The sequence below is a fragment of the Felis catus genome, chromosome A2, assembly GCF_018350175.1.
Source record: "Felis catus isolate Fca126 chromosome A2, F.catus_Fca126_mat1.0, whole genome shotgun sequence".
Classification (NCBI taxonomy): Eukaryota; Metazoa; Chordata; class Mammalia; order Carnivora; family Felidae; genus Felis; species Felis catus.
In genome coordinates, this window is record NC_058369.1 from 49,897,663 (window position 1) to 50,183,551 (window position 285,889).

A 285,889-nucleotide genomic window follows, 5' to 3' on the forward strand; every position below is an offset into this window, starting at 1 on the left:
AAGGGGAAAAAAACAATTTTAAGTATTTTTCCTTTCAAATTTGGAAGAAATATTTTAAGATAACATCAAGTGTAAGTGGCTTTGATGAAAAAAGTATACTCATTATAGCTGACTGAGGTAAAGATGTTCCTTGTATCTGTAAGGCAGTTTGGAAAAAGCAGCAAGAAGTCTTAAAATATTCTTACCTTTTGACTCACTAGAATATTCACTCTAGCATTATTTATAAAGGTGAAAAGCTATAAGATTAAATGTCTAACAATAAGACTTTGGTTGAATAAATTATAGTATATTCCTATGATAGAAAACTCCACAACCATATCGTTGGAGAATATTTAGTGATAAAATGTTCAAGATATAATATTAATGACAAAAAAAATCAAGTTATAAAACATATACCATGAGACCCAATCCTTTGAACATATTCTGCATGTATATCTGGGAATACATCTGAATTCAATCAGGAAGGAAGTACGCGAAAATATTAGCAATAACAAACTACTTCTGAGTCATGGGATTTGGGGTGATTCTTATTCCCTTTTAGCTGAGACAACAGGAAAAAGCGAAAAGGAAATATGTGCCAGGCATGGGTATGCCTCAAATCAGCAAGAAAATCAATGTTTTAAATTTCAGATGAAAACATGGTGTTATTCCCTAAGGTCCCTAAGTCATATCAGAGAACTCAAACAGGGAAGGGAAGGGGGATACTCCAGTCGCCTTTCTTAGTCAGGAAAGACAAGATTTTAAAAATGAATAAAACTTACAAGTCAAGTATCTATTATTTCTTAATGTAGCAATTTAAAGTCAAGCTTTAGTTACTTTAAACAATAAACCCTAAAATGAATGGCTCTATCAAAATGCATGCCTCCCATTCTCATTAAGTGACACCATTTACTGTTTGCTGGTCCCCAAGGCTATGACAACAGTTTCTTAGAGACAAAAAAAATCCAGTTTACCAAACTCTCCCATATATACCACTTCTGGTGTATTAGCCTCCATGTTTGCACAGAAGGAGCCATATGCAAAGCCGCCAGCACAACTGATGGCTGATACACCACTACTGAGCTCTGCTACAACCTGGAAAGTCAATGTTGTTGTTCGAATTGTGCAGATGGGGAGAGTGAAACCAGAGTGGTGAATCTTCTCACCTAAGGTTACACAGCAGGTGATGGCTTCAGCCCAAGAATTCCAAGGCATTTTCTTTACACCATCTTCTCTCCAGATGGCTGAATGTGCTTGAGGCAAATGCAAGGCCAAGAAGCCCCTGAGGAACAGACGCCCTCATACATGGCTTCCCAGGAGGGCCCTACACATGAAAGCCTTAAACCGGACATGCTCTTGGTTCTGCATTTCATTTCTCAAAACTCATCCCAATGGAATCTTCAAAGAGGTACACAATTGTTTATGGACAGAGACTCTTATGACAGTTGTTTATAAGAGCAAAATAGCAGGAAACAACATAAACGTCCAACAACAAGGGAATAGTTAATGAAAGGATGGTCTAACAGTATAACAGAATACCACGTAGGCATTTTAAATGGTTTCAGAAAAGAAAAACCCAATGGCATGAGAAAATGCTCACATTATAACTCTGAACGAAAAAGAAAACAATGTGGCAAAGATGACAAATTGCAATCCACAAGGACAAATATAAAATGATGATTTCAAAGAAGAATGACTGCCTTTTGCAGTCTCTAAATAAATACTGGGAGGACTTCGTTTTCAAAATAAAACAGCTTAGACCCTTGAAGAGTCTTTTCTGCTGACCTCTATCTTCAAAGCAGTTCAACAAAACTACATTCATTTTGGTTATAGCTTTGCTTCTGATTATAATTGTAACACATGCACAAAGCAGAAAACGTAAGAAAATAGAAAAACAAAAAGTACACAAAAGCACCAATAACTGTCATATTTACCCTACACAACCTGTGCCCCTCACCTAGCCAGTTAACAGTTTTGTCCAAAATTCTCCCCTTTTTCTCCCGCTACAATTGCTCTTAACCAAGTCTTGAAATTCGGTAATTAGCATATACGTGACTATATGAACAGAAATCAAAAATATTCCTTAACTCTACAAGCATATTTTGTGTCTTCCTCTTTCTTGTGTTGTTCAAAATGAACTAAAATTGTAAAATAAATAAATCCTATCAACCCACCAAGACTAGCGGCCAGCCTTTCCTTCCCCAGGCATCATGGGCAAGTTCTTTTTGCCCAAGAATGAGTAGAGGAATTAAGTCTGAATGAATGAATGCATGCCAAGTAAATATTCCTGGACTGGAAAAGAGAGTATGTAGCTGTCTGCTAAGCTGTTTTCGGGCCTATAAACAATTAACAGCAACACAACATAAGGCAAAGCTGCCATCAGGTTTTGTGTGTCTTGCTACGGGAATTTCTGAACTGCTTTTTGCAATCCTCACATCAGTAAGCACAATTCACTCCTTATAGCACTTTTTTTTTCACCTAATGGGCTTTAAACTATTTGGCTTCCAAGTGTTCATGTTGAATGAGGCAGCAGGGAAGAGAAAAAAAGTGTTTGGCAATAAGGGCTAATTGTCTTCACCTCGCTGGAGGCACTCTGCCTTTGGTACTGCCCACAGTGTCCCTGGGTCCTCTGAGCCTACCAGGGCCTTCTCTATTATATCTCGCTGCTTCGTGGAGACAAGGAGCGGGATATCTACAGACCCAGTTATCACTCTTATAGACATTTCTATTCCACCAACACCACTCATTCTTCTCTTGCTCATAAAGATCAACGTATTAGAACACAGAGTTCTGGTGTCATTTTGTTCATGGTCTTATCCAATGATAAATGGCAGAGAGACAGAACAAAGACATGATCTCTCTTTTGCAAGCTCAATGTTACACTAAGAGACAGATATTCTTTGATAACTCTCCTGGTTATCATTAAGCATTCATTATTCATTCGTTCACTCAATAAATCCATATTAAGGGCTTACCGTACTAACCCCAATGCAATGAGCTGGTGAAATAACAGGGAATGAGGCAAACATGAGCTCTGTCTTCATGAAGCCCCCACCCCAGTGGAAGGAACAATGAGGAAATAAGGAAATAATCAGACTCTCAGATAGAAAACAACAGGACAGACACAGGGTGGGCAGGGAAGGTTGTATGGTGCATCACAATGCTCGGATCCTCTTTCAAAGCAGGACTTCATGCCTGGGAGTACTGTCCACTCTTGACCTTCAGATGTCAGAGCCTTTACAGGTATGGTCTCAGCTGCAGAGAGTTGACTCCTCAAGGTTGCATCCTTTCCAGTGGGAAGGGAAACCCCCATTTAAGGCTGATCCATGAGAGAGTATAAAGGCCGGGTCATGGCTGCCAGCTGGAGGAAACACTGCAAGACCATTCTAGATACAAAGATACAAACCACAAATGCCTGTGTGGTCGACCAGGGCTGTGCCTGGCCCACATTGCTCCATGACTCCCTCTGCCCACTCCAGCCCCATTCCTCTTCCTCCCGCAGTGGGTGAGCCCAAGAGCCCCCACACACATCACACCCATCATGCTAAATTCCACCTCAGAGTCTGCTTCCTGGGAAAGGCAAAAGTTGACCCTTGAAGGGTGAGCAGGAGCTAGCCATACCAAGAGGCCAAGGAAGCAATACAGATAGAGGGAATGTCATGTGCCAAGTCACTGAGGCATCACCTAGTTGGCACAGCAAAGGACCAGAGAGGTGGCGCATGTGTTGGGAATATAGTCAGCAATCTAGCTGGTTAGGAGACAGAATCAGGCCCAGACCATGAAGGGATCTGTAGACCATGACAAGGGGCTTGGATTTCATCCTAAGAGTAGGGGGAGACAAATGAAGTGTTGTATTCCAAGAAGCAATGAGATTGAATGTTTATTTAAGAGATGACTCCAGTGGCTTACTCTTCACAAGACTGTTGTAAGCACTGGCAATACCCAGAGGCATAAAGCTCTATTCAAGCTGTCCCAGTATATGACTTTGGGCAGATAGCAACTACTTAAGATTGGTCCAAAAGATAACCTTGCAGGGTAAGAAAATGGAAAATGCCTAGCAGCTAGTGAACACCTACGATGTGCTAACCTAACAAAGCTTTCAACAGAGGCATAATTGCCTTCAGGTAGCAGGGACAGCAATGGGGGCAAAGAGAAAGAAAGTGGTCTAAATTCACACAAATAGTTAAAGAAAGACCAGCGATGTGAGTCCAGGTCTTCTGGCTCCATAGCAAATTACCTCCTCTTTACAAGGATTATAGTATTATAACTATGTATCATATATATTCTTATTTTATATAACTATGGTACTACATGAGTATAGTATAAATATTATAAAATATTATGTCGATTACAAAGCCAATGACAATCACAGGCATTTAAATGACCAATATTTGCTGTTCTATATAATCCCCAACCTATTGAACAGTTGCACCTGCCCCTAAATAATCTTCCTAGAGGGACTTAGAGAGAAAAGGAGGAGACCAAATGCAATTGATGGCATCCAAACTCTGTTTTGTGTCCCGAAGAATTTTGGGCACCTTCCCCCCAACAGATCCCCCAGGAATGTTTCACAAGAAGGCCTTCCCCTTTGCAGGTTGCCTACTACAGGCACAAATGTATATCCAATTATCAGCCAACTTTGGCTGATTCATGTATCCCACAAGCCCACCCATTGTAATTCAGTGTAAGTGGCTGAACTTTCAAGAGTGTCTGCCTCTGCTATCCCTTGATCTGGAACAAGATAGCAAGGCAAATGCCTGCAATTGAAGGGCTTTTATAGTGTGGTGATGTGAAGGTCAGGGGAATGTAACTTGCTCCCTCTCCCCTCCTTCCAAGGCTTGCACAATGAAGATTTCCAACACAAATAATGTAAAAGGGCAAAGGCAAGATGAATACCCCCTCTTCTTAAACACTTCTGAGAAAAACCAAGGTCATCGATGCATTACATTATTTCAGGGAGTAAGATTCCTGCAACAACCTGAAAGGGCACAATACAATTCCAGCCCCACTTCCTCCCCCAGGAAACCCAGTCAGGGCATGCTCTTTTCTTTACTAAACTATTGCTTTTCCTGTGTTCTGCCTTTGTTTTCTTTTTACTAGTACTGCACCTACAAGCAATGAACAGGCCCTGCTAGGGAGCAAAAGGAAAATCTTGTGGCCATTGAAAGGTTTCAAACAGCTTCAAAGTCATCAGTAATTAGGCAAAACAAAACAAAAACCCCGAGGCAGGTTCCAGTAGACTATAGACAAGAGAGGACAAATCCAAAAAAAAAAAAAAAAAAATCCTTAAATCGAAGTAAAAAGTCAAGAACCAAGAAGTAACCATATTTAACTTGATGAGATTTTCTAAATGTATGTTTAGAAGTTAGTAGAATCACTTCTCAGCCTTTTGGCTAAGATCAAGTGTAGAAGTTAGTAGATAATGTCCTAATTTTCCAGAACAGCCAATTCTCTGGTCAAGAAGGTCATCTCTTCCTGCACTGAGCTTCTCTTGTAGAAGGATGAGTGTTTTATTTAATAAATGGTTTTTAATTAAGTTTATTTATTCATTTCAGGAGAGACAGAGAGACCGAGCTGAGGAGGGAGGGGGGAGGGAGGGAGGGAGGAAGGGAGAGAGAGAGAGAGAAGAGATTGAGAGCGAGAGAGAATATCCCAAGCAGGCTCCACACTGTCAGTGGAGATCCCAACGCAAGGCTTGAACTCACGAGCCATGAGATTATGACATGAGCTGAAACCAACAGTTGAACACTAAACAGACTGAGCCACAATGCCCTAATAATAGTTTTTAAAGGTAATTCACTTAACTTCAATATATTATATACACTGAAGTGTGTAATTAGTAGAGTATAGCTTGACACAGTTTCACAAAGTTAACATTCTCCTGTTACCAGCAACCAGATGAACTTGAACACTGCCCAGCATGCCGAACCTCCTTCACAGCCTTCCCAGACTCTTTAGCAAAGAGCTTGACTTCTTGCTTAACACAGTGTTGTTTTATCCACGTTACAACGTGGAACAGCAGTTCATTTGCATTACCTCCTTGCATGACCATAAAATATCCAATGTAGATGGACACTTTGTTCTTTCCTGTTCCCATCCACCATGAAGAGTGCTGCTATGGACTTGCTTGCACAGCTTCGGCACACAACTGTACACACCTCTGTTGGAACTTCTAGATCACCTAGTATGTGTGGAGTCAGTTTCAGTAGATACTGACAAACAGTTTTCAAGTTGAGTGCACTAATTTACATTCCCAATGACAAGGTATGAGAGTTCCTGGTGATCTAAGCCCTTTTTCCAAGGTTTGGCTGGTTTTGAATTCTTATCAAGTAATGCATGTTTGTGGTATTAAGAAAACAATTCCATAAGACTTGTAATGCAAAAGAACAGTCCCCTACCCTACCCTGAGGTCCTGCTCCCCAGAGCCAAGCATGTTCAATTCTTTTAGCTTTTTCCAGCATTTATCTTTGTGTTTCTATACACATAGTTTTTTATTCTTTAATTATTTTAAGGATTATCTACTGATTTTCTCCTATAGAAAGATAAAGTTTGAGTACTCTTACACCCTATTCCCCACCCTCCTCGTGTACATTTCACCTCTACCTTCTTGGTAATACTGCTTTATTATAATGTTGGTTGTATCAATAGTTACTGTTCAAATTATTATTATATAATTATTCACAAATGAAACCAATAGTATAGCACAACCTCATTCCCCCCTTTTTTAAAGTTTATTTATTTTGAGACAGAGGGAGAGAGCATGAGTAAGAGAGGTGGGGCAGAGAGAGAGGGAGAGAGAGAATCCCAAGCACGATCCACACGGGCAGCACGATCCCGACTTGACGCTCCATCTCACAAACCATGAGATCATAACCTGAACCGAAATCGAGAGGCAGACACTTAACCCACTGAGCCACCCAGATGCCCCTACATTCTTCTTACACAAAATTGTGTTTTCCTTAAAGTTAGTAATTGCCTTTATGTCTCATCTACTCAGATTTCTATTTATCACCAGTTTTTCTCAGACTCTCTGAAGAATTACAAACGCCCTTCAAAAAGGTGCAACTCCTCAGGAATTCTATCAGTACTGCATATTCCCTTTGAAGTTTGGTGAGATTTTTTTGGGTTCAGGGGTTTCATGGGAGCTTTTTGGGTTTGTGTGTGTGTGTGTGTGTGTGTGTGTGTGTGTGTGTGTGTGGTTTTTGTGTTTTTGTTTCATTTGTTTTGTTTGGCAAAAGGCCTCTGTCTTCCTGCTCACTGAGTCTCCTGAACAGCGGTCATACTGGGAAATCCCCTCTTCATCATTCTAGGAATTCCTGTACTCCTTTTTATAGCTGGATCCCCTGTCTCCAGAATCTTACATTTTCTTTCTTTTGCTTATTGGAGCAAATGTTTTCTTTTGCTCATTGGAACAAACCACCAGTAGCTCCCCAGGTATAAATGTTTTGAGACCTCTCACATCTGCATTCTATCTGCACATGTGATTGACAGTCTAGAGGTATATGGATGTCTAAGCGAGAAGCCTTTGCTCAGCCTTGAAGACATTGTTCCCTTGACTTCTTGGCTTCCAGGTTTGCTGTTGAGAAGTGCGATCTCACTGTGATTCCTGATCCTTAGATATGTGAGTCATTTGCTCTTCCCTGGCAAGGGATCCTCTCCTTGTACCCTTCATGCTCTGAAATCCTATGGTAATATGCCTGGATGTAGACTAATGTGCTGAGTACAGTGAGTCCTTTCAATCTGGAGTTTCAAGTTCTTGGTTTATGTATATGTGTGTGTGTGTGTGTACATATATATGATTTTAAGTTGTTTTTTAAAGTTTTATTTTGAGAGAGATGGAGAGAGCAAGTGGGGGAGGGGCAGAGAGTGAGAGGGAGAGAGAATCCCAAGCAGGCTCCATGCTGCCCATGGTGGAGCCCGAAGTGGGACTCGAACTCACAAACCTCAAGATTCATGACCTGAGCCAAAACCAAGATCCCAGTGCTTAATCAACTGAGCTACCCAGGTGCTCCAATACTTTAAAAAAGCCTTCCCTTTTGTATCTCTCTTGGTTGGTTGTTGCATCTACTAGATTAATTCTCTAATTTTCTCATCATTTCTCTCCTGCTATCCATGCCTTTGCTCTTTTACTCTACCTTTTAGGAGATTCCCTCAACATTAACTTTCAAACTTTTGATGTTTTTTTCCATTACTATTACAATATTTTTCATTTCCAAGAGCTCTTTGTTCTCCAGTCCTTTTTAAAAATAGCATTGTATTTTGTTTTATCAGTGAAATATCTTCTCTTTTCTTCTGAAAATATTAATTATAGCTTTTTAAATGAAGTTGCCTCCTGCTCACTTCACTATCACTGTATTCATCAGGTTCATTTCCTCCCAGTATTTGCTTTGGTCTTTTTCATTTGAGAATAGAAGCTTTCCTCAAAATCTGGTGATTCCTACACATCCACTGATATTTAAGAGCAAGGCAATAAAATGCTGATTGGCAGTTCACGGTGAATAGGCTGGGGTTTACTTGAGGGTGACTGGGTAGAAATTTATCTAATTCATTAGAGGTCTTTTCCTTTGGAGTGCCCAGCTATGCATAAGAAAAATCTTCCCATCTCTGCTGCCTACATTCTGGGAATTGAGGAGAGGAAGGGGATTGGATTAAGAAGTCTCTCTCCTTATTTGGTTTTAATGTTTGAAGCCACCTCACCATTGCTTCTGATGTCCTCAGTATGAACCCCCTCTGAGTTTCTCCAGATGCTGTGGGGGAAGATCCATTACCTGGATCTTCAAAGTGGGAAATAGCATCCCAGATAAAACAATTTATTACACGTGCAATATTAATAGGGTGTGTGGACTTTTTTTTTTTTGGCTTATTTTCTGCTTTTTAAAAAATTGCAGGGGTGCCTTGGGTGGTTCAGTTGGTTAAGTGTCCAACTCCAGTTCAGGTCATGTTCCTACAGTTCATGGGTTCGAGCCTTGTATTGGGCTCTGTGCTGACAGCTCAGAGCCTGGAGCCTGCTTCAGATTCTCCTTCTCTCTCTCTCTCCCTCTCTCTCTCTCTCTCTCTCTCTCTCTCTGTCCCTCCCCACTCATAAAATGAATAAAGTTGGGGTGCCTGGGTGGCTCAGTTGGTTAAGCGTCCAACTTTGGCTCAGGTCATGATCTCACAGTTCGTGAGTTCCAGCCCCGCTTCGGGCTCTGTGCTGACAGCTCAGAGCCTGGAGCCTGATTCTGATTCTGTGTCTCCGCCTGTCTCTGACCCTCTCCCGTTCATGCTCTGTCTCTCTCTCTCTGTCAAAAATAAATAAACATTAAAAAAAAATTTAAAAATGAATAAAGATTTTTTAAAAATTAAAAATAATTGCAGGGGTGCCTGGGTGACTCAGTGGGTTAAGTGTCTGACTCCAGCTCAGGTCAGGATCTCACAGTTCATGAGTTCAAGCCCCACATCAGGCTCTGTGCTGACAGCTCAGAGCCTGGAGCCTGCTTTGGATTCTGTGTCTCCTTCTCTCTCTGCCCCTCCCCTACTCAAGCTCTGTCTCTCTCTGTCTCTCAAAAAAAAATTAACAATAAAAAAAAAGAATTGCAAACCACAGAAATGGACTCGGGCAATTTAAATTTAAATTTAAATGGACTCAGGTAGGTAGTTCACTGAATTCCTGGGAAGGCTGCAAAGCCAGGCTCCAGGATAATCTTCTAGAACTAAGCCCAAAACCACCCAACAGAACATTCTGATGAGGAAATGTTCACAGACACTGCTACCCACTGAGCACAAAAGTAAATTATCATTCCTCCCACAACTACCCCACCAAAGCCAGTGTTGGTTCCTTCCTCTGACCTTTGTCTCTGTAGGTTTATAGCTTTTTAATCCTTTTCCCATCATCTCAGTGGGGTTCTTGGAGAAGTGGAAATCAATGTGTGCTATATCTAATCAGACTTTAAGGTATCCTTTGTGTGGCTATTAAGAAGAATATATGTACCAAGTGATTTATTGATTATTTAATGTACCACAGAGTAACCTCTTGAAAATTTTAAAAGTTTTAGTGGGCTCAGACACGTCAAGACTGCTCCACCTCTCACCTGCTGAGTTTCTTCTACCTAGGTAGGAAGTCAGGCCTATGTGGACTTTCTTGCTGAGAATTTTATATATTTCAAGAGTGAAAAAGGAGAAATTGGCAAGGTGAGTCCTACTTTGTTTTTACCACATGATGAAAGGGAGCTCCAGTCTCTTACCTCTGTAGCATTTCTCTCTCCAGATTCTATTGGAAAATCTCAGGGAAGAATTCTGATTGGCTGGCTTGGGTCACACACCCACCACAGGGGTCAGTGTCCATGAGGATTTATGTCTGGCCCAGTCTGGCTTACTCCATCCTCCATGACTAGAGCATGGATCTTTTCACAAGTGGTTGGAGGAGTGGAACAAGACATTCTGAGGCAAGTAGCCACCTAGTGTGTATATACAACACTGTTGTGCAATGGATATTCCTAGACATCACACAACCAAGGCAAGATGCAGACATGGAAAATAAATTTGTAGTAGGTTGAATAATGCCTTCAAGACATATTCTCATTCCCTCCAACTTGTGAATGCTACCTTATACAGTAAAAACAAACAAACAAACAAACAAACACTAATGTGCATGTGTGGTTAAGTTAGGGGTCCTGGGATGGATGCTCATCTTGGGTCATCGGTCTGCTCTCTAAATGCAAACAATCATATACAATCAGTAAATGCAATCAAATATATCCTTTAAAAATAGGGGCTGGGAAGAGAGGAATTTGAGAGGAATTTGACCTAGCCAAAAAAAAGAGAACTCAATATAGTGATGTAGACAGATTATATCAGCCGTTACAAGCCATGATGTGCTGGGAGCCACCAGAAGCTGGAAGAGGCCAGAAATGAATTCTCCCTTTAAGCCTCCAGAGAGAGTGCAGCCCTTGTTTTTGGCCTAGTGAAGCTTTTTTTTTTTTTTATTGTTTATTATTTTTGAGAGAGAGAGAGAGAGAGAGAGAGGGAGAGAGACTGAGAGCAAGCAGGGAAGGGGCAAAGACAGAGGGAGACAGAATCAGAAGCGGGCTCCAGGCTCTGAGCACTCAGGACAGAGCCTCACGTGGGGCTTACACCCACAGACCTGATCATGACCTGAGCTATAGTCAGCCACCCAACCGACTGAGCCACCCAGGCACCCCTGGGTGAAACTTAAGGAAGATTACTATCTTCTAGAACTGTGGGAGAATAAAGTTCTCCTGTTTTAAGCCTCCAAGAGTATGGTAATTTGTTACAATAGCAATTGGAAACAATTACAGATTTTTGGTATCTGTTGTAACAAATTCCTACAAATGTATAAGTGGCTTTGGAATTAGGTAAGAGGTAGAGGCTGGATTTTGAGACCCATGATAAACAGCACGTTAACAGAAATGTGAACATTAAATGCACTGTTGGTGAGACCTCAGAAAAAAGTAAGCAACATGTTAGTGGAAACTGGAGGAAAGGTAGCCCTTGTTTATACAGTGGCAAAATGCTAAGGTGAATTGTGTCCTACAACTTCTGGAGAGGAGAACTTATAAGTTATGAACTTGGACATTTAGCTGCAGAGATCTCCAAGTAAAGCAATGAAGGTACAGCAGTTTCTGCATGCTATTTAAAGTAAAATGTGAGGGCACCAGGATGGCTCAGTCAGTTAAGCGTCTGACTTCAGCTCAGGTCATGATCTCACAGTTCATGGGTTCGAGCCCTGCATTGGGCTCTGTGAAGACAGCTCAGAGGCCGGAGCCTGCTTCCAAGTCTGTGTCTCCCTTTCTTTCTGTCCCTCCCCTGCTTGTGCTCACTGTCTTTCTCTCCCCTTCTCTCTATCTCAAAAATAAATAATTTTTAAATTTTTTAAACTATATTTTAAAGTAAAATGTGAAAGGAAAGACATAATATGAAGTAAGAAACATTAAGCAGAAGAGAATCGAACTTGGTGACTTGGGGAATTAACATCCTATCTGGATTGCAAAAGAGGCCAAAATTAGGAGATAAGGTCATCACTATCAGGAAATCATGCTCTGAAGCCTAGGTGAAGAGTGTGGTTGGACAACCTTTGGCAAATGCCTACAAAATTGGGGATGTGACTTACGGATCCCCTCAATTATCTCAGCAGAAGCTGGGAATAGACAGGATTATCCAGGAAATATCTGTGAAGAATCCTGTTGTCTAAAGGCAGGAGCCCCTAGGACATACACTGGAGAGCCACAAGATTTTTGTGAGAGTTCTATTTGCAGAAACACCAACAGTTTTGATAGAAAGAGAGAGAGGATAAAACGAAGAGAAGCTTTTGAACTCTCAAAATTCTACAGGCAAGAAAGAGACTCATAAAACTACTTCAAAGAAAAAAAAGGCCGGGGGTGGGGGGTGGACAATAATTCCCAGAGTGGAGCCTTGGGCTGAGAGGTCAGAGCTACAAGCCACAGAGGATTACTTCCAGGCCTTGAGACTTAATGGAACTTTCCTGCTGGATTTTAAAATTGCTTAGGATCAATGACTCCTTCCTTCTTTTCATTTTCCTCTTTTTTGGAATGGCAGTGTGCATGCTTGTTATCCTATGCTAGTCCCACCACTGTATTTTGGAAGTAGAGAACACGTTCCTGTGGTCTACAGGTCTACAGATGGAGGAAAAAATGTCCCTCATGAGGAATCATGCCAAGAGTTTCACCTATACCTGACTGATAGAACTTAGATGATGAGATTTGAGATTTGAGCTGACGGTATTTACACGAGATTTTGGACTTGAGTTGATGTTGTAATGGGTTGAGACTTAGGGCAATGCTGAGATGGGGTGAATGAATTTTGTATGTTTGGGAAGGACGTGAATCTTTGAAGGACAAAGGGTAGACTGTGATAGGCTGAATAATAACATGCTGCCTCCAAAATATTATCTTTTCATTCTAATCCCTAGCACCTCTGACTGTTACTTTATAATGAATGAACAAATGAAAGAATGAATGAATGAATGAATGAATGAATAGAAAGATAGATGGATAGACAGATAGATAGACAAATGGACAGACTTTTCAGGTGTGATAAACTAAGGACCTTGAAATGGCGAACTTGTCCTGGAGATAGAAAGATGCAAGATGGATGGATGGATGGATGGATGGATGGATAGACAGACAGACAGACAAATGGACAGACTTTGCAGGTGTGATAAACTAAGGACCTTGAAATGGTGAGCTTGTCCTGGAGATAGAACGATGAAAGATGGATGGATGGATGGATGGATGGATGGATAGACAGACAAATGGACAGACTTTGCAGGTGTGATAAACTAAGGACCTTGAAATGGTGAGCTTGTCCTGGATTGACAAGGTGAGCTCTAGATGCATGTATCCTTATAAAACAGAATCAGAAGAAGGTTTAACTACAGAGGAGAATACAATATGAAGACAGAACAGAGAAAGAGAGATTTAAAGATGCTACCCTGCTATCCTTGAAGATAGAGGAAGGGGCCATGAGCCAATGAATCCACCTCTAGAAACTAGAAAAGGCAAGAAAATGGGTTTTTTTCTCTATAGCTTGGACAGAGAGTATGAGCCTGCAGACACCTTGAGTTAGCTCCCTAAAACTTACTTCAAATGTCTGGCCTCCAAAACTGTACAAGAATAAATCCGTATTGTTTTAAGCCACCAAGTTTGTTGTAATCTATTACAGCCACCATAGAAAATGAACACACATGTAAAAGGCTCAATGATCCCTGAGATGAGAAAAATCAAGAGGTAGTGAGTAACTGGATGCCCTAAGCACCCCAAAGTCCAGACACTGCCACTTTTATCTATGTGACCCCAGGCAAATGCAATCTCTAGGGACTCCCTTTCTTTACCTCTAACGTGGGGTGACAATACCTGAATCACTTTTTTCCCTTGGTGGTTTTGAACTTACATAAGAAAAAAAAAAAGTAGATGACAGTGCTTTATAAAAAAAACATGCAGTGAAACATGTATACTGATTACTTTTAATGGATGAATCCATCCAAGACGTTATCATAAGTTCAAATGTAGTAAGTACTGCAAACATAGGTTACCAAGACTTTTTTCTTTATGTTTACTTTTGAAAGACAAAGAGAGACAGAGCCTAAGTGAGGGAGGAGCAGATAGAGAGGGAGACACAGGTTCTGAAGCAGGCTCCAGGCTCTGAGCTGCCAGCACAGAGCCCAGTGCAGGGTTTGAACCCATGAACTGCGAGATCATGACCTGAGCCAAAATCGGACATTCAATCGACTGAGCCACTCAGGTGCCCCGGTTACCAAGACTTCTGATTTTTAAAATGTAAGACTATGACACACACTTGAATTCACTTGGTAAAACATGAAGGCTTGGGAATATGACTAAGGGAAACTCGAGTTCTGGGGAAAGGATTGATTTCTCTTCTTCATCTAAGGCCAGGAATGTCAACAAACTAGGCAAGTTCTTCCACTCCTTCAAAGCTAAATGTGCCAGCTACTCTGAAAGATAGGTAAAATATGTCCCATTTACCAGGCATGATAAAATGAGACTTGAAAAAAATAATTTGGGAAACTAAACCCATTCAAATGACACTGTCGCTGTTCAAAACATCTGCAGAATGACTCTTCGAGAATTTTTTTCAAAGCCAATTTCACCACCCAAACAAGCAAACAAACAATTCACTAATTCAAACTAAGTCTTTGATTTGGCTCTAAAACAGTGTTCCCCAGAATAATTTACCACCTTATTCACAAGACTCGTCTCTGAAAGTGTTGAGGGTATTTCCAAAAATGAAATCTATCCTGAAAGGACCAAGATTTGCTAACATGAAAAATCGTCTTAAAAAAAAAATTACTCTGAAGATCATTCCAAAAGAGCAATCCCAACAGTGTTGCAAACAACAGTAAGTCATTCCAGTGAGTTTCAAATACCTCCAGAGGGACTACTGAAAGGCAGACGTGCTCACATCTCTACGCTGACAGGCAGAAGACTCCAGCAGAAAAGACCAGGATGGTGGAGACAGACTGACCTGAGTTAGACTCCAGCTCCATCCTGCACCTGCTACATGACCTTGAGTGGCTCATTTACCTCCTCTGTGCCTGTTTCCTCTTCCATAAAATAAACACAATATCTTGGGTGACCATATAATTTATTGTCAAACCTGGGGCACTTTGGAAAGTAAAAAGGGCTCATTTAATACTTGCATGAGGACAAGAGGCAAACCAAGATATTTAGTCATCCTAACACCCCACTCCTCCTGGATTTTTGTGGGGACTAAGTAATATGATGGGTTCGTTGAGCATGCTTAAATGGTAGCCCTATAAAGCTTATACCAGGTTTAAAACAAAACAAAACAAAACAAAACAAAAAAAGCCATTCATTTTGGTGATGCCTGTTTGCTTCAATGGGTTTTGCTTTCAAATGCCTTTTATTTACAGATCTGTGCAGGCCTGGCACCTCGGGTGTGATAAATGGGTGTGCATTTTACACTGACTGGTTGGCAGCGCTACTGACATGCCCATCCCCCCTCTATCTGTGGGGTACCACCACAGAGCGGCAGATTTCCATCTGAGCCTAGCCGGGGAGAAGGCAGCACAAGGTCCATTTATCATTTGCTGTGTATGCAGAGAGCTGACCACACAGTAGAGATTTTGGAATTGTAACAGGCTGAACACTGGGCTCAAGTTGGCTGAACTTTCTCAAGAGAAGCTGATTAAACCCAAGCTTGTCTGCACATCCAAAGGTGTACAGACATTTGTGCCTATTGCATTTCACCCTGGGATAGGAGAAATTTCTTTGGAGAAAAAAGTTACTAATAATCCAAGCCCTATATAAGCTATGATATCCTTTAAGGCTAGTACCTACTTTGGGAACAAATGCATCTGACTATCTTAACATGAAATCAGTTTTCTCGGATGAGCTCCCATGCTGGATTAACCTTTTGGCTACTTAGGCCTCCCTGAACAAACTGCAGTAATAATAACATCAATCACAAAAACATATCGTAAAGATGAGGAGCACAGACTCAGGTAGCAATCTGCCTAGATGTGACCCCTGCCATTTATCAGCTATGGGAGCTTGGGCAACTACCTGAATTTCTCTGTGCCTCAGCTTCCTTATCTGTTAAACGGGAATAACAGTACCTAACTTTTGGACTTGTTACAAGGAGCAAATAAGTTAAATGAGCCACCTGCACTTAGTTAGCACTACATAAGTTTTTGTTAATTTTCTTTTTATTTTAGTAAATAGCATTACAATAACGTGAGCTCTCAGTTCCTAGGTCCTTACTGTGAACTAAGTACTTCACTAGGCTCTGTTTGTTTTTTCTTGACACCACATACCTCATCCCAACACCAATTGTCCAATTCTCGGACAAAAACTAAGTGTCCTACAATTCGGTTCAGTTCTGACACCACCCACCCACATTTAGCACAAACCCCACAGGCTCAGAACTACTCCCACAAGAAGGCTCCCTGTCTCAGACAAATAAAGTCCCCAGACAACTCTCACTTCTATCCAGCCAACTACAACTTCATGGATTCTCAGGACCCTTCCTTAGGTTCAATACTGTGTTAGAACAACTCACAGAATGCAGGAAGGTGCTCTATTTACTACTATGGTTTATCATAAAGGATACACATGAACAGCCAGGTGAGGAGGTACACAGGGCAAGGTCTGGAAGGGTCCTGAGGACAAGAACCTCTGTGTCTGTGCAGCTGGCATGTGCCACATTGTCCCAGCACGGATATATTCTCCAACCTGGAAGCCCCTGCAATCCTTATCGTTCCAAGTTTGCTTGTTTGTGTTATCAAGGTTTCATTACACAGGCACGCTCATAGAACCACTGGCCTTTAGTAGCTGAACTCAGTTTTTAACCCCTCTACCTGCCCTGGAGGTCACGGATGGGGCAAAAGTTCCCACTCCCATCCCGTGCTTGGTTTTGTGGCAACCAGCACTCATCCTAAAGTGAGGGACCTTACCAGGAGTCACCTCATCAGCATACAAGAGACACTCCTCTCACTAAGGAAATTCCAAGGGTTCCAGGAGATCTGTCAGGAAAAGGGCCTTGTACCACAGGCTCTTTAAGTGTGTTGTCTCCTAATTATCCCCTTTTCAGGAGGGATAAGCTGAGCCTGAAAGGTTGAGTTACTTGCCCCAGGTCACAGCTGCTAGGTGACCACCTCCCCTGTCTGTCTCACATGAAAGCCTTTCGTTTTTTCCTCTACACCAGACACATGGGTTTGACCCAGGCTCAAAGGCTGGCAGAGAAGAAGGATGTGTCCACATGAAGCAGACTGCCTCTCACTCTGATGTGTCCTGAATTCAGCCCCATGGACTCACAGCTTGCCACTATCAAGAGGGAGAGCTGTAACTAAAGTGGAGACGGCTGATTCAATCTGGTAACCCGTTGGGGCACAGGCAACATGGCAGGAGCCCCCTCTTAGGGACCGCATTTGACGCAAAAAGAAGAAAGCAGCTTCCCCTTGCCTTCACAGAAGCATGGCACCCAGTCCGGGAAGGAAGGAAGCCCCCAGGCCTGGCCACAGAGGAGGAAACAGACGGCCACAGAAACAGCACAGCTGGTCATTGTGGAAGGCCACAGCCCCTCACGGACAAATCAGCAACCACAGTAGGAGACAGAAGAAACAAAATTCCTGGAAACCCCTGGCCACACAGTGGTAGGATTTGCTCTCGGGTCCGTGAAAATTCCTTGTGGAGACCCCGCCAAATGTGTGGAGATTTATTTCAAGGAACAGGCACTTGTGTGAGCACAAAGAGACAAGAGCCAGTGCAAGTGATAGTTATGACTCATGTAGTCCCACAGGCAAATAGATATTGGGCTAAGACAAAACCCAACCCCAGATTCAATTTCACAAGTGCAACCTTTAATGCATTCTCTCTTTATTTATGTAAAATGTGAGAGCCAAGAGATATGCCATTAATTCAGTTGCTTTTTGCATTCAAGTCAAGCCCTCCACAAACATGTCTTATTAAACCCAGACAATTGGTCTGTCCAGAGAGACAGCATCTGCATGTAGGATTTGAGCAGCCAGGCCCTATTTTAATTACGACATGACCACAAGTGGACTACCCCAGTCAATTGTTAGGGCTGCCATAAAAATCTTCATCTAGGTAAACCCATCCATTTTAACATGGTAAATCATAACAATGAATAATTAAATCCTGCTTCAGATGAAACAATAGAACAAAGACAGGTTTATTAGTGTCCCCCCTGACATCCAAAAGCAAACAGGAAACTGGAAACTTTGCCCATTCTGACATATCGCTTAGGGACAGAATGCGCTGCTGATGTAACGGGATCATTTTGGAGTCTCAGCACATGAAAAGGGTGCTAAAAGAAATAAGTGGTTACCTGGGGGAAATATGTGAGAACTATGAATGTAAACCCTGTTGACGTTTTCTCAGATTCAATTTCATCTTGACTTAACTGCCGCCATCATTTCACAAACATTTTTGGGTTCAATTCCATCTTGAGTGGAGCCAGCTACAATCATTAGGCAAACATAAGATTTGGGACGTGTGTCAATACAAAAATGATTTGCTCTGTTGATTGCCACACAGCTGTAGAACAGACTCAGATCCAGATGGACCCATCAGTCAGCTTGTTTTATCCTCCCCTCCCCTCCCCCCAAATCTCCTGTCCACCAGAGAAAATTCTCAGTTCCCACTGGTCTCTCTCCTTCTCCCTAAGGGCTGGTATGGCAGAAATACCAGGCTGGTAAGGCCTGGTATGCAGGGTCTCCCGCCTCCCTACTTTGCTTCCTTTCTCTTAAAACTCAGTCAGAGGAGGACTCCCAACTCCAACTGGCTCCATTACCTCTCCCAAGGGGACAAATCTAATTAATCACTCTTCTGACCAGATCATGTTGACCAGTGGATAGAGTTGTTTCATAGGCTATTTCAATGCCAAACACTCTCACTATCTGAACTGTAACTATTTGTTGCCCTTCGCTCCTATTTTTCTAAGATTATCCCAGAACTATTCTGCATAGGAAAATACACACACAGAAGCTGGCATCCGCTCTCTTTTCCATCCCAAACGTTAAGCCACAAATTCATAATCAGGACTTAAGAAACCTATACACTTACATCCATGCTGATGACAACGCTTAGGGTGGGCAATGGACAGAGTGGATTTTGTTCAGGGCACACTTGCCTAGTTATGGGTCTGGATCCCAGAAAACAAAAAAAGAAAAAAGAAAATTCTCCAAAGCTCTTGCCTGATGTCCCTGCTATAGACAGACCAGATCTATGGTGTTGGGCTTTGGAAGTCTGGCCCTCAGCCATTCACAGGGACTTTCTGCAACTTTTTAAGGATCTGTTGCAATTGAAGATGGTCACAAATCCTTTAACACTCCTTCCATCAAGAGGTGGGGTCCATTACCTTGAGGGCACTATGCTAAGTGAAGTAAGTCAGACAGAGAAAGACAAATAGAATAGTGTATGATCTCACTAATATGTGGAATCTAAAACAATAAATTTAAAACAATGTACTTGAAACAGAGAGCATAATGGTGATAGCCAGAGGTGGGAGGTGGGGGTGGACAAAATAGGTAAAGATGGTCAAAGGTAGAAATTTCCAGTTATAAAACAAGTAAGTCCCGGGGAGGTAATGTATAACATGGTGACTACAGTTAAAAATACAGTATTGTATATGTGAAAGTTGCTAAGAGATCTTAAAAGTTCTCATCTCATTCCAAGAAAAAAAAATTGTAACTATGTATGGTAATGGATGTTAATTAAACTTATCGTGGTGTTTCATGATATACACATATATCAAATCATGTCTGTTGTGCACCTGACACTAATATGATATTACATGTCAATAATATCTCAATTAGAAAGTGAGAAAGAAAAACAGAAAGAAGGAAAAGAGGGGGAGGGAGGAAGGAAGAGGTAGGGGCTATTTATTGAAAGGAACAATCCAAATGACAGCCCTGCCTTAGTTTAAAGCTAGGTTCTCTTTTCTGCTTATTATGGATCTTTGATAAGAAATACAATTGCTGAGAAGTCTGTTTTGCTTGCTGTTTGCTACGAGCATTGTGAGGCCTTTCCTGAATGTAACCCGCTGTGTAGTAGAATGGGTTGTAAACCTTCCTAAATGTAGTCTGATATGTAATGGAATGAGTGATTGTACATAAACTAACCGGCATTTCTCGCTTCTGTAAACCTGCTTGCTTAGCACATTCCTCACCTAGCCTACCCCCTTCCCCCTTCCCCCTTTTTTCCTCCCGCCACAAGTAACGGACAAAGCCTTCCCGCCAAAGGACAGACAAAGGACGCCCAATCAGAGAACAACAAATGTCCTTACTTTAAAATCAACTAATCAGGCCCCTCATAATTTGAAACCTCCCCTGTGCTATTTGTCTCTGTCTATAAAAATGCTGTACCAACCCTGATCGTGGCCTCTTGCGTCACCGGCCACGAGTGCGCAGAGGACCAGGTTCGAACCTGCAATAAACGACCCTTGCCGCTTGGCTTTGACTTACGACTCTGGTGGACTTTTGTGGGAGGTTTCGGAACTTCGGGCATTACATTTGGAGGTCCCACCGAGATCTCCTCCGAGCCCACCAGACTTCTGGTCAACGGGTCGTATCTGATTCCGATCGGTAAGTAAGCCGGCTCTAACGTTCTTCCTTTTCTCTCTGATCTGTGTTTCTTCTCTGGAGAACCGGTTCTGTCTGGAAGCTGGTGTGACCCTGGCGGACGCGCTATAGGGCACCCAGCCGGTGTCAGTTGGAGACGTCCACTGACTGGATCTGGGGGCCTTCTTGGCCCATCTGGGGACCTTCTTGGTCCGTCTGGGGGCCTTCTTGGCCCATCTGGGGGCCTTCTCGGCCCGTCTGGGGACCTTCTTGGTCCGTCTGGGGGCCTTCTTGGCCCGTCTGGGGGCCTTCTTGGCCCGTCTGGGGACCTTCTTGGTCCGTCTGGGGGCCTTCTTGGCCCGTCTGGGGGCCTTCTCGGCCCATCTGGGGACCTTCTTGGTCCGTCTGGGGGCCTTCTTGGCCCGTCTGGGGGCCTTCTTGGCCCATCTGGGGACCTTCTTGGTCCGTCTGGGGACCTTCTTGGTCCGTCTGGGGGCCTTCTTGGCCCATCTGGGGACCTTCTTGGTCCATCTGGGGACCTTCTTGGTCCATCGGGGGCCTTTTTTGGCCCATCGGGATTCTTTTCTGTGGGCTGCTTACGCCCAACGCGCCTGCGAACTAAATACTTTCATTTTCTCTATGAACTTCCAGAGTGCTAAGAAATATCTCTAGGCGTCTAAAAGAAAAAACCATCTAGGCATGCCAATTGTTATCCGTATTTTGATGTGATGTGTGTCTGTGTGTCTGTCTGTTAAATCGACTGGAATGATTGTTGGGAGTCAGGGGCACGCGCCTGACTTCCCCTATGTGTAGTCCCACAGCATAAGCTACGGGATTCGAGTGGGCTCTAACCCAACTTCCGCGGTGATCCTCATACGGCTTAAGGCGGTCAAAATTTATTTTGATCCAAGCAGGGGGTTTATACCTGCCCGCCCATGCTAAGAGGCACCTAAGTTCCCGCGAGGGACGCGGACGGGCGAGTACACGAGTGCTTCTATGTCAGTCTAAATGTACTGTCACCCCTGGGCCCTTGTAATTACTGCCGTCCTAGCCATAACCCTTTCTGTTCGGCTGGCCGAGACCAGAAAGTTGGAACCGCTGCGAAAGATTCTTGTTAGTTCTTGTTTTTCTTTCATGGGTCGGATGTTTTATTGGAATTAAGTGTTTTATCGGCTGATCAGAATTAATTATTCCATCCTTTGTTCCTCTCTCCTCCTTCCTCAGCTCCCTGCGGCTTTCCCTCCCACCCCCTGGCCAGCGGCGCCCCCTCCCCCACGTCCGTGCTGCCCGCGCCCCCTTCTCTTCTCCTCTTCCTCAGAATCATAACATGGGCCAAACGCAGAGCACCTCTCTCTCCCTCCTTCTCACCAACTTCAGGGACATAAAAGCTAGAGGACACAACTTAAGCCTAGACATTCGCAAAAGGAAGTTGATCACCTATTGCCGCTCTGAATGGCCCACCTTTGGGGTCAATTGGCCTACAGAGGGAACCTTCTGCCTCCCTGTGATCCTTAAAGTAAAATCAAAAATTTTCCTACCAGGGAAAGAAGGTCACTCGGATCAGATTCCCTATATTCTGGTGTGGCAAGATTTAGTAGAAAACCCACCTCCCTGGATGGCCTCTTTCTTAACAACAGGGCCATGCAGAATTCTAGCGGCTAAACCTATCAACCCTCCCAAGCCGCCAACTCCAACTGCACCCCCTGTTCTCTCCGACAGCCAAGATTTACTTTCCCTTGGCCCACCCCCTTACCAGGTTCCCCCTCTTATTCCGCAAGCTGCTCCTATCCCTGCCGCGCGGCAGAGCCTCCCGTAGCTCAGCCCATAGAAAGATTAGAAGATAGGGAGGCTCAACCCGCGCCCATGCCTAGAGGGGACGAAGTCCAAAGTCCGGCTGGACATAGCCGAAGGCGGGCCCCTCATGAGCCAGGACTCCGCCTTCCTGACTCCACCGTAGCTTTACCCTTACGGGAAACAGGGCCTCCCGATGATACGGGGAACCCCCGACTTCAATACTGGCCCTTCTCTACCAGTGACCTATATAACTGGAAAACCCAGAATGCCCGATTTTCTGACAACCCTAAAGATTTAATAAGTCTCTTAGGCAGCGTTATGTTTACCCACCAACCCACCTGGGATGATTGTCAGCAGCTCCTCCGAATCCTGTTCACCACTGAGGAGCGAGAAAGAATTCAGTTGGAAGCAAGAAAGCTGGTTCCTGGAGACGATTGCCAACCCACTGCTAACCTTGATCTCATTAATGCAGCTTTTCCCTTGACCCGACCCCCACAGGATGGCTGGGACTACAACACGGCAGAAGGTAGGGGACGGCTGCGCATTTATCGCCAGACTCTAATGGCGGGTCTCCGGGCTGCTGCACGCAAGCCCACTAATTTGGCAAAAGTGTATTCAGTAATACAAGGTAAGACAGAGAGCCCTGCCGCTTATTTAGAAAGATTAATGAAAACCTTCAGACAGTATACCCCCATGGACCCCGAGGCCCCCTAAAACCAAGCTGCTGTTGTAATGGCCTTTGTAAATCAGGTAGCCACTGATATTAAAAAGAAATTCCAGAAACTAGAGGAAAAGGGGGGAAAACAGATTCAGGACTTACTCCGCATTGCCCAGCGTGTCTATAATAATAGAGAGACTCCAGAGGACAGGCAACTTAAAGCCACCGAGGAAATGACCAAAGTCCTGGCTGCTGTTGTCCAAAAGCCCCTAGATAAGGACCAATGTGCCTATTGCAAAGAAAAAGGCCATTGGGCCCGAGAATGCCCTAAAAAGAAAAATGCAAGAAGCCTCTTTACCTGGTCACCCGAGAACAGGTGCCCTTTGAATGGACAGAGGAAACTGAGCGGGCTTTCCAGCAAATTAAGCTCGCCCTGTTGTCGGCACCAGCCTTAGGGCTCCCCGATGTCTCCAAACCCTTTCATCTCTTCGTAGATGAAAATAAAGGGGTAGCCAAAGCAGTGCTGACACAACTCCTTGGCCCATGGCCCAGGCCCGTTGCCTATCTTTCAAAAAGACTAGACCCAGTAGCGGCTGGCTGGCCCCCTTGACTCCATATGATCGCTGCTACAGCTCTAATGGTAAAGGATGCTGATAAATTAACTATGGGACAAGAGTTACATGTTACAACCCCTCATGCCATCGAGGGAGTCCTCAAACAACCTCCTGACCGATGGATAAGTAACGTCCGACTGGTTCACTACCGGGGACTATTATTAAATCCCCTCAGAATCATTTATGCTCCCCCCCGAACACTAAACCCTGCCTCCCTGTTACCAGACCCAGACTTGGATACCCCCCTCCATGACTGCGCTGAGATATTGGCACAGGTTCATGGAGTTCGGGAAGATTTACAGGATCACCCGCTACCAGACGCCGAGGTTACCTGGTTCACTGACAGCAGCAGCTTTGTACATCAGGGTCAAAGGTACGTGGGGGCAGCAGTCACAACTAAAACTGAGACTGTTTGGGCAGAGCTTTTGCCAGCTGGCACCTCTGCCCAACGGGCTGAACTTGAGGCCTTAACCAAGGCACTGACTTTGGGAAAAGACAAGAGACTAAACGTGTATACCGATAGCAGATATGCTTTTGCTACGACCCACATACATGGAGCTATATACAGAGAGAGGGGACTGTTAACTGCAGAGGGGAAAACTATCAAAAACAAAGAAGAAATATTGGCTCTTTTAAAGGCACTCTGGCTGCCTAAACGACTAGCCATCATACATTGCCCAGGCCATCAAAAACCGGTCACACCGGTGGCCAGAGGAAATAATTTGGCTGACCAGGTGGCCCGAGAGGTGGCCTTACAGGTGGACTGTGCTTTAATGACCGCCTTACCAGACCCCGGCTCAGCCAGTTTGCCAGAAAGCCCCACCTACACTGAAGAAGACCTAAATTGGATCCAAAGGTTGCCCATGACCCGCTATCATAATGAATGGTGGAGAGCAGGAGACCGGAGCGTAATCCTCCCAGAGGAAATGGGGAATAAAGTCTTAATTAAAATACACCGGGCCACCCACCTGGGCACCAAGAAGATGCGAGACTTGGTAAGACATGCTGAAATCACCATCAGGAACTCAGGGCCAAAGATTGAACAGATAGTTGCCAACTGTAAGGCTTGTCAACTGACAAACGTGACCAACCATGGAAAAAACCCTGGCTCCAGAACCCGCGGAACCAGGCCGGGAGCCTATTGGGAAATAGACTTCACCGAGGTAAAGCCTGGAAAATATGGATACAAATATTTGTTAGTGTTTATAGATACTTTTTCAGGATGGACGGAAGCTTTCCCCACCAAACGAGAGACTGCACAGGTAGTGGCAAAGAAAATATTAGAAGACATCATGCCCAGGTATGGATTCCCTATCCTAATAGGATCAGATAACGGGCTAGCATTTGTTTCTAAGGTAATACAGGGAGTAGCACAGTTCATTGGGGCTGATTGGAAATTACATTGCACATATAGACCCCAAAGTTCAGGATAAGTAGAAAGAATGAATAAAAAAGAGACCCTGACCAAATTGACCATGGAGACTGGCGCTAACTGGGTAGTCTTACTCCCCTACGCTCTATTTAGAGTGTGAAACTCCCCTTACACGATGGGATTGACCCCCTTTGAAATCATGTATGGAATCCCCCCACCCATAATTCCCAACCTACAGTCTAATGTGTTAACTGAATTTAATGATCATAAACTTCTTATTTCCCTGAGGGAACTCCAGCACATCCACCAGGAAGTTTGGTCCAGATTGAGAGCCATTTATGAGAACGGGCCCCCTCCTGAGCCACATCACTACCGACCTGGAGACTGGGTATACGTGTGGAGACATAAGCAAAAAAAAAAAAAAGAAAGAAAGAACAGGAGGCAGGATGGTTTGAATCCTGGTTCAGTGCGTCCCCATGGTTAACTACCCTGCTCTCCGCTTTACTCGGGCCTCTAGCCATCCTACTTCTCGCTCTCACATTAGGCCCCTGCATCATAAACAAAATTATTAATTTTGTCCAAGACAGGTTCAATGCTGTACAGTTAATGGTCTAACGAACTCAGTACCAACCACTAGAGACATTACAAATAGAAACTGAAGATCCAAGATTGGCTCTTTAGGCACAAGGAAAAGGGGGGAATGAAAGGAACAATCCAAATGACAGCCCTGCCTTAGTTTAAAGCTAGGTTCTCTTTTCTGCTTATTATGGATCTTTGATAAGAAATACAATTGCTGAGAAGTCTGTTTTGCTTGCTGTTTGCTACGAGCATTGTGAGGCCTTTCCTGAATGTAACCCGCTGTGTAGTAGAATGGGTTGTAAACCTTCCTAAATGTAGTCTGATATGTAATGGAATGAGTGATTGTACATAAACTAACCGGCATTTCTCGCTTCTGTAAACCTGCTTGCTTAGCACATTCCTCACCTAGCCTACCCCCTTCCCCCTTCCCCCTTTTTTCCTCCCGCCACAAGTAACGGACAAAGCCTTCCCGCCAAAGGACAGACAAAGGACGCCCAATCAGAGAACAACAAATGTCCTTACTTTAAAATCAACTAATCAGGCCCCTCATAATTTGAAACCTCCCCTGTGCTATTTGTCTCTGTCTATAAAAATGCTGTACCAACCCTGATCGTGGCCTCTTGCGTCACCGGCCACGAGTGCGCAGAGGACCAGGTTCGAACCTGCAATAAACGACCCTTGCCGCTTGGCTTTGACTTACGACTCTGGTGGACTTTTGTGGGAGGTTTCGGAACTTCGGGCATTACATTTATTCCCCTCTTGAAGAAAGAGGACTGGCCTCTCTGACCAGAACAAGTGGGCAGAAGTGATGGCATGTCATAAGTAATCTCTGGGTCTCTGCTTTAAGAAGACAGGCAGCTTCAACCCTGGTCTCCTGGAAGCCAGTAGCCAAGTAAGAAGTGCACGTACTCTGAGACTATCATACTGTGAGAAGCCCAAGCACTACGGAGAGGCTGTAAGAAAGAGACACCACATAGAGAATATAGACTCCAGGCAGGAGCAGGGTGCCAATATGTGTGTGAGGAACCATCCTGAAGCGTGTCCTTCTGTATTAGCTGACCTTGCTGGTAACACCAGGTGGATCCAGACGAACCACCCAGCTGAGCCTCTCTCAATTCCTAACACGTAGAAAACTCTCAGCAAAATAAGTAGTCATTTAAAACTACTGAGTTTGGGAATGGTTAGTTATGAAGCAATAGATCACTGGGAATAGTATTAATTTACCAAAAACATTTACTTTGCATTTGGCACGCTTGTGCCCACGTCAGAGCCTTTGACCAGTTTTTCCTCCGGCCTGATATGTTGTTCTTCAAGGCATTTGCCTGACCAGGTCCTTCCAATTATTCAGGTTGTAGAACACACACCTCCAGCTTGTAAAGTCCTTCCTGGACCACCGTATCTGAAGTGTGTGCCCCAAACTTGCTCACCTAAGTCACCCTTTGTCTTATCACCCTACTAAAATTCCCTTTTTGTTCATTTTTTTTACTAGTTGGTAATAGATTTCCTCACCTCCTTCAGGATATGGAGCTTTGGCTTGTGTGTTGGTGGCTTTATTTCAGTCACCCAGAACAGTGAATGGCACGCATTAGGTACTCAAGAAATACTTGTCTACCAAACTAGACATTTCTTTTTAAACAAGGAAGAAAAAATAATAAGCATAAGTTGCCAGAATACTTGAGAAAGCAAAATAGATCTCAAGATAAAATTATGTTATAATAAAGCAATTACAAGCTTTTCTCCCTTACTTGCCTGGTTCTTGTGGTTCACATGTTTCCAAATTAAGAATCTAAAGGAGTGTTTTTAAATTTTTCCTTCTTGATTCTCCAGAGTAAGACCTTACCCATTAAAATATAATTTACAACAGACATTACTCCATTATTGAGCAATGCTCCCCTCTTAAATGTAACCCATTTTTCTTACCTCAAGACTTCAATTTGAAAGGTACACTAAGGTGCTATTTTGTTTAGCTAAAACCCTGAAATCAAAGATACTGCCACAGTGCCACCTGGTGGCTGAGGCTGATTCTGCACATATTTTTCCTTTGGTGCACAAGGGGAAGAAAGGAATCTTCGCACGTCAAATTACAAAGTGATGTACATAGTCTTATTTGAGATACAATGATTCTGAAGTCGGTAATATTATTCTCATGTTAGGGAGGATGAGAGGGGGAAAAGGACAGTGGCAAACCTTTATTGATACCTAATATGTGCTGTCTTTAAGAAGGCTTTTTCAATAGTTTTTCTCATTTAATACTTGAACTAATCTTGGGGTATTGATATTACCCTCATTCTTGTACAGAAGCATACTTGCACATAGTTATGTTAAATGCCTTTTCAAACATCTAGAAGATGGGATTTGGGCCCAGGAATGCTGGACTCTGAGCCTGTTTTCACCGTACTGGATAGTGGAGTTAAACATCCTCCCCACATGTGCTGAGTCTATAAATTTCAAAGAGAAAAATCAAGCCCCAGACTTCTGGATCTAAAGTTAACTCATTCATTTATTGAGTTCCTACTGTATGTCAAGAATTATTCTGGATGCTGAGGACATTCTAGTGAACCATGCCTATCACCGTGTTCTTTCTACAGCCCCAAAACCCAGCAGGCTGTAGTCAACTCTGGATATGTTCATTCATTTGTTCGTTCATTCATTCATTCACTCATTCATCCAACAGTCATTAAGCACCTACTAAAAATGTCACTGTGGGCAAAAGCAGAAGTGGCCCCACCATCATGGAGTTTACAGCCTAGTTGGGAAGACACATTAATCAAACCATCACATTAAAATATACAATACCCATGTTGCTATATACTAAATGGGAGAGATGTGGTATGTATGAATATATAAAGGAGAGAGCTGACTAGTTCAGGAGGTCAGGAAGTGATGAGGGGCCGACAGGGCAAGTAGGAGTTGTGGAGGCATGAGAGAGGGAAGAACTCCAGGCAGAGGGAACTGCATGTGCAAAGGCCCTGAGATACTTGAGGGAGATGCCATGTGTATCACCATAAATTTAAAAACCCTTTCCACTGGGCTTCTGCCTTACATTAGAAAAGAGAAGTATGTTCTCAGCACTTCAGATACATTCAGAATCTTGTGGACACCTAAGAAGATTAAAACAACTATGAACTAACAAGAGAAATCTGTAGAGCAATTTCAATTTTCAAAACACTTTTACATTCATATTATGTTTGCTCCTCCCCAAAATGAAGTATATGATTGTTCTTGAGTGTCAGAAGAGAGGGAGGCCCCGAAAGGCCAAGTGACTTGTGCACATTACATTAGTCCTGCTACATTAGAAGGTAACCCACACAAAACTTTTACTCAATCTCAATCCAATTATCTTTTCACTATGCTTATTCATTTTATGTTTTTAATGTTTATTTATTGTTAGGAGAGAGAGAAGGAGAAGGGTAGAGAGAGGGAGACAGAAGATCTGAAGTGGGCTCTGAGATGACAACAGAGAGCTCAACCCGGGGCTCAAACCCACGAACCACAAAATCATGACCTGAAGTCAACGCTTAACCAACTGAGCCACCCAGGTGCCTCTGCTTCTTCATTTAATTTCTTTTTAATTTTTTTTAACGTTTATTTATTTTTTGAGAGAGAGAGAGAGAGAGAGAGAGAGAGAGAGAGCATGAGCAGGGGAGGAAGGGCAGAGAGAGAGACAGACAGACAGAATCAGAAGCAGGCTCCAGGTGCTGAGCTGTCAGCACAGAGCCCGACGCGGGGCTCAAATTCACGAACCCCAAGATCATAACCTGAGCTGAAGTCAGACACTTAACCGACTGAGCCACCCAGGCGCCCCCAGCTGCTTCTTCATTTCAAATGACAGTGTCACTTAACCCCTGGTTACTGCTAACTTACCACATTGCAACCAGCAAGTAATCATTTGTCACCTAAGTGAAAATTAATTCTAATTTTCATATTATTAACATTCTTAGTCTTCTGTGCAACAATTTTTTAAATGTTTATTCATTTTTGAGAGAGAGAGAGGGCACAAGCAGGGGAGGAGCAGAGACACAGACACACAGAATCTGAAGCAAGCTCCAGGCTCTGAGCTGTCAGTACAGAGCCCAATGCGGGGCTTGAACTCACGAACTGTGAGATCATGACCTGAGCCAAAGTCGGACGCTCAACTGACAGAGCCACCCAGGTGACCCTCTGTGCAACAATTTTGTTGAACTTAGTTCACTGGCCAGCAAGTCTTTGGTTAATATTCTGGTCTTAAAAACAGATACCAGTCTTGTGTTTTCTTGGCTCAAATGGGAAATTTAATCAATGAATCAATTGAAACTAGTTTAATTAATTTTTTTCCACTGAATTACTCATTTAATTGATTTTTATCAAATTGATCCGTTATGTAAGTTGAGAAGATATAACAGGATAATTCAATTAATTTTAAATTTAGTAGGAAAGTGGGATTAGAAGGAGTAAACACCACCATTTGCTATTCCATAGGAAAAGAATTATATTCTCCAAAACAGATACAAAAAAAAAAAGCCAACCCTGTCATCCATTCATTCATCAGTCATTCTTTCAGTCATTAATTTTATATCTACTAAATGCTAGACACATGCCAAGTAGATGGTATAGAGATGGTCAAAAGGAAGGTACAATACAAGAATATGCCAGCTATGGATTTATTGCCTTTTTCAGATCCAAATCGTCTTTCACTGCCAGTTCAATGAAAATATTGCTTTTGAAGAAGGTGTGATGCTCAATTCTATCAGTAGAGGACGCTTCAGAGACACTGCCGGAAGAAGGGGCTTCTCTTTTTGTTCTAAGCTGTTACACCCTGCTTCTCCGGTTCCTACCAAGGGCTGTTTGTGGCCAGCAGTGTGTTAGGGGAGTGGTCAGTGGCACTCATTCATTTCAGCTTCAGTGACGCCCCCAGGATGGGTTTCCAGTGAGGCACAGGAACCCTGCAGTCCCTCCACTTGTGTCCAGATGGGTGTTTCCTGCTGGATGGACTCTGCCTCCCCTCCAGTTGCTTCCTGCTTGTCTAGCAACTGTACAAGAGCCCGGGCCAGAGCTCCTGAGAGAACGCCCCTACGGAGTGGACCGCAGCCGCACCTTCTTCAACACGTCTGAATCCCAGCTTGGGGAGGGGGGTCCCCCTTCCCAACATGTCCCTCCCCTCATATTCTCCCTCAGCCCTAGGCTTTTCTGTAGAGTTCCGTTTTCTCCTTTCTGGACAATCTGATATAGGTAAGTAATGATTTCAGCAGTGATTCTCAAGCAGGGGCCATTCCGCAGACCAAAGGGACATTGGCAACATCTGGCCACATTGTCACTTGTCACAGTGTGGGGAGGAGAGAGAACCCTGTGGGTATCTAACGCGTAGAGGCCAGCAATGCTGCTAAGCACCCTACAGTGCACAGGGAAGTCCCCCCAAATTCAGAATTATCCAGCCCAAAATGTCAAGTGTGAAGCAGAACCCTGAGCTTTCCCTGTTGAAATTACTGTGTGGTTTCTTTCTTCTCGTCGCACCCTGACTGACGAAGAAGGTGGGAAAGAAATGAAGGCAGATAAATTAAATCAGACCTTGGTAGCTTTCATCACCGTGCTTTTGTCTTCGCAGCTCTGTCTTGTCTAAAGAATCCTGCTTTTTATTATTATCTGACCTGATGTAAACACAAATGCTGGAGGCTGCAAAGAGGAATCCAGGGAAACTTGAAAGATTCAGCTTGGCATGGAATCCCTTACTGATGAATGGGGAACACACATTTCATGGACTCCAGCGGCTGTGTCCTACCCAAAACCAGGAAAGGTGGGTAAGGGCATCAAGAGATGGCAGCTCGTGTACTCATAAACAAAGGGAATTTAACATGAAATACCAGAAAATGATAAATTCAAGAAATCTAAAATATAATTAAAAATCACCTTCTATTAGAGTGGGAAGTGCCTTAAAAGGCCACCAACCCAATGGGACCCAAACTAGGAGGAAAATCTGAGTTATCTGGGGATTTTCTGAACAACAGCATCTGGGGCCCCCTCACACAATGATAAAAATCAGAGTTTCCGGGAGGCACTAGAGTCCAACTCCTTCATTTCAGACAGGCCCATTGCTGGCCTTTAATTAAAGGCACCCTCTGCACCAGGCACATGACTTGGCAGGTGGAAAATCCAGATTTTAGTCTCCTCCTACCCCCTTAGCCAAATTCACTGGTGCAGTGCACAACCTAGATAACTCTATAGGGAAAACCTAATTTGCAAAATGAAGAAATTGAGGCCCACAGGATTCAGTTTCATTCTTTTGCTAATTTATTTTCTGGCCCATTCATCCACTCAACCATCATTTATTGAGCACTTGACATGCCAAGCTCTGTGGAAATAAGATGAATGAGACATAGCCCCTGCCCTTAGGGAATGTGTAGTACATCTGAAAGATAACTTTAACAAAACACTCTTGTTTATGTTATTGCATCTGAACCTCCAACAACGTGGAGAGGCAGGTACTAGTGGTATTATCCCTATCACCCAGGTTGAAAAACAGGTGAGGGATATGTTCAAAATCACACACAAAACCCAGTCCTGAGATGCAAACTGAGCCCAAGCCCTCAAATCCCAGTGCAGTTTGTTCCTTGATACAATGTTGCCTGCTGGAGGAAACCACAGTGGTGCCTTGTACCCCAGGCTCACACTCAGCCTTTGCAGCCTATCCTCCAAATTTGGGCTATCAAGAGTCATTTTCTTCCCAAGGCTCACATCCTAGGGCTTTCCTCCTGACTGGGGACACCTGTGAGACGGGCCTCGCTGAATGTATACACCCTCCCAGTTTCAACGACAGCATTTAAGAATGAATGAGAAATTCCAGGGGAAGGTGGGAAGATATGAAGGTAGTAAATGTGTATCCTGTTTGTGGAAAACATATCCAGTGTTAATCTGTCCTCTAACAAAAACTTTTTTTTCTTTGTTACGCTAATCGCTAGATGAGTCTAACGCTTACCTGTAGATTTGCTGTTATCACTCAAATGTCAGCTCTTTGAGGGTTGTTAATTGCCTGTCTCCTTCAGTTCCATTCTCTTAGGAGGCCAGGGCGGGGCTCATAGCAAACACTGGCTGAGTAAGTGAAGGAATAAAGGAATGAACACATTTTATAGAAGCTATGCCAACCAAACTATATTCTGATTTAGGAGAAGAGCCAAAAGCGATGAGGTTTTGTAAGTTTCAACAAAACGCCTGTAAAACCCCCCAGCTTTAATAATGCAAACTTATTTTCAAGAAACGTGAACGTTTCCTTTCCAAACATGTACTTTTATAGTTCAGATATTTTTTGCTTCGTTGTCAGTAAAGGAATGTTCTTACAGTGGCACAAGCCAGTTTATGGTCTGTTTCTTTTTATGTGGATGGTTAAAAAAAAAAAAAAAAACTCATCATTTTGTGCCATGCCAGTGGTCTGGGAAAAAACATCCAAATCAAATGTGGACAGTATATAAACATCATGCTAGATATCAGAGTCACAAATATCAGAGCCGGCAGAAATCGTCAAGTATGTGTGTCAGTCCAGATTGGTTAAGGAAATCATGGAGAACCACACGGCAGGTTGGTGTCAGGGCTGGGGCCAGACCACATCTCTCGATGAAGGTTCATTTCTTCTGTTGGAGTGTTCAGAAACAGAATCACAGCGCTGGGCACCTGTGGCACAAACCCACCGGAAGGTGTTGCCGTGGAACGCTGAAGAAGGAGAAAGGTGGCTCCAATTCATCTGCCCTATCTGGTGCCGCTACTGACACCACCCAAGTCTGGGATGAACGGATGCGACTTGAAGCTGAGTATATTGGGTAGATTTTATTGCAAAACCAACTGCCTCAAAAGTCAGTGGCTTAGGGGACGCCTGGGTGGCTCAGTCCTTGAATGTCTCTCTATTGTGACTCAGCTCATGATCTCACGGTTCATGAGACCAAGCCCCGCCCGCATCAGGTGCAGAGCTGATGGCGCAGAGCCTGCTTGGGATTCTCTCTTTCCCTCTCCCTCTGCCCCTCCCCTGCTCATGTGCACACATACACACACTCTCTCTCTCTAAAAAAAAAAATATTAAAAAAAAAATAGTGGCTTGAAAAAAACAAACCTGAATTTGGCACATGGTTCTAGGAGTTGGCAACGTGGACTGGCTCTTCTGGTCTCAGTTTCCTAGAGCATCAGCAGTCAGCTGCTGGCTAACAGGAAGCTCCATTTCTGGGGGTAGCTGGTATTCCAGCTGGGGTGATAGGAAGGATTGGGCCACACATGTGTTACCCTCTGGCAGTGGCAGCATTATGACAAACAGAAGAAACACGTGGCCATGGCCAAAACTGGCACACCACCCCTTCCACAACATTCTATCGTTGTGGCTGACCGCAAGGCCAGCCAACATTCAAGGAAGCAAAGAACAGACTCTACCTCAATGGCAGGAGCTTAAAGTCACACTGCAAAGGCATGGGACCTGGGCAGGAAGGAAAATGCCTGTTTTTGCCATCTCCCCCACAACCCTCCCCCACAGCCCTAGAGTCCAGCATGTGCTCTCCTACAGGACTCTCTGCCAACCTGCGAGGACACTCATTTGCATCTTTATTAGGTGTAAGCTCACGTCCACATTAAGAGACATTAAGAGGACAAGATATTTAGAATGAAGACGGCCAGCAGTCCAGTAGGGGAAGTGGGGCACGCAGAGTCACCTTAAAGAGTTACTTGCAGACAGAAAGTCCTTATAGTAGTTACATGTGTGGGTCCTGGAGTCAGCCTGGCTGGGTTTGAATCTCAGAGCTAGATTCACCAGCTATGTGATCCCACACAAACTTCTTAACCTCTCTGGACCTCAGTTTTCCTGTTTGCAAAATGCAATGACCCCAATGGTATTATTAAATAACGCGCAGGCCTCACGTTCAGGAGGGGGTAAATAAATATCAGTGGCAAATGGCTTACATGTAACAAAACAATGAAAGAAGTGCTTTCCCTTCATGCCCCCTGCATTTTTGTCCTCCGGGTCCAGGCAGAATTTGTTGCCTGATGGCTGTACTGTCCACAAAGGGGAGGAGGAGAGGTCGGTGGCCCAGCCCGGAGAGATACCCCAACATGAGGAGCAGGGGAGAGAAGGTAGTACCTGACCCCTTTCCCTTCCAGCAGCCCTGGAGTGGCGGGACCACCCAAGAAGATATAAATGGAAACAGGGGGCTCAACCCTAAGCTCTGCGGCACCCAAACTCTCACAAAAAGGCCCAGGAGGAACCAACCCCCCCAGAGGCACAATGGGACCACAAAAGCCAGAAGCAGTCCCCCAGGCAGGCCTCCCCATTCTGGACCTTGAGAATCCCATGGGCTTCTCACACAACCCAGGGTGGAGGGAGGGTTGCCCCCAAACATAAACCAGGCTGAATGTCTTGCCCTTGCTGACAAGAGAGGAAAGGGTCATGCAAGATTTATTTGATTTAGAAACAGAGAATGGATTGCTTCTGGCCCCACTTCTTGTTAGGATATTGGCCCGAGAGTGAACTTCACCCTCCCACAGAGCGTGTGCTCACCTAACAACCCCCAGGCCAGAGCACTGGCTGAGGGCTGTGGGGAGGCCCTAAGGCATCTAGGTGTCCTCTACCAGGACCACGGCTGTGCCACGTCTTGTCAGCACAGTAAGAGAAAGCCACGGCCCATACGTCCAACAGTCCTGCTTCAGTGGCCAGGCTTCTCAGGCCAGCATGGGGACAGGGATGCTTGGGAGGCAACTGAGGTGTCCCATAGAAGACATGGGATGAGTAAGTTGAAACCTTAGCTCTGCCACTTGTCTGCATCTGCCTCCTCTCTGTGCCTCAGTTTCCTCTTCTGTTCAGTCAAGATTGTATCCACCTTGCAGGACCATAGTAAGAACTAAGTTAGATCATGTATATAAAGAACTTGGCAGAGTGCCTGGATGGTTCGGTTAAGTGTTAAACTCTTTTATGTTTTAAGTTTATTTATTTATTTTTGGGGGGGGGGGGAAGGGGAAGAGAGAGAAGGAGAGAGAGTCCCAAGCAGATTCTGGGCCATCAGCACAGAGCCCGATGTGGGTTTCCATCCCACAAGCCATGAGATCATGACCTGAGCCAAAATCAAGAGTCTAACTGACTGAGTCACCCAGGCACCGCATGTCCAATTCTTGATTATGGCTCAGGTCATGATCTCACATTCCTGGGATTAGATTGATCCCTATGTCGGGCTCTGCGCTGACAGCTCAGAGCCTGCTTGGGATTCTCTCTCCCTCCCTCTCTCTCTCTTCCCCTCCCCTGCTAGCACAGGTGCACACACACTCTCTCTCTCTCTCTCTCTAATAATAAATAAATAAGCTTAAAAAAAAGAACGTGGCACATATGGATTTGTGATAAATATTACCACATTGTCAATAGTTTACAGGATCTAAGTAGAAGTGGCATCTCAGTGCTGATATCAGCAGACAGAGATCTCTATCCTCTGCACTCTCCCCACAGAAAACAAGAGTTCTCCCCGGTCGTGACCTTTACTCTTTGGCTTCTGGACCCATCTTCCTAAAGAACTGAGCTCCTCAGCACATGTGTTCTGAGGCCTGGTTGTACTAGGTGCTCAGTAACTGGTACAATGCTAATTTGCCAGTCCAGGATTTAAAGTTCACCCCCCACAACCAGATAGAAAAGTCTGATTTGGGGATCATCGCCACCAACCCTCCAAAGGGTTGTAGTGACGGTCAAAAGAGATGATGTCCAGACCAAGTTTGGCATTGTTGTCCTTGTTAGCTCAGAATTTCTCAATAAATGGTAGCTACTGTTGTCAATTATTAATAATTAATATGTAATGTAATTATTAATATTATGTCATTATTAATATCCATTGCTCCCTCAATCCCCTCCCTTTGGCATCTCATCCCCACCCCTTCTGAGAACATTACCAACCTCACGTCCTGATGTCCAGTCCATATAGATGCATCTTAGGTACACAGAGGTCAAGATTGGCCTATGGCCCCTTGTACTTCAGTTTCCTTATCTAGAAAACAGAGATGATAAATTGTTGGAAGGATTCATCATGGGAGGGCCTAGAATAGCACTTAGAACATGTTCATCATCAGCACCTTGATGATCTTCTTTAATAATTTCAACTCCCACCAAGTAATACATTCCATGACCCTCTTTTTCACTCATGGGCAAGCCCTTCTCTGTGAGCCATGCTTCTGTGACTCCCTCTTGCCCTTTTTTTTCCCCTTTCCATTATAAAAACAAGTCTTGCTTGGTTGCCAAATAAAACCCAAGCATCACATTCAATCTATTGCAAGCCTGGCAAAATCCAGGCCAGCCGTGGAACAGGATGGCAGGTGCTGAGATCCGCGGGGCCAGCTCTGGAAAGAGCAGCCAGAGACCCATTCCAGGCGTCACTGGGAGGCACCCTGAGCCAGGCCAGAAGTCACCTGGGAAGGTGTATAGCCAAGAAAAGGGAAAAAAGATGCAGTAAGTTGGAAATAAGCATTTCTGGAAAAGTCTGAAGCTGATGCAACTTTTCTATCTTGCCTGAAGCATCTTTCTGGCCTGGGGCAGTTTTCAAAGCCCTTGAAGGCATGTCTAAGCTCTCCTTTGCTTATAGTCTTCTAACAGCATTTCATTCGATTCTCTCAGGGTCACCAGTGTGATTTTCCTTTAGCTCCAGCTCTGATTTTTGTTTTCTAGGATTGAGTATGAGCTGTGCTCCCTTCCAGGCCTGGACCAATCAGCTCCTTGAGCCCCTCCCCCAAGTAGCGGGCCCTCATGCTGAAGGACCCACAGTGACAAGCACGTCAAGGGCCCTCTGCCAAGGCGGGAGAAGCTTTTCACAAGAACTAAATTAAGGCACGACATTATTTTTCAAAATGAGAAAATACTCATTAACAAAGTGTACACCCTACGTTTTAATTTTCACTCTTAATTGTGAATTTGTTCATGTTAATTGCTCAATAAAATGAAGTACAATGGGTCACAGGATATAGAATCCCTCTCTTCCCAGGCCTACAACACCTAATTATTCCATCTGGTATTAAAATCACAGCCTCTGCACTCAAGATTATATAGCCACAAAATCCCACCTGACTAAGCTAACACAACACGCTGGCATCCCCTAGATTAAGTTCCTGAAATTGCATGTGTATTTATGAAGGATAATTAAATACTTTAACATTTATATTGTGCCTTTACATGCTTTAAGTGATTTATAAGCACTAATTCTTGTCATCCTTGTAATAACACCACGAGATAAGTACTAGTATAATTAGTCACATTTTGCAAATGAGGAAAGCAAAGCCCAGAGAGATGGAGTTACTTGTCCAAGGTCACAGAGCTACACAGTGGTAGAACAAGATGTAAATGCAGACAGGCTGGCTGGCTACAGTGCCTGTGTGCATAGCCACTACACTACCTTGAGACTAGAACTTTCCACTACACTTGGGAAAATGTGAATGTTACCCGGACACATGGTGAAATCAACCATCTCAAAACATCCAGTTTCAGTGACCCCTGCTGGCCACTCTGAGACCGCACAACCAGAGTCAGGTTTAGCCTTGAACCTTGGGGTAGGTCCCATCCGTTTTTAATCTTGGCTCAGTTACTTTACTTCTCTAAAGCTCAGCTTCTCCTGTAATGAGGATTACAAGGGTAATACTTGCAAAACATTCGAAGCAGTGCTTGGCACACCCTAAGAGTTCAATAAATACTAGCCCCCATTATTATTATTTTGCAGATGAGAACCCTGAGAGAAGCAAAGGACTCCCCCAAAATCAAAGCCACACTGCTCATTCATAAGAGTCCCAAATGGAGGGGTGACTGGGTGGCTCAGTCGGTTAAGCATCTGACGTCAGCTCAGGTCATGATCTCACAATTTGTGAGTACGAGCCCCTCATCCAGCTCTGTGCTGACAGCTCAGAGCCTGCTTGGGATTCTTTCTCCCTCTCTCTCTCTGCCCCTCCCTGGCTCTCTCTTGCTCTCTCTCTCTCTCTCTCTCTCTCTCAAAATAAATAAATAAACTTAAAAAAAAGTATTCTTTAAAAAAAAAAAAGAGTCCCAAATTAAGACTCAGACCCACGCGCCCGGGGTGCCTCAAGCATATTCTACTAGAGCAGGTGTGGATTCATCTTGCCACTTGCCCTTCCCTGCCCTGCCAGTTGGGATATATGCTCATTCTAATGGCACATCAGGGCTCCTGGCCCCCAAGGAACCCCCAAAACCCATCAGGAACAAATAGGGGTTTCGAATTCCAGCTTTGCCCCGCAAGCCTGTTGCCAGGAAGCTCCAGATGAAGGCACAGAGGCTCATGGTCACCCCTCACGCCAGCGTACTGAATCAGTGTTTGTTTCTTTCAAGGCAGCCCCAGGGCTGTTATGGCTGGAGAAAGTAAATGTGAAACCAACAAGGGAGAGATGGCCACGAAGGCAAATGAACAGCCAGCAATCGATATAATTAATCTGTCGGAAAGGCAGGCACCAAACTCAAGTGGGTTTGCTGCCAGTTTGAAGCATTTATCTTAAAGGCTGAGACGCACTGAGTCTGCTGAGAGAACAAGTTTGCATTTCAAAGATGCCTCCAGGAGAAGCGTACCCGTCTGCAAACAAGGTCTTTGAAGGTTTGTAATTCCTCAGCATCTAGCAAAACAATCACTCCATAAAGGCAGCTTAGCTCCGTCAGAGGTTTCACTGTGTGAGAGGGGCATCTTTTCACGGTTCCCCCCAGAGACCCTGGGAGGTTCTCCACCCCCATGTTTGAGGCAGGCATGAGACTGTCCCACCAGGAAATCAGACTGTTAGGACAAGACAGAGTGGTCACCTTTCCTCCAGCATATATTTCTCCAGAGATAACTTCTCTTAAGACACAAGAGGCAGTGCCTAGGACCCAGGGCAATACTTTTAGAGGACCTGGAACATGTTTTAATTCCTTTTAAAAGAAAAAAAAATGATCTTTTAGGTGGTTGGAAATGTTTTAGTACTATATATGTGTATATATAGTATATATATACATATATACACATTTGTCTTTATACCCACATAGCTGGTGTGTGTGTGTGTGTGTGTGTGTGTGTGTGTGTGTGTGTTTAAAGTTTATTTATTCAGCGAGAGAAAGAGAGAGAGAGAGAGAGAGAGAGAGAGAGAGAGAGAGAGAACACAAGCAGGGGAGGGGCAGAGAGAGAGAATCCCAAGCAGGCTCCCCACCGTCAGCACAGAGCCGGATGCGGGGCTCAAACTCACAAAATACAAGATCATGACCTAAGCCGAAACCAAGAGTTGGATGCTCAACCAACTGAGCCACCTGGGCACCACTGTGTGCTTTTGGGTTTTTTTTTTTAATGTTTATTTATTTTTGAGAGAGAGAGAGAGACAGAAAGAAAACATGAGTGGGGGAGGGGAAGAGAGAGAGAAAATCCAAAGCTGCTCCAGGCTCTGAGGTGTCAGCACAGAACTGGACATGGGGCTTGAACTCACGAACTATGAGATCATGACCTTAGCTGAAGTTGGACGCTTAACAACTGAGCCACCCAGGCACCTGCTTCTGTGTGTTTTCTTAGTGGAGGAAGGGGGCATTGAAGGCAAAAGTGGCAAAAGTCTCCAACAGGCACATGACAAGATGCTCAATATCACTAATCATCAGGGAGATGCAAATCAAAACCACCATGAGATATCACCTCACACTTGTTAGAATGGCTATTATCAAAACAAAACAAAACAAAACAAAACAAAAACAAAAACCAAGAAATAATAGTGCTGGCAAGGATGGGGAGAAAAGAGAACAGCCCATACACTGATGGTGGGAAAGTAAATTAGTGCAGCCACTGTGGAAAACAGTATGGAGGTTCCTCAAAATATGAAAAATAACAACCACCATATGATCCTGCAATCTCACTTCTAGGTATTTATTCAAAGAAAATGAAGATACAAACTCAAAAAGATAAGTTCATTGCACATTATTTACAATAGCCGAAATGTGGAAGCAACCTAAGTGTCCACTGATGGGTGAATGGTAAAGAAAATGTGGTACACACACACACACACACACACACACACACAAATATTATTCAGTCATGAAAAAGTATATATGAAATCTTGGCACATGTGACAACATGAATGGATCTTGAAGGCAGTGGGATAAGTGAAATAAGTCAGAGAAAGACAAATACCCTATGATCTCACTTATATGTGGATTCTAAAACAAAACAAAACAACAACAACTAAGTTCGTAGAAATGAGAATAGAGTGGTAGTTGCCAGAGGTGAGGAGTGGGGGGTGGGAGAAATGGGTAAAGGGAGTCAAAAAGTACACACTTCCAGTTAGAAAATAAAAATTCATGGGGATGTAACGTAAGGCATGGTGACCATAGTCTGTAATGCTGTGTTGCTTATTTGAAAGGTGTTATGAGAGCAGATCTTACATTCTCCTATGAGAAAAATAATTTTGCAACTATGTATCATGACAGACTTGAACCAAACCTCTTCTGGAGATCATTTTGCAATATACACAAGTATTAAATTGTTATGTGGTACACCTGCCAATTAATATAATGTTATGTGTCCATTATATATCACTAGAAAGAAAATGGCACAATCGGCCGGTTGCCTTCCCTTCCCTGCATCACCTCCCCACCGCCTCTCCACTTCCTTCCTATGTCCCAGATAAAAACTTGAACTCGAATCCTCAGTTCAGAGTCTGCTTCTGCTTCTCCCTTAGCAATCAACCCATTTATGTTCAAGGCAATGTGACCCACAGGGGAGCACGTGTAAGGGAAACAGGGCTCACCCAGTCATAGTTGTGCCATTCACAGCCAGACCTAAGTGTCTTCTGAGACAGCCTGTGGGGGTTGGCCACCCCACCCACCCTCTACACCCTGGAGAACAGTGGAGTCTGGGGCCTTATGGAGCAGAACAGCATCGTCAGAGGCCTGAGATCTTAGAACTGTCAGCATGTTAGTGGGTCTGCCGTCCGCATCTCATGTCAAAGGGGACTTAGCAGGGCACCTGGTCGGCTCAGTCGTAAGAGCATGGGACTCCTGATCTTGGTGTTCTAAGTTCAAGCCCCATGTTGGGTGCAGAGATGACTAAACAAAATTTAAAAATTAAAAATTAAATAAAAGATGACTTAGCACTTAGCACTACTAACTAAGATAAACAGCTTATTCTTTGCAAACACAAAAGCTTTCCAAGTATTCAACATCCAAACAAGAGGGTACTCAAATACCTTCCTGAGAAAAAGTCACTACCTCATTTATGAGAAAGCCCACTTTCCTTCCTCCCTCATGACGGTGGTAGTCAGCGGACCCCTTGTGTGGTAGACTTCTAAAACTTGATTTTCTTATTTTCTGTATTCTTTTTTTTTTTAATTTTTATTTTTTTTATTTTTGAGACAGTGTGCGCAGGGGAGAGGCGGAAAGGGAGGGAGACAGAATCCCAGCAGGCTCCTTGCTGTCAGCGCAGAGCCCAGTGCAGGGTTCAAACCCACAAACCGTGAGATCATGACCTGAACTGAAATCAAGAGTTGGAGCTTAACCCACTGAGTTACCCATGAGCCCCTGTTATGTTCTGCATTCCTGATGCTCTGGCACTTGAAACCTTTATCCCGGTGAGGATAACGTCTCCCAGGGCTAGCTGATTCCTGGGCATAGCAAACACCTCTGCACAAGTGTAAGTGCCTCAAATACGCACTGCCAACTAATCCCAAGCCCATATTCCAACCATCTCCTTTATCAAATTCTCACACCTCAAATCAGCATTCCCCCTGCTCCAAATCAGCCAGGGCCAAGTACTCCATAACTGAGACCACCCTTAAACCCAGAGCCCACAGAAACGATTTAAACTATTATCCAGCCCACAATTTACTCAGAGCTCCTATCCTGCCTATTTCTTCCAGTGAAAACCTCAGTAAAATCTCTGGACCTTCTCCCCTCTCCTGCTTCCTGACAGACCTGAGTGTCCTCCCACGTGACCCTGCATAGCTCACTGAGCCTCCTGTTTCTAGACATCTGTGAGTGTAAACTTCCTTCTTGACAATCATGCCCTGGTGAAAACAAATCCCAGGTACAATTAATTGTTAGAACAACCCCACCCAGTGTCAACCTTTATAACTGAGAATTGGCCTAAGCAGCTGACAATGCTGAGCCAAGCTAGGAAAACTCCCACCCTCAAGTGGATTTTTCCCTTTTTAAGCTTATTTTCCAAAAGTTTTCCCTGACTTAATGTGACAGGACAATTTACTGAGATGGTATGGTTTCTTCCTTCCATCACTTTTTCTCCCATCCACGCAATTCCCACATGTATTTCCTTGACTTGGAGAATTTTTGGAAGAAAGCAGAAGCTGCTTGAAGTCAGTAGCTTTTCCCTTACTTGGTAAAAACATTACTAATGGTCATGATTATGCTATAGATGACCCCAAGGAGAAAGGGAGGAGCAGGCTTTGTCTGGAGAGTAGTGAGAAAGATGAAAGAGAAGTTCTCAGATGCTCCCAAGAGTTACAACACCCCAGAGGGGACCGGTAGGACCCAACCTCTGGACCCAGCCCCAAGCTTGACAACAGAGTCCCCAGACTCCAGTGGGCCAGGTAAGTTGGGACATGGGGCCACTGCAGAGTAACCAGCATGGACCAATGCTTTGGAGCTACCCAAGAGCCTCCCTCCACTCAGGACTTTAGAAAGACCCCAGGGTAGGAGCTACAATAATCGTGAGATGTAACATACCTGTAACCTGTGCAACAGAAGTTCGGAGGGTAATTTAGATTAACTAAATAAAAAAGAAGCTTGATGGGGCAAGCCAAAAGGACAGAGGTGCTGTGGTAGGCAAAAAAGGACCCCCACAAAGACATCCATGCTGTAATCCCCAGAACCTGTGAGTATGTTACATTACATGGCAAAAGGGACTTTGCAGGTGTGATTAAGTTAAAGATCTTGAGATAGAGGGGATAATGGGCTTGGTTGTGCCCCCTCAGAATTCATATGCTGAAGCCTTAACCCTCAATGCGACTATACTTAGAAAAAGAGCCTATAAGGAGGAATTAAGTTTAAATTAGGCAATGAAGGTCAAATTAGGTAGGGCATCAATGTGATAGGATCAGGGCCCATAAGAAAAGACACCCGGAGGGAGTTCACATTCTCTCTCTTTTCCTGCCTTGTGAGGACACAGCGAGCAGATGGCCATCTGCAAGCCAAGAAGAACACTCTTACCAGGGACCAAATCAGCTAGCACCTTGATCTGATTTCCAGCTTCCACAACTGTGAGAAAATAAATGTCCCTTTGGGATTGCTGGCTTTGAAGATGGGCGGAGGCCATGAGCCACTGGATGTGGACAGTCTGTAGATGCTGCAAAAGGCAAGACTAGGAATTCTTTCCCACAGCTTCCAGACAGGACTACATGCAGGCAACTTCTTGATTTTTGCCCAGTGAGGCCCATTTTGGACTCCGACCTCCAGAACTATAAGATAATAACCTTGTGTCATTTTAAGCCATCAAGGCTACAGTAATTTGTTACAACAGCCATAAGAAATTAATACAGGAGCCAACCTATAAAAAGAGTTCTCAGTGGCCAAATCTGAAGCCATTTAAACAAAAAATGAAATAGCATGGTATTGGATTGCAACTCGAAGTATAAAATAAATATATGGGTTTCAGGAATCCATATTGATTTAGACAATTGAATAAATAAGTAAATGGGAGGAAGGGGTGAGTCTTCCTTTACAGAATGATTCCAAATAATAGAAGTAGATAATTCTCCCTCCAGGAGGTGGACCTTAACCAACTCCCTCTGGTAAGTGGGGTTTCCACTCACTAAACAGGCACCCAAAGAACAGAGTATGGAAAGGAAAAAAAATAGCGACCCGGCAACATTACCCTCATCAAATGCTCAGGGTTAACGTCACTAGCGGCCCCTCTTGTGACTTAATCATGAGAAGTGTCAAACAAACCCAAATTGAGGGAAAGCCTACAAAATATCTGACCAGGGCTCTTCAAAACTGTCAAAGTCAAGAAAAACAAGGAAAGGCTGAGAAACTCAGACCAGAAGAGATTAAGGAGATACCATGGATAAATGCATTATGGTAATCTGGATTGAATCCTAGAATACAAGAAGGCTTTGGTGTAAAAATTGGCAACATCTGAATAAGGTCCGCAGCTTAATGAATAGAGGGAAGGGAAGAGAAGGGAAGGGGGGAAATGTGTTATTTTGTCAAACCTGAGTTTGTGGTTACAAAGCCCTACCAGCTACATAAACAAGAATGAGGACCAGGAGGCTATTATAAAGTACTAGTTATAAAGTAACACAGAGGTAAGTGTGTAGACATATAGACACATAAGTATGCAAGCTGTATTTTGTCTACCTCAGGGGCAGTTCTTTAACTTTTAAAATTACCTAATCAGGAATCCACACCCCAGGGTGGGGTGGTTAGCATCTGATGGACTCTAAGCAGAGGTCCAAACTCTAGAAGCTGTCAGCTCAAGCACTTTAAACACTTCTATATAAATCTGCTCTAAAGGATCATTAATTGGCAGATAAGACATTAGAAAAACTTCTTCAGTGATTAAGTGGGTGGAGCACAGGGTACGTGGGAGGCTGGAATCCCATTGGTCCTGTCTCCTGCCTTTGTCATCTGGTCTTTCTTGTCTGTTGCCGGATCTGCTTAGAAAGTTTAGCTGCTGTCCCAAAGATCCTTTCATACAAGGGGCTTGTCGAAGCACCTAAAAGCACAGCAGCCAGCACGGAGCTGGCAGGACATGGAGGGATGCTTTGGTGGCCTCTTGCTTAGTAACAAGTGTGGCAGAGTTTAGAGAGGGCATAATAAAACACCCGGAAGTGAGGCAGTGAGAGGGAGACCTAGAGCCTCCACTTGAATCTAACAATTGGATGCTCCAGATGGTTCCCAAAAAGAGCAGGACAACTGAATGGCCAAATGGGCTGTTTGCCTCAGTAGGGGATGGGAGGGAGAAAGCAAGGGAAGGGGGAGAGAGAAGAAGGGAATAAATATGAAGAAAGAAGAGAGAGAGAAGGGGTCGAGGGGAGGGGAAGAGAAAAGAAAGAAGGAGGGTAGAAGGAGAGATGTGGACGATGAGCCTTGGCTTGGAGTGGGAGAGGACCAGGGACAGGAGCAGGATGAGAAGGGTGTTGATGTGGCTACGGACTGGACTGAATTCCTGTCCAGCAAGGGAGTACGCATCACGTGCGCTGACCAGCTTTTGCACCCATGGTCACGGCTGCTGCCTCCAGCTTTCTGTTTCCCAGGCAGTGCTGGCTGCAGGAGGCAAAAATCAGGCCATGACTAAATAACTACAGGTAGGAGTGCTAAGAGAGGAGCTTAATGAGGTGAAAATAGCACACTCCTGCCCCTACCAAGGCCTGGAGTAGGGAGGGACGATGGGGCTCCCAGCAGTAGCACAAGGGAGCCCTGAATCTTAGGGCCTGAGATATCTGGGCACCAGCCTCCTTGGGAGCACAATAAAGTGTTAGACCAACCAGGGCCCCTTCCTGTCTAGGCCACTGAGCACCCAGAATCTTAGCAGAGCAGAGACTAGCTACCTCCTTCCAATGTTTCAATAAACAGCAGCTGGCTTCTCTCCTCCCCCAGGAAGCCTTCCTGGAATGCCCTTCTCTAGTAAGCTTCCTCCACGGGTCTCAAACAATATCCCTTCTAGGCCGCTTACATAAAACACTTTGAGGCATTGAGAAACGCACAAGGATTTGGAGACGATAGTAAAATATTACTATTAAAAATGACCACAATAATAGGGGATGTGCTATATATTAAGCACTTATTCTGAGCCACATTTCGGGACAGCCATGCCCACATACTGTCTCAATCAATTTTTCCAACCTATGAACCTAAGTACTATGAAAATCCCCATGTTAGTGCTGAGGAAAACTTAAGGGAACTGAGGCACCAACAAGTCAAATATCTTTCCCAAGGTAATGACTAAGGGGTAATGAAATCCTGATTCACACTCTGAATCAGACCCTAGCTCAGCCACTGGCTCTCAGGGGCACTGGGACAAGGGACTTCAGCTCTCTATACCTGGGTTCCCCCAATGGTGTGGATATTCCACCCACCCAACAGGACTGTAAGGAATGACAAAAAATAACATGCGTGATGGGCCCGGTTGATAGCCTGGGAAGGGAGAGCCACTTAAGAAACAGTTGCTGAGGGGCGCCTGGGTGGCGCAGTCGGTTAAGCGTCCGACTTCAGCCAGGTCACGATCTCGCGGTCCGGGAGTTCGAGCCCCGCGTCAGGCTCTGGGCTGATGGCTCAGAGCCTGGAGCCTGTTTCCGATTCTGTGTCTCCCTCTCTCTCTGCCCCTCCCCCATTCATGCTCTGTCTCTCTCTGTCCCAAAAATAAATAAAAACGTTGAAAAAAAATTTTTAAAAAAGAAACAGTTGCTGAATAAGGAAAGAAACATGTAATGGCCACCACTGTTGCCTTGTGACACCTCCTGAAGTTCTCACATCCATCGGTAGTTTGCCCAGTCGTCGGTGCTGTGGTCAGGATGCTGCTCAGTAGTACCCACCTCCCCGGGGCCATCATCAGTGGAAATGACCTTGACCTCCAAGTTCATGGGGTTTGGGGGAGGGGGGGGCGGGGAGGGCCTTGCATCTAGTCCCTCCAGACCAACCAGAGTCCTCTCTTGAGATTTTTCCAGCAAAACCTAGAGAGGACAAGCCTTCAGCTCTGACTAGGGAGTCCTCAGGATGAGAGCAGGGGTCTGCTGGCAGCTATTTCCCCACTGTGCAGCAGGGGCCTCCACTTGGAAAGAGAAGATGAAGCTCTCACTCAGAGAGAGGCACAGATGAACCCCGCCAGCAAGTGTGTGAGTGCTCGGTCCCAGTTGTCGCTGAAGCCAGCCCCATCCCCACCCCTGCTGTCGTGTGGTTTCTTGAGCCAACGCAGTCCCCTCTTTGAGCTAGTTTAAGTTACGTTCCTGTTACTTCCAAACGAAAGAAACTCAACAAATACAATCACTGAGCTCACCATTCATTCACTTGTTCATTCATCCAACAGGTAGGTGTTCACTGGGTGCTAAAAATAAGCCACGCACAGTGGACTCCGTGCAGACGCTGGAAGAGACACAGCGAAAGAAGAATGCAGAGGGCACAGGCGATGTTTCTGCTGAATCCAAGAACACACACTGGGCACATGCAAGGAGGACAAGAATTCTGCCAAGTAGGTACTCTTGTCCCAATCTTACAGATAATAAAACTGAAATACAAAGTACATGTTCACTACTGTAATTACCATAACCATTATCATTAGCTGAGTGTTTACTATGTGGCAGGTATTGTGCTAAATGCTCATATTTAGTGATTCACTGTATTTCACTGACTCTAAGGAGCCATCATTTATAAGACACATTAACTGAAAAGACAACATTTTAGACGTTTGTTGCAGATGAATTGTGTGTTCCCAAAATTCATGTATTGAAACTCTAACCTCAGAATGTGACCTGATATGGAAATAGGGTGACTGCAGATGTAATCAGTGGAATTAATATGAGGCCACACTGCGGTGTGATGGGCTTCTGATCCAACATAACTGGTACCCAAAAAGAAGACTGCCATGGGAAGAGACAGACAGATAGACACACACACGGAGAACACATTATGAAGGTTGGAGGGTGGCTGCTATAAGCCAAGGAACTGCTAGGAGAGACTCTAGGAACAGATCCTTCCCTACAGCCTCCAGGGGGAGTACGGCCTCACCAATACCTTGATCTCAGATCTCTAGCCTCCAGAACCATGACAGGATACATTTCTGTTGTTCAAGCCATTCAATTGTTTGCACTGTTACAGCAGCCCTAACAAACTAATACCACATTGTTACTTGGAAGATGCCCTTGAATTACAAGATGTTAAAATGTCAGTCATCCAGCCATGAAATAAAGTAGTTTGGTCTTCACAACAAACCGACAAGCTGTCCCCATTTTACAGATGGAGAAACGAGGTACCAAATATCTTACTCAAGACTCACGTTATACACTGGTGGGGCCAGGACTGAATGCAATGCTGGGTTTTTAGACAGTGTCCTGTGTTGCCTATCAGAGGCCCCCATAACCACACACAGCTTCACACACACATGTGCACACCCCCACACACATACACACACACACACACACACACACACACACACACACACACACACACCTCTAGATTAATACTTAGGCCCTCAACTCACAGACCATTGAGAACTACTGACAAAGTTCCATCTCCAAAGAGGAAAGACCATTTGTCCAAGGGGAATTCCTCTTCTAACTTTTGTGGCCAAAACCAATTCAGACTTTGCTCTTTGCTCAGACCAGATTTGTGTCAGCCAGTTTACACTCTTCCTCAAGTGGTGGAGATTGTCCAGACCATTCCTTGGTAAAATTCTAGCCATGATGTATCACATCAGCACAGAGGGCTCCTCAAGGGACGCAGTAGGAATGCTGACAGAGGCCACAGCTTGCCCCCTCTGCACCATGAGTGCAATACAAAGTCCCCAAAAGGTTTCTCAAGTCTCCCAGATGGCTTAGGGGACACTTGTGTCATGGTCTGGCAACCCTGTTAAATTCTGGAAATGCCTTCCAACCCCTTCATCACTTTTCCTGTGTTCTTTTAGTTCTCAAAGGCATCTTGAGAAAAGGGCATTTGTGACACTCCTCAGAGACATTCTGTTTGGTGAGGAATGGGGAAAATGTAAGGACAAATGATTCCAGAGCTTTCATTTAAGAGTTCATTACAAAGCGCCATGGCTCCATGCGAATAAGGCAGGTCAGAAACTGTCATCTGCCACCAAGAAGGTGGGGTTGGCTTTGTTTGTTTTTCCCTGCGGTATCCCTGGTGCCTGGACCAGAGCCTTGTGCACAGCAAGCATTCAAAATACCTCACAGAATTAACAAAGCAAAAAGGATCAAGGATATAAGAAAACAGAAGTCTAAACAGAGAAGGAGGACACAGAAAACAAACGTTCATGAAGAACCTACTACATGATAGGGACTTTCCAGGCATCTTCCCTACTTTCAGGGGGACCAACCATTCCAGTTTGCCCTGGACTGATTGCGTTCCTAGGATGTAGGACCTTCAGGGATAAAATCAAGAAAGCCCCAGGCGAACAGGGGCAAGTTGTTCATTCCACTTACATCATCTCATTAAACCTCGCAACAGTCCCATGACATAGATACTAAGAGCCCCAATTTATAGATGAAGAAACTAAGGCTCAGAAAGGTAAAGTCTTGCCCAAAGCCATATGGAAGTTGGCTATTGTGGCAAGATTGAAATCAAAAGAAGTCTGATTTCAGAGACCAAGCTCACCCAACCAGACCATGACATGGAATCCAACTGACTTCATGGCTTACTCAAATATCATCCCAATCTCCAACTACTACAAGGGCAGTAAATCCTGGCTTGCCAACCTTTGAGAACTTGCTAGAATAGAATAGAGCCAGGATCCGTGCCTCACATCGTGCAAGTCTTCAATAAGTACCTGTTGAATGAATGAACAATCAGTTGGGAAATCTCGGCCCATCTCCTTCCTCCCTGTTCTCTATCACGTGCACTGGAACCTACTTTCTTGGGCCTCAGTTTCCCCAAGGTTTTCCAAAATGGAAAGATCTGGTACCAGACCTTCAAAGGGGGTAGACTTTGGGCAAAGGGGAGAGGTGGAAAGAGAGTTCCAAGAGGGCAGAATGTCATGAACCAAGGCAGGGAGAAGGGACAGCTAGAGCGTGTTCAAGAGGTCTGAATTAGAAATAGAGTCTGTATCATAGCAATGGGCCCAAATGGCAGAAGATTCCACGTGTCAGGAGGACACAGATGATTCCCTGGGGCATAGGAGGAGAGTGTTAGACCCCTATTTATGTTTACTTTTTCTCAGATTTAAATTTTTTTTATTTTTGTCTACTTTTTAATGAAAATAGCTTATTACTGAAATAGGACACATACAGTTTGTAAATAAAATAAAAACACTGGAAGTTCTCTGAGTTTTCATAGCTGAGGCATAGTTTAAAAAACAAAGAGACAAAAAACAAACAAACATCTGGGAGTCACTGCATTTGCCTAAGGGGAGCTTAATATTTTTTAAAGCAGGGAAAATGAAATGGTCAAATTTGTACTATAACTTCCTGTTGCCTTGAGCTTTTACACTCCCCAAAAATTCACTGCACTTTTCCTCCAACTATCTGGTTACTTACTTTACTTTACTGTCTTAAGTTGAACTAGCCATAGATTTATGTTCATTCTGAGTATTAGCCAAATATACAGCCAGTTGGGGTTTAATGTGAAGGGTGCTAAGTTAGTTCCAACTGGCCGAGTGCCAAGGGGACTGATATAGTCTGCATTTATGATTGTTTTGTGTATTTAACCCTGGAAAAGGATACTAAAATAAACTGCTATTTAGAACATGCTGTGTCCCAGTTGTCTGTTAGCACTTGGAATATAAAAGAGAAAGAGAGAATTCTTGGGGTGTGAGTGAAGGTGGGGGAGATTTCACTGTTTATGGGGGACACAGGAATGTAAACATATTACTACAATTTCATGTAATAACTGCCTGATACAAAGTGGCTTTTCAGAAAATAGTATCGACTGAATGAGTAGATGAAAAACAAGTTAAACTAAGGGAAATAAGAAATGTCTTGAAAACCCAGAAGAACTGGCCTGGGTGGAGCAGGGGCAATTCATGGAGCTGGGGGCTGTGGGTGATACATGAAGAATGACTCTGTCATGCAGAGAATGGAATCATGGGACTTCATACAGAGGGAACTGTCAATCATCTGGCACCAAAACCTTAACTCCAGTCATCCTAGCAGGATTGAGGGACTGGGATCCTAGCGGGATTGACTACTGATGCAAGTTGGAGCACTGAGGTTGCCTGACTCCAGAAAGACAGAGAAACAGAGACACCAATGAGGCAGATCCAGGGTGAGGGGCAGCTTTTTGGGAATGGGGAGGGAGGGTTGGAGAAAGCAGAGGGGGGAAGGAAGAACAAATCTGAGGCTTTGCATTCAGCTTTGACAACTACCTCATCAAACCACTAGATGTCACCAAATGCAAAACCCGCTGGAGAGTCCAGAGAACAAAGCCAGGAATCTTCATCCTTAAGAATTCCTCAGCTCACTCAGCCTTAGGAAAGTTTTAAAGCTAAGGAATGCTACGCCCAGATCACTCTAGGTCAAGGAGGACTGATTTTCACAACTGTCACCAAAGGAGATGCCACAACTTGGTGTCCCAGCATCTCTATCTCAGGCACGCAGTATCTCAATGAAACCTCAGAAAAACCCAGAGAGGCAGTACCATAATTAGCCCCAAATTGCAGGGGAGAACACGGAGAGCCTGACAAGCTCTTACCTACTCATGCTCGCTCAGCTAGGAAGTGGCTGAACTAGGATTGAACCCAAGTCTCTCAGACTTTTCATGAGCTTGTTCACCTATATTATGACATATTCCCAGGGACATGGCAGGCTGTCACCAGCACAGGGAGTCATCAGACATGAGGCTCAAAAGGCACACCGAAGCAATTCTTTAATTCATTGACTCCGTGATTTTAATATAATTATTTTTCCTTGATTTTACAATAGGTAATAGGAACAGCTAGTAGAGTGGAATGATAGCCTGAGTTACCCCCAAACACAACTTAAAAAAAAAAACTTTTGACATATACTGTATATGTTGCACTTCATTTGGCGGGGGGGGGGGGGGAGATGAGGGAGGTGTTGTATATTGTTGAGCAGCCTATTTATTTATTTATTTATTTATTTATTTATTAAATGTATATCTATTTTGAGAGAGAAAGAGAGAGAGGAGGGGAGAGAGGAGGGGCAGAGAGAGAGGAACCCAAGCAGGCTCTTCACCATAGGTGCAGAGCCCAATGTGGGGCTCAATCCTATGACCATGAAACCAAGAGTCAAACACTTAACCAACTGAGCCACCCAGGAGCCCCTTGAGTAGCCCTATTTAGCATCTCAGTGTTGTTTGGTGTGGGATACCATCCGTGTGAGGGTATATGTTGTCTGACACAGGAAATGTATGAAAATATAGACTGATGGAGACAGGCAGCATATTAAGAAACCTACCACTCAACCATCAAAAGTCAAGGGACAACAGCAGTTTAGAATGGAGTGCACCAAAGTGTACTCATGTTCTCATTTGAACATTTCCTGGAAGCCACAGAAGTGGCCGAGGCATGCCCTTGCCTTTCCAGCCAGTCCCCACAGTGGAGAAAAACTAGAAGTGAATAATCACAAGACAGCACACCCAGTGCTGTCTTTGAGACACAGAGTGCTAGTGGAGGGGAAAAGAGGACAGAGAGGGAAGGCATAAGGGAAAATGACTTTACAAACCACTGGATCTGGGTTTCAAATGTGAAGAGAAATTCAGGTGCAGAAGGGAATGCCAATCAACCCTGTAGGGCAGGTGCAAAGGCACGGAGGCACAAGGACATAAGAAATTCACAGGATGGCAAAAGTTGTGGTGTGCTTGGTGGACTGGCAAACTTGGGGAGAGTGAGAAACTGGAAAAGGAGACTGGAGGGGTAGCCTTGGCACCACTAGCCACTAAGCACTTGAAGTGGGGCCGGTCCAAACGGAGATGTGCCACAAGCAGAAAATACGTAGCCAATTTCGAAGACTCAGTTGGAGCAAAGAAAGTAAAATACTTCATTAATATTTTTATATTATTTTCCTGTTGAAATGATAATATTTGGGATATAATGAGCTACATAAAATTGTTAACATTAGTATCGCCTGCTCGTTTTTACTATTTTAACGTGGCTACTAGAAACTTTAAGATGGCATATGTGGCTGGCGTTATATCTCCACTGGACAGTGCTGGGCTCGTTCAAGCATGAAAGCATCGAGTGCCAAGGTAAGGGGCACGAGGTTCATCTTGTGGCAGGAAGGAGTCATCAGAGGTTTGCAGCGGAGAGGCGATTCAGTATGATGAGGGTTTAGAAACATCCTGGGTGGGTGCAGATGGGAGGGGTAAAGCTGTGGTCTGAGAGGGCACTTGGGACCATCAAAATTTGCTAAATCAGAAACGTTTAGTTCTGAATGAAACAGAAAAAGGAAATTTGGGAAAGGTATTTAGGAGGGCAAAAAAAAAAAAAAAAATACCTTGCAGTTCCAATTCAGATTACTGCCCTGCAAAAAGACAGTCCTTTGGGCGGAAGTTCCTCCTCCTCCCCAAATCACAAAATCAAACCTCCATAGCTGATGTAGAACACAAAGCTGAAAGGATAGCTCTCAAGGCACAGGAAAGTATAGTGGCCATGCTTAAGAGAAGGACTTACTCCTCTTTCCTTGTTAAGGATCCAAGAGGAAAATCCAACCCCCATTAGGCCCCAAACAGCAACACTCAACAGTGCGCTCTTTTATGCTCTTTTATACGTAACTTCAAGGCTGCTGACAGGAAAGACTGTTGCCATGGAAACAGGCCCAGCCTGGAAGCAGAATGGGGCAAGCACAGACAGTCTCACAGCCTGCTGTGTCCACAGAGCTGACCAGTTGGTAAATATTACACCAGGCACATACCAGAGACACAAACAGTAAGTCATCCCAATGCTGTGCTGGAATCGGTCCACCAGGAAATGTTGAACTTGGAAACTGTGTGGCTTGGTTCCTGTGTTACAAAGGACCGTCTCCCGATACAACAGGGTCTCTCAACATTTCGCTATAGTTATAATGAGTCTCTTGCAGACTATAGACCTGTGGCTCCTAGCCTTTCCAGACTATAGACACCAGTGGCAAGAGACACGTCAAGTTATTCTAGAGAGAAACAGAAAATCAGTTGGGCAAGTTACTTTCCCTTCTTAGCAGTCTCAATTATGTTTACCTTTAAAAGGGGTATTATCAGGGCACCTGGGTGGCTCAGTCGGTTAAGCTTACAACTTTGGCTCAGGTCATGATCTCACAGTTCATGGGTTTGAGCCCCACAGAGGGCACTGTGTTGACAGCTCAGAAGCCTGGAGCCTGCTTCAGATTCTGTGTCTCCCTCTCTCTCTGCCCCTCTCCCGCTCACCCTCTCTGTCTCTGTCTCTCTCTCTCTCAAAAAAAAAAAAAAATGCTAAAAAAGTTTTTTTCAATGGGTATTATCTACATGTCAAAAGGTCACTGGGAGCATTCAATGAGATTAGGTTAATAAGTAACTGTGTAGCCCGTATATAGTAAGTGCTTAATAAGTGTTAGTTTCACTTTCCACTAACGTGTATTCACATAATGTGTGGCATCTAGAACTAAAGATATTCTAGGCATGGTCTGATCACCATACATAACTATAGGATGATCACCTCCCTCTTTTTAGGCACAATATTTCTGTTAAGCATAAAGCTGTCTTAACTTTCTCTTTCTCAATACCTATCTCTGAATAAAACCACAGTGACTTTTCTTCCTTTTTATTTATTTAATTATTTGTTAATATTTATTTATTTTTGAGAGAGCACAAGCAGGAGAGGCAGAGAAAGAGAGGGACAGGATCCAAATCAGGCTCTGCGCAAACAGCAGAGAGCCCGATGTGGGGCTCGAATTCATGAACCGCGAGATCATGACCTGAGCCGAAATTGGCAGTTTAACTGACTGAGCCACCCAGGCACGCCTCCTTTTTATTTTTTACATTAACTGTAGCTCTAGTCTAGCAAGATGATTTTAAAGCTACCCTCTGTCCTCAGAGACCTTACTGTCTGGAGCAGTCTTTTTCAAAATGTGGTCTCTTAACCCCCTGAATCAGAATTGGCTAAGGTGACTGTTTAAAATGCAGATTCTAGGGGCACCTGGGCGGCTCAGTCGGTTAGGCGTCCGACTTCAACTCAGGTCATGATCTCGTGGTTTGTGGGTTCGAGCCCCACATCAGGCTCTGAGCTGACAGCTCAGAACCTGGAGCCTGCTTCAGATTCTGTGTCTCCCTCTCTCTGCCCCTTCCCTGCTCATGCTCTGTCTCTCTTTCTCAAAAATAAAGATCTAAAAAAATTTTTTTTAATAAAATGCAGGTTTTAAGTGGTAAATGAAGTTTATCTATACAAATAAAATTGGATAGTATCTTTAAAATAATAATAAAATAAAATGTAGGTTCCTAGACACAATCCTAGATTTATCCAATGTGAACATCTGGAAGTGGGGCCCAGAAACTTGCATTTTAGCAAACTTCTCAGGTGATGTTCATGACCAATAAGGTTTGAAAATCAATTCTCCTTCCATTATTTTTGCATTTCTTACAAGGGTTCCTGGACCACATATAGGAATCTCCTGCAGCCTGTTGAAAATGTGGTCCAAGAGCATCATCCACATGTAAAAAAAATCTTAATCTCTACCCAAGAACTGGCAAGTGTAAAAAAAGATCTCCAGGTGATTCTTACCCACACTAATGGTTGAGAACCATGAGCATGATGAATTACAAAGCAGCAAGCCTAAGAATTGTTTCGAGAGCTTGTTAAAGCCCAGATTCCTGAGCCCATGTCTAGAGAGTCCCAATTCATTGTAGGTCTTGAGAGGGACCCAAGAATTTATACTTCTAACAATCTCCCAGGTGACATAGAAGCTGTCAATATACAGATCATGTTTTAACATTGTGTAAAACAGATATTGTCCTATATATTTAGAAACGTACCTATCGAGGCACCTGGGTGGCTCAGTCAGTTGAGCGTCCAACTTCAGCTCGGGTCACGATCTCACAGCTCATGGATTCGAACTCCGTGTTGGCCTCTGTGCTGACAGCTTGGAACCTGGAGCCTGCTTCGGATTCTGTGTCTCCCTCTTTCTCTGCCCCTAACCCACTCGCATTCTGTCTCTGTCTCTCTCAAAAATAAATAAACATTAAAAAAAATTTTTTTAAATACCTATCTATAAAGAATCTATACAAATTCTATTGAAACAAAAATGGCCATGCCCTTTGTTCTCTTGTTAATGTCTTCTAAATCTCTTTTAATCTAGAAAAATGGTAACCATGGATGTTTTGGGGTTGTGTGTTAAGTACACATAACTTGACCATTTTAATTATTTTAACATACACATTTCAATGGGTATTTAGTGCATACACAATGTTGTGCACACATCACCACTATCTAGTTCCAGAGCTGTTTTATCTCCACAAAAGGAAACTCTATACTCATCAAGCAATCGTTTCCTATTCCCACATCCCTTGACTCCCTGATGACCATTAGTCTACTTTTTATCTCTGTGGATTCATCAATTGTGGACATTTCCTATAAATGGAATCACACAATATATGACATTTTGTGTCTGGCTTCTTTCACTTAGCAGAATATTTTCAAGGTTCATCCATGTTATAGCATGCATCCGTACTTTATTCCTTATTTTGGCTGAGTAATAGTGCATTACATGGATATACTACATTTCATGAATCCATTCATCAGCTGGTGGGTATTTAGATTATTTCTACCTTTCGGCTATCATGAATAGTGCTGCTATAAATGTATATGTACAAGTTCTTGTTTGAACATTGGTTACCAGTTCTTTTGAGTATAAATATGGAAAGTTGCTGGATCATATGATAATTCTATGTTTAACATATTGGGGAACTGCCAAATTGTTTTCCATAGGATGCACCATCTTCCATTCCAACAAGCAAGTATAAGAGTTCTGATTGCTCCACATCTTCACCAACACTTCGTCTCCTCTTTTTTTGTTGTTGTTATGGCCAACCTATTGGGCACAAACTATTATCTTACTGTGGTTTTGATTTGGTATTTCCCAAACAACTAAAGACATTGAGCATCTTCTCATGTGCTTACAACCATTTATGTATCGTCTTTGGAGAAATGTCTATGCAAGTCCTTTGCCCGTGTTTTAATTGGGTTGTCTTTTTGGCATTGAGTTGTAAGAGTTATTTTTATATTCCTGATACCAGACCCTAATCAGATGAATGATTATTAAATATTTTTAAGCCCATTGTGTGGGTTGACTTTCTACTGTCTTGGTAGGCCATACATTTTGAAGATTAATTAAATTTCAAGGTGATGGCAGTACTACCAAAGTTAATAACAGACAAGGATTTGGAATGAGTCCAGACAAAAGCTTTTCAAAGAAAATAAGGCCCAGAGAGCTACAGTGTCTGCTCCAAGGTCTTGGGGAAATTTAACAGTTTCCACTTCCAACGTAGGACCAACTTAGCTGGAAGGCAACTAGGGAAGATTTAGTCTACTCCCCCGAACCCAACATGCACATGCAAACACACACAGATGCTTGTGATCCCATTTTACATCTGGGATATTGACATCCGCCATGCACATGCAAACTTATTACCATACATATGATGTCATTTTATAATAGGAATATTAGAGTACACCCATAAAACATTAATTCTTCTCAAAAATCTACATGTAATACATCTATAGTGTTTAATGCATTCAGTGCTAAACTTTCAGCATTGGACAATCTTCTATTAAAATTCTGGGGTCAGAGTTTGCAAAGAGAAAGTAAAATAGGTGTTCACTTAATGGGAATCTGGAATGACTTTATATTGAACACTTTTATAATTTAGGCACTATTTCTGTTTTTATAAATTTGTTACCTACTGAGGAAATAGGTTAATAACTATAAAGCAAGTGTCTCATATGCAAATAACAACAGGGCCAAACATGTACTATAAAACATTGAACCCAAAGGAAGGAAAGGCAGCACAGCTGAGCTGCTTATTGTACAACTCCTGCCTTGTCATGTTGCCTCTTATTTTATGTTCATTTATTTATTTGGAGAAAGAGTGTGTGCATGTGAGCAGGGGAGGGGCAGAGAGAGAATCCCAAAAAGGCTCCACACTCGGCACTGACCTCCATTCTGTGCTCCATCTCACAACTGTGAGATCCTGACCTGAGCCAAAATTAAGAGTTGGATGCTTAACCCAGATGCCCTGTTGTGTTGCCTATTAGAACACCAGGCATACCAAACAAAATGGCAGGATGAAATACTTCCAATGGCTGTGACAGCCCTCAACCAAGCCACCACTTGATGATTCCTATGTAAAATGCTCTTCCTCTTATTTTGAAATAAACTAAGTATCTTGGTACCTGATCCTCTCAAATCTAAAGAACTAAAGATTAAGAAAACAAAAGAAAAATGATCAAGTACTGAATGAGTATCTATTATGTGTCTGGGGCTGGTCCATCTACTAACCTCAAAGGTGCAGAAGTGAGGAAAGGGTAGAATCATCTGAGAGTACGATGCTAAGATGCTTAGCATAGTATCAGCAACCCACAGGCGCAACAACTGGCTAGAATTATGTGTTTGTTCATTCCTTACTTCTTTCTCGAAAGGATTCTGTGGAAGCCTCCAACAAAGAGTATAATAAAGTTAGTAAAATAAGTACAGGAAAGGTAATTCTAGACAAAGGAAAAGGTGGAAGAAGACATATGAAACATGGTAGTACAGATAGCATAGAGTCTATGAGTAGCATCAAATTTGGCTGTGAACTTCCTGGCAGACGGGGTGAGGGAAGGAAACACTACATAATTTTTAGCATCAGGACCAGTGATTCTTCACAAATCCTTAAGAAAGAAAATGTTTTTCTTTTTTTTTTTAATTTTTTTAATGTTTATTTATTTTTGAGAGAGAGAGACAGACAGACAGACAGAGCATGAGCGGGGGAGGAGCAGAGAGAGAGGGAGACACAGAATCCGAAGCAGGCTCCAGGCTCTGAGCTGTCAGCACAGACCTCGATGCAAGGCTCGACCTCACGAACCGTGAGATCATGATCTGAGCTGAAGTCGGACGCTTACTGACTGAGCCACCCAGGCACCTCAAAAATGTTTTTCTTAATTAAAAATTCCCAAAGAACATTCTTAGTTAAAATGTTTCCTAGTGGTTTAAACATAAGGATTTGATAACTGCATCTAAAAACTGTCATTCTACCATTAATGCTTTCTCCTAATATTCTGTAGCAGTGAAGCCCCATGCAAAACAAACAGACAAATAAGACAGCTTCTGTTTCTGTAGCAAAACAGAAAGCTGTGTGCTACAGTTCAGAGAAGAGGGCATACTGTAAATCTTGTGGGAGGACCTGGAGGGCTCACATGTTCAGCCACACATGCCCATCCCAAATAGGGCCATTCTCAAACATCAAGAACAGTCTACACTACACATCTCAGGAGTGAAATAATTCCAGAGTCTTATATAGCTTTCCAGGAAAAGAGAATGAAGCTCTGTCAAAAGAAAGGAAGAAAGAAAGAAAGAAAGAAAGAAAGAAAGAAAGAAAGAAAGAGAAAAGGAAGGGAGAGAGGGAGGGGGAGGGGAGGGAAGAAAGAAAGAAAAAGAAAGAAAAGAGGGAGGGGGAGGGGAGGGAAGAAAGGAAGAGAAAGAAAGAAAGAGAAAGGGAGAGAGAGAGGAAGAAAGGGGGGGAAGGGAAGAAAGAAAGAAAGAAAGAAAGAAAGAAAGAAAGAAAGAAAGAAAGAAAGAAAAAAGAAAGGGAGAGAGGGAGGGGGAGGGGAGGGAAGAAAGAAAGAAAAAGAAAGAAAAGAGGGAGGGGGAGGGGAGGGAAGAAAGGAAGAGAAAGAAAGAAAGAGAAAGAAAGAGAAAGGGAGAGAGAGAGGAAGGGAGAGAGAGAGGAAGAAAGAGGGTGGGGAAGGGAAAGAAAGAAAGAAAGAAAGAAAGAAAGAAAGAAAGAAAGAAAGAAAGAAAGAAAGAAAGAAAGAAAGAAAGAAAGAAAGAAAGAAGAAAAGCAAAGAAAGAGCAGTTCAATTTTTGGAAAGAAAGAACTATAGCTGAGACACGCAAAAGATAAGCCCCTGGAAGAAATCCAGTTATACATTTCCTAGTAAGATGATGTCCCCTGAAGCAATACGTTGTTCTGTAGCCAACACTTGGTGAACTAGCAAAGGAAGAGGCTTCCTTCAGGGGGGACTGCAAATGTTAGTTAATAAATCCAACAAACCCTGGAAGATTGTCACCCAAATGCATGTGTAAGTGGCAAAGAGGGAGAGAGTGCAGGTTTAGCAACAAGAAGAAGTGACCATGGTCAACCAGAGTTTTCCATTCTGTGTCTACTTTCTAATTCTTGGTTTAGAGTTATTGAGTCATTAAATCTAAGGGATTAACCATTGCATTTATCAAGAGACCTTTATCAGAAGCAACAGAAACAAATTCAAGTTCACTTAAGCAAACAAGAAATTTTCTGATGGATAGGAAGTGACTCAGAGAATCGAGGAAAACTGGAAGAAGCCAGAAGGCCCCCCAGGAAGCCAGAAACCAGGGCATCTATCAGCATCTAGGTGCAAGAAGACAGGCCCAGTCTCCTTAGGGCACAGCATTATTATTATTATTATTTTTAATGTTGCCTATAGCCTCAGAACTTGACTTCCTCAGTTCCAGTATCTTTTAAGTTTATTCATTTATTTTGAGAGACACAGAGACAGTACAGGTGGGGGAGGGGCAGAGAGAGAGGGAGAGAGAGAGAATCCCAAGCAGGCTCTGCACTGCCAGCCAACATGGGGCTCAAACCCACAAAGCCATGACATCATGACCTGAGCCAAAACCAAGAGTTAGATGCTTAAACTGACTGAGCTACCCAGGTGCCCCAGGACACAGCATTCTCGAATCAACCTGATGATGTATGCTCTTGCATCATTACTCAGCTGGAGTGAAATTCCTGGGTGGGAGAGTCTGGGTCAAATGTCCAGCCTCTGACTAGGGAAGGCAGATCACCTTGACCAGTGGTTCTCAATGGGTGGTGGTAGGGGGGATTTTCCCCTCAGTAGACATTTGGTACCATCTGGAGATATTTTGGGGCACCAGTGGGTTGTCACAACTAGGGATGCTGCTAAATATCCTACAGTGCACAGATAGCCCCTCATGTCAAAGAATCCTCCTGCTCCAAATGTCAATAGTGTCAAAGCTGAAAAGTCCTGACCTTGACTGATAGGCCCAACAGGAGTGTGAAAGGGGTATTTTCTTAACATAAAGTTGAGGTGCATAGAGGACACGACCCACATTTCCTTGAATCTGTTTGGCCATTTCTCTTTTCCCCTCCCAAGCTTTGCTTCTTCCAGTTCCCCTCTGTACCTTCCTTCAAATGACAGTCCTCGGGCTGCTGGAGCCACCTGCAAGCTAGAGAGAGAGCTGGGAGTGCCTGGGAATTCCTATCTTTCATGGGTAACTTTTATTTGGGGCCGGTAGGTAGGAAACCCCTGCTCTTTTGCCTCAAGCAGGTGCCCTTTACAGTCCAGAGCTCCCCCGGGGCCAGACTGAGACTCGGGCTTTGCTGAGTTTGCACCTGCTTCCCACTTCCTTAATGGGTTCTCCTGGGAACACTTTCTTAATAACTCATTTTACTCAAATCCCCTCTCAGGGTCTGCCACAAGGGGACGCTGCTATTACCAAAAGAAATGGAGGTGGGGGAGATTGCTAGATAGCCAAAAACAACAGAGATCCACCATAATGATGCAAACTTTTCCTGGATTTCCAGCTTCCCTCCCCCCTGCCCCAGCCCCCACTACAGGTTTCTGGGTGGCCCAGGGGTTAAGTGCACCAACTTTGCAGTCCTATCTGGGTTTGAACCATGGTTTTGCTACTGTGCGACTTTGTGCAAATCATTTCCTCAATTTTCTCTCTTTTCATCTGTGAGAAGAACATAATGTTAGGACCTACCTCGCAGAGTGGTCTTGAAGATTAACAGGGAAGAATAAGAAGTGCTTATTCTGGTGTGTATGAATACTCACCAAACGCAGATGCTATGACTACTAATAATTAAAGGGTCTTTTATTCAGAGAGCAATGAAAACTATTCGTATCAATTAATTAGAGCAGAACAAACTCACCTTTCAATGTGAATCCAGAAAGTGGGGATTTGTAGGAAGGTGAATAAGACACAATTTGTAAAGTAGTGAGTACCTTCAACTCGCTGTTTTTATTTTAAAGGACATGGTAACCTCGTGAAAATCAATAACAATAAGAGAGAGAGAGAGAAAGTGCCCCAACCTAAATGGAATTCTAATCGGTGGCTTGCAGGCCATCTGTTATTAGAATTGCGTCTTCACAAGGAGGAGTAGAGATTTAAGACTCTAAAGTACTTTCTAATCATTAACAGGCTGATGTGCTGTAATCATTACTAGTATGTACAGCAAAATCACCACTGTGGCAAAACATGAGGCCTCATCCATGTGGATGGCTGGAGAAGCAGCCAACCCACCCAGGTAGGAAGAGAAGATTATGGAGACAGAGAGAATTAAGATCCTTAACCACAAAAATGAGATGGGAGAAGGCACAGCAGAAAGGAAAACATGGAACCCTGGGGAGCTGAATTGCTAGTTCCTTGTGTAAATTACAGCAGCTGAAGTACAAGGTTTAGATGAATGCCTTATGAATGAAATGTAAGAGATTACTAGTCTGCAGATAACAAAATTAGATGTTTGCAACAGCAGCAGAAAAGAACAGAGTAAGCAATCTTCACAGATGTGCAAGCAAAGTCTTTGCAGTGGATCGAAACCAAACAAAGGATATTAGCAGCAACCTGGAATGGGGGCAGAAAACTGGTCTCAGGGTGGGCAGGGAAGAAGAGCTTAAACCACTCTTGTTTCTCTACCTTCCATGCTGCCTGTCTGGAGGTGACATTAAGGGCTCTTGGTGAGGTTAAGGAGATGCATTTTTCTAAGGCTATGGAAGTGCCTGGTACAGTAGACAGTAGATACATGTGGCTATTTGAATTTAAATGATCCAAAATTAAATAAGACTTTAAAAAGCAGTTCTTCTGTTCCATTGGCTTCTCTGTTTTTTAAAGTAATTTCTATACCCAATGTAGGGCTTGAACTCACAACCCCGAGATCAAGAGTCATTTGCTCTACAGACTGAGCCAGCCAGGTGCTCCCCTCCATCTCCCCACTCCCATTCATTGGCTTCTAATCCTAGCTCAGTCACTTGCTTAGGTAAGTCACATCCCTCCCTGACCTCAGAATCTCTTTAGGTAAATAAGGGGATCAGACAAGAAGGTTTCCAAGATCTCCTGAAGCTCCCATGTTGTCTGTTCTGCAGTCTGTCTTGGAAGAAAAACTCAGGAGGAAACATCGTTTAAGCGATGGCTAGAGCTCACTTACCTAAACATTCGAAAGCTACATCTGCCTTCAGAGTAGAATTTGTTGCCTCTCTTAGCTCTTGTTGCCTTGGCTGCAGAGAGCTGTCCCGCCCAAAGTCATAGCCCTCAGGGAGCAGCCCATATGCACAGACTGAGTGAGGTAGGGCCGAAAGCCTGGCCATTTCTCTACCACATGGGACACGTCCAATAGGCAGGACTCAGTCCTTATCTCCCCCAGGTTGAGGAGACTTTGTGGAGCCCATGGGGCAGTTCAGCTTCACCCTGTGCCCAATCCCACTTGCTCTCCATCCGTTGGTGTTGACTCCTAACAAACATCATGTCCGCCAATAAACATCTTAGGATTTGTTACCAGAAAACCCACTCTGTGTCAACACGGTCTATCCGAGGGGGTGGGAAAATCTAGGAAAGTAGAATGAACAGATTCTGTGGAGGTTTGATGATATAATAATAGCAATTAATACCAATTATAATAGCTGCTCCAGAAACCCCCCACCCCAACCCCCACGTAGGTTTCCATGTCTCTTCTCCTAACATCAAAGGTGTAAAAACATATAAAGAGACATGGTGTGTTAGGGTCTGTCTCTGCCTCATGCACACACACGCACACACATACACACATGAAGTGGGACTTTCTCTGACTTAGCACGTAAAACTTTATATCTGTTCAATTTTTAACTCCTACAACAAATGTGAAAGTGAAGTCACTTTTCCAAGGTCACAAAGTGCATAAGTGTCAGAGTGAGGATTTACACCCAGGTAAGCTCCCACATGTGTGCTCTTGGTCTGTGATGATTCAGGGCCATCAAGGGTCCCCAGTGGTGCTTATTCAAAGTCAACCAGCACCCTCATTCCACGCCATTCTGCAAGGAAGCAGGAGATTAAGGGAAGTGTTGGAGAAAAGAGATGGAAGAAAGGAAGGAGAGGGAGAAAGGGAAAAGAAAAGAGACAGAGGGGAAAAGACAGACAGGGGGGCAGACAGATAGACAAAGATGGCTGGAGTTACCAGGCAGGGGTGCCTACAAGTGAGGGAACTACAACCTTTGGTTTTCCAGTCTGACACCTGCTCAGGAAACTGCTAAGTCACTCCTTCCTTTGGCAGGGAGAACAGAGAAGAGAGAACAGGAAGAGAGACATGGAGGGCTGGAGGACAAGGGTGAGTGAATTTCCTGCTGGTTAGGAGCACGCCAGGCCCTGCTTGAAGCACTTTTGACCTGAATTGACTCATTTAATGCCCACAAGAGACCCATGAGATAGGTACTTTCAGATCGCCCTATTGCAAGTGAGAAAAGTAAGGTACAGGAGGGTTAAATGATTCACCCACAGTCACACAGCCAGTCAGTGTTCCCCAGAGTTTCATCTTGAACCAGCTAATTTCCTTAAGTTTCCATGATTGGGAGTTGCCATTGTGGCACACAGTCCAGCAATGCTGGGTCACAGAGGAATCAAAGGAACATCGCACTATGAGTTAGGAGACCCGGCTGGTCCCACCTATGCCCCTAGCAAATTCTGATCTTGGGCAGGTCATTCCTATCTCTCAGAATACATTTCCCACTTATAAAACGAAATGATTGGTATAAATGATGAGCTCATGTGGTCGTAGTAGAAGTATTAGCAGTAGCAATAGTAGTAGTCGTAGTAGAAATAGTAGTCGTAGTAACAAAAAAAGTAATAATAGATGCAATGGTAATAAAAGTAGGGATTGCAATAGAAGTAATGGTAGTAATACAAGTAGTAATAGTAGCAGCAGTAATAGAAGGAGTAGAAGTCATAGTAGCAATAGAAAAGAAACAAAGGAGCAGGAGGAAGAGGGAAAAAGAAATGGTAGCAGTGGTGATAAAAGAAATAATACTAATATAAGAGGCCACAGTTCTAATAGTAGTGTGGAACAAAAGCAGTAGTAATAAAATTAGTAGTAAAAGAAATACAGGGATAACAAAAGTCAGAGCAACAGGAGTAGCAGTAGTAATGAAAGAATAATCGTTATAGAAATCATAGGCGGTAGGAATAGAATACGTAGTCACTGAGGAAGACTAGGGCAGGTGGAGGAGGAGCGATAAGCCTTCCCTGAGGACCTTCCATGTGCAAGGCACTGTGCTAAGTGTGTCTTGTGCGCTCACTCCTCACATCTCTCTTGTTAGATGGCTACCTGTCATTATGCCCATTTTATCGATGTGAAAACTGAGATTTGGAGATGCCAACCTGTGCAAGGCAGAGTAGAGTTTAGACCACCTCCCTGGGGCCTCCTGTGCAGTGCTCCAGAGCTTCTCAGCTTTTACAGTGCTGATTCCCAAAGTCTTATTACATCTAATGATCTGAACCCCCTGCCCTCTGAATTAGAAGGAAACTTAGGGCTAACTTCCTTCAGATAAGGCCCTTTATAAACATTTTCCATGGAATGCCCTCTTTGCTTTGTTTGAAAGATCAGCATGAGACTGGTTGTCACCCAACATTCTGTTGACATTTCCTTTTTAAAGAACATAACATACATTCTTGGGCTGGACTCAAACATTCTTACATTTTTAAAAACTATTTATGGAAAAACATAATCATTGAAAATGCTAGGTGGAAGCCCCAAGTTCTTTCTTCCTCTATAATGAAGGGCATAAAATGTCAGCCCTTTACAATTCTAGAATTATTCGTGTCTCCATTCTCAGCCCTCAGGACCTAGTGCATTAAGGATGCTGAGTAAAGCATTTTATCTACATTTGTTTTCATTAATTCTCACCATAACCTCATGAGCAGGTCACAAGTAAATGACAAAGGGGAGATCCTAAACACCGATTTGTTTGAATCCAAACCAGCAGTTCCAGACTGACTAGAAGTAACTGGAAATAACCAGCTAAAGGGATTTAAGTTACTATAGATGGACTGAACACTTATTTGGCAAGTGACCCCCAAAAAACCACTCATGAAAGACGACTGGCAGTATTCACCTAAGTAAGATGAGGGAGGAGGGCTCCGTGAATATCTTCACAGTCATTCATTCATTGTTTATTCAACAAACATACACTGATCATCCGGAACACAGAGCAAAGCCTTAGGAACTGGGGATACAATGGAAATCAAGATGGACACAGTTTCTGCCTTCCTAGGCAGCAGGAAGTGAACAGGCAATCACAATTACAATGGGAGAAATGAAACGCTTAGGTTAACACAAAGGAACTGTAGTAATCTGCAAGGGTACCCTGATACAGCCCTGGGGGAGGGAGAGTATGGTCAAGGAAGGTTTCCTGGAGGAGGTGACACTGAACTGCAATTAGAAGGACAAACAGAAGTCAGCTAGGCAAATAAGGTTGGCTATGGAAACAGTAGAGAGAATGGGCAGAGAGAATGCATCCATATTTACTCAGCATCTGCACCTGTTAGAATCCTTTTGATTGTGAAAAGCAGAAAACCCAATCCAAAGTCTTCACTAACAAGGGCATTTATTATTTCACATATGAAGAAGCTCAGAGGATGCAGAGTGAATTAATACAGTACCTCAATGATGTCACCAAGTCCCAGACTTTTTCCCCCATGTTTTTCTCTGCCACTGTCTTGATACAGTTCCTGGTGTCTCACACAGAAATAATATTCATCCGTAGAAAAGGGGCTTTTCCATCCCTGTTTTTATTCCCAAAAGTGCCCCCTCCCAGAAGATTTCATTTCACATATCACAGAACAGAAATTAGTGGCATGCCCCTTATAGTTAGGCCAAAATTTGGTTTAAGAAAAGAAAAGAAAAGAAAAGAAAAGAAAAGAAAAGAAAAGAAAAGAAAAGAAAAGAAAAGAAAAGAAAAGAAAAGAAAAGGAAGACTTGCTTAGACCAGATCCACCATGGGGAACAGAAAAAGCATCACCAAGCCTGACCCACAGCTCTATGGAGAAGGACAAATGTAAACTATTAGAGGTTCTGCCAGCCAGGAAAAGTGGGGATGGGTGAGAAATGGATATGGGTTATTGCTACCATGGCCATGTGTCTGGCATACAGTAAGGGCTCCATAAATGTCTTCTGAATGAGGAAGAGGAAAAACAAGTTGGGATGGTTGTAAGAGGTGGGGCAATGTAGTAGCTATGGATACATATTCAACACAACTCTTTGAGTTGCAAGAAATAGTCACCGCATGCAAGCTAGTTTCAGAGAAGAATATGTTCTATTTACTGATTTACATAATTGAGAAGTCAGAGATTATACTGGCTTCAAGACGTGGATGGATCTAAGTATTCAAGTAATATTTTCAGGAATCTGTCTCCATTCCTCTCTCAACTAGGCTTTTTGCAAGATGAGCAACAGGAGCTGCAACCCCAAATGCTCCCAGTTCAATAGCCCCATGAGAAAAGGGGCTCTTTTTTCCCCATCTTTCAACACCAGTCCCTGATCTGACACTCAGTGACCAGGCTCAGATCACGTGTCCATCCCTGACCCAATCCCTGTGGCCATGAGGGGGCTGATTGGTCACCTCTGGGTCACATGGCCACCAGGTATGAGTCACATGACCATCCCATGGGTAGGGGAAGGAGGAGGGTGGGTACTCAGAAGTAAGCAGCAAAAGGGGACATGGAGGCACAGCAGGCACAGGACAGGGAGGGAAAGAAGGCTGGGAAAAGAATGTGACTTGGTCCCCTTTCCATTGTTCCCTCACAGCTTCTACCTTGCTTTCCTTGGGTAAACAGGAAACAATGGAACAGTGTGTACATTTCAATACTCTCCTCTTCCTGCTAAACAACAAAAATTACTTCCAAGAAACATTCTAAACCAAGAGCGGGGTGGGTAGATGGGAAAAGAAGTTCATGTTTAATTAATGGAAACTGACACTCTTCAAATGATCTCAGTGGTAAAACCTCATTTCACCCAGGTTTAGAAAGGGAACACTCTGGAGATTGTTAATGAAGTTTTGTTTTTCGTGGCTATACTGAAAATAAAGGGGGAAGTGTAATTGGTGCCATTTGGTTAAAAGTTGGCAATTTACTCCCTGGCAGATTTGTTCAGATGGGAACCGGTGGGGACAGGGCCAGGGCAGAACAAACAGGGCAAGCATATCTTAACAACGCACAGCCAAAGTAGCATTCCAAGCTGCCTGCCCTTTTGGAAAAGGAGTTGGGTTGAACACGTGAGTGGTTTCTATGTAATTTGGAACCCACAACACATGTACTGATTTTAGGAAGATTTCCCAAATGGGGCCCTCCCACACGAGCCTGTAGGAGGCATCAAGCATCACAGCCCCCTGGGGTGATCACATGACAAACATAAGGACACACTCACGTAGGTTTGGTTGTGATGTATTCTTTGGCCCAATTTTCCCACCAGAGTCTTTGCCCTTGCTTATCTCCCCATCTGGCATGCCCTTCACCATAATTTTTACATGGTTGGCTCATGCTCAGTCTTTAGATATCAACATAAATGTCACCTCATCAGAGGGCCTTGACCTATGATTTTCTCACGGCACTATTTAAATGCTCAGCATCTCTCCTGGCTGCCCCTCAGGCAGGACCTTCCCCTTTGTAAGTCTGTCTATGTCACTTTCTCCATCTCAGTCCTGGGCTGGCTATCACAGGAGGAGGGCTGGGGATGTTGTTCAGGGGCCAATAAACTGCCTTGATTCCCAGTAAGTAAGTAAGTAAGTAAGTAAATAAATAAATAAGTAAATAAGTAAATAAATAAATAAAATCATCAGCATCTCACTAGCTGATAAGTACATGGTTTGTTGGCATATTCATAGACTTATTTATGCTCTGGCTCTAGGATAGACCCCCATACAGTTCAAGCCCCTGTCCAATTTTGGTTGCCAATATATGGTCATTGCCTCCATCAAAGACTGGCACAGTTGACACTAAGATATTTGTTAAAAAGATGAAATGAGTATCTTTGGGCCCTTCCTCCAACACTTAGCCCAGATAAGGGTCATAGCAGACTCCTTGCTACTCTATCCTTGTGTGCCTCCAAATCCTTACAGAGTTTCCTTCTAGGGGAATCATGACCTTCCCCATTATCATACCCTTGGACAACCTAATGAACCCCATTCATTCATCATGGCCTTAACCAAGTGTCCCCTTCTTTCTGTACCTTGCTTCAACCCCCACCTCAGTCCATGACAGAGTTGATTCTGCTCCCACTCCCCCACCCCCAACCCGACCCCCAGTCAGTGCTCCTGCCTCTCTCTGATCTCACGGCAGAGGTGAGGTTATAGAAATAGCACAGACTCAGAGACAGACAGTTTGAATTCCGGCTCCAATGTTTACTGTCTATGGGTGTACAGGAAAATGGTTAGCTTTTCTGGACCTCAGTTTCCTTGTCTGAAAAATAGAGATAATAGCATCAACTATCATCATTTCTGGGAAAAATAAATGAAATCACATAATATACAATGTCCAGCCCCAGAATGTCACATCATTATTTTAGAATTCTAGCAGTAATCACAGCTATTTATGGATATGTGTATACCATAGGTTGTGAATTCTTCAGGGGAGGGATGACATTCTACTTTTCTTTGTATTCTTGTGTCCTGCACGTTCCCTCAAATATAGTAGGTGCTCAATTAATGTTTGTCCAGTTAAACTGGATGCCATTCCAACATGACTCAGGCATTTGAGTGGCTTCTGTACCCCTTTCTCCTTGACTGACAGCTATCCAGAGAAAGCAAACCCAAACAGCTCATGTGTTAGACGAAACTTTAAGAAGAAATGATACCAGCCATGAGAAAATAGTTGTACCCCACATTGCCACACCAAACAAAATTATTTTCTATCAACTGGCTAGTCTACATTCTGCCCATCTAGCCCATGTTAATTAGTGTGAGCAATCAAGAGATTACTAAGAGAAATTGCACAGAACAAGCAGGAAACAACATTTGGTTGGTATCTGAGGGTCTCATCTCTGAAATGGTTGCCTCTTCACGTTCACTTCTCCACGTCCACTTCTCTCCACGTTCAAGTGGAGGTCTGTTTCCCCCAAAAGTTGTTCAGAAAACACAAAACTTAATATCCTAACCTTTTGCTGCCTAAAATTACCAGCCCTTCCCTTGTTCAACCTCAGGGACTGTGTTAACTTTAAGATCCTGCCCACAGGGCCACAGAGGAGCCAGACATGCCAACAAAATATTATTTGCTTCCCTGGTTTCTGGTGCATTTGACAGGAGCCTTCAGCTTCCAGAGTCCCAAGACTGCAAATGCCTGTCCCAACCCATAACTTCACTACTTACCCTGGCACCAATCATTTTCTCAGACACCTAAGGTGGCTCCACTACCTCATTCCAAGTTCTGACTCTGCTTTCTTTTTTCCAAAATTGTGAATGTGCTTCTTTTTTAAAACATATTTTTCTTGGAAAGATCTGCATGTCCTTATTACTGTCTTTCCTACTTCACCAGAGCATAATATGTCCCTTGAAAAGTCAATCACAACTGATTAAATGGTTTTAATGCATACATTTAACAGGAAGGCAATGAGATATGCTACATCGTTCAAAGATGGGAGTGGTGTCGGGAGGGAAAGGAGGTGACCGGTGTGAGGTCACTGATGTGCCATCTGGGACCATTCTTCATTCAGCAAGTTGTCATTTACTTGGAATATTTCCTCCATTCCATAGATTTTAGGCATGCTTTCTTATTCAATGGGAAAATGGAAGGAATAGGTCATTGAGATGTTTCATTTTTCTCATTCTTGTCATATAAACATGAAGAAACTGCCCTCTCTAAAAATGCTGCTAAGTTAGGGCAGCCCAGGGATATTTCAAGCCTGCATTCTGGCCACTTCTCTGTTTTATGTGGCTTCCTGCTCTCACATCTGATGAAAATAGTTCTTTCCATGGCAACACCACATCGAGATATGGCAGGGTTTTTTTTTTAAGCAATACTGTTTATCTTGAAACTGAACAGAATTCTCTTTTTTCTCTCACTCCACAATCACACCAGTGTTGGCAGGCTCTCTTGAGGGCATATGAGGACACCTTAACCATCTTTACCAAGGAATTATAGTTCTTTCTCTAGTCCCCCATAGGACATTAATCCTGTGTACCTGTAAATAGTTTTTAACTTTCAGTACTAAAGTCCAAGTTCTTAGTTTGATGTTCAAGGCCATTTTCACAATTGGCCAGGCCTGCTTCTACATTTTCATATCCTAACACTGTCTACGTTTTATTTTGCACACTAACAATACTGAGCTGCTAACGTGGGACCCGAATGCACCTGAACTTTCATTACCAGCCTGCTATTATATCATAGTCAAGTTCAACATATCACCTCCTCCCAAAACATGCATACTTACATGCACATATACATAAATACATAGACACTCAAATCTATTCTCTACAGCATTCAAACAGTAAAGGTGAATTATACTGAAGGTCTATACAGAGATATTGAAAAAGGGATTATACTACTTCTGCTCTATCACCCTGGGTCCTAAAGATTACATGGAACAGAAATGCAGCTAGCCTATGTAGCCATACAGCACAAGCATTAAAGAAACCTTTGTTCCTGTAAGCCACTAAGATTTGAGGGTCATTTGATTACTTCAGAATAACCTAACCTAAGCTGTAATGAACTCCACAAACCTTGTCTTTTTTTTGATGTTCTCATGGCTGTGACTGAGACTAGCATCCCTCTATCCACACAAGTCATGCATCTGGAATTCATCTCTGGAACGTGCTCTCCTTTCCCCCAAAAGAATAAAATTAAAATTTTAATAATTGCAAGCCCTGCCAGTGAACTTTCCTACATCTCCCAGGAATGGAGTGCCTCCAGTTCTCTCTTCATCGGCAATACCACCATCTTAGGTCAAGCCACCACCATCTCTCCCTTGATATATCTGAACTCCCCAGCCCCACCTCGACCTGCCTTTTCCTCCCTCCATTCTATCCTGCACATATGCTCTGTTACAATGACAGCATCAATCATGTTCCCATGGTGCTTGAAAAATCGTAGATGCCTTCCCATTGTTCTCAGGAGACTGAGCGATATCCTTAATTTGGTGTTGTCTTTCTGTGATCTGGTCCCTGCTTAGCTCCCCAGTCTCATCTTGCCCTACCCTCATGAACTCAATGCTCCAGCTACTCTCATCTTCTTACCACTCTTAAACAAGTCATGTTACCTTCAACCTTCAGACCTTGCATATGCTGTTCCTTCTACCTGGAGTTCTTTTTCCAAGACTCACCACCATTCTCCATCTCACTACTCAAATGCCACTTCCCTGGGGAAGCCTGCCATGACCGCCATAGTTTGAGTCAGGCCCCTTAATTAAATGCTTTCATTGGGCCATGTACTTCTCTTTCATAATATTTTTCACAGTTGCAATTTTAGTTAGGATTGTTTTATGAAACTGCCTCCCCAACTAGACTATAAGATTTGCATTAATGAGAATCATGACAAATTGATCTTTTAACCTGGATACCTAACAATTTCTGAAATATGGCAGATGACCAAATACTATTTGATGAATGAGTAAGTAAATAAAGACCTCTTTCATTTGGATATTCTAGGGCTCCTTGTAATGCTTGACAAATACATGGGCTTGCTATCTCCTGCATCAGGAATTAAAGACAACCCTCCCCATTCAATTTGTTGGGTCAGAATACTCAAGATAACGGAACAGTAATATTTTTGCCAGTGTTTACAAAGGTAATTTCACATGTAATCCACTTGGGCAGCCTGGCCATGCAGATGAAAAGTTAAATTCAGAGGTGCCTTGGTGGCTCAGCCTGTTAAGCATCCAACTCTTGATTTCAGCTCAGATCATGATCTCAAAGTTCATGGGCTTGAGCCCCATGTCCGGCTCTGTGTTGCCAGCACAGAGCCTGCTTGGGATTCTCTCTCTCTCCCTCTCTCTGCCCCTCCCTGGCTCATGTGCTCTTGCTCTCTCTCTCAAAATAAATAAATAAATAAATAAACTTTAAAAAAAAGTTAAATTCAGGATTGCTCTGGACTCAGGCCCTGGACCTAAAGCAAATAAGATGAACGTGAATACTGGCAAGTAGGACTAGGTCTCTGCAGTCTCAAAGTTAACTTGGTCATCAGCTAAAATGGACTATTTGTCTTTTGGAATGTGTACAGATGGTGACCAGAATGGAGCACTGGCTGATATTTTCCCTTAACAACCGGCCAGGGCTTTGGGCATCCCAAGGGCACGGTATGAGCAGTTTCATATAAACAGTACCAAAAGCCCACAGCAGGGCCCCTGTGTTTTTCTAGGCCACTGATCACGACACTGGCTGTGCCACTGCTCTTACTGATGGTGGGCAGAGGGAGAAGGGCTGGGCTAGCTGACAAGAGATGCTCTGTGACCGGCCAGGCTGTGTTTTTATTTCACAGAGTTCCAACCTGAGTTCTAGAAAAGAGCCTCATTGACATTCACAGGACAGGGGAGTCCAAGTATGAGCCCCATGATACAATGAAAGGAAGCCAACTCTGCCTTTTCATTCTCTTGAGTTCAAATCCCAGAGTAGCCACGTACTAGTGATGTACAACTGGGCAAGTGCCTGCATTGCTCTGAGTCTTAGCATCTTCATCTGTCAAATGGGAGCAGAGGAGGGATAATTCTTTCTATCCCTGGAGTATGAAATGGTATAACATATATGAAGCACCTAGCATATAGTAAATACTCAATACATATCCACATCTTCTCTCCATCACTAATCCTTCCTTCAAATAAGTGCAGAGTCAAATCCTCAGCTTTTATCTTAATGAACTAAGAATGATTCTTTGAACCTCATACTCTCATCCTTGCTTTCATGGAAAGGATAAAATGTTTCGGTTCCTTTAGAAGTATGACAATTGAGGGTAAATTTCATGAAAACCAATGGACCATTATAGAAACGACTAAATACTAAGAAATCTCTCTCCTTCTGTTGCCAAAGCAATAACATCAATGTCTCCCTCTTCTTGGGTGCCTGTCAGGGGTCAGGCACTGAACTGAGTTATTTGCATCCCTACTAGCAGTGTGAGCTTGGGCAAATTATCTAGCTATGCCTCAGCTGTGTCTACCAGAGAATAAGGATAATATTAATGCCTCTATCATAGGGTTGCTTGGAGGATTAAGTAGTATACTCTTTCACTTTTAAAAACTTGGGACTGTATGCATATTAAGCATTCAGTAAACGGTAGATACTGTTTTCATTCATGAGCCTGCCAGACCCAATCTTGCTTACTCCCAAGAATAGACTGTCTGCATTTCTTCCCAACTCCGTGCTTAGTGACATCACATAAATAGCTTGAAATCAGTTATGGTAGACATATTTAAAACAGTGTTTTCACCAGAAAACACTGCAAATAATGGCTTTTTATTTTCAGAATTAGTTATTAACTATCAGCATGCCAATCTAATTATTCTTTCTGTTTTACACATGAGGACATGATGCTTCTGGAGAGGTTAAGTGACTTACCCAAGATCACACAGCCATTAAATAGCAGAGTTGGGGGTTGTTAAATCAGGTCCATCCAACACCATATTCCATGGGCTTTTTTCTACAATAATTGTTCTGACATATAAAGTAAAGGAAGGGGAAGCAGTGTTGATTTCTAATGGGTTCCTTATATACCATGAGAGTCTTAAAAATATCTGAGTTATTGTTTTTAAATTATCAAATACCTTTATATCATTTGCTTTTATCTCATATTGCTTTTATCAGCACTTCATAAGTGTTAATTCATTAAATCCTAGTAACAACCCATTAGGTCGCTTTATTGTCATTCCACTTTACAGATGAGGTAACAGAGGCAGAGGGAAGCTGTGTAGATTGTTCAGGGTGGTGCAGCAAAACAGATTCAAACACAAATACTCTAATTATAATCTGTGTTCTCAGCTATGATGCTAGGCTGCAAGTCTATGCTAACAAGAAGCATTTGCTTCATGCTTCAGCACGAAATCTGCTCCACTCCCTTAGCCCTGGGAACTTAGCCACATTTATTTTTATTTTTTTAATTCCTTGAATCACAGAGAAAATATTTATGGATGCCCCACAATCACACCACGGGGGCAGAAGTCATTGTGCACAAGGGTCTAGCATGTGGAATTTTTCAGTCAACAAAATTCTAATTATTTTACGAGTATCGACTTGGAGTAATCCCTCATGCTTCTGAGAGGTGGTGGTTAGAGGCTCTGAGAGGGCAGCCCGATGTGGTACATCGCAAAGATCTATATCTCCTTTTTAGCTTTTTATTATAGAATTTTCAAACATTTGCAAAACAAAAGAAATTGATCATTTTTGATTCAAGGACTGATTTATTTCCCTAATGAACAACTGAAGACTGTTCAACTCCCATGGTTAGGAGGTAAGTGAGTCCATTCCGTATACATTCCAATTCCAGTCACTTCTCCCCAAGTCCGTGGCTGTGACCTTAGCCCAAACGGATGGTATCACTACCTGGAAAACTGTGGCAGACTCTTGGTGGGCCTCCTTGCTTCCGCCCATGCTGCCCTAATTCTGTTCTCCATAAAGCAACCACAATGAGCCTCATAAAGTATAAATTACATTATGCAACATCCCTAGCCCCCGCCCCAGTGGCTCCCCATTACACAAAAATCGAACTCAAACTCAAATTCCTTGCCATGACCCGGAAGACCCTGCAAGATCAGCTCTCAGCCTATTTCCTCAACCTCATCTCCCACCAGCTCCAGCCAATGGGCTTTCCTGAAGTTGCTCAAATAGGCCAAATTCTTTTTAACTCAGGGCCCTTGCACTTGCTACTCCCCTACCTAAATATTTTCTTTCTTCCCAAATGGTAATATGGCTGGCTTCTTGCCGTGATTCCAGACTCAACTCAATACCACTTCCTCAAAAAGCATTCCTTGATTTCCCTGTTTCAAGCACTGTTCTGGCATGTTCTGTCCACATTTTGTTTCCTTCACAGCAGCTGTTGCTAGCCTATGCGTTTCTTTATTTAGTTGTTATGTTAATGTCTCTCTCTGCTAGCTAGAATATAAATTGCATGAGAGCAGGGACTCTGTCAAGTTCACAACTGTCTCTCTAGTGCCTGAAACCGTGCCAAGTACCTGACAGGTGTTTGGTCAATATTTGTTGAGTGAACTAATAATAAGTGATGAAAATGAATTATGCAATGGTGATGACAGACAGTCTGGGGAGTTCATTTCCCAAATGGGAGGGTTATTGAAAAAATGTCCTGTGGTGACAGAAGTGAATGGATGAAGAGGTTTCCCAAACTGAATAACATCCCACTGGAGGTCTTCAGAAAAGCAAAGTGATTTCAAAGACCAAGAGGTGCCTATCATTCTGCCTGTACTACATCTTCAGATTGACAAGAGGGTGTGAAAGGCAGATACTCCTGCTGGTTATGCCTTTGTGTAATTGTGATGGGACATTGAACTTGCTTCTGATAACTAAAAATGGCAAAAGCAATGGAGTCTCATGCCTATAATTGCACTGCATTATTTAAGACTCCATCTCAGCAAAGCTGAACAGGAGAGGCTTTCTCTCTACTGTGGCTGCCATGTTGTAAGAAGGCCCATGGAAAGGACCATAAGGGAAGCAACTTCAGGTAGCCTCTGGAGCTCACAACCAGTGAAAAAGAGGACCCCAGGCGTACAACCACAGCAGCTGAGTTCTGCCAACAACCTAGAGGAGGTCAGAAGTGTTTATTTCCACAGTTGAGCCTCTGATGAGGCCACAGGCCTAGCAAATACCTGGATTGCTGGCTGGTAAGAGCCAGCATGGGATCCAGCAAAGCTGTGTCCACACTCCAAACCCACAGAAACCATGAAGCAATTAACATGTATGTATCTTTAAGCCACTAAAGTTGTGGTAAATTATTACACAGAAATAGAAAACTAATACAGAGGAGATTAAAGTCATTCATTCATTTTCAGAAAGACCCCTTCGCTAAAGATATCTACTCTAAGGCCAAGTCAGAAGCAATTAGAATTTATAGAGCCTGGAAATCAAGAAAATAAAGAACCTGATGCTTTTATTTGCCATTTCAGAGACAATCAATGCTTGTTAACCAATAGTGAGTATGGTTGTGACAGCCCCTGGTATTACCATTAAGTTAAGCAAAATGTCCTATTGGACTTGTCTTCTGGAGAGGCAGGAGAAAAAAGGGTCGGGAACATTTGTATCACTCTCCAGCCAGGCTTGGGGAGAGAAAGCCCCAGGGGATGGGGTACATAGAACTGAGAATAGAACATAACAGGTTGAGACCCTGGGACCTGGACAACATGGGCCCCCAAATGCAAAGGGGGCTTAGCAATAAAGGAGCCACTGGTGGCCCCAGTGTAACAGCTCCCTTCTCTTTCGTCTCTCTCTGTCTGTCTCTGGGACCCAGCTATGAACATCTTCAAACCATTCATTCCCTTAGGCAGGAGCTGAAGGGCATGCTGCAACACACATGATCGTGATCTCCTGGCACTCTAGTCCACTAGATGGGCCAAGTCTATGATGATGTTGGACAGCACCTACAGTACAGGGTTGAATTCTGAGAGTGAGTTGGGCTTTAGGTCCAATCACTTTCCAAACTCCTGGGTAAGCTTCATGACACATCAGTTATGGTCCCATGCAGAACATCTCGTCCCTCACAAGTTGTTAAAGTCAGTGCCTTGTGAGGGCTGCCACTGGGCACCAAACACATTTTGGAAGTGAAGTTACAAGATGTTGCACAGATGCAATCAATCAATCAATAAACCATCAGAGAATATTGCCAAGGTACCCATTTACTTCCTAGAATATCATCTTCATATCAACTGGTGATCCCTACCCAAAACGTGAAGTGCTTTTCTCATGGAGGTTATGACTCAGCTGCCTGGCTGTGATGGGTATGTCTGTCATGCACACTCCAGCCGCATATACCCTCGGTTCTCTTACTTCCTAGGTGCAAGGAGAAAGGGAAACACAGGTCAAGGTGCTACAGAGCAGGAGAAGGACGGAGGAGCTGTCTGGGAAGAAAAATGGGGTGCAGAATCACGAGGGAAATGAATGAGAATAAAGGAACAAAGGTGGCAAAGGATGGGGTTGGCATGGAATCAAAGGAGAGGAGGCTAGGCCAAGCTTAGGCAAGATGGTCATTAATGAATATTGGCTTGTCTTCAGTAAAAACGATCTCCTTTGGGAAGTAGTTTGCAAAGTATAGTTCCCATAGGAATAACCAGCATTGCCTAGAATTTGTTGCAGGTACAAATTCTCCATCTCTAACCTAAAACTACTGCATCAGAAATTCTGGGAGTAGTGCTTAGCAATCTGTATGAACAAAATTCCCAGGAAATTACATGCTAACTTTTGAGAACCACTGCTATTGGGTATCCAGTGCCCATTGTCTCCAGGTTTCAAAGCACTGCCCACCTAGAGAATAACTGGGTTTTGTCTTTATTCTTCTCCCCTCCCCTCATGGAATTGTATGAGCTCTATCTGCCAGGGCTCCCCGTTACTACTTTCCATGTACTAAGCCACCTAATTCATATTCAGTTACTAATATTGGTCCCAATTCACCTTTCCCTGTATCTGGTACCCTCTGCCATGAAGCCATGCAGTACCTCCACACAAAAAAGATGTATAACCCTATCCCTTTTCTTTGGGCTTGGTCATAGATCTGCTTTGCCCAAAAGGATGTTAGCAGACATGATACAAGTAGGGGCTTGCAATCTGCTTACATGGTTGAGCTTTCCCTCTGCTATCCCTATGAAATGAGCTCCCCCAGAAACACTCCACCACTTCAGCCTGCTCCCAGAAGGAACCCATGTAGAGCAGAGCCAAACCAGCCATCTAAGCCAATGCACACACCTGAGTAAAATAAATACTCATTGTTGTATGCCATAAAATTCTGGCTTTATTGGTTACCCAGATAGCTACCCATTACACTGGGGAACAGGGGATTTGGGTGCTAGTCTTCTGGGTGATCTGTGTTCTCTACAATATAAGCCTCCTGACATCCTCGTGTCTTATGGCACAGTAGGCTTGTAAGGAGACAGCAAGGAATAGTCATCCCCCCTTATCCACCTTTACAGTTACTCATGGTAAACTGCAGTATAGAAGCAGGTGATGCTCCTTCTGATGTATCATCAGTTAATAGTAGCCTAACGCCACATCACAATGCCCATGTCACTCACTTCATCTCATCATGTATGTATTCTATCATCTCACATCAACACAAGAAGAGCAAGTATAGTACAAAATAATTTGAGAGAAAAAGAGACCACAGTCACATAACTTTTATTATTGTACGTTGTTATCATCATTCTACTGTATAATGAGTTCTTGTGAATTTCTTACTGTGCCTAAGTATCACAAGTAGGTACGTATGTATAGGAAAAAACAGATGGTTGAACCCTGAATCTACTATCTGTGGTTTCAAGCATCCATCAGGGGGTCTTGGAATGTATGTCCAGCAGATAAGGGGGGACTACTGTGTATTTTAAGGAGGATCAGTTTGGGGGATGGGGAGCTCTCCACTTCTCTCAAGCCAACTGAGAGCAGGGCTATTCTATGGCACTACTGGGTCAGCTGATGAGGGAGACACAGAGGACAGGGGGTTCAGAAACAAGATAGAAAGGAAAGACAAGAACAAGTTTGAATGGACAAGAAGCACTGGCTTAAAAGAGAAGGAAGTAACCGTCAATAAATGCCATGTTGGGGCGTCTGTTAAACTTCCAACTTCAGCTCAGGTCATGATCTCATTATTCGTGAGTTCCAGCCCTGCATTGGGCTCTGTGCTGACAGCTCGGAGCCTGGAGCCTGCTTTGGATTTTGTGTCTCCCTCTCTCTCCACCTTTCCTCTGCACACGCTCTCTCTCTCAAAAATAAACATTAAAATTTTTTTTTTTAAATAAATGTCATGTTGTATCCTTATCACCTCCCACTCCCGAGGCCCCCACAGGAAACCTGCAAGTCTCAGCTCCAGGCAAACCTATCTTCACTCATGCCTGCTTCTGATCTCGCCGCCCTGTCCCCTGCCTCTCACTTAGCAAGGCTGAGAGGAGACAGGGCCAGTTTGAGATGCAGCATCCTCTCAGTGGGAGGCGGCTGGGGACTATTTGTATTGAGTGAATTATTCACTCTGGAAGCCAAGTGGGAGTACTTGCAATTTATTATCCCTGGAGTGCTCTCCTAGGTGGGGTCACAGCAGGGAGATGCCATGCGGGCTTTGCCCTCAGAGCTGCCTGGGAACTTAGACACTGAGAGAGGCAGCTTTTGTAAGGTGCCAGCTGCCATGGTGCAGCCCTGGCTGTGCCGGGAAACCTGAGGTTGCCCTGGTGATCGGCATGCAGCTTCCCCATGTGGCAGATGACACTCACCACAGGCATGGCAGAAGCATTGGTTCTACATGTCAAATCCTGTCAAATGGGGCAATGATTTAAAAAGTGATTTCTGGGTCGCCAGCGGTGGGGAGCTGGCAGTTTTCAGCACTCAGTGACAGTGTCTGAGATATGTTGTGAAACAGCCTCTCTTCTCAACCCCAGTGAATTCGGTGGACTTGCACTGTAGAAATATCAGGCACCCCTCCCCAAGGCAGGGATGTGGGCTGGCCACAGCTTCCCGGACAGAAAGGGAGGTGGAAGCCAGGGCTGCCGCCTGAGTACTTGCTTTATGCCAGACATTGGGCCAAGTGGTTTACATAAATCACCTTAATTCACCCACTAACTCAGCAAGGTGGTCTCCTTATCCCCATTTTGCAGATAAGAATAGTAAAACTCAGGGAGTCAAGTCCACATCGTTGTTACGTGGACAACCAGGGTTGAAATCCAGACTTAACAAGCAAATTTGCATTCTTGCTGTAACATACTATAGGGGCTTGTTCATTTTATTAATTGTCACTTTATTATTAACTTCCAGAGAATAAAGACTAGGTCTGTTCTCTCCCTGGGCTAAGTTTACTCATATTGCATCATCTGGTCTTCTCAGTGCTAACGTTATCCTGATTTTGCAGATGTAAAAGTAAAGCTCGGAGGAGTTAAGGAACTTGCCTAAGATCACACAGCTAATAAGTGGTAAAGCCAGGACTTGAATAGAAGCCTGATTCCAGAGTCTAAATCTCTGATCATGTGCCCATTCTTTAGGTCGTGGATGTGTATGCATGATGGCCCAATCATGTCAGCTGAGAAGTTGTCACCAAGCAGAAAAAGAGCTCCCTAAAGAAACTAGATTTCTCAGAGTACATCCTTTTTGAGACATATGCCCTTGCTTACATCTGTATTCATGGCAAGCTTGAAACTTCAAAAATACTTTGGTAATGAACTCTACCCCCTCATACAACTGCCCTGACCCCGCCTTTGGAGCTCACCTTTGGAAACACCAGGAATGAAAACAATGATCTGAATGAGTGTCTATAAAAGTAAGTTACTTCTTGGATGAGAAACAATATTAAAAATGTATTCCGAAGGGTCAAATTTCCCCAGCCTGAAAACATCCAAAAATGGAGATAAGAGATAAACGAGAAGAAACAGAAAGAAACATATCTATGATAGTTTTCCCCTCATTAATCCTAATTCTTCAGAGTTTGGAGAGACACAGGAGGAGTTTCCATGTGGACACATCAGGGGCTCCCAACCTGAGCTCATATCCTAATAAACCATTTTTTATTTCAAAATACCTACTTTTTCTGTTTGGTTTTGCCTGCTTAGCATCCATTCTTTCTTCTGGGAGCAGCATCCTCATGTTCCTGGAGGGGAACTACCATCTCCCACTTGTGTTCTGGGGTTTGGGAGGGGACTCTACTCCCCAGCCTCAAAGACACCTGAATGTACATAACTCTGGTGTCACCAGTGGGCATGCTCTGTTGCCTTGGCCACAGGGATTGGTTCAGGACCTGCTCACAGCTCAGCCTGGGCCACTCAAGAGGAATCTGAAGCTTCTGGGGGAGTTACCGGGAAGGTCAGCCCTCTGCTCCTGCATGTGTCTGCAGCTGCAGGAGGGGATGGGGCAGTGGAGACTGCGATGGAGACCCTGCCTCACAGAAAAGTTGTGAGATGGGTGGGGACACTGACTCCTGACTATTTGACCTTCTTTTGCCAAAGGAACAGATGTAACCTCAGCTTTCCCTGTGTGGCCAGATTGGTGCATTAAGAAACCACATTTTGGTTCTTCAAACATGGCTACCAAGACAACCTAACTGATATAATATTAATGAGTAGAATCCAGGAAAGAAGTACAAATGGCCACTCCCTATATCCTAGGGCACTGGACAGGAAATCTAATATTAGCCATGTACCTCCTAAGTCCCGTACCCTGGGCGAACATTTTTCTTATTTTGAGGGCAACCATACCTGCTTCTACCCAAGTGGTCCTTCTTCCTGGAATAATCTCTCTCCTCATTTCCTCCAAGCACACTCCTACCCATCCCGCAAAACTCTCCATCACCCCCTCCTCTAGAGTTAAAAGTCACCTCCTCTGGGTTCCCACGATGCCAACCCACATCTCTGCAGTCACTTCTACCAAATCCTTGTTTTGTATCTGCCTGTATGGTGATTTTTTTATTACCAAATTAGGGGATGTTCAATGTCAAAAAGAAAAAAATCCTAACAATAGGAAATGAGATACAAAGGGAGATAAATTCTCCCTCAATCCAGTGTCTCTCCCTGGAAGTAAACATCATGAACACTCATGAATCCATTCAGATACTGTTGATTGCATTGAGATAAAATGTCTGTCACAAAACACGTGAACTCTCCAAAAACAGGGATTCGGCTTCATTCATTCTGCAGTGGTACTGTGGGTCCACTCTGCCTGGATTCCAAGCCTGGCTCAAATATTTACTAGTCTGCGACTTGGGACAAGTTAATTAAACTCTTGGCACCTCCCTGTCCTCATCTATAAAATGGGACTCACACTGGTTACCCCTCTTACCAGGTTCTTGTGAACATTAAATGACTTAATATAAAGTGCTCAGAACAGGGGCTAGCACATGGTATGTGCAGTGTAAATGTGTATCATGACTATGTTAGTCTCCATCTCCAGTGTCTGGCCCTAAACAAAAAGTTCTGAGTAAAGAGTCATTTCTCCGCAGTCTGCACACAGTTAAATGGACTCCACTAATTCTGCTGACTGTCTCTCAGGCAGACTTCTGGCACTTTCTCACTGGCATTTCTTCCCCTTAATAGGATCCACTTTCATCACCACAACTATTTATTGAGTCTTTACCATGGGCCAGGGCATATTTTACCCTTTCAATATTCCTGTTAGAAGTAAGTATTCATGGGGCGTCTGGGTGGCTCAGTGGGTTAAGCGTCTGACTTCGGCTCAGGTCATGGTCTCGCAGTTTGTGAGTTCGAACCCCGCATCGGGCTCTGTGCTGACAGCTCAGAGCCTGGAGCCTGCTTCAGATTCTGTGTCTCCCTCTCTCTCTGCCCCTCCCCTGCTTGTGCTCTGACTCTGTCTCTCAAAAATGAACAAATGTAAAAAAAAAAAAAATTAAAAGAAGAAAGTACTCACTAGTGTTCATAACAGCATTATTCACTATGGCCAAAATATGGAAACAAGCCAAAACATGGAAAAACTTGGTCAAAGTTCCCACAACTAGTAAAAGACATTAAACTCAAGCCTGTCTGACACCTAAGTACACTATCTGCCCAGTATGCCCAGTGTGTTGTAGGTGTTTAATAAATATTTGTTGGACGGACCAGATAATAGAAAGCTCTCATGACACTTTTCCCTTTTGCTATGTTTAATCAATGGCTTCCTGGAAACAGAGATGGCAAATGATAATCAAGTAAAAGTAAAAAAGATGTCAGTACTATCCTTGTTCACTCCAGGGCTCCCAATCCCCAAAGGAAGCAAAATCCTTGGAGCTGCCAGTGAGACACGGTTCTCCAAGAGCAAGCATACAACAACTGCACAAGGTGGTAAGAGATGGTGGGGGGACATTCCCTTTTCTAGTACATCAGCCACACTGGTTCTTAAAGTCAGTGAGGATCAAAAAATATGGAGATAGGTCCACAGAGCTTTGCTCAAAGAAAAGCTGTCCCTTTACAGATGAAGAAAGTGAAGCCCAGAGACAGAGAGATTAATTCAATGCCCTCCATCCTACTGGTGGTGTTGCAGGGGCTAGAACCAGACCTCACATTCCACAGGTCCACAAACTTGGCAGTAAGAAGACTGTGTAGCCCTGGTACCTTCAGTATACACCAGGTCAAACTGGTCCTCCGTCGACAGCTGTGAGATCTTGAGCAAGTCACTGACTCTCTAGGATACTCCGTTTCTCCACTGATAAAATAAGATGTTAATTCTTCTATTTGGATGAGTAACAAGAACATAAGAAAAAACCAGAAATTATTAAGTAAAATACAGCCAGTGCAATAGAAAAGTAGGCCAGGAAACAAACAATTCACAAAAGAGGGAACATAGTGCCAAAGAAAGATACGTGAACTGATGTTCAATATCACTAGTGATCAAGGAAATGCAAATCAAAGCCACAATGGGAGACAAAGTTTTTTTTTTAAATGTATTAGCTTGGAAAAAAATTTTAAATCTGACAATTCCAAACATTGGATTGGATACAATACAAAGGCTTTCTTATACATTGCCATTCAGAGCGAAAATTGGTGCAACCATTTGGAAGAAGTGAGACACATAAGAAAGTTCAAAGGCCACACTGTTAACAAGAGCAAAAGTCTGGCAACCACCCAAAACCTCATGAGTAGAAGAGTGAATGAATAAACTGGGATATTCCCACAGTGTAATCTTCTAGAACCATCACCATGGATGAGGTACACAGAAGTGCACAATATGGATGGATCCCAGCAAGATATTTATTACACTGAAATTGTGTCAAGTATGGCAGCCTTTTGTATAAAGTTAAAAACAACTAAAATGAAATATACACATACATCTTTATGGATGCATATAGATGCAATACAATTATAAAGAGGAAAGCCAGATTGTAGTGGAAATGGGGTTCAGGACAAAGATTGCCTCTGTTGGGGTGGCAGGGATGAGACGGGAGAGGGAGCCCTATGGGTAGATATGAGTCCATGTCAATGCCTGAGCTTTAGTTCTAAGTCCAGGGTCGTGAGTTTTCATGGCATTATTAAAACATGGGATTCTGAGCGTGTGTCATGAACCCAGAGTCACTATCGATTTAGTTCTTTGAAGCTGAGGACCAAGGGTGACAACAGGGATTCCTTCTTGGCAGGGTTGCTGGGAGGATTTAGAATGTATGGCCCAGCGCCTGAGCACCTGCACCGGAACATCCAGATCCTGGCTGGTGGTAGTGGTTGGGTGTACAAGTGGCTTGAGAACAGCTTGAAGTGAGCTAAAGAAAACCAAATTTCACTCCAGCTCCCTCTGCCTCATGGCTCCACTGATTTTGTGAATCAATGCAATCTCTCCATCCTCTTGGGCATCTTGCTTTTAAAGATCACATAGCTCTGGGTCATAACAAGACCCAGTTACTTTCTAAAGCTTCAGCCAACGTTCTCTGGAGAGTAACCTCTTCAGAGTGGTGTGACAGGCTTGTATTACCTTCCCTTCAGAAGGACCTCTCATAGTTCGGTCCCCGGCTCTGTCTTCTTGAAGGATTTCACATGGCCAGGACTTTGCTTTAAAAGAAAAACTGGCTTTCAACAGAGGTGGGGGTGGGGGTATGTTGTTGACATTGCTCTCTCACCCCACTGAAGGTAAGAGTTTTCTTTTTCCTCCCACACAACACAAGGAACAGAGAAGTCATTTAAGCCTTATAAATACTGGCAGGCTCAAAAAGCAAGTCGCCAGTCTTAAAAACATGTCTCTGTTTCCTTTGGCTATTCTGCAAATCCAGTCATATTTTCAGATAAGAAGGTAAACAGAGGGTGGAGGAGATTAAGAAGGCCTGTCTTAGGCCAGTATCTTTATAGAGAGACTGCGAGAAGAAATGTTACTGGAGTCTTTCCCTTTCAGGGAAAAGGATAGTAGCTAAACCCATAATAGCCCCCAAACCTAGGAGGGTGGTAGAAGTAGGCACTTCTCTCTGCACCTCCAAGAAAAAACCAGAACACCAGTGAATAGGGTGCCAGACATATTTGTGCCAGATCCCAGTCTCGGGACTTAGAGGCAGGGAACAGGGTGGAAAAGGAAATTGGTAGAGTCTGTAGGGCTGCCTCTATCCACTACTTGGATGGAATTGGCTGCCTGGAGAGGTAATAAGTCCATCATCTCTTTGAAAAAGAAACAAACCCACACCTTGTGGTAAGCTTCTCTTAGCAAGGATGCTGAGGAATGTTCTGAAGGTGGTAGAACCAGATCAGAAGCTTGAGGCTGGGGAGATAGGAAGGATACAACAGAAACCCTCTGAAACTAAAGGCAGAAGTTGGCCTAACTCAAAGGTGGGTTCATGGCTTCTACAGTATTCTCAAAGAAACATGTCACCCTAAGAAAGATAATGAACCAACAGACTAGGTGATCTTCAAGGTTTCTGACTCTGTCAAATCCCAGGATCTGTGATCCTTTAGGTCTCTGAATTCAGGGTAAGGCATGTAGATATTTCATGAGACTTAAAGATGTACCCTAAGTGGCATGGGGGCTCCATAAAGGCAAGGATTTCTGTGTGCTTCCTTTACTGTGCTGCACCACTAGCATCAACAACGGTGGTTGGCACATACTTGGGAAACATCTGTTGATTTATGTGCATGAATGAACCCTAGTCAAAGCCTCTACTTCTTTTCCTTTGTGACCCCTGGACAAATGCAGTCTCTCATCTGGCTGGCAGTGGTGATGGCTGGGCCTTGGCAAATGCTCATCTTTGGACCTTATCTGCACAGATTCAAAGAGTCTCCCCCATGATTCTAGTGATAATCTCATCTGGAATCTAATGTCAGCTCCTGATTACTCAGTCTGATGGAGAAACCCTGAAATGTCCCCCTACTTCTGGCCTGGAAAGAAAGGTGTTAACTGTGGCCCTGGACACCAGCTTTATAAAAGGCTTCTGATGCCCCTGACTTCAATCCTTCCCATGTCGCTGATATTGAAACCTAACTGTGTTGATATTGGTCTCTAAGGTAAACAAAGCTTTACAGAGGAAATGTTTGGAACTAGAGATTCCTGTTTGCTCCAAGTTTGGACTAATGGCCGGAATAATGAACATTTCCATTCATTTCCTTTTAAAGTACCACTGATAATGTAGCTAAGTGGAGAGTCCTAAACCATTCCTATTGGTCACTTACCAAAAGCAGTTTCTGAAATACAATCGATACTTCCCACCCCTGTGGAATTTCATAGAGAGAAGGCCAAGAACTATTCCTGTGTGAAGGCCTCAAGACCCTGAGAGGAAGAGCAAGGAGAGAAGGGGGAAAGAAGAGAAGGTTAAAAAACGAGAGAGTGACAAATAGCAGTGGCTAATCTGCATTGCTAATCTCCACTCTGATTATGGGCCTGTCACAAAATTAAGCCTTTTAAATATATTAACTCATTAAGCCCTTTCAACAGTCCTGTGGGAAAGGTTCTATTTATCCCATTATAGATGGGAAAACTGCGGCCCAGAGACTTGCTCAAGGTCACACAGCAGAGGTGTGACCAAGCTGGGATTTGTACGAAAGCCTGTGCTCTTAACCACTGGCTTGCACTGTCTCTCTTTATGCCCCAATTCTGCTCCTCTTTCTCTTTACCGTGTGTTTCCTTCGCCACCTATGAGGATGGTTTGACTTAAACAGTGACTCAGAGCCTGGAGAGAAGAGAAAGCAAGCCTATGAAACAGGGCACTCAGGGTGGTTCTATATGGGTGGGTTGTAGATTGCAAAAGCTAGAGATAGAAGTGGAGCTTTGTGGGTAGGCCAGGGAGCTTGACCAGGGCCAAGGCAGGATTTGATGTGGAGGAAAAGCGTGGCCAGGACTGTGTGTTGGAAACACACGCTGATTGTGGCGTGCCAACCCTCAATGGGCCCCGAGCAAGACAGACACCGCTGCATTGAGGAAGCCGTCTGGCCCACGGCATTCCCGGAAGGGGCGAGCCTGGCGAACCTCAGCCTCGTAACCCAGGCTGGGAAGCCGGCCCCTGTTGGGTTTGGCAAGGAAGCGTTTGTGAGCTCAGCAGGAGAGAATGCAGAGTGTCACTTGTTTAGAGAGGAAAAGAATCTGCTGCACCAAGATGACAGCTGGGCCATCACACAGAAAGGCTTGGCATTGCATCTGGGCTACCTTTGTTTCTGACACGTGTGGTATCACATCCGAACCAGAGTCAGGCTCCTCCACGGTACATGGGGGTGTAGAGCTCTGAAAATGATCTCTGTGGATCTCGTTATCCCGAGTGTGGTCCAGAGACCAGCCGTGTGGGCATACCCAGGAGCTCATCAGGGATGCAGATTCTCAGGCTCCACCCAGGCCTGCTGAATCAGAATCTTTAAAGTCCGAGAGGTGCTGTCCTAGACATGCCCTGACCTAGGATTAGAATCTCTGGAGCTACATTTCTCAAATCTGCCTGACATATAAGCTCCCCAGGTGAATCAGATACAGGCTGAAGTTTGGGAACCAACACAGGAAACCTGTGAAATGTCATAAGGCACTGAAGCCTCATCTCTCAAATGCCTCCCTGACCCAGAAAATTCCCTTTGAGCTAGCATGGAAAATATCATTAGTTGATTTGCAGTCCATCTACTTGTAAAAAAGGATTTATGACAGTTCGTGAACAGAGAAGATGGTTAGTGAAGCAGCATCACAGACTGGATTGCAGGGAAACTCCACCAGCCCACAACCCACTAAACACCTTTCTCCATACGTGCGGCATGACAGAGCCTAAAATCCCGCCGCTGGGTTTATCCCTGTGCTTCTTTTTAAAATTATAAGTTTTCCTTGGAGGAAAAGGCATTTTTACGTTCAGAGTAAATTGCTGATGACTTTTCAAAGCCTGCTTTCCTGATGGCAATCTGTGAGCAAGTTCTGTCATTCTACCTCCAAAGAAAATCTCTAGGGTTCCACTTCTCTCCACCTCCACAGTGGCACTGGGTCTCACCTGCAAAGACCTGACAAGACCTTCCCACATGGTCTATTTCTACTTCTGTCCCCTCTGATCTCTGTTCCACACAACTCTCAAGGCAGTCACTGAAGGAGGGAAATCACATCATGTCACATCCCAGCCTAAAGCCAAAACCTGCCTGTATCAGTTTCCTTCAGCTTCTGTAACAAATTATCACAAACATGGTGGCTTAAAACAATAAAATTTATTATCTCACAGTTCTGGAGACCAGAAATCCAAAATCTGTATCACTGGGTTGAAATCAGCATGTTGGCAGGGCCATGCCCTGGAGACTCTAGAGGACAATCTGTTCTTTGCCTCTTGCAGCTTGTGGAGGCTGTCTGCCTTCCTTGGCTTGTGGCCACATCACTCCAATCTCTGCCTCCATGGTCAAAATGCATTGTCCTCTTCTGTCTGTCCACTTTCTCACTGCCTCCATCTTTATAGAAATACATGTGACAGGGGCACCTGGGTGGCTCAGTCAGTTGAACATCCAATTTCGGCTCAGGTCATGATCTCCCTGTCTGTGAGTTCAAGCCCCGTGTCGGGCTCTGTGCTGACAGCTCAGAGCCTGGAGCCTGCTTCGGATTCTGTATCTCCCTCTCTCTCTGCCCCTACCCCCCTCATGCTCTGTCTCTCTCTCTCTGTCAAAAATAAATAAACATTAGGGGCGCCTGGGTGGCGCAGTTGGTTAAGCGTCCGGCTTCAGCCAGGTCATGATCTCGCGGTCCGTGAGTTCGAGCCCCGCGTCAGGCTCTGGGCTGATGGCTCAGAGCCTGGAGCCTGTTTCCGGTTCTGTGTCTCCCTCTCTCTCTGCCCCTCCCCCATTCATGCTCTGTCTCTCTCTGTCCCAAAAATAAATAAACGTTGAAAAAAAAAATTAAAAAAATAAATAAATAAATAAATAAACATTAAAAAAAAAAAAAAGAAGTACATATGATGGCACCCAGGACCACGTGGATAGTCCAGAATAATCTCCCCATCTCAAGATCCTGAATTTAACCACATCTGTAAAGTCTGTTTTTGTCATATCAGATAATGGGGACAGTTCCAGGACTAGGGTGTGCCTATCTCTGGGGATCAATCAGACTACCACACTGTCTTTCCATTGCACTTGATGAAATCCAAAGTCTGTACTGTGGCCGCTAAGGTCTCATGTGACCTGGCCCCAATCCAACTCTGAGACCTTCTCCTGCTCCACTTTCCTCATTTTCCAGCCCATTCCTCTGGTCTGCTTTTAGATCTTAAAGTAAGTACATCCCTGCCACAGAGCCTTTGGTCTTGCTGTTTCTTTTGCCTGCAGTATTACCACTCTGGGCCTCATTTGCTGGATGAATGAATGCATAAATCAATGAGTGAATGTCTTATTCCTAAAAACTCAGGTAACAACATGATGGGGAAAGTAGAAACAGCAGCATGGGCAGAAATTAACTTCATCTACCTCTCAATTCTTCCTAGAAATTATTTGGCTAAAGATACTTCACCTACTCTTTTTTCAGTTGCCAAACACTTCAAAATACCCACACCTCTTAGGCACCAGAGGCTCCCTAGAAAGGAGGTGCCTTAGATGGTTGTAGCCAAGGTGGAACTGGGCATCAATAGGAATAATATCACACGGAACCATCCCCACTCTCCTCATTCTTGAAGAAATAAGACAGTCCAGGGTACACAAAGCTATTTTGACTTCCAGCAACAATTTCGATGATGTTTCTTCTAGTGGTCAATGAATGTTCACTGTTGATTTTAGTGGCAATTTTACAAAGGCCACTGCTAATGGCTGCATCCTGCCCTGGAGACAGCATGCCTGCCAGTGGTTAAATGACCTTTAATTATCTCCTGATTCTGAGAGAAGGTCTATCATTAAGTGGAATTTCTTGCATGCTATTATGATGAAAATGTAAACAGAAGTTCTTTCTGCCCCAGAAAGAAGTAGTCTGAGTTCCATATAGTTATATAAATCAATAGTGGTCACTACATTATAGGTAGTAGGTAGTCTAGATTGACCAACTCATTTTCTTTTTAAAAAAAATTTTTTTAACATTTATTTATTATTGAGAGACAGAGACAGAGCATGAGCATGGGAGGGGCAGAGAGAGAAGGAGACACAGAATCCGAAGCAGGCTCCAGGCTCTGAGCTGTCAGCACAGAGCCCGATGCGGGGCTTGAACTCACAAACTGCAAGATCATGACCTGAACCGAAGTTGTACGCTCAACCAACTGAGCCACCCAGGCGCCCCTGATCAACTCATTTCCTTCCAGTTTTCCCAGGTCTTTCTCCACTAGCACTTTAAATCCTGAATCCCAGGAAACCCCTTAGTCTCAGATACACTGGGATGACTGATTGCCCTAGTGATAGCTAACAGGCCTACCTACCCCTAACACTTGTGGGACATAAGGAAAAACAGTATAAGTAGAGGCCCATGGGGTGTATGTCTAAATATACACAAGTTATAAATCAAGCTAACATACTGCTAAATAAAAATATATTCTATCCTCCTACCCGACAATTCTTCAAAACAACCTAGAAGGCTGAGTTTGAGTTCCCAGCTCTTGGACTTCCCTCTGGTTTCTGGCCTGTCACCACCTTCTCTTTCTGCTCCTAGCTCTGCCCCACACCCCAAGGGGTCTTGCTTAAATAAGTGAAGATACTCAAACTCCATCCACATCCCATAAGCAACCACCTCTTGGTCTCCTCCTGGGCCTAGGGGTAAAGTGTGACAAGATTCATTTTTGGAGGAGAATTGCCCTAGGGCAGAGGCCCACTCTGTTCTACAAATGAGACTGGGGCCATTTACGAAGAGAATTCTGGGGTCCATGGAACCTAAGCCTGGCCTGAAAGGAATGGACCTAAAAGGGAGGACCAGGACCAGACGGGGTTTCAGGATAGGAGCCACTCTTGCCTGCTGGCAGTCATCACTCACTAGAGTCCCCTTGACATTAGAAACGATGGGTTAATTTCCAATTTCCATATACACCACCAGGGCCTCCTGGGCACAGGTTAGAGTTGTTCAACCAGGAGAAATAAAGTTTGAGCAAAACGTTACAGATGCCCTGAGACTATTCCTAGAAAGAACTGAGGTCATCACTAGAGAAAACAAAATTATAGGACAGTAGGGAAAAGAGGTCCTGTATCAAAGAGGAATAACTACTTAAAAAAACGGCTCTCTTGCCTGGAGATTGATAAGTGTCTGCCAGAGAGGGGAGACTGGGAGTTTGAATGTCATCCTTCTGAGTCCATACTAATGCAGGATTTCTGTTTTCCTTCAGGGGATTTACTTTAATAGATGATGCAGACCGATCCAAATATCAGTGCATGCTGAAAATTACCTGTCTGTTCCTACAGTCTTGATCATGTGAGTATAGCAAGTATCAGGCAGCCAGTATTACAAAATTAACCACACAGAAGTGATAGGATGATGATATGAGATGGTGGAAAAGATCACCAAGTTAGAAAATACGGAGGTCTTAGTTAAAAGCATAGTGTCAGATAAGTTGGGTTTAGATAATTCCTCTGCCAATTAATAACGGTGAGACTGCAAGTGAGTTACTTTGCATATTTGAACCTTGTTTTTAACTCCTAAGCAAAATCAGGATCTCAATAGCACCTATTACATGCGACTGGTATGAGGATTAATTCAGATAAAGCGTATTAGGAACCCAACCATTGTCTCTAACATTCTAAGTATTCCAAAATATTGCTTACTAGGAGAAATGATGGTAGGGGTGCCGCTGATGGTAAAGGCTGGATTGCACTGGTAGAATACTACTAGTTAGTGTCAAGAAGAAGTAATACTACTGTAGTAATACAGAAGAGAGGCAGATTACATGGACTCTGAGACTCACGGTTCTTGGGTCTAGAAAGGAAATTCTTCAAAGATAATTAAGATACTTAAGAATAAGGGGATGATGTATGGACTACACCTGTGGCAACTGCAGAATACCAAACAGGACAGGGAGACACGAGGAAATATGACTCACGCATACCTTCACTGAGAATACATGGCACAAACTTAGTGTCAATGAGCCTGGAATCATCTCAGACCACGTGGGGGACACCAAGAGAAGTTGCTGAGGGAGCTTGCTGTTGTATTCACAGTTGTACAGACTCGAGCTGAGTCATCACAGCAGTTCAGTAATATCTCAAGTGATAGAAGACAGATCACTCACTGGCAAGCCTGAATCAGCACCAGGGCAAGCAACTATCCCCATCCGTGGCCAAACTTAGGTACCACTCAATGTGCAGATGAATCATTTCTAAATTTAGCACAAAGATTTCCAAATTATCCCAATATGATCTAACATCTGGATGGGAGATATTTATTATTGAGTTGGTGTTCGAGGAGGGGACATAAGGAGAGAGAAAAAAATAGAGAGAAGGCTATGTTCTCTAAGAAAACTATTTTCTTTTGAAATAGGGGACTATTTTTGCAAAAATGACTGACTCACATTATTTTTTCATCACTGAAAAGGAAAGAGAGCATGTGTAATGGATTGCTTTACACTAAATAAAGACATCCTGTGGACATGAGGCTTTCTAATTCCGTTTTATATTATTCTAGCTACATTTAAAATGCACATACGAGCATAAGATTGATTCATTTCTGCGTTGGATTGCCTAAGGTCTTTCTACTGTTACAAATAACTTCCCGCAAAGCTTTCTCATGCCTTCTGGGATGGAGGAACAGAGTTCACCCCAAGATGCTCTCTGACCTGATCACCCCAAGTTCTTGCTCTTTTTCCCATGGGCTGTGAGGCTCAATGCAGAGCTCTTGGTTCTTTGGGAGTAGAGTAGGAAGGTCCAAAGGCTCTCTTTGCCCTGGCTTCTCAACACCTTTTGTTACAGAGTTTCCACTTCCTGGGCACAAAGGGGGAAAACATTCATGGTTATTTCCATGAGCTCTAGAATCAGAACGGTGTTCAAGTCCTGGCTCTGCCAATTCACTCTATGTGACCAACAAACAAGCTGTTTATCCTCTTGTGAGCCTCAACTGCCTCATCTGTGAAGTGGGAATACGTAGAGACACTAACTCAGTTAAGATTAGGTGTTGTCTCAGTGGCTGTCTACATCGCAAGGGCTCCACAAAGCTAGCTCTTATTCTTTCTAATGTTAGAGTGTTTGGAGTTATGTATTTAGACACCCAGGAAGTTAAGCCACCGGGATCTGATGTTTTAGGTAATGGAAAACTGTAATCTTCAGCCAAACTGAACTCCTTTTGCCTCAGGGTTCATGCTTTTCCTATCATAATGCTCCCCATTCATCACCTTTTGTTGCAATTGCTTGTTTAGCATCTCTTTTTCCCAGGAGACTTGATTCTGTGAATCTGTTTTCACTGTGCATGTCTGACACCCAGGAGAGTTCTTGGTACAGAAAGAGATGTGCAAGAGTCATTCAGTGAATAAAAGACTGAACAACCAATGAACCAATGAAATAACTGAGTAACTGATAGAACCACAGACCAAATGACTGAATGATCAACTGAGTGATCAAATGAACGAATGAATGAACTAATGAATGAATGACTGATATTGGTCATGTAAATTCAACAGGATGTGAAAATACTTTCCTGGGGCACCTGGGTGGCTCAGTCGGTTAAGTGTCTGACTCTTGGTTTGGGCTCAGGTCATGATCTCACAGTTTGTGAGTTCGAGCCCCACATCCGGCTCTGTGCTGACAGCATGGGGACTGCCTGGGATTCTCTCTCTCTCTCTCTCTCTCTCTCTCTCTCTCTGCTCCTCCCCTGCTTGCTCACTCTTTCTCTCTCGCTCTCAAAATAAATAAATAAACTTAAAAAAAATAAATTTAAGATCTCGTGGTTTCGTGAGTTCAAGCCTCGCATCAGGCTCTGCTCTGGCAGTCTGTAGGGGAGAAGACCTGTGAACATATGACAGACCCTGCTTGGGATTCTGTGTCTTTCTCTCTCTCTGCCCATCCCCCGCTCACACTGTCTGTGTCTCTCTCAAAATAAATAAATAAACTTAAAAAATTAAAAAAAAAAAAAGAAAATACTTTCCTAGCGTGACAAAAGATGAGACTACTAAATAAAGAATTTAAACTTGGAAAAGTAAGGTCTTTAGGGGGATACAGAACACCTGTTTTTTAATATCTCAGAGTTCAATTCACCCACCCCCACCAACGATAGGATGGGTGGTAATACCCTACTGAAAAACATTATTCATTCCATACTCACACGGCCCTTAAATTGTACATCCTTCCCACCCTCCATCATAATCCAGAATCTGTTTGACAGTTTCTGGTCTCAGCGTGTCTATCTGTGTCAGATGACATCATGGCCAAACCATGTGTCTTGGGCTGTGAGAACAACTTGGGAAATCAACAGGAAGCCCCAGATCTTCCAATGCCTAATTTCTGATAACTAAGAATCTTTCCTGAAATCTCCCATCCACCGTTTTCTTCTCAGTGAGCTCATCTAGTCTTTCCAGAAAGGCTGATCAGTGGCAAGGCATTGCTGGACTTCGTCAGGGGGATTTGGTGTCTTCATACCTTGTTCATCAGCCACAGGACACACTCATCTTTCAAGAGTTCTGGAATTCTGCCCATGGATGTCTGAACACTCCACTGCAATCCCAAAGGACCTCTTAGAATGTGCATGTTTAGCCACAGAAGATCCAAACTGTTTTTAAATTAAAACCTGCCTCCCATGAACATACTTAAAATGACCGTTGAACAGTATTTTGACAGTCCTATCATCCTGTAAGAATCTGTGATTGTAACAAAATACATGGAACACTCATTTAATGCCCTTTTCCTGGTGTAAGGGAGTGGGGGGCGGGGAAAACTCCCAAATCCAGGCTGATGACAATGTTACAGGTCACTAGGAATATTTTCTAAGAGAACCAAGCATGGTAACCACTTGCCTAGAAATTAGTTAAAAAGTAATTATACAGTTACCACACCTTTTCCATGCTGGGCAAGAGATTGAATACTTGGTACATACATTAGCACATTTAATCTGCCTAGGAGTCCTAGGATATTGGCATCACTGTTTCCATTTATAGATAGGTAAATTGAGGTTCCCAGTGGGTGTCCATGCAGGGATTTGAACCAAATGCCCCTGACTTCAAAGCTGATGCTCTTACCCCTCCACAGGTTGCAACACAGTTACAAGATAGGGGAAAGGATGGCTATTACCAAAGTGGAATGGAATGGTGGAATGTAACTGGGGCCAGATAAAATAGTCCCTAAAGTCTGGGGGAGAGAAGACCTATGAACACATGACAACAGTTTTCTAACAGATCAACCGTCACTATTCAAGAAAGAGAGAGCCCTTCAAAGACATTGCAAAGGCTAGAAAAAACACGTAGGTAACAGCTCTAGGAAGGCACATGTCAGCCAAGGTAACACAGAACCTTCTAACAATGAGAGATGTCCCAAACTGCCAGATTGGCCCAGTAAGAGCATGTGTTCTCGGACATGGAAAGCATCCAAGCAGAGGGTAGGTGCCGCATGGGTGGGGATGGGAACTTGGAGGTTCTGGCCCTCTTGTTTTTTGGGGGGGTAGATGCCCACTCATCAGCTGACAAGTTTACCCTTGCCTGCACCTGATCACCATGTGCAAGTAAAACAATGCAGAAACAGTCTAATGCAAGTTTCATCTCTGAGGCTAAAGAAAGGAATAGCAGGGAACTGTTACTCTGAATCTATTTGTGGATTTGAAGACATTCCAAGGGACAGAAAACTTGGGAAAGGAAGGAAACCATGGGTATTAATTACTTTGTATCAAGCAATGGGTTGGGTGCTTTGCACATGCCCCCTCATAAAGCAGGGTGCTACCCTCTGGAAGTAGGGCTGATCATTTCCGTCTTACAGCTAAAGCAGTCTAAGAGAACAGTTAATTTGCCCACAGCCACATAGCTAGTAAGTAGTATAATCAGGGCTCAAACTCAGGATATTGGTATCACTGTTTCCATTTTACAGATAGGTAAGTTAAGGTTCCAAATCCTCACTCTTTTTCTCAACAGTTTTCTGCCAAACCCAGCAGCAAGAGAAGCATTTTGCTGCATCTTGGCTGCAAAGTTGATGCAGGTCAGCAAATTACAGCGATTCAAGAGGGTCTACCTCAGTAAAGGGCTCCAAGTCCCCCAGCATCTCACATTCAAGCCTTGTCCCCAAAGACATAAGACTGGCTTTATGTCAGCTGGAATCCCGGCATGGGAACAGAACATTTGGAAGGACCGTCAGGCGTAGACCAAACTTTTGCATATGACCCACATTCATTCCTCACAATGAGCCCCACTGTGACACAGGAGAGGGCCAAGGCACAAGGGAGTTATGCACCTAAAGCCACTGTCAATGGCCATGGGCAGCCTCCTCTTCATGACCCTAGAGCAGCTGTGGCAGTCTTGCCCTGGGGAAGGCCCCCAAATTTGTCTTGTTTCTCCCAACACCTCCAACTGGTCTTCCTATTCTAAGCGTTTGCAAAGCTCCAAATCATTTTAACTAATTCACATGCCAAGAGCAGAAAAGACCACATGAGAAACCCAGAGGGTGTTCTGTATCTCAACAACCCAGCAAAGGCTACAATGAGATCATCTCTAAAATCCACTCTGTTTCAGTACAGGTTAAGCCCTGGCTAGACACACTTGAAGGGGTGACTGAAGGAAATTTAATAAAGGCACTCTCAGTGAAGGAGAAAACAAAGTTCAAAGGACTCACTTGAGAAGAGGAAGCACCCTGAGGCCAGTGACAGCAGGAAGCAGGGACCACGCCCAGGCCTGAAGCAGCCACGGGAGAGAGCTGTCCCCAGGCTGACAGGAGCTGTGGTTGTAGGTAGAAGAGCATGACCATCTCTAAAATCCAGGCCAACAAGGCGGAAGAGGGGAGATTAAATACACACACCCCTGATCTCCCACCAGTCTCCTGCTTCCAGGAAGACAGCAAAGGGGCCCGAGAGTGGAGACCCATATGAGTCTCCAGGTACAGAGCAAAGAGTAGATATGGAAGAAAACACAAAAAATACCCATTACAATCCTGAAAGGTGAGGAGCCCATTCTCCCTTAGTCCAAGCTAAACCCTTACTGTAAAGCCAGACATCTTGTGAGTGATCCCAGTTGGGTTTGGATCCTAACTAGCTATGAGGCTTTAAGCAGCTTAAATAACCCAGCGGGGCTCCATTCTCTTACCAGCAAATAGGCAAATACATTGTCTGAATGCCTGCACCCATCCCTGTGACAGAGCTAAAACACATGCAGAGATTTTCTGGGTCTAAATCCTGGCTCTTCACACTCTCTCACTGACCTGGCAAATAAAGGGAAGGGCTCCATTGCACCATCAAGTAGGATATGTATCTGATATTCAGAGCAAATTTATCGCTGCCTCCTAGTAAATAACACATTTGAGTCACAAGTGGCCTTAGAGATGATGGCCAGCCATAACATTTTAGGAGAGCTAGGATCAAAATGTAGGGCTCTGGACTCCTGATCCAGTGCTCCTTCACAATGGATAGATTCTCCTTGGGTCCTTCACAGTCCCAAAGTTAGGCTACAAAGCAGGAGAATGCTTGGGTCCAAAAACCATGTTTTGTTTTTATCCAGATGTTTTGACCTTATAGACAAAGCCTTTCCTGATCTAGGAATCCATCCAAAAATCTGGAAAAAATTAGATACTTATTCTAAAATTAAAGTCTCTGTAAGAATGGCAGGAAATAAACCAAAATATTTAAGTTGTGAACAAGTCATATATACTTGGTATAAATGATGGTCCAAGTTGATACAAATTAAAACATGTAAGTGGTTCATGGTATATTTGTATCAATTAATATTAATATATTAAAATATATCATATGGTTCAGGGATTATTTGTATCAATCAATTATTGCACATCAGAATATATCAGGTGACTCATGGATTATTTACATATACCTACTCTTAGGTGCTGGGTGTTTTAATGAACACAATAGGTCTAAAAACTCATAACCAAATAGAAGCCATCACTCATGTTTGCATACTAAAACAACTAAGCCACACCTGCTACAATGTAACAATAAAAACATCATCATTGTGAGCCATTAATTATTGGCAAGTTCCTAAAGTGTCTGGCATGAAGCCAAAAGATCTGGATTCAAGGTTTGCTTGGCTTCTTTCTACCTTTGTGACTTTGGCTAAATCACTTGCCCTTCCCAGTGTAAGTAGAGTAGAGTTGAAACAGAGCAGACCAGACATGTAGTTATTGGTTTTCAGACCCTTGGTCTTTCCACCTGATAACAAGCTAGGTCTCTGTTAGTACCTTTTGGGCATCCTTGCTGTGAATTAAATAGTAAATCAGATACTGTCATTCCCTGCCCTTGCTTAAAACTCTGTAACTGCTCTGTTCAATATGGTAGCCACTGCCCACAAGTGACTACTAAGCATTTGTAGTGTGGTTAATCTCAACACAGGTGTACTGCAAGTATAAAACACACACCAGATTTCAAAGACACAGTACCAAAAAAAGAATGTAAAATATCTCAGTAATACTGTATATCAATCACAGGTAGAAATGACAACCTTCTGGATATACTGGGTCAACTAAAACATGTTATAAATAGTTCACCCATTTCCTTTTACCTTTTTTTCATGTGGCTACTAGAAATGTTTAAATGACTTAGTTGACACACATTATGTCTCACATGGAAAGCACTGACCTATAATTTCCCACTCTTCCCAGAAAAGAATTTAGCCTCCATAGCAAGGTCCAATGTGATCCAGTTACCAAATACCTCTCAGGTCCCCTGATGTATTCTCCCTGTCTCTCACTGCCCTCCAACCACAGCAACCTTATGATCTCTCAGACACAGAAAACCTGTACCCCCTTTAGAGTCTTTTCACTTATGACTCCATCCTTCTGAAATGTTCTTTCCATGGAGACTCTACTCACAGCTGACTCATTCTCCTTCTTCAGGTCTTAGCTCACATGATCCCTTCAGTCAGGCCTTCCTGGACCATCTGACGTGAAAGGACCACATATCCAGTGAATGTCTTTTCCATGTACTTCCTCCAAGGCAATCACTGCCATCCTCAATTACCTTATCTAATTATCTGTTCACCTGATTAATGCCTGTCTCCCCCCACTAGAATAGAAGCTGTGTGAGGGCAGGAACCTTTTCTGTCTTATTCATGGTGTGCCATATCTCAGCTCAGGGCCTCCTAACCCATTGTAGTTCTCAGTTCAATGTTTGTTGAATGAATGAATGAATGAGTGAACAATGAAAAGGGCAGGAGACAGAGTGAAAAATCCCAGTTAGGACAAACCCATTGGTAATGACAATAACAACAACACCATTTTCAAGTGCTTAGCTTTTTCCCCATAATCAATCCTTAAGACTCATTTGAGAGGTAAAGCAGTACAGTTGAAAGGACACAGTTTGGAGTTAGAAATCCTGAGTTCAAATTTTAGTTCTGCCACTTACTGGCTATGTGATCCTGGATAGAGCTTGACTGTCCAATATCTCCATTTTTCTCCCAGAAAAATAATTAGAATTATTATGGAATAATTAGAAGTATTCTGTGATTGTCTTGAAGTTCAAGTAAGAAAAGAACTTTGTCAGCTGGAGAGCTCCAATGATGTTTATGACACCAAAACATTCTTGAAAGGGAAGGATTAGTTTATGTACCCGGGGTGTCCCCAGTACCCAGCACAGGGCTTGGCTAAGGCAGGTGCCCCCAAATTGCTTGAAGGATGAATGAAGCTTCTGATAAGCCCTAGCACCACAAAGCAATGAGCATTGGGAAAATCAGATCTCTCACTGTTCCTACCTAGAAATGACAGTCCACTTTCTTCCAAACAGAAGCAAAAGGATCTCAGAGCTAGAGTGAAGCTGAGGTGTAATGGTCACATTTCCTCCTTTTTCCAGAACAGTCCAAAGATATAATAGTCTGTCCAGCTATCCAGCCAAGACTCTGAACTATAGGTTCCCTGGAACATTTGGCTCAAGAGAAGGGTTTGAAGAGTCAAAGTCAGCATCTTTAGCTGGGGACAGAATAAGTACTAAGCAGGCACTGGGGGGGAGGGGGTGCCTTTCTGCCCACAACAGGTTATTTTCCAGAAAAAAGAGACTGAGCCACCCCAAGCAGTAGCTCCTGATTCTCACAAGAGCCACAATATCTGCCTCCTTAAATGACACTGGGGCCAAGGGTAAAAATATGGAGAGGAAGAGGGTCATGTGTTTGGAGCTATACAGTGTTAAAGTTAATACAATTAGAAATTTTCCATGAAACAATAATTTCTCAAGATGGGGCAAAAGGCTGGGAAAGGAGTGAGAAATGACTTCACTGAGAAGGCTTCTGCCCAGTTTGCGAGGGATAAAGCCTGTCTTTGTTATTCTCCTGGCTTCTGTTCCTGTAACTCTGAAATACAAAAGCTTCTGGCATGACATCCCAGTTCAGCACTTTTGTTCCTAGGATTTGCTACTGAATGGGCTATTCACATGGAAACTCTTTCAGGCCAGTCTTCTGTTGGCCACCGTTTATTTATACACGGGTTTACTGTGCAGCCCACCTTGGAAGTTTGGACAAACTAAACCAGGTGTAGCACTGCACCGTTTCTTCCTAGCCCTGCCTGCCTGCTCAAAGCTGATTAAAAGACAGAACCCAACCTGCATTCATTCAACACATGTGTTCCAAGTGTCTGTCACATGCTAGGTGTTGGGACTACGGCTGGGAGCAAGCAAGACAAACATCAATTCCAGCAGATCCACGAAGGAGGAAAATGGGGAATCACGAACAGAAAGCCAGCCTTTTCCAGGAATGTAAAAAAGGAATCATAATTTGGGATCATTGGTTAAGATCTGGGATTGCTGGGGATGATGATGATATGTTAACAACCAAACTGGAGGAGGTTTTAAGAAGGAAAGTATCTCCAATAAGAGAGGAAGCCCTAGAATGTGACCTGCAGCTCCCCCATCCTCCCAAATAAGTCACATAAAGTACTTTAAGACCACTCCCTCCCACCCTTTCAGTCTCCCTGCAACCTGGTTTATGTTAGCCCACCTGAGTCCTGGTAGAAGAGGGTACTCATTTCTGGCAGTGAGTTACAGGACCGAAAACCTCACGAAACAGCAGCATTCTCCCCAGGGTAAAAAGGGGTTGGGGTTTAGTCCTCTGTCCGGGCAGGGAAAATGCCCCCAGGACCCCAGGTTTGTAGAACTCGCTTAATAAAGATGTGGAGTTATAGGCCACAGCACAGCACTGCGAGGGAAGACCTGGCTGATAATGTCTTACAGGACCTGTTAATGCTAGACGTGGCCAGACACTTTGCCCCACGGATGTGAGAAATCCACAGAGGGAAGCTTGCTGGTCCAGATCTCCATAACCCAATTTTCTGAGTTTAACTAGAATTTCCCGGTTTATGGCTTGCTATAATCCCATGCCCCTTCTTCCCAGGTAAGCGCTCACTCTCACTAACTCCGATTTTAAAGCCTTGCTGAAGAGTTCAACTTTGGACCAGTTATCCTCTCTGATCCTGTGTCCTCATGTACCAAATGCGAGTGAAAATCACCGTCATTATCATCACGGCAACAAGAACACCTTAAGTACTCACGAAACTAGAAAGAAAATGTGCATCCCAGCGCTTATTTAAAATCAGAATTGTATTCTCCTCCTCGCTGAATTGGGAGGGTGTACTCTAACACAACTTATGGAAGGCAGATTCATATAATTTAGAAACCTCCATTTAAAAACAAAACAAAAAAAACAACAACAAAAAAAAACTTAACTCCGCTGGACTCTCACCTCTTGTCTGCTCACTGGAGGGAGGGCTTGCCCGGGTTGGGGAAAGTTAGCAGGCCCAGTCGGTGAGGCTGAATACCACCTGCCTCCCCCGCCTCGCCCCGCAACACCCCCCCCCCCCCACGCCCGCCCTCCAGAACAAGGCAGAAGGGTGGGAAGGGGAACACGCTCAGCATTTATTTTTGGACCCAGCTCACTAAAAATACCTCGGCCTACCAGTTTGATCACTCTCCCCTCTGACCTGAATGGATCGCGGGGCCCAGCAGCCCGCCCCACCCTCTGCCCGTTGTCCTTTAAAGGAGAAGGGCGTGGGGACGGATTCCTGCAGCTCACTCGAGGGACTGATGAGAGCCGCCCGGACGGGCAGGGGCCGCGGCCGCACTGACGTCAGGGCAGCGCTCGCGCCGCAGCAGCCGCCCAGCGCGGCCCTGGCCGCCCAGAGGGAGGGGGTTGAGCCGCGCGCTGCGATTGGCTGGCCGAGCGCGAGCGCTCGCGAGGATTGGCTGGCGCGGTTTTAGAGGGAGTCCCGCTCTCCAATTAAAGGACCTCGCGGCGCCAGGCCGAGCGCAGAGCTCCCCCTGGGCCCGCGAACCTGGCCATTCAGCCAGCGCTGTCCCCGCTGCGCGCCCTAGCGCCTCTGCCGAGAAGCCAGGCGCTGTTCCTGCACCACAGAAGATGGCAAAGGTGGCTAAGGACCTCAACCCAGGAGTTCAGAAGGTGAGCTGCTATCTGTCTGTACTTAACCCACATTCTACCTTTTCCTTGTGCCCCTCTCCCAGGTTTCGCGGAGACTTCCCCAGACGTAAGTAGAAGGAAATTCATTAAATTCCAAGACTTCCCAGAAAACAAGTTGGGAATACATATTTGAGCCAATAGGCACACACCCTAAAACTTACTCTTAAAAGCCATTGTGTAAAGTATTTGCAAAGAATCTTAGTTCTTCGGTGATGCTAATTAAAATTTAAATAAAACTTTTTTTTCTTTTTAAGAGTAATTCTGTTGTCTGAAACGGGGGGGGGGGGGGGACCCTACCTCCTCCCACCCCATCTTCCACCTCCCGGAATTGAGGTGAAGGCTTGGGGGAGAGTAACATTTACTCACAAGGAATCTCCCTTTTGGCTGTCTGTCCTCCTAGTAATTTTTGGTTTTCACTCACACACACACACGTTTCTTTAGTTGGTGATGTTGGCAATGGCAGCAGTGCCAGCACAGGGGAACTAATTTCTGTCCCCAGGGTCTGCACGTTTCCCTTTCAGGAAGGGCTGGCCCAGAGCCCAGAAGGTCACGGGTGAATTACTGCAGGAGAGGCCCTCAGCTGTGCCTGTAGCTCCAACACCCACCAGCTACTTACCTGGATGCAGTTGGGAGAGGGCACAGGTCAGAGACTTAGAGGGCAAGTGAGCTGGAAAGGAACAGAGAGACAGACAGTCTAAGCCAGTGGAGAAACAGAAGCCCGGGGTTATAGAGCATTGGTTCCAGCAGGCAACACAGGGTAAGGAAAGCCTTAGGCTCTGAAACCCTGGCCCAGCCCCTTTTTAGCTATACTGTTTTGACCAAGTCACTTTTCTGTGCCTCATTTTCCTTGTCTCCAGTTTGGGGGATAATAGACCTCGCCTCCCTCCCAGCAGTTGTATCAGTAATGATACACTATGGGTTAATCTCCCAAAGCAGTCATTTTTAAACTCTTGCGGGCAGAGTCCTCCTTAGACATCTGCCATTACCTGTGGAGTAGAATGAGAGGCAAAAAACCAAAACCAAACAAACAAAAAACCCCAAACCCATGTCCCACTCAAAATAAAAATGCAAGCCAGATACTTAGAGCCACAGAGTTCATGCATCTGATTTATTGCTGCACCATTACATAGCCGTCCTGCCCCAGACTCCCACACAGAGTCCTGCAGACCTTTCTGAATGTGTTCACCAAGTCAGACTTAATCAGGGCATCTCTGGAACGTACCGTGTCCCATCACATTTGCCAGACTATTTGGAGAATCAGGTCGTCTCTCCTTCTATGGAATTCTCAGAACACTTTAGATCTTGGTAAGGTACTTGCTAATTTCTACCTAGTAGTGAGTCCTGCACAGACTGCTCTTAATTCTTTACACATCTTTCTACACTCCTTGAAGGCAAACCTTTCTGGTTCATCTCTGTTCCAGCACAGCATACCATACACAGCAGGACTCAATAAACTACCAGGGAACTACTGAATATCCGTCCAGCTAAGACCATAGTGTTCGCGGACAGTACATTTTGTACATGAATGTTTTTTAACTTGTAGCAGCCGGACATTTGTGTGCCTGAACTGCCTCCCCAAATTCGGCTGAGGTAAAAGAGTTTAGGGCTAAAGGGGCAGAGCTCCCACTGTCCTCTACAAAGTCAGGTGATTTGGGGGTGGTTTTACTGCATGTTGACTGATAGATAATGTCTGAAGTAAGGCAGAGTACATGGAAACCCTCCTCTTTACTGAAAGCCAAAGCCACAGCTTGGAGGAAGCCTTGTTTTTATTTTCCTTTGCATCGGAGAGTGTGATTATCCGGATTAGAGGTGGAACATGTTCTCCTTCTTGTCACCCTCTAGTGCCAACTTCCTTGGCCTGCAAAGGGTTTATTTTCCATTTAGATCCAATTACAGGCTTAGAGAAGGAATGTGGTGGGTAGAGATGAAAGGGTGGACTTTTTTTTTTTAACCTCTTGGGACTGTGGCAATGAGGAGGACGGTCACCACTATGTAGATTAACCAAAGTCTTCAACTCAAAAAGTCAAGGGAAAAGAAGGGAGCGGGAGAGAACTTCTCTTTGCTGAACTTTATAATAGTGATTAAACACTGTCATACCAACAGCATGCTGAAAAGCTTTTATTGCATATTTACTCTTTAAATCTGCAGCAGCGGGGCGGGGGGTATAACATTTGGCTTCAGGATGCCTAATCACACGTAGGCATTTTGAAACCATTTTATTAGACTCTTGGAGCTGCAAGAGACGCATTTACAAAATGAGAAATGGTTTAAAATGGCATACAAACTGTCTCTGCTGCCCTACCCCCAAAGGGAAGAGGGATACGAGGAATCCTTAGCAGCTGGAAAGTCATAAAAAGGTCTTCAGGAGAACATAAAATCCAGAACCCGGAGTAGCCTTAGAGACTGTCTAACCAATCTGACAGAGTGGCTCCTGAGGATCACATACCTAGTTAGTGGCAGACCTTAGAAACAGTTACCTGCCTCCTCTCATCTGTGCCAAGTTCACTGCTCCCAGTGGCTACTCTTGAGCCATCATGTGTTTTTTTTCTACTGGGAAAGAGAAGGTGTCCTAGCACAGAAAGTTCCCTGAGCATAGTCAACATTCCTTGGTAATAAAGGGCCTTGAAGGCCAAATGCCATTTCTTTTAGTGGAATCAACCACTACTGCGGATTTATTCTGTTGTTGATTAAGCAAATTTAAGAATACTTGTACTGCTGTTCTTGTAACCAGATCCAGGTTCCTACCCCAACTCTACCACTTACTAGCTATGTGCTCTTGGGCAAGCGAATTAACTTCTGAGTCTGTGTCCTTATCTGAAAATTGGAGAGACGGTTGCAGCACCTACCTCCCAAAGTATCCGTGGTCATTAAATGAGATAACGTATATGACAGGCTCAGCAGGGCAGCTTTCAGAGTTAGCTAGGAGTAGTAGGCGTAGTGGTAGGAGTAGTATTGGTTGGCAATGGTAGATTTCGATGGGTGTGTGAATGCTGAAAGGAGTCTTTTGGTGGATAAAGGCCATGCTTTTCTTTATGACTATCTCATCTCAAGAGCAACTAATTTTTATTCAGCTGAACCAAAGCCAGTTGCTCAGTCTTGATAAGTTGAACATTGATCTTGCCTCCATTCTCCCCCCAACAGATACAAAATCTGCTTACAGGGAACAGAGATCACCAGTCATCTCACTCTGGAGTCATAGAATTTTAGGCCTGAAAAGGGACATGGAGCTCTTTTCACTTTTTAGACAAGGAAACTTAGCCCCAGAGGGGTCCAGCTCCTTACGTGAGATTGCTGAGAAAATGTGCCGAAACCCATTAGGCTTTGCAAGAATACAGGCCTATTGGCTGCCAAGGAGCCACTTGCAGGAATTTAGAAAGGACTAGAACAAAGAGATCTAAGAGCATGTTCACTGTTGACTGTACATGTGCCAGTGGATTGGCTCCAAAGGGAGCCAGTTTTTTCTGTTTTCACCCCTCAACACAATGTCAGAAGAAGATTACATGATGGTTCTAAGTGCATTGCCAGGTTCAGCTGGGCGTCTCCCCACATCCTCGTCTGCATCCCCTCCCTCCTGGCTTTCCTGTCCCCCGGCTTCATCCTCTCCTCTGCCCTCAGCGCTTCCTGCTTTCACCTCCAGTTCCTGCAGCGTGCAAAACTGCTGGCGTGTTGCCTGAGCGAGCCGATCCAATGTAAACACAGCTCCTCAAGAACTGTCGTTGGCTCCTTCAATCTTAAAAATATACTAGGCTGTCACTTAAAGATCTTTATAGCCAAGGCAGTGGAGACATGCCCATAGGTGTATAAGGAACTTGGCCCCAAAGAGAGCGTTTTTAAAAAAGAAAGACAGAAATTATCCAAGTCCTTCTTAAAGGATCTCTGAAAACAGATGCTGAAGCCATTACTTGGTAAATTGCAGATGCTTGTCATCTTGTGCAGACCTGTGTGAATATGTGGGGTTGGCGGCTGCTGATGGACTTTCACCAGTGCATCCACCACCTGGGGTGGTAGGGGGCAAGGAAAGGCTTAATCACAGACTATCTCCAGGCTTTACACTCAGCCATCTAGGCTCCAAGACCTCCTCTTAGCCAGGGCTTATCCACCATTCTATAAGCAGGACGGGGGGAAAGGACTTTGGTATTTCCCTCTGAAGTTCCTGTGGTTTGATCCTCTCTCCACATTAACTAGCCAAAGGTGACAGGAAGAAAAAGAATAGGCTGAGTCCAGCAAAAGCTGGGGACCAGGAAGGAGGGACAGTGACACAGGCTCACGTGTGCCTCTTTCTTTCCCACCCCCATGCCTGCCACTTCTGGTGAGAATAAGGTAAGGACAGAAAGGTGAGGGAATAATTCCTCCTACAGCCTGCTGGAGTCAGCAGGTCTCCTGAAGAGGTATTCAATTTGATTTTGGAAAGGAGATTCATTTTTGCTTTCCAACTTACACATTCAAAATAGCGTGTGAATAATAAAGTGGAAATCTGTCATGATGAGCATAGACCTTGGGAGTTCTTATCTCCCCAGGGTTCATCCAACACCACTGAAATATTTATTATGAGAAGTTTTCTGGCAGGGGTTGAGTCATGATAATAACTGCAGGCATTTCTTTACCAGGTGACTTTGGACAGGTCACCTTTCCTAGGAAGTAGTGGACCTTGAAGGAGAACCAGTCTTCCTTTTCCCTCCAGTCCACTGACCTTTCCAGTACACCAGACTGTCTCCCAAATAGCAAATGTTTATGGAAAACAGGCCTAAAACTTTGTCCCACTGAAAGTAGAATTGTGGAACGGCTCTTCAGGACATCCAGAAGGAAGAGACAGCTGTTGTCCTTTAAGTGCCTTCCTTTGGAAGTACCACCCCCCTCCTTTTCATTTGCTGTTGGGAAGAGGATTTGGCTGGCAGCTGCCATGATCTTGCCAGGTGCAGGGCCACCAACCACTTCTATAGGAGTCGCTCAAGATGATGATATTTCTTTAACTCCACATGGAATGTCTAGGGTGTCCTAAACCTATTCTTGGAGCTTCATACATATCAATGGCATGGATCTGCAGAAGTTCTAGAAATGCTTTCTATAAAGCTTTTATAGAAAGCATTAAACAAGAAGTTGGGTCTCATTATGTGCACTGAGATTCTTTCAGTGGCCAACACTTATACTTGGTATCTAAGCCTAAATATCTGATGTGGAAATTTGATGGTGGTTTCACAAAAACAGAAATGGTAATACAATTACAAGGCTTTGTCAAACTTCCAGATCAACCCTTTGCTCATTGTCTGCTGTTTTATATGAGAAGCAAACCCTTTTACACTTTCTCTCAGAAGGGACATGTTTGATCTTTTATCATTTATTTGGACTCCTGTCCCCTAAGGACTCTCCAGGAAGACTCCTTCATTCTCTGCTAGCATAGACAAATTCGAGGAAAGACAAAAGAGAGGAGGGAAAGACATCTCTTGAGTACATGTGGGTGCCTGACATTTTCTCACATCCCATTTAGCCTTAAAGACTACCATGCAAAAATTTGAATATCCTTTCTACACATGAGTAAATTAAGATTAAGTGATTATATGATGGCAGGTTACAAACTCAAACCCAGTCTTCTCTGGTCCCAAACCTTAACCTCTTTCCACTCTAAGAAAAAAATAAGAAGGCTTTCCTCAGAAGTAGCAGTCTGGTGGAGGGGAGCTGTGATTATCAGCGAGAGCTCCACTCAGAGATCAAAGTCCCTCTACACCTTACTAGTCTGATTCAGGAATTACTCAGGATTTACCAAATGTTACCAGGCATTTGTACCTCTCTGGTATGTCTTGGTCACTATACTGTCACCCACATCAAGTCAAAGCCATTTCCAGATATAGAACAAGGGCTTTCTAGATTTCTCCTGTTCCTGGTTTTCTAGAAGTCTGGTATAACTCTCAAGGGAGGGGGCTAGTAGGGAGACAATCTAAGGAAGCATACAATAATATCCTGAAATTACTGAAGAAGCAGTGACCCTTGGCCAAAAAAATAAAAATAAAAATAAAAATAAATCCTAGAGATCCCAGTCCCAGAGCTTCCAGGAAATTCTAGCCTGGGGATAAGCTTGACCTCTGGAATGTGTATCTCTACATGCCTGGTCAGCCTGACTCATGGTCTACCCAATAACACGTGAATCAGGACCAAGCAAAACACAGCCAAGCCCCCACCAGGACATGCTTTAAAAGGAAATAAGATTGCTGAGGGGGGCGAAAAGCAAAGGCTCCATTTGGCACGTCACTCTCTGGAAGAACAAAAGAGTACTGGGGTCCAGCCCATGGCGGCTGTTTCAAATCCACATGATATGTTTATGGATTTTTTTTCTCCTTGTGTTTTAAAACATTAGGTTCTTTATCAAATTAATCTTTGGAGAAAAATGCAAATGAATCATTTAAAAGAGCTGAGCAGAATCTAGGGATCCTTTGTGTGGCAGTTGGGACACCGGGGAGAAATAACATGTCCAAGATTTACCTGAGACATAACCAAAAGATGCACTGATTCACAGCATCTTTTATGAATGCAGGAGAAAAGGGGATCTTCTCTATTCTGTCACTTCCATGCCCAGAGGACTCTAATTTCACACCCTCAAACTTCAGAAGGTCAAGTGAACGTTTTGGCTATGAATTTAGCTTTAGCCACATGATTTAGAGGCCAACTGAGAAGCGGTTAAACACACAGCCTTTGCAAGTATGGAGATCTAGATGTGACTCATGGTTCTGCCATTTGCTAGGTCTGTAATCTCTGCCAAGTTGCTTTTCCTCTCTGGACCTCTGGTTCCCCATTTGAGAAAGCGAGTTAACAATAGTTCTACATGTAAACAATAGTTAACGAGATAAAGCACGAAAAGTGCCTGGATGCCTAGTAAGTGCTCAAAAAATATTTCCTCTTGCCGTTACTGGTATCCCCTCTCATCAGTACAGCACAGAAATCCCATAGGTAGTTAAACCAAGTTCAGCTTACCTACGTCATGTCACATGTGGCTTCCAAGATATCAGATTGCAGGACCTTCTCTTTGTAGCTAAACTTAGACTTAGCCATAAATATACTCAGGCAGCATCATATGCAAAATCGTGACAATGGCAACAATTTGCTTTGGGTAGCTGTTGCTCCACTTCTAAAAAGGAGCCCTCCCCTTGCCTGAGACCAGTCATTGGCACCAGCCATGTGATCTTACACAGGGACTACCTCTCACCGAGCCTCGGATGTCTTGCTTATAAATCAGGGTAATGGTCAGTCATTTCTTCATTTAGCAAATATTTATTTAGCTTCTGTCATGTGCCAAGCACCGTGCTGAGCACTGAATAAAAGACAATGAATAAAACAAGTTTTGGTCCTTGCCACATAAACTTGAGTCTGCTCAAATGCATTTCTCATAAAGGTAGGATAAAGGCCAAATAACGTCAGTGTCCTAGAATTCTGTGTGTTCCATGACCATCTGTAGCGCTCAGGTGTATACACACACACCTACCTCTTCTCCTTTGCTACCCACCCTCATATTTCCCAGCACTGCACATTTGAGCCACAACCAACCCCAGTCATGTCTACAGTGCAACAGTACAACGAGTATGATAATTCTCCCAGTTACTGCATTTTAAACAGGCAGTTTAGTGATGAGAAGTCTGAGGCAAGGGGCATACTGGCAGCTCTCAGGTGCTACTGGTAACAAGCAGCCCCTTCAGCTGCCTTGCAGACATGGAAGAAGACAGATCGTCGGTGCTCAGCCTATGTCCTCAGATACAGCCCAACACCCCAGGCTCTGTCCTTAGTGGTGTTGATGGCAGGGGCACCAAAGGACAGGAGCACAGAGAAAGGTCTCTTGGCTGACTAACACCCCATAACCTGCCCTTAAGAAGACGGCATCTATTTGGGCTGTATGACTAAGTGACATGTCCAGGTACTGATTCATGAGGCTGACTACCAAGGTGACTGGCCTGGCTAATCCATTGGCTAGAAGAAGTGGAGGGAGAGAGGAGCCCAGCCCTGCCCTCATCCTGGAAGAGAGCCACCCACCTGCTGAGACATTCCTGTGCTCCCTACCCAACCCTGGCACTGATGCCAGCCAGTGTCCTTCTTAAGGGGGATCTGGCCCCAATGTGGGCAGGGGTCAGCATTTGTGGGCTTATTGTAGAGGAAGTCAAGGGAATTTTTTAAATCTTGCTAGCGGATGGAGGAGAGGTTTTTAACCAGGGATCTGTGGATAGAATTGAGGGTATTAAGGAATGTAAATGAGGAAAAATCGCATCCCAATATACCCAGCCTCTATCTGATTCAGCTTTTTCTTCAGTTATGATGCAAGGCAAAAGCCCAGATAGCTTAGCAGCCCCTGACTTGTCTTTTTAACCAAATAAAGCTATTGAACAAGATATTTACATTAGAAAAAGATAGCTGGATGTAGGCCCTATGCCCTTGATACCAGTGGAAATGTGATACTTTCATATCCTATTACAGCTGAGATAGATGTCTAATGTACCACTTACGCTTATCCATGTTCTGGAATAACAATAAATCCACTGCTGAGTCTTGTTAATAACTTAATAAAGGCATGTGTGTTCCTAAATCATAGATCTGTTTTTATCTATTGATACTGTTTCAGTAATAATGGTTTCCTCTGTAATGCTACATATTTTATGCATTTAGAACATTATTCTAAGAGGGAATGCCTTTGTGTCAGACAACCAAAAGAGCCCAAATACATTAAGACCTCTGTCAAAATCAAGCTTTAACAGTATTCTGTATACATATACACAAATATGTGCATATATAGGGGCGCCTGGGTGGCTCAGTCGATTAAGCATCTGACCATTGGTTTTGGCTCAGGTCACGATTTCACAGTTGGTGAATTTGAGCCCCACGTGGGGTTTTGGCTCAGGTCACGATTTCACAGTTGGTGAATTTGAGCCCCACGTGGGGCTTCGTGTTGACAGCATGGAGCCTGCTTGGGATGCTCTCCCTCCCTCCCTTCTTCCCTCCCTCTCTCTCTCTTTCCCCCATCTGCTCCTGTGTGCTCTCTCTCAAAATAAACTTAAAAAAAAAAAACGAATTTAGTTTGTGCAAACATATATGCAATTATGATATGCCAGGAACTAAGCTGATAAGTAGAAAAATAGAAGGAAAAGAGTCCCAGAAGCTGATGGTTTCAGAAGAGGAGCAGCCAGTCCGGCCATTAGAGAAGAAACAGTCCCTGAAGACCTTGACCAGAGGTAGGAGTATGGAAGTGAGGGGGATCAGAAGAGGCAGTACTTAACCCCACCTGGGAGGTCAGGGAAGGCTTACCCAGGAGGCGACATCTGAGCTGAGTGTTGAGAGACAAGGATAAATGAGCTGTTAGGATCGGGTCATGGTCTAGTTTTATGCTTTCCAAGTATGTCACGTATACTGTCCATCCTACCTGACTTCTAACTCAGGGAATATCATCCATCTTGAATTGCAGAGAAATACATTTCCGTGTATCCATCCATCCCTACATCTGCAGCTTTTGTTTTCTCCTCTGAGAACCTGCTCCTCTTGCCTCTCAACCAAAATATTTCGGGTGATGAGGATAGCAAACCCTGTCAGACGGGCACACAGAAAGCTTTATGGCAGTGGCTTGAGACTCTCAGCAAAGGAGATCCGGCAAACTCACCCCCGTCGAGTTTGAAGTTTTGCAGGAAGATTTAGATTCAGAGACCTGAGATTATGCAATAGAAATGGGAAGAAAGGAACACACACACACACACACACACACACACACACACACACACTGTGAAATTCAGCACACAGCACATGTGAGCAGAACATGAAAACAATCCAGAGCACCACAGGCAGCAGTTTTGCTCCCTGAGTTTTATTCACCTTTAAACTCTGAAACCATAAATGATACTTAGAGGAAAAGAAATCCCAAGTAGGACACCTTAATGAACTAACAGAAAGAAAATCAGCCTTTTGAAATGCAGGAAGTTGGTTAATAAGATGGAGAATCTGCCATCACAACAATTCCTTTCATCCATTTCTTCAGATTTCTCACTTGGTCTGACAATGTGGGTTCCTTGTTGCCATGTGGTAGAGCAGATGAGGCATCAAAATGAAAAACACATGGTTTGGATGTCAAAATGCCACTGGGATGATTGTTCTTGATTTTTGTCAGTTGTATATGGTATGTAAAAGAAAAATTCCAGATGATTCCCTGCCAGTTATCTGGAAAATGAAATTATGGACATCATTGCTATGTGTGGACCTGAGAAGAGGCAAAGTTTGATGGAAAAGCTGTGTTTCCTCTCGAGTCTGTCCTCCTACACAGCCAAAGGCCTGAACAGCCCATGGGGGGGAGACACCCCATAATTAAGATTCATTCTACCTACAATGGCTGTTGTCACTCACCTCTATTTTTCCTTGGACCCAGCCCAGGGCTGGGACCATCACAAGGGAAATCATCATACATTTATTTTAATAATGCTTGTAGTGAATACTTCAGCAACTACAATTAATTTTTAAGAGGTCGAAAAGGCTTCAGAGTTTCCCTAGGTCACCTTCCTTATTTAACAGACAAGGAAACAACAGATCTAGCAGGTTAGGTGACTTGTTCCAGGTCACAGAGCTAGTGAGTAGAAGAGGTGGGGTAAGAATTTGAGGTATCCTAGCATTTCAGGTTCAGAAAAACTTTTAAAACTTTATTTTGTTCAACTGTCCCATCCTTAAACATCAGATGAACTGGACACGACAGGCAGATGCTCTGAGAATACCACTGACAAGCACTTGCAGCTCCCGAGGAGACCTATTGAACTCCTCTGCTTATGAGATAACTCTTCCTTATTGTGAGCTAAAATCTGTCTCTGCAACCTCTTCCCATTGCTTCTGTTTCCCTAGCTCCTCAGTGCAAGGATGTGATGACCACTTTTTCCTAACGTTCCTGTTCTGGTAACTGACCAAGTCCTACATGTTGTTCAGGATTAAGGTCAAAGCATCTGTTTCCTGGGTTAGTTCCTGGCTTCTGGGGGACCTGGTGTCAGCCTTTAGCCAAGTGAGATGGCCAACAGACAGCCCCCATGTTTTGTTTTGGCACGAGTTTGGTGACCTCCACTTTAGCAGGTTATTTACCTCTCCTTAAAATCTCACCCAATTGGGAAGGTCACTTCTATGCCACCAAACTATCCTATTTCTTGGAGGATAGCTTTTAAAGTGGAAAAACTTGGCAAAAGAGGAGGGGAGAGGCAACTCTAAGCACTAAGAACTCCAAACCTGTGTCCTAAATACTCATGAAAAATCAGCACTGGTCTATACACAAAGTACCTGATTTATAAAGGGCAGAGGTGTGGGGATATGATAAGAAATCAGAAAAGGCTAAGGAGGAAAAGAAGAAAACCTTGATAAACAGAGGTAATATCTTTTTAAAAAGCTTTTAAAATTATTTGCAAAGTTGTCATAGCTTACTATATGGAATGCTAGAACAGTAACAAAGTAGTCTAAATTTTATATCCTGGTGACTTTACCATCTAGAGGGAATGCTCAAAATATAAATATGAAGGGGGCACACGCCTAGGTAGCTCAGTTGGTTAAGTGTCCAACTGATGATCTCAGCCCAGATCTTGATCTCAGGGTTATGAGTTCAAGTCCCATATCGAGGTCCATGCTGGGCATGAAGCCTCCTTTAAAAAAAAAAAAAATGAAGGCTGGTCACCAATAATAACTTGCTTTCATTAAAAGATGCCACTAAGAAAGTGAAAGATAATCCACAAAGAAAATATTCACAGTACGTCTATCTGACAAGAGATTGTATCCAAAATATATAAATAACTGCTTTAAATCAAATTTTTTTACCTTTTTATAACATTCATTTTTGAGAGAGACAGAACATGAGTGGGGCAGGGGCAGAGAGAGAGGGAGACACAATCAGAAGCAGGCTCCAGGCTCTGAGCTGTCAGCACAGAGCCTGAGGCAGGGCTCGAACTCACCAACCCTGAGATCATGACCTGAGCTGAAGCTGGGCTTTCAACCAACTAAGCCACCCATGCACACCCCATTTAAATCAATTTTTTAAAAGCAGTCCAATTTTTAAAAAAAAATAGGTGAAGATTTGAACAAGCATGTCACAGAAAAAAAATGTCTAAATGGCTAATAAGTGTAGGGAAAGGTATTCAACCTTATTACTCCTGAGAAAAACACAAAAGCACAATGATACGGCGTTACATACCCAGAAGAGTAGTAAAATTAAATATTGACAATAGCAAGTGTTGACGAGGATGTGGAGCAGCTAGAATTCATACATTGCCAGAGACAATATAAAATAATACAACCTTTTTGGGAAACTGGTAGAAGAATCTTGAGGAGATAGAAGGAAAGAGAGCATGAGGGCAGAGGACACAAGACAGACATGGAAAAGAGTAGGTGAGACCAGCGTCCCTCAGCGGGATCCTCAACCATGGGGCTTATTCTAAAACCTTCTTACTCCTGGGCCAAGATCAGAACTGACAAGGTAGGAGTAGAGCCAGAGACATGGGAGGGAGACTCTGGTAGATTTAGGAAGAATCTGGAGATGAAAAGGAAATGAAAGTGAGAGGGTTGGGGAAGGCACCATTCCAAACCAAACTGAATTTTTAATGTCTGGTCCCAAGTTTTATTATCTTTCTGCAGGCTCGCCTATGAAAGGATTGGCTTTAGGATGGTGGATGAGCCAAGCCTTGATTTGTTTCCCTTCTTCAAACAACTGACTTGAACTTTCATCTGATCCTTGAGGCCCCCTCTTTCTGGCTGGAGGTCTCTTGAGAAAAAACTCCAGTGATTTCCATGGTCTGGGGAGGCAGTTGGCTCAGTGCTCTGGACAACAGCAGCCACATCTCAGCAGAGTTGGCCCTCCTGAGAGACAAGAGCCAGAGGGACAACTGAAAATTGGCTGAAATTTAGTCCAAACCACTCAGAGCTCAGACCAATATCGATGTTAAGTTTCTAGTCCTTGATGAATATTTATACCAAAATAGGGCCAGTGGAAAAGTTCCATCTGTGTGGATTTTAAGAATTTTGCCTTCCCTCAGCCACGTTGACCAAACTCAGGAAAGCGGCAGAATCATTGCCAAGTACGTACTCTTTGAAGTACAAGAAATTCTGAGAAGGCCCTGGACCCATCATATTTCTTCTTATCCCAAAAACTTAGATTTGGCACTCCTTTCTTTAAAAAATTCTTACTATCTCCACCTCTTGGTGCTTTATAATTTTAGCCTAGCCTTTGACACCATGAACACTCTTTTTTTAAATTTTTTTTTAAAATTTTTTCTTGAGACACACACACACACACACACACACACACACACACACACACACACAGAGTGTGAGCTGGGGAGGGGCAGCAAGAGCCGGAGACAGAATCCGAAGCAGGCTCTAGGCTCTGAGCTGTCAGCACAGAGCCCAATTTGGGGTTCAAACTCACAAACCACAAGATCATGACCTGAGCAGAAGTCGGACACTTAACTGACTGAGCCACCCAGGCACCCCCACTATAAACACTCTTTTGAAAGAGTGGCTAAGTCTATTCAAAGTCTTGTTAGGTGAAATTGCTTTCCTGGTTGATATTTTCCCCATCTTTCTAAAATCTGGGTGGTCCAGTTAATGACTTTAACTCACCTCCTTACTTTGCTAGTAGAGAAATGGCCCCAAATTTTCTCCTCAGTTGTATTACTCACTCCATACTCCTCAGAACCAAAAACAAAAAATTTCAGTAAGTTCTGCCCTTGATAGGAGGGATTAAATTAGAAGCTTTGCTCTTGCACCAGGTATATTAACTGCATTTATCAAACACGGGCCATGTGCCAGGCACTGTGCTACATAGTTTTTTCCTAATGTTTATAGAAATCTCATTTTACAGATGAGTAAACTAAGATTCAGAGAGATTAAATAAATTGCATTGGTGACATAGCTAGATGATGAACATGAATTAAATGTAGGAGATTCAATCCACAGCTCTCCCTCTGCCCTCTATGCCATTTCTTATCTACATGTAACACATTTGCAGGGTTCCAGAAAGATGAGTAATGATAGAGAGTAGTGCTCAGGCTCAGACCTTTTAAAAGTCAATAGCACTAGTTAGAATTTAATAATGTTGTTTTATATTTGTCATATTTTTTACACTTACCTTCTATTTTTTTAATTCTTTTTAACGTTTGTTTACTTTTGAGAGAGAGAGAGAGAGAGAGCATGCACATGTGCGTGCAAGTGGGGGAAGGGCAGAGAGAGAGGGAGACAGAATCTGAAGCAGGCTCCAAGCTCTGAGCTGTCAGCACAGAGCCCGATGTGAGGCTCAAACCCACAAACCGTGAGATCATGACCTGAGCCGAAGTCAGATGCTCAACCGACTGAGCCACCTAGGGGCCCCAGTTTACCTTCTATTTTAATATATTTTAGGGTTAAAAGGTTTTTTTCAAGAAAGAAGTTTTAAGTAATTTGTTTAAAGAAAAATTATAGTAATCACCCAGGTGGTATACTGAGGACAGAATTCATAAAGGAGGAACATAGGCATTCATAAACATCTAATATTGGATTACCCTTGATCTCTACAGCACTTTACAAATTTCTCAACATCCTATATGCATGATCATGTTTGATTCTCACAACAGCCCCATGAGGATGGTAGGAATTATGATCCATTTTAAAGGTGAAAAAAATCGAGGTTCAGAGAGCAGAAACTGCTCACCAGGGTTACATGTGTAGTGATAAAGTAGCCAGGGCTTGGGTTCAGCTCCAACACAAATGGTGTCCCCTGCTGCTCCACCAGCAAATTCAAGGGCAGGAGTAGAGAAAGCAATGTTCCAAAGCAATGATCCAAGGCCAGAAATGCCATTGAAAGTCTGTAGAACTGAATGACTCTCACAGGCTGACCTGAGTTTTCAGTTTCCCAGTACTTGTGTGTATTCTGTTTCATGGAGAAGCCCGAGGTTGCTAAGTCTGAGTTGCTCTAGAGAAGTTGGGTTTTCTCTCTCTGGTGAGTCACCTTTCAGAAGGTCAGAAAGTGGCTCTCCCATCATGAGAGCATCTCCTATCTTCTGGGGTACACCATGGAAGCGATGGCACACACTAGAAATGGGCCCCTCAAAGAGGAAAAGCTGGATTCTGCCCAAGAAGAAGAGCATTTCTTTCCATGTCTACTTGCCTTGAACAACTGACTGGGATGCAGACCACAGGTCTGGGTGACTGGATGGGTAGGGATACAATAAAGATGGGAGAACCAGTGGGTTTGGGTAGCAAAGAAGGTGAGGTGGGAGTGCCAACAGCCTATCCACGAAGAGATTCCAGGAGCTGAAAGCACTCATGGAGGGAACACTGAGAGCTGGAGAGAATACTGAAGCCATTTGAATAGACAAATGCATGAGAGAAAAGCATGTTGAAAATCAAGAGGCTATAATGGGGCACCTGGGCGGCTCAGTTGGTTAAGCGTCCAACTTCAGCTCAGGTCACGATCTCATGGTTTGTGAGTTCCAGCGCTGTGCTGACAGCTCAGAGCCTCGAGCCTGCTTCTGATTCTGTGCCTCCCTCTCTCTCTGACCCCTCCCCAACTCTCTCTCTCTCTCAAAAATAAGTAAACATTAAGAACAAGTGCTGGAACCTTAGAGTAGAGGGGAGGAGGAAGCGGTTGGGGAGGGCTGTTAAGAAGGGTTGGGCAACCAGGGGAGGCTAGAATCTTGGAAACTACAGGAAATCAGGTTGATTCTTGTTTTCCCAACTCTTCCTACAGGCATCAGCCTCAGATGAAGGGTATCTATTACGCATTAGCTTTTAACGCAACACTGAAGAAGCATTAATCAAAGGCAAAAATGAAAGTGTTATAAAAGAAGCTAGTCAGACACATGTTTATTAAGGAGCTACTATGTGCAAAGCAGAATTTGAGGCACTGGTGACAGAGCAATAAACTAGACACACAGGGACCCTGCCTCCATATTGCTTCCTGTCTAGCAGGAAAGAATGTCATTGAAGAGTTATATTCAGGATTAAGTAATAATCATGATGAGTGCTACAAAGAAGTATAAGATACAGGGTTTTCTAAGACCCTATGATAGGGGTACCTGAATGACAAATACGAGTTAGGTGAGGGGAGAGAGAAATGTTCCACACAGAAGGAACTGCATATGGGCAGACTCAGAGGTATACAGGAATGTATCATCTTTCCTGGGGCATATGGTTAAATGAATAATCCTAAATTTATTCAAGAGATAACTTTCTGGAAGGTGACTTGGTTTCCATAGTTCTGACTACATTTTGATTGTGTTAAATGAGCTGCAAAAGTGAGACCTTGAAAATGAATTATTTGCAAGGTGAGTGACCAAGTGCTGATTTCTGTTTCATAAAACTAGCTTGCAAAAACTTGATCTAAATGCCCTTAAAGTGCTTTTATTTCTAAGACTATGATTTCCTTGTGTCAGATTTTCTCAAACATAGAATTCCACTATATAAAGTATATACAACTGATGCATTATGGAGAGGGAAAGTCAAGGAGAGGATTAAGTATTTGAAGATATATTTAATATTAGTTTGAAAAACATATGCTAGCGAAGAAAAAGAACAGGGAAGTCATTTATAAGAAAGGGTACTTGTTTTAAACCAAGAAACCTTCTTGGTGAAGGCACTCCAGTAAAACGGAAGTGGTTTCTTAACATCAAGGCACCAATGTTGGCTGAAGGAAATGTGCGTGTCTCCATGCTTCCAATGTCATAAGTTAACCTGAGAATTTATGTGTGCGATTCCCAGCAGGAGTCATTTGCATAAGCAAAGGCTTCAGACTTTTAATAACAGTGCTGTACTTTTACATGGCACACTCCCTATTACAATGTTAAGATTCGGATAAGCAAGATTAAAAATTCTCCAACTTGGTTTGCTAAGTCTCTCCATTTCCAAAATTAACTCCAATAAAAGTGTGTTATCCTTAGATCAGTAATGCTGCAAGAATTCAGACACATACAGACACACACACACACACACACACACACACACACACACCCAATTAACATCCTTTTAGGAAAAAATTCTTAGGACATCAGGCTGCTAAAATCAGGAGTCTTATAAAAACTGGGGAGGTATAATAAGTAAGTATTGCTGGCCTCAAGCTTAGAGTTTTATACTTGAGGAGGAGTCTACTAAGGGCTGAAACCTAAGAAGTAGGAAGCCACTTAGATTTTAATTTCCAAGTATGGCCTGAAGGTATTAGGCCTGGGGACACCAACAGCTTGTTCTCATTTAGGACATGGGGGAGGGGAGAGTAAAGAAACCCTACAAGGACTTTATTTTATCTTAATTTCCCTCAAGCCACTTGGTAAATCGCTGATAAAATTCCCAAGGGGGTTGGAGAGCTTCTGGCTCCTAGCAAAACTAGTGGCATTACTTACATCTTCCCAAGAACTGGCAGGGCCTATCAGTGAAAGAAAAAAAAGACAAGTTTAAAAAAGATATGTTGGAGCCTCTGCAAACAATTTGGCAAGAAATGCTAGGTCAGCTCTTGCCCTGTGGGAATCCCTTTCACAGTCAATGAAAACAACACCCATACTTTGGGAACCTAGTGGTCTCAAAAGATCCATAAAAAGTCTGGATGTTGGGAGGGGGGGGGGGAGGGCAGGAGGACCCTCCCCCCACTGACTATTTTAACTAAGCAGTGTGCCCTCAAATAATGGGCTGACCTATCTAAAACCAGGCAGTTCTCAAAAACAGGAGAGAGTGGCTTTGGCAGTCTGCGTTTGTGCAATTCACTATTCATGTTAGCCTGGGCAGTCCAAAGGAAGCTGGTGTCAAAGGAAAATATTAGTTCAGCCTGAAAATCCTATCACTTCAGTCCAGCAGGGTCCCTTACATGTAAAATTTGTGGACCTGCTTTGGATTCAACCACATGTTCCCATGAGCTGTCAGCAAGAAGCTGGCAGCACACAGGCTGCTTACCTCTCTCCTTCAGTCACCATCATTTCTGCACTACCAAAGGAATGTTCAACAATGGAGGCAGAGTCCTGAGCAGGGCCTGACAACTTCCAGCGTTTTCCACGCGCTGCCTTCAGATGCAATCATCCAGCCATGGAGCACTCATTTTAGGATTTGGAGCTTTCTGCCTTGTTCTGTACTCCTCTTTTTCAAAGTGACCCCAGCCCCATCACCTTTGAAAGAAGAGTTATTCTGCAAATATTTCGAGACTGCCCACTTTGAAGGGCTCCGGCCATCGCCAAGTGGGAAAGGAGCCCAGCCATGTGAATCGTCTCATGCAATTGCTACAGCTCCTTTGTCCAAAGGTCCCTCATGTCAGGCCTTTCCAAGAGCCGCAAACCCTTGGAAAATGTACTGATTTGAGTCTTACCGCTTTTTTGCCTATTTTTGATGAAAGTGCTAAAAATACAAAAGAGTAAAATTACCCAAAAGGCAGATGGAAGCAAAAGAAAAAGGGGGTAGATAATCCCCTATCTTGGCTAGGGGAGCACTCACAGTGCCTGCTCCATTATGCCAAGTGATGATGTGGTAAGAGGTAGACATTACTAATAGACGCAGCCAACCAGGCCTGATAATGGGAAAGAATGGTTGCAATAACTTGTTCTAATCAAGAGGAGACATTCAGGATGCAGACAGTTAAGGATAGGGTCAGCTGTTGGATGGGCTACAGTGTTAGAACCAGCTACCCCAAAGGCAGGCTTCCGTGTGCCCACTCTGTTCATGGCCCTCAGTCTGGGCATTCCTGTTTTTCTGAAACCAGCCTCAAATCAGTGAAGGTTGGCTCAAAGAGGAGGGGTGGGAGGGGGGATAGGAAGGGAGGCAAGAGCAGGGTCTTAAACAGAGAAAGCTTTCATTTCACATTTCCCTTCCCCCATATGGATTTGCTTTTCTATTCAGTTTTCATAGCTAGATTAACCCTTTTTGTTCACACATGTGAATCTTGGGAATCTCCAATAATTTCCTTCCCTGGAGGGGAAGACAGAACCAAACAAGTGATTACAAGTATAGAAAATGTTCCATACAGGGCTGTGTGTGCGTGCGCACTCATGGATATGCGTGCCGTGTGTGGATGTGTGGATGTGTGCACGTGTGTGTGCATGCATGTGGATGGGTGTCTAACAGGTCATACGTGGTGGTTAGGAGCTTAGAAAGGACAGGAGAGGGGAGAGCTTCCTGAAGAGGTAATGGGCGGAACTGGTGGCAGTTTCCAGAACTACTCCAGGGGCATGGTCATCAAGGAGACTCAACAGATGGATTGGGACCCATTTCAGGGGAAGCTGGCAGGGTAGACAGAGGAGCGAAAAGCTTCTTTCACCACCCCAATGGGCTGGGACCGCCGGGCATCCTGCTGACTTTTCACACCCTCTAGAGCATGTGCTGGGATTCTGTGAATTTTCTTCTCCTTGATGGCTGCCCTGCTTTCAACTTAATTTTACCTGTTAAATATCATGTGTTGAGAGAGGAAGAATAGTAAAGAGAACATGGTGTATTTTGTCCCAAACACAAATTCTCGTAGAGTCAAGCCTGAACAAACCATCTTGACAAAAACAAAAACAAAAACAAAAAACAAAAACAAAAAAACTTTTCTTATAGAGAGTAAAAAGTGCTCTTTTGTTGGGCATTTGTTCAAAACTTTATTTGGGATACCAGACACTCCTAACATGAGCTAAATTCATCAGACTAACTCTCAACCACAGCTGGTCTGAGGAATCAACTTAATACACACAAACCATTTAACAGGAAAGATAATCAGATCTATACCCCAAAATACTGACAACTCAAGCATTTCTGCCATCAGCTCATCAGCCACTAAATGTTTTCCTTTTCTGCTGCTTTAAATAGGATTGGGCTTTAAAAACAAAAAGGAAAAAGAACAAGTTTTCCATCCATTGAATTCTGAGTACAAGATCAGCTGGGCTAATCTCAATTTGTTTAGTCTATGCATTTTTATCCTTATTACACAATTCAGGAAAAGGGTATCTAAGTTGAAGTGATTTCGTTACATCTGTGCTTGTCCAGACAGAAGACTAGGAACGCCCAGGGAACAACCATGGAGAAGAAACAGTGTATGTGGACACATACCCACACAGATATCCACATACATCTGCGCACACACATCCATGTACACACATGCACACACACACACAATCCCCTGAGGAATATTTGTGTCCCCAGATATGACCTCTGATGTAGACAAGGTCTTTGTTGCTGCCTTTGTGAGACTTGCTGTGGTTTTAGGAGGCACTTTATCCTCAGTTGTTTCCATGGCTAATTTGCATGGCATTATAGAGAGCATAGGTCAGTCAGTGCAGAATGGAAATTTGAATAAGTTTCTGCTCACTCCTCTGTACCATATTTGAAGCCAGCCACCTTAAGGCCAGGCTACACACCCCACTTTTTCATCTCCTGTTTGGGGAAACAGGGTTTTCTTGGCCACAAACTGAAGCCCTGGCTTGAGGCTTCTGCAGCCAGAGTACAAGTATCAGTAGGGAGGAGAGAGAGGCAGGAGACCAACACAGGGCAACAGTTGTGCCTAAGATTGGAGGGGACAAGATGGGGAATGCCCATTTTATATATAATATTCCATATATATGTATATATATATATATATATGTATATACATATATATGTATATATATGTATATATGTATATATATGTATATGTGTATATATATGTATGTGTATATATATGTATACATATGTACATATACATATATATATATATGTATATGGAATATGGAATAATGCCCAAAGTCACCCTAATGTAAGAGTTTGTGTTGTTCATCCAGCATCCCTGGATTTCTGGGCCCCAGTCTTTACCTCTGGTGGCACACAGGACATGTCACAAGGAGGGTTTATGTTCAGGAAGGGTGACGAATGTAACTCTGACATTAAGAATGGACAGTTATTGTACTAGTAAGTGTATTGATTTCATTACTCTGTTAAGATTTTGTAAGGCTATTTGGCAACTCATTCTTTCAATCACTGGAGAGCTTCAAAAAAAAAAAAAAAAAAGAAAGAAAAAAAGAAAAAACACAGAAGTTCAGACCCTGTCGAGGCCATGGGGTTCTTGAGTGGGACAATGAAATATAAGGCCCCCATTACACTTCCCAGCCAGGTCAGTCTCTGAAAGGATCACACTTCTCAAGTGGGGGGTGGGGAAAACAACTTTCCACGATGCAGCTTGTAACCATCTGGGCCTTGAGTGTCCCAGCTTGGGCCCCTCTGTCTGGCAGGACCTCTCAGTCCCCACTTGGGCCCCAGGTTTAGGGAGGACCACCCTGACCTCAAGCCTGGCAAAGGATCTCAACATCAGTGGGAGTCACCCAATAAGTCATCCAGCCAGGGAAATTTAGAAGCAGAGGAAGGGCTGTGGTCTCCCTTCTGTCTGGCTATTCAGAGAGTTACTGCATTTGGCATGAATGCCTGTGAGGTGGGCTTATGCCAGGGAAGAAGGAACCAAAATGAAATAACAAAAGTCAGACATGCTGTAAATCTCACCTTGTAAGGAATGGTGGTCTGGGAGGAGATGTCTCTCTCCGATGAGCTGAGAGCCACAGAGTCCAAGTTGTGGTGGCTGAGGGTACAATGGGGAAGCCCAGTTGTTCCCAGACTTGTCTGCACATTGGGCTCCTCCAGAGAACTTCCCAAATGACTGAGGTCTGTTGCCCGTCCCCAGCAATTATGGCTAAATTTCAGTGACATGCAGCTGGGATTTTAGAAGTGTTAAAAGATCTCCAGGTGATTCTATTGTGTAGACAAGTTGGGAACCGCTGATGTAGCCCTTTGCTCTTTAAAGCGTGGTCCCCGGACTGGCAGCATCAGCTTTCCCTGGAAGGTCGGTAGAACTACGGAATATAAGGCTCATCCCAGACCTGCTACACCACAGTCTTCTTGTTAGCTAGATCCCAGCTGATGTCCATGCTAATCAGAGTGTCTGATTAATTTCAAACACATGCAGACCAGGCCAAATCCCCATACTAAAGTACAATGTCATGGCACACTCTTTCTAATTCCTGGCACCAAATGCATTTGCAGTTCTACAGTTATATGGGTTCTTTGAGAAGTAAGTGTAAGGGCCCCAAAATACCTGGAAAATTTCATTTCTTGGCATTGCCTGTAGTGCATTGGTTAAATTAAAATGGAGATTGGGGATTCTGAGAGACCTGGGCTTATTTCTAAGCACCAGGACTTTAATTTGACCTTTGTGAATAGTGTTAATTAGGGAGACCAACTCTTTGTGGTTTGTCCAGAGCATTCCTGGGTTCAGCACTAAAAGTCCTGCATTCAAGCCCTGATTCAGTCTGGGGCAAACCAAGACCATCCGTTTCCTTCAGTTCCTTTATGCACAGCCTGATCAGTGGTTGTCAGACTTGAGCTGTGCATGCAGATCCCCTGGGGGGCTTGAACAGCAATGGCTAGGCCCTACACCAAGTAAATGAGTTAGTGGGTCTGGGGTGAGAACTGAGGATTTGCACCGCTACCAAGTTCCAAGGTGTGTGGGGGTCCACACCTCGAGAACCACCACGAGGCGGTGTAAGATTTGCCTGAGCTTGGGCTTAGCACAGTGGTTAGAAGGCTGCAAGGCCTAGTAGTCGTTCCAGCTGCAACTGATTATTTTTTTTATGGAAAAGATGGCGACGTGAGCTGGTCTCAAAAAAGTAGGTGGGGCTGAAGCTCCCTGAGGTTTGATAAGCCTGAGCAAAAAAACAAAAAAACAGACCCCAGTGTGTATTTCAAAGAACTTCCAGAGGCTCAAGTGATTGGAAAGAGAATCTGGGTAGAAATAGTAGATGATATGGAAGTAAAAATAGATAAATTTGGACTGGTGAAGTGGGCCACATTCTAGGAGAATGGAGACATCTAACACTCAACAACGTTTATCCCTCTTAAAGTGGCTTAATTAAACTTCAAAATGAGATGGGTGTGAGTATCCTTGATCTAAACAAATTATTAGGAGTTGGGAATACGTGTGCCTGGGTGGCTCAATTGCTTAAGCATCCAGTTTCGGCTCAGATCATAATTTCAAGGTTTGTGAGCTCGAGCCCTACATTTGCCTCTGTGCTGTTGGTGCAAAGCCCACTCCGGATCCTTTGTCTCCCTGTCTCTCTGCCTTTCCCCCTTTCACACAAGTTCTCTCTCTCTCTCTCTCTCAAAAATAAGTAAACATAAAAAAAAATTTTTTTAAAAGGAAATACTTGAAAATAAACCCCAAAATGACTTGCCTCTTGCCTTAGTTATTATGATTTTGTTCTTTTTTAAAGTGGTAACAGTTTCTAGAAGACAGTTTTCAACATGCTGTCCCCCAAGCCACTGTCTGTCCAGTCGTCTCCAGACCTTGGGTTGGAGGGTGAGCCCCAGCTCCCCAGTCTGGTACTAAACATAAGTGACCTCTCGCCCCTCACTTGGGCTTCCAGGGAGGGAGCAGATAAATCAACTGAAGCCAATACCCTGGTGCTTTTCTCCTACAGGCTCTGCCTGTGGTTCTGATTCACTTTCTCCTCCAACCACTGCCTCTCTAGCTGCCTTCAAAGCCTGTCCATTGCCTTGAACATGTATACTTTAGTTTATTTAGCACAACAGAGTTGGATGGTAAAAATACTGAGACCAATGTGATCATGGCCTTGTACTACTGCCCCCAACGCTAACCTGGAACCCCCCCCCCCCCAACTCCTACAGACACACTGTCCCGCCTGTTTGGATCCAACTGGCCTAATGCCCAGAGTCAAGGCTAGACCTGTAGGAGGCCGTCTGAGGTCTGGAGACTCCTAGTGTGGTAGGAAATCATAGGGTCTGGATTCCAAAAACATGAGTATGAATTATGTCCTGAGCAGCAAATCCCATTAGATCTATGAGCTCAGTTTTTTTTTTTTTTTTTCATGAGACAAATGCAAAGTGTCCACATCCTAAGGTTGTTGTGAAAACCCAGTGAGATAAGGAATGTAAATATACTTTGTAAACTGTCAAGTGCTATATCCTTGATGGAAAGTACCAGAGCAGATCAGATGAGAGCACAACTCTGAAGTAAGACCCGCTGGTTTCACTTCTTGGCTTCACCACTTGCTAGCCATTAGATCCTGAAGAAGAGGCTGAACCTCTCTGGGCCGGCTTCCTCATCTGAAAAGGAAGTCACTAACAGTACCTCTCTCACAGGCTTGTCAAGCATAAATATTATGAATATGCCTGGCATATGCCTGGCACATGAGGTCTACTCAATAAATGTTAGCTACAGTCAGAGTCATTAGGAAAACTATAACATTTTGGCTTGAAGTACAGATGAAGGTAGAGTGAGGGGACCCCCCCCTTCCCCATAGGGGCTCCAGCACAGACCATTCTGAATGGACAAGTTGCTTCTCCTTTCTCAGTCTGTCATGCATCCTCTGTTGTTTAGGAATAATGATTATCCTTCATAGTGTCATCATAATTGTTCAGGAAAAATGCTTAAGTAAGTAATATCAATCCATGGATTGTCAAGCTGTTAATAGTTGGGAATTGTTGATAGCAATAGAGTCATTGCTGGAATCATTTTTTCCTGTTGATGATGGCAGTTCTTTTCTGGGCCTTCTCATAATTTCACCCCACCCCACTCTTCACTACCCTGACTCTACCTTCTCTCCTTGGTGGGGAGGAAAAGGTTTGTTTTTAAGAAACAGCATGTTGGCTAATAATTTTTAATAACACATATGCTTATAGGGGCTCCTGGATGGCTCAGTCGGTTAAGCGTCCAACTCTTGATTTTGGCTCAGGTCGTGATCTGACAGTTCATGAGATCAAGTCCCATGTCAGTGCTGACAGCTGACAATGTGGAGCCTGCTTGGGATTCTCTCTCTACCTCTGTCTGCCCCTCACCTGCTCTCTCTCTCTCACTCTCTCTCTCAAAATAGAATAAATAAAACTTAAAAAACAAAGAACACATATGCTCAGAGACTTTACCTGTAAAAATAAAGTCAGGGTAATTGACTTGAAACAGAATTTAGTGTCAATATTCAGAACACCCCGGCTCAGAAAGCAAACCCATGGAGAGTCAGGAGTGCATGTGATGGTGTTAAGATAGAATTTTCAAAAACATAAAATCACAACTCTTGTGCAAATATACAATAAAACTTAGTAAAGATTTTACTCAACTCATTAGTTAATAAAGTAATCAGTAAGATATTTAGGCCAGTTCATAAAGCATCTGAAGGGCTGTATATTTCAATGTTAGGACAAGATTGATGGGTTAGGTACGTAACTAGCTAATGTCCAACAGGACAATAAACCATAACCTTTAAGGTTATCTGTTTCAAAAAGACAAAAACTGCTTGTATTTGTATCTTTACTGGACAAAAAAATCTGTAAGTTAACACGTGACTGCACCAAGTCTTGGGGTAAAGCAAAGTAAATTTGTCTAGATAATCCTCATGGGGGTGGGGAGTGTCCTATTGTCACCATAGGACACTGAGAAGATGTGCCACCCACTTTTCTGCCTCATGCTCAACGTTTGGATAATTGTTTTTAACGATGGTAAATATTTTACTTTGCAAACAACCTTTTAATCTGATTTATGGCTTACTACAGCCTGGTGGAGGCAGAAAGGGCAGGGAAAACCCATTTCTCAGAGGAGGAAACCGAGTTACACAATGGGAGGAGAACTCACATTTCCTAATCCCAAATCCTCACTCCTACACTTCATATTGTATGTCCTCTTTTCCCTTCTTCATCCCCGTCCTGCCTTGTTCTTGGCTACATCTCCTCCCTGTAATACTTCCCCTGGCGGTTCACCTGAAGGAAATGCTCAAAGTGAGGAGAAGGCCCTGTGGCCCCCTGCCCTTTGCACCCCGTGGCCCTTGCGCCCCCACGGCTCCTGGCCTAGCTAAGTCCTTTCAAGTCCCTGACAAGATTCAGTTCCACAACATCCTACTCCCCCAGAGCCAAAGAAAATTGTCAAAACATTTTATCTCCCCTCAAGAAAAGGGTTAGAGTACATGCTACATTCCAGGGACCCATTTTTTAAAGTGATGGCTGCTTTTAAGCTCTTCTGTGTTCAGCTACTGTGAACCACTGTGAGCAGCCACTGGGCCATCTTCCATCTGAGACCGAGTCCGCATCGGAGAAACCTACTGTTTATAAACCAGAATGTCTTGTATGAAACGCTGTTTCTGCTTGGTGTTTTCCTCCCCTCAATAAACAGGATCATCATTTTCTGTGTCCCAGATAGCTAGGTCTGTCTGGCTCCTGGATAAATGACATGCAGTGGACAAAATGGCTATTTATTGTGCTAAGCAGTCAGCCAGGAAACTGGCTGCAAGTGTGTCCTGATGGCCCAAATCTGCTGCTTCCTTGCAAGGCCATCTATTTTTCTCTCCCACGGACTTCTGTCACCATGGAAACTGTCCCACTAGCAGGATGAAGGCTAAGGCCAACTGTCTGCCTCCTCCCCTTAGTCAGAGAGACAACATTTGCACGCATGAAGCAAAGTAGACAGTAAGAAAGTCTATGAGGTATGCGCTTAGAAAGTAGTTCCTCTGAAGCTCTCTAGAATTCTGAAGCTGGGAAAAGAATTGTCTTAGAATGTCTGATTCAGGGTCTCTCAGACCGTTTACACAAGGTACAGTGACAACAAGAACAAACACTCGGTGCATAATATGTGCATGCCAAGCCCTTTCCATGCAGCAACCCACATAACCCTCACAGTAACTCTGCAAGACCAGTGACTTGCCGAGGTCCAGCAGAAGAGCCATCCACCATTTGGAAACACATCATACAAGAGGATTCTGGGTAACAGAATTCCAACAACCTCGATCCAGGCCAGTTTTCTCATTTTACAGGGGAGCAACTTAGATGGGGCAAGGAAATGAGTCGCCTCTAGCCGCACAGCTAATAAATGTCAGAGCTGGCACCATAGAGCCAGCCCCCCGCCGCAGGCCCGTGCTCTTCTGTGCTGCCTTACATCACTAGTTCTAGCCAGACCCTGAGCCAGCAGCTCGGCCCTGCCGGCCAAGCATCAGGTCTAATCCCCTTATAGGATGACTGTTGAATCTGCCGCTCATTAGAAGAATGGCAATGCTCACACGCAGGGTGTTTTGCCACTTATGAAATGCTTCCACCTAGCTCTTCTGTTTCCAGGCTTTGCTGCCTCTGGGTCTAAAACAATCCAACAATGAAGCCTTATTCATACGTTGTATACCTTCCAAAATAACCATTGAATCACTCAAACATTAAGTGCGGAAGGATGGCTGCATTTCAACTAGTAGAATCCAAGGTAACAGGAGGCAGAAAGGAGAGATGAAAGTTTCAAGGTTTTAGATGCCAGGGTCTTAGAGAGTAAAGTTCCACGTGTGAGTGAAAGCTCCACAGCTTAGGACGATGACTTGATGGTGAGCATGCTCTTGTTTTCAATTTTCAACACGAATCTAGCAATGAACGGGCACAAGTCGGAACGTGATCCCCTTTAGATATGTGCAGTGTGGCTCTTACTCTCCAAAGTTGTGAATGTGTATAAGAACAGCATAGTATGGGGGCACCTCGGTGACTCAGTCGGTGGAGCGTTCAACTTCAGCTCAGGTCACGATCTCACAGTTTGTGAGTTCAAGTCCCACCTCATGCTCACTGCTGTCAGCACAGAGCCTGCTTCAGATCCTCTGTCCATCTCTTTCTCTGCCCCTCCCACACCCCTCCCCTCAAAAATAAACATTAAAAGGAAACTTTACAGAACAGCATAGTACGAGAAGATACGGTGCAAACCGCAGTTGTCCAAGTGGGGGTGTGAAACCTAGGTGTCATCGTGGGAAGATTTGAGCAACAGAAGAGAAATCTGGTAAAGAATAACTGTGACCTTCGTGTACTTCTCTGGATTCTAACAGTAGCAGTGAGGGTGGACCCACAAGTTTCACTCCTTTTTTTCCTGCTTAAAAGCAGGAAGAGGAAACAGGGGTACTCAGAATACAAGACACCCCCACACACACCATCATGCCCTTTCATATCTTTTTGCCCTCACACATTTCTCTTCCAAGAATCTCCTTCTCCCTTTCTGCCTGCTCATTTTGCATAGCCCCCATCCAGAGTCACCTCTTCTAAGAAGCCTGACTGGACTTCCCCTACAGGTTTATTGACACCTTCCTCTGGGCACCTAAACTCTGTGTGCAAAACAACAGCAGTTACCATCTTGAGTACCTCATGTGAATGGGCACTTTGCATACATTATCTTTGTACCCATTTGACAAGTAAGGAGACTGAGGCTCAGTTGGTCCAAGGCCAGTATGGCTGGTAAGTCCCGAAGCTGGGTTGGGAATCTTGGTCTCCCAGGCTCCAAAGTCCAGCCTCTGCCACACAAAAGGCAGCTTCCTTTGCCTCAAACTTACCCCTTCCAGGAGCAGGTGATAAGTATGTGTTTCTCTCTTCATCCCCCTCTAGTCTGTGAGTACTCCTAGGGCACACCCGAATCTTATGATGTATCCCTGTGCCTGACATACAGTAGATACTAAATTAGTGGTTAAATGAATCAAATGTCTGTTGAATGAGGAGCTTATCCGTTTATCTTACTAGTTGATGAGGACTTGTTCTTGATAAAATCATAGTACGTGTGCATACCTGCCACCAAGTCTTCCCCACCCCCAGTTGAGAGTTAGGGAAGTTTCTCAGCCAGCAGATCCATACACTAACCCCAGGCTTCTCCCATCTTAATGTCATACAAATCTCCCGGGAAGTTTGTTGGTGTGCGGATTCTGATTCCGAGGGCTGGAGCGGAGCCCGAGGGTCTGTGCTTCTGGCAAGCTTCCCATAATGCTGCTGATTTGAAGACCCCGTTTGAGAGTCTTTGAGAGTCATTCGGGTCTCAACACATCGGCAGCGGCTGGTGACAAAGAATAAAACCTGTGCCGGGTGTTGTTCTCCTTCCAAAGGACAACCAGATTTCAAATGCTCTGATTTTCCGTGGTTTAGCGAAATATTTAAGTTATGCTTTGAGCTATAGACACGTGGCAGCATGCGCATTTGTTTGTGCCTGTAGCTTTGGTTTAATCACACCCTATCAATAAATCACAAATAAATGAGGGAGAGGAGGCACTCACTGGAAGATTCCATTCCAGTGACAAGTGGACCAGGGGAGCTGATGAATATAAAGGGAGGAGCAGAGGGTTTTCAACACAGCCCTGGTGGCTGGTGACAGCACTGAAAGGCCAGCAATAAGCCCCTGTCTCATTCCATTTTTACTGGCAAGGACCCCACCCTTCCCCACTTGCCTGCCCTATGGCCACTTCCCTGGCTGGTCTTATTCAGCTTGAGCCCTTTGAACCCCACACAATCCCTTTGCTGGCATGCCAAGTCTTTTAGAGGTCAAGCATCCCCGATCCAAGACTTGTGGAAGTGAAACACCCTCTTTTCTGTCTCCTTTTCCAGATGTCCCTGGGCCAGCAGCAGTCAGCAAGAGGTGTGCCTTGTTTGAGATGCAAGGGGACGTGTTCGGGCTTCGAGCCACATCCATGGAGGTAACAGACTTTGTCAGGAGAAGCTCTGCCTGCCTGCACTTCTTGGCTGTCCTTTCTGGGAACCCCAGCCATTCTTCTCTGCTGGGACTGCTCACTTAGGATGCATGCATTTCAGGGAGGACTGGCTCCAGAGTGAACGCACTCCTGCTTGGCCTCATTCAGAAATGACAGAAAAGCCCTTAGGAGCCAAGATGAGGAAGGAGCTTAGTGCTTCATGCACCGTTTTGAGGTGGAGACCACCAAGCTGGCCCCACGAAGGACTGCACTGGGCAGATGTGGGCAGATGTTAGTTGGTGCCTCGTCCTCTCTGGACTGCTCTATCCTTGGGCTTGGTGCATGTGGCGGATCTCCCCATATGGTGCCGTCACCCCATTTGGATCTCAGAGTACCCCTGGGCCAGAAATAAAAGTCACTGTGTCCACAGTATTTAAAAACCAGGCGCTACATTCATATCCGTGAGGGAGGGCCATGAGATCCAGCTGGACTTGGAACTGTAGAGTGTTTCTTTCTCTCTTTTTATTGAGGAATCTGAAAAGCAGAGGTGGAGACCTCACACTGCACAGTCCCCAGGCGCTATTCCCATCAGCATCTGTGTGGAGTTGTGCAGGGCACACAGCCTGTGTGACTGTCCTGGCAGCCCTGGAAGAGAGAGGCTAACCTCTGTAGGGCACGATAGAGAAGTTGAGCTTTTGATGCCCCTGCCAGAGGGGTTCCTGGGGCACTCAGAGCAGGAGTGAAATTTGGGAGGTATTTGTCTCAAAGTTGTTGATTTCCATGGTGGGATGGCAATTAGAAAAACATTCATTGCTAAATCTTGTATGTTGGAATATTGAAGCAATCCTGAGCAGTTGGTATTAGTATCTCAGTGTCTCCATTTTTCATATCAGGAAACTGAGGCTGGCTAACAGGGGTGGGGAGGGGATGGCTACTAAACGCCAGGATTCAAAGTTGGGTCTTTGTGAAACCCCACTCCATGCTCTTAGACATTCTACAGTAGTACTGTGGGTCGTGAGCTTTTGAAGCACGGGACTGTTCCTTGACTCCATTCCCTGACAGTCCTTGACCTCACAGGAGCTCATGTGGTCTTCTGGATGCAAGCGACTTTCAAAGTCATCCAAACCCCACTGTATCCCCCGCACAGATTCCTCCTACAGCTAGCACACTTCCTGTTGGGGGAATGCCCCACGCATCTAGTTTGGCCACTAGAGCTCTTTCTGGCCTTGAGGAGTCAGCTTCCCTATCATTCCGCCCCCTTGGTGCTGAACCTGCCATCAGGGTGTCACGGAACAATGCTGACTCCTCATCAGCTCTCCAAGGACAGCTGGGATGCCTCCTTTCAGAATCCTTAGGGCAGCGGGGAGGGATAATGTTCCCTGAATGCACCCCCCGACTCAGTCAATAATGTTTCCCCCTCTCAATGTTCAGCCCCTTGCTGCCTCTTGTCTGACATCTGAACAGGGTCATTTAACATATTCTGTCTGGTTTTCTAGCTGTTTATGGCAGGAGGACACTTCTGGGCCCTGTTCTTCAGGACTGTAAGCAAGGAGTCTCAGCATTGTTGTAATCCCTACATTCCCCCACCATTCTACAAAAGGACGTGAACGTCCGGTGAATTTATCCTTGAGAAATGCAGACTGCAGCCTCGGGTCCCCCATAGCAAGCATTGTATTTGGTTTGAATCACTTTAATGGGGACTTAAATTCAAGCCACACTGGAGCAGTGAGGTCCCAGAACCTTAGCAGGGAAGCTACATAAAACCATTTTTATGCTCCAATTTTCACACTGTCAGTAGTTAGAAATTTATTTAAATGACCCAAGTGGCAGCCAGCCTGGTTTAGTGAGCAATTCCCTCAAACAATAATTCATGTGCTCACTCACCTTGAACAAACACTTCCCTTCTGTAAGCCTCACCTTTTCCATCTGATAAATAGGAGCATTGGAGCCAACGTGCTCTTGGTTCCCCTTCTGGCTTTACAATCCATAGTTTCAGGCCAGTTGTCTGTAATCAAACTTGTGATTGACATGGTTAATGGAATTAGAATGGTATTAGAGGCACAGAATGGTAGAGTTATTTGAAGAGGACAGTATGGAGTGAAGGCAAGAGCAGGCTTTCAGAACCAGCATATCATGAAAATGGAAGGGGAGGCTCCCCCAGCAGCCTGCAGCCTCCCACTTCCCAGATGGACATGCTGGGCTTGCTGGCATTCCGAGACAACCTCAGGATGCTGAACTGCCCTTCAGGGCAGTGGCAAACATGCCTCCAGGACTTCAGGCTTTTCAGAGAGAGCCCAACAGAAAGTCTCTTCCTTGCATGCAGAGATATTTTTACATTATCTTTATTGTAATAACTTTATTTTTTTTTTTAATGTCTACTGACTCCAGTGAGTAGAGAAAAACCGCAATTTGAGGGAAGCAGGGACACAGTATGAAAAATGGGAGACAGACCACACAGGCGCTTCAAATTACAAAGTTTTACATGCTTCAGGGGTCACTCTCCAATGGATTCTCCTGGTCTCCTCATTGTGACGTGCCTTCTGATGAGGTCTTGTCTCCATACCAGCTGCGGGAATTATATTGTTCCCTCTGCTTCTGCCCAGGGCAGTGGATCTTCACAGATAACTGTGCCCTGAGATTTGGGCTTCCTTTGCTTTTTGACAATCTAGAGAAAGTCAACCAGGGCCACTTAAATTCCCGGAAGGGACTGACTAGTGACTCTGGCATTTTGATGTGCATCCGAATTACCTCTGAACAGGATTACAAGTACCCATGACCAGATCCCGCTCCTGACCAGTGCATCTGACTAGCTGGGGCCAGGGAGGGCATCTTCAAGTTTACCAAGCTGCCCAGGTGATTTGGATGCATAGCAAAGTGTGAAAACTCATCAAATAGACCAGGGGTCAGCTAACTTGCTGTAAATAGCCCATTAGTAAACATTTTAGGTTTGTCAAGCCATAGGGTCTCTGGCATAACCAATCAACTTGGTCCTTGTAGCATGAAAGCATCCATTAAGCGTGTAAATGAATGAATGTGATTATGTTCTGTAGATCTCTATTTCAGGACACTGACATTCAAATTTCCTATCATTTTCTTGTATCACAAGATAGTAATCTTCTTTTGAATTTTTTCAGCCATCTAACGATGTAAAAACTCTTCTTCACAGGCTGTGCAAAAATAGGTGATGGGTCAGATTCAGCCAATGGAATGTAGTTTGCCAACCCCTAATGTAGACCAACTCTCTCATTGTCAGATAGGAAATTTGACCACGGGCTGGTGTTGGGCTAGTGTTGAGGCTGGCATTACATTCCAAGGCTTTGCCTCTTCCACCATTCCAGGTAGCCCAGGAGAGATTACAGAAATGGCCATTTTAACACCTTTGGGGATCTTCCTGGGTGTGTCCGTGCCCTCTTCAGTCTGGGTGCCTGGAAAGAGTAGAGTGGGGCCAGAGGGGTGCCTTCTTCATTTATGGTGTCCCAGCAACAATACCTGGCAACATGACGGCATGAATAAAAGGAAAAATAATACTGACATAATGTCAAAGAATATCTCATATCCGTCAACATTTTCCATTTCAAGGTGTTTTGCATTCCACACATCTCTAATAGCATCCTGAGAGTCTACATTAACCAAATAAGCAAATTCAGCCTCCCCACCCAACTCCACACATGGAAGGCATTGGGGGTCCAAGGGTCCACTTGGACACTGGGCTTTCCCTCACTTCTTTCCACTTCCTCCTTCCATTTCCTCCTCTGCTGCTGTCACTCCCTACGTGTAAACTAGTGGTTTATTCCCTACCTTAGGGAAGCAGTCTCCTCCATGTCTATCTCATGAAAGGGAGAGGCAAGAGAATATTTATCATGAGTAAGATGCCCCAATTCTGAAAACACGAGCAACAGAGAAAAAAAGAAAAGACTTCTTGGTTTTGCCCCACGTCATCTTTAGGGTCATATTCTCTTTTGTAGTGCTGGAATTATTCTTGAGATCAACAATTTTACCATTTCTCAAATTATAGCCCACGGAACGTGGACTGGGGCTGCAAGCTTCTCCTTGAATAACACTGGAAACGCTGCATTTTCCCTGACTTAAAGTCACGCTGTACATCAGTGTGTTAAAAACAAGAATCATCCTTGCACTGAAGAAACTCGTTTCACCATCTGTAACCCACTGTTTCCCCACACTGAGCCTTTTTCCATGTGCCACATACTTACATGCTGGGGGAACTGGTCCAGACTAGCGGAACCACCCCAGAGGATATGTGACTCTCATATGGCCCAACCTTACTCTATGTTACATTTTCCATCTGATTTGCTTTCCCTCTCCCTACTATAGGCTCCTGGAAGGGTGCGCTGGGTCCTCCTCACTTTATATTAGACAAGGTTTCTCAACCTCAGCACCACTGATGTTTGGGGCAGGATAATTCTTTGCGGTGGAGGGGGCCATCCTATATTTTATGGGATGTTTAGCAGCATCCCTGGCCTCTACCCTCTAGAAGCCAGTAGCACTCCATTGCCATAATCAAAGGTGTCTTCAGACATTGCCAAATGCCTCCTGGGCATCAGAATTGACCTTAGTTTGGAACCACTGAGGTAGACTATCAAGGTGTGCTCCTGCGGGCCTCCCAGGCAATATTTGTGATACATGGGTGAACATACCAATCTCCTGAGTTTAGAAGAGAAAAAAAGGAGGGTTCTTTCAGGCATGCCTAGCTGTGAGGCGCCCACGCTACTGCAGTGACACCTCTTTTGCTTGGGCCTGCCCCATCCATCCCTTCTGCAGTTTCCGACGTTGCTTGCTTTACTTAACAAGCTCTTAAGTCTCATGCATGGGAGCAAGTGAGATACAGCACGCCTCAGGAGTCACAGCACACCTCAGGTGACAAGCCAGAAAGGGAGGGAAGAGGTTTTCCTCTACACCGCGAACACTCTGGATTTCACAACCTTAACAGCATGGCACAAGGCAGCCAGATGCTTTTGTTTCTCATTGTCAGAGAGAAGTGTCAGGCTTTCAAGTGAATGTGAAGCTTCCCTAGGATGCTTTTCCTTCTTGCAGCCTCACAACATAGCCTTGCCAGTGAATATCAATCTCTCCAGCCCAAGGGGTTTTCTTAGCTCATTCTCTTTCCCCTGGGTCCCAGCCACAAGTTGCTCAAAGAAATTTTCCAGCTGTATTCTAACTTCAGTATGAGTGCTAAAGAGTTCACAGTTGCTGAAGCTCCAACGCTCATGAATCTTGGGAGACAATTTCAATAATTCCTTAGAGCAGGGGTCAGCAAACATTTTTTATAAAGGACCAGAGAGTGGATAATTTAGGCTCCGTGGGCCAAATGGTCTCTGCTGCAATTACTCAAGTCTGCCGCTGTAGCCCAAATGCATCCACAGACAATATATAAATGAATGAGCATGGCTGTGTTCCAATAAAACTTTATTTATAAAATCAGGTTGTGGGCCAGGTTCAACCTACAGGTCATAAAGACTCCTGCTTTTAAGCATCTTTAATGAATGAACCAGCCCTTGCTGCCACCATGAGTAAAAATGTGCTGTTCTTCTGACCAGCTGAAGTCATATCCCACATTCCCCACAGACAGACAGATGGATTGATAGGTAGTCTCCCAAAAGCAGTTCCCAATCCCAAAGTCCTTTTGGTCTCACATTACCATTCATCTGCTGCCAGCCGTTCCAAGTTACTAAAGTTGAGCCTTGAACTTGCTTTCAAAAAGGCAGATGCTACCAGCAGGAGACTGCTCCTCTTCTCTGGAGGTTGATCTCACTTTTCCCGATTACCGCCCCCCCCCCCAGGAAAATATGCAAGTCATGCAAATGCAGCCATGAGGACCACTGCCTGAGCTCTGAGCTGGAAGACGATCGGAAAATTGGCCGCTTGCTGATGGACTCCAAGTATTCCACCCTCACAGCCCGAGTGAAAGGCGGGGATGGCATCCGGATTTACAAGAGGAATCGGATGATCATGACCAATCCCATTGCCACTGGGAAAGATCCCACCTTTGACACCATCACCTATGAGTGGGCCCCCCCTGGAGTCACCCAGAAACTGGTAAGACAGCTTCCTCCAACCAAATGGTTGTTGTCCTGTCCTTGTAAATGTTAGTCATGCCTGAATTTCAAAGACAAGGTAAGAAGAGGGCAATATTATAGAAATGATAGGAATAACTAAGGTTCCAAACCTGCTTCTGCATCACTTATGTGATCTTGAAGTGAAAACTGCCTGGGCCTCGGTTTTCCTCTTCCATGAAATGGATAGAAGTGCTTCTATGAATTCTGAGGGCCCTTCCAATTCCAGTACAGGGTCGTTCATGATTCCCTTTAGGCTCCCCACTTCTGAACAAAGGCTGACTTATCATTCAAGATTCCCACAGTGCTTGTCTTCATGTGTGAGTTGTTCCTTTTCCCTCAGCGTGGCCTGGGATGTATCCTTTGCAGGCCTGTGGGGGAGCACAAAAACAGTCCTGTCTTCTTGCCAACAGCTGAAGGCTCTTAGCCTTGGAAGGGAGAACCAGACTAGCTTTACACAGCCCTGGGGGTGAGGCACCCAGAGAAGGACAACATCCAGAGAGAGCAAGTAACTTGCACAAGGTCACACCCTGGCTGCCCACTACAAAGACCCGTATCAAGTTCCCATGCACAGGCCTCACCCCAGATCAGAAGCTCCAGATTACAGGATCAGAATCACCAGACGTGGGCATTTAACTCTTCAGACAATGATACCTGCAGCCATCATCAAGACCCCACAGACCTGACCAGTGCCCCTCCAATTTCAACAAGCACATACATCATCTAGACAACTTGCAGAAATATATCTAGGAAGCTTGGTGCTGGTCCTGAGACTCTGCACTCCTGACACACTCCCAGGGGATGCTGGCCCCCAGACCACGCTTGGAATAGTGAGGGCCTAGATGATTTCCACAAGTTCATGAGATTGAAAAAGTTCCTACAATTTTAGAGATGGAAGCCTGGCATGTAATTAAATCTCTTCTGGGAGAAAAGGAGAGCCTTCAGAGTCCCGCATGGTCAGGCTGCACCCGCAGCTCTGGCTATGACCCCTCACCCATTGCTTTATAGTGCTCTGACCTTCTTCTTTCCTGCTCTGGAACACTCCAGGCTTTTGCCCTCCTCATGGACTTTACACTTGCTGTTCCCTCCCCTTGAAATGCCTTTCCCTGCTCTTTGCATGGCTGGGTCTTTCTGATAGTCAGGTCTCAGACGGGCCTTCCCTAACTCCCCAGTCCACCTATCCTCCAGCTATATTTTTTTCTCTCTCCCTCAGTTTGCCATTGATTCTTTAGAAGATTTATTGCGAGCTGCAATTGTCTTATGTATGTCTTTGTTTGGTTATCTCTCTCATTGGAGTCCTGTGCACCATCCTATCTGGCACATCCTATTTGTGCTACATCACCCTCCGGGCCAGTGGCATTCCACACGTGGTCTGTGGACTAACAGTGTACCACAAAATCCTGTGACTGGTCCACAACGAGAAGTACAGAAATTGAAAATAAATGTTGGGGAAATATAGTAGCAATTGACATCCAAGCATGTGATCAGACAACTCCTCTCACTGAACAGAATTCCACTGTGGTCAGACTCACGTGGAAATCTCATGTGGCATGAGCTACATTCTCATCGCATGCAGTGAGCCCAAGAATCCTTCTGCAATCGGTGGTAAAAAAAAAAAAAAATCAAACAAAAAAACCTGATCCTTCACCATAGAGCACCTGAGCAGCACCCTTCTAAGCTGTAGCTTAAGTGGAGGAAAGGAGGGGGAAATCCCTTTTCAATCAAGTGGAGAGAGGCAAAGATGCTTTTTTTTAAAAAGCTATAGTTCTTGAAAACGTATTTTAAAAGAATACGTCAGCATTTGTGAGCTCAGCCACCCTGTGAGGTAGGAATTATTTTACATGTAAGGAAACCTAGAATGGTTAATCGGCCTTGACCAGTTGGAGGGGCTGGGCAGGGGCAGATCCGGGCCACAGAGAGTGGCATCCAACTATAGCAGTGCTGGGTGGCTCCAAATGTAGGTCTGCCTCCAGCACCCAGGTCTGGCTAAGCCATCAAGCAGGTCTCCAAGATGTCAGTGGAAACTAAAGCAAGCAGCTCGTAAAAGAGCTGGCTGTGGGCGTCAGGAACTGGCTGGTGAAAACCCCAAATGCTTCGGCTCCAGACTAATCAGAGGAAGGCATCGTGAGGCTGTGATTAATGCTCGCTCATAAAACCACATGGTATAAAGGCCCCTCTGTCTGCTCTGCATCTGGCCTGCCTGAGCAAGTCGCCTGAGATTGGACAGCTCTCCCTTCCCATTCACCCTCCCCACTTTTTTTTTTTTTTTTTAATTACCAAGTGATCAGGACTGATTATATTTTGGAAATGGAACTGAGTCTTGCTGTCATCCTTCCCAACCAGAATGAAAAATGGATAAATTCTTAAGCCTTTAAAGATTAGTAACAATAAACCTAATAGCTAATATTTACTGAGTACTTACATGTGCTAAGCTTAGCATATGCTAAGAGCTATGCATACGTGGTCTCGTCTAATTTTCCAACACTGTTAGGGATATACTGTTACTACCTTTATTCACAGAGGAGGAAACGGAGGCTCAGAGAAGTGACACCACTAGCCTGATGTCCCATAGCTGGCTTAAATGACAGAGCCAGGTCTTGGATTCAGGCCTCCCTGACTCCAAAGCTTAGGCTCCCACCTATCAAGCCAGGCCAGGAGAACCAGACAGGTAGGAGGAGAGGTAGAAAACAGCATGTATTTTGGGTTAGCACTTTTAAGGGAAGGATTCTAAGAATAGGGAGGGACTTGGGAAAATCTTTGAAAGCTAGCCAGGATTTGGGAGAGGCAAGGATGAAAAGATGAAGGGAACCAGCATCCACTGAGCATTCTGCATGTGTGTGCGCACGTGTGTGTGTGTGTGTGTGTGTGTGTATGTGTGTGTATTTATGATGATGGGGAGAGAGGGTTGGGTCAGAGCTATCTATGCCACTCAGAGCTTGTTAGAGACTCTCTCAGGAATCCCTGTGATATATTTATGATTATGATAAAAAAATGCTATGATATATTTATATATATGATATATGTCATCAACATCTCACCACTCCCTACATGCTTAATAACCCCATTTTACAGGAGAGCAAACAGAGGCTCTTGAGGAACCCATGCAGGTGTGGCACTCCTACCTTATCCTCTACTCCCACACCCATGGCAAACATTGCTGGTCAGTTAGAGCACGATCTTCCATCGAGTCTCTTTGGGCCTCAGAATCCTTCTCAACACAGCACTCAAGTAGCCACTGTTGATGGAGATTAGCATGTAACACAAAGCCCATGTACTGTCCTTGCCTGACCGCCAGAGAAGCCGAAAGAGCAGGCAGGATGGGGTCTTCCGATTCCAGAGTCCATGTGTGTTCAACTATGCCCAACTCTGGGAATAAGGCACCTTTCTTTTCCACTTTTCTCTCTGCCTTTTGATTCTTCTCCTGATAAAGCCTGATTCTGGGAACCTCTTCACCCAAGATGTCCCAGCCAGACAGCAATGCACCAAATGACTCAGAAAGGTCCTCGTGAAAAACTTGAAACCTAAACCAACCTTTCCAACTGCTCTGAGAAAAGACCTCTTGCTAAAGGTTTTGGGAACATGACCTTAATCAGCTTCCTGGAGGGATTTCTGAGAGATTCTCTTACAAGCTCTGAGTGGCACAGGCAGCTGACTCTGAGCCAGCCCTCTCTCCCTATCATCCCCTTCCCAAGCCCATGCCAGTCAACAGCAATTGTCTGAAGGGCTGTGTTGAGATGGACTCTGATGCCCTCACCGGGGTTGATGAGTAATGTCTACCACAGGTGTGTGAATAGGGTTCTCAGGCCAGCCAGGCAAGGCCAGCCATCACAAAACAACAACAACAACAACAACAAAACATTGGCAGCCACATGGTGTGGCCTTGACCCTGCAAAGGTACAAAGCAGGTACTCAGCTGGGGCTTTGACCTGCAACAGGTTCCTGGGAGGGAACACTCCCTGTCTTCAGAGTTCTGGCCAGGAATCCATTAGCCCTGCAGGTCACAAACACCTGTAGCCAGGACAGAGCCATGAAAGGACACTGAATACAGGGATCAACAGACAGGTGGCCAGCAAGGCCGTTGCCCCAGGACTCCTACCACAGTGTTTCTTTGTAAAGCTATGCAGGGAGGGATGCATGCTCTTGAAGGCCCGAATCAGGGGCATATCCAGGGGCTGGGGGATCATCTCACTAGGCAGTGCCCACACAGCCTCCTCACCCTGAAATGAAGACAGAAGGAAACTCCCCTAGAGATTGGGGGAATTTGTTTTTTTCCTCTTTGCAAATCATTCGCCTTCTAGAGAGGCAGTGTAGAAGGGGTTGAGACCCAAGCTGCTGAGTACAAAGCTGTGTCCACCACAGACGAGTTGTGTGACCCTCTGGAGGTTATTTCTCTGTGCCTCGGTTTTTCGAGGGGTGATATTAGTGCCTTCCTCCTGGGGGTTCTGTGAGAAGTAAACGGGCTAACATGGGTCAGGCATTTAGAAGGGTGCTGGAACATAGTAAGTACCATGTAAGTGTGAGCTCTTCCTGCCATTCCTTCAACCACTCAACCTGGGAGGTCAGCAGCCCTCACAGAAAAAGAGGCTGTGCTCCCATGAGCTCGATCAGCCATGCACTTGGAACTGCTTCCACAGTGGGAGCGAATGAGATGCTAGGCAGGTCTGGGTGCCCTTTCTGGCACGGTGAGCCATAGTCTTGTCACCACCTCCCCATCCCTTCCACAGATCCCGAGGGCGGGGCAGGCCTCAGACACGAAATAAGAAGGCCTGGGATAGATATTTGCCCCCCCACCCACCTGTCTCTAACCCATCTCCCCAGGGCCCTGTGCCCTGCCCCAGCCTGTGTGCTGCTGGTCTGCTGCTTGCCCTGTCCTCAGATGGTCACACCCCTTCCCCCTACCCACTGTCCCTGAGTCCTCCGATGTCCTGCTTCAGATGACCCAGGAGGACCTGCAAAAGTGCTCACTTCTGGGCTCCTCCAGACTCCCAAATCAAAGTCTAGGGTGATCCCAGGAAGCTTTTTCACAAGGTGGTCAGGCGATTCTCATGCACCCCAAAGTCTGTGACTAGGTTCTTCAGACCTACCTGCCTGGCATTTTTGTGCTGGAAGCCATCTGTGGTTTCATACTGACCCAGGGAAAAACAACATCACCCCACACCACCCGCAGACAGAGTCAGGACCGAGCCTTTCCCAGACGTGTGGTCAGCCATGTGGCTCCCTGGCACTTCTTCTTCCGTGTGTTGGGGTTCAGAGTCTTGGCCTCTTTGGCGAACCGGAAACCACGGGTTTCCTTGAGCCACTTTCCTGCACTGTAGACCCGGGTCAGTGCTACTGCCTCTCTCTCTGCTAATTGTGGTGAGGACCGAGTGAGGTCACCACAGACTTCTCACAGTGCTCAGGACCCTGAAGATCATGCAGTCTACCCCAAACTTTGCAATGATGAAACCGAAGCCTGGGTGGCTGAGTACTTTCTCAGTGTTACACAGAGAACAGCATCAGGGAGGGAGCTAGAAACCAAATTCCCTGACACCCTAAGATTCTATCTACCACCCAGTCCATCTCCTGTGCCTGACAAAGCACCTGGAAAAGTCCTTAGGGACTGTGCAGGTGAAGGGGGATTCACAGTATTCTGTGAGCCCACAGGTGTTCCAAGCTCTAGGGCAGAGCCACATAGGGCCATCTACAGCCACCTCTCACTTCATGAGTCCCACAGAAACCCGGGTCACCTGCCTCTCCCTTCTCTAAAACTGCTCTGACCCGGAATTCATTTATTATGGAAGTTAGCAAACCAGGCTCTGGACTAGTATGCCCCTCCATCAGGTTCCTTGCCCCTCCGCCCTAACATGAGGCAAAAGCCGGGATTGTTCATTATGAATTACAGTATGACTTTCCATGTTGATTACCACAATCCAGTTCCAACCACGGGATGTGACAGGACACAGGCAGGTTCCAAGAGGGTAAATATGGCAACAGCCACCTGGGCAGTGGGAATCCGGCAAACTGGTGGGTGTGTCAGAGTCACAGTCAGGGTCAGGCACAGAAATGGAGACCAGTTGTAAAGGATAAACAGTTTGCTTTTCACACTTCCTCATGCTGTGTGGCCTTGACCTTTTTCTCCTCTGAATCTCCCCATCCCTGCAACCCAACCAAGTATAAGATTACTGTTCATTACAAAAAAAAAAAAAAAAAAGCCAAATTGGACAGTTATCTATGGACATATTAACATTCAGATGGTTTTCAGTCATACTGATGTGGAAATGTTATTACCACGAGACCTTATCAATTTGTTCTATTAGAAGGTGCCTTTGCCTGTTTTTAAATGAACAAACCATGAAATACCTTACGCCTATAATGATTTAATTATACTTTTCCAAGCAAAGCAATTTTAAACTAGATTGACTCTTTTTCTTTTTAAGGAGCATTGCCATGAGGTAAAGCGAAGTAAAAATATTTAGTTTTGAAGGAAACCAAATCTGCGTTGCAAAGCCAACGCATCCAGTACAACACTCCCATTCAGAATGTGAATCTGCAACCACTTGGGTGGAGAGTGACAGCTTACTTAGGCCTCTCCGGGTGTCGCCAAATTCACAGCATTTCTGCCTTGACAAGCCTTGGGGCTCTGCAAAAACAGATGGAGAAGCTGGAGGCTGCTCACCAATTCCAGATCTGGCTTGGGTGCCTGAGAATCACAGTCGGTTTATCTCCTCCCCACTAGGGCCTACAGTACATGGAGCTCATCCCCAAAGAGAAGCAGCCGGTGACAGGCACCGAGGGCGCTTATTACCGCCGACGCCAGCTCATGCAGCAGCTCCCCATCTACGACCAGGACCCCTCTCGCTGCCGCGGACTTCTGGAGAACGAGTTGAAAGTAATGGAAGAGTTCGTCAAGCAATACAAGAGCGAGGCCCTCGGCGTGGGAGAGGTGGCCCTCCCTGGGCAGGGTGGCTTGCCCAAGGAGGAAGGGAAGCAGCAGGAAAAGCCAGAGGGCACAGAGACCACCGCTCCGACCACCAACGGCAGCATCGGTGACCCGTCCAAAGAATACGTAAGTGTCTGCCGTGCCTCCAGGTCTGGCTGAAAAAACCAGGCCCAGGGCTTGCACAGGCAGGGCCCCAGCTCCAGGCTCTTGCCCCTCATTCCAACATTCATTTCACGCATTCATGTCGCCAGCGGCTGTTTGGTGCTCAGTTACTCTGTGCCAGGCATTATCCTGTGGAAAATAACACAAGGTCACTGTGCTTGAGAGGCTACTCGTCCAGTGGAGGTCACAGGCTACCAAACTGTCACGGCTTAGAGAAAGGGCATCTAACCTTGCTTGAGGTGAGGGTGGGCTTGGAGGAGGAGCTGAGGCCCAGCCTGGCCCGGAGAAATGACTAGGATGAATTCAGGCTTGGCAGGGAAGACCCAGGCCGTCTTAAAGAGGCAAGCTTGGGCAAAACAACCCTAAGTTCCAGAGAGCACGGTGGAGCCAGAGGATTGAACAAAGTCCCATGTGCCTGAGAGCGTGGTGTGCTGGGGGGCGTGGGGACACGACGCTGGCAGGGTCAGCAGGGGCACACTTCCTGAAGAGGCAAGCCTTCCATCCATTCATCACCCAAGTATCAACCAGCCTGTGCTGTCTGCCAAGCCCCAGGAAATCAAACAAGTGGAGGACACCATCCCCACACTGGTGAATACCATGGATGTAGGACTTCACTCTGAGGGCCACCGGCAGCTATGGCAGGTTTCAGCGGGAGCTATCACAGGATCTGAGCTGTGCTTGGGAAGGCGCCCTCTAGCAGCATGTGGAAGATGTTCTGTAAGGGAGTGAGGGACTGGAGGCTATTTGAGAGAAAATGAAGAAGGTAGAGTGTCCGAGAGGTGAAAACCTCATGGATGGCTTTGTCTTCATCTGCCCCACAGGAGGTATAAAGGACTAGCTGGAGACGGGTACCACAGAGGGCTGATGTTTGCTGTTTCACGGCCTCTGACTCCCGTCTACCTTTTGCCTTCTGCCCCAGTTAGCCAAGTGACTTCAGCTGCCTCTAATTGTTATTTGGAGATAAATGTCCCAATATGTGGAGGCCTCAAGCAAATAACCTGCCTTGCTGGTAACAGGCTGGCAGTCACCCGTGTGAGCCGGACCGCCCAGGGAAATGCCAGCCCTGGTGATGTTGTCACTACATTCAGAAAGGGCCAGGCTCTTTCCTGCCTTCAGTGACTCAAACTTGCCATCCAAAACCTGTGTCCTGAATGTCCAACCCCCATTTGTTGGCACGTTCATTTGGGATTACCGTCCAGTGAACTATGGCCGCACACAGTCAATCTGAGAACTCTAAGTCAAAAGAACAAAACTTATTTTCCTTACCACAGGTTTGGCGATGGTGTTGAAAAGACCCATTTCCGAGGAAGAATCCATGTCCCAGCGACCTAAAAAAAAAAAAAATTAGATCCAGTTAGTGTTTCATAAACTAGGGTCCTCCCCATCCAGCCTTATATCCAAATAGTTATCTGTCCTTAAAGCATAAATACTGCATAATTCCAAGTTGGAAGGCGATCTCTTTAAGTCGTTGCGACATTTCCCAATTGCCATTCCCAGGAGAGATACGCTATTTTATCCTTGACTCAGCCCCACATATTTGTACAGCATGGAAGTGGGGCAAAGATGGCCTGAGATCCTGAGCCCCTGCCTATCGTCAACTTTAGGAAGTAGTTCTGACAGTTTGGAAGCGTTTAAACAATAAGACCAGACCAAAAACAGAATTTGAAGGAAGCCCGTGGTGGTTGGGCTGGGCTGGCTAGGGAAAATGGCCTTCTCCTTCCTTATCCTACCTCCAATCTTGATTGGATAACTAGTTATGTAACTAGTGGATCCCTGCCTGTACATCATGTGTTCATGTCACCTCTAGGTGCTGCGGGTTTCTTTTTCATCTCTGTATCTTCAGCAGGTGCCATTGATATAGATAGTAGGTGCTCAATAAATATGTGAACCATGAATGAATGAACAAATGGATGAATCAGTGAATATTAAGACTAAATAGAGCCTCTAACGATGGAGACAGTTTAGATGACCATTTTGCCCCGGAGGATGATAAGATCCAAGTTCACATTTATTAAGCACCTGCTGTGTGCCAGATGCCATGCCTACTCTTTCAGAGTCTTTGTTTAACTCACCCAGCTGCCTAGTAGGGTGAATTTCACCAACCCCATTTGACAGGTATGGAATCAGAGATTCTAGAGGGTAGGTAACTTTTCCAAGGTTCCACAGTTTCTAAGGAGTAGAACCTGGATCCAATACTTTTCCAACTACATGATGCTGAGTTATAAAACCCTGCTTATTATCTGTTCCAGGAAGAAAGAAGGCTAGGTGCTTTTATTGACTCCCTGTTTGTCTCCTAGAAGCCAGGGAGCAAATCCTATAAAGGTAGCTAGATAGCCTGCCAGTCCATAGACAGTGTGTCCCCAGCAACCCCAAATTTGTTCTGCCTTACCCTAGTCAGTGGCCAAGTCAAGTGGACGTGGGTGCTGGCCATCCTGTGTGCTGTGTCCCTTCGGTTTCTCATAAAAGGGAAGTGTAGGACAGTTACCAGAGCCAAGCATCAGGCAGGAAGCCTGATTTTTGCTCCCCTGATGAGGACAGTGGACTTTGCCAGAAATGGTCAGGGCATTCAATTTGAGAACCCAGATATGGGGAGGAAATTGTAGAACTCAGACTGATGCCCCAAATCCAAGCGGTGATTTATGAGGAAAAAAAAAAATGGGCAAAAGAAAGAACACGTGAAACACATTTTCCTAGAATGATCTTGGTGACATAATATTGTTTGTCATCCTAAGAGTGATCATTATTACTATAGTTAGCAGCTACGATTTGGCTTTCTCTGAACCAAGGGCAGCGCTAAGAACTAGAGGGTCTGATTTAAAGCCTCCAACCACCCAATGACTTGAAGAAAAGCTGTGGGATTTGAACCAACCCCCCATCAGTCCCCAAGTCCATCTTTCCTGTTGCCCAAAGCTTGTTCCTCCGATAGCTAATGGATATTAGATCCTAAAGGGGTTACATGGCCATGTAAGTTTGGGAGACATTAGAGTAACCAAAACTGAGTGGGTTTCTTTGAGGTAGGACTTCTGAGAGCCTCCAGCAGGTTGTGGCTGTGGTTCTCAAACTAAAATCACCTGAAAGGTTGGCTAAAATCCAGAGGACTGGGCCCCACCCTAGAGCTCCCTGCTTAGTAGGAACAGGTGGGGCCAGAGAATCAGCTATTCTAATGAACACCCGGGTTGATGCTGACGCTGGTCTGGGGACCACACTTTGAGAACTACTGCTAAAAAAAGTATAAAAATAATTTTACATATAAGCCGAGGAAAAATAATATCATTAAATTGGCATATGGTGAGGATCGGAGAAGACAACAGGGCATTCTGTAGATGTTTTAGGCCTCCTGGCTTAGGGAGTCCAGCTCTGAGGATGCTACATAGGAATCTTCCTTTAAAGACCCACAGGGAGTTCGGGAAACACAGGCAGGGCATCACACACTGCATTACACCACACCCAACCACACTACTCAGCAGCCTGAGGCCACCAGCTCCCTTTTCACGGAGCCACAATCAGCCTATGCTGCAGGGCACTTCTGTGAGCTGGCACGGCTCCGTCTACACTGCAGGGCGTTTCTCCTCGGAGCTGGCACGGCTCCATCAATCTGCTGTCAGCCCGTTACAGTGCTGTCCTTCCTCAGAGACCTTGGGACCCAAGCTATGACAGGATCAGGCTGTTGAGTCTTCACCAAGCCCCTCCAACAAATTGTGCTCAGAGGAAAGGGTTCTCTAGACCAGAGGAGCATCACTGCCAAAAGCCTTTTCCACCTTGTCCATGTGGAAATGGGCCCCTTGAGCTGAGTTAGGGGTGAGGCCACATGTATAACAGAGGTCTAGCCAGAGTGTGGGAACAGCACCCTCTAAGCTCAACTCACCCGTATGGCTGGGGCTGTGCAGTCCTTAGATCCGGGTACAGTTCGCAGATGTGTACCCCAGCTTTCCAACTCCAGGCCTGCACACCCACCCCTTGACGGGATAGGGCAACCTAACATCAGCTGAGGCTCACCTGAGAAGAGAACCCAGGAGCTGTGGCTGCCCTTGCCCACCTCAGAGCAGCCCTAAAGAGTCATTATTACACTGAGCTTAGGAGAGGCAGGACACCACGGGAAATGCTGTCAGAGGCACCTGTCTTTGTGAGGAAACACCGCAGTGAAAAATCCCAGATGCTAACTCAGCCACTGTCACCCCACAAGTGTGCCCTTTAAATCAGTGAGGCCAATTAAAAACCCCAAATATTTAATGTCTCCCCCTCTCTCCTTTACTTGCCCCACCGTGTGTGTGTTGACAAGGAAGGGGGGCAGGTGGGAAGGGGACTGTTCACAGCAGGCTCACTCATGTCTTTGAGTCCTCCTAACAACTACTGGCAGAGGCTGGAGTTGTTCATACCCATTTCACAGCTGTGAAACCTGCAGCAGAGAACTTAAAAGGCTTGCTGATGAGAGGTGGGGCTGGGATTCCATCCCAGATCCTTGTTAGTCACCAGTCCTGAGGAGTCTGAGCGGTCCTGGGGTGGGGCCCTGGATGGGTGAGGACAACTCCACAAAGGTGTGTGTATTTATGTTTGCTGGTTGAGCCACATAGTTTGGAGTCACCCACAGCCCAGTTCAGTGAAGAATCTGAGGGCCTTTTGTAGGCATGCCAAGAACAATGGAAGGCCTCGCCCATTACACCCCAATCCCACCCACCATGAGTTCTCATGGGTTTGGGGGGCTTCAGAGAGCTCCATGGCCAGGGATCTGCCAACTCCAGCAATCTGGAACATTCCCTGGAGAATGGCAGAGCCCCATATCCACTTTCCAGGCCTTCCGCGCCCCACCTTTCCCACCTGGATGGAACCTATGAGCGCCTGGGCTGCGAGGTCAATGACCTCAATGCTCTGATTGTTAACAGCCCCACCAAACCATTTCCCTGCATTTAGAATGCTTACTTGGTATTTTCTCAGAAATGAAATGTGCGGATTTCCTGGGCATGGAATTTCCGCCCTTCCCTACACCCCAAACTTGTAACTGAAGAAAGGCGAAAGGAAGCCAGAACATAGCATTCAATGTAATCTCCACCCGTTAGTAATTTACCATCACTGCTGGGTGCCCCTCACCCAGCCCCTTCCCCACAGCACCCCGCCCACTGAGGCCTGCCTCTCAGATGGAAACTTACAGCATCTGGCTGCTCAGCCCAACTCCTGCCCCAACAAGGGACATATTTGTGGGCAAGGGACTTCCAAATCTTTGTGCAGCAGATGTTTGGCTTGTGGGCTCGGCAGGCTGGCTTTCCTGCCGGCCCCTCTCTGGGAATTTGAAACCACTGCCCCACCCCCAGTCCTGAGCCCTGTCTGAGATGGAGGACAGAGGGTAAAAGGCCCAGGGAAGCAGCAGGAAAAATCACCATGGTTACCAGGCTTCTCAACATCTGCCTCCCTCCTTTTTTACAGTGGAGATATTTTAATGACATTAAAGGAATTTCTTTCCACTGAAAATTCCCTTCATCCCACTTTTTTATGCTATAAATATATTTCCATGTTGCCACAGAGACTTCACAAGTTGGTTTTTTTTTTTTTTTTTTCTGGAGTGGGCTGCATAATATTCCATTGACTAAAACAGGAGCTGGCAACTTTTTTTCTGTAAAAGGCAGATACTAAATATTTTAGGCTTTGCAAGCCACATGGTCTCTGTCACAACTACTCCCTCTGTTGTTGTAGCACTAATGCAGCCATAGACAATATCTAACAGATGACCATGGCTGTGTGCGAATAAAACTTTATTTGCAAAAACAAGCAGTGGGCTAGGTTTGGCCCACAGATGTAGTTTGCTCACCCCAGAACTAGCACAACTGTAAAACATGATTTTTATTAGCTTTTTATGAATTACTTTGGTTTTATTCAATTTCATTTTGCTAATGCAGGTTAATGAATAATGATGATAATGATGTCATCTGCCATTCCTTGACTACCTAGATTGTGCCCAGCACTTGTGCCAAAGGCTTTACCTAGTTTTTTTTTTTTTCAACTGAATCCTAAGAATTCTCCTACAAAATATAATTTCCCCTTTTTCTAGTCATCTAGCTTGTGAGCGGTTAAGGCAGAACTGGAACTTACCCCAAACCCCACAAACACCACAGATGATGGAACCTCCTTTTTCCATAGCACCCCATGCAGCTGCAGGCACGTGCATGACCACTGTGACAAGATGACCACATATAAGGCTTCTTCCTACTCTGCAATGTCCTTGGTGGGAAGCCAGCTCTTGCCCACACACTTGTCAAAGCTGGAGTTGAGAACACCCCAGGCTGACGGTCTCTCTTCTGAGAGTAGCATTTATGAAGCCTTCCTGGCTCCGTGTTCCCCCTTCATCAGGTAACCAGTGAGAGGGATTCAGTTATAGATGCCTAACATGTGACTTTGCTTGGCAGAGAGGCCCATGTTCAATCATCTACCCCAAGAAGAAGCATGAGGTGAAATCATTGGCCAACAACAGGGACCGCCATGTGTAAAGCATCTCCCATAAGCCAGGGCCTGTCATATGTTACAAGTGAGGAAACTGAGGCTCAGGGAGGTGGGTGATTTGTCTCAGGGCTTATCAGTGATGGAGCAATGGTACAGATCTTATCCCAAAGCCCCTCACCCTAACCACTGCACCCAGCCTGCCCAGTCTGTACTATGAGGAGTCTCAGGAAGATGACAGTGTGGAGGAACAGAACACAAGAGTCTAAAGATACCAGAAATGACACTGGGCTGAAAAAGGAAAGAAAATGAGAAAAAAAAAAAAAAAAAACCTCTGGGATACATGAGGCTGCAAAGCAAAGATGGCGAATAATCACCATAAGAGGAAATGGGGAGAGGCTGTTTATAAATAAATTGTTGAGTATTTGTGTTGGAAAGAACCCAGTGCCTGAATTCAAGGCCCTTGTGTTAATATTTACTGTATTGTAATAGTGAGATTTTCACAAGGCACTCTGGGTTTAGACTGAGTAGGCCTTTGGATAAGAGCCTTCCAGAAAAGAACAGAATTATTGGGACAGAGCTTCTGGCAACCCCAGCAGAGAGATTATTGCTGGAGAGGGTTCTCCACATCTGCTGATCCTGCTCTGAAGGCCAACACAGCTCGGTCCTTAGAGACAGGTCTTTGGCCATGTAACCTTTGGCCACTGCCCCTAATATACTGTTGCCTAAAACACTTTGTGTCTAGGTTACTCCCATTCCAGAAGTCTTAATTCTGTGTGCTCACATTGGATGTTCTTGTCACCTAATGTTGCATATCCAACCACCCAAAGGTGGAGAGGCTTAAAGAAAGAACATCTGTCTTGCTCAGAAATCAGCAATGTGGGCAAGGTTCAGTGGGGATATCTTGTCTCTGCCCACGTGGCATCATTTGGAGCAGCCTATAGGCTGGGGGCTGTCTCGGTGGTCTGGCTTCAGTGCTGGGAAGACACAAACAGCTGGGTTGGACCAGCCAGGGAGGGGGTCTTTGGGCCTGTTGCTTTCTGTGTGGTTTCTCCACAAAATCGCCCTGGTATAGAGGTCTCGCGATTTCTTTCCTGTCCTCCCAGGGCTCCCAAGGTGTGTGTATAGAGAGAGATCCCAGTGAAAGGTGTGCTGTCTTTTATGCCCTACCACAGGCATCTGTAACATCCCTCCCACTACACTCTGTTCAATAGAAGCAAGTCATTAAGGAGGGACCACAATCAAAGGAAGGGACTTAGATACCCCATTGGATGGAGGAGTGTCCAAGAATTTGCCAACAACATTTCCACACACCATGACCAAAAGAACCCCAACCCTGCAGGGTCTTAGCGTCTGAAGTAGCCAAATCTGAAATGTTCCTCAGCCTTCTCAAACCAGGCATTTTTTGTTTGTTTTTTGTTTTTGTTTTTTTACAGATTACAAAGGCCCAAAGTATAGAATTTTCAAATCCTTTCATTTAGACCTTTTTCATTAAGAATCTCTCGCCATTTGAGCAGGGACAGGGCAAAACTTCAGGGTCATAAGGAGAAACTTCATACCTGTTCCACCTGTGAAAGATTTGGGCCACTCCCCCCTCCTCCCAGGGGGAAATGGTCTGCAAACTAAGTTATGGGGCAAATGTTAGAAAGATTCTCATGAGCAAGCTCTGATTTTAGATGGTTGAGAGTATGAATAAGAACCAACTGATACGCTAATGATAAGTGTTCTTCTGTATGCTTTTTAACATAGTCCCAAGGGACTTGTACTTGGCCACACTATCTCCTTCACAGGGGAAGTAGCCTGGGAATGACCACACTGGGCTTTCTTAAAAATTGTGTAGAATTTAAGCATCCCAGGAATTCAAACTGGCGTTTGCTATAACTGAACAGAGTTGATGATATCATTTTTGCTGAGCTTATTTTTAAGGTCATTTTTAAACTCTGTGTGGCAGTGGTTCTCAAAGTGGGTCCCCTGACTACACCAGCATCCCCCAGAGCTTGCAGATTCCTGCACCCCATCCCAGACCTATCCGAATCAGACACTGTGGGTGTGGGTCACAGCAGTCTGTTTTAAGAAGACCTCTGGGGGGTATTGGTGCAGACTTCAGTCTGAGAACCAGGGCCTTACAGGGGGCAGTTTGGGGGAGAGGACTGATTGTAGCCGAGTCTGGGGTAGTGATGGACGATACAACTCCCAGAACCCTATTCTCTGGCCATGCACAGATGGAGACAATGGAGATGGGAAAGTACAAAGCTCATCGGTGGGAAAAGTCACTTCCTGCCAACCTACATGATCATGGTGTTATGGAAAGGAACCTCAGGCCTCCAAACCTAAAGCTCATCCTGCCTCCAATATGTCTTTGTCATCTTGGGAAAGGGACTTAACCCCTCCGGGCCACAGGTCTCTCATCTATAAAGAGAGCTGGGGTACGGATAACCAGAGATTTTAGCTAATTATTACTGAGCCCTTATAAAGTCCATTAACTCTATTATCACATTTAATCCATGCAACAGCTCTATGACATTGTTAATATTAATGGTATCCTCACTTGATGGGTGAAAAAACTAAGGCACAGAGAGGTTGAGTAACTTGTCCAAGGTCACACAGCCAGCCCCACTCTCAGCTACCTACTGCAATTTAGAAATTGTCCACTTCAGTACCAAGGATTGTTGGAGAATAAGTTTGTGCAGAGAAAGGCAAGGCAAGGATCCTAGGAGCCAAGCAGGCGAGGGGGCGTTCGGACTCTTGGTTGCCAGCCTGCCCCTGGTGGCTGAGGGGCCACCAGGCTGACAGAGCCAGCACACTGTCAGATCTACTATCCAGGACACTGTCAGACAGGGAAAGGAACACAGAAAATAGCTCAGAGGCCAAGGGAGGAAATTTGTTCCTGACACATGCTGACAGGGCTCATTACTCGGACATCTTGTTTTCATAAAATGGCAGTGACACTGTTTGCTTTAAAAAGGGCTGGCTACTGGTAATAACGAGGCCAGGAGCCAGGGATGCTGAGGGAACAATGAGGGAAGGGCCACTCCTCACTGAGGGAGGTGCTTAAGACAGCACTTTCAGATGTGGTGGGGGAAGGTCGGGACCAAGCTCTGCGAGCATGACTCTCCCTCCCTTCTCCATGCTGCCTCTGCCACTACAACTGTCTCCTTCCAGTGCAAACCAAACACAGCCCTTCCAGCCTCAAGAACCAGTAATGGCCCCCCATTACCTCCAGAGATCTCAGCCATAACCTAGGCTCACAGCCACCCAGACTGCCCCTCTGACCTCCCAGCCCTCCGTTGCCTTCTGTGGGTTGTGGGTGCTTTCAGATGCTCCCCAGACTCCACCACGTGCATTTCTATCTCTTTCCCTTCCTCTGCTTCCGTGTTAAGCAACATCTGGAAATCTGGAGTTGGGAGCCCCACTGGTGTACCACAGTGATACCCAGCCAAGGTGGTGGATTGACCCCAAGTCCCTTCTTTGCTGGACGAAAAGGGCTGGAAATTTCGTCCCATGAAATTTAGAAAGCCAGGCGGACAGAAAACTCACTTGGTACTCACATGACACTTGCCAAATAGTTTACACGTCCTGGCTGTGCTGAAGGGATGGTGAAAATAAGTAAATGATGATTCATCACTTGTGTTTGGTTTAAGACCTCTGATGAGCTCCATGGGAGCTGGGACTCAGTCACGTGCAGAGGAACAGGGTTTTCATTGCGGTGAAGGACTCACACCGTTCATTCTTGTGGGCATAACTGAAAAACAACAAGTCCAGCACATTCTAAGGAACATTGTCAAGCAGTCCGGATCCATTAGCCAAGCATATTTTTTATGTAGACATTCATTCAACAACTACTGTGCTCAGGGACCCCTGTCAGTACATGGGCATTCTTTGTGGTCTGGTTTTCTTTCCCTATTTTTTGTCATCGTAGCTTTTATTTTTTCTTCATATGCAAGAATATATATTAAGAATGTAATTAAACTATATAACTTAAGAATGCCAAGTGTCTAGGCTCTTAACTTATGCCTACTCATGTCTGCATGGCAGAACGAAATTTCTAGTTTGGCTGACACATAAGTGGTGCTTGGTAAGCTTAGAGTCCTCGTCTAAAGCCGGGATCTGCAAACATTTTCTCATGGAGGCCAAATGGTAAATATTATAGGTGTTATAGGCCCAGAGCCAAAACTGATGATATCATGTAGGTACTTTATGTAACAAGAGGGAAAACAAATTTCCACAGTTTTCCATTTCTCAAATTCACAATCTAATAATATAAATACAGGTTTTTGTAATATAGGTTACATTGGTCAGCTCAGACCACCATAACATAACACCACAGACTGGGTGGCTTAAATAGCAGAAATTTATTATCATAATTCTGGAGGCTGGAAGTCCAAGATCAAAGTGCTGGTGTGGTGGGTTTCTGATGAAGCCCCTCTTCCTGGCTTGTACATAGCTGCCTTCTCCCTGTGTCTTCACAGGACCTTTCCTCTGTGTGCACACAGGGTGGGAGAGAAGTTGATTGGTGCCTAGTCTTCTGGTAAGGACACCAGTCCTGTCGGATTAGGGCCCCATCCTTATGACTTCATTTAACCTTAATTACCTGGTCTTGTAGCCACCTACAGTCACATTGAGAGTTAGGACTTTAACATAAGAATTGGCGGCAGGCACACAATTTAGTTCTTAATACAGGTCTACTAATGAGGAAAATGAAGTTCTTTTTTGGGAGAAAACATTTCAGTGAATTGGAGCTCAAACATAAAATCTGTTCTTAGCCAGTGAGTCTTACGAGTACAGGGAGCATCAGGGTTTGGTGTGGCTGCAGTTTATGGACACCTACACACAGTATAGTAGAAAGAACCTTGGCTTTGGGGTCAGGCTTGGCCCATGTTCAAATCCCAGCTTTGCCTCCTATCATCTGTATATTAATGAACAACCACTGAAACTCTCTGAAACTAGTTTTGCCAAGTCTGGAGGGAAATAATGATTTCCTTAAAAGGGAGCTAAATCTAGAAGGGGGAATATCTCTCCAGGGCTTCTGTAAGGAGTGCAAAATCCTGAGCATAACACTGGATGTAGACCTGTCTTTAAGAAATGATAGCCACTGCCATCATCATCATCATCGGAATTTTGAGGAGCTGGAAATAACTCCAAAATGACTCAAAAGATTTGATGGATTACATATGTACTCTGGAAAGTATGTCAGGAGAATAGCAATTAACCTCTGTGGTTTTTCTCCCAATGTAATCATGACAATAACATCAGACAAATCCCAGTTGAGGTCCACCTGACCAGTTCTCCTCCAAACTGTCAAAGTCGTCAAAAACAAAAGAAGTCTGGGGCGCCTGGGTGGCGCAGTCGGTTAAGCGTCCGACTTCAGCCAGGTCACGATCTCGCGGTCCGTGAGTTCGAGCCCCGCGTCAGGCTCTGGGCTGATGGCTCGGAGCCTGGAGCCTGTTTCCGATTCTGTGTCTCCCTCTCTGCCCCTCCCCTGTTCACGCTCTGTCTCTCTCTGTCCCAAAAATAAATAAACGTTGAAAAAAAATTTAAAAAAAAAAAAAAAAAAAAAAAAAAAAAACAAAAGAAGTCTGAGAAGTCACAGGCAAAAGAAGCCTAAGGGGCATGAGGACTAAATGTGATGTAGGATCCTAGAATAGAAAAAGGACATTAGGAAAATCTAAGAACATCTGAATAAAGTTGGGACTTTACTTAATAATAGCATATCAATATTGGTTAATTAATTGTGACAAGTATATCACTTTAAGATGTTAAGAACAGAGGAAATTAGGTGTGGGGCAAATAACTCTCTGTACTATCTTCACAATTTTTCTGTAAATCTAGAACTGTTTTAAAATGTAAAGTTCATTAAAAAAAAAATAATTATACAGGACACCTGGGTGGCTCAGTTGGTTAACCACCCAGCTTCGGCTCAGGTCATGATCTCACGGTTCCTGAGTTTGAGTCTAGAGTTGGGCTCTGCGCTGACAGCTTGGAGCCTGCTTGGGATTCTCCTTCTCTCTCTGCCCCTCCCCTACTCAGTCTCTCAAAAAATAAATAAATAAATAAATAATTACACGTGGGTAAAAGATCCATTCAAAGTGCAAGGTGGTCCAGTGGGTTTTAATGTAAGCAGGATGAAAGGTTAATTGATATGGTTCAGATTCCCCATTGACTTTTGAGAAACTACCACTTGTCCCATTTTGATTTAGTATCAAGGAAGAATATCCACAGTTATCTGGAAAGGCTATTAAAATACTCCTCCATTCCTTTTCTAACTCCATAGCAGGGTGAGGTCAGATTTTTTTCATATATTTCAAAGAAAGCAACATAACGCAAAAGACAAAAAGCTACAACGGTTACAAGAATCCAGCAGTCCTTCATTGAGCTCGTCATTAAAGAGATTTGCAAAGATATAAAGCAATGCCACTCTTCTCACTAAATTTTTCTGTCTGGGGAAAATGGAGCTTTTTTTTTTTTTTTTAGCGTTTATTTATTTGTTTGGAGAGAGAAAGAGCATGTGCACATGTGGGAGAGGGCAGAGAGAGAGGGAGAGAGAGGGTCCCAAGCAGGCTCCAAGCTGTCAGCACAGAGCCCGACATGGGGCTTGATCCCGTGAACCATGAAATCATGACCTGAGCCAAAATGTAGAGTTGGACACTTAACCAACTGAGACATCCAAGTGCCCCTACAGTTATTTTCAATTACAAATATTTATATTAACATGTTGGTTTATTATTTTAAATGAATCAACAAATAGTTATTCAAGTTTTTATTCAGTTTTAATTTTTCTTTTGGTAAATCCCAACAGCTGTTACCCATATGAACAAAAATTCTTTGGGGTTCTTAATAATTTGTAAGAATATAAAGGGTCCTGAGGATAAAAAGTTTGAGACTCACTGAGCTAAACAACTAACTAATTCGTCCCCACAGCAACCTATGAGGTAGGTTTGAAGATGAGAAAACTGAGGAACAGAGAGGTTTAGTAACTTGCTGGAGGGCCCCCAGGAAGGAAAGAGATGAGCTGAAGCTCAAACCCATGTCACTATGCTCTCCTGACCACCTTATATCCCTGGTGTCCTCCTCCCCTTCTAGGTCTGTGAGCTCTGCAAGGGAGTGGCCCCTGCGGACAGCCCTGTGGTCTACTCAGACAGGGCAGGCTACAGCAAGCAGTGGCACCCCACCTGCTTTGTGTGTGCCAAGTGCTCGGAGCCACTGGTGGACCTCATCTACTTCTGGAAGGACGGTGCCCCCTGGTGTGGCCGCCATTACTGCGAGAGCATACGGCCCCGGTGCTCTGGCTGCGATGAGGTGAGAAGAGCTGTTCTGCTCTTTCTGAATTCTTTCTGAGCCTCAGGGATTCCTCAGCATACATATACATATTCCAAAGTGTGTGGGGTGCCTGGGTGGCTCAGTCAGTTAAGCGCCCGACTCTCGGTTTCAGCTCAGGTCACGATCTCACGGTTTGTGGGTTTGAGCCCCACGCCAGGCTCTGCACTGCACTGTCCATGCAGAGCCTGCTTGGGATTCTTTTTCTCCCTCTCTCTCCCCCTCCCCCGCTTGCATGCTTGCACGCTCTGTCTCTCTCAAAATAAAACGAACTTAAAAAAAAGAAGTGTTATTTATTCAAAGCCCCAGTGACCCTGTGTGACCTTGCTGGTGAAGACTGGCCATTGGCCACTTAGCTATTGTTGGTTTGTCTTCACCAGGATATGTAATCCCATCTCAGAACAAAGCCGGGCTTTGGATTCGGGCCAAAGAGTATCATGGCTGCTAGCTAAGTAAAACTTGCCTACGGCAGAGAATTTTGTTTTCCATCTAACAAGCTAAGAGACAATTATGACCTGTGCAGATAACGGTACTTACTGCCTCCTGAGGTTTGTGTCCCATTCCTCCACTGACGCATTTGAAGGTCGAGACCAGAATGGGGGAGGAGGAACCACCATTCTGCAACTTGTCCTCGATGCCCTGTCTCCACAAGGGACAGAACCTGACTGGCGCACTGTCTCTGCTCCCCTCCCCAGATCATATTCTCGGAGGACTACCAGCGTGTGGAAGACCTGGCCTGGCACCGAAAGCACTTCGTGTGTGAAGGCTGTGAGCAGCAGCTGAGCGGCCGGGCGTACATCATCACCAAGGGCCAGCTGCTGTGCCCAACCTGTAGCAAGTCCAAACGCTCCTGAAGGGCTGCCCGGCCACAGCCGGAATCCACAGGATCCCACCAAGGAGGGGAGCCAGGGGTGCTGAGGTCATTCTAAGGGTCCGATGTGACGGCCAGCAGGCAACAAAACCAGTGATTTTTTTCAGTGGGAATATATATATGCACACGTACACACACGTATTCTAGGCTGGTAGATCCTTGAGAGTCAATAGTTTTAAAGCCAGCGATGTTCTGAGAGGTCTAAGAATGGGGTTACGTTGTTGTTTCCCAGCCACCGACTACAGACACAACTGGCATCCTGCAAGGGATCTCTAGGAGTTTCCCAAAATGCAGTTCTGAGTGATCAAATCACGTAGCTGTCGGATATGCGTGCTTTTTCACGAACGTGGGGGCTCCTCCAGGAGCTGGCTGGGATCCCAACAGTCATTTGTGGCCTCCTTTTTCAAATGGAATTTGAATTTGAAATAAAAAAAGATGTTTTTGGCATGATGAACGTATTCAATAAAAGTCTGATGAAGTCCATCTATGCCCTGATCTAGTCATTTACACCATGGCGGTGATTGCATGGCAACCGTTTAGCCCCTCGGTCCTGAGTGCTGGTGGTGGCAGAAGGCACAGAAGTGCTGTGCCTCCTTGCCAACCGCATCTCGTCAGATTTCTTTGTGAGCACAGGTGCTCAAGGCAGAACCCCTGGACTCCCGTTCCAGGAACCCCCAGATCAGTGATGGGACATGTCATGGTTTACGGTACATCAAAAAGCAGCCTCCAGGAGCTGATCGGCTGCCCTCGCAGGGAATGAGCGAACCCCTCTGAGAGTGAGACCAGGTGGAGTGTTGGGGAGCAGCCACACAGGGCTACCTGAGCTCGGCCAATGGGTGCCCCGGGGGACATGGTGACCAGTGAGGGCAGTCTTGAAGAAATATAGGATGTTTATGCGAAATCTCTCTTCTTCTAAACGTTGCCAACTCAGCACAGAATGAGCCAAACAGAACAGGTCTTTGGGCCAGATTTTCTCTCTTTTTATGACCTCTGAGCATTTGCAGCTCCCAGATTAGTTTCCTTTGCACAACATCTAACATAACAAAAGGAATCTCTTTCTCTACTGGGGAAACAGAGACAAAAAAGACATGAGGCTTAGGAGCTCACAGCCCGGTCACCCATGGCTTTCCTTCTTTCTCAAATTTCCCATGTGTTGCCAAGTTTCTTTCATTTCCCCACCCGAATTTCACTCTGCTCATCTCTTACCTACAATACCCTGACCTTGCAAGTTTGAGCAAAGCTTTTGCAATTGCCTCCTGAGGTGGTTTTCTGTTCCCAGCTCCTTGCTCCAGTCACCTGCTACCCTGTCGTGTCCGTCCGCCCCCCAGAGAGAAGCTTGGGCTGTGTCATCGTCCTCACCCACCCTGCCTGGCTCCCTGGTGTCTCCAAGTTAAGAACCAAGTCCTCACCCTGACATTTGAATCCTTCCAAGATTTGGCTTAATTGTCTTTTTGGCCTTGGAACCCTTCATTTCTCTTGATTTCCATTTCCCTGTTTCTCCTAGACATTCACCCACTGCCTCTGGCCAAGCCCTCTTCTGAGCTTTTCCCAGTTCTGTGCTGGTTACTTGAAGGCCAACACCATCTGTTGAAATTCTATCTGTCCTGTAAGGTGCTACTCAAGCACCTTTACTTGCTTCTCAATCCCTTCCCAGAGGCACCAATGGAATATTCACTCTTTCATTCATTCACTCACTCACTCACTCACTCACTCATTCATTCTGCAAATATCCACTGGGCATTACAGAGTTCCATTAAGCAACCTGAGTACAGGAGACAGTGTTCATAGAAAGCACAATACCCCTGCCTCCTGGACTTTACAGTCTGTGGGGGAAATGGCCTTAGGCAAATATTCCTACAAGTCAATGTAAAATTATAAAAAGGGGAGGAACATGTCTCTATAAAGAATATAAAAGAGATTGGACCTAGTCAGGAGAGGTGCTCCTGGAAAAGTGATACTTGAACTGAGATCTAAAGGGTGAGTAAATTCTGAGCAGCCAAAGAGGGAAAGGAAGATGGTTAAGGATAAATACATGGGTGGCATGTGCAAAGGTCCTGTGGCTGAAGTAGCATCAGTTTATTCAGTACCTATATATTAGTGTTGAAGATACAGTGGTGACCATGGCCCATGAGTGGGGCTTACAGAAGACTAGTGTGGTACATACAGAGATGTGAGGCATAAGAGTTGCACCAATTTTGTGGGCAGTGGAAAAGACCAGTCTCTCCTAAGAGCAATGGGGAACCTTCAAAGAGTTTTAAGCAGGGGTAGTGATGACTGGATAGAGAGATTATTGGATACATGCTCTCTCCTCTGCTGAAACCCCAGCATGATACCTGACTGATTTTGTCCTGGTATCTTTGTCCACATCATTGTGGGCAGGAGTGATGTCCCCCAGTAGACCCTACCAGATATCACCCAGAGCGTCCTCCTGCCTTCCCCATGTCTACTAACAACACCTCACGCTTGCTATTGGAATACCTGAATCCTCTCTGACACTCTTTTCCTCTCAGGTCACTGTCATGGCTTTCCCTCTATCACTGAGGCCTTATTTCTCCTTGAATGATTTTAGCCGAGACTGACAATAGTGTCCTAGTGAGTCTCCCTACCCGAACTCACCCTCTCCACACACTGCCCAGATGAACTGCTCAGAAACACAGGCCTCCTGTAAAACAGGGGCTCCCTGTTGCATACCTAGAAGAAAATCAAAACTTCTTAGGCTTGCAATCAAGCTTCTTAATTTCTCCGGCCCCAAACCACCTTGGCTTCCTGCTCCCCATTCAGAGGCCTGCTGAAAAGTTTGCAGGTCCCTGCTTCATGCTTTCTCCACCTCTGCACCATCACTCAAGCTATTCCCTCTTCTGGGAGTTCCCCACGCTGTGTTCAACTGCTGCCTTTTCCAAGGGACCACCAGAGCTGAGTGGCAGTTCTGTAGTAGAACTGGAAGGAGGTAGGCTTTAAAAGGCTACAACGTTAACTACCCCCCGCCCCCCCCCACCCCCCCCCCCCCCCCCCATTCAGCAAAAAAGTCAGCCACTGTTCCCATCACAGTCTTTCTCTAGGAAGACTTCCCTGGCCTCACCCTCCCCTCGGGGGTGTTTTAGGTTCCTCTGTGTGCTCAAAAGCATCCAGGCTTTCTGCAATCATTGACTGATGCTATTGTGCTATAATTACTGGTTTCTGAAAGCCTTCCTCTATGAACTTCTTGCACTATCTTTGGTTCTCCAATCCTTACTATGGCACCTAGCAACTAAATGCAAGAACAAACAGCCTAGGGCTCTTGGAGGATGCATTGTTGCCAATGGCCCTGGGCTTCAGAAAGAAAGAACATGTGACTCAATCCTGGCCAACAGGGCTTCTCCGCTGGGGAGCTGCTTAGAAAAGTTTTCTTCCTTAATGGAAAGAGACATTCTGGAAAAAAAAGCCCTGTATTTTTTTTATATATATATATAATTTCAAACTTACAAAATAAGTTTCAAGAAGACATTGTTTTTCCCTTGAACCATGTGAGGATGTGGCTGACACAATGCCCCATCACCCCTGAGTATTTTAGCGTCTAATTCCCATGAACAGAAACATTCTCCTACATAACCACTAAACAACCATCAAAATCAGAAACTAACACTCTACCATCTACTCCTCAGATGCAAGTTTCACCGATTGTACCAATAATATCTTTCACTACAAAAAGATCCAGTCCAGGATTATGCATTCCAGTTTAGTTACCTTGTCTCTTCAGTGCTCTGTAATTTTGAAGTGTTTCTTGTTCTTTCCTTGACATTTATGACCTTGACATCTAAGAAGTCTGCTTATTGAATAGAAGGTCCATCAAATTGGGTGTCTAATATTCTCTCATAATTAGATTCAGGCTATGCATTTTTGGTGGGAATGCCATGAAAGCGAAGCCGGTTTCTTTTCATTGTGCCCTATCGGATGACACGAGATTTTTATTTGTTCTATTAGGTGTTGCTATTAATTTTCAACACTTGATTAAGCTAGGTTTTTCCTTTGTAAAATTACTCTTTTCCCCTTTGTATTAAATGAGTATTTTGTGGGAAGGTGCGGGCCTATCTTGGAGATGCTACGGGTTCAGTTCCAGACCACTCAATAAAGGGGATATCACAAATAAAGTGAGGCAAATGAATTTTTTGGTTTCCCAGTGCACATAAAAATTATGTTTATACTATACTGTAGTAAGCATGTAATAACAATATGTCTAAAAACAACGTACGTACCTTAATTAAAAACACTTTATTGCTAAAAAGTGGTAACGGTAACTATCATCTGAGCTTTCAGCAAGTGAAAATCATTGATCACAGATCACCACAACAAATATAATAATAATGCAAAATTTTGACATATTAAGGAAATTACCAAAAGGTGACCCAGAGGCATGAAGTGAGCCAATACAATTGGAAAAATGGTATCGGTGGATTTGCTCAATAAAGGATTGCCACAAACCTTCGATCTGTAAAAGAATCATAGTATCTGTGAAATGCAATAAAGCAGAGTGAAGTGAAATGAGATACGCTTCTCTTTGACACTATGTTCATATCCCGTTCCTCATCAAGATGCCACCCACTCGCTCTTAGTATCCATTGATGTTTCTTGACTGAATTAATTATTATTACGTGACATGAGTGATTGACTCACTGGGTTATCACAGTTTGGCTCCACAGGTTTGCATTCAAATACAAAAAGTTACACAAGAGGGGCGCCTGGGTGGCTCAGTCGGTTAAGCGGCCGACTTCGGCTCAGGTCATGATCTCGCAGTCCGTGAGTTCGAGCCCTGCATCGGGCTCTGTGCTGACAGCTCAGAGCCTGGAGCCTGTTTCAGATTCTATGTCTCCCTCTCTCTGACCCTCCCCTGTTCATACTCTGTCTCTCCCTGTCTCAAAAATAAATAAAAACCGTTAAAAATTAAAAAACAAAAAGTTACACAAGAAAGTTAGACAAAAGTGTGCAATGGCCAACATTGGAGGTGATGCTGTTGAAGCAAGAAGTGTGTTGGCTCCTTTTTCTCAACTGCTACTTACATGCAGTCAGATTCTACTAATTTGAAGCAAAATGATCTCTTGGTCTGGTTCCCTCTGTTCTTTGGTAATAGAAACTACAGGCATCAGCATAAAGCATTTCTTTGGTCTGAGTTTGGGACATTGGTTCTTGAACAACAGAAAGGATTTGGACTTGGAGACAGGAGAAACAGCATCTAAAACGCTGTTGTTGCAAGTGAGGAAACTCTGATCCAAACCAGTTTATTTTTTTTTTTTAATTTTTTTTTCAACGTTTATTTATTTTTGGGACAGAGAGAGACAGAGCATGAATGGGGGAGGGGCAGAGAGAGAGGGAGACACAGAATCGGAAACAGGCTCCAGGCTCTGAGCCATCAGCCCAGAGCCTGACGCGGGGCTCGAACTCAGGGCCCGCGAGATCGTGACCTGGCTGAAGTCGGACGCTTAACCGACTGCGCCACCCAGGCGCCCCTGATCCAAACCAGTTTAAACAAACAAACACAAAAATTGGAGGGAATTCACATTCCCTATTTTCTAGTCAGAAAGTTCAAGAGAAGCACCAGCTTCAGGAACAAGTGTATCTAGTAGTTCTAATAATGCAGTTAAGAATCTTCTTCCTTTCCCTCTCTCACCTCTGTTTCTCTTCATATTGGCTTCATTCTCAGGTAGTCTCGCCTGGATTAGGCAGCAGCCATGGCCACCAGCAGAGCCAGGGTCACTTTTACCCCTGGAGCTAGTGAGCCCACTGAAAAGGGAAGGTCTCTTTCTAGGGCTTCCTGGGAATTATTCTGATTGGCCCAATGTGGGTCACGTGCCTATCCCTCAACCAGTGGCTGTGCCAGAGAACTGAGTTATTGTGATTGGCATGCCTCAGTCACATGTCAACCAGCCAACTGCAAGGGATTCACAAAGACAGCCACAAGCAAATCACCTGAAACAGGCCCCTTGTTAAAAAAGAGAGAGAAAGAGAGATGGTGGGGGTGCTGTTAGAGCAGGAGCCAGTTGGGGGTGGGGGGGAGGTGGAGGGGGGAGCCAGTGGGGCAAAGTAGAGCTGGCTCGTTCTCTACAGAGAGGAAGGGTAGATAAAACAACAGGAGCAAAGCACAGAAAAGGAACAATCTGAGAAGCTGGAAAAGAACCAACCCGAGGAACCTAAGGGACTAAGACTGTGCGAGGAATGGGTAATATGCAGGTTCCTGAGAGGCTCCAAAGAGCAAGGATAGAAGCCAAGTCACAAAGCTCATCTTGAACTAATTATCAGGCCACTAAAAATCTCATTTGTCTTGATATTTTTTTTAATTACTGGCAAGAAAAGACAAATGTTTTTAAAGGCCTAAATAAAATGGTATTCCCTAAAGGAGGTGTCTGAAGGGTTTTACTGTGGCTTTTTTTTTTCCTCTTAATTCTGTGAAAGATGATGGACTCTCACTAAACTGTTTTTATGGGAAAACTTTAATAAATGTGGAGGATGTACTTCCAGGAGTTCAAATATGGAAAGTTTTAAAATAGAAGAGTGACACAAGCAGCTAATGATCCCAATATGTTAGATTATTCAGGCTGCTGGCAGTGGTTCCAGTTTTTAATCAAATATATAAATTATGAAATATTGTTGCAAAGGATCGCAAGCCTTTGCCCTACAAGGGAATGGTTTGTGCTTCAGTTGACAGGAGAGCTCTACAGAGTTCATCTTCAGCTGATAAGGAAAGAGGGAGAAGGAGCAGGCAGGCGGGTACCCTTGGCTGACGCAAGGGGACCATCTGGTGCCAAAGCTGGACGGAAGATCATGCTCCAGCCAAAGCCCCAAGCCAGGCGGGAAGGTGTCTGTTCAATACGTTGCCTGTGTGGTCCCCCCTGCAGGAGAGGTGTTTGTGACATCTTGGACCAGGGCTTGTAGACACTGCACTTTTAATACTTGTTCCCACCTGAAAGGTCACACTTCCGCCACCTCTGCTTCCACGCTCAGCATAAGCACTCCCTCTTCCAGGAAGCCCTCGGTGATTCCTTCAGATGTTCAGAGTCTCAGCCAGCTGCATTAGTGATTCAGCCCTTGACCAGACTGCACTGACGTCAGACTCTGTGATTTGTCTTCCAAGCAATTGGCAACTCTCTCTCTCTCCCTCACTCACTCATTCTGTCTTCTTTCATTTATTCAGCAGGCATTTACTCAGCATTTCGTATGCCCCGAGCACTGTGCTAAGGCATCAGAAATACAATAGTGGACAAAGGAGACATGGCTTCTGCTGTAAAGGAGTCACACTCTATCAGAGGACAGTAACAAATAACAGATAATCATCTACTCAGACATAAGGGCATCCAGGTGGAATCCAGCCTGTGTCCCTTCCCAAGATACTCCGAGGATCCCTGTACATAGGCCACTGGCAGGCCTGGTCTTTCCCAGTCACCTACCAAACAGATGCACTGTGGCTGGCAGCACAGTATCGTCACTGACAGTGGGGAGCTAGATGTTTCCATTCTAATCCTGACTCTGCTGTGTCGCCTTAGATAAATTGGTTCACTCATTCCCAAGTCTCTTCAGTGTAAAATGAGGATAGGAATAGTATTTACCTTATAGGGTTGCTCTGAGGAGTAAATGGGTTCATGCATGTTGAAAGATTTAGAAGAGCTCCTGGCACATAGTAAGTGCTCAGTAAATATTGGCTCTTACCATTATTGTTGTTGTTTGTATTATTGGCCAGTGGACCTGGAAGATGAGTCAAATGCAATCTACTCTTGGAAACAGATATGTTTAAAAATTCTGTGTGTGGGGCACCCAGGTGGCTCAGTCAGGTAAGCATCTAACTTTGACTCAGGTCATGACAAGGTTTGTGAGTTCGAGCCCCGCACTGGGCTTTGTGCTGACAGTGTGAAGCCTGCTTGGGATTCTCTCTCTCTTTCTCTCTCTACTTCCCCAACTTGTGTTCTCTCTCTCTCTCTCTGTCAAGATAAGTAAATAAACTTTAAAAAACTCAAAATAAAAATTCCGTGCATGTTTCTTAAAGTCCATTAGCAAACATCATCATTAGTTTTCTCATTTCTCATCTCTGAGACCTTCTGGCAAATGCCCCTATATGACCTCCCCACTGAGAAAGACATTTCAGCATTTTGCACGCGCACACACACACACACACAGACACACTCTTGTGAATATAGATACTCTTTCTTTACTGGTAAAGCCAAACTGCTATTTCAAAGTCAGGTGGTGCTGACCTCCATTTGTACCATGTATGTTTTAAGAATGGTGAGTGGTTCCATTGACCATCAGACTCACAGTGGGGCCCCTAGAGTCATAAGCAAGTGCGTAGAGAAATGTTACATTAATAAAATTATGCATTTTGCATCTCACCCTAGGACTAAAAACAACTCAGAAATTGAAATCCTCAGCTACCTCTATTTTAGTTTGCTGCTAACATCATATCAGGAAGGTGGTATTCTAGAGAAGTGCTTCCCACGCCTAGCGTTCATGAGAATCACCTGGAAGCTTGCTAAAATGTGGGTTCTGATTCAGCAGGTCCGGGCTGAGGCCTGAGACTGTGCATTTCTAGAAAGTGCTAGGTGATGTCACTGCTGCTGGCCTGAGGACCACAGTTGGAACAGCAAGACTGGAACATGTGAGAGGTGAAAGGGCTAGTTAGAAGCCAGGTGAGATGTGGGGAAACTGAGGCCAGAGAGTTGAAGTAGCTTTATTAAGGTCACACAGTAAGCTCAAAGTGGAGCAAGACTGCAAGCCAGGTCTCCAGATTCAAAGTCAGGCCCCTTCCTGAGTCCACTAACCAGGGATGGGGATCTAGTGCCCACAGTGCCAGGCAGTGAGGGTAATGCACGAAGCAGGCCCAGTATCAACACCTGGGGCCATGTTGCACGTACACCTGCTTCTGGCTTCACTTTTTAAAAACACCAGCAAAACATACCTGTAAGCTACAATGGTCTGTGGGTGGAAAGTCTGCAGAACCTTAGACCAGAGGCCACCTAACTTTTTCTGTTAAGAACCAGATAATAAGTAATTTAGGCTTTGCAAGCCTTATGGCCTCTGCTGCTACTCAATTCTGCTGCTGTAGTGGGAAAGCAGCCACAAACAGTATGTAAACAAATTTGTGTGGCTGGGTTCCAATAAAACTTTATTTACAAAATCACGAGGTGGGCCTGATTTGGCCAGTGGGCCCCTGCCTAAGCTGATTAGACAATGGAGGGGAGGGGGTGTCTCTATTTATACAAAGTATGACTTATAACACAGTTTAAGATGCAAATTGTATCCTTCAAACTCAGTAAACTGCTGCCCTCTGTGAGCTTGTAGAAATGGAGGACAAAAGTTGAGTGTCTTGTATCCTCACTTCCAAAGTACACATTAAATGAAAACAATACATTCTTACAACAGGGATTCATCTTAAGTTACAGTATACATTGAATTTGATAGAGTTTCTCCCCACAGCCCCCTACAAAGTGGTTACCTAAGGGGATGGTATGCACAGTGAGGTAAAATCCACAATTAAGGAAACAACTCATACAAAGAAATCCACCTCAGAGAAGGAGCTAGTCTAAGACATAGTGTTCTTGGCTTCTCAGTTTGCAATGGGATGGAGTATGCAAGTTGAATTTCGAAATCAGGGCAACCCACGCTTTTCCACTTCGGAAAACCGTATGGCTTACGTCCATGAAAGGCATGGATTCTGTTGGAAGCAGATGTTAAAAGTTGTCATTTCCAGGGCACCTGGGTGGCTCAGTTGGTTAAGCGTCCAACTTCCGCTCAGGTCATGATCTCATGGTACATGAGTTTGAGCCCTGTGTCGGGCTCTGTGCTACCAGCTCAGAGCCTGGAGCCTGCTTCGGATTCTGTGTCTCCCTCCCTCTGCCCCTCCTCCACTTTCGTGTGTGTGTGTGTGTGTGTGTGTGTGTGTGTGTGTGTGTGTGTGTGGTGTCTCTCTCTCTCCCCCCTCCTCCCCTTCTCTCGGTCTCTCTCTCTCTCTCTCTCTCTCTCTCAAAAAGTAAAAGTTGTCATTTCCTTTCAGAAGTTATATTCTCACTCCAGCCCCACCCTACTCCCCCACAGGGGGTTTTCACAACATACATGACCAGTGTAACTTCACTAAAGGAAATCAATTCAGTAAATTATCACAAATACTGAATTACCACATAGTCTGAAAGAGAATGAGCCATGACTCATGAGCACCTATATACTACACTCACATTTTTTAAAAAAGCATTTTTTGGGGGCGCCTGGGTGGCGCAGTCGGTTAAGCGTCCGACTTCAGCCAGGTCACGATCTCGCGGTCCGTGAGTTCGAGCCCCGCGTCAGGCTCTGGGCTGATGGCTCAGAGCCTGGAGCCTGCTTCCGATTCTGTGTCTCCCTCTCTCTCTGCCCCTCCCCCGTGCATGCTCTGTCTCTCTCTGTCCCAAAAATAAATAAAAAACGTTGAAAACAAATTTAAAAAAAAAAAAGCATTTTTTTTTAAGTGAAAGCATTTTTCAAAATAGGGGCCTGGAAGAAAATGCCAAATAATCTAGATGAAATGCCCACAACTTCAAATGAAAACACCTTATTTTGGAAAAACAAAACAGCAGTTTATAAGGCTCCTGAGACACTTTCTATGAACTAATGAGAAGCCCGGTCATCGAGTTAGGATATATCTGGCAGCCCACCACTGGCCTCTTTTGATTTTTTCTTCTGTGTTCAGAGTCCAAAGTGCCTCCTGCCTGGGACACATATCTGCTTCGGTCAGGCTGTTGTTAGCCTGTCAACCTGCCAATTAAAGTGAGATCCTCCAGAATTCGCCCAAACTGTGACTGCTTTCTATTGTCTTGCAAAGGAGTCCCCTGCCTGGGAACACACACAGGGCTCCATTCATAGGCCATCCATCGGTATCAGATCAGGAGTGGCCTGGGGACCAATTTCACTCTGGAGAGTGACATTATTGACTCTATGAAACTTCTTTCCACCCCAAAGTTTAAAGGCAATCCCAGTTCTGGGCAAAGGTTTTATATCAAAGGTGGCATCCTCCACACTATGAAACTCTCCAAAAGGAAAGGAGTAAGAAACAGAGCTAATCTGGATCTTATTGGTTTCATTTATAATGCATAATGAGAGCTGTTTTCTCTAATTCTTTAGAATTAGATGGCTTTTTTTTTTTTCCAAAACGCTAAATCATCTGCAGGCAACTGGGCAGGAGCAGTCCAGAGAGTTATTCTAACAAATACATTAGAGGCGCCTGCCTCATCAGGCTTCCTTTCTACGGCGGATGAAGAGCATTGAGCATGTCTGCCTTAACTCAAGGCCGGACGCCTGGGTTCTCCCCTTCTGTGAACGCTAGCTGCAGTGTTGCAGGAAAAGTTTAGGAAAGAGGAAAAAGGGCAGACACTGTAACTCATCATCAAAGGGGTCAGCCCTAGCTGTTACTTAGAGGGTCTTTCTGAGGATCCTACACACTAGGACACCATTCTGACACTGTGCTCGTGGTACCCATGCCTCTGCTTCCCTGGTATCTGGGCCCCACTGGCAGACTAGTGTGAGGAAGGAAAAAATTCTTTGTCCCTGCATGCATCTTAGGTTCGTTGGCTGGGGCCAAGGAATCAAACTGAAAAAAAGATGGATTACGAAGAGGAAAGAAAAAAAAAAACAGTTACAATTACATACCTATGCACAGCTGTTTGCAAAGAAAAATGTGGCTCAGGGAGGTGGCCAGATGAGTGAGGCTTATAGATGGGCTTGGCCTAAACGAAGGAAAAGGGGTTTGGGGCTCCTGGAAAGGATGGGCAAGTTATGGAAAGGGGACCAGAAAAGTAAAGAAGGATTGTTTAGCGAGGTTGGTCATGCAGAATTAAGTCCACACTTTCTCCACTGATAAGAGTTAGTGAGTCCTTCTCTTTCTATTACAGGAGACAAAGACAGCTTTACAAATACAAATTCACTTTACAAACATGGATTTCCTTTTGTGCCCTGCTTTAACAGCTTTTTGGGCACCCGTCTGTCCTCACTGGCCTTTAGCTCATTTTGGGTGGCACATATTCTTGTATACTTCATTAGCGAAGGGCTTTGTTGAGCCAGGGTTCCGTTTCAGAAGCTGGGGCTCCCAGCTCTTCTGGGGGGTTCTAGATATGAAACAGAGGGAACAATGGCCTACGAAGCAGAGGCTGCACTTGGCTCTGAGCTTTCCTACTTCCTGGCAAGTCACGAGATCCCTCTAAACCTCAAGAGACACCTGTAAAATGGAGGCGATCGCACCCCCGCCACCTCCCACGATTGCTGCAGTCACATGGGATAGCAGACAGGAAAGACTTGTGAAAACGAGAAAGAGCCCTATTCACGGAGGGCCTGCTTATTTGATGTTCCCAGAAAAAACACCAGCTTTCTCCTCATGCAGTTTGAGATGAACACTCTTTCAGGGGCACCCAATGGGCTAGCTCAGGCATGTTCACACATTTTTGAGCCATTAATATTGATGAAATTTTATACAGTTTCCTTCTATATGAAATATATGGAAGTATATGAAACAGAATATAAGATTAGCATGGGGAGGGGAGCTGGAGACACCCCCCCCCCCATCCATTCCTCTTATGCCTCAAACTGATGACTGCATCTGATGTCTCCCCACAGACCCCAGGGTTCCCAGGAAGCAGGGGGAAAGCTCCAGGCCAGACCTCACCATCAGGCTCAATCCCAGCTAATGACCATTTCACAAACAGGCAGGAGCTGAAGCCCTCTGTGTCCAATTAGGCTGCCAGGCTGGCTGCTTCTGGAAGTTCCTTGAGGAAGGACATAGACAGGGGTGGGAAGCCACAGCAGACAATCTGACCAAACAATCCATGGGGTGATGAAAAGCAGAAAGAAAGGAAATTTCCCTGCTTTTGTTTTTCCTAAACAAGCAAGCAGTTGCGGCAGTAAATTGGCCCTGGAGCTGCCGGCTGCCAGGCCAGTTTCAGTGTCTTCCAAGTAGCGGATCAGGGCTGCTATCCCACAGTGTCAGGAAGGAAACCAGCAATGCAAGTGGCCCGGAGCTAACCTGCGGGTGACCAACCTTCACGCCAGAACAGTAGACAACAAGATTCTACACATGACACACAGGACGCAGGTCCTGGCCTCATGTAACTGGTGGGGACTTGCTCAGGCCCGTCTGTCCCCAAAACTGACAGGCTCCCTCCCCCACCCTCCACACCTAGAAAGACAAGCTCAACACAACTGTGTGCACTTTTCCTTGTCTGTGTCATTGTAGATCATCAGATACTAAGTGTGGAGAAAAGGAAAATTTTAACAGGGAAAATGGCAGTGTGGTTCAATAGGAAGACGTGATTGTCAGCAACGCAGCCTAGAAAGAGCATGTCCAGGGACCCTCCACAGGCCTCGGGTTTTGCCTACACTGGAGTAGGTGTTATTAACTCCTCGGCGCAAATGTGTCTCTGCAGTTCAGAGATGATGTGCCGTAGGGATCTTATACATGAGGAGACTGAGGCCCTGAGGGAAATGTGACTTGCTCAAAACCCCATGGCTAGGAGGTAGCAGAAATGGGACCGGAACCCATTTTCCTGGATCCTGGTCGCGAGACCTTCCTTTTTAAGAATGGTGATAGTGACCCCTGCAACAAGTAGCGATTACTAAGGATGATGTCGTCACTATTTGTCTTGCTGTTTCTCTCATCTCTGACCAAAGTTCAGAGAATTTAATTGAAGTGGATTGGCAAAGGGAGAATTAATCCTAAAAAAAAATACCACTTGTTTTTCTTGTTTTATTGTAATTCTTCACTAGACTCTCCCCGTGATGCTGTGTGGTATTCCACTCTCAGCTTAAAAACAAACAAAATTCACGCCACCCCAATCAGTTTAATCCACATTGAGCTCAGTCCCTGCTGGCAGATTGAGTCCCCGTGTTAGCCAGAATTTGAGTGCTGTTCAAAGGATCACAATGCGCAAACATGACCTCCGTTCTCACAGAATCCACACTAAAATACTGACTGGCCTAGGGAAGTACTTATAAGTCATATACCTCCAACAGAACATGTAACAAAGGCAGGAAAAACAGTCAGTGACCCTGGCAGACCTGGCCGCATGCAAGGCACCTGCCGAGGGTCCTGCAGCCCTGTTCATAGTTCATCCAGACCACAGTGGAGAGGCAAGTTAGGTGCCAGACCATTCTGTTATGTGCTCATCTAAGGAGCAGCTACTTAAGAGGTTTTGCTTGTGTCTCCCAGCAGGAAAGTAATTTGGGAGAGAAAGTTGGACACTATGCAAACTGTCCGGCCCCGTTAGGAAGACGAGGCTCAAGAAACTGGCATGAGGGTGACAGGTGATGAGATGCTAGTCTCTGTCCTGGGTATATAAGGGTCTCTTCCTTGCTGGTCTGCTCTTTACTCTGTGAGCCCCTGAGGACTGTCGCCCTTCAATGCCCAGCATGGTGACTGGCGCTCGATCACCACTCACCTGGTCTACTTCGGTTCCATCCCAGCTGGTCTCCATTCCTGCCCCCACCATGACACATTCCCTGCAAGCTGATGTTCCATATGCATTAGCTCAAGTCACTGCCTACTTATGGCCTGATGATATCTCCCTATGAGGATGATATTCTCCTCAGGAGAATATGACATCTCCTTCAGGGACCTGCCTCCCCAAACCCACTGAACCTTTGCCAGGGGTATCTACTGTCACCTGGACTGACACAGCCACCTTCAGATGGACTGAACTCTGCCCCCGTTCTCACCCTTTCCCTTTCTCCCTTCACCCCACCTCCCAAGGAATTCAATTCTGGTGCCCTTGTCACAGGAGTCTTGTTAGAAAATATCCATTTTATCAGGTTACGCCCTTGCTCTAAACTCCTGACCCTCTGTACAACTTAATGTCTAAACTCCCTACTGGAACCTACTAGGGCCCCAGCCTGGCCTCTTACTACCCTTCCAACCTCAGTTCTTTCTACCTACTTCAAAGCCATCTTAAACGATAATCGTATCCTAGTGGGGAACACAGACCAATTAACAAATGAAGAAACAAGGCTATAGAAGAACTATGAAGGAGCTGCTCAGGGTAGTGTCATAAATGATCATGGGTGGGTCAGCTTAAGGTAGAGCATCTGGGAAGGCCTCTCAGAGGAGGTGGCTTTTGAGCTGAAACCTGGGCAGATAAGCAGGGTTGTCTGATGAGTGGTCCCAGAGGCTCACTCAGGTTGCTTGGGTGGTATATTCCAAAACAAATCCAGTCCTTCGTGTCTTCATGTCTTCACAGCCCTTGCAATATGACTTTGCTGCCCATTCCATCATGAGGTAGAGTTTAGGGACATCTCGGTGTTTCCTCATCAAATTGCTTTGGCACCTTTGTTGAAATCAATTGATTTCATGTAGGTCTATTTTGGATCCTCTCTCTTCTACTGATCTATATGTCTATCCTTCATCAATACTTCCCTCTCTTGATTGCCATGATTTTATAGTAAGTCGTGAAGCCAGATTGTGTACATCTTCCAACTTTATTCTTCTCTGAAATTGTTTTGGTTGACTCTATATTATTTGCTTTTGCACATAAGCTTTAGAATCAGCTCATCAGTTTCTACCAAAGTGTCTGCTGGGATTTTGGTTGGGAATGTGTTGAATCTGTACTTCAACTTGGAGAAAATTGTCATCTCAACAATATTGAGTCATCCAATCCATGAATATGGTATATCATTTTTATTTCTCTTACTGCAAATGTCTTCCATTGCAAAAGTCTTGGATCTTTGGTTAAATGTATTCCTAAATTGTTGGTGATATTGTAATGTCTAAAAATTTCATTTTCCAATTTTTTACTGCTAATATATACAATCACATATGATTTTGTTTAACTTTAGCTGGAAGCTACTTACGTCTGCCCTGCACATGTGTTTTCTATGTTCAACCAGAGGCATCCTGGAGAATAAGAATTGGGGTGGGAGGGTTCCCCTTCTCTAGTTCACTCCTGTCCAGGACTCCATTTTGGCTGTCCAGTGGTCATGGTAGCCCCACAGAAATTACCCCTGGTTCCAGGTAGGATCTTCATTGGAGTTTTAGCTACTGTTGATTTCACCATGAATGTACCTCACCTTCAAGCTAAAGCCACAAAAACTGAAAACTACTCAATGCTAGTCTCTTCTTTCAAGTTTTGACCCTCTTCAAAATCTGTTCATGTTAGTGTACTTTTCAGAGGCTTCCATACTGGTTTTTGTATTTTATCCAGAGTTTATAATTGTTCTCTGAGGGAGGACAGGCTATCAGGAGCCTACTCTGCCATCCTGGAAGTGTAACTCCTTGTTGTTAATCTTAATGGCTCTGGCTAAACCAATATTAAAAAACGAACATATCCCCCCCAAAAAGTAAAATAACAAGTGCTGGCAATGCTGTGGAGAAATTAGAACCCCTGTGCTTTACTGGTAGGAATAAAAATGGTATAGCCATTTTGGGAAACAGTTTGGCAATTCCTCAAAACGTTAAGCAGTATTACCATAGGATCCAGCAAGTCTCCTTCTGGGCATATGCCCGAGAGAACTGAAAGTAAATACTCAAGCAAATACTTGTACACCACTATTCAAGGCAGCGTTATTCCCAATAGTCAACAGATGAAAATAACCCGTGTCCACTGACAGGTGCATGCATTAGAAAAAAATGTTGTCTAGGGGTGCCTGGGTGGCTCAGTCGGTTAAGCATCCAACTTCAGCTCAGGTCACGATCTCGCCTTCCGTGAGTTCGAGCCCCGCGTCGGGCTCTGGGCTGATGGCTCAGAGCCTGGAGCCTGCTTCCGATTCTGTGTCTCCCTCTCTCTCTGTCCCTCCCCCGTTCATGCTCTGTCTCTCTCTGTCTCAAAAATAAATAAACGTTTAGAAAAAAAAAAAGAAAAAAATGTCATCTATACATTCAGTGGAATGTTTTTCAGCCATAAAAAGGAAGGAATTCCTGGTACATACTGTTTTCTAGGGCTATCATAACAAAGTACCACAGACTGGGAGGCTTAAACAACAGAAATTTATTTTCTTCAGTTCTGGAGGCTAAAAGTCCAAGATCAAGGTACTGGTAGGGTTGGTTCTCTCTGAGGACGGTGAAGGAAGGATCTGTTGCAGGCTCGCTCCTTGGCTTCCATATGGTCACATTCTCCCTGTGTCTTTATAGGATCTTCCCTCTGTAGGTGTCTGTGTCCAAATGTTCTTTTCGTGTGAGGACATGAGTCATATTGGATTAGGGCGCACATCAACAGCCTCACCTAAACTTAACCACCTCTGTAAAGATGCTATCTCCAAATATGGTTATATTCTGAGGTGCTGGGGGTCAGATTTCGACATATGATTTCTAGCTGGGCAAGGGACACAATTCAGCTCATAATATGCTATAACATGGATGAACCTGGAAAACATTAAGCTAAGCAAATAAGCCAGATGCAAAAAGACAAATGAGATGAGGTGCTCAAAGTAGTCAAATTCATAGAGACAGAAAGTAGAATAGAGGTTTACAGGCTGGGAGGAGAAGGAAATGGGGAGATAGTGGTGACTGATTATAGAATTTCTATTTGGGATGAGGAAAAAGTACTGGAAATAGATGGTGGTGATGGTCGCAACATTGGGAATGTACTTAGTGTCACTGAGTTATTCCCTTAAAAATGATCAAAAGAGTACACTGAGTTATATGTGTGTGTGTGTGTGTGTGTATTTTTAACCACATTTTATATATTTTATATATATTGCATATATATAACCACATATTAACCACATTTTATATATTTTACATATATAAATGGTTACCATATTAACCTTGGTTACATATGGTTACATTAACATATGGTTACATATTAACCACATTTTATATATTTTAACCACAATAAGAAAGTCTACTTTTATAAAAAAAAATCTACAAAAAGAAATTGTTACCTTACGTTTCTTCACCACATCTGAAAACAGGTGGAATAGTAGAGGGTATTCCTAGTTTTTTGCTTACTGATAAAAGAAATTTCAATTTTCTGTTGTCTTTTCCCCCTTTGAATAATGCACCTCAATACAGTGACACCAACCATTATTTTAAGACAAGAGGCAGGTTATTAAAGGCAAAATGAGAACAAGGAAACAGCTTCTGGACAAGTCTGTTAAAAACGAGATTAAAGTCAGGTCTTCAGTTGGAATAGTGGGTCATCAATAACCCAGGCACTTAATTTAAATAGTTTACTTGCAGTTTCCAAGGTGGTCAGCTGGGTGTCCTTTTGTCCCAGTAAAATACCATCTTCTGGGCTGGAGACTTAGAAAGATGTTTTATCTCTGTGTCAAATGACATCATTACACACGGCACAAAATGTCGTGGACCTATGAGTTTCACATAAGAGGACAAGCCATTCTTGTTGCGGGCAGCCCTTCAGAGGCAAAGCATTTCAGACTCTTCATTTAATATTTACAAGAGGCTTGGGGCGACTGGGTGACTCAGTGGGTTAAGCGTCCGACTTGGGCTCAGGTCATGATCTCACAGTTCGCGGGTTCAACAGAGCCCATTTATGATCCTCTGTCTTCCTTTCCCCCTACCCTGCTCATGCCTTCTCTCTCCCTCTCTCAAAAATAAACATTACCCAAAAAAATTTAAAAATATATTTACAAGAAGCTTGAGAGAATTACTACCATCCCCATCAGACAGGTGAGAACACTGAGGCCCCAGTCTTCTTCCAGGAGTCTACGTATAGCTTAATATCTGGAAAGTCTATGTGAGAAGAGCTTTTCAGTCTCTCCTCTGCAGGGTCCAAAATAACTGCCTTTTCTTTCCAGTGGTGAAAGAAAGGGCATGTAGCTGATGCAGTTATATGGAATATATGCCTATATTTTACCTTTGAGCACTTGCCTTCCCATCATTATCAGTACACTGTGAGACTTCAAGCAAATCACCTCACTTCTGCACGCTCAGGTTTTCTCAAGTGCAAGATGGAGATAATAATAGAACTTGTCTGAAACATAGTCAGCACTGAATAAAGATGAGCTCGTGTTACTACCATAATGGTGATTAGTCTCATGCTCTCAGTAGAATACCAAATGCTTTAAGCATATTATTATCTATTTGGTCTATTTCTACAGACAGACATCTGTCTATTAACATCCATCTACACCATCTAACTCAACCACCTCAACAACTCTGCCGAGTAGAGTTATCCCCACCATATAGGAGGGGAAACTGAGGCTCTGAAACATTAAGTAAGTTGCCCAAAGTTTGCAAAGCATATTGGTTTGGAAGTGCAGGGGGTCGAAAAAGCTGTGGCTTTGAAGACCTGGTTCCAACCCTGGTTTGTGATTGTCACCAAGTTACTTTCCCTTCTCCAGTCTCAGTTTGCTCATCTGGAAAATGGGAATAACTGCCTCCTCTGCATACTTGTTGTGGGTACCAGCTGACTCTGTCATGACCAGAGAGTATTCAAGCTTCCCGGGGGGTCCACATTTGTTGTCTTCCTGGCTGTGCCCCCAGTTCCTTGCGCTTTGGATGGGTCCTGGTAAGGGGCTCAATCAAAAGTAACTGGATGGGGGCGCCTGGGTGGCTCAGTCGGTTAAGTGGCCGACTTCGGCTCAGGTCATGATCTCACAGTCCAAGAGTTCGAGCCCCGCGTCGGGCTCTGTGCTGACCGCTCAGAGTCTGGAGCCTGTTTCAGATTCTGTGTCTCCCTCTCTCTCTGACCCTCCCCTGTTCATGCTCTGTCTCTCTCTGTCTCAAAAATAAATAAACGTTAAAAAAAATTAAAAAACAAAAGTAACTGGATGAATGGGCAAATTAATTGGTTTTGAGAAACCAATTGCTTTGAGAAACCGTTTCTCAGAGCAGAAGTTTCCTGAGTAATTCCCCAAACGCTAGCAATCTTGTGGTCCTCAGAACCTGAGACAATAGTCCCAATATTTGTCCTAGTTTTATCTGTGATTCCAAAGAGAAAAAAAACAGATCCCAGGTTTCAGGAGGGATTGGGACACCTTAATGCCAGGCTGGCTGTGCCAGAGGGAGGAATAGTTAGTATTTTTGCAAAGGCTGCAGTGGCTGGGCCCACTCCACAGGGAGGGTAAAGTCCCGGGAGTGTCTCATACACTGAATTTCACATGGAAAATAAATGTCAGTTTCATTTATGTTCTTATTTTGGTGGTTCAGAGCTCAGCCTCCCTTTTGAAGGCCACACTAGGTTGGATAGAGCATTCTAAGTCACTCACCGACTGCCCTGTGGCTGTCCCTGCATTCAACTTGCGTTCCTCCAACTCTGCTCAGCAGAGATTAGATTCTCATTAGTTTTCTACTGTATCTTGGAGGAAGCATATATCTGGTGATGAATCGTGCCTGGAAAAATGAAGAAAACCCTCCAGAGGCAGCCATTTATTTGTTTGCAGATAAAACTGCAAAGGAAACCAATTAAGGTTTTTATTTTTAATTTAGGTTCAGTTTTGAAATGCTCCATTACCGAGAGCCCAAAGGAATGTGCTTCTAGTATCCTGAGGACTCGAGCAGCCAACGCAGGAGAGAAAGGAGCTGGGAATCAGAGGAGCCACAGACACCCTCCAGGGACAGGTATAGCACGGTCCCGAGGATGGAGCGCAAGCTTCCTGCCTGCAACAGCCCGGCTCTCCTGGTCACTGAGACGCTCACTCGCTGTCCTACTATTATGCCCACTGACACGCAACCCCCAGTTCTGCCCCTTATTAGACGTTTAAGAGGGACAAGCGCCTAGCCCCTTTGAGCCTCAGGTTTTTCATCTATAAACAGGGATAATGACGCTTGCCTACGTCAGAGTTGTTCTGAAAATTCCAATGCTATGTTGATTGACAAAGCAACTTTGCAAATGGGGGCGCGCTTCTAAGAGTGGGAGCTTTCTTTTATTGTGTTGTAGCTTATCCTTCCCACCACTACCACACCTTCTCCAAAGAAAAGGCGAGCTCTTCCAGGGCGAGGTCCACGTCTTGCACAACAGCAAAATGCAGCTCACAATGAGGGGCTTTGAAAAAAAACAGCATCCTTTCAATTCTTCCCCCAACACTTTATGGCCGGGTCAACATGGGCAAGTTTCTTACCCTGAGACTCTGTTTTCTCTTCTGGAACACGGGGGTCCTAATATTTTCCTCATAGGGGTGTGGTGAGGACAAAATGAAATAACAGATTTGCAGTGTGTGACAGTGGGTGCTGCGATGGTTCGTCATTCTCTTCTCCTTTTCCTTTCCCCCACGAAATTTGCTTTTATAATTCCACAGTTTTCAGAACAGGGCTTCTGCACATAGTGTGTGCCAAATTAATGTTTGCTCGAAAAATTATCGGCACTCAATAAATACTTGTTTTAGATCATCTGGCTAATTTATCTGACCTTGTAGTGCAGCAAAAGAGTCATTTCCCATAAAGCACACCTATTACTCTCTCTGTGGAATACCCAAAGGGAACTCACAGAAGTGATAACCATGAATCAGCTATTAAAAGCAATAAGCTAGACTTCAGTGGTCTGGTGTGGAAATCACCATCATCACCATCATCACCGTCATCAGCATCAGCATCATCACCTAGGCAACCCTGACTCCACGCCAGGCACTGTCTAAGAGCTCTGTTAAAATGTTCGTTCATCTACTCCTCCTAACAACGCTATGGATACAGGTTGTGGTACTATCCCATTTTACAATAAAGAAAACTAAGACATAGAACCCTTAAAAAATGGTCTCTAAGGGGCGCCTGGGTGGCGCAGTCGGTTAAGCGTCCGACTTCAGCCAGGTCACGATCTCGCGGTCCGTGAGTTCGAGCCCCGCGTCAGGCTCTGGGCTGATGGCTCAGAGCCTGGAGCCTGTTTCCGATTCTGTGTCTCCCTCTCTCTCTGCCCCTCGCCCATTCATGCTCTGTCTCTCTCTGTCCCAAAAATAAATAAATGTTGAAAAAAAAAATGGTCTCTAAGTACATAAAGGTGAAACAATTCAAGCGCCAGAACCATGAATAAAATTCTCGATCATGTAATTTTAAATACACACACACACACACACACACACACACACACACACACATACACACATCACCCAGTGATGAGTTTAGGCTAACTTAAAGTTAGAAGGCACTGCCCCCAAGACGACCTTCACTTCCAACACCGATTGTGAATTGGAGCTGCCCAAAACCCTCAGGATCAATAATTTGCTAGGAAAACTCACAGAACTCATGAAAACTCTTATAATCACAGTTCTGGTCTGTTACAGGGGAAAGACACAGATTAAAATCAGCCGAGAGAAGAGGCACATAGGGCAGAGTCCAGGAGAGGGGACAAACGTGGAACTCCCATTGTCCTCTCTCTACTGAGTCATGGATGTGTTACTCTCCTGGCATCAATGTGTGATGATATGCACAGAGTATCACCAACAATGGAAGCTCACCCAAGTCTTACTGTTCAGAGTGTTAACCGGGTCTTATGACATGGACATGATCGATTCTTTGGTTGGTCTAATCGGCAAGTCAACAACTGATCATGACCCAAAGCCCCAACCCTAAATCACACTGTTACTATCTGGCTGGCCCAAGTCTTCGTTGGCAAATGAAGATCACCTCCCAGGAGCTGAGGGCCAAGGCCAGACTTCCTTTTGTGCAAGGCTAAACTCTTTACTGCAGAGACACATATATATTTGCATTTGTATTTACACAGATATGTATATAAATGCATAGAAGAAAGACTGGAAGGAAACATACCAAGCTGTTAACAGTCAGAATTGAATGAAATGGAACCTAAAATATTTTACTCTTTCTAAGTGTTCTTCCTATATTTCTCTATTTTGAGTCTTTCCCAATGAGAATATATTTGCATATTATTTGTAGGAATCGTCATCTTTAAAACGTAGAGAATAAAGAAAAAAGAGAAAAGAAAACAGAGTGTATTGTGGCCGCCAGGCCAGCCTATGAGGCGCCAGGTCTGAACTGCTGCATCATCCTATAAATAGTATGAAATCTGCTGACTTAACTGAGTGAGGAATGGCATGGGCTGGCCGTGTCAGGGAATTCGGAGTTGGGAAATCCTAGTGACACTGTGCAGTGTTAGGGCTCAGGAGGAAGGGGAAAGGGAGACAAATCCAGGAGAGAAATGGTGGTCAGACAAGGTTCAGGTTGACCTGCAGTGAGCTAGAGGCCGGATGGGGCTGAGCCCTGTGAGTAGGTTACTGAGGACAGCCGGCAGGATGCAGAACATGGAATTCAGACCTTGCCCTTGAAAATGGAGGGGGACAGGTGAAGGTCAGCAGAGCATCTTCCCCACCATGATGCTCCTGAACCCCATGCCCTAGCCAGGAGCCCAGGGGAAGTGAGTGGCACCACCTCACGTCCCTTCTGTGTGACACTCCATGCCACTGCTCCGGCCTGTTGTCCTGGCCACGCAAAAGCACTGCTAGCTCAGCGCCCCCAGGGGCTCCCTGATGTACACCCCACCTCACCACACAGATCGGGGCAGGCCCGGGCCCACCTGTCATGGTTTGTCAGGACAGACCCTTTCCCTGTGGGGCCCAGTTGTCCCAAACAAAGGCAAGGCCTGCAACCTTCTTTCGAGACGCAGCTGCACTCTTTCCTCTCAAAAGACTTTCTAATGAAACTTAACAGTGAAGAAAGGCAAACTTACACAAAACTACATGCCTGAGAGACACACATTAGAAGTCAGCTTGAAACCATAATTCAAGCCTTCCGTGGAAATCTCTATTATTCATATTCTCCACCATTTTCCTTTCAGAAAACGTTTTTCCTTTTTTTTCCTTTTCAGAAGAGTCACAGATTTTTTTCAAGAGCCCACGGTGCTGTTAGAGGCATCACAGCAAAGGTATAAATGTGATGTCTGTCATATACCAGGTGTTGCACTAATTCAATGAATCCTCACAATTGACACTGCAAAGGACTATCCCCATTTTACAGATGTGGAAAACTGAGGCTCAGAGAGGTTAAGAGGCTCAACATCACACACACGGTGAGAGGAAGAGCCATCCTACAAACCCAAGACTGACGTGAGCATCTACACTCTTTCCAGAAGGTGCTAAGAGCTCCTGGTTCTCCCAGGCTCCCAGCCCACAGTTGCTCCTGGTTCCAATACATATTGGCCTATGGTTAGTTGCTTCCTCTCAGGCTTTGTACCCAAATTCAGAAGCATCCTGAATCCGAAAATGACTTGAGCTGACTTTAAGAGCTTGACCTATTACAGGGGTACATTTTTCAACCCAAAAATAAGCCCAGGGTCTAACAGAGAAATTTTACTCTCCTTCAAGTGGGGAAGTTAATCTGGACATTGTCATCTGGACACCAGAGAGTGATGATTCCAGGGGGAGTTCAAGGGCTCGTGAAGACCAGCGAGTAGAACCTCAAGCCCTGGGATTGCACAGAAACCCTCATTCCGGTAGTACCCTGTGAGCACCTTGGGCACACCTGCCACCCTGATGGATGCTGGTGATTGACATGTGTCTTGCCCAATGGCCTGCGACCTGACAGCCTTGGTGAACACAGACTGTGCTGAGGGTGGGGAGGCAGTGCTGAAAGGAAGGAGGAAAAGGGAAAGAAGGCAGAGAAAGTGAGAAAGGAGGAAAGGGAGGGAAGGAGTAAGAAAAATAAACTAGAGAAATGTTGAGACCTACAGTCCCACTACTTATGAACCCACTGAGTCGAGCCCCTTGGAAAGGTTCTACAGGTGAGCAGGGCTGTATGAGGTGGGAGGCTCCCCTTGCCCTGCATCTGTCACCCAGGACCCAGCCCTTCCTGTGGACCTCAGCCAGAAGCCTGGAGCCTGCACCCCAGCACCCCACACAGGTGACTGCCGCCTCCAAGCTCACCTCCTTCTTGCTTCCGGGGCAACACGGAGGGTTCCTCCAGGGTCCTCCAGATAGCAGAGGTCACTAGGAGTAGCCCGGGTTAACTGTGCACGAGACACCGCTGACCCACCTCAGTGCCTTCTCCAGTACAAGTCAGTAGGGGCTGTGCTTGGACACAGGGTATCTGGATTGCAGCCCGGTCTCCCCAACCATCCCTGGGTGCGGGAAGAAACGGGAGCTCCATGACCACACAGCCTGTAACGTGTCGAATGACCGCTCTGAGGGAGCGCCGAATAATGGCTTCACGGGAGCCTGAAAAGGGACACACCAGCCCATTCCCACAGGTCGTGTTTCCGGTGACCCGGCAAGTGGAGGCAGCACAGAGCTGGGAGGGTGAATGGGAGGATTGGGACCCAAAAATACCCTAGCCAGCCTGGAACAACAGCAGGAGTTCGACAAGGCGAAACTTTAATGGGGACAGATGGTTGGAAGCCCTGTGCCTGGGCCCTGAAACACAGCTGCCCCAATCCCAGAGTGTGATGTGGCTTCCCAGTGGCACACGTGAGGAAGATGGAGGGGGTTCTGTTGCGTGTAAAGAGTGTGGGCATCTGCCAAGCCAGGCCGTGATGGTGGATGTGTGAGGGTGGGAATGAAGTGAGCGTCCGACTCCTCTCTGCTAAAGGACAGTGAAAAGCTGGGACCCATCCAGTGGAAAATGATGAGGACAGTGGTGTGGACTGAAGCCATGTCATATGAGCAATGGCTGAAAGAGCTATGTTTAGCCTGGAGAAGAAACCCGGGGAGGACATGAGAGCTGCTTTCAAATATCTGAAGGGTTGCCACAAGAAAGAGGAATTTAAACCTGTTTTATCCGGCTCCACAAGGTGATACCAGGGCCATGGAAATGGCATCAAGGCATTCTGGGCCATGTAGAAGTCAGGTTGGCACTGTCCAGCTGATAGAGTTGTCCACTAATGAAACAGGTTATCCACAGAGAGCCTGAGCTCCCCATCATTGGAAGTAATCAAGCCCAGACAGAACGACCACCTCTTAGGGGTGTCAGGAAGGGTGTCGGCGGGCCCAGATGACCTCTGTGGGCCCTTCCATCTCTAAGAACTGAGAGGCCTCAGGAGGGAAGACCTGCCTAGAGGTAGGCATCTCAAAGGGCCTTCTCCTTAAATTCTCTGGCTGAAGGCATGAGCCAAGCACTTTCAACAGCTGCCATCCCACTGATTCCTTTTCCTAAATTAGGCTCCCTGGGGCCTCTCACCGGCTGAAGCCTAGAAACGAGGGCCCTTCATAGCCCAGAAAGTAATTAAGTCCGTGATGTCATCACTCAACTGGTCCCAAAGAACACCGAAGCCCCAGGGGCACGGGGCCAACTTTCCTCAAATTACCATTCTTGTAGCAGATTGTGGCCTTTTGTCCCTAAGGGCCCAGGCCTCTGTAAAGTGACACATGCCAAATGGTGACTGAAATAGAGCAGAGCGCTGGGACCCAGGCTGTCACCCAGGAGGGGGACATTCAGTCAAGGACACTGGGAAAGCGGCATCCAGTGTCGCTGACCCCTTCTCCTTCAGTACTGTCTGCAGTTACTTTCTTCTCAGTCAGCCAAGCAAAGTCAGGGGCGGGAGGTGGACAGGAGACATCTTGACATGGGCAGGACTGGCCAGTCTGGGTGTCATGGAAAAGCAGGGCTTCAGAGTGGAAGGGCTCCTGAGAGCACGTCATCCACTGGCCCAGGAGATGAGTGAGGGCTCACGACACACTAGGTATTTTGCTACAGCGACGAACAAGGCAGGCTTGATTCTGATGGCGGGGAAAGAAAGGAACAATAACCGAACAAACATTCTCTCTTGTGGCATATGAGGAAACTGAAGCCCAGAGAGGTTCAGGGACTTGGCCCGGGTCACAGGGCAGTGCACGGACTCTGTCAATCCTTACACAGATATGCCCGCCCCACGGGGCCCAGAAGAACCAAGGAGGCCCTTCTACCATCTAACTCATTGGCTCTTCTCATCTCTAGAACCTCTTTTTGGGGAAAATCAGAATTTGTTGAGAATCAAAACTCATAAAGTGGTAGAAAATATACGATCTCTGAGTACCTAAAGGAGGCGGGTGGGAGCCCTACAGAGCTGACAACCTCCAGAAGAGCTTGGGGGCTCCAAAGACAAATTTGCCTGCCTTCTAAATTCCACCCTAGGGATGGCTATACACCTGGGGTGGGGAGGGGCAGAACAAGGACGGAGGCTTGTGGACGGAAGAGAAGCAACAACACGAAGAAGCTGCCAAAACATGTTGGACCACGTTTGAATCTTCGCTCTAAAAACCAACTTCAAATAAATGTTGTCTATTACCAACTGCGTAGGGTTCAACCTAACACGTTCTTTTTTTTTTTTTTTTTTTTTTTTTAAGAGAGAGGGAGAGAGAGAATCTTAAGCAGGCTCCACACTCAGCATGGAGCCTGACGCAAGGCTCAATCCCACGACCCTGGGATCATGACCTCAGCCGATATCAAGAATCAGATGTTCAACTGAGCCACCCAGGCACCCCCAACCTAACACGTCCTTAAGTACTTGTGGATGAAATAACATAATTCTAGGACTTCCTTCCCAATACCCTAGTGGGGTAATGGAAAACAGGGAGGTGGGAATAGATGAAACAAGACTGGCTGTGAGTTAATATCGCTGCAACTAGATGCTGGGTACGAGGCTCATTATATATACTACTCTCTCTACTCTTGTATATGTTTGAAATGTTCTATAATTAAAGATTTTAAAAGGGGATGGTGCCAATATTTTGAGCATCACTGCTAATGTTACAGCCTCAAAAGACAATTTTAAAAGGATGCAAATAGTTGGCAAAGGTCAATTTCGGTGTTAGTGATTATGTCAGTGCTTATTAGGCTTTCTGGAAGTCATTTCAGTGAAATGTGATGGAGCAGGGCAGGGACTGAGAAAAGCACACTCATTAAAAACATGACAGTGGGGTGCCCGGGTGGCTCAGTCTGTTGGGTGTCCGACTACCGATTTCAGCTGAGGTCATGATCTCACGGTTCATGAGATCGAGCCCCATATTGGGCTCTTGGCTGACAGCATGGAGACTGCTTGGGATCCTCTCTCTCCCTCTCTCTCTGCTCCTTCCCGGCTCATACTCAAATAAATAAACAAACGAACATTTTTTTAAAAAACATGGTAGAAAAGTGGCTCATCCTTGCTTCTCTTTTCTGGGACACCAGTTTGCTGACTTCAGCCCCCTTCATGGGAAGGGGGTACCTCTTGTCCTTTCAGTTCATTTGTGGTGATCTCCAAGCTGCACTGTTGTGCCCTGGCTCCAGCGATGTCACCAGCATCCCTTTCCCTTTCTGCAGAGCCTGGCCCATCCCAGACCCAGTTGCTCAGATGCCTTCTCTAAATAGAAGTGTTGTGTGAAGATGCCTGTCTTTTGCTGCTTGAGGAAGCCAGCCTCAAAGGCCAAGCCGATTAATCCTGAGCAAATTTGTACCTGTGACCACCTGTCAATGTCAATTTCTACGGGTCGTGGATAGTGTAACCACGTGGCATGGAGATATGATAGCCCGTCTTTGGGGCAGAACTGTCCAGGATGTAGGGTGGATGGTCCACAGCCCGGCACTTAATAATACTGACTCACACACTGAGAGCTTTGTCATGTTCTGCCATCAACTCTCTTCAAATCTTGCTGGTGACTACAAGGAGAAAGGCTCATTTTTGGTGCCAGTGTCTTTAACACCTTTCTAAGGTTAGCTGATCCCCCTTTTTAACAAACAGAAAGCAAGCCCCGGGTTTGGAGCCCTTGCCGGCAACAGTCTCTAGCCAAGACTAACTAACTTAGATTTTCATCATACTGAATTCTTGTAGCCACTTTCTATTTATGGGACAGAGGCCACTTTGATGTACAACCATAAGACAATGTAAAGAAATGTTACGTAAATATAATTTGGGTGTTCTGCATATCGTGACGACACAGATTTAATGAAGCTTGCACAGGCTTCCTGAGGCTGCCCCAACACCACCCAGCACAAGAGAGGAGGAAGTCAGAGGACAGAGAAGGCAGTCAGAGCCAACTGCTGTTAAGATATCCAATATCCAACTTTTCAAATTCTACAAAAGCATATAACTGTATGAATATATTCTGAGTGGTATTTTTCTTTTCTTAAAAGGTGGTCTCTCAGTCACCTGGCTTAGAAATCCTGACTTTTTCTTCAAATTCCACTTGTCATCTCCATCCATTATGGTAGATGTCACCATAATTATCGCCACCATCATTATCTTCACTGTCATCATTATCGCCACCACCACCATCTCACCATCTTCATTTATCATCATCACATCCTCCTCATCACTACCATCCTCATCATGAAGGGTTAACAGCATTTACTGAATGCTTTCTATGAGCCAGGCAGTGTGCAGGCTTCCTTTGCATTGTTTCAGTGAATCCTCCCTCTCTCCACAAGCAGAGATACTCTTATCTAGCCTATCTGGACCATAAAACAGACTCGGAGAGGTTAAGGGACTAGCCCATGTTTACACTTACAAGTAAGTGGCATACTTAGGATTCAAACCCAGATTGATCCTTAGAGACCAAGCTCTTAATCATTATACTTTCCTGCCTTTGGTGCAAGCACTGACCTAGCTTACGCCTTCAGTATTTCTTCTCTGGTCTTCATTACTACTTAACCAGTCTTCTTGCCTCCTATCTACCTCCTACCCCCACAAGAACCAAGCCATCCATTGTCCACTCACCAGCATGGGCTATATAACATTCAAACATGTCCCAGAGACTCCCCTGCCTAAGATCTTCCAAAGGAGCTCCACCACCTGGATGGTATAAACTCCTTGTAGTTATTAGGGCTCATTGATGAAAAGCAACAGAAACAACTCTGAACAATTTAATAAAGAAAAAAAGGCAAGGGCAGAGAATTCATTGGAAGGACAGGAGGTAGCTCACTTAACCACAGAGCCTAAGGTATAACAAGTACTCACCATGAGTTTGTTGAACAAATAAATGAATGAGAGAGTAAGTAAACGGATGGGGCAGGTTGCTTGGTTTCTAAGTGCAACTGTGAAGATCCACGGAATTGCTTCAAAATCCCAGGGTGGGGATGAGGCTCTGGGCCACACAGAACCCCCTCCCCACTACTTCTATCTGTTTATGAGTTGAGAGGACTCAAGTAAGACTCTTCTGTAAGAGATTCTACTTTTGCAAAACCACAGGTTAAATAAGTAAAGCACCAGCCTGGAATCTGGAGATTTACATTCTAATCCTGGCTCTACCTCTCACTGCGTGGGCATTCTTGCTAGACATGTTCCCTCTCTCAGCCTCAGTTTCTACATCTATAAGATGGTCACATCCAGCAACCCAGGGAGCAAGTGATCCGAGATGATAGCACACACAATGGATAAGACCAAACACAAGCTCTGGGGATCAACTTTCTTAATCAGATTTTTCTGAGTTAACCATAAAATGAATTCTACCCAGCCACAGCACATGATGGGGCCACAAGCATAGTGACAGGAAGATGGCCTTGTCAGGGGCACGGCAGCTCTAGGTTTTAATAGCTATTACTGGCAATCTACGAAGTGAATTTCCAGCATTAGGGTTAGCTGGAGGAAACCAAACATTAAAGATGGATGATTTGTCATTTCACCATCCACCAAGTGGACTATGCAGTAAAATGTATATCTGGGGCATGTATGTGTGTGTGTGTGTGAGCTCATTGGGAAGTCCCTAGAAATCTTTCCAACACTAACCCACGTGGTGAAGCAACCGAGACCCAGAGAGGCTAAACACCTGCTTCTTGTTCTACCGTTGATTTTGTACCAATGGCCTCTCGAGGCCCATGTCTCCTGATTCCACACCTAGCGCATGCCTACTCCTCCCATTCCCCATACATAAATCCTTTCTCAAACCCATCCTGCCTGCTTCCTGCCAGGGGGTCCCAGTGCTCAGGAAGTTTCCTGGAGGAGACTGTGGTGGCTCTGAGCCCGTGAGAGGAAGTTGCAGATGCTTCTCTCCATGTGAGCCCAACACACAGTGTATTTACTCTAAGTGGGTTGGCACCACCCCATCAGCAACCTGCCAAAAATTTCCTGTACTCTTTGGGTTCAAGCCCAAGGTCAATGTATCACCTTCCAGGGAGCTATGGAATTGGTCCCAGAGGGAAGAAACATCTAGAAAGTGGAAAATAGATACGTATTACCCTTGGAGCCAGAGAAACTCTCACCTACCTACTGCATATGCTCACTACCAGTGGGCTCACCTTTAAGACTAATGGTGGTGAAGGTGGGACCTGGGGGCGGGGTGGGGCCTTGAAATGAGGCCCTTCCCAACTCCAGACAGGCAGAGCCACATGAACACCTGACCTGAACAAGAAATAGGACGAGCACAGCTTCTCTGGAACACAATTTATCTGCACATAACAGGAGCTGTTAAAGTATATGTATAATGTCACGCACAAATTTTGTACTCACATTTTTATGTTCATGTCTGATTATTTCCTTCATGCAGAATTTTAAAAGTGGGTTCATGGCCTGAAAGGACAGAAACATATATATATATATATATATATATATATATATATATATATATGTGTGTGTGTGTGTGTGTGTGTGTGTGTGTGTGTATATATATATGTGTGTATATATATATATATATATACACACATATATATATATGTGTGTATATATATATACATACATATATATATGATATATTGAACAATATACATTAGATATGTGTATATATTGTTATATGTGTGTGTTTAACCATAATAGCAAAAAAATTAGAAAACAGAAATTAAATGCCCACTATCACAGGAATAGTTACAAAAACAAGCTATGGCAATCTGCATGATATAAAAAACAGTTTTAAAAATCATGTTTATCCATAATGTTTACTCATAATGCTAAGAGAAGGGAGTAGAATACAAAGTTGTAGGAACAGAATGACCACTATACTGGAAAAAAAAAAAAAAAGCCTGGAAGAAAAGATACTAAAATAGCAACTGAGTTCTAAGTGGTAAGATCCTGCGTATTTCTATTTTATGCCGTGGTTTTCAAATGCCCTATAATGAACCTGAATTGCTTTTATAACCAGAAAAATGGAGGAGCATCTTTTCAATCTCCTAGCTGACTTGCCCGGAATGTTCTGTAAGTGCCTGAGCTCTGCACCCTCCAATCTGGCCAGCTGCCCTCTGTACTTACTTGTCTGACATCTCCTCTGGTTGACAGCGTAACTAATCTTAAACCAAGCCCTGTGTTCGCGATCCTTCAGCTCTTTCAACGCTGCCATCTACCTGACATGTAACGTTGAGCCCCTTACGGTTTTCACAGCAGTGAAATGATCACCCCCAGCCATTCTCCAACTCCCCACTCTCTGAGTCTCCAGATCCTCATTGTCCCCAGCCTCGGTCGAAAGAAGACCACACCGGGATGGCGCAAGGGGCCCCAGCCTGGGTAAGTTCCTAGGGCCCCCCTGATTATTTTGGGACTCACAGTTTTTACTTCCCAGCCACCATAGCTGCTAGGGGCAGCCAGGCTGCCAGGAGATGCCACGAGAGCACCTGTTGGCTACAACCGGAAGTCAGCGATTCCCTCGCCTGAGTGAACCGCTGCTCGGGCCTCCCGCCCAGGATGCAGAACCCATGCCTCTCAGGCTTCCGGGAAAAATGCGCTCATCCCGAGAGAGTTGGTCAGTGTCTTGGCGGGAAACAGCCAGCACACTCAAATTAGGACAATTTAGGGAGTGTTTAATAGAAGAAAATTTTACAAAGGTGTGGGCAGGGTGTGGTTGGTTCCCTGGGGCTGGCAACAGCCAACTCAAGGCAATGTGGAAGCAGAGGAACAAGCAGCCCCCCCATCCCCGCCACACACACATCACTCTCCTCATTCCCTCTGATGCCCTGACCAGACATAAATTGGCTCCACATTGGCCAAACCAAAAGGAAGCCAGAGGGCAAGAGAACCTCTGCCAGATGGCCTCCTGGGCTATAGAAGCAAAGAGAAGAGATTCAGGCCACCAAACCTTGGGGATCTCTTAACAATTTCTACTCACACTGTGTATGTTCCCAGGGAAGGCCCACACCACCCAGCACCCTGAATTTCTCTTGAAATGTCCCCCACCTGACACTTCAACATTCCTCAGGCCCTTCTCTGCTATTCCTCCTGTCTGTCGTCCTTCCTCCACACAGTGGAAGGGTTTTTTCATTTTTGTTTTGTTGTTTTTGTTTTGTTTTGGAGAGAGAGAGAATGCGAGGGAGAGGGGCGGAAGGAGGGAGGGAGGGAGGGAGGGAGAGAGAGAGAGAGAATGAGAATGAGAATGAGAAGGAGAATCTTAAGCAGGCTCCACACTCAGCACAGAGCCTGATGGAGGGCTTGATCCCACCATCCCAGGATCATGACCCAAGTGGAAATCAAGAGTCAACCGACTAAGCCACCCAGGAGCCCCCAGGGGTCAGCTTTTAAAACCTCCCAATGTCCAACTGCCCCCTCCTTAATTATGCAGAGCCACTTATAAGGCATCCTGCTCTCTGTTCCAAGGGGTCATCACAACATCTCTTCCCGGCCATACAGCCCCCTCCCCCAGAGGCAGTTTGGCAAATCATTTTCTCATCTCGCTTCACGTTTTTGTCATTCGTGTTGCACAGCTCCAAGTCATTATCAGCCGCAAAGCCTTGTTTGGGGAGTGTTGCAAAAATAAATAAATAATTCTCCCTAATTGATCTGGATAAACACATGTCTGTCAATACAAATCCCATCCCTTCACGGATCATTTGCCGCATCTCCAGCTCTATGCTCCGGGGCAAAGCTAAGAAGGCTTTTCTGCATCTGCATCTGCAGGGGCAGTCACTGAGTGGATCTTTCTTTGAGAAAGCTCTCTCAGAGCCAAGCTGGAGGGATGAGAGAAATCAGCAGAGGCCAGGAGGATTTTCATGTTTGCATAATGGAATCTGGTCTGTTCCCTTGCAAGAGTCGAGATTCCCTCATGCCTACCAGCCACCACAGACCCAAAGCCACCTGCCCAGTCTGCCTGTCGGTGCCCAAGGCCAGACCGCACTGGGGGCAGCCCAGCTTGCCCTCATTCCCTCTGTCATTCTAAGAGGCTGCATTCCGCACTACCTGAAGACAGCACGTGTCCCTTAGAAGCAATTGGCTTTTTGTCTTCCTGAACCAGCTCCCCACTCTGAGGCAGAGCGATCCTCAGTGGACAGTGTGCCACGGGGAGGAAGGAGAGTGGAGAGCCAGGCTTTGCTGCCTAGCTTCAGAGAGTCTCAGCCCAGCCCCTGCATCCTCAAAGGAAACTGTGCACCCAGGTTTCTATCATGTATGACACTGAGCAGGTCCAAACTCACTGTCTCAGGATGAAAAGAGGTTGGTTGGGGAAGGGGCCAATCTAAAGTATGCACAAATGCTGCCCTGGGCATTGTTTATTCGGTCCCATGGATTCTCCTCTCCTTCTGGGAATGGCGCCCAGATTATCCTAAGGGAACCAAGCTTCTCCCCTTTTGGATCCAGGAGGTTTCCACGGAGCTGGTTCCATCCTTGGATCAAGGCTTGGCTGACCAGCTCATTTCATCACCCGGGCCACAGGCACCGGCACTAAGCTGGCCCAAACCAGGCCATTCGGCCCAAAGAGTCTCAGTGCTGGAACCTTTTCTGGAGCAATCAGGAAAGCCATGTGCTCTTAGCTGCAAGAGTTGCTGAGAGAGTCAGCCTAAGCCTGGAATTAAGGTGGATGGACAGCATGTCACCCAACTGGACAAGAGGTGGAGAGAAACAGGTTCCCATGGCACTGTTTCAACCTCTGGGTGCACCCAGGCCCCAGGCCAGAAACCACCTGAGGCTTTCCAGTTCTGCATGTCAACAAACTGTTTCCATCAGGGTGAGCAAGGCTTCTGGGACCCACAACCAAGTGACCCAGCGGCCACGTGTCCATCTATGTTTTTCTTCCTCTGTAGCCAGGTCACTCTTTGCTGCTGGAGTCAGCAACATCTATCCTCTGCACACCTTCCTCTTCTGTCTTCGAGTGTCCTGCCTTGGTCTGGAGAGGGCGGTATGTGATGAGTGAGAGTCCTGGCCAAGCTGCACGGTGGATGTGTGGCAAGCTGGCAGGTCTGGGATAAGAGCATGGAAGCTGGACCTAGGGACGTCCGGGACCGGATGCCGGGAGAAAAGGCTCGGGATGTCCAAAATGGTCTGCACTGTGAGAAGTGGGGCGGGTTTGGGCTCCAGGACACGGCTCAACAGGAGTCATCAGTTACAAGAGGGGACAAAACTAGAGTCAGAACAGGGGCCTCACAGACAGTGGGAGGCTGAGCAGGGAAGAGAGGACAGGGAAGGAAGAACATGCTCTGTGTTAGTATGTGCCTCCTGGGACTCCTGAACCTCTTCTGGTCTTAAAGGAACTCTCTTCAATTCCATACTGGAGGTCAAGAAACCAGAAGGTCCTGGCTCTGGTCCAACCCACGTGACTTTGGACAGGACGCTCAAGCTCTTTGCACTTCATTTTTCTCATCTTTGAAATGGGTCTTAAAGTAAATAGGTCTCAAAGGATTAATGAGTACATCAGATTGGGACAGTAGGTGGAAAAGTGTTTTATAAATAAGCAGTTAGAAGCTGGTGTGGTTTAAAAGGCTGTTTCCAGGGCACCTAGGTGGCTCAGTCGATTAAGTGTCTGACTCTTGATTTTGGCTCAGGTCATGATCTCACAGTTCATGAGTTCGAGCCCTATGTCAGGCTCTGCACTGACAGTGTGGAGCCTGCTTGGGGTTCTCTCTCGGCTTCTTTCTCTGCCCTTCCCCTCCCTCAAAATAAATAAATAAACTTTAAAAAATAAAAATAAAAGACAAAAGGCTGTTTCCTACATAACAGGAAGTCAATTTCAAAGAGACTTCAATGCCTAAGAAGGACGTAGGATTTGGAGCCTGAATACTTTGAATTTCAGTCACGACTTTGACCCTTCCTCTTTAGGAAACCTGCAACAAGACATTTTGCTTTTTTACGTTTCTGCCAGAACGTCTTTCAAATGAGAAACGCATTTCCAGCTTTCCCTCAGATCCAGAGTGAGAACCAAATGAGCCTAAAAGAACTTAGTAAAATAAAACACCAAAATAGTAAACGGCTCTTTAATGAGCACTTACAGTGTGCCGTGCATTAAGTCATTAAGTCCTGCAGTGATCTCTGAGACAGACGCAACAAGAGTGATAATAATAGTCGCTGGCACTGGCTTAATGACAGTGACCACTACGGAGTGCTTAGTATGTGCTAGGCCCACTGTAGGGGCTTTCCAGGCATTATACACCCTTAGTGCTCAAACCACCCCTGAAGGAGGAACTACTATTAACATCCCATTTTGCAGATGGGCAGACCGAGTGCTCAGAGATTGATGAGCCAAGGTCTTCAGGCTAAAAAGAGCATAGCTAGGATTTATCCAAATGTAGGGGTGATTTTACAATTTATCCCACACACGTTGTGGGATATATCATGTATCATATACAGTAGAACATATGAGTAACTCTAGCCGCGTGAATTCCTGGCGGGGAGAAGGATCACACAGGGCTCTGTTAGCCCCCTTCCCCAGGACGGTATCACAACTAGGAAGCCACGGACAGGACTGTTACTTGCACTGCAAAATAAAGTTCCTGCTCTCGGGTGTGGCTAAAGAGGTGACCTGGGACCCAGCCACCTTGAGAAGAGGCCAAGTCAGCCGCGGCCACAGAGAAAGTTGGGCCCCAAGTTTCTGCCCAAGAAGAACAATGCACTTCCTTCCAGCAGCTGCCAGGCTGGGGCCTCCCAAAAGCCGCAGCTGTTCCAGCCGCCTACAGGCAGGCACACTGTCCGCCCACCGGCCTCGGGCAGGCCCTGCTGCTGCTGTCAGCTGCTCCACACACTTTTCCCCGGAGTCCTGGGGGCCACCCCCTCTTGGGCACATAAGCACACCGTCTATACTGGCCCACTGCATTTGCACCCAGGACTGAAAGCCAGACAGCATGGCTCTGCACTTTCCTGCTCTGTGACTTTGCACCAGTGATTTAAACTCTTGGGGCACCTGGGTGGCTCAGTCGGTTGAGCATCCGACTTCGGCTCAGGTCATGATCTCACAGTTCATGAGTTCGAGCCCCACATCGGGCTCTGTGCTGACAGCTCAGAGCCTGGAGACTGCTTCAGATTCTGTGTCTCCCTCTCCTGCTCATGCTCTGTCTCTATCTCTCAAAAATGAATAAACGTTAAAAAAAAAATTTAAACTCTCTGGGCCTCAATGTGTTTATCTGTAAAATGGGGATAAAAACCGTCCTTCCTTCACAAGGTTGTTAAGAAGATTTAGGGCTAAACGCTTGTAAAATGGTTAGAATAGTGCCTGGCACTTGGTAAAGGCTTAATAAATGTTCACCGTGATTATTACCTGTTTCAATCAGTGAAAAGGGGAACAGGGAATTGGAAGGAATCGCAGTGCCTTCCCAAGACAGGTTAGATGAATCCCACAGAGCTGTGCAGCACACTAAGGTGGGAGGAGGTGAGGTTCTGTTAGCATAATGAAGTCCAGATGTCGGGTTGGGTGTCCTGGATGGAGTCAGGACGGCCTATTTGGCCCCGTGCCTCTAACGCGAGATGCTTGGATTTCTACTGGGTGTTGGGGGCATCCAAAAGAAACAGGCAAGAAACACAGCATCTTTCCTTTTGACTTCTTCCAGGAATCCAGGACACCATCACGGAGGGCAAAGAACAGACTGAAAGACTGCCTGGGTGAGGGGGGCAGAGGTAAACAGCTAGTGATGAGCCACCTTCATTCACAAGGTTACAGCGCTGTGCTGGGAGTCCCCCCAGAAGGCCCTGAGCTGACAGCCCATTCTCGCCTTGACACACTGAGACTCACAGGTGCCTGGTGGGGGAGCATTACCGCCCCCATTTTGCAGATGAAAACTCAGGCCCCAAAAGGTGACCTGTGGCCTCACATGGCTAAAGAAAGCCAAGTGGAAGCAATCATTTGGTTCACGGTGCTGATAAATCCGTGGGAAGAAAGTGCTTTGAGGTTGACAGCGCAGGGCTCAGCAGGCACTGGAATACCGGGGGGCTGAATCATGACTCTCTGAGACCTCTGAGAAGCATGTGGGTTCCAAAGGCAAGGAGGAAATCAGTGAGAGAGAACACCCCTTCGCAGAGAGGTAAGGGGAGCATCCAGATTCAGCAGTTCAAATGTCATCTCTTCCAAGGGGCCTTCACTACTCCGCACTGGGTCAAATCAATGCCCCCTCCCTCCAAGTCTTTTTAGCCTCCAACTCCACTCCATTCAGCCCCAGAATGCTCGGGGCTGAGGCTCTAGCTATAAACTGGATCCAGCTCTTTACTCCTTAAGGGATACAAACTTCAGGGAGATAGGTGTCACAGGGAGGGCTCCCCCCAAAGCAGGTCCTGAACCAAGGATTGCAATGGGAGTCCTTGCAATCCTTTAGTTGGAAGGTGATACCAGGAAACAATAGTAGGAGTGAGAGGAAATGCGACCTAACAAGTAGGAAGGCAGGGAGCATGCATACTGGAGCTGATACCGCTGAGACCACCTAGAGCTCAGTCCCACTGGGGAGCACCAGAGGGCGATAGAGAGCACACCTCAGCGTCGTCCTGCCCTAGGAGCTGGGGTTATTGATTCTCTAATCCCCACCTCCGCATCATCTCCCCAGCACTGCCCCCTTGCCCGGCTCAGTAAGGCGTCATCAGCGTGCCTGGGAACAAGGAGTGACTAAGGCATGAGTGTCTTACAGCTCTTATTGCCAAGTCATTATCATGCCTGCCTCCCCCACTAAACCAGGTAGATCATGGGCTCTGGAGTCACACTGCCCATGTCTAAATCCTTGCTTCTCCCCTCAAAGTGGGACCTTGATTTAACTTCTCTGGACCTTAATGCCCTCCTCTGTCAAGTGGAGGTAATAATAATACCTACCCGGTAGGGCTCACATCAGTTAGCACATATGAAGAACCTAGGACAGCAACTGATATGTGAGTAATGCTCTAAAAATGTTCACCACTATACTATCTTAAAGAACAGTCCTCAAGGCTAGGAGGTCAGTGGCTGACCTGATTCAACTTTGTTCTCCCTGTGACTGCCCTAGTCAGTGCCCAGCACAGAGAAGGTCTCAGTTTTGGGGTTTCTTTTTTAAGTTTTATTTATTTATTTTGAGGGGGGAAGGGAGGGAGGGGCAGAGACAGAGACAGAACCCCAAGCAGGGTCCTCACTGCCAGCATAGAGCCCCATATGGGACTCAAACTCACAAACCCATGAGATCACGACCTGAGCTGAAATCAAGATTCGGAGGCTTAGAGAAGGAGTCAGTCGTATCTACTGAACGAATGAACAAATGAGGCAGTGAGTGAACGAATGAATTGGTTTCGAGAGCCAATGTGTTGACCTCAACCATTAACTTCTGGTTTGGCATCTGCAGCCTGGCTTCCTAAATGTCAGTCAGTATTGTTTCCCATGATGTCCTTCTGGAAGGATGAAACATTTTAACTGGAGCCTCTGAATGATATTCAGTATAAATATACTGCATGCATTCCTGAAGAACTTTCTGGAGACACCTCAATCTCCCTGAGGCCTGGACCTTGCAAGGGTCTCCGTGGCCCATGAACTGCTGAGCACCACCTTCCTAAAGTTCTGATTTCATGAGACAAGGAACTCGCTTGTGGGAGAAACTGCTCCAAGGTTTCGTGTGCGTGCACCTGCTGCCCCCTGGTGGCCAGGGTCAAAAGTAACAGGAAACCTTAGAAACCATCAAGGTTATCTTTCCCACTGGTAATAAGAAAGATATATATATACATATACATACATATATGTATATATATGTATGTATATATATATGTATATATATATGCGGTGTGTTGATTTACAAGCACTTTCACATTCCAAGTCTTATGTGAGCCTTCAAACAACCCTGGGATGTAGGTAGGGCAGGGACTGTCCCCATTTCATAGAAGAAGCTGAGGTTTTGAGAAAGTAAGCCCACAGTGAGCTAAGAACTGAAATTTAAGGCTGACAATTTTGATTCCAAAGCCCAATCATTTTGACTCCAGATGCCAATTTCCTGTTCTATGCACAAGAATCATCTCGGGGCATTTATTAAGGCTACAGAATCTTAGACACCAATATCCTGAATATCTAGGGGTGAGACTGGGAATCTGGATCTTTGACGAACTTTCTAGGGAAGGCTGCTGCAGTCAGGTCCCAACACTCCGACTGGCTTTTGGAAACCACTGCCTTGTATCACATAGCGTTAGATTCTGTACTTAGACACCATCTGCCTTATTCTGTGCTGCTCTAACAGAGTACCATAGACTAGGTGGCTTAGAAGCAAAAGAAAGTTGTGCCTCACAGTTCTAGATGCTGGAAGTTCAAGATCAAGGGACCAGAAGACCACCAGTGTGTGGTGAGGGTCTGATTCTTAGTTCATAGACGTTGTCTTCTCACTATATCCTCACACGGCAAAGGAGATCCCTGTCTATTCTATAAGGGCACTAATCTCATTCATGTGGGCTCTACCTTCATGACTTAATTACCTCCCAAAGGTCCCATCTCCAAATACCATCACATTCAGGGGTTAGGGTATCAACATATGAATTTTTTGGGGACACACATTGTCTACAGCACCCTCCTTCTGCTCTACCCCCAATGTTAAGGGTCTGATCTCTCCCTCCCAATAGTTGCCTCTTCCTGTATACTATTAACCTATACATACTACTAACCTCTCACACCATTGAGGACTCAAATGCCACACAAACCACACACACTATTCATTGCATCTCCCACAAGGTGCATGAGTCCACATGGTGAATTGTGGCTGAGCCAGAATGGGAAGCCCAGGCTGTGGCCACAAGGCCACATCATGTGGCTTTGTGCACACTGTGCTATCTCCCCTACAGAATGCCCCACCCTCTGCCCCAACCCCCTTAAAGTCAGGCCTGGCTTTCCAACCATGGGACAGAAACTAATTGTTACTAAAATGACAGTGACTAATTTTGCCCTAAAATATTAGCTCTTGAAAATATTATCTCCCTATATCCAGGTCACCTCTTTCTTCTCCTTCAGGGGAAGACACAGCCTTTCCCAGCATGAAGGACCTACTGACTGAGCTCTGCACATCCCGTCCCTTTCCAACATGCCCTGCAAATCTAGTGCTGTCATCCCCATCTCACCGGTGGCAAAACATGCTCAGCAAGATGAGTGAATTGCTGTGTCACTCGGCTGACAACAGGCAGAGCCAGAGCTTCAACCAGAGGGTATATGACCCCCAAAGCCACGTCCTCTCCACAGTCCCCGACCACTAGACACAAGCATATGCAGCCTGGAATTCTGAGGGTAAGCCGGCGGAGTCCAGGCTGCTTGAGCCGGAAGGGTCTCTCCTCCTGCTGAGAAACATAACTCCACCTGGGTTGTTTGTCCTGACTGTGAATAAAACAGTTGTCTCTTCGTTCTCCATAGCAAGGGCTGCATGTGAACTAGAAACTGAAGTTGGCCGTGGGCTCAACAAGCTAACCATACAATGAAGGTTGGGTATTGGGAGCTACATGGAATAACAGGGCCCTGGAGCTAAGGGAGGAAAACTAGGTCAGGGGAGGAAGTTCCTCCAGGCTTTTAAGCAGTATGCTCCCCATCTGGCAAACACACACACACACACACACAAACATGCACGCACTCCCTATACATGCACAGCCCATACACACACACACCATATACATGCACACACACAGACATATACACATACACATGCACACACTTACAATGTACATGCACACTCCATGCACACACACATACATAAACATGCACACACATACCATATACATGCACACATACACATGCACACACTCATACATACACAATGTACATGCACACTCCATATACACACATACACACACACACACACCCTATACATGCACACCCCATGCACACACACAAAACATGCACACACACACTTATACACCTATACTTCATGCACACACACATGCACACAGGATACACACACCCTATACATGGACATCCCATGCATACAACCCTATACATACACACAAACACGCAAATATACACACATGTGCATACACCATGCATATGTACACACATATCATGAATGCACCCATGCACATGCACACACATATACACATATGTACACACACACACACACACACACACACACATAAGCACACATGTATCCTTTCTCATTCCAGGACCATATCCCTCCCCTGAGACCAAGTTCAGTCCAAATTCTTATTTTAACAGCCAAACTGCAGAGGATAGCAGCCCTACAACCCCAGCAAATACAGGGAAGGGAAGTTCAGGGTCTAGACAGGGAAAGGACCCAATCCCAATTTCACCTCTCTGGCTTAAGATGTCATTTGGAGCAGAGTATACAAAAAAACTCTGGAACATCATCCCTGGATAAACTCAGCACTTTCTGTGTGTGCCTCTAGTGGACAGGTGCCCAACTTCCAGGGGTCTCTCTGATAGTACCAGGCTGCCCCCAGTTTAGGGGGAGAGGGTTCCATGTGACCTAGGCTGGCCAATTCAGTCACTACATTCACTGGTCAGTGATTGGTTCAAGAATGGGCATGTGACCCAAAACAAGCCACTGAGAACCTTCCCTGCGACCTGTATGAGAGTCTCTGGAAAATTAGCTTGCAGCCCCCTCTTTCCTGAGGTCATTGAACTCATATGATGAAATTCCAGAGCTGCTGGTAGCTGTCTTACTGCCAAGGTATGGAAAGCTTGACTGTGAACAAAAGCAAAAAAGAGAAAAGCAGATAGGAAAAAGAGGGAAGGAGGGCAGGAGAGACCACGTTGGAATAAAATCCTTCAAATCCCTGGATCCAGCTATACCTGAAGCTGGTAAACTTTATTAAGGGATAAGAGCTAATAATGAGTCAATTTGAGTCACTGTCACCTGTAATCACTACTACTGACTTGGGTCTTAGGTATCCTCCTCTTATAAAGCTACCTGACTATCACATTCATTCTTTCATTGTCCCCTGCATATATTCTCTCCTACTATAGTCTTATAGTCTTATATACTATAGTATATAGTCTGATAGTCTCTCCTATAGTCTTAGGGCAGAGACTGCAGATCTCCATGAAACCCTCACAAAGCCCAGCATGGTTCTGACCACCTGGCAGACTGACCACCAGTGAACAGAGAAGAACAGGGCCAGGGCTCTCCTTTGGGAAAGCAACAAAGAGTAAGCAAATCACTTGAGTTTGTGTCCTTTTAAAACAGAATAGAGACCAGAGCCACAGTCTGTGGTGGCCAGTGCTGGGGTCCAAGCTGTCCTAATATTCTAATCTCTCCCCTCCCCACCCCCCAGTGACTTCAACTAGGTTTAGGGCTACACACGGACAGCCAACTCAGCCCGGGGATAATAGAAAGAGGCAGAAATAGAAAATGAAGTCATACCCTGGCTGCAGCGAAGGTCATAAAAATAGCTAACACTGCAGGGAGAAACAAACGACTGTTATCAAACAGCCAGAAGACCCAGGATTTATTTGGGACTTTTGCCAGAACCACGGGAACTAAGGGCCCTGTGGCTAGTAACCCACCGGTACTCGACTGGAACAGTGTCTCTCCGGACCCACTTTATTCCAGCTAGATTTTCTCTTTGGGTTCACACACCAACAGTATGTACTGGTCACTGGACACTTTTTTTTTTATCCTAAAAGGACACTCATGTATAGTCCACTTACCTGTTTTTAAAAACAGAAAACAAAAAAGCAATTGAATGCACAAACTGAACTATTGCAGAGGAATGAGAAGAAAGTAATATTTTAATGCACGTTATGTGAATTTGTGGATGCTCAGGCAGGACTGCACGAGGAGCAGTAATGGGGTCGTCAGGGAATTACTCCTTTGGACTTCAGGGTAATAAGAGATCCAGAAGCAACTTCAAACAAGACATGCAGGAAAATCAAAGAACAGAGCCGAACGCTAAATAAGAATTACCACTGCATCAATCTCAGCCACTGCTGAGATTTTGTGTAACCAGATTCTCTGTGAATGTCAGTGGGGTATCTGCAAGTTGTGTAAGATGTGATACAGGCTTCGTCATACGGATTGCTAGACATCCCGCCTTCCTGGACTCCATCTACCAAATGCCAACCGTGTCCCTTCCAATCACTGCAACAAACAAAACCCGTGCCCTCCGTTGGTACAAACGCCCCCAGAAGCATCCCCTCTGAGGCCCACAGAGGTAAGCTGGAGGAACCGCAGGGTTAGAGGTGTTGGCCTCCCAGACTTGAGCGTGACAGAGCTACAGGAGGAGGAGGAGGAAGGGAGACTTGTAGTACTCTCCCGTAGTAGTCCGTCCACAGGGGGAGAATGCACCACCACCCAGGGGTGCACCTCATCCTGGCCTCAGCCTCCCCTATAGGCGGAGCCTGTGGCGTTGGCGGGGGGCAGCTGGATCCAGGGGCCAAGTCTGAGCCGGGAAGGTTTGCCAGCTCAGGTGACTCAGGGTCTCCCAGTTCACGGCCCTTTGCTTCTGCATTTCCCCTTGTCTGCCAGGTGGTCCCAAGTGAGCAGGACACCCCTCCCAGGGCTGCGGCTCCCTGTTAGCAAGAACCCCACCGGTACGTAGTTCGGCCAGGCTTGGTGGGGAAGGGGAGACAGGAGTAACTGAACAGGACACAGCGAGTTCCGGGGGGTGGGGTGTAACAGGTGAAGGTGAAGCGCTCATCTGCATACCATCTGTCAACAGTGCCCTGGGGGGGTGGTCTCAGACATCCCAAGCTTCTTCTAACCAGGCCTGTTACGTCCACATCCTCGCACACCGAGGTGGACAAGGGCTGCAGGCCAGCAGGGGCCTGGGGATCAAGAGGGTGCAGACTGACCCTCTCGGTGTGTAGCGATTCCCTTCTGGGTAGGGTGCGGATGGAACAGTATGACAGGGGCCTCTGGTTACCCCCAACCAGCTGCACAGCGGCCTGCCTGGCCCCCAAAACAGCCTGGGCGTTCAGTCTTCAGAGCATCTTCCGTACCCACCCAGCCTTGCTGCACGTGACTGGGTTCACAGGACATCCTGCCACGTGAGCAGGTTCTAAGGTAGGCAGGTGATCTAAGAACCCACATATACCCCAAATCGCCCTCCAAAGCCAACCCTCGCATATGTACCGTGTCACCATCCAATACAGCAGCTTTGTCCCCTGGCCTGGAAACAGATCTCTAGTTTTTCAGTTGGGGTATGTGTGCGGGGCGCCTACCCCTGGAGCTGCCACATGGAGAGGAAGCCCAGGCTGCACGGAGAGGTCGCATGTAGGTGTCCAGCTCATGGCCCCTCGCGGACGTCCCAGCCAACGGCCACCATCAGCAGCCAGACCCCTCGGTGAACCAGCTTTCAGATGATTTCAGTCCCCTGCTTTTGAGGCACCAGAGGGTTCAAATCTTCCCCGTGAGGCTTCAGACATCACAGAGCAGAGATAAACCATCTCCGCTGTGACGGTAGCTGAATTCCTAGCCCACAGAATGGGGTGTAAATGTTCTTCTCTTCTCCTTTTTTTTTAAGTAGGCTTCACGCCCAGCGCAGAGCTTGAACTCACGACCTTGATGTCGAGACGTGAGCTGAGATCAAGAATTGGATGCTTCCGCAACTGAGCCGCCCAGGCACCCCTAAATTTTGTTCTTGATGCTTCGAGAGCACTCTTTGGTATGCATTAAGAGGCAGCCAATCTGTAGGAGACCTTTAAACATCTCAGTAACGCTCAGCTGGGCCAAAGGCACTGACAGTGGCACAACAGAACTGAGGCAAGCAAGTCAAGGGAGAAGCAAAATCAAACTGCACGCTCGATCGGGGTGCTGGCTTCGAGACCAGAGGCGCGGCCCCAGCCATTTCAATGATGTGTTGTGAAGAAACGTGTGTAGGTTAAACGCGTGCTGGATTCCACCAGGCGAGCTCTGGGAAGACGTGTGGCTTGACAGATGATAAGCCGAATTGTCTGAAAGGACACACCAGGGTTTATACAAGATGGTTCAATGGAGCCAGCGATGAGTGAGCTCGGGGACCTCGGCTGTGCTCCGTGGCAAACGAGACTGGCAGGCCGTGGAGACAGCTGTGCCCTGTCAGATGATGGTGCAGCCAAAGCAGTACCGGTCCGGGTAGTCCACCACATGTACCCTGTGGTCAGTGCCATAGATGTAGTAGACATATGTCTGTCCCCGGTACCAGTAATGGACTTCCGTGACGGGGATCAGCTCAATGGTCTGGCGCTGGGGAAACAACGGGCCGAGAAAAACTTCAGTGTTCGAGTCACTTGCCTGCTCAAGAATCTTCAGTAGCTCCCTACTACTCTGTGGGATGAAGTTTATGCTCTGGAGTTGGCGTTTTGGCTCCCATATGTCTTTCTAGATGTACCTCATACTACACTCCTTCAAACACACTGAGCTCTGGTCCAAACCGACTTCTCAGCTTTAGCCACTATCTGATTCTATGTTTCAGAAAGTGAGGGGCGGGGGGGGAAGGAGGGAGTCATCCCCAGGGACATCCCAGGGTGTATGGAAAGCCACCAGCCAAACAGGACATCTTCCAGAAGCATTAATTTTTAGATGGGGAGGAAGGGCAGAGAAAGGTGGAAGAGAAAGTCATTTTAAACATTTTTGTATTAAAACAACCATGGAGGGGTGCCTGGGTGGCTCAGTCGGTTCTGCGGTCAACTCTTGATGTCCGTTCAAGTCATGACCTCCCAGTTTGTGAGTTTGAGCCCCATGTCAGGCTCTGTGCTGGCATCACAGAGCCTGCTTAGGATTCTCTCTCCATCTTTCTCTGCCCCTCCCCCATGCTCTGTAAATAAATAAGTTTAACTTCAAAGAAACAACCATGGAGATGTTAGGGAGTCCACGACACAATCTGAACTAAAATATAAGGTTAAACGTTGACACCAAAGAAATTCCAAAGTCTGCTAGTCTGCTTCAGGCTATTTTCACAGGACCCTCCCTCTCCCACCATGGTTTTGCTCTGACCTCCCTTTGAAAGCGGTCCTTCTCAAACACCCCCCCTCCTTTTACAAACAGGGAAACTGAGGCCCATGGGCTCACGGAATTTCAGGTTGGGAACATCATCCAGGTCAAGGTCCGTGTGGGTAGTGCTCTACACTCCTCCCAGCACGTGGCCTATACCTGAGAGCCTGGGGCACTCACTTCCCCCAGCAGAGCGGTCCTGAAGTGTCCCATTCTCTGGCCCCTCTGCTGAGAAGTTACTCTACAACCTTCCAGAATTGCAGAGCCCTGCATAGAACGTGGGAGACCACCTTAGGAGAGAACACGGGCGTCCAGCTGAAACATCCACCCCCATTAGCGCTAGGTGCTGCTGTGTTGGGACAGCTCCATACAGGGGACACAGCAAAGTCACTCCTCATCACTCAAGCTAAGCTTCCTTGGGGATGTACTGCGGGCCAGGCTCTGTGTCAAAACCCCAACGTTCTCCAGCACAAGCTGCTTCTTTGTCCCAGACTCACATCTTGGGGGATCCCAAACCCAGAGGGAAGTGGTGTGGATGGCCCAGGGTTAGACCTTCCTCCTTCAGGATGTTCCATTCCTTGGGAACAGCTCCAGCTCTCTCACTGTAGGTGAAGGTCCAGAGGCCTTCAGGGAAGGAGAAACAGGCCAGGGAGGGGGGCTGTGAAAAAAAGGACCCCTGTTCCACTGGAGGGGCGGCTGAAGGGCAGTGTGATATTGCGGCAGGAAGAGGGGACTCTGAGTCAAGGAGCGTATCTTCCATGAAGTTTTCTGTGCCATCTTAACTTCCTTTCTCTAGGAAATGGGGGTGAGAGCTCCTATGCCACAGGGTTGTTGAGATAACTGAATGAGATCCAGAGACTTCCCGGAAGCCAGAAAGTTGTCTCTGAGTGGTAGTTTTGGAAATAAAAGGTAGAAGACCCCTCTTTGACGTTTTGGTATGGAGGACACAAAATGAGAACCAACAGGCAAGAGGAGGTGGGAACCCATATCACTGCTCCAAACGCCTGGGCGGTATGGTCAGGGCCTCTCTCATTTCCAGGCTTTTCTACCAGAACCAAATGGAGAGCAACACCAATACCACCCTCTCCTGCCTCCCTTGGCTTCTGATGCAAAAGGTCTTCAGGTTTGAGGCTACTGATTGGTTAGGACATCAGCTGCCATCAGGTGGCTACCTTGTAATCAGCCACGGATCTGTTGACACGCCTTGCTCATGCCTCCAGGATGAGCAGATTCCAAGTCTGAGAGCAAGAGCGGGGCACGGGGCACGGTGTCATGAGGGGTGTGTCCTCGGGCTGACTCCACTCGCTAACTTCTCAAACCTGAACAAACTATCCTCGGACACCTTTGTCTCCAGATGCAGGACCAAAGGACAATTCGAGGAAGGGATTCACGAGAGCCCTTTTCTCGCAGTGCTAATCCCTTTTAACACGACACACCCGTCTGCCCCTGGCTTACATTTCCCTGCTCCGGGACTGGTTCACAGAGGGCTTGTGTTGCCCAAGACAAGACTACGCTCTAGGGGAAGGCCGCAGGAGACCCAGGCCTGCCACCAACATCCTGTGTGATCTCGGGCAGGTCACTTCCCCTCTTCAGGCCTCAGTTTCCCCAGCTGTCAAAATTAAGGGCCCAGAAAGGATTCAAATTATCAGTCTCAGAAATAAAAGAATCTCAGGATAATCACGAGTGTCACAAGCTGACAGGCCCATTCCTAGAGTAGACACCTCAATCCTGGGGGCTCTCCATGTGACCCACACCGTGAATATGAGCTCCACAAGAGCAAAGTCCCACAGAGACGATGTTCTGGGTCTTCCATGAACAAGGTTCTTGTCCCACCCATGCTCCTGCAAATCTGCCTCTTCTCTGCTGCTCACAGCCCATTGTCCCTCCTCAGAGCCCTGTCCTTGAGTTACGGAGCCCATGTCTCACAGAGAATGCACAAAGTGCCTGCGAAGCTGTGCCCGATGTTTGGACGGTGCTAAACAGCAAGAGGCCAGTTCCCTCGTCTCCAGGCACAGAGCTGCTGAGGTGTAACGAGCGCACAGAGGTCCCCTGGGACAGGGTGGTGGCTGGGCCCTCGCCACACCTCACCCTTGTGTGACCCCTGCCCCTCCCATGCTGGCTCCCCTAGTCCTTTACAGGTTCCTCCTGGGAGCCCTTCCTTGACAAATGTCCTGCACACAAGCTGTCATCTCGAAGCTGCTTCTGCAGAGCCCAACCTAAGGCAGGGTCCAACCCAGCTCATTTGAAAGATGAGGACACCAAGGCCTTCAGGAGGGGACAGCGTGGCTCAGAGCCACGTGTATGTGCCAGAGCTGACAAGCAGGTCCCATCCCTGCAGTGTCTGGCCCCAGATCCCCCTTCGCTGATAGCCCCGTAAACCTGCACTGGCTTTCAAAGAGCCGCTGGTGTGCCTTGAGTGCAGTGAGTAATAACATTTGACTTGGAGCTAGGAAGTGGGTTCTACTCCTGGGTTCTTGCACTAAGAAGCTGTGTGATTTTAGGTAAATTGCTTCCACTCTCTGAGCTTCCTTTGATTTAGTGGAAAACTCGTGGGTTCAGGCTAGACTAAGGGGTAGCTGACATCACCCCACAGGCCAAAGCCAGCCCGTCAGCCCATATGGTATTCCTAGCATTTTTAAAGTTTTGTTCTCAATCTTGAAAAGTTGGAAGGTCTCCTATAAAAGTCTGGCTTTCAGAGGGTCCAAAATCTCTGCCCCTGTGCCTGCACAAAGATGAGTCGTGGCTGGCTCCTTTGGAGAAGACGGCTCTCTCACTCATGTTACCACCCGGCCGTGGCAGGTATCTGAGTTTGCGGTGCCCCCAATCCAGCTCCGAGATGGGATTCATTACTGTTTAATTAAATGCATCCTTCTCTCCCCTGCAAACAGGGGAGATGTGCAGAAAGGGAAGGGGAGATACTCATTGCAGAGGGACCAGAAGGAAAAGGGACATTTTGAGTGGCAGTTTCCAAGCACTTAAAGCAAACCCTCTGAAGGAGTGTTAACGTCTCTTTTTCACTGGTGAGAAACCAGACTTCGAGGAGGAGGAAGTAGCTGGCCCAGGAGAATGTCAGGACACAGGAGAACCTGGATCTAAGCCTATTAGACTCAGAGAGCTCGGCCCTGGCCATTCCGGGCCAAACCCCCATCTCCTCCAGGGACCCCCATCAAGCAGCTGGCTGCAGGGACCATTCAAAGCTGCAAGAGGCAACATCGCCACCTAGTGGCCATCCCAACACAGCACGAAAGCAACCTAACCCTGGGGGCCTCAACCGCTCCCCAAGGGAGGCGGGAGAAGACAGGCCTTGGATTTAGAAAGTGCCCTGAAGGGCAGAACTCTAGGTGCCAGACTTGCGTAAGCCCTGAATCCTGAACTTCCTCCACCCGCCCCTCTCTGAAGATTCTAACCCACGAGGTTAAAATCAAGATCTCACTGCCACAGTCCTGCTTGAGACCCTACAATAGCTTCCAGTTGCTCTCAAGATAAGAATCCTAATCTTGCACAATTTCCAGTGGTCCCACCTTCTGTGGAGGCCCCACAGTGCTCTGCTCTCTGCCCTCCAGCCACACGAGTCTCAGGTCAGTCTCCAGTACTGACCCCCTTCCTAAACTGGGGCTCCTGTCCTCCACCCTTCCCCTAACTGACACCTTCCCGCCCTTGTCTGGAAGCCCCCCCCCCCAGCAGGAGCCCCAGCCTGGCCCCAGAAGCCTGGCCTCCCCACAGCCCCCGACCCCTACCCCACTCACCTGCTGCAGGACTCGGGCCCGGGGGGACAGGGCAGCGCTGTGCTCCGCAATGCCCCTCTGGGAGGCCAGAGAGATCTCCCGCAGCGGGAAATCCACAATGGGGTACACCTGCGGGAGAGACACAGCCGACCTGCTGCCCTGGCCCAGGGTGTCAGCACCTGGAGCCTTACAGCTCTGATTCACACGGGGCAGAAAGCAAGCCCAGACAGGGAAGGGCCCCCGAGGCCAAGAAGTGAGTGGGTGGGAATTGTTGAACCTCCAGGTGCCCCTGACTTCCTGGGAAATTCCAACCAAGAAAGCGGGGCTGTGGGACAGAGAGCAATCCTCCTCCTGCAGCCCACTCTCACCCAGCACACCTTTGCTGCTGACTCGGGCTTGGGGTGGGGCTTCCTGAAGGGTCATGCCTGAACTGAGCCCGTAGGAAGTCAGATTGGGGTGAAGAAAGGCGGATGAGGAATACTATGCCACCATAAAAAAGAAGGAAACCTTGCTGTGGGAGACAACATGGATGGACGTCGCGGGTATTATGCTAAATGAGATCAATCATTCAGAGAAAGACAAATACCATATGATCTCATTTATACGTGGAATCTAAAAATCAAACTCCTAGATAGAGAACAGACTGGTGGTTGCCGGGGCAGGGGAAGGTGAGATGGGAGAAGGTGGTAAAAAGGTACAAACTTAGGTATAAAATAAGTCCTGAGGATGTGACATGGTGACGATAGTTAATAATACTGTGTTGTATATTTGAAAGCTGCTAAGGCACTAGATCTTAAAAGTGCTAATCATGAGAAAATAAAAACTGTAACTGTGGTGAGAGATGTTAACTAGACATTGTGATGATCACTTCACCATACATACAAATATTGAATCACTGCGTTATACAGCTGAAACAAATATGATGTATGTCACTTGTGCCTCAACTTTTAAAAATCCATACTACAGGGGCACCTGGGTGGCTCAGTCGGTTGGGCATCCGACTTCAGCTCAGGTCATGGTCTCGCAGTTCATGGGTTCGAGCCCCGCGTCGGGCTCTGTGCTGACGGCTCAGAGCCTGGACCCTGCTTCGGGTTCTGTGTCTCCCCCTCTCTCTGCCCCTTCCCTGCTCATGCTCTGTGTCTCTCTGTCTCTCAATAATAAATAAATGTTGAAAAAAATAAATAAAAAATAATCCATACTATAAATTGAAAGAAGCCAATCTGAAAAGGTTACATACTATGAATGAAAGAGAGAGAGAGAGAGAAAGAAGAGAAAAAGGCTGAGCACCTGGTCTCTCTCAGAGAAAACAGGATGACCCTGCTCAGATATCCCATAAAGGCCAAGTTCCCTGCCAAGACCTACAGCAGAGGTTGGCAAATCTGTTTTGCAAACGGCCACACAGTAAATATTTTAGGCTTTGCAGGCCATAGGGCCTCTGTCTCAGCTACTCAGTTCTGCCCTTGCAGCACAAAAGCAGCCACAGACAATAAGTAAACAGACAGGCATGGCTGTGTTTCAATAAAACCTTATTTATAAAAGCAAGGCCAGGGCCAGATTTTGCCAACCCCTGTCCTACCGGACTCTCCCTGATCTGGTTGCTGACACATCTCATGTCTTAGCTGCTTGCTCTGCCCGACTCAAGTCCCTCCTGTCCCACTGCCCTCTGCTGCTCCCTCTGCTGGACCCCTTGGCTCGAGTCCACATGGTCCACTCCCCCACCGCACCGTTCTGGTCTTTGCCCAGGGTCACTTCCCAGCCACCAGCTGAAACCACACCCCTCCATGTCTCTTTTCCCTGCCTGCATATTTTCAGTGGCCCTTACAACCATCTGACATTGGGGTGGAATACTATTACCTTCTCCCTCACCGGACTATGAGAGATCTACAAGGGTGAGCATTTTGTTCCACGGTATCCCCAGGGCCTAGAATAGTGCCTAGTATGGGCAGAGGGTCTCAAGGCTTGTGTGAGGGTGTGGGGGGAGGAGGAGGAAACGCAGGGTCGAGCATGTGAAATTCAGGAGAGAACTGGCCCCACAGGCCCCAGCAGTCACTCTCCTGCTTGGCAGCAAGCACCATCGTCACCCAGCCCATCTTTGTCTTTCCGAGTGAACGCAGCACACACAGGAGGGGAGGGCAAACCCAGCTGCCATGCGACGGTCTTCAAATCCTTCCTTACCGCAGTGTTTTCGTCCTTAAAGAGGCTTTCTCCTTTGGCTTTGGCAAGGAGCTCCCTGGGACAATTCAGCCGGTGCTCAGATACAAACTCAAACAGGCTGTTTTTCCTGGAATTGCAGAGGATAGGTTTGGAATGGGACAGGCGTGGGCTGGAGGGCTTGCATGACTACCGGTGGGGCCTTGGGAAAGTTCTTTAGCCTCTTTGGGCCTCAGCATCCTCATCTGTACAGTGGGAAACTGAAGTACTGACAGTTCTGTTCTATTACCTCATTCTGTCCTTGCCTGTGAAGCCCTTAGCATGGCGCCCAACAAGGGAAACCCATAGCGCATGGGGAGCCTTCCCTGACATGGGAACTTAAGACACAGGGACTCTAGTCCCAGAAGGGAAGACCCAGGCACTGAGTGGCTGCTGCACTAGAAACTGGCAATGTCAGAATTTGAACTCGGGTCTGTCCGTTGTGGAGCATGCCAGCATCCAGCCACCCACCCTGCCTCTCCCCAGGGACCTCCCCCCTCCCAAGTGGCCTAAAGCCCTTTTCTCCCAGCGCAGAACCCTGCGTTGTGAAAGCCCCAACCAAGTGGAGTTTCTCTGCAGAAACCAGTCCAGGCCATGTCCCCTGGCCTCCCCCATGGGGCCACAGCCACATACCACATGATGACCAGCTGGATGAAGTGCAACAGTCTCTTCTCCCCCTTGCAGGTGGCACAGGTCTTGCTTCCCCTCCCTGAGCACGTGCTGCACCTGAGAGGGGCACATGGTCGGCACCACTCACATAAGTCACGGGGTCCTGGCGGCTTCCAGCACGCCCACCCCCAAATCCTTCCTCATAAAGGTGGACTAAGGTGAACACCACTGGCTTCCACTCCCCACCATCTAGACCTCCTGCTTCTGGTGGCAGTGCCCCAGTTTCCCTTTGGAGACCACCCTTTCCCCACCCAGCCCACATGGATTGTGGGCTTTCCCCCACCCCTTCTATGACTAGCTTCAGACCTGGGTGTGGCCAGTCAGTTCAATCCATCTCTATGGCCACAGTGGCTGACGTAGATATAAGCACATGACCCAGTTGAGTGCAATGAGATCTGCCCTGTAACTGTTTCTGAAACTATCAGGAGAGGGATATCCTTATCTACTATCAGAAGAGGGATATCCCTATCTACTGAGGCTACTACACTTGGAGCTGTTGGCTGTCCCCTCTTTTACCACAAGAGACAGCTTGCCTGAGAATGAAGTCAACACAAAGACACTCCGGGTGAGGGACTGAGACAGAGTCCTGGTGACATTGCTTAAGCACCTGGATCCAGCTGTACCTGAAGCCATCCCAGAAATATAATCCTGGACTTTTCTTTCACAAGGGCAGGGTTTTTTGTTAAGCTCATTTGAATTAGGATTCTTTCACATGTAAATAAAAGAAACCTGAATGAACAGAGATGGAACTCTGTTGATTGTTCAGTCAATCGAGCAACCTCCCTTGACTCCTGCACTCAGGCCCTGCAGTGAGTTATAAATAAGAATTTGCCTAGGCCCTGATCCTCAGAGAGTTATCTGGTTCGAGAGATATCTGGTTCGAGTGGTTTCCTGTATTCATTTCCCCACCATGTGGGCGGGAAGAAGTCTCCCCTCCTAAAACCCTCCCTCCCTTCCTCTCTGCAGCACTTCATTCTTTATGTCTCTACCCACAGACTGCTGGACGAGTTCTAGTCTCTTCTTGAAGTATCAAGCCTGGAGGAAGGCTCACCCACTCCACAAATATTTACTGAGCACCTACTACACACACAGCTCTGGGGCACAGGAGCGACAAGACAGGGTACGCGACTGCCCTCCAGAAGGGCAGACAATGAAAAGCAAGAGAGCTGGTAAGGGAGCGCTCTTCACCTCGGTGCCGCGGAGACCCGCTCATACCTCCGCCTGCCAGACCCCGAGCACATCTGACATCTCCGGGACTGCTTGGCTTTGCGCTTGGCTCCACTGCAGGAGGGACACCTCACCTGCGGACACACCACGGCCTCAGCCCCTGCTAGCCTCCCAGAGAAGGGGGCAAAGGGCATCCTGAGACCTGGTTCAAATCACAACCTGGTGATCTTGAACAAGCCGCTTGTCTCCCTGGGCCTCAGCCCCTTCATCTGTAAGATGGAAGGGGAACACTGTCCCTTTGGGCCCCACCAGCTGTTGCCTTCAAAGATGCTACAGCCTTACATCTGTGTGTCTCCTGAGACATCATCCTCTCCTGCTCCTCTCTGATCCCCATGACTCCTGAGACTCTGCCCTGACCGAACAGCCATGGCCAGAGGGACTGGGAAGAGGGGCGGGCTGGCTGAGGAGCCTGGAGTTGGGAATGGGGAGCTCAGTCTTGGAGAGACCCCCAGGCTTCGTTCCCACATTGGCTCACAAAGGCCTCTGGAGACATTCCAGGGAAGAGGGAAGGGAAGAAGGGGAGCAGGGGTGGAGGGAGGAACACAAAAGATGACAGGGAGAGGCTCCACAAAGGCTGCAAGGGGGTGCATGGCAGGAGCAAGGGCACAGGAGACAGAGACGGGTGGGAGGGCACAGGCGGGCCCCACAGGTGGCCTGTGAGTAGGCAGAGGAAGGCACACAGCAGGTGGAAGGTGGGCATCCAGAGGGTGGAAGGCAGGTGGGCAGAGGGAAGGATGGAGGAAGGCATGGCTTAACGTGGCGAGTGGTCAATATGTGTCCAAAAGATCAGGAGCAAATGGGGAGAGCTGAGGACACATAAGGGGCATGATCTGACTCCCAGTGTGGTGAGCAGCCCCAAAGGCTGATGGCACCAGAGCCTGGCAGTGTGCTTACGGACCTGTACTAGGTTGACCAGTATCTCCCCCACCACCACCCCCCAAAATTTATAGCTACCAGAACCTCCGAATGTGCCTTTATTTGGAAATAGTCTTTGAAGATAGAATTAGTCCAGATGAGGTCATGCTGGACGAGGGTGGGGCCTAAATCTAGCGCCTGGTGTCCTCACATTCTGAGGGAGCCCCAGGACACACGCGGAGAATGGAGTGGTGCACCTACCGGCCAGGGTGCACTGGACTGGGGGGCAGCTGCCAGAAGCTGGAAATGTGGCTCAGGGCCTCCAGAAAGAACCAACCCCATGGATACCTTGACTTTGGATTTCCAGCCTCCAGAAATGTGAGAGAATAAAAATCGGTTGTCTTAGCCCCCCCACCCCCAGTTTGTGGTAATGTATCATGCTCTCTAGGACACAAACACAAGGCCCCCATCTATATTTTGCCTCTAGAAGCTCCCATGAACATCACTTTTTCAGACTCATCTCCCCATCCTGCAAGTGCTGGTCGCTTGTCGGTCTTACCCAAAGACAGAGGGTTCCCAGTGGGAAGGCCCACCTCTTACGGGGTCCTCTTACAGGGCCCAGCACAGAGCGTGTACTCAGTCTCAACAAATGTTTGTAAATGAATGAGAAAAAAGGAAAAGAATTGAAATCATAAACCATAAACCACTGCAGTGAACAAAGGCCAGTAGCAGACGCCCAATCCAACTTACCCATTTTGCAGGTGAGCAAATGGAGGCCCAGAAAGGGAGGACAACTTGCCTCAGGTCACACTGTTAGTGGGGGAGCCCCATACCTGGGGCAGAGCCCTCTGTCCCCGCGTGGTGCCTCCTCCCACATCATGACTTACTCACCAGAGGCCACACAGGACTCACCATGCCGGACCCGTGGCAGCCACTGCATTTGTAACGCCCGCGCCCATGGCATTTGTGGCATTCCTGAAAGTGAAAACCTCTCCTGGGCTCCAGTTTCCCAAGCCCCAGCACCTCCTGATTTCACCTGCCCCACACCCACTCCACGATGTCACCAGCCCAAACAGAGGTGCAGCCAGTAAGGCCCAGGGCGGGAAGGTAGCCATTCTCACTTGATGAGGATTGAATCCTCATCAAAGGGCCTTGAATGCCAAGCCAAGGAGGTCATGTTACCATTTCCTCAGAGCCCCAGCCCAGTCTGTTCTCTGAACTCCGTGCTCCCAGGCTACGCCACAAAGGCCAACATCCTTGGCCCACTGGGTAGCTGAGAGGTCTTTTGGAACAGAAGCCATAAAAATTGCACAGCATTTCTGTGCAAGGCAAAGAGCTGGCTATTGGAATTTAATCACCAAATCAAAATAGCTTTTCCACTCCTGAGAAAAGAATGGAACCTCCTCCTGACCTCTCAAAGTCCTGGTCATCACGTGACACTATGAAAACTCATAGGTTACGTGCTTGAATCAAGTTCTAAAGTGAAAATAAGGCAGGTAAAGAGATGAGAACAGAATAGGAAATATCACGTGTGTGGTTTTGTAGTATGTTACAAAATATGTTACAATGTTGGCCTCATTACAGGTCGCAATTACATTTCCATAGGACAGGACGGAAGTCCAATTCTGTCCCTTTAATGACTCTGCTGAAAATCCAAACAGTTTGAACTTTATTTTGTATCAGTTTCATTCAGCACTTCAGCCGTTTACTGTTTACTGGTCGGGCAAAAATAAAAACACACTGAGGGTCTAGGAATGTGAATGTTCACTGTTTAAAGCTGGTGACAGGTTAGTAAATGGAATCATCCTTTCACTATGTGACTATTCTCTAATCAGCATGAATTAAAAAAATGTTTTAATGTTTACTTATTTTTGAGAGAGAGAGAGAGAGGGAGAGAGAGAGAGAGAGAGAGAGAGAGTGAGCAGGGGAGAGGCAGAGAGAGAGAGGGACAGAGAATCCAAAGCAGGCTCTCGATGACAGCAGCGAACCGTGAGCTGATGACCCGAGCCGAAGTCGGCTGCACAACCCACAGAGCCACCCAGGCAGGTGCCCCTAATTTGCATGGAATTTTGGATGGGTCTATATTCCTTGCACTGGGTTTCCTTAGAATTAGCCCGATTAATAGCCAAAGAATGAACCACCAGTCTGCATTCTGGATTTTCTTTTCTTAAAAAATAAAGTTTAGGGGCACCTGGGTGGCTCAGTCGGTTAAGCGTCTGACTTTGGCTCAGGTCATGATCTCGTTGTCCGTGGGTTCGAGCCCCGCGTCGGGCTCTGTGCTGACAGCTCAGAGCCTGGAGCCTGTTTCAGATTCTGTGTCTCCCTCTTTCTCTGACCTTCCTTGTTCATGCTCTCTCTCTGTCTCAAAAATAAATAAATGTTAAAAAAATTTTTTTTTAATAAATAAATAAATAAAGTTTGAGGAAATACCCAGTGACTTCCTAAGATCAGCACTATGAAGTCTGAAACCAACTCAGAGAGAAGGGCAAAGATTCCAACAATCACGTTACCTTGACTAGTGACGAATGAGGGACTTGGAACTTCCTCGTGTCTTCCTGAAACATCGGGGGGACCTGGACCTTGATGTCCCAAAGCCTGGGAGAGGTCCCTCTCTGTGGCCCATCCACTGACTGGTCTGACACAGAAAGGGATCATTGTAAGGCCAGTGAACAGCTACAAGAACAACCTTTCATTTATTTACAAAACAGGTTGGAGCCTTCACCTGACGCCAGGCATTAGGCAAGATCCTGCGCTAAGGGCCCCCTCAGAGTCTGTGGTTAAGCACCCAAGTGTTGAAGTCGAACAGACCTGGTTTGACTCCTGACTCTTCTGCTTCCCAGCTGTGCAACTCCAGACAAGTTCATTTACCTCTCTGACCTGCAATTCTCTCATCTCCAAAATGGGGGGAATACATGGCACCTACCATATAGGATGGTAGTGAAATTAAACGGAAGGCATAGCAATGCTTAGCACAGGGGTGGCACATGATAGAGGGATCAAAAGCAAGAACTGCCATCACTGTGGTGACTATTCCCCACCTTCTTGTCCTTTCTCCTTCCCCTCCTCTGTTCAAGGAGATAAGGCACAGCTACAATGATGATACAATGTAATAGGATATGGAAAGTGCTTGGGACAAGAGTTGCATAAAGCCTCTGCAAACTCAGAAGACTGACTCCTGCTGGATAAGGGGTCAGCAGGTGAAGAAATCCTGAAAGGCTTCGTAAAAGAGGTGACACAGGAGCTGAGTCTTAAAGGATGAACCAGTGGTCAGCAGAGAAGGAAGCGCTTAGGGCTTCCCAGAGAGAACCTTCAGCAGCTCGTGGGGTTCAGCAGCAGGCAGGATGGCACAGTGGATGGGGTCCTCAAGACTCAGGGAGGCACTGGGGATGGCCTAGAAGGCAAGCGGAAACCCAACCACACAGGCTGCCTTTGTGATCTAGCCCCGTGTGGTGGCACCAGTGTGTGGCCAAAGGCAAACCCTACAATTTTCAGGCCCTTCTGCAAACCACTTCCAGACAGGAAGGATTTATTTCCCAAGTTCCACACTGGAAAGTCTGGATAAAAGTCTGGATAAAAGCCCACCCTCTCATTTTACAGAGGATGGGGAAACCAGGGCTCCAAGCAGAAGAGCATCTCACTCAGGGTTAGTGGATAAGACATATCCTGATATTTTCCACCAGCCCCTGCCCTATCTGTTCCCAAGTAAACTGATTTCACTTACTAGTAAAGGGTTGAAATGTCCATTCGCTTATCCTGGATTCACTAAAAGTCTCTAGTCGATACTACAGAGAAAAAAAAACCAGCATGTTCACAGTCATGCCCTTTAGGAAGACAGCATTGTGAAAAAAGACGCAGCTTTCCACCTGCCGAGGCTCCCCGGGAAATTGAAAGGCCCCACACCCAGCACCACAGGCTGCTTTGAACAGCTGGCAAAGATGATTTCTGCTCCAGACGCCCCTGGACGCCTGCAGGGAGGTCAGTCAGCCCCAGGAAATCTCCCCCGATGGGCTCACAGGCTGATTTCGGCTCCCATTCCTTTACACCCAGAAATGCTCTATAAGGCAAGCTGTGGAACAGCAATTGCCCTTTAACAGATGGAGGCCAGTCGAATCTGCTGCCTCAAACGTCCCCTTTGGAGGAATTTTTCTGCCTGATGTCAAGGTCCTCCCTCTTGATCTCATCCACAAAATCACAAAACAAGAAGGGATCTTGGACATCACCTGGCTCCTCCTTTGACACTGGCGAAAACAGAGGCTCAGAGAGGTCAGTTGCCTTGACCAAGATCACACAGCTACACAGGGGCCTCTTCCCCTAGGCTCCTGCTCTAACCACTGCCTGTGAGGCTTCTATGCTGTCTGTGTGATGGTGCACTCGCCAGAGGATGGCTGTGCCAGTGGCACTAGAAAATGTGAACTTAAAAGCTGTTCCTTGGCCCTGTCGATGCAGAAGGGGACATAAGTGCCCACTTGTGGTCTCAGTAACAGACATAAGATTTCCCTGGAGCTTCGGGCCCAGGGGTCATGAATAAACGATTCCTTGGCACAGATGTGACTGGCGGGATCAAGGGGAGTAGATGGGCCTTTCTTGGCCCACCTCTCCCGGAAGCAGGTTACTCATGTATTTAAAGACACGGACTTTGGTGACGGCGAACCCGATTTACGTCCTAGCTCTGTCACTTCTAGCTGTAAATTTGGGGCAAGTAACTTTACCTCTCTAAACTTTCAATTCCTCCCCTTTAACTGGTAACAGTAAGATCTACTGTGCAGGGCAGTTGTGGGACTTCATAAGACATACGTGTAATGTGCCACCCATGATGCCGAGCACAGTTGAGCTTTGCAGTGAAGACTGGTAATGACTCTTTGTGTCATCGTGCACAACTACAGACCAGAGGAGTGGCAAAAGGCACTTCAGTGTCACCGCTATTCACATGCACTGATCCCCCCAAGACTCCTTTCTCCCATTCGACCTCACACAAGCCACCCCCTGCCTCAAGGCCTAAAGCCCTCCCAGGCAACCACCAGGCCCAGGCCCCCTTACCCTGCACAACGTCTGCTGCTTCAGCTCCTGGATGATGAGGTCACCGGCAGCTGTGCTGCCATAGCAGCATTTGGAGCTCACAAAGCTGAGGAGGGCTTCGCGGGCCACTTCCTCTGTCACCAAGGGGACTCTGCTGGGGACAGAGCACAGAAGCAGGGTCTCTGGAAAGGGCCTGCAGACTCATCAGGGCCAGCCAGCTCCCTCTTGATGCAGATGGAAATGGAGGTCAGGAGAAGGGAAGGGCCAGGCCGTGGGCCACGGTAGTGGTGAGGCACTCGGAGGTCCATCTGGGGAAGGAACCTCTGGCAGAGGGAACTGTGTGAACAGATGCCCACAGCGGGAGCAAGGCAGTTCTTTCTAGAGGACAGGACAGCAACACTGCTGTGGCTGAAGTGCAGGGCTCAGGAGAAGAGCTTAGAGAATCTTAGCACACACTCACACACACACACACACACTTAAAGATGTACTTAAAGACAAATCATGCCATTTTACAGATGAGGAAAACTGAGGTCTGGAGACAATGTCACACAGCTAGGAGGAGGCAAAGTTAGGCCAGACCACGTTCCCATGTTCCTGCCCTTGGGGACCTTGCCCCCTCAGCCAGAGGAGCTATGAGCAGTGTTCATGAGAAAGCCCCTGCCAAGAACTACCAGGCCGTGGTGCCCACAGGGACCCACCATGAGCCTGCTGGGCCAGCGCGGCAGTGGGTGGGAAGGAAGACAAAAAATGACCCCTTCCTTGGCCTTCTCTCTGGATGCCTCCCTCTCCTCCTAGAAAGCTCTTCCCTGAGGCCCAGCTGCCATGCCCCCTCCTAGCAAAGCCCTCCCCCACCAAGACCTCCAGGAAGCAGAAGTCCCCTCCTTCTTCCTCCCTCATATCTTCATTTACTTCTCCACAGCAGCCTGACTCCAAACAGTAAGCCCCTCTCGTGCACAGAGATGTCTCCAGCGCCTCTGGTCTGGTGCACAGAGGGGCCTGCGCACATGCAGGAGGTGTGGGGCCCAGAATGGCCAAGAGCACTCCATTGAGGAAGCGGGGTCTGCCCTGGGCATGGAAGGTGGGCGGCCAGGGAGGGGAAGGGGAGGCACTCTAGGCAGCAGTGCGGCCAAGAGCACCCAGGAGATTGCTTGAAGGCAGGATACAGCCACCCAGCCAAGTGGCCAGACCCAGAAAGCAGGGGCTTCCACCTTCTCTCTGCACAAAGCTGGCTGGAAAGCCAGAGCTCTGTCCAGAGTCCTGGGTCCAGGGAGTCAGCAAACTCCTTCTGCAAAGGACTAGAGACTAAACAGTTTAGGCTTCATGGACCATACAGTCTGCCTCATTCACTCACCTGTGCTGTTGCAGAACAAAAGCAGCCACGGACAGTATGTGAATAAATGGCATGGCTCTGCTCCAGTAAGACTTGATTTACAAAAGCAAGCAGCGGCTGGATTTGGCCCAGGGAGCTGCAGTTCCCAACCCCTGGTCAACACTGTGCTTCTCGACCGCAGCTTGGTAGCCAAACAGCCTGAAGAGCTTGCTTGGTAAAGTACACATTCCTGGCCTCTGTCCCTGGAGGATCTGATCCAGTAGGTCTGGGATCCTGATGCACTGTCAGGGTTGAGATCTGTAGACCCTAAAATCCGCGAGGAGGGCTCTTGGCACAGTGGGGGTGGGGGTGATGTGAGGGTCACTGCACATGATCCTGTGTGATGGCACCACAGCTCACCTGTGCTCCAGGAACGAGGACCAGCACCTTTGCTCCAGGGGTCTCCCTGGAGCCTCCAAAGGTGGGAACATTATCTGCTGTCCTGGAGGAGAGGGGAGGAGTCAGGGGCTCCACAGCCTAGCTCAAAGGCACAGGTATTTGCAGGGTGAAGGAAGAATAGACTGGTTGAAAGGGAGGTTGAATGAGACAAAGGGAAATGCTAATGTATCTAATGCAAGAAGAGTGGTTCTCAAACCAGCATGATTCCAGTCTTAAATACCTGTGGATATGGTCATGGAATGTTTGTGGACACAGGGCTGATGTCCCTATGTGCTCCTTGTCCCTCCCAATGGTGATAAGAGGCTTCCCAGGGCCCCCCAGGGGAAAGGGGCGGTATCCCAGCGCTGGCCTGTTCCAGATAGGTCTCCGCAACCAGCATAAGCCCCAGGAAGAGGCTGTAGGAAGCAAGACCCGACAGACTTACCACCTCTTTGAAAAAGCCAGTCATAGCTGGGCAGTCTCTCCAGGAGTTCAGCTGGCGGCGCCAAAGGACTCTCGGCCTCAAAACTGAGGTCCGCCACACCTGTGGAAGGAAGGCAGTCCTGAGCTTCTGGGAGGAGGGGAGTCAGTGGTGACTTCACTGGAAGCTGACAAGCCAGGGTGGGCGTGTTACAAAAAGGCTGACAGTTTAACAAGCCAATCTCACTCTGGCACCATGGGACACACAACACATCTGTAGGGCAGGCGGGGATGGGGTGGGGGTGTGATAGGGGCAGCGATAATAATAATGATGAGAAAAACATTCAGAATGGCAGCTCCTGTTTGCTGGGTACCTACTCTGTGCCAGTCCCCCATGACAGATGATCATATAGAAACATGATCATATTCCACGACCCTAGGAGACAGGTACTGAATTAGAGACGGCCATACTTCTTTGTTGCTTCTGTCTTCAAGTGGTGTATCTGTTATCTCCTCCCCTGAACCTTCACAGGCTTGAGGCTGCTTCAAGCAAGGGAACATGGGGGAAACATGAAGAGACCACAGCTTCTATTTCTTGTCTCTTGGAGCACTCCCTCTCGGAGCACTCCCTCTCAGAGCACCCCCTCTCAGAGCACTCTCTTGGGGCACTCCCTCTTGGAGCACTCCCTCTTGGAGCACTCTCTTGGAGCACCCCCTCTCAGAGCACTCTCTTGGGGCACTCCTTCTTGGAGCACTCCCTCTTGAAGCACTCTCTCTTGGAGCACTCCCTCTCAGAGCACTCCCCCTTGGAGCAATCCCTCTTGGAGCACTCCCTCTTGGAGCACCCCCTCTCAGAGCACTCTCTTGGGGCACTCCCTCTTGGAGCACTCCCTTTTGGAGCAATCCCTCTTGGAGCACTCCCTCTTGGAGCACTCTCTTGGAGTACTCCCTCCTGGAGCACTCTCTTGGAGCACTCCCTCTTGGAGCACTCTCTTTTGGAGCACTCCCTCCTGGAGCACTCTCTTGGAGCATCCCTCTTGGAGCACTCCCTCATGAGCCCTGAACTTCCATGTATATATCAGCTACCCTCCTGGGGAGACCACATGGACTACAGGCAGACTATAAGCCTACATGCAGAGGGGCCCAGTGGAGCCCAGCCTGTCAGCCACTCCACCATCCTACCGAGCCACCAGGCATCTGAGCAAAGCCATCACAGACCTGCCAGGCCAGACCAGCTTCCTGCTGAATACCACTGAGTGACCCTGTCATGGATTGCATGTCCCCCCAAATTCATATGTTGAAACCCTGAATGGTATTACAAGGTAGGGCCCTTGGGAAGTGATTAGGTTGAGATGAGGTTATGTGGTGGGATTCGTGCCCTGCCAGGAAAAGACAGAGCCCAGAGGCCAAGGATCTTTCTTTCTCTCCCCAGTGAGCATGCAGTGAGAAGGTGGCTGTTTACAAGCCAGAAGTGGACTCTCACCAGACACCGGGTCTAAGGGTGCCTTGGTCTTAGAATTCCCAGCTTCCAGAACTAGAGAAATACATGTTGTTTAAGCCAGGAAGTCTATGGTGTTTTGTCACAGCAGCCCAAACTGACCCTAATGGATGATACAAGGAGGAGATGAATCAGCCAGCTGACTCTGCCCAAATTCCTGACCCACAAAATCATGAACTATAATAACATCATTGTTGTTTTAAGGCGCTGGGGTGTAGACTTGTTTTTTGTGCAGCTTCCTCTAACGGGCATTGGAGTCATGGTGGGGTCCAGAGCCGACAGCCAAGAAAGAATTCTTAGGATGTCTTCGGTGCAAAAAGGTGATTTTATTAAAGCATGGGGACAGGACCCATGGGCAGGAAGAGCTGCCCCGGGATGGTGAGGAGAGACTGATCACATACTTGGGAGTTGGGAAAGGTAAAGTCAAAGGGGAATTTCAAAAAGAATTTTCACATGCCAAAGAAGACTCACAGGGTGTGGGAGGTCTAACTACCTCCAAGCCAAGGTTGTTTTCCCCACTAGCAAAGCATCAACACCAAGACAGTAGGGAGTTCCTAGAGAAATGCCATACTCTGCCTGCCTCAAGTACTCATCAATGGGCTGCAGATTATCAGGAAATTCAATTTTACCTGCCATTTCCTTCTGCCTTTTTTTCCCACAACGGCTTCCTTCTGCCTTTTTTTCCCCACATCAGGCAATCTTTGCTCTGGGATTCCCCACAAACCTGGCAAAACTTTCCGAGAGCCACACTATGGTCTGAGGCTCCTTCCTTCCCTCCTTCTCTCCTCTCACAGGGGTCCAACCTGCGGTTAGCCTGCAGACGGTCCCTGCCCACACCTGCTCCCTCCTCTCCTCTTTTCCTTCCACATACGTTTCCCAGGGACCTCGGACACATCTGCCATCTTAGTATCTGCTTAGTATCTTAGTATCTGCTTCTTGAGTGACCCAAACCGACACAGAATATTATCCATTCTCCCAATGAGGAAATGGACTTAGAAAGGCTGTGGCTCGCCTCAGATCACACAGCCAGTGAGTGATGCAGCTGGATTCAAACCAAGGCTCGTTGCTCTCCAAAGCCCACGTCCTTCCCACCTACTTCCCATGAGGTGATCCCTGTGGAAGAATCACTCACTACATATCTGCTTTTAAAACCTCACCTTCCCAAAAATAAATAAACATTGAAAAAAAAAATTTAAAACCTCACCTTATACACCTGAAACTAATATAACACTGTATGTTAATTGCATTTCAATTCTCAAAATTTAAATTTAAATTTATTTTGTTAATATTTAGTTATTTATTTTGAGGTGGGGGCTGAGAGGCAGAGAGAATCCCAAGCAGGCTCCACACTGTCGGCACAGAGCCCGATGCGGGGCTCAGTCTTAGAAACCATGAGATATGACCTGAGCTGAGATCAAGAGTCTGACACTTAACCACCTGAGCCACGCAGGTGCCCCAATTTAAATTTAAGTAAACTAAAAAAAAAAAAAAAAAACAAACAAACACCTCAGCTTGATCTGCCAGGCTATGGCAGAGACACACATAGTCCTGAGACTGCACGGAAGAAAGCATAATATAAGCACTGACTCCAAGAAATGCTGGACAACTCAGAAAGCACCTCCCCATACCTGTTGCTACACCCACTCTCTCACCTGGAGATACAGAAGGCAGGACTTCTAACTCCATTTGACATGAGGAGTCTGAGGCTCAGAGAGGTTACTCCAGTATTCGTAGGATACACAGCAGTGAAATCAGAGCAGGATAAACGCTCCTTGCTCCAGCTCCAGCACACCTGGCCACCCCTCAAACCTATTCCCTGAAGCTCTCATGCTGGCGGACAAGAACCACTCAGCTCTGTCTTTCCAGTGGCCAATTTGATTACGGGAAGTTGACTTTAAAAGGGTAAGTTGATAAGTGGTCTGTGGAAAGAAATTCGCTCTGCATGAAGTCACTGAACACACTCAGGTCAACAGCTGATCTGTTTTACCCCCTAGATCCCTCCTTTTTTTTTTCAGCTCTTGAAAGCCTAATAGCTCTTTCCCTCTACAAAAATAAAAATAATATGTCCTGTCCTTTCAAGTTTAATAAAAACAGAGTCCAGAAGAAGAAACAGATCTTGTAAATTGGAGCAGCGGAGGCTATTTGGAGGTGGGCTGAGAACAATGGAGGGAGGAGGGGTGTCATTAAGACCAATGAAGCATCTCATTCTACCACTCCCCTCAGAGTACATCTCAGCCCTCTGACAATAAGAAATGCATATGCAGGGGCGCCTGGGTGGCGCAGTCGGTTGGGCGTCCGACTTCAGCCAGGTCACGATCTTGCGGTCCGTGAGTTCGAGCCCTGCATCGGGCTCTGGGCTGATGGTTCAGAGCCTGGAGCCTGTTTCCGATTCTGTGTCTCCCTCTCTCTCTGCCCCTCCCCCGTTCATGCTCTGTCTCTCTCTGTCCCAAAAATAAATAAACGTTGAAAAAAAAAAATTAAAAAAAAAAAAAAAAAAAAAAAAAAAGAAATGCATATGCATCTGTAAGGTTTCTCCTTGCAGGAAATGTACAAAGGAAGCTGAGAGAGGAGAGTGTTTCCAGATACAGAGAGTGTCTTTCTGAGCAAGAAAGCTAAACTTTGTAAGCAAATGATTCTGCGCAGGAACCAGTGAGAGACCTTGGACAGTTTTGGGTGTGACGCAAGGAGACACCATCCCAGGCCTGCACAATGGTGTATGCCAACGTGTCCTGAAATCCCCAACATGATAATTCATCAGGAACTATTATTCATACCTTGGTTCTCAGTATTTGCTCCTACTAAATTTATTAGCATTTTAAGCTATTTTCGCTACCAGGGATCTGCGAATATTTTCTGCAAATAGCCGGGGAGTAAATACTATAGATTTTGGGGGCCATACGGCCTGTTTCAATTACTCAACTCGGGCGAAAGCAGCCATAGATAATGCACAATTGAGTAAGCATGGCTTTGTTCCAATAAAACTTTACAAAAACAGGCAGCGGGTCAGACTTGGCCCTTGAGCTGCCCTTGACACTCACCTGTGTGGGTACATTGGAGGGGGTCAGAAAGAAAGAGGCTGGAATTTGAACCTGTCTGGCGTCAGGGCCCATGCATGTCATTGCAGCTCCTGTGAGCCCAGTTATCAGAATTAAGGGTGAATGTCAGGGTTGGACTGTAGCCAAGAGTGTCTGGAGTCAGAATTGGTGGTTGGACACCTGGGCTCTGATATGTCTGAGTCATGCACTACGTGACTCTGTGCCAGCCACCCATCCTTGCAGAAATCAACCCCCCCCCACCCCCGGCTGTGAACCAGGGCAGACGATATTAGTGCCCATCTAATGAGACAGCGTGCACACAGCTCATGGTCCCGAGCCTGGCATTTAATAAATGCTTCGTCAATGCCTTGGACCTGAGGAGGGCGAGACTTCCTCTTTCTTTGTGCTCCTTTAAGCCAGGGGACAAGAGGTGAAAATGTCGAGCACAGAAAGAAAGGCAAGACCTTCATAGCCCTCTCCCCAGGGAAGGCCCCCCACCCACCCGGAAGTCTGGGGTCTGCTGGGGCATCCATACTCTCCAGTGCTAGAAGACAGAAAAATGCCATATGGCTGCTATGTCCAGCTGGAAACCAAACAAAGAGGCAGGAAGAGGGGAAGAATGAGAGGTGGGAAACTCACAGCTCCATCCATCAACCAGGAGCCACCCTGACCTCTCAGGGCAGTAGTAATTCGTCAGAGCTAAATTAATCTCACCATTATGTTATGTACAAAAATAAAGGACTCTGGGCTGACCTACAGGCAGATGGGTCATTTCCTGTGCAGATCTCAACGGGCACAACAGGAACGTGGACGTCACAGGTCATTGTGTGACGCCCAGCGTGGGGCACTTCGAAGGGGGTCCCCAGCCGTGTCACTGTTTCCATGGGGTCAGGGCCGAGTTCCAGTGCGGCCACCCCACCCTAATACATGCATTGTGTCCCGTGGCTCACAAAGGGATGGTGCGGGCATGATCTCTTTTGCATTTCATGACAACCACTGTTTTCCCTGCTTCGTAGAAGATCAAGGTGAGACTCAGAGATGTGATTATGGGGCAACGAGCTCACACACTCATAGCAGAGCCAGAAAGAAAGAGTACTTAAAACTGAGATCCTGGGATGCCTGGGCGGCTCAGTCAATTAAGTCTCCGACCTCAGCTCAGGTCATGATCTCACAGTTTGTGAGTTCGAGCCCCGCGTCAGGCTCTGTGCTGACAGCTCAGGGCCTGGAGCCTGCTTTGGATCCTGGGTCTCCCTCTCCCTCTGACCCTTCCCCACTCATTCTCTTTCTCTCTCTCAAAAATAAACAACCATTGGGGTACCTGGGTGGCTCAATCAGTTAAGTGTCTGACTTCAGCTCAGGTCATGATCTCACAGTTTGTGAGTTTGAGCCCCGTGTCAGGCTCTGTGGCTGACAGCTCAGGGCCTGGAGCCTGCTTCGGATTCTGTGTCTCCTTCTCTCTGCCCCTCCCCCACTCACACTCTATCTCTGAAAAATAAATAAATGTTAAAAAAACTAAAAACAAAAACTTAGATCCTAAAGCTAAGCCAATGTCCTTTCCACCTAGCTGAACACCCTATTGCTCTGTGCAAATGTCATCAAGTGGTTGCTGAGAAAGCTTTGCAAAGCATCTCTAAGGTAATGCTCACCAGCCGCCAGCTATTTTTCTTTTGTGTCAAAAGGAATTTTTCTTGTGGAGCAAGGTATAATTAGTGGACAACCTCTTTAACTTCCACTTTGTAAAATGCCATTCCCTTTATTCCAGAGGAAAAAAGGAGTCCACATCTTCTGCCTTAGATTCCAGTACTAATCATCTTAAAAGCACTGAAATCATGCCATGTCTCCACTCACACGCCTCCCCACTGCCAACTTGCTTTAGTTTGTTTCGGCCCTTGCCGCCTCCAACAGGGGCGGGAGACCCTTTAAGACAGGGAACCTCCCCCCCTTCCTGTATACAGTCGATGCACAAAATTACATTGTGATCTGTACACTTGAGATGGGACAGGAGAGACTCAGGTGGTCAAATCCACACAGACATGAAATGGAATGGGGTTGGCTGGCAGCAAAGAGGAGAGGTATGTGGGGGACTGTTGTTTAAAGGGGTTAGAGATGAAAGGACTTGAGAGATGCATGGTGGTGATCATATTCCCACAAGAATGGGACTGTATTTAATGTCGCTGGACAGCACAATTAAAGATGCTTAGGATGGCAACTTTCATGTGATGTGTATTTTATCACAATTGAAAATAATAAAAACAGGAGAGTCAGGTGATCACAAGAGAAAGGAAAGAAAAAAAAAATCCTGCTTTGCCAAGAAGAACAAATACTTGGCTCTATTATTTAAAAGTCTTTGGGGCACCTGGGTGGCACAGTCGGTTAAGCGTCCGACTTCAGCCAGGTCACGATCTCGCGGTCCGTGAGTTCGAGCCCCGCGTCGGGCTCTGGGCTGATGGCTCGGAGCCTGGAGCCTGTTTCCGATTCTGTGTCTCCCTCTCTCTCTGCCCCTCCCCCGTTCATGCTCTGTCTCTCTCTGTCCCCCCAAAAAATAAATAAACGTTGAAAAAAAATGTAAAAGTCTTCATAGTGGGGGTGCCCGGGTGGCTCAGTCGGTTAAGCATCCGACTCTTGGTTTCAGCTCAGGTCATGATCTCACGGTTCATGGGTTCGGGCCCCGAATCGGGCTCTGTGCTGACAGCGTGGAACCTGCTTGGGTCTCTCTCTCTCTCTCTCTCTCTCTCTCACACACACACACACACACACGCACGTGAGCACACAACTTTGTCTCTCTCTCAAATAAATAACTTAAAAAATATTTAATAAAAAAAATAAAAAATAAAAGTCTTTGTAGCAAGACTAGAGGGCCTGACTGGGCCATGCCATCTCTTAAACACCACAGTGGCTCACTACTGCCCACAGCTAATTCTAAGCTCCTGCCTTTAGCAGAGAAGGTCCTGTGTTAAATGGCCCTAGAGTACCCACGGGACAGGAAGAAAAGATTCTAGTCTCCTCAGTCCTGAGGGGAAAAGCCTCCCCACACAGCCCAGAGCAGGGTGAGAGGAAGGAAAACAGTTGCTGCAGAAGGGGAGAGGGTGGGGATAAAGAACAGAGCAGAAAGGGGAAGCGAAAAGAAGAGCCTGCTTGGGGCTCCAGAGAGGAGTCAGGGGTGTGGGAGCTTTGAGGTGGGAGCCACTGAGAACACATTTGGGAGATCAAACACAGAGCCCACCATGGGAGCGAGGCCAGCATCGAGAGAAACAGGGAGAAGGCCGGGAGAAGTTTTCCTTGGTGTTCCGCCGGGCCCTCTGGTGCGTCAGGAGAAACCCCGGCAAATGCTACAACGAATTTTCGATTAGCTGGGATGTGGAACTCTTGCTTTGTCAAAGTGTCATCATGCCAAGATAGGGCCACGTGGGGGTGGGATTTGTAAGTGCGGCCTCGTCCCCTGGGGACACTGATGTGTGCATTCCCCCCTGGCACAGGCAGCGTGCCATTTCTCCCAGCTCTTGTTCTGGCTGTTCCTGCCCATGACACACACACCCCTCACCCCCTTTGGCTGGGCTCAGCCCAGACCTGACCTCCTGCAAAGCCTGCCCGGGTGTGGTTCCCCCTCCCCATGCCCCTCAGTACTCTGTTCCACTCTCTACCATTGTTTCTGCCAAATGGCTTTCCAAGAGTTATTTGCAGAACGTCCATCTGGGGTCTGCCTCCTCCACGAGGCTTTAAACACTTGGAAGGCAAATCAATGAATCATCCTTACTCCCCCAGCCATGAGCACAGCAACAAATAGCTAGCCTACTGTGTGGTCTGGGGGGGAAGTCACTTTATTTTTTATGGCCCTGGTCTTCTTTCCCTACAAGAGGGTTCAGGGAATCTGGTTGCTGACAGGAGCACTTGGGAAGATGGATAAGAGAAGGCTCTGCCAATGATTTGGGAGGGTCCTCGGGACCCTTTCTCAGCTGCAGTATGATTTCATTAAAGGTTTTTATTCCTTGTTACCCAAAGGGGACACCCTATCTTTCCATTAGGAGTTGTGGGAACCACAAGCCCCTTCCAGAAACAGGACAGCCTACAAGAAAGACCAGATGGGCCCTGTGAGGACAGGGCCAACTTGGCAGGCAGCACCTGCACTCCTGGTGGCCGTGCCTCTATCCTAAGGGATGGGTGACATACGCTAAGGCCCCACAGTCAGTCACCAAAGCTCCTAGAAGCTGGGCCCCTGCCAGGAGTCCAGCATCTTTCCCACCAAGGTATCCTGAGAGCTTAACCCAGTCTCTAGTCTCCAACTCAGAGCTGGGGTGGGGGGAACACTAAGGAATAAGCCTTTGGGGAGCAGAGCTGGCCTGGGTACCAAGGGAAGTGGGCCACTGATGGCCTCAGATCACTGCTCCGAGCACTCCCCAGCTATCAGTGCCCAGAAGAAAGGAGGTGCCACCTAGGTCCTATTGTCCAGAATCACAGCAGTCCCCTCCTCAAATTATGGGGACCTTATCTTACTTGAAGAGGCTCTTGCATACCAAATCTGGGAGGGAGCTCGGTATGTAATAAAATAAGTTCTATTATAAGAGATATGGTTTTTAGAATAAGGGAGGGGATTTTTCTTCTTCATCCCTGGTCTGGGATGTCTCCCTCTAAGAGAAGAGAGATTGAAACCACAATTACATCTGGGACCATCAGAAAAACAGGACCTGGTCAGGCTAGAAAAGAAAAGACTCTGAAGACTTCTTATTTTAAACAGGGAAGAGACATGTTCTAAGTAGCCTTGGGGGGTAGAATGCAGACCAAAGAGTAAAAGTTACAAGGAAAGAGATGTCAACTCAATGTACAGAAGAATTCATGATGGCCTCGGCTATGGAAGGGGGACCAGCCCATCACTGGAGGTGTCCCAACCAATGGTGGGAGGTGCTGCCTCCAGCCAAGAATGCTGTCAGAGGTGTCTCAGCAGCTGATGGTGGCAGTGCTAAGAGGTCTTCATGGTGACTGCCACACGGGTGCCACATCCCAGAACGTCTCTATCCATGCCCACTTTGGTCCCAAAGTGTGTCACTGTTAGAAGATATTCTTTCTCTGAAGCTGCCCACATTACAGACTCAAAAACTGAGGGGACAACATTTTCATGACTGGGGAGGGTAACTCAATTGGGATAAATGGGCAGCCGTCTCTTACCTAAGAAGGGACTTTTAAATTACATAAGTCCCATAGCAGTCTCCCTTTCTGAAACCTGGGCAAATATTGACCTAGTTTCAGATTTCATCAGTGTTGCTTCTAAAAACTTTTCTGGGGGCACCTGCGTGGCTCAGCTGATTAAGCATCTGACTTTGGCTCAGGTGATGATCTCACAGTTCATGAGTTTAAGCCCCGCATCTGGCTCTGTGCTGATGGCTCAGAGCCTGGAGCCTGCTTCTGATTGTGTCTCCCTCTCTCTCTGCCCCTACCCCACTTGAGCACTTGTCTCTCTCTCTCTCTCTCTCTCTCTCTCTCTCTCTCTCTCTCTCTCTCTCTCTCTCTCAAAAAGAAATAAACATTTCAAAATTAAAAAATAAAAACTTTTCTGGATAATCCCATACCTTGCAATAGACCTAAAGTTTCAATTATATTGGAAACCAGCATGGAGATTTGGACCCTACGACAGAATCAGAGCGTTTAGAATTTTAAGGGAACTGAAGAGTTTACCCTACTCTCACCTGGCTTGCCAAAAGTCATGATGCCAGAACAGAAACACTACAGATGATAATATTTTTCATTAATAGCAAGTTTAATTTTAAAGCCCTGGGACACATAATCTGATCATTTTTCTAGAGTCAACATTTATTCCATGCCTACTCTATTCTGAGCAATGTTGTAGGCACTTTTCATCCAATTAATCTTCTACAATTCTTCAAGATGACATGATCTCCATTTTTATTGTGGGAAATGTAGCTCAGAGAGGTTAAGTGACTTGAGCAAAATCAGCCAGCAATCAGGAGGCAGAGCTTGGATGTGAATCCAGATCTGACCAAGCCCACTGCTACTAAGAGAAACTCTGATTATAAATTGCAAGACTGCTAATGAGCAGTGTTTTAAAGAGGAAAAATTGCATTTTAATATTAGTAGAAGCTTATAAGACTATGGATACACAATTTCCAATATATCAGAGATCAGATTCTGCTCAAATACATGCTAAAACACCTCTGTACAGTCTCCAACTTCAATGTGAAAAGGGATTCCAACAAAAATTTAAATTCTAAGATTTCACATGGGTTTATTTCATATCTCACCTCAGCTCTGAAACTTAAAGCTTTGAGATGCCTACATTAAAGACAGCAGTGTTGGACCTGTGCAGGACATTCAAAGTCAGCAAGTTCAGGAACTGTGAAAACGTACTTACTAGTGTCACAGGCCTCTCGGGGATTCAAATGAATTGTGAGAATACTTTTCCACCCCCCAGAAAAGTACATTCATACAACATTTTGCCCTCACCTTCATGTTCCTCAAATTAAGAACTCCTGACCCATCTCCTTTTATAGATGGGGAAACTGAGGCTAAATGACTTGCCTGAGATCACACAGCAGAGTCAGGACCTGAACCCCACCTTCCCAACCCCCAATCTGATACTCTACCACACTGCTCCTTCCAGATCAGGAGCAAAAACCTCTTATTTTTAAAACACAACACATTTCTCCCTAAAATGCCATTTCCTTCTTCATCTATTTAAATAGTCCTTAGATTGCATTGTGTTTCTGTCCCAGGAATGACAGCCTTGGGGTCACGAGGACTGTGTTCCTCAAGCAGTAATGAATAAGCAGCTCTTTGCTAGAGGAAGATCACAAGTAAAGACAATCAATGACATTTCTTTAAAATTAACTTCATCTCAGAACGGAGCCCAAGTGAGGTATTCTGGCTTACATGTAGCTGGGGGCGGGGGTGGGGGGCCTGTCAGCCAGAGAAAGGAAGATTGAAGAACACGAGACTTGGACCGCGATCAGGGAGAAGAGTTCTCCTGGTTGTTACCATCCTCCCCCACTGTCCAGAGAGAGGCACATAATGGAAGAACAGCCAACAGGCTGCAAATAAGCTTTACAAGCAAAAGGAAGGAAGGAAGGATGCCCTCAGCAACACAGACCCAGAACCCGACACAGCACGGAGGCCAGAGGGAAAGTTTTGGTCAGCGCTGGCCACAGAAGTTGGCGCCCCAGGTCTCCCGGCTGTACTTACTGTCGTCCTCACTCAGATCCCTGTCCATGGTGCAGATGTCCAGCCAAGGAGGTGTCTGCCCTCCCAGTGGGCTCAGGCCGCTGGGATCTGAGGGACCACCCTCGGGCCCTCCCAGAATGCCGGGCCCATTGTTACCCGATTTGAATACAACAGAGGGAAACATCTCGGGGAAGCACAGTGTCCCTCAGAGCTGCTGCTCTGGACCCAATCTGCAGGGGTCCTTGCAGCTCCTACTCACAAGAACTTCTACTTGCCAGGCTCTTATGCGGTGCCTCTAGCCACTGGTGCCCATTTTTCTGAGCTGGGATTCAAACCCTCATCTGTGTGACTCTCAAGTCGGAGCTCTTGACCACTCTGCTAGCTTTTACTCATGTGTTGGAGGCAGCCTTCTAAGTGTCGTGGGGTGACAGGGGAAGGGATACAGAGAAATGTAAGAGCACACAGAGGTTACCTCCCCTAGGGGGAGAGAAGATACGGGTGGGGTCTCTGAAGTCTCCAGCTCTGACCTCCTCCTCTCACTGGGGAAGCAGTGAGGCTCGGATCATGAGGTGGAGCCATGCAGTACGTAGCAGACAGAGCCAGCTTCCAACCCAGGCAGCATGGCCACTGCTCTCACCACACCAGCCTAGCCCCCTGTGAAGTATCTGTGGGTTTTTCAAAGTCTCTTCCAGAGCCTTTTGCACTGGAGTTTGAAACTGCTTCAACCCAATGCTTAGAGGATCACTCCTCTCTTCTGGATGAGTCTAAACAATGAACACCTAGACTGGGTCTGCTGGAGGTGGAAGCAGACAGCTGTAAGCTGGAGCCACCTGCCCCGCATCCTTGGCAATGACCCCCCACACCTCTGGCCAGGGAAGCCTTGCTCCATAGGGCAAAGCAAGCACCCCATACCCCGCTTGCCCAGGCCAGCAATGGCTGTGGGGTTGTACCATGATTCTCCTCAGTGAAGACTGACTACTGCATTCACCAAGGGATGCATTGTCACCAACTTGTCAGCGGCCTGTCTTGGATGGCCACAATGTACACACTGATGGCTTAAAGGGACCCCACAAAGTACCTTTGGTCTCTCTCTGTACCTCTTTCACCCTCATCACGCACTGCCTACCCCCAACAGAATGCTAGTGGCAGTAATAAAAGTAAAGAAGCAGTAGCAACAACTTGGCAAATGCTTCTTAAACACAGGCAGATGACTCAAATAGGTTTTTATGGTTGGCAGGGGCACTGAATTTCTTAAATTTGAGAGTTATGTAAGTTTCATTACTGCATGTGCATGAGAAAGACCCAGATCCTGAAAAATAAATATAGTCTTTTTTTTTTTTATGGACACTGTATGTGCCCTACTGGATATAGTCTTTTAAAACCTTTATACAGTAAGCAGTTTTTAAGTGCTTGTAGAACTGACTCCATAGTAATAGGATTACCATGAATGTGTGTGCCTGGGTGTGCATATATTTTACTCTAAACATATTGTATATGTGTATCTATGTCTGTGTCTGTGTCTGTATGTGTGTGTGTGTGTGTGTGTGTGTGTGTGTGTATTTGAGCCTAAACACAATAGATAGATAGATGATGGATACATGGATAGATGGATGGATGGATGGATGGATGGATGGGTAAGTACATAGATAGATAGATAGATAGATAGATAGATAGATAGATAGACTACTCATGGCTTAACTAAAATAATATACCACTATTACACCTCAAGTACTTTATAAGCAGCAATATATGCTTGCCTAAATCCCTCTGCAGCATTTGAAAGAAACTATAGGAAATTATTTAAATGGCAAACAGAAGGAACAGAATGTTAAATAGAGTTGAGTATTAAAGACACCAGAAATCTGGAGCCTGCAGAAATGCAGATAACCATGAGTTGTATCTTAAGAATGAGAGTGCAGACCAAAGAGGGTGATAGTCCCTTGCTGCACATGTTAATAAACATCTCTTAAAATACATGGAAGATGAATAAAGCAACTACTAGACTTTTCTAATCTTGCTTAACCATCAAGGCAGGAAAGCTGTCTGTAACCATGTGCTAGAGTGACTGACGGCAAATAATATACCCATTGCCACCTAGTATTCGTGGTGTCAGCGGGAACAGGCTTCACTAATTCTAGGACCCAGGCCAGCATAAAGCTAATACTGGTTCCCACCTCCTGCTTGTATCAAAGGGGCTTTGGGTAGAAGAAGACAGGCATGAACTGTGTGCATGAAGACAGGCTTCTTACAGTCATTCTGTAGCACTGCCATTGATGTCAGGAAGTGGGTCCCTTAGAGCTCTTCTTCCTGAACCAGTCCTCAGCGGTCCATGGGTATGATCCATCACTGTCCCTTCTACTCATGGTAAGTACTCATGAAACATTCACTGGACGAACAGAGCTGTCCAAGAGTTGACTCCACCCATTCATTTCTGACTGTGAACCTTGTTTATTCTTGGAAACAAAGTCTATGTAACCTTACTGGATGGTCTCTGGGTCTGGAGGGTATGTTGTGGCTCAGGGAAACATGTCAGGGCGGTAGAGGCTTTAGAAGGAAGTCAAGAAGTCACCTTGTATGACTGCAGTTGAATATGATGGCAAGAGAAATAGAGGGGTTTAACAAATACCTTCGAGTGTTTAAATAGCTGTCATGGGGGAGAAGGTGGCAGAATTGACTCTCAGGATACTCACTGATGAGCAGGCGTGCTGAGAGCGGGTCCACAATGGGGGACCATCTGCAACTTACCAAAAGGAGTATCTGTCTAGTGAGTAAACTGTAAAGCTTCCTTCTGTTTGATTGAGCCTCTCTGAAGATTCAAGCAGAAGCATGACAGTTACACAAAGTGGGCAGTAATACAATGTTAACAGAAATGGCTTCAGAGCTGGTGTAACTGTGTTCAAAGCCCAAATGACCCTTTTTGGAGCATCCCTGGAGGACAGGTGATGGGAAATTCTGTGGACAGGTGACGGGGAAGAACTGTTAACAATGCACCTGGCTGTGCATTTTGCCTGCAAGAAGAAAGGGCCACAAGGGAAGGGTCTACACCAAGGGGCTATGGAAAAGGGTTTAACGGGATAGTCAGGAACTCTGGGAGGAACATCACCGGAAAATTGGTGACAGGAGGTTTGAGGAAGAGGTATACTGATAGATTTCTCTGAATGGATAAGGAATATGAAGAGATTTATATCCCATGTCCCATGTTGCTGCTCACCAACTTCAGCAGAGGGGGACTTCAGTAATCAAGTTGATGACATGACCCAATGGTGGGCACCAGCCACTGTTGTCGTTGCCTGGAGGGTCAGAGTGACAGGGCTGGAGGTTGTGCGTGGGCTTCCACTCAGCAGTGCTGGCCTGGCTACAGCTAAATGCTCAGTCTGCCAGCAGCAAAGAGCAACACTGGTCCCAATATGGCACCACTCTCTGAGGTGATTAACCAGCTGGCTGGTGGCCAGTTGATTACATTTAACCACTTCTATCATGGAAGGAGTAGCGCTTTGTTCTTCTGAAACAGATACTCTGAATACAGATTTGCCTTTCCAGCATACAATACGTCTATCGAAACTACCATCTCTGGGGGCCTGGGTGGCTCACTTGGTTAAGGGTCCGACTTCAGTTCAGGTCATGCTCTCCCGGTTTGTGAGTTCAAGCCCCGCATTGGGTTCTGTGCTGCTGACAGCTTGGAGCCTGGAGCTGCTTTGGATTCTGTGTCTCCCTCTCTCTCTCTGCCCCTCCCCCAGTCACACTCTGTTTTATTTTTTTTCTTCTCTCTCAAAATATTTAAAAAAAGAGAGAGAGAGAGAGAAAGAAACTACCATCTGTAGATTCTAACAAAAAGGGAGCAGAAACTGCGTCTTCTGAGACTAAAGAAATTATCAGAAACTATCGGTTAGCCAAGCCCCCTGCTTGCCAATTCCCTACTACTAAACCTCAGGCCCCTGCTGGCCACCACTGTTTTTTCTCCCACCAAAATGGGGTCTCTGCTGTGTCTCCCAGGCTTCCTAATAAACTCACTTGGGCTGGCCCTGGGCTCTTGTTTCTTAGTTTAGTCGGTAGGAAGTGGTCTGTAAATAATATAAATTCCCAGGCTCCACCCCCAGAAATCCGCATCAAGTATGTGTGAGGTAGAACCCTGGATTGTGTGTCTCTTTTTACCAGAGCCCCAAGTAAGTCCAATTCCGGTTGCCTACATTTTTAAAAACACCGACATAAGGAACCCACTCAGGGTAAATCCAGCATTCCAACTTCTTTCATACAAGAGTCATTTTAAGATACAACCACTAGATGTTTAATGTGATTACCTCACCATCTGTCTTAGATTTTTCTTTTCATGGGGGGGATGGGGCACTTTCTTGGGCTCAAGATGAAGACATAATAGTGAGCTAGGTATGTAGAGGGGTCATTCTCTTATCAACCCATGGGTTTTCATTTTCCTCCTTCAAGGGCACCAGTCCTATGGGGGTGAGAGCAATAACCACGATGAGAATTGGGAAAGCATTTTAGAGTTACAGCTGTTGCCTCAGTCGGTGGCAGCCCCAGGCTGAGTAACCCTAGGACACTCAAATACAGATGTGTAACCATCTGCTGACGAGTTGATGGCATCACGAGTTCACCCAGAATTTTAAATTATTCAGGATTCGGCCATATTTTACAGGTAGGCAAGCGCAAAGGCTTAACTCCAGTCAAGACAAGGTATTGTCACAATGGTGGTGATGATCATAAAGCACTTTAAAAAGGTTATTGTGGAAAACTTCTCATAACAGGGAATCTACCCCATTTACCATTTTTAAGTGTATGGTTCAGTGCCATGAAGTATATTCACACTCTACAACCATCACCACCATCCATATTGAGAACTTTTCCTTCATGTTCAGCTGAAATTCTGTCCTCTTCGAACACCAACTCCTCATTCCCCTCTGCGCCAACCCCTGGCGACCACCGTTCTACTTTCTGTCTCTAGGAATTTGAGGACCCCAGTACGTCAGATATAGGGCGGAATCATAAAGTATTTGTCCTCTTGTGCCTGACTCATTTCACCAAGGTTCATCTACCCGGTAGCACATAGTAGAGTTTTCTGCCTTTTTAAGGCTGAATAATGTTCCTTTGTATGTACAGACCACGTTTTCTTTATCCGTTCACCCACTGACAGACATCCGGGTTGCTTCTACCTCTGGGCTACTGTGAATCACGCTGCTGTGAACAGGGGTGGTGTGCAAATATCTCTTCAAGACCCTGCCTTCAGACCTTTTGGGTATATGCCCAGAAGCAGATTTATGTTAACATAATAAGACAACATCTTATTTATGTTTTCAAAAGGCTTGAAGAGATGAAGTGTGCTGTCCAGGACCACACAGTCGGGAGGCAGCCTGGGGCCTCCTAACTCCCGTCCTGCCTTGCCCCCCTGCCACGCGGTGACACGAGAGCACTGGTTCCAAAACCAGTCTTGCCCTTTCCAGATGAAGGTCTTGCCCCCCATCTGATAGGGCTCTCCATCACTTAGTCACCCAGTGAACACTCACTGAGCATCTACTAGGAGCGAGGCCCTGCCCCAGACCCTCTCAGCACTGTCTAAACCCGGATCCACCCAGAACCCCCCGCAGGAGCCAAGACTGCCCAACAAAGGAATTCTGCCCAAAGGGCCTGGCAGCTGCGATAACATTGTTCCTGGCTTATCTGCAGGCTGGCTGGATGGAGACCAGCGGTGCCCACGGCCGGAACTGAGGATGGAGTGGACGAGAATGGTCTTGACACAAATAAGAAGTCTGCCCAAGCAGGAGGTTCCTGGAACGCTGCACCCAAGCACCCCCCTCTCCCTGAGAGCCAGGGAAGCTGGCACATCCTTTTGGGTTCAAGTCACAGGCGCCTGACTGCAGAGAGTGACACTGAGGTCTTCTGGTGCCTCCCAAATGCCAGCGATGAAGGGGTATGCTTTCATGGGTGCTCTCCCCCCTAAACCCTCACAACAACCCATAAGGTAGATAATATTCTCTTTATAGATAAAAAAAAAAAAAAGGACTCAGAGAAGGTGAGTGACTTAACTAAGGTTAAGGCAAACCCAGGATTCGAGCAAGATCTGTTGGCACTAGGGCCCTAAGGTAGAAACTAGGAACACTTGTGCGCATTGTGATGTGTCACTGTAAGAAGCTGGGGGGAAGGCGACCACCGTGACGTGGTCTTCCCATCAGAAAACAGCTTGGTCCCTGGAAGTCTGGACACCTGGTGTTCTTCCTCGCTGACTAGGAAAACAATGGAGGAGCGATTCCTGCAATTCTTCAGCCTTCTAGAAGGTCACCCTTCCACCCTGCCCTTTTCTGGATGAGTGATAATCGTCTGAACCTCTGTCACCTTGACAACAGGAAAGTCACACTTCAACAAGCATCCCGCCCAGGTCTTTCTGGAAGTTGCCAAGAAATGCTCACCATTGCACTAATATGCACCCTGGTCTGTGCATATTAGTGTGCCACCCTGGTCTGATGCTCTCCCCTTCCTTCACCTCCTTTAGGCCTCGGCTCCTCGCCCCTCCCCTCATGGACATTAGGGAGGCCCTGTCTGTAGGTCTCTAGAACCAGGCAGACTGACTTCCCAGAACTCAGCTGGGGAAATCACAGTCTCCATTATCATGAAGGGACTTTATCATCTTATTTCTGGACTTCTGAGCAGATTTCTCCAAAGATGAGTTTGTTCCATTATCTGGGGAGGGAGAAAGGGAGAGAGAGAGAGAGAGAGAGAGAGAGAGAGAGAGAGAGAGAGCCATGAATAATTTTTAAATATCAGAGGCACCCTGGTGTCTCAGTCAGTTGCGCATCTGACTCTTGATTTCTGCTCAGGTCATGATCTCACGGTTCATGAGTTCAGGCCCCATGTGGGGCTCTGTGCTGACACAGCAGAGCCTGCTTGAGATTCTCTCTCTCCCTCTTTCTCTCTGCCCCTCCCCTGTTCTCTCTCTTTCTCTCAAAAATAAACTAAAAAAATTTTTTTTAAATATCAGTTTCTGTTTTTAGACTTTCACATTTTCAACAACAGAAGAGCCCAGTCTCTGAGTGCCTCATTAAGGGATGGCAGGAGAGAATTCACTTGACCCTGAGGCTCAAATGCTGAACTAAGGCTTCCAGAATCTGGAAATAAGGAAAGCTCTGTCCCCATGGGGCCGGAAAACTGGCTGGTGACAGCTCAAGATCCAGTCTGTGGCATGACTCTAAAAGACGTAACTCACAGGGCTCTTGAGCAGGACCAAGGTGATGACCAGCCAGACTGCTTCAGATACAGCCGAGGACCAGTTTCTGTGGCCTCGCTGTTGTCCTATCTGGGCTAAAAACTGGGGGAGGTTTTCATTCCTGGTTCCTGGCAGGCAAGGAGAACAGAGTGGTCTGTTTTCAGCAAAAGTCAGAAATGCTCATCTCATTCTGAGCAAGGCTGCCCACCAGCTAGTCCACACACGTGGAGCTATCTGTCCATTTCTCCGTCCCTTCCTACTAATCCAATCTGTTGGTCTCCAAACCCAATTTGGAATTTGAAAAGGCCAGTCCTCTTGGTCACTTAAATTTTCAACCACAAATTCAGTTTGCTTTGTGAGGCACCACCAGCCTTCCCAGGTCTCGGGACAGCACTAATCCCCAGCACTCGGACACAGAGGGATGCTTCTGTCATCAGTGCTTCAGGGTCCAGCCTGTGCCTCCCTCCACCACCCAGCAAGGAAGGGAAGCAGCCAGGAAGGGGTCATCATCATGGGTCATGAACTTGTGTTGGCACCTCTGAAATCCCCTTGCCCTACCTCCTCACCGAACACATGGGGAAACTGAGGCCAGGCTAAGGGAAGGGATTTGCCCACGGTCACATGGCAGTGAGCGGCAAGTCATAGTCTAGGATTTCTTCTAGGAAAGATGTGCTTCATGCTTTGCACTGAGGTCCCCAGATGTGAAGTGACTTCTGAAGGCCACACAGGGAGCTAGGAGCTGGTTGGGACTAGGAACTGGGCATTTTTTCGCTCATCATCATCATCAACAAGCTTTAACTCCCTGTAGAGACCTTGATGGGTACTGGAGCCACAAGTGATAACAGACATAGCCCCATTAAGGGGCCTCCCAGTGAAGGCAAAAATGGCGGAAATGATTTCTCCTCTCTGCCCTGATGTTGGGCCTCCTGTCTTTTGTCAGTTGGAGACACAGCCCTAAGCTAGATGTGCTGCCATGACTCTGAATAATTACCTTCCTCCCTGGCCAGCCCCTCCCTTCCTTGGCCTCTGTTTGGCCCACCGCACAACCGCCGCCAGCCACAAACTGGAACCCTCTAGTTATCCTCAATTCCTGCCTCTCCTCACTGTGGATGCCTCCTGCCGATCTCTCCGGAATCTTTGCAGGGACCGCCCGGTTCTGTCCCTCCCCCACCAGCCCCCACGCTGTGCCCCGCCTCCTCTCACCTGCTGCGCAGCGTCAGTGCCCAGGGGGAGGAGCTCTAACCCCGCACGTGCTCTGCGGGGACCAGCCACGGCCAGGTCACAGTGGGGGGAATCGATGACCAGCCAAGCATGAGCACACTCAGCGTCCACAGGATGCTACAAGGGGACACTCTTTTCTCCCAGTGAGTCTTCACCATACGGAGCCCACGTGGGCCCCTTCTCTCTGCTCTCCTGCCTCTGCTCCACCTGTTCACACTCACCCCAGGGTCTCAAGGTCTCCCTGAGTCACAGGCGTAGCTTCTGGACTCAGAATGTGCATGGCTTCACCGGCCCTCCATTCCTCCACATAAAACATCCACAAGACGGCAAACTTTGTGTCAACTGCCTCTCCCACCATAATCCTGCCAACTTATAATGTCTACCAAGACTGTCTTTATTCCTACTGGTCAGAGGCTCCCTCTCTAGAAGGGAGGGTAAGAGAGAGAAAAGAACAGAAGGATCAAAAGCTCCCTCCTGCCTCATTTCAATGTGCATAAATCTTCTGCTTCAGACCATCTATGGGTCCCTATTATCATCACCATGAAGTCCAAATCTTCGGTGTGGCTCCCAGCTTTCCCAGCCTTAACCCTCATACTTTCTACTGACCCATGTCATGAGTTCTTGGTCACACTACCCTACTACCTGACCCCAACATCCAAGCCATCATGACCCCAAGCCTTTGCGTGTGCCGTACCCTTCACTTGGAACATCCTCCTCCTCAATTATCTGCTGTCAAACTCCTACTTATCCTCCAAGGACCACTTCCAGATGCCCTCTCCTGCGGGAGGCCCTCCCTGATTTCCCTGGGCAGAACCAATTGTTCTCTCCCCCATATTTCCACACCACTCTCCACAGGGTGGATATGGATATGAGCATAGTGATGGATTTGAGCTTGTGACTGGCATCTCCTGAGGTGGGAGGGGCGCGGGCTGGGAATTGCTCCCTGAATGGCCATCCTACGGCACATCCATTACACCTTGCTTCCAGATGTCAAACTTGACTTACAGAAAGAATGTACAGCAAAAACGCAGAACAACAGCTACATGAATGGACAAGGCTGAATGCCTTGGATCTAGATTAAACACACACACACACACACACACACACACACACACACACACACGCACACATGCACACACACATAAATGGAGATTCAGTGCCACACAACGGAAACCATCAGTATTGCTGGGTGCAAAAGTGTACATTAATCATAGACCCCAAAGTGTGAAGAGGGGACATCATCTGCTCCATGACATCTCAGACATCATCTGCTCCAAACTGTTCACTTCCTTTCCCCTTTTATTTCTCGTCACTATTCTTTTTTATATCTACAAAAGAAATACCTTAATGCTGTGAAAAAAATCAAACCCACAAAAGATTAAAAGTTAAAAATTAGTGACTCCCCAGCTAAAATGTCCATGCAAAAATTTATATCTAGATCTGAACATCTCTGTACATACACTTAGAATTTTTTAAACCATAAATGAGATATTATAAATATTACTTCATACCTTTTAGTAAACACAAAATGTATCACATAGCTTTCTGTTTTTACTCTGTTCATTTTTGTAAATTTTGTAGCAAATTTTTCTTTTACTGTACACTTATGAGTCCAGGCACTGGGGTAGATACCAATCACAGAGAATGACTGAAATATGAGTCATGAGCCTTTCTTTTTATTGATAATCATTCTTTTTTTTTTTTTTGGATGAGTTCTTTTCTCTTGATTTACCGAAATATAACACATATCATAAAAATAGACAAATATCAAGCAGGAATGATAAATTTTCACAAGGTAAAGGCACTCGTGTGATCAACAGTAAGATCAAGGACAGAACACGACCAGATCCCAAAGCCTCTCTTCAGTACTCACCCCCTACCCCTGGCCCTGCCCCTGCCCCAAGGGTAACCGCTCCCCTAACTTGGTCACAGCTTGGTTTTGTATGTTGTTAAGCTTGATATACTTGGAAGTTGTTGAACTTCTTATACTAGGTACTTACATTAGCCAGCTGGCATTGCCATGACAATAGGCAGGTGGCTTAAACAAGAGAAGTTTATTTGCTCACCCTTCTGGAGGCTGAAAGTCTGAGATCAGGGCGCCAGCATGGTGGGCTCTGGGAGAGTGCTTTCCTTGGCTTGCAGACAGCCAGCTACTCGCTGTGTCTTCACATGGTGAGGGGCGGGGGGGGGGGCGGGGGGCGAAGAGAGCAAGTGCAAGGGTGCTCTCTGGTCTTATAAGGGCACTAATCCCATGATGGGGGCCCCACCCTTATGACCTCATCTAATGCTAATCACCTCCTCAAGGCACCACCCCCAACTACCATGGCATTATACCAAGCCCTGGTTAAGGCTTTAGTGGCTGGATTTGAGGCGGGGGTGGGGGGGTGGGGGGGAGGGCGCAACAGGGGGGCAGCTATAACCTAGAGCACGGCAAGCCTCTCTTGTGTCTGGCTTCTTTCATTCAACATTAGGTTTGTGGGAATTGCCCATGGCATCCCAGCCCAATCCACCTCCAATATGTCACAGCTTTCCATGGTAGGAATGTGCTGTGATGTATTCAACCATGCTTCTCTTTTTTTTTTTAATTTTTTTTTTAACGTTTATTTATTTTTGAGACAGAGAGAGACAGAGCATGAACGGGGGAGGGTCAGAGAGAGAGGGAGACACAGAATCAGAAGCAGGCTCCAGGCTCTGAGCCATCATCCCAGAGCCCAACGCGGGGCTCAAACTCACGGACCACGAGATCGTGACCTGAGCTGAAGTCGGATGCTTAACTGACTGAGCCACCCAGGCACCCCAACAACCACGCTTCTCTTGATGGACTCCCAAATTGTTTCCTACTTTTTGCAATTACAAAAAGCATCGTGATTTACAAAAAAAAAAAAAAAAGTCCTTGACACATGCCTGCACATGTGTGCATTTTTCCACAGGGTAGATTAGGAAAAACAGAAGTGCTGTAACTGCCTCACTTTATGGACAGATGCTGGGCTCAGGGGAAAATGTGAACACCTCAGTGTTTCAGTCCAGGACTTCCCCAGGTTCACAGTGGGTGACATGAATGAATGGTCTCCCCAAAGTCACAGTGAGCGGTCCCTCCAATGTCACACTGAATGGTCTCCCCAAGTTAACAGTGAACGGTCTCTGACGGTCACAATGAATGGGCTTCCCAAGGTCACACTAAGTGAATGCTCTCTTCAAGGTCACACTGAGTGTCCACCTCAAGGTCACAGTGAGTGGGTAGCAGAGGTAGTGCCAGGGACACGCTCCCTGACTTGCCCCACCTGCCCCATCAGTCTACACTACCTGTCTCTACATTGAAAATATTCCCTTGGAGTTAGTTATACACGCAAACTCCTTAGAATCCCCAACACGCCTCAGGCAGGTTTCCTGACTGACATTTCAAGCTGACTGCGTGGAGAGAAAACACTGCGCATTTTTTTTGTTCACAGCAAATCAGGCAGCCTACTCATACAGCCTCAGAACCACACAGCGTTTTTCCGAGGTAACACTTGATGGTTTCTGAGGCCGAAGACCCGGATCTCTGGCGCCCGTTGGGGCCGGGGGAGGGAAACAGACACAGACCTCGGTTCGGAAAGCCCACTCTGCTCTTTTTCAAGTTCAGGACACCGGGGAAATGTTTCAGATTTCTCCACTTTTTGCCTTCCCCTTGCACCACCGGGGAGCAGGGGAAATTGAATTTCAAAAGGATATTTTTCTAACTAAATATAAGCCTTTGCTGCTATGAAAACAAGGTTTTGTTTTTGTTTTTAATCATAATGTGTGTCCCACTTCAACAATGGTCAAGGAAATAAGATTTTACGAGAAAGACAGAGTGCAAGCAGAACACACAACTCAAAAAGCTTCGTATTTAGGCTCAGGACCGAGAAACCCCAAATCTGGCAACACACCCTCCCTCTTTTTTTGTCTCCTACTAAACAGCTAATTTTCCCATCAACAAGTCTGCAGGAAAGGGAACAAAAGGTCTGGCCCAGGACAAGTTCTAGTATTTGTATTCCGACAACACATGGGAAATGAGACCTCTTGGAATAGTGTGTGCAGGCCAGGGGAGGGGTGGGGGTCCTTTGGAAATCTGGGGGGGAGGGCGGGGGGGGGGCGGTCAGGGGATACAGCAGTCAGGCCCCATGCAATCTTGCTATCAGGAGAACAAAAGCAATCAGTTGAACCAGAGTTTGGATCCAAACGTTAAATGTGACCTGGCTGGCTCTGTGCCCCTTCTCTGGGCTGTGGTTTGTCCGCTCACGGGGTGAGGCTAGAGGCTGGACCAGGGAAGGCAGACTGCTAGAAACTGCCCCCTTACCAAAACGTACGGTACAGACCAGAGGCAGGAGAGAAACGAAAAGGGTCGACTGATTGGAAGGGTGATTCAGAGCATATCTAGGACCAAACTGGTACACAACCTGATCATTTCAACTCCCAGGCTCCAAGCTCCCCACAACCAGCAACAGGTACCCAGAGGTGCAGAAACAGCCTTTCCACAAAGTCGCCCTGCCCGAGTAGAAGTGTGATAGAAAGGGGGAAAGGGCCAGGTGCCTGATACACACCGTCTCATCTAGTCCTCACTACAACCTTGTGACTGCGAATTATGACTATCTCCACTTTGTAGATGGGGAAACTGAGGCACAGGGAGGGAACAGACTTGACCCAAGGTCCCCAGCTGGGAAGTGGCAGAGCCATGACCTGACTATGGATTTCTCTGGTGCCCCAAACCTTTCTGCCTCCTCCTTTATAGGATTTACCATCCTGTGGTAGCTGTGACTGCTTCCCTCCTTAGCCAGACTTCTGGGTCCTGGCCACTGTGTCACCACACCCCTAACATTGCATTTGAGTATTTGCTGAATGGGTGGGCAGATGGATACTGGATCCTGTGTGCAGGAGGATGTCACTGAAGATCTGAGGGCAGGGGAGGGATAGAAAGTGATGTAGACAAGCACAAGATTCACCCCCTACCCTCAAGAAGTTTTCGATCCAGTTGGGAAGGCTTGGCTTGGACCCTTGAAATGTCTCTAACATTGACAATCCAATTCACCCGAGAGACCCCGTATTTACAGATAGAGGAGGTGAGACAGGAGGTCAGATGAAAAGTACCCCCACACTGCTCTGGGCAGCAAAGGAAGTCAGGGAAGGCTTCCTGGAGTAGGTGGGGCTGGAGCTGGACACTGGAGGACAGGGAGAGTTAGACGGATGGAGAAGAGGAGGGAACAAAGGTGGACTCCAAAGACCAGGCTCTTTCTGCTACATCCTACCAAGAGGTGAGTACAGAAGGAAGGAAGAGAGAGAGGAGAATTAGACAGAGAGAGGTGGGGACAGGGGCAGGGAGAGAAGCAGGGAACATAAGCTTCCTCTAAGGTAACCTGCGGAGGATTCAGCTCTGCAGGATTCTGACCCCTCACCTCCCCCTTACTCAGGGGAGAATTGGTGTGGTGACAACTCAACCTCGAGTGTGTGGGCATCATGGGCTGGCATTAATATGCTGTTGTGGCTCTCCAAAGTCTCTTTCCATCCTCCTTGTTTTCATAGGCCTTGTTTCCATCCTCCTTGTTTTCATGGCCAGGAGCACAGGCATGATTACCCCCATAGGAACTCCAAGGCATGAAGAAGCCACAGATTCACTGTTCAGGTCAAGGGTAACATCAGGACTAAGGCAGGCCCCCTGACTCCTCCCTGTTCTTGTTCTCCTGCCTGGACAGGCAACGAGCCGGGTCACAGGGGCATCCACGGTGCAGCCAATAAGTCTGAGGCCAAACCACTTCCCAGCTGGTTAACCCTGAGCAAGTCATTTAACCTCCCTGAGCCTCAGTTTCCACATCTGAAAAATGGGGCCATTCCTCACAGAGGTACGACGTTAGGAGATGGTGCATGTAAAGTAGGCAGCACAGTGCCCGACATCCAGTAGAATCTCAGACAGTGGGTCATTACTGTTAGCAGTACTGCTTTTATGCAGATCGTAGTAGAGGATTAAATTAAACCCTATTGCTTCTTGTGCGATGACTTCAGAAACTCTCTGAGTGAGAATTCTGGTCTCCTAGTTCCCAGCTGAGAGAAGAAGTCGGGGGGCGGGGCACTCCAGGACTCTCTGGGACACCTGGCCTGCCTGCCAGGGACACTGGTCCCCCAGGGACCCAGCTGTTTGCTTCCCTTTGCCGCCTACAGGAGACCAGCCTTTGCTGGCGACTGACTCAGGCCGCTGGGCGGGGTGGGGCTGCATTCTTGGGCCCCCCCCGAGGTAAAAATAGTTTTGCTTTGTTAGGCTGGGTGGTTACACACTCCTGGGCCTGGCAGCCTGCCGGCTGGAAAGGCAAATGCCAGACTATTTCAGGCTGTAAAAACAAGCCCCCGCCAGGCCCCAGCGTCAAGCCCCCAGATAGCGTTATTAATATTCCACTATCTCATTCTTTCAGGCCAAAAGAAAAAAGAAAAAAAAAGCTCCGTGGCTGCATGATTCCTCCTTCTGTTACCCACAAACACAGCTGCCAACACCACCACAGACAATGCACATGACCCTCAAGGCCAAGTTCTCTCAAACAAAAAACCCAAAAGGCTGCAGTAGGAATACTAATTAATAATGACGATAATATTAGAGCACTTACCATACAAAAAGCAGTAGGACAGTCATGCTGCCTTCATTTGATCATCCATTCACAGCAGCCCTAGGAGGTACCTATTACAAGCCCCATTCTCTAGAAAAGGAAATTGAGGCTCAGAGAGGTGAAGTAACTTGTCCAAAGTCACACAGGTAGCAAAAATGAACTATTGGGACCTCATGAAGATAAAAAGTTTCTGCACAGCAAAGGAAACAATCAACAAAACTAAAAGGCAACCAACAGAATGGGAAAAGATATTTGCAAATGACATCAGACAAAGGGCTAGTATCCAAAATCTATAAAGAGCTCACCAAACTCCACACCCGAAAAACAAATAATCCAGTGAAGAAATGGGCAGAAAACATGAATAGACACTTCTCTAAAGAAGACATCCAGATGGCCAACAGGCACATGAAAAGATGCTCAACGTCGCTCCTCATCAGGGAAATACAAATCAAAACCACACTCAGATATCACCTCACGCCAGCCAGAGTGGCCAAAATGAACAAATCAGGAGACTATAGATGCTGGAGAGGATGTGGAGAAACGGGAACCCTCTTGCACTGTTGGTGGGAATGCAAATTGGTGCAGCCACTCTGGAAAACAGGGTGGAGGTTCCTCAAAAAATTAAAAATAGACCTACCCTATGACTCAGCAATAGCACTGCTAGGAATTTACCCAAGGGATACAGGAGTGCTGATGCATAGGGGCACTTGTACCCCAATGTTTATAGCAGCACTTTCAACAATAGCCAAATTGTGGAACAAGCCTAAATGTCCATCAACTGATGAATGGATAAAGAAATTGTGGTTTATACATACAATGGGGTACTACGTGGCAATGAGAAAGAATGAAATATGGCCTTTTGTAGCAACGTGGATGGAACTGGAGAGCGTGATGCTAAGTGAAATAAGCCATACAGAGAAAGACAGATACCATATGGTTTCACTCTTATGTGGATCCTGAGAAACTTAACAGAAACCCATGGGGGAGGGGAAGGAAAAAAAAAAGAGGTTAGAGTGGGAGAGAGACAAATCATAAGAGACTCTTAAAAACTGAGAACAAACTGAGGGTTGATGGGGGGTGGGAGGGGGGGAGGGGAGGTGATGGGTATTGAAGAGGGCATTTTTTGGGATGAGCACTGGGTGTTGTATGGAAACCAATTTGACAATAAATTTCATATATTAAAAAAAAAAAAAAACCAGTCACACAGGTAGCAAGCAGGGAGGCTGGGATTCAAGCCCAGGTCTACCTGACTCTGAAATCTATGTTCTTTCCTCCAGACACTTCTCTTGATGCCTTATTAAAAGAAAGCAGGATTCTTCCATTGGTTTTCCCTTTTGTTTTAAGTAAGAAACCCCACTGGGGTATTTTCACTGGCTTTCTGGCACCTTCAAGGTAAATTCCAAACTCCTTAGTGTGGCCTTCAAGGCCACCTGAAGTCTGGCCCCTCCTACCTAGTTTGTATCTCTCCAAAATTCACAGGTTAAAATCCTAACCCCCAACAACATGGTGTTAGGAGGTAGGGCCTTTGGAAACTGATTCGGCCATGGTATTAATGCCCTTATAAGAGACATCACAATTTCCTCTCTCTGCTCTCTGCCATGGGTCTCACCAGATCTGCAAGTGCCTTGATCTTGGACTTTCCACCATCCAGAACTGTGAGAAATAAATATCAGTTGTTTAAGCCACCCAGTCTATGTTTTTGTTATAGCAGCCTGAGCAGACTGAGACACCATTTTTTTGGTGCCCAGCTCCACCTCACCTCCTCCAGGCAGCCTTCCCTGATCTCCCTGCCCAGAGCAGAGTGAGCTCCCTCCTGTCTGACCTCCTATCCCACTGTATGGGTGCCTGGAGTACCTCTGCAGATGTGGCCTTTTAAGATTAGAGACTTCACACATCCATGCTGTATTTCACCTTTTGGGCTAGAAGCTGTTGGAGGTCAGGGGCTATGTCTGTGCTTCTGGCTGTTCACATCACTCCCTGGTCCCCAAACCTTCAATGGCACAGGATCATATTCATCCCTCTCTCCAGGCATCATCCACCCACATATTTATTCATTCACTGAATGAATGACACAGAAGTCAGTTAGATACCCACAGTCAGAGGGGATAGAGACAGGAAAGTGAAACAGAGTTAGTCAGTCAGTGCCCTGGAAGGGGAGGCATGGAGATCCTGGGAGTCTTGCCAGGGACGGGACACCTGAGTTGGGTCTCACAAGAAGAATGGAGCAGGCTCATTAGGTGACATTAGACCAATCTTACAGGTTTTCGGTACTCCTTCCAGAGGCTATCCCCACATCTCAGTCCCTGTCAGCCACTGTATTAGTCAGGTCCCAACAGGGCAGCCTGGCTCACTTGAGTCAGAATCATGCAACAAGTGTTTATTTTAATAGGGACAAGCACACAGAAAGAGGCAGGTAGGTTCCGTGTGGTCACCTGGCTAGTGGTAACAGAGCTATCACAACCCACTAGACCTGAAAGGGTGAGGACAGGGAAAGTCTGTAAAAATCTAGAAGCAGAGACTTGGGTAAAGGCCCAACAGCAACCTTGTTGATGGGCACGAGCAGCCCAAGGTAACCTCACAGGCAGGGAGCAAAGAGGAGCCACACCCTGACCTCACATTTCTTCTACCTGCTGATCTTATGCTGATACCTCCTATGGACCAACCCAGCCAGAGCAGACAGCCAGGGAGAGAGGGTGGAGGTGACTCCAGAGGGACCGACAAAGCATCCAGCCCAGCGTCCCTGCCTCAAGCACACTTGGAATGATTGCTATCCCGTGAACCCACCCTTGGCCTTCACACCTCTGTGCCTTTGCTCCTTCTGTTCCCTCTGCCTGGAACTCCCTTGCCCAGCTTCTGAACCCATCAAAATCCCACGCCTCCTTCAGGCCACACTCACAGGTGGTGTCCCCAAGAGTCTTTCCCTTCTCTACTCAGAAAGCGTTCACCTTCTAGGACCTGTATCATTCTCTAATGTGTCTTTTACTCTCCACCTCTTTAAGGACAGAGGCTGTGGCTGACTCATCTGTGAAACCCTAAATCTTTGCCTCCTCCAACTAATGAACCTAGAATCTCTCAAGAACTGTGAAGTATACCCTACCTGCAAGCTGACAGGTTAGCATACCAGTTTTTTTTTTTTATCTTCAAAACAGAGAGAGAGAGAGAGAGAGAGAGAGAGAGAGAGAGAGAGTGCAGGAGAGGAAAAGAGGGGGAGACACAGAATTCAAAGCAGGCTGCAGGCTCTGAGCTGTCAGCAGAGAGCCCAATTTGGGGTTCAAACTCATGAACTGCGAGATCATGACCTGAGCAGAAGTCGGACACTTAACAGACTGAGCCACCCAGGCGCCTCAATTAGCATGCCAGTTTCATGGCTGCTGGCAGAAGACACAAGATTCCTGGATCAGAGACAAAGGACTTTATTACTTCCACAAATAGTGGTAGCCAGACAATCAGCATTTTTGCCCCAGTTCCCAGAGCTCCAATTTCCACAGGACCACATAAAGAGGGCCAGGTAACCCCCATTCATGCCATGGGTTGCATTACAGGAGAGCACCACCATGCTTAAGAAACCCAAATATTTTATAGTGGCTAGTAAGTAATCTGTTCCAGAGGAAGACACTAGCTCTGTCTCTCAAGGATGTCTACTGTACAAATATCCTGGAAAAGATACTTCCGAATAAAGCACAAACAGGGCCTCTGCTGGCAAACCATGCAGAAACACCAGAGGCCCATGGAGAACTGGCCCACAACAGAACCTGGCGGGTACCAAATGAATATGACACACACATCTTTGGTCTCATTCTGCCCTCCTAATAACAAACATCACGGCTGAGTATCCAGTCAGAGCCCCAACCTGGTCCCTCTTGGTGGTTCTCTCCAGTGGATGCCAGGATTCATGGTGATATTATAATCCATACTGGGGGAGAGTTTCCAGGTAATAAAGAACCTGACTGGTCTGGCCCTCAGCCACACACAGGAGGTGGAGACAGGATCAAGAAAAGGCAGTAGAGTGTGAAGACCCAGAGAAGCCTGCTCTGGTCCAACCTTGCCTCTTACCAGCTGGGTGGCCATGGCAAGTCATGGAATTCACTTTTGAGCCTCACTTTCCCCATCTGTAAAAGGGGCTTAGTAAAAGTAACTAGCTCACAGGGTGGCTGGGAGGATGAAACGAATACATTCCTGTGAGGTACTCAGGCTGACACACAGTAAGTGCTCCATGTACTAGCAAAAAAGAAAGAAGGAAAAAGGAACAGGTGTGCACAAGGAGAAGGCTGAGCGCATGGACCAGAATGGCCTGGCCCAGCTCCTGAACAGGGAGCAGAATCATGGCTGTGAAAGGAGAAAACATCATTACCCACCCACCTCCCTTCCCCAGGCTCCGACTATGCACTCAGGCAGGATATAATTTCCTCCACCATTGACTCTGGTCTCCGTCCTGCCTTTTCATTCACAGACAGGACTTGATGAAATCCACGTGGCTGAAGATGGCCCCAGGCTCTGGGGGTGCTGGCTTGGGACCAATTATTGCCCACTGAAAAACAGGTATAAACGAAATCATTTTGGAATCTTTCCAAATGCAAAATGCATACTGAGACAACATCCATGCCACTATTTCAGCTCTCACTTAGAGATTGTTCTGCTCCCTTCCGTAGCCATCCCATGGACCAAATCTTTGGAGGATCACGAGGGCATTAATGAAGATAGCCACTGATTGTGCTAATGAACATGCCAGGCCCTGAGCCAGGCCTCTGCAAAGATGCTCCTGTTTGACACTCAACATAACCCCCAAGACTGCCATTATCATCAGCTCCACTGTACAAATCAGAAGCTAAAGATCATGGAGATGAAGTAATTTGCCTCAAGTTCCAAGCTCAGCCGAAAACCCAGACCAGCCTGACCCCAAAGCCCAAGCTTTAACAAACTGCATTACACTGCTACAAAGAGCCTTGGAAATCACCTTCTCCCTCACGTTTGACAGAGGAATGGAAGGCCTCAGAATAGCAATGGCACATGCCGAGTCTGAGAAAGTACCTTCAATGAATGCTAATTCTGGGTCCAGGCCTCTGTACCCTTATCCTTTGTTCTCTGATAGCATCACCGTGACTTTGTGAGAAATGAACACAAAAAGGACGTAAAAATGCAGAGAAAATTAAGAAGGTGGGGGCGGAGGTGGAGCAGGAACCACAGCAGTGTGACTGGGAATGCTCTAGTTCCCATTCAGCCAAATCCAAGAATTCCATGGTCAATTAGAGCAGCGACTTCCACCAGGGGGCGCTATGAATTTGTTAACTGATCAACTAAGCCTCAATACAAAATTCTGCAGGAGGCCTTGCTTTAAGAGGGTTTCCCAGAGAGAGGCTTCCATGGGTACCACACCGATGGACCCAGATGAACTTATGGAAAAGACACACAGATTAACTTATAAAAAAATTAATTACTAGGACGCCTGGGTGGCTCAGTCGGTTAAGTGTCCAACTTCGGTTCAGGTCATTATCTTGCAGTTTGTGAGTTTGAGCCCCGCATTGGGCTACGTGCTGACAGCTCAGAGCCTGGAGCCTGCTTTCAGAATCTGTGACTCCCTCTCTCTCTGCCCCTTCCCCAGTCATGCTCTGTCTCTCTCTCAAAAATAAATTATAAACATTGAAAAATTTAATTAAAATTAATTATTATGTATTTTCTAAGAAAATTTAGTTTTCTTCTAAATGTACTCAGTAAAAAAAAAAAAAAAAAAAAAGGATTTGCTTTCTGACGAGGCTATTAATTTTTTCCTCGGTTAGAAAGTGAGGGATTCTTTGACCCTTTAACTTCCAAAATACAGCTTCTAACAGAAGGAACTGAAGAGTTGGATTATTTCATAAATTCTTCCGGCTTATCAATAAAAGGGGTCTGCTCATTTGGCTGTCCTGCCAGAGGCTCTTTGCAGGTCATGGAGTCCCATGACTGCTGCTATCCCAGAAGGCGTTCACGGGCCTGTGTTTCTGTAAGGTGAGAGAGATGAAGACCCACGTGGGTTGTTTTGCAGCTCCCAGGAAATGAAACTAGGCCCAGGGGCATAAGGTACGTTACATCTTCCAAGAGCCTCACACTCATCTTGGCAACTCCTGTCACTGAATGCTTGTCCACTGGAAGCAGGCCACCATGTTGCCCAACTGCAAGGACATGATTCCCATCATAGCCTTCATGAGTGTTGTCCCCCTTCCCTTGGACCTGTGTACAACCATACTCAGGCTCCCCAACTGTGACTATTCATCCCTTCATTCAACAACATTTCCAAGTAACTGCTTCTTGCCAGATTCTACGGTAAGCCCTGCTTTTGAGAAACACATAGCCAAGAGTGCCAGTGGGGTGGGGGCGAGGTAGCTTTGAATTGAGGAAATGCATCCCATTTTGAGACACCCAGCTTTCCCATTTCACAAATGAGGAAATGGAGATCTTCAGAAGCTATTTGCATACTGATAATGACAAACCAAGAAATAGCAGAGCTGGGACTAAAACCCAAGTGTCCTGGCTCCTCAGCCCAGGCCTCTGGCCTCCTCACCATGATGCTCTCCTAGACCTCCCATGCCATCAGCCCTCATAGTATTTCTAATATATGGAGAGGAGCCAAGACCACTGTTCCCATCTCACAGAGCAGCAGATTAAAGCGTCCAGAAGACAACCTGGGTTGGTTATTACATCAACATCCATTTGACTCTTGAACATTCCTCAAGAAAGACATCTTTGGATTCCTGCAAGTCTTCTCTGGAAGAGGATCACAAAAACACTGAGCTTGCACTCTCTCTAGCATCTAGCACCTACGACCCCACCTTTACAAGTGCCTTCTTTAAGAACAACCCTCACACAGGGTCCCTGCCATCTATACCCACCCCACTGTCTACCATTTTTCTGCAGATATTCTGCTTTAATGTCCAGGTGTAGGGGGTCTTTTGTGTCAATTCTCTGGAATGTTTCTTGTCAAAAGGGTAAGAAGCTGACTACAATCACTCCGGTATGGGTGCATTTCAGTTGCCACAACAGAAAGAGGTGGGGGCGGGGAAAAGAGGAAGAAAGAAAAATAAATCAAGGAGGGAAAGCCATTGGAAGAGAGGGAAGATGAAGAGAGGAAAAGGGGGTGAAGGAAGAAAGGAGTGAAGGAGGGGCAGGGATGAAAGGAGGCAGGGAGAATGAGTTGATAATTAGGACCATGCTCATCTACTAAGTTCCCCACCGGAGGGATCCACAAGAGGCAAAGATGGCAGTGTTTACTGGTAATGTCTGTTGAAACAGGAGGGACTTCACTGTGCAATCTCTTCTCCTCAGTGCTTGGGCTTGAAACCAAAGTTTAATGGAACTTCCACAGCATCCCCTAATTGGGGGGGAAGGGCATTCTGACTCAGAGACAAATCTTAGCTAAGAAAAAAGAGGATCTTGTTATCAAAGGATGCCAGAGCAGGGCAAGACTGGAGAGATGCCCACAGGAGTTCTTTCTTACAACCTTCAATGCTTCTCTCCTTGCCATTAAGCCAAAAAACAAACAAAAAACACCGGTTTCCTTTAATGTCACCTGGAAGGTATAAACAGATCAAATATCATCACTAAAAACAAAGCAAGACTATGGCAATCATAGATGAAAATAATTTGGTTTTCTCTGCAAGGGAAACTAAATCTTTATTTATTCACATGGTGTCAATCTACTTGCCTACCAGCTTTTCTCTCTTTAGTCAAGAATGGCAGCTAAAATAAACCCAAGATCATTTTCAACATCAAGGCTGTTGCATACCTTTTTTTTTTGCATACTTGATGAAAATGGAAAATAATTTACAACCAATGCTTACTTTTTTTTTTAGGAAATGAGAGAAATAATTTACTCCTGCAAGTGTTTAAAGTCAATCTGATGTAAGGTGTCTTGGCCACTAAATCAAGTTTGACTTCCAATAACACCTGTAAGAGATCTGGCAAAGACAGCACTTATGAGAAAGGCGTTCCTTACAAAGTTATAAATGTGCTTTTCCGCCACAATATCGGGGGAAAAAAAGCGTATATCCTGAATTCACCCAGACACATTCGATGAAATATTTTTTTTTCCTTGAAGGCAAGAATATCACCCAATCCAAACACTCAAAAGAAAATTTAACACCAATATAATGTATCTATAAACTTTGGCTATAATTTCTTGACATATAAAATACTGACAAATGAGGTGGGTGCTTATCTCTTAAAGTTGCATGATTACTGTATTCAAAGCTTCAAATGTATCTGTTAAGTATGCCAAGTGTCTTAAGTCAGGCTCCCAAGAAGTAGACCCTAGGTGAGGATGCATGCTCAAGGTATTTATTAAGAAGAAACGTGTAATGGAGTGAGGATAGGCAATGAGGCCTTTCAAGGTCCCAACTATGGCCTGGTCCCTTGGGGAACTCTGGAGGATGAGTTACACCCCAAATTTGCCCCCCACCCCAACACAAGACTTTCACACCCGGCCCTACAGTCACTGTCTACAAACTCCCAGGGGCTACAAGCTCCCAGAGGCACTTAGGCTCCCTGCACCTGCCCAAGGGTGGCCCTGGAAGAAAATAGCAGGTAGAAGTCATGGAAGCAAAGCACAAAGAAACTGTGACATGAGTGCTCAAACCCGGAAAAGAGACCCAAGGGCTCCAGGTGAAGCACTGAGAATGTTTGCTGTACCAAGGTATGTGGAGAGTTAACGTGTTTGAAAGTTTGAAAAAGTCTTTCACCAGGTATCCCCCAAATAGAATGACAGATCCCAGCCAGGTTAACTTCCCTACAAACCTCAGGATTCTGGGATCAGTTCCCAAATCTTCACACAAAAAAGGGAAATGACCTCATGTTTTAACATGCTATTTTCCATGCACTGGCTATCTTGGTAGCTAGATGGAGCTGCCCTCACAGAACTGTTCAATCCAATGGTTGGCAGTGATAAGGCATCCTCAAAATGTTAATCTTCTCTTGGAGTTTTGTCCCAAATGCTGATCTTGAACCAGGCATTGCTGAAATAGCATCATTGGACACCCACTTTTTTTTCTCTCTTTATTTAAGCTCATTACCCTCAAAGAATTTTGACCAGTGCTTCAAAGACATCGTCAGCCTCAGGGCTCATCTCCCAGGCTCTCCAATGCAGCATGCATAAACAAGCGGTGAGCACAGCTTTCCTTTACTAGTAATGAATTAACCTTGAAATTTGATTTTCTCATCTTCTCTGCCTTTCACTGTCAAATCAGACAAAACAATACTCTGGAATTGATTTGTAATTTTCTCTCCATGTGAAGTTTTGGCAACACTCAGAGTTCATGGTTTTCATGAGTCTCTTCAACATGAAGTGCTTGTCATTCTTTGTGATTAAAAAAAAAAAAAAAACCAATGAATTCGGATGTTCATAACCTAGAGAGAGTCCTGATTTTCAATTCGAGTACAATCCAGCCTCAAATGCCAAAGAGAATTGCACCTTGTGATACAAAAGAAAGAAAAAAAAATCCACCATCTGTTAAAGGTTTGTCTGTGTAACTCAAGTAAAGGCAAGGCTGCCTCACGGCTATCTCAGCATCCTCTCCCATTCAAATAAACAGCAGTGGAAGATAATAAACAGCAGTAAACAGCAATTTTAATTATTTGTACTTATTTGCACTGTTTAAATGATAAAAGCCATACATCATGTCAAAAGGACACAAGAACTGACCTGAAAGAGCTCCCATTAGCCAAAGCTGGAACAATGTGAGCAATAAAATAAGTAGCTATGATATTTTATTAGGACCCCCAAATAAATTAAATTAATTAAAATTAGTTAAAGAAATATCCATGAGCTCAATATTTTTAAACGATTAAATAAGTAAAAAATAGGGGAGGGCAGCTCTTCCTGCCTGTCCCATTCCAGTGTTTTAATAAAAACACCTACAAACAGGGGTGCCTGGGTGGCTCAGTCGGTTGGGTGTCCGACTTCAGCTCAGGTCATGATCTCACGGTTTGTGGGTTCGAGCCCTGCATCAGGCTCTGTGCTGACAGCTCGGAGCCTGAAGCCTGCTTCATATTCTGTGTCTCCTTCTCTCTCTGCCCCTCCCCTGCTAGCGCTCTGCCTCTCTCTCTCCAAAATAAAAAAACACTGAAAGAAAAATTTAAAAACAAACACCTACAAACAAGCAAACAAGGGAGAAGTGGTAACTCTTCCTGACAGGAGGATTCCTAACAAATAGAAAGGGAAGGGAAAAATAGAAAACCACCATCTGAGCAGTATAATGATAACTGATGCCAGATCCACCAGTGAATACTAACATTCGTGGGGAATAGTTCAAGGAGAAACAAGGTATTTGATAACCTCAAAGAATCCTCCTTCCAAGTATTTCTTTATTAGGAAAGGGGAAATGGCAACTTGCTGGTGCAAAATCTGTCAGACACCACATGATGGTAAACAGTGGCAGTTACAGACATACCCATGTCATGTAACTAATGCTACACACTGAGAAGGGCACCTCAGCTGCCGGCATTCTTCCCCCAAATCCACAACCTCAGTCTATCTAACCATAAGAAAATATCCTATGACTCAAACTGAGTGGCACTCTACAAAATACCTGGCCAGTGCTCTTGAAAACTGTCAAGGTCACAAAAGACAAGACTGAGAAACTATCCCACATTGGACAAGACCAAGGAGACATGATGGTTGAATAACACAGGACCCTGGATGGGATCCTAGAACAGACTAAGGACATTATGGGGAAATCCGAATAAAGTCCAAGTCTGTAATCTACTTCATTGTCTTGTGCCAGTGTTGATTCTTAGTGTTGGACAAATGTACCATGGTATCATTATGGAAAGCTGAATGAAGGCAATCTCAGAATTCTCTTTGCAACTCTCCTGTAAGTCTACAATTGTTATTTTTTTAAACTGTTCTTAAGTAGTACATGATTATTATAAGAAGTCAAACTGAATAGGAGATATAGAGAAAAAATTTAGCCTTCACTCCCCAAACATCCCACCCCTTGAACTGACCAGTTCAGTGTTAATTTTATGGGTTCTTTTTGCTCATTATATATATATATATATATATATATATATATATATATATATATATTGAGGTTTTCCCTTTGTTTTTTGACTGTTTTAAAAAAAGGGTTATTGTAGGGATGAAGGTAAATATTTACTGATTTAACCTTTATAGAAATCTCTTTAAAAGGCTCCAAAGAGGGGCACCTGGGTGGCTCAGTTGGTTAAGCGGCCGACTTCAGCTCAGGTCATGATTTTGCGTTCCGTGAGTTCGAGCCCCGTGTCAGGCTCTGTGCTGACAGCTCAGAGCCTGGAGCCTATTTCAGATTCTGTGTCTCCCTCTCTCTGACCCTCCCCCGTTCATGCTCTGTCTCTCTCTGTCTCAAAAATAAATAAACGTTAAAAAAAATTTTTTTTAAAGGCTCCAAAGAGACATTCTGTTGTAGGATGTCCAACAAAACATATGGATCCTGATTTATTTCCAGGTCTCTCCCTGCTCAAAAACCTTTCCTCTGTCTCTCCACTATATTCCAGCCCTCTAAATCTACTAAGTTTATTCCATTCCCTGTGGCTCCTTCCCTTCCTTTCCAATGGAAACCAATTCAACCTTGCTGGCTCCTGCAAATGTTCCTACCCACTTGGTAGCATGAGCTCCATCACCAGAGTCTAAAGCAAGTAACAAGGGACACTTCAAGATAGCAGGGAAGCTGCAAATATGTCAGTATCTTCATTACTGCCACACTATATTTGACGCAAAGGTCAAGTCAAGAGGGCTATATGGTTGCATTGTTAGTATTTTTACACATAACCCATCTCAAAGAAATTATATCCAATTCTTTGCAATCAACGTGCATCCATACTTGATACAAGCCATATAAATTTAGAGAAAAGGAGGATTTTCTGCCATGGTCAGCAAGCAGCACCCCAAGAAAAGAGGGGAGGAACACAACAATGAGGAGAGGGACTGGTTGCACTTTCAGGGTGACAAATAGTGTTAGTGATGACCTGTGGGGGGCAGAGCAGTCCCAGGAATCCAGCAATCTTTGAGATCAATTCTTGTTTGTCTTCCTATACACAGACAGTGGCAGCCTGTGATTCCATCTCACCGCTTAATGGAGCATAAAGGCAGATTTGTATAAAGAACTTATTAAATTCAACACCCAAAAAACAAATAATCCAGTGAAGAAATGGGCAGAAGACATGAGTAGGCATTTTCCCAAAGAAGACATCCCGATGGCCAACAGACACATGAAAAGATGCTCAACATCACTCATCATCAGGGAAATACAAATCAAAACCACATACTGCCTCACACATATCAGAATGGCTAAAATTAATAACACAGAAAACAACAGATGTTGGTGAGGATGTAGAGAAAGGGGAACACCGTTGCACTGCTGATGGGAATGCAAACTGGTGCAGCCACTGCAGAAAACAGCATGGAGGGTCCTCAAAAAGTTAAAAATAGAACTAGCAATTGCACTACTAGGTATTTACTCAAAGGATACAAAAATACAGAATCAAAGGGGTATATGCACCCCAATGTTTATAGCAGAACTATCAACAATAGCCAAACCGTGGAAAGAGCCCGAGTGTCCATCGACAGATGAATGGGTAAAGAAGATGTGGTATATGTAGTGAAATATTACTCAGCCATCACAAATAATGAAACCTTGCCATTTGCAAGGATGTGGATGGAACTAGAGTGTATTATGTTAAGTGAAATAAGTCAGAGAAAGACAAATACCAAATGATTTCATTCATATGTGGAATTTAGGAAACAAAACAGAGGAACATATGGGAAGGGGGAAAAAAGAGAAAGAGGGAAGCAAACCAGAAGAGACTCTTAATGATAGAGAACTGAGGGTTGATGAAGGGAGGTGGGCAGGGGTGATGGGCATTAAGGAAGGCACTTGTTGGGATGAGCACTGGGTGTTACATGTAAGTGATGAATCACTAAATTCTACTCCTGAAACCAATATTACACTATATGTTAACTCTTCAAATAAACTTTAAATTTATAAATAATAAATATATAATAAAATAAATAAAAATAAATAATTTATTAAACAAAATTTATTTTAAATTTAAATAAAAATTTGGAAGGAAAAAAAAGGCAGATTTGTGGGCCCTTATGCCGATTTCTTTTGGGCAAAGGTAGAGCATATTCTGACTTACAGGACGATGTCACCAAAATAATTGTTTTTGATATTTTATTGTGGCAACCACAGAAAATCTACATTTATTTGGCACCAGTCAGTCCTGGCACTGGATCTCAGTCTTCCCACTTAGTCACTGTGTGATGTGGGAAAAATTAGTTCCCCTCTCTGAGCCTATTTTCCTCATATGTAAAAAGGTAATAATATTATCCACCTTTCACGGTTGCCATGAGAGTTACAGAGCTAATGTGTGTCAAGTGCCTACACCAGAACTTGGCTTTTAAAAATCTCCATCTTAGGGGCGCCTGGGTGGCTCAGTCGGTTGAGCGCCCGACTTCAGCTCAGGTCATGATCTCATGGTTCATGGGTTCGAGCCCTGCATCAGGCTCCGTGCTGACAGCTCAGAGCCTGGAGCCTGCTTCGGATTCTGTGGCTTCCTCTCTCTGCCCCTCCCCTGCTTACAGTCTGTCAATCTCTCTCAAAAAATAAATAAGCGTTAAAAAAAATTTTTAAAGAAAAACAAGTAGAAGCCACATGCATAAAAAAAAGCCTCAGGTGCCACACAGCGGCCACAGAAAACAGTGGGTGGGGCTCGATTGTTCTCAGGGTGTACCTGGAGCAAAGCAGGACAGTGGGCTGGAGTTTACTTCCCATTCCTAAACCATCTCAGGGAATAGAATGAGCGTCCTCCTTTTAAGACACCAAGAAAGGGGCGCCTGGGTGGCGCAGTCGGTTAAGCATCCGACTTCAGCCAGGTCACGATCTTGCGGTCTGTGAGTTCGAGCCCCGCGTCGGGCTCTGGGCTGATGGCTCAGAGCCTGGAGCCTGTTTCCGTTTCTGTGTCTCCCTCTCTCTCTGCCCCTCGCCCGTTTATGCTCTGTCTCTCTGTGTCCCAAAAATAAATAAACGTTGAAAAAAAAATTTTAAAAAGACACCAAGAAAGGAAAAATTACATATTTTGAGTAAGCATTAGAAAGGAGGAAATGAGACATTTTGAATAGGTAATCTATTCTATTCATTCTCACCATCCATTCAGTCTCCTTGAATTCATGGGAACAGGTGAAATTTAATAGCTTCTACCAATGCTGAAACCCAGCCCAGAACTACAAAGGGCCCTGCTGTTTATTGGGTTCTGTTCTACATGTTCCTTAGATTTTCTGAAATCCTCACAAGGACATTTCAAGATAAAGAATATAATTCTCCCTTTTTTTTTTAATGAGGAATTAGGCTCAGAAAGGTATAATGCATACAAAGCGCTTAACAGAGCATTAGCACATAGCAATTGTGCAGCATTTCATAGTTACAGATAAGATTATGGCTATTTATCAAAGTGTCACATAAATACCATGATTTCCAGCTTGCCTTTAAAAATTTAAAGAGCTAGCAATACATGGCAACAGTTGGCCCAAAGCCCCTTTTATCTCCAATTTGCCTCAGCCCTCACCACTCCCTACTGTTTACACCTGCTCTGAGCCACCCATTTCTATCAAGCATGGGTTCCTGCAGTCATCAAACTTATAATCACTTGGTATAGCTTTCCTGTCCTTTGTGCAAATAATTTTTTCTCGATGGTGTTCAAGATCATCTTATATTAACAATTTCCTCACTTGTGTTTTTAAGTTGGCTTTGTGTAATTAGCAGTTTCCCACATTATCAGAAATTCTTTACATATTATCACTGTTCTACAGCATTCCATTGTAAATATATGTATACCTTAATTTATTTCTGACTTTTTGTCATAAATAATTGCGATGATCTTTTAAAAAATGTTTAAATTTGGATTTTTTTTAAATGTGCATGTGAACACTGGATGATTGGAATACTCCCTTTTAAACTCTCTAGTTCTGGGATTAATACTGTTGGTCTCCTTTCAGTGCAACCATGACCTATGATCTTGGCTACAGTAGCTACTGCTTCTTAATAGCCCACCACCAAGAGTCAGGACCTGAAGTCATTGTCCATAGAGTGAAGGTATTTACTTGTTTGTAGATATGAAAGGATATAGAAAAAAGCCAAAAGAGCCTGGGCATAGTCAAAGTTATTGTAATCACCAAGTTCATGCACCAAAGCCCTCATCCATAGCCAGGACTTATATTAGAGACTCAATTTTAAGCAGGTTAGTTATCTAATATTCCAGATCACAAAGAATGAGAAATAATGAATTAAGAGGGGGAAGAAATAGGAAAAGTAGCTCATAGTAACAAGAAGTGGCAGCTGACAATGAGGAAAGAAAGGGAACAGCTATTAAAAGCAAAAGAGTCATAAACCAAGGCAATCTGGGGGCCATGAATGATCCAAAGCACAAGTTCATTTAGCACAAGATTGAGCCAGTTGTTGACTGCCCAAGGTGCCTAGGGGTGAAATGACCTGCCTGAGGACACACAGCAGGCAGCATGGAGACAGGGCTAAGGGCGGATCCCTAAGTCGCCAACCACTGGCTGCAGCACTCTGATCCTTCTCCAATACTCAAGGTCATATTTAGAGGTATAAATGGGCTAGGGCATCCCCAAAAGGAGGAGCACGTAGGAGCAGGAGCTGATCTTCCAACCAGACAGCCCTGTGGCCTGGAGGTTTGGGAACTTCAGCAAAGGCTGAACTTGCCCCAGTCAATGGTGAGCCAGCCATGACCCCTTGCTACTCACCCAGTCCTGGGCTCCACTCATAGCCTGAGACTCAGGGGAATTTCTTAGCCCTCTAAACCCCCCATTCACATATCAAGTGAAGATTTTAGTCCCTGTCCTACCTGCCTCATAGGCAATCTCGATGATTAAATTTGTTAGCATGTGAGAGAGCTTTAGAAATTTATGCTGTGTGGGGAGACAGCCCAAGAGTAGGGACAGAGCTGGGCCTGCCAGCTCACAGAAGCAAGATAATGCTCCACATTGCACTTAATCATCTAGCCGGCCTGTGGGATTGTTTGGAGAGTTTGCTCAGTGATCAATGCAAGTTAGAGAAGCTTTGTTCTAAAACAGAAAAAGGAAAACCACAAAACAGACACTACCTGGTCACGCTATCAAATAGGAAACCTGGAATTATAATTTGGGAGCAAGGGTTTAGACTTCCCTAGGGTTGGTGGAGACAGGCTCCAAGTTAATATCATCTCTATGACAAGGGACAAGATTTGAGCACAAGAGACTCTGCAAAAGATGTGATCACCACCCTTTGCATGATTTCAACCTGGAGTGAGTGGAAGAAGCAAACATGTCAACTCCTGAATCAGACGGCCTAAGTAAGCGTCCCTAACCCACACCAGCCTCCCCAGTCAACATGACTCCTCTCCAGCTGTGCGCACATTGTCCACTGGAGGAGTCCCCCACCCTCGATTTCACCACGGCGCTTGGGATGGATAGCTATGAATGTGAGAAACCCATTTCAGGGCTAGTTCTACATGAACATTACATCTGTGGGAGAAATGGGAATTTAAGAGTGGTAGCTCTGAAAATCAAGGCTTATTGGCTGGGTGCTTTGGTGAGTGATGAGATGGTGTCTTTGAGGAAGTAACATAGCAGCAGGAGAGTGAGAGTGATTTAGATCAATCAGCATGCACCCTGGAAGGTCTTGGGCCAAGCATCAGCAGCCTGGGCTCTTGCCCCAACTCTGCCTCCCTCTTGCTGGATGACCCTGGGAAAGTCGCTTTGGGCCTCAGTTTCCTCTTCTGTAAAACAGGTACAGTGACATGTGATCCCCTTATTTCAAAGTAAATTCAAAAGTGGAGCCACAGTGTAGAATGGGGGTACTTTCAGTAGTAGCAAGCCGGCAGGCTTGAAAAGTGTGTCCACCCTACTCTAACTCGGCAGTTAGAATGGAGGAAAGAGTTGGGGAAAGCTCTGGCTTTTGTTGTAAATGCCCCCCGCCATGTGCCAAGGACAGATATAAAGCATGATGTGGAACAGCCACGCTCCAGGCTAAGGGTGGAAGTTTTAAAGACTGATGAGGTGGTGGGGGGTACCAGTGAGAACACCAAGAGATTGCACACACGCACCACTCCCTGTTAAAGCCTGTCACACGTATTGTCTCATTTAAGCCTCTTGGTGATCCTAAGAGGTTGGTACTATGATTATTATTCCCATTTTTCAGATGAGGAAACTGAGGAACATGCTCAAAATCATGCAGCTAGTGTCAAAGTCAAGATCTGAGTCGAGAAGTTTGCCTCCAGAATCCACGCTCTTAGCCATGATGCTATAATAATTACTAGAATAAGTGATAATATTGCTATCACAGTTGTGAATACAATTATACTATCATAATAAAACAATGATAATTATTATGATCATCCATTGCATTTGGTTTCTCTCAGCCCAATGAGGAAGGCATTTCATTTCCCTTTTATCAGTGAGGAAACTGAGGCTCAGAGAATTACTCAGAGTCCAAGGGGCAAAGCCAAGGTGTGACCTGAACAGACACACTTTAGGAAGTATGGTCAGGAGACAAAGCTCACAGAAGATTTTAAAATAATAATGAAAATGACCAACTTTGAGATAACCACTCGGCTCAGGGTGACCCACCCTCAGTTTGGATGTGTCTTACGGACTTGAAATCTGAATGTAAGAAGGCAGGTTAATTCTAGTTTTCCTGGTATATTTCTCAGTGACAGGAAGCACAAAATAGGATTTTCTGACCCTCTGAATCCTGATGGAGATGAAAGGGGAGAGATGAAATTTATAAAGCACAAGTGACAGGTGAGAATCAAAGGCTTTAGTCCAATAAAGAAAACTTAGTATGATCTGAATGGTAAGAAGAAAAGAATAAGGAAAAATATTCTGTTCTAAACACCATTTTAGTTATTTGGGGTTTGGTTTGTGTTTTTTTTCTTAATAGAAAAGATGTTGGCCAATTACTTTCAGTACCCAGAAAAGTGAACAAATGGAAAAGATTTCAGCTGGAAAAGAAGAAACGTGTCCACGGGAGCTGACAGAAGACAAGGAAAGCACCAAACTAACAGATGTTAGCAGAGAACGGGTATGTTAACGTGCTATTTGGTGGCTCACAGAATATCCAGGCATGTCAGAAAGCTAGGTTTGCCCACCCAGGATCAATGTTTGAAATCATGTCACAAACCCGGGCCATGAAGTTGCTACTGCAGCTGCCACCAGGCACAGAAACCCCAAATCTTCAACACACGGTGGCGGGTCACTGTCAGGAGAATCAGTGCCTCTGAAAAATGGGTGTGGCCGGGTCCACTGCTGCCCACTCCACTCCTCCAATTGCAGCCTCCATATCAAACATATGGCTGCATCTGATTGGATGATTCCAGGTCATGTGCCCACCCCTTAGCAGCAAAGGAAGCTGGGAAGTGAGCGGCAGACATGTTTAGCGCAGGGTGAGCAACTCGTCCCGATATGCCTGAGACATTCCAGTTTTTAAACTGCAAGTCTCATGTCCTGAGACTCCCTTAGTTCCAGGTTAACCCGGACAACTTATCGCCGTCTCAGGGGGATGGTGGAGTGTGGCCCATGAGGGAGGGAGTGCACGACGCTCCAAAATGCATTCTCCAACAGAGGCCAGAAAGATTCCAGTCCTGATGGACTTCGGAAGAAAAGAGATCTGTCTGAAGGCAGGGAACTAGGCTGGGTGAACTCTTGTGTTTTCTCTCAGCTACAGAGTTCTGGAATTCTGGAGCACCAGGATTCTGTACTGCTGGAAGGCCATGATCTTTTCCCACGATCTATCAGTTTCTGCAAGCGCTCAAAGCATTACACAGAACTGGTACACATGAGCTCCACCGCTGCTATGGGTGAACCAAAATGAATTTAAATAAGAACCCAAAACTCAACACTTTTTCATTCCACTGGGTTAAGCAGCTGATTGAGATTCCGGGTAAAAACCACTTCCCGAAAGTAAGCTTTATTCTGCAAGTCTTCCTAGAATCCAGTTTCCACTTGGAGAGGACAGGGCAACGGCACAAGGGGCTGGATTGTGGATATATTGATTGCTAGTCTCCCTAGCAAGGGTTCCTAGCCCTCCTCCCCTCCTGAGGGAGTAATGGAGTCCCACTCCATGCTTGTCCCCCCAGCCAGGAATAAGCACCAATCTGGCCAACCTCAGAACCCCACTGCCCACGCCCAGCTAGGTGACACAAGCCAATCAGTCCCTCTGCTGGGGGTTCCCAATTTGGAGCTGGGACAGAAGGAGCCCTGCCTCTGGGCTACTGGTGCCAGAAGAACTTGAAACTAAAGCCCAGCAGCCATCTTCCCTGTTCTGCAGAGAAAGTTTGTTAGCAGCAGGAAAATATGGAGCCCTTTAGAGACTGGCAGAGACCTGAGAAAAATGGGGAGTGAGACAACGAAAATGTCCTTGTGGCATCAAAACCTGGCTCTGGTCCCTGAGGCCCTGGTTCCTACAAGCCACCCTGTGTCCATTCCCAACATGTGAGCCCACAAAGTCCCCTTGCTTCTAATAAAGTCCTTGACTAACATGCAAACTAAAGACGTGGGAGTTATCAAGCTGCCCATAATCAATGATTAGAATGGTTGTGCTCAGGGCGCTTGGGTGGCTCAGTCGGTTAAGCGATGGACTTTGGCTCAGGTCATGATCTCACAGTTCGTGGGTTCGAGCCCCGCGTCGGGCTCTGTGCTGACAGCTCAGAGCCTGGAGCCTGCTTCAGATTCTGTGTCTCCCTCTCTCTCTGCCCCTCCCCTGCTTGGGTTCTATCTCTGTCTCTCAAAAATAAACATAAAAAAAGAAGAAGAAGAATGGTTATGTTCTGGGAATATTGGTGTAAAAGCCGTCATGTGAAATGTAAGGTGGAGCTGACATTCAGCCATTTGTACTAATGCCACTGTTCAGATTGCTTTTTTTTTTAAGTTTATTTATTTATTTATTTATTTTTTATTTTGTGTGTGTGGGGGGGAGAGAGAGAGAGCAAGGGAGGGGCATAGAGTGAAGCAGAGAGAGAGGATCCCAAGCAGGCTCTGCACTGTCAACACAGAGCCCAACAGAGGACTTGATCTCACAAACTGTGAGATCAAGACCTGAGCCAAAATCAAGAGTTAGACGCTTAACCAATTGAGCCACCCTGGCACCCCCAGATTACTTCTCTTAACTTCCCTTCAACTGAGTCATCTCCACTAAAAAATGAGAAAATAAAACCAGCTTCATTGGGTTGTTGTGTGACTTCAGTGAAATCACAGAAAATCCTTCAGTCTGAAGATTTGATGACTTTGGGTCATAACCCAAACTTGTGAGATGAGATGCTAAGGTCTTGAGAAGTCATCAGTAACCCTCTCAGTTTACACAGCTAATAAGGACAGGTAGGTCTCAAGGGCAGACTCCAAGTCCAGTGTTCCTTCCACTCCAGCAGACCCTCAAAGAAGGAAAGAGGTGCCCAGGTGACAGGCACTGGTGGAAGAGGAAATCGACAAACTGCTGAGAGGCATAAATCAAAGACTGATTATTTTGAGAACCACCGACTATGGGTTGTTTTTTGCCTGACTCATCAGGTTCCTAGGCCAAACTGGCAACCAAGTAGTCAGAGGCAGCCTTACCTGGAGCCCAGGGAGCCCGGAAGGATACCCTGGTGAGTGGTGAGAATGTCTCAGTAGGTCGTGAAGGGAATCAGATCCCAGGGTCATTTCTTTTTTCAGTGATTGATGGTGGCAACAAAGTTCAGTATATACTTGAGGGATGCTTGTTTGGGTTCCTCTTCAGCTGAAGAATTAGAAGAACTGACAGGAAAAGGGAAAAACAGGGTAAGACAGGGAGAATGCCAAACTGTGCAGTCAGCAACAGACTTGAGACTTCAGGCACTCAGAAACTCATTCCTGCCTAGACTGCAGGTGGAATCTTAAGCCAGCTCTCAAGCCAGTACATTTTTTAATGTTTATTTACTTTTGAGAGAGAGAGAGAGAGAGAGAGAGAGAGAGAGAGAGAGAGAGAGAGAAGGGGGGGGGCAGAGAGAGAGGGAGACACAGAATCCGAAGCAGTCTCCAGGCTCCGAGCTGTCAGCACAGAGCCTGACATAGGGCTCAAACTCACAAACTGGGAGATCATGACCTGAGCCAAAGTTGGATGGTTAACCAACTGAGCCACCCAGGCACCCCTCAAGCCAGTTCATTTTACTGTAAATTCAACTTCCAGTATTCCAAGTGCTCAGCCTCTGGAAAGACCCTGAATTTGTCAAACATTGCAAATTAGGGGTGCATAGAGATACAGGATTATGGGTTGAGCTGGGGAAAAGAGATTAACCACCAATAAGCAAACAAACACATCAGAGAATTCATATCTATATAAAGAGCTGTTACAAATCACGACAATGTGAAGGATAAACATGAAAAAGATGTGAGGAGGAAAGATCCCCACAAGGGAACAGAAATAGTAACACAGAAGAAAAAAAAAAGTTTGGCATCACCAATTACCAAGGAAATGTCAGTAGGAACCATGATGTGCCACATCTCTCTCACATTAGCAAAAATAATAAATAACAATAATGCCCAACGATGGCAAATTTGCAGAAAACTGGTAGGTTCAAATGATGCTACTGGCAGAGTGTTTTGGAAAGTGACTTGGAAATGTTTCTTGAGCCACAAAATTATTGATGCCCTCTGACCCAATGATCACACTCCATGTAAATTTTCTAAAAGAATCCAAAACCCAGTGTCCACAGATGTCAGCACTGCCACGTAATTTAATGGCACACCACCAAAAACAGTTTAAAAACAATCCAAAGGTCCACAGTATGGAATTAGTTCAACAAATTATAATATGTCCACCTAATGGACTGTTTTGGAGCCACTTAAGATGACAATGGCAAGGACTAAGTAAACAATTTAGAAAATGTTTTTAATATGCTTAGTGCCAAAAGAAAAATGTATAGAGTTATATTTGTGGGAAATTTATATTTTCAGGGGTACAAGAATTTAAAAAGTTCAGAATAATGAAAAAAAGTAGGGGAGTGGAGAATGGATGATGTTCAGCCTCAACTTCCTCAGTGAGGACTTTGGGGAATGTTTTCTCTTTCTCTCTCCCTCTTTCTCTCTCTCCCCCTCCCTCTCTGCAAAATTGAGGGGTATGAATCAGATCATACAAGGAAAGATGTGTGCTTGGTGTAGGCTCTTCTCCCTGCAGCTCAGGGATCTAGGACGGTGTGATGTGCAGGGGTGGGGAGCTGCCTAAGGAGCCAGAGGTGAGAGCAGAAAATGCCTTATCAGAAGTCAAATACAGAGGGTGACATCTGGCCAGCTCTTCTTAGCCTCCACATGCTTCTGTCCCCAACCCAGTTTCCCAATAGGCCCTGCATACCTCTCCCCATACTGTTCTGGTCAAAAGGAGAGCCAGTCTTTCAGCATGCAGAGATTTGGGCTGAGGTAAGAAGAAAGACCACTGGAGCCCCCACCAGGATGGAAGCCTGAAAGTCATGAAGTAATCCCACACTTCCCCAAGGTTTACAGTAGATAAAGGACCTCTGCATCTTGGACTCCTCTGAGACTCACAAGAATCCTAGGAGGAGGTAGAATGGGGAATATCGCTAAGGAAGTAACTGAGGCTCAGAGAGGTGAACCATCCTCCCCAGGGCTGCACAGCCTGTAAGTGGCAGAAATGGCAGAATGCAGGCCTGATGAGTCCAAAGACCACATTCTGTTGGCAAATTGGGAGGCAGAAGCCAAGCTGCCTTCCCCAAAGGCCCAAATCCCCTTGAAACCTTTATAACAAAGAGGCAAAATTCCCTCCCAAGGGAAAGAACGCTAGTTGTCTTGACCAGAGGTTCCCAAACTTGATTATGTGTCAGAATCACGGGCAGAGGTGGGGAGGGAGAGGGGGTGGTGCCTGGGTGACTCAGTCAGTTAAGCGTCCGACTCTTGGTTTCAGCTCAGGTCATGATCTTGCAGTTCTCCAGTTGGAGCCCTGCAGGCTCCTGTGTCAGGCTCTACATTGCATGAAGCCTGCTTTGGATTCTCAGTCTCCTCCGTTCTCTGTCCCTCCCCTGCTCATGCCCTCTCTCTCAAAATAAATAAATCAACTTTAAAAAGCGAAAAAAAAAAAAAAAGAAAGAAAAGAAAAAGAATCAATGGGGTGGAGGGAGCATTAAAATATGGATTGCTGGACCCCACCCCAGAGTTTCCAAGTTAGTAAGTCTAGGTGGGGCCCAAGAACTTGCCCGTGATGCCGGTCTATGGAGCACACTTTGAGAACCACTAGTCTGGAAGGCTCGGTAAGTGCTTGACCTTAAAGATGTACGTGGGGCAGAAGGGGAGAAATAGTCTGCATGAAAACCAAGGGGGAAAAGGCGTCCCTTTGCTTCCGGTAGGGAAGCGAAATGAGCAAAGGGAGAAGCAGATGGGAGGAAGGCGTTGGCCCTCCACGAGCGACTTCATTGCAGCTATTGGAATTATGAGTGTTCAATGTTGGTGGCTTGGAAGGTGTGGACACTGAGGGGGTGAGTGATGGAATGCCATGTGGGAACAAGAGTGGGACATGTAGCCAACAACAGCCAGACGGACAGGCTAGCGATCTGGATTCCAGCCACCTGGAAATTAGTGGGCAGAGCTTTGGATGTCCAAGGCTGTGGTATCAGGGGGGTGAGGATGTGTCGCAAAGCTCCTGTGGGCAGAGCCAGCTGACATGTAAATCAGATGGACTAATGATGAGGGCAGCCTTTTGTGGCTGCATCATGCACTGGCATGATATTATTGCCATGCATTTCTGAATATGGTGTGAATAAAATGCTCTCACTCAATGGTGGCACCATCCTCTGAGGTGGGCAAGGTGCCGGGCTAGCACCCTCAACTCCAAGAGCTGGCATGATGCCTGAATTCCACTATGGGAAATGAATTCCTTGAAGGAAGCTTTTAGCATCTTCCAGAATCCTCTGTTACATTTTCCTTGGATAGTTGAGTTGCCCATTAGGTCAGCAAATAGTTATACAGCATCTACCAGGTGTGGAAGATATAAAGCCTTTAGACAATCACGGGCTAATGCTTTAGTGGGTTTTAATTGTCAACAGCCTGTCTCGTTGTAATTTAAAATGGTCAACAGGGTGAACTGGGATTTTAACTCTAGTTGTTAGCAGACAAATACTGTCCTTATGAATGGGGGCACTTGTCAGAGAGGCCAGCATGGCCCAGAGGTGTCCGTGGGCTCTGCGACTCTGGAGAGCCAGAGTCCTCATGACAAGTGCCAGGGCCTAAGGATGAGGGAATGTGAGTATGGGGTTGTGAGTTTGGGGTGCAGGTAGCAGGGGGCACAGGAAATATGGCAACCCTCGGGTGGCCTGGGGGGCTCCAGGCTCCTGAAATGATCATTCTGACAGGAGCTCTGGAGAAGGACTTGTAGGACAAACCCCGGGCCATCTTTGTGCTAGGACTCCAAGGGGGTGGTGGAGAAGTGGGGTTGGTTCTTGGGGAAACCCACCCAAGACACCCAAAAAAGCCTCCGCTGTCAAGGACAGTATGTTTAGGGCCAGTCTGTGTGCAGTTCTGTCCTGTCGGTCTCACTGTGCCTGAAAGGTTTTGAAAACTCAAATGGCCAGGGGAAGAGCACTAGGCTTGGGAATCATGAGCCCCAGGTTAGAATCTGGGTTGCACAGACTCACCAAAGTCATTTCTTCTCTTGACCCTCGTTTCTTCACTAGTGAGAGAGATGCCAACCCCTACCTCCCAGCCACTGAGAGGCAGTAGGAGCAGTGGTTTAGAGGCTCTGACTCTGGAGCCAACTGCTGGGATTCAACTATTACTTCTGCCATGTACAAGCTGTGTGACTTTTGGCAGGTTAGTTGACCTCTCTGTGCCTTGATTTCCTCATCTGAAAAATAAAGCTAATAATCATTTCTGTTTCAGTATTCCTATAAAAATTCAATATGGTAGTATGAGGAAAGTCCGCAGAACAACTTCTGGCATTAGCAGGTACTATATAAGTGTTTGTTTATTTAAAAGGTGGCCAAACAGGATATTTTTCAAACCCGCCACCCACCACCACCTAAGGGAAGGGTAACAATTTGGGGAGGGGGGTTGCTGCAGTAGCAGGTACCAAGGCCTTTTCCTACGGGCAAGGAAAGAGGGGTTCTTCCTGTGCCTCCCAATCTAAGTGTGGGGGAGCCCAGGAGAACCTTTTGGGTGGACTGGGGAAACCTTTCCAGGAGAAGTCATAGGCATTCCTCCTTGGCTGGACCCCTGCTGAACTGCAGAATCTCAAAGGCCACTGTAAGCATTAATGCAGTTCCTCGCAACACCAGACAAGAGTCCCAAGAGTTCCCCAAACTTTGGGGGCATGCAAAACATAAGCCCTGGGTTAGCCCCTCAGAGAAGCCTAAGGTGGGCGGCTACCAGGAGCAGCCTGCACGAATGGGGGGCCTGGTACTTTCGACTAAGGTTCCTGCCCACCCCCAAGCCCATTAATAGGTTGAAGCCTTCACCCCCAAAGTGACTACTTGGAGTAAGGAAGTAATAAAGGCTAAATGAGGTCATAAGAATGAGACCCTGATCTAATAGGATTGGAGTTCTTATAACTCCATGGCACGAAGGCATCCCTTTGCAAGCCAGGAAGAAAGCCCTCACCTGAAACCATATCGGCCTGCACCTTGATCTTGGACTTCCAGCCTCCAAAAATGTAAGAAAGAAATCTCTGTTGTTTAAGCACCCAGTGTATGGCATTTTGTTACAGCCCCCAGCATTAAGACACCCAGAATGACTGCACATCCCCAGGCACCAAGGGGTGTGCGCCAGGGACAGGACCCCAAATCAGGCAGAGAGTAGAGCTGGGGAGGCCACAGCACAGGTCCCTACAAAGCATCCTCCAGAGAGAATGGGGTGGGGTGTCTGCCATTTGTCAGCTCAGAAGGGACAGCTATAGATAGCGCTCACTTTGTAAAAAGGCCTTTGGAGTTTTGCCCCCACAGCCCATCATCACCCCCCAGGGTGTTGGTCATGGGGTGCAAGGGGAGCCGGGCACTGAAAAGCCAGACCACATCCCCTTCCCCGCTCTGGTTCCCAGCCAGGGTCAGCCTCAACCGGGTAGAGGAGAGAAGTGTCACGTTAGAAATAAAATTGAAATTGCATTCACACTGAGCTTTCTTTGTTTTTTGTTGTTGTTTTGTTTTGCTTTGTGTTCTGTTTTAATTGAGGTGTGATGCTTTGCTACCCACATGTGGTCCCCAGATGGGACATGAGCGTCACCTGGAAGCCTGTCAGAAATACAGTCTCAGCTCCCACCCTAGACCTGCTGGGTCAGAGTCTGCATTTCTTTTATAGGTTTATTTATTTATTTTTAGTGGGGAGAGGAGCAGAGAGAGAGGGAGAGAGAGAATTCTAAGCAGGGATTGGGAGCTGTCAGTGCAGAGCCCATCGTGGGGCTGGATCTCACGAATGGCAAGATCATGACCCGAGCCGAAACCAAGAGTCCTCACTTAACTGACTGAGCCACCCAGGTGCCCCCAGAATCTGCATTTCAGCAAGAGCCCCGGTTGATGTGTGCCCACAAAGGTTTAAGAATACTGGTATAACATACATCTCTGTGAGAAATGTTTACAAATAGACATGCCCAAGGAACAACCACCCCAACACCTCTCCTCCCAGCTGCAGCCCCAAAAGGGATTGACTGACTAAGGTGAAAGTCCAGACAGTGCTCACACAATAAGACCCAGGATCTCTTACCTCTCACTCCAAACGAGGACTTTCCAACCTCCTTGCAAAAATAGAAGCCAGGATCCCTATGTAGCATCTCTGCACAGGCTGGTCCCCACTCCCCACCAAAAGGCCACCTTTGGTTGCAAACCACAGGTCTTCTCCTTCTCTTTCAGAATCACCTCGTGGCCCAAGGGAAACCTTTGGCGTCACTGAGTTCCAGTCTTAGCACCATCGCATAGCAGCTGTGTTACCTTGGGCATGTTACTGCACCTCTCTGAACCTCAGTAGCTCCCACTGTTTTCTGACAGTTATGGCAGAGATCCAAAGAGAGCGGACATGATGTGACTAGCACAGTGCCTGGCATGTAACTTCACCATCCACTCGTTTAACACAAATAACTAACAAATCATACCCCTCCCTCCATTTGAATAAACATTACTACCTTTGATTAGCAACTAAAATATCAAGCTCTGACCATGTGCTGAGCGCTGTTGTACCTTCCTTGCATTAATTCCTGTGTTTATTCACTTAATCTCAGGAGTTAGGAAACATAATTACCCCCATTTTACAGAGGAGGAAACTGAGACATGGTGAGATTAATTAGCTTGCTGCACGTCACACTGGGTATGTAGCAGAGCCAGAATGAATCTAATTTTATACAGCCCAATACATATCTCATCTTTCAAAAACACACATCTCAAGATTTTCTGTGTTAAACAGAAGTATAACGACCTTGAATGTCAATTCAGAAGTACAGTAGTTGTCCCTTTTCCAAGGTGGATACATTCCAAGATGCCCAGGGGATGCCTGAAATCTCAGGTGGTACTGTGCCCTACATATACTGTTTTTTCCCCCAAATACATACACCTGTGAGAAAGTTTAATTTATAAATTAGGCAGAGTGAGGGATTAACAATAATAAAATAGAGCAATTACAACAATATAAAAAAATTATAATAAAAGTTATGTGATTGTGATTGTGATCTCTCTCAAAATATCTTTTTTTTAAAGTTTATTTCTTTATTTTGAGACAGAGATAATGGGGTATGGGCAAAGAGAGGGGGAGAGAGAGAATCCTAAGCAGGCTCGACACAGTGCAAAGCCTGATGCGTGGCTCAAACTCACAAACTGTGAGATCATGACCTGAGCCAAAACTAGGAGTTGAAGTTGAACACTTAACTGACTGAGCCCCCCAGGCGCCAACCCCCGCCCTTTTTTTTTTAAGTTTATTTATTTATGAGAGAGAGTCTCTCGAAATATCTTGCTGTACTGTATTCACCCTTCTGGTGGAAAATGTGAGATGGTAAGATGCCTACATGGGGAGGTGAAGTGAGGCAAAAGTCGCAGGCATTGTGACATAGCATCAAACACTCCTGATCTGACCGTACCTCAGAAGGAGGGTCCTCTGCTCCCAGGCCCCACTGACCACGGGTAACTCCAACTGCAGAAGGCAGACCTGTGGATCAGGGGTGAGGGGGGACAGGTGTACTCAGAATCCAGCTGAAAGCCATGAGAGTTTCTTGACTCCCCTCTGACAAGTTATTTCACGGGCAGAGCAATAATCAATCACCCCTGATAGCTTCCAAACAGCCAAAAGCAAGCAAAGCCTTGATTGTCTGTCAGCTGCTTCTCTCCTGCTAGAGCAGACGTTCAACTTGATTGGAATTAGACCCATGTTCACAATTGTCGCCTTGTCTCCGTGGGAAGCAAGCCCATGGGTGCCAGGTCCTAAACCTGTAGAGCTCACATGAGCGTAAAAAGCACTAGATTCTTTCCTTCATCCTCCGTTCATAAATTTTCTGGCTTAGCATTTCTGCTCTTATGTTCTTTCCAGACACGAATCCATCTGGAGTTACCTCCATTTATTCACTCAATAAATACCTATAGAGCCCCTACTGGGTACCAGGCACTATTCTCCAAAAAGCTAAAGTCAGTGAACAACTTCCCAGTTCTGATTCTCATGAATCAGTTTCACCTACAAGTCCCCTTTGGTCTCTGAAGGGGCCGTTACAGTTAATTCCTCAGAACATATGCTCAGAAACCTTGGCCATCCTGTAGGCTCAACAACCCCCCAGATAACCTGAGTTTCCGGATTAAAGGAAAAGACTGTCCTATTCCAACCCCTGAGATGAATCAGCATCTGAGACTCTGGCCTTTCCCTCTGCGTCCTCCCCTTTTCTGGCTCCCTCCTCCTCTCTCAGTTTGAAAGCTTTCTTCCCCCAATCTCCTCTGGCCCCCTTGCCCCCACTCCAAAGCCACTTTCTCCTCAGTACCTCTCCGGGGCAAGACCCAGTCCGTGCCTCTGGTGTGTGTTTTGTTCCAGACCACCGAGCAATTCTCCTACGCCAGCTGGGGTCCTACAATTCAGCCCAACTCTGACACTCTCTGCCTGGAGTCCCACAAGGACTGCCCCCTACACACACTTCAGATGCCAAACTGAAGTCCAGGTTTTCACCTGTGCCTCTGACCACCCTGGGATGAGAGGTTCCCAGAACCCCCTTCTTGGGTTGGATTAATTTGCTACAGCAGTTCACAGCACTCAGAGGAACACGACTAGATGACCGGTGTATTATAAACGGATATAACTTAGGAGCAGTCAGGTGGAAGAGATATGTGGTGTGTGGGTGTGGGGGAAGGGTGTGGAGCTTCTGAGCCCCCTCCCAGCGCCCCCGTGTGTTCACCAGCCCAGAGGCTCTCCAGGTCCCAGCCTCTGGGGTTTTATGGAGGCTTCCTTATGGTGGTCATTTGTTGCAGAGGCAAAAGGGAACAAATTTGGAGAGAAGTTTGGGCCCTTCTACCATGTGTCAGTTTCCTGGGCCTCTGTACAAAGTACACAAATGGAATGGCCGAAACAGACATTTGTTGCCTCCCAGTCCTGGAGGCTACGAGTCCCAGGTCAAGATGCCGGCAGAGCCACACTCCCTCTGAAGGCTGTAGGGAAGGATGGATTCCAGGCGTCTCTCCTCATGGCTGGTAGCTCCTTGGCTTGTGGCAACCTGCCTGCAACCTTCACATCGCGTTCCCCCTGTGTGTGTGTCTGTCTCTGGGGCCAAATTTCCCCTTTTTATAAAGACACAGCCATACGGGATGAACACCTACCCTAATGAGTTCAACAAACTGGATCACCCCACAAAGACCATATTTCATTTTTTTTAATGTTTATTTATTTTGAGAGAGAGAAAGAGACAGCATGCAAGCAGGGGAGGGGCAGAGAAAGAGAGAGAGAGAGAGAGAGAGAGAGAGAGAGAGAGAATCTCAGGCAGGCTCTGCACTGTCTGTGCACAGCCCCATACAGGGCTCGAACCCATGAAACCACAAGATCACAACCTGAGCCAAAACCGAGAGTCGGATGCTTAACCGACTGAGCCACCCAGGTGCCCCACAAAGACTGTATTTCTAAATACAGGCCACATTCACAGGTGCTGGGGGGTCAGTACTTAAACGTTGTCCCTAAAAGCTGCCCTTCTTTACAAAGCCCGGGGAAGAGGGTAATAATTCCTTCCCTGCAAAAAGAAGCAATCTCTGCTGCTGTCCCCTAGTTCACTGCCACCGGCCTGAGAAGCAAGTGCTGGATACCCAGTATCCACCTATAACTCATCCTACTCTGTGGGGCCTGTAGGTGCTGGGGTGCCTCTCCCGGCTACGAAGTCCTCCCAGGCGGCAGCCGCCTCGGTCCCTTCTGCCGTAGCTCTTGCAATGTTCGCCTCCCATCCTCAGCACCTGCCACACGCCACACATCCATTAAGTGTCTGTTGCAGGAACACACTCTTCATCTGTGTTTCCCGTCTGCTGAGCTCAGCAGAAAACACCAGCACTAAGTCGATGTGTGTTGAATTAAAAAATGAGCCCAGGAAACTTTCCGTGGACACAGAGGAGCTGACCTCAACCTGTTTTCAAACGCGGCATTGTTTATGAAGTGGTGACATTCTCTGAATCACCGAGACTCTGCAGGCAGCTCACATCTGCGGCTCAGGCGGAATTAAATTGGAGCCAATCTTTTTGAAGCAGAGATTGAGGTCCTATGGGATACTAAGGAGACAGGGAGCAACAGACTTCTCTCTCTCATCCCGGCCCGGCAGAGCTCTGCACGGTGTTTCAGACAGACACATGGCCTTCAGGGCCTAGAACATCAATGGGGTTTGGGGTCAGCTCAAAGAGATGCAGAGACCCAGCCTGCAGAACCAGGTCTCTACGCATTAACGAAGCCGTGCCGAACACAGAGGTTCCTGCTGTTCTCAGAGACCAAGGCTTGCTCCGGGGCTGAAAAGAAACAATAAACACTGCTCTCCTCCAAGGGTACACACAGCCCCTCCCCTGGAGCCCACTCCAGTGTGGTTTCCTAAGGGTGTTGCTGTTGGCCCTTGAGGCTGGCAAACCTTCCACCTCTTTTCTCTCACCAGCAGGGCAAAGTGGACTCCACCTACGCAAGGGCAGGGCTCCTTGTCTCCCCTGTTTTGGTAAGGACTCTGGCAGGGAATATGGTGACTTGGGTTCATTTGCTCACTCTCATTCCCTGATGGAAAGGGAGATGAGGATTCAAGGAGTCGCAAGGAGGGGTGGGACTCGAGGCAGAGACAGTCTTCCCTTGGGTGGGAGAATGAGGCCAGGAGAGCACATCTCCACTGTGGTGCCATTCTGCCGTGGCTCCAATGAGCCTCTCAGCACCCTAGAGCAGAGTTAGCAAACTACATACAGCCTGTGGGCCAAAATCTGGTCGCCACTTATTTTTATAAATAAAGTTTTACCAAAACACAATCATGCCCCTTGATTTACATACTGTCTATGGCTGCTGTTGTGCTATGCCCACAGAGCAGAATCATTGTGACAGAGACTATATGGCCTGCAGAGCCTGAAACCAGGGGCAACTTCATGGCCATGCAACCCCCAGGGTCCTGGGCTTAGAAGACACCTTAGTTTACTGTTCTGCTGCCACTGTCTTGAAATTCCTAATTATTTTTAGCAAAGGGCCCCGCATTTTTGTTTTTCACTGGATCCTGCAAATTATGTAGCTGGTCCTGCCTAGAACATTTACTTGCTGGCCCCAAGTTTGCCTACTTTTGCCTGTACTTTTCCAACCCTCCCTTTCATGCCTCAACAATTCCAGCCTTGGGAAGCTCACTCCTTTCTGAAGCAGCCTATTAGACTTCTGGACAACTGAGAATGAGTGCTTCCCGGTACCCTCAACAGTAATCCCATCAGTTGTCATTATCAAGAAGCCCACAGTGAGCCAGGCACTGGTTTGAATGAAGCCAAAGTCTGCCACTTACTCACCAGTCCTTGGGACCATTCAGAATAAATCTCATCCCTTAAACGTTCATGGATTTGAGTAAGGTTCTTCTGTTCTTCCCCTAAGTCTTCTCTCCTCCAAATTGACATGGCTTTGTTTCTCATTAAGACATGCTTCTAGTTCTTGTACCATCTTACCCACCCTATCTAGATAGGATCTAGCTTCCCCAAAACCCTCTTAGAGAATGGAGCCTGAGTGCACAAGGCTCCAAGCATAGACTGACCAGTGCAGAGTTGAGTAGGTCAGTCACCTCCATCATTCTGGGTATATATCTTTATTAATGCATCCTGACATCACATTGCCCTCTTTGGAAAGCATTCCAAGAATCTCCAAAATCTCTGGTAGGAATCAGTTACCAAAATCTGGTAAGAGGCGATGGTGTCATTATCCTCATTATATAGATGAGTACACTGAAGCTTGGAGGGGGTAGCCTGCTGATTGGCAGATGACCAATTACTTCCAGTTCTGTTTCCAAATGCTTACTTCTCCCCTCCACCAACCAACACTCTTTAGAGGGCCCACAGTTTCTTCATCTGTAGAGTGCAGAAACTGGGTCTCTTCCAGCTCAGGATGCTGTGATGTGTCTGCTAAATGCAGACTCCAAAAGCCAAATAGTAAACAGAAAATAGATGCCCTCTGCCTAGATCTAAAACTCCTATGAAAAACTAAAAGGTTTCCTACTCTACTCATTCTAGCCTTATCTCTCTTGGAGACATCTGCAGACATGATCAATCTTGCCGGTTAATGTAGCCTTAAATCTAATAGTTATTTGAGTCTTCAGATTGTAGTGCTATGACTCTCCCGGTGCGTCTGTCTATATCATCTTTCCCATTACTTCCCCTTTTCTTATTCCACAGATTTATGAGTTCCTGCACATCCCATTTGCAAAGATTTTTTTTTCCCCTCTCTCCCTTAGCAAGCCAAACAACAACCCTTTAAAATAAGAACGCGGTGTCCTCCATAAAACCCTGGACACCAAATGGGCTTCAGAAAATCACTCTCTCTGCTTTACTGGGCTCTCATGTCAGGAGCATCGCCCCAGGGTTGACTTGAAAGCTTCATCTTTCAGTCTGTTCTCTGTAACATCTTCTCTGTGGGTACAAGGGCCCACTGGTGCCCTGTGAGGTTTGTCTCTGTGTGTGAGGTACAGAGTCTCAGCGTGAGGAACGCGGCCGGCTTCACCATCCAAATTGGACAGGTGAGGACACTAGGCACAGAGAAGGTAAAAAGCCCACCCGAGGTCACAAAAGTGGCAAGTGATGGGGCAAAAAAAGACCTCACGACGGACAGTTCCTGAGTTAAACGCTCTTTCGTTGCCACGACATTGCCTTTGGAAACAGGATCGTCATAAATGAAAAGAGAGACAGCTCTCTTTCTGCCTCTGGCTTCTAGCTCTCCCCACCCTGCTTCTCGAAATCCAGTCATCCTTCTGGTCCCGCTGAAATGCCACCGCCTTCAAAAAGTGCACCCTGGTCACCTCAGGCCACAGCATTTCCTTCCTCGGACATCCAAAATGGGCATTAGTTGCCCCACATCCTTGGTTCCTCAGCATCGATTGCCATCTCCAGGCAGCAACCCTTCCAACGTGACAAACAGGACAACTCCGTTACACCCCCGGTGAGGGGCAGCACACAGCGAGCCTCAACAAACGGCAGCTGCTGTTACTACCAGTGTCACTCTTTGTTCCAGTTCCCATGACTGTGAAACCAGCTACCCTCAAATTGAGTTCGTGGACTCTGTGGCTTCGGTATTGGGACAGGACACAGAACAGCTTGTCTGTTGCACGACGTCTGGGCTTCAGCCGGAAGGCACAGAGGTTCAGGGCTGACGTGAAGCCCGGGGCCGGGAGTCATCCAAAGCTTCAGGCACTCTCCCCTCTGACAGGCCGATGCTGGCTGACAGCCGGGGGGCCCTGGACCCTTCGCATGTGGTCTCTCCCCTTGGGCGAGTCAGGGCTTCCTGAAAGCGAGCAGCTGAGTTCCAAGGGCGGGAATCCTGAGAGGAGAGAGCCAGGAAGCTGTCTCCGTCCTATGGCCTGGCCCAAAAGCCACATAACATCAGTTCTGCTGTGCTCTGGGAGTCGCAATCATCTAACCCCCTGCCAGGATTAAACAGGAAGAACACAGACCACTGTGGTGGAAGGAGACTGTCCTACCGGAAGAGCAGAGATGTGGCCGTCTCTGAAAAATGCAAACGTCCATGATCTGTTACCACTGCTTCCACTTTAGGATGAGCCTCTTCCTGATGGCTCCGTCCCTTGTGAAATGCCATTGCCTCAGTTGCCCTAGCTTTTCACCGGGCATCTGGCCCCGCAGTGGACAAAACTCAAACTCAGGCTGAGCTCCCTGGCATATGGCAACACTTTCTTTGTCCCAACTCTTTACAGGAGAAGGTACATACTCCCACGAGCTGGGGGCCCAGGCAGGGGGATGAAGGAGAAAACAAACAGGTAATTCCTAAAAGAGTTAGTAATAGACTTTTCTAGTTGCCTGCCATTTACCCCTAGTGACCACTGTGGAGGCTACCAACGTGCTCTGCCCACAAATCTGCATTTCCCAGCCTCGTCTGCTGAGAGGGATGGCTGGTGAGAAATAAACAAAAGCTGTCAAGGGGGACTTCCGGGAAAGCTTTCGAATGGAGCTGACTCAGCTGGCCGATGCCTTTTCCTGGCGCACCTCCCCACGTTTTCTTCTTCCATATGCTAGCTGGAAAAGCAACAGCCACCTTGTGCCCAGGAGGTGGCTGTAAGAATAGCAGGACAGAAAGAGGGAGGTCTGGGAGACTGATGCCACAGTGGAGCTACCACAGTAGTTCTGTACTATGTGACAGGGGGAGAAAAGCCCCCACCTGGCACCAGCCACTAATATCTCGCATTTTATTAGCGATAGCCGAGCACAGTTACTTGCAGAGCCCGGCTTTTACGCCGTGGTCACCTTGACTCTCTTCCTGCCTCAGACTCACTCAGCTCTGATCACCAGTGATCTTCCTCGCACATCATTCCGAAAAAGACCGCCTGCTGTGCCGAGGTCTTCAATGCCTTCGCTTTTTATTGTTTATTTATTTATTTTGAGAGAGAAAGAGAGTGCCTATGCCTACGAACAGGGGTGGGGTGGGGGGCAGAGAGAGAGAGAGAGAGAGAGAGAGTCCCAAGCAGGCTCCATGCTATCAGCAAGAGCCTGATGAGGGCTTCCATCCCACAAACCATGAGATCATGACCTGAGCTGCAATCAGGAGTCAGACACTTAACCGACTGAGCCACCCAGGGGCCCCAAATCCATACTCTTTAGTATGACATTTGAGTCCTTCCCACATAGGCCCGAGCTGAGCCCCATCACCTGCCCTGCCCCTGCCAGACAACCCAGGCCCCAGCCACTGCACACAGCTCAGCATCCTAGTTCACACTGGCCCTCTGAAACTTATGGCCTTTCCACCCAAGAGGTTCTAGACAGTGAACTCCTGCTTACCCTTTAACAAACCCCAAAGGCACCTCCTTTAGGAAGCCTTCCCTGATTCCCTCAAAGTAAGCTATTGCCTCCTGTGGACCTCAAAGGCAAGTCCTTTGTAAAATATCTCTGATCCGTAGCACTTGCCACACCCTATTATAATTACTTATTTTTGAATCATACTGTCCTCCTAGACTGTGAGTTCCTCAAGGCAGGAACAGAGCCTGATTGCTCTGTTTATCCCCAG

The 285,889-nt window shown here is 45.9% G+C and overlaps 2 protein-coding genes and 2 long non-coding RNA genes across 4 annotated transcripts; 2 read left to right on the forward strand and 2 right to left on the reverse strand.

Annotated features, from left to right (window-relative positions):
- Positions 1 to 30,646: 30,646 nt before the first annotated feature.
- Positions 30,647 to 33,016, forward strand: LOC123384131. The gene is made up of 3 exons (XR_006594815.1): positions 30,647 to 30,782; positions 31,156 to 31,344; positions 32,591 to 33,016. It is a non-coding gene; the product is annotated as an uncharacterized LOC123384131 (long non-coding RNA).
- On the reverse strand, positions 31,188 to 125,724 carry LOC123384130. The gene is made up of 5 exons (XR_006594814.1): positions 125,223 to 125,724; positions 104,416 to 104,466; positions 36,448 to 36,538; positions 32,524 to 32,636; positions 31,188 to 31,325 (listed from the first exon to the last, which is right to left on the reverse strand). It is a non-coding gene; the product is annotated as an uncharacterized LOC123384130 (long non-coding RNA).
- On the forward strand, positions 103,617 to 161,426 carry LMCD1 (LIM and cysteine rich domains 1). Its single transcript, XM_003982444.5, has 6 exons — positions 103,617 to 103,781; positions 133,098 to 133,186; positions 138,979 to 139,234; positions 145,967 to 146,296; positions 159,839 to 160,054; positions 160,768 to 161,426. Exons 1-6 carry the CDS (start codon positions 103,740 to 103,742, stop codon positions 160,924 to 160,926), a joined length of 1,092 nt encoding a protein of 363 aa, XP_003982493.1. The 5' UTR covers positions 103,617 to 103,739; the 3' UTR covers positions 160,927 to 161,426.
- A 43,020-nt stretch (positions 161,427 to 204,446) lies between these two features.
- Positions 204,447 to 235,347, reverse strand: SSUH2 (ssu-2 homolog). Its single transcript, XM_023249984.2, has 12 exons — positions 235,216 to 235,347; positions 223,520 to 223,618; positions 223,057 to 223,138; positions 221,349 to 221,478; positions 220,033 to 220,093; positions 218,822 to 218,946; positions 217,224 to 217,286; positions 215,445 to 215,530; positions 214,194 to 214,286; positions 213,546 to 213,651; positions 211,392 to 211,499; positions 204,447 to 206,898 (listed from the first exon to the last, which is right to left on the reverse strand). Exons 1-12 carry the CDS (start codon positions 235,241 to 235,243, stop codon positions 206,752 to 206,754), a joined length of 1,128 nt encoding a protein of 375 aa, XP_023105752.2. The 5' UTR covers positions 235,244 to 235,347; the 3' UTR covers positions 204,447 to 206,751.
- Positions 235,348 to 285,889: the final 50,542 nt, after the last annotated feature.

Excerpts from the sequence above, each read along its gene's own strand:
- SSUH2 (XM_023249984.2), bottom strand. The coding sequence starts at position 235,243 with ATGGACAGGGATCTGAGTGAGGACGACA. Across the intron at positions 220,094-221,348 it reads AGCAGCAGACGTTGTGCAGG|TATCGACTAGAGACTTTTAG; the intron begins GTAAGGGGGCCT and ends TTTTCTCTGTAG. Across the intron at positions 218,947-220,032 it reads GACATTTCAACCCTTTACTA|ACCAGTCAGTGGATGGGCCA; the intron begins GTAAGTGAAATC and ends TTTCTGTGTCAG.
- LMCD1 (XM_003982444.5), top strand. The coding sequence starts at position 103,740 with ATGGCAAAGGTGGCTAAGGACCTCAACCCAGGAGTTCAGAAG. Across the intron at positions 133,187-138,978 it reads TTCGAGCCACATCCATGGAG|GAAAATATGCAAGTCATGCA; the intron begins GTAACAGACTTT and ends CCCCCCCCCCAG. Across the intron at positions 139,235-145,966 it reads CTGGAGTCACCCAGAAACTG|GGCCTACAGTACATGGAGCT; the intron begins GTAAGACAGCTT and ends CCTCCCCACTAG.